General features: G+C 36.1%; 5 protein-coding genes across 12 annotated transcripts; 1 reads left to right on the forward strand and 4 right to left on the reverse strand.

Annotated features, from left to right (window-relative positions):
* Positions 1 to 44,731: 44,731 nt before the first annotated feature.
* LOC114804674 (uncharacterized) lies at positions 44,732 to 47,663 on the reverse strand. The gene is made up of 2 exons (XM_054228192.1): positions 46,070 to 47,663; positions 44,732 to 45,657 (listed from the first exon to the last, which is right to left on the reverse strand). Exon 1 carries the CDS (start codon positions 47,498 to 47,500, stop codon positions 46,124 to 46,126), a length of 1,377 nt encoding a protein of 458 aa, XP_054084167.1. The 5' UTR covers positions 47,501 to 47,663; the 3' UTR covers positions 44,732 to 45,657; positions 46,070 to 46,123.
* Positions 47,664 to 55,569: 7,906 nt separating this feature from the next.
* On the forward strand, positions 55,570 to 243,579 carry LOC105217917 (protein eyes shut). Of its 6 annotated transcripts, XM_054228188.1 has the most exons (15): positions 57,746 to 58,043; positions 64,223 to 64,474; positions 154,725 to 156,813; positions 163,429 to 163,580; positions 198,326 to 198,478; positions 198,686 to 200,997; positions 214,858 to 215,210; positions 227,405 to 227,677; positions 230,795 to 231,087; positions 231,376 to 232,084; positions 232,150 to 232,313; positions 232,378 to 233,109; positions 233,179 to 233,421; positions 236,953 to 237,465; positions 242,469 to 243,579. In XM_054228188.1, the coding sequence occupies exons 3-15, from the start codon at positions 155,618 to 155,620 to the stop codon at positions 242,654 to 242,656; spliced, it is 7,281 nt and encodes a 2,426-aa protein (XP_054084163.1). In that variant the 5' UTR covers positions 57,746 to 58,043; positions 64,223 to 64,474; positions 154,725 to 155,617; the 3' UTR covers positions 242,657 to 243,579. The 6 variants fall into 6 exon arrangements, with proteins under 6 accessions (XP_054084164.1, XP_054084163.1, XP_054084162.1 ...); XM_054228189.1 differs by lacking the exons at positions 57,746 to 58,043; positions 64,223 to 64,474 and adding an exon at positions 55,570 to 55,588; XM_054228187.1 differs by lacking the exons at positions 57,746 to 58,043; positions 64,223 to 64,474 and adding an exon at positions 106,902 to 107,332.
* Positions 59,124 to 67,670, reverse strand: LOC105217940 (cysteine-rich secretory protein LCCL domain-containing 2). The gene is made up of 6 exons (XM_011193205.3): positions 67,071 to 67,670; positions 66,645 to 66,874; positions 66,468 to 66,553; positions 59,830 to 60,077; positions 59,543 to 59,769; positions 59,124 to 59,475 (listed from the first exon to the last, which is right to left on the reverse strand). Exons 1-6 carry the CDS (start codon positions 67,191 to 67,193, stop codon positions 59,388 to 59,390), a joined length of 1,002 nt encoding a protein of 333 aa, XP_011191507.2. The 5' UTR covers positions 67,194 to 67,670; the 3' UTR covers positions 59,124 to 59,387.
* Positions 71,840 to 75,283, reverse strand: LOC105217916 (phospholipase A1). The gene is made up of 3 exons (XM_011193165.3): positions 74,650 to 75,283; positions 72,916 to 73,369; positions 71,840 to 72,830 (listed from the first exon to the last, which is right to left on the reverse strand). Exons 1-3 carry the CDS (start codon positions 74,723 to 74,725, stop codon positions 72,098 to 72,100), a joined length of 1,263 nt encoding a protein of 420 aa, XP_011191467.1. The 5' UTR covers positions 74,726 to 75,283; the 3' UTR covers positions 71,840 to 72,097.
* LOC105217919 (uncharacterized) lies at positions 97,363 to 241,280 on the reverse strand. Of its 3 annotated transcripts, none has more exons than XM_054228194.1 (6): positions 239,521 to 241,280; positions 222,395 to 222,453; positions 197,982 to 198,015; positions 100,886 to 101,649; positions 98,869 to 99,058; positions 97,365 to 98,595 (listed from the first exon to the last, which is right to left on the reverse strand). In XM_054228194.1, exons 4-6 carry the CDS (start codon positions 101,464 to 101,466, stop codon positions 98,137 to 98,139), a joined length of 1,230 nt encoding a protein of 409 aa, XP_054084169.1. In that variant the 5' UTR covers positions 101,467 to 101,649; positions 197,982 to 198,015; positions 222,395 to 222,453; positions 239,521 to 241,280; the 3' UTR covers positions 97,365 to 98,136. The 3 variants fall into 3 exon arrangements, with proteins under 3 accessions (XP_054084172.1, XP_054084169.1, XP_054084168.1); XM_054228193.1 differs by having other exon boundaries at positions 239,517 to 241,280; XM_054228197.1 differs by lacking the exons at positions 222,395 to 222,453; positions 239,521 to 241,280 and having other exon boundaries at positions 97,363 to 98,595; positions 197,982 to 198,012.
* Positions 243,580 to 243,793: the final 214 nt, after the last annotated feature.

A 243,793-nucleotide genomic window follows, 5' to 3' on the forward strand; every position in this document is an offset into this window, starting at 1 on the left:
TTGTATCGAAGAATAGGAATTTAAGAAGTTTTACAATAGAAAAAAATTGTGAAGGGTTGCCAGCTGTTTGGAATTGTCTGTCAAATTAAATGTATGGCAAATACAATTCTTTTTTATCGATATCGAACAGAATACTATTTTGTTGGTACTTTGAGCAGTGTTGCCACATGTTTGGAAATGTTTTTAAATAATTTTTTAAATTTTGTGATATAATTACTTTTTCGGACATTGTTCGGTTCACTTAAAAAAAATTTTGTTGATATTTTAATCGTGTTGCCACCTGCTTGGATTAAAAAAACGGCTTAAATTTTTTTAAAATTATGTTTACATTATTTTAAATTAAACAATTTTTTTATAATTTTTTTTTTTTTTTAATTATTAGACAATTATTGAGAATTCCATTCTATTTGGTTACAGTCAGTCAAACATACGGATATAGTATCCAATTATATCACTTCATTAAATATAATAAATATAGAAAACCAATATTAAGGAATTTAAGCATATACAAGCGATTTTAATTGAGCTGCTTACAATACCTAAGGTGGTCATTGAAGAAGTGAAGACCTGCTTTGAAACAAAATGCAATTAGATATTACATGGAAAACCGTAAAATCTCATTTACATGCTGCCAAGTAATTAGTTAAAAGCGGTTAAACGCGCACACATGAAGGACTTTGAGTTTATAAGGAGCAGAGAGAAGGAGGAAAAGAGAGAGTGAGGAGTGTGTATGTGAGCTTTCAAACCCCAAAATATATGTTTATACACTCGTGTAGACATCAATAGATAAACTGCATGACCAAATGTACTGTGTCCATTAAACGCATGAACTCACTGTTGGCTGCGCCGCATACCGAAATCAGTATCAGTGTGTTTGTATTGATGTATGTATGTGTGTGTCTACTGGCAGCACTTCACACAATTGTTGCACGCTTGAATGGACAGCAACACTGTGTTGTGGCATAACCACAACATACAATTTATGTATAGGATACTTATAACACTACTTGTAAATAATATACCAACTACTTAGTTGGAGTGTTAACACTTTGTTGGACTTTCAAAATGCATAGCAACCACTGTACGTGTGTGTGCATATACATACATACATGTATGTATGTTGTTTTTGTCTGTGTCTTTGGTGTTTCTAAGTTTGCAAAATTTACGTGCCTTGGGAATTTTCACAAAATTGGTGTAGTCGAGTGGAAAACATACAACTTGGCAATTTAAGAGGCATTTTGCTTTCAGCTACATATGTTGTTGTATTTGTAAATGCTTGTATATTTCATGTTGCACCTCACATTTAATTGGTTTAAATAAATTGAATGAAATATTATGGTTTAAAATAAAGTGTGAAAGTGTTTATATCGAGATGGTAATATATATACGTATTCTTTGAGGTTGCCTTTCTCTCTTCTACAAGTCTTAACGCAAGCGGCAAAAGTTTTTTTTTTTGTGAAAGAAAGTTTCAATGAACGATTTTAGAGTTCAGCAAACGAACAGTATTGCTATCTCGGTCAAGTGAATTAGTTTTCTGGGAGCCCCGAATTATAACGGTTAAAATTTTTGAAGAACCGATCTTTTGCGTACCCATGTTATGTGTTCAAAAAATAACGGGAATTTTCGGTTTTTGAAAAGAAAAATACATACATACATTCAATTTTCCAATTGTTCTCTCCAACCCTGTGAAATTTTAAATTTTGCAATTCCCATCACGAGAAAGTAATGGGAGATTCAGACTCTTAAGACAACCTGTAGGTAGGTAGGTAGGCAGGAGTGCTGCCATACTGGCTCAATTAACGCTTGGTGCGCAAAGTTGATGCAATATTGTGGAGCCTTTATATTTTGCTATCTCGTTTCAACGTCAAAACATTTGATGCTTTCCATGAAACTACTTATTTTCGTAATACTTTTTGTGGACAAACATTCGAGATTTGGTGCTTGATGGATACCAAGGGTTTTATGTCTGGTATATGAAAGGACTGGGCAGTCGCCGAGAAAGTGGAAAACCGTTTCCTTATTCCCTTCTAATTTGCATGAACGACAAATATCATTAAAGTACAAATCCATTTTCATACTACGGCATTGACATAGTTCAGCGAATAAAAAGACAGCGGCTACGCTGGCTAGGTCATGTTGTCCGAATGGACGAAAACACTCCAGCCCTGAAAGTGTTCGATGCAGTACCCAGCGGAGGAAGCCGAGGAAGAGAGCGACCTGGTTACACTTGGGATCTCCAACTGGCGCCGAACTGCGAAGGAGAGAGAGAGGTGGCGCACTATCGTCGATTCGGCTATAACCGGCTAAAGGGTTGCAACGCCAATCACACATAAACGCATTTTCAGAGCATGTTCTCCGAATGGCCTATGCCCCGTTATGGTAGCCGTAAGCTTATAAATACATGCTTTTTATGGATCTATTTTATAGATCCTTGGTTCTTGCTCTGTCATATTTTCTGTTATTTGGCATTTGGTTGTTGATATCTATCTTTCTTGCGCAATCTGTTCATACTGTGTGTGGAGATCTCGCTTGATATTTCCTGTCGGGCATGGTATTTGCTTCGCTTCGGATTCTTCCAGAGAAGCTCCTATCTTTGCCAACTCGTCTGCCTTTTAATTTTCGAAAATGTTTTTGTGGAACTGTGGAAATGGTCCCATATTATGGACAGATGAAGTTTTTCTGCCAGACTGTTCAGACACCCTGTGTATTATACTACAGATTTTTAGATCTATCCCAAATAAAATATTTGTTCTTTAAAGATCATTTAATTTTTCTCTTTTTAAATTTTCCAAAGAAAAATAATTATATGAGGCACCCTGTAGTGGCTGCATTTGAAGTTGCTGTATCATTGTGCTTCAGCGTTTGCATTGTTTCTTGCTAGTCTTCCTGTACCGAGTATCTCAACATTACACTTAAGTGCTCCTTTTGTTCAAGACAAGAGTCGGTTGGCACTCGAAAAGCAAAACTTCCGCTAGTGTTCAACTGTTGCAGTGCTGTTTGTTGTAATTCCATACGAAGCTACTTTTGTGGTATTTTGATTGAAGTATGCATGCGGTGATCTGCAACAATTTGCATACTTGGGATGTAAACAAAGTATTTTGTCTTCTGGAATGTTCATATTAATGTATTATAGGTGTAGTAGATTAATGGTTCTTAAGGAAAGTCGAGTCAAATCTTTTCTTTCTCAGAGAAGGAACAAGGTTTTTGGAACAAGATTCTTACCTTTTTACACTTGTTTCTAGATAAGATCCTCGGAACCATTTACGAAATGTTTTCGTGAGCGGATTTTTTTCGAATGAATTAAAGACGATGTTATGCTGAAGACTCTCTTATTGAATGTTAGAACAATTTATCTCTTCGTTTCTCAGATAAGAAAATATATACAAGATTCTCATTCGATTTCTTCTAAGAAAATTTCTTAGAACGATCTATGAATTGTTCCCGTGAGCGGTTTTTTTTCGAGTGAACGAACGTCGATGATTCCTGAAGACTGTCTTACTGAATGTTAGAAAAATTTATCTCATCGTTTCTCTGTTCTTGTAAGAATATTCAATGCGTACTGACTTTTCTTTGGGATAATTATAAAGAGTTTTCTTTGAGTTTCTCCGACTAGTTCTACATTTCCTACAGTGTATCTTGCATTCACATTGCGTTCACCGAGACCAAGTGACCGAAGCGCCACTGCAGCAGTGATTTTTATTTAGCAGCGTTTGGCCAGCAGATGATATGGGAGCTAAAAAATTTATGACTATCGGTGTACTCAAATTGCAGCGTAGAAAATTGCGATATGCAATTTTTATGAGCGCAAAAAACGTCGAAAAACGACGCATCCATACACACACACACACATACCTCTATGAACGTTGGTAAGCACATAAAAAGATAAATTTCAGCAATATAAAAACATAAGTTACCCGGAGAATGTGTGCGGCGCGCTGTATTCATGCGCATATTTGTCTGTATGCCGATGTCATGTTTATCCGCGACTCACTGTACAAACGCTTAGACGAGTCGAGTGACAATTTGGCAGCATGTCAAAAATAATTTTCAATGTTTTTATATGCAATTCTCTTTTATTGTTGCAGGTAAATACATGGCACTCCGCAACTGATGTGTCTTTATTATTAAAATGTGTGTGTTGTGGAAGGGGAGAGCGGTCGAACAGTGCAGATACAGTGGGTTGAGAAAGGATAAAAAACTGAAAATTTTTTAGTGGAGAAAAAAGTGGTTCGATGTGGGGATGATTTAGTGAGGAGTTAAAAAATTAAATTTTATTATGAAAATAGAGTTGCCAACTATTTTTTAAATAATAATATTTTTGTAAATTTTTTTCTGCGAATTATTAATTGCAAATATTACAAATAGTTTTCATATAAGCTATTTATTTTTTCGTCGGTAGTAATTATAATTTTATATAATTTTTAAATAAAGAACATGCAATTACGAATTTAGATTGACTAAAGTTGCCCTTTAAGGCAGTAGTCTGCTTTACAGGCTTCAAAAAATCGATTTTTTTGTTTTGTTTTAAATCTCTTCCAAAACTATCCAAGAATATGTCTTTAAAATTCTAGAGGCCAATTCGACATATTTTCGAAGCTAGCCACTAAAACCGGACGAGCGTCAAGCAGGTGCGAATGCTCAGGCAGACCTTTAAAGAGCGTTTTCTCGAGTTTTCATTTTATATATGTCCGATCGAAAAAACCCAAAGTGATCTAGCTTCAGTATTAAATTATCTTCTATTTGAACTAAAACAGTTGGACAAAAGTATTATTTAAACTACTTGTTTTGCAACTTAAAGTTTTTTTTTTTTGAACTGAATTTTTTTTTCAAACTTCGAAAAAACTTGGAATTTTATAACTTCTTCGGTATTTTTTTAGTTCATAAAGAAAATAAACTTGTTAAAATTAAAAAAAAATTTGGTTCGACTGCCTTAAGTAAATTTTATAATTCAATAAGTTTTAAAATATTAATCTACTTAGAAAACAAATTCTCATTGGCTTAAATGTATGCATATTTATCTTTTAGGATTGCCAACAATTCATAAAAAAAAAATTATAAAAAAAATTTGAACCCTTCAAAATTATTAATAAGTCACAAATTAGTATTAATGACGATAACAACTACAACAAAAGAAAATATAAAAACTAAAAATATAAGATTTTTTTAAATTATTTATAAAACATAAATATACATACATGGCAACCTTATATTATTATGTCTTAAAGCAGCATTCAATTTATATTTCGATTTACACTAAAGTTTCAATTCCACGCAATAATAAATAATTTCCTATACAGAAGGGTCGATTCAAACAGTGGGTTAATATTGTTTTAGGGTAGCCACCAATTTATAAAATTAAAATTTATAAAAAAATTCTATCAAGGATTAAATAATAAATAAAAAATTAGTTTTAATGTTGGTAACAACAACAACAAGAAATAATAAAAACTATTTTTTTTTTTTAATTTTTTATAAAAATTATAAAATTAAAATATTTTTAATCTGGCAACCTTATATAATTTTCCTAAAGTAGCACATGATAAATTTAAATACACTAAAATTTCAACTCTACTCAATTGTTTTTCATTTTTTACTACTCTCTTGCTAAAATCAACCCACTGTGCATTTAGCATTTCCGCATATAAACAATATACTTTTCCAATATTCGTGTACAAATTTTCAGCACTTTGTTGTCAGACGCACACACACTCACATGCTTTTACTCAACTGTAGAGTAAAAAGAATTACTCTTGCTAAAAATAAAACAATAAAATTAAAATACCATTGCAATTGATGTGCGCTGACAAATGTTCCGGATACAAGCGAGCAATGTAGCATAATGGACATTTTTGCAAACATATGTATGTATATACAGATATAAGTTCAAAATGCAGCACAAAAAAGGCAAAAGTACACGAGTACAACTACAACTAAAAGCGTTAGCCAAAAAACGCACAATCATACAGATAAACATACAGTTATAACTGCATACATAAGTCCGCATAAACTAAGCACAACAACAAGCACAAAAAATACTTTTAAAACTCATCCATGGAAATTTTATGCGAAGTGACAGCACCAACTGAATTTGTGTGACACCAATAAAAATACAACACTGTTTACAGTTCTATGTATATTTACATGTTTACATATTATATTTACATACATACATATTCATGTAGCTGGGGATGTGGACCGCATCTGTGTCAAATGCCATAAATTTTCATATATTTCCATTTGCATTTTTTATAGGTCGAAATTTGTGGTTTTGTGCGATGTAAAGGGGTCGCCAATAGGGACTTCAATTAAAATGACAAGGTCTTCTGTATGCTTTTTTTATTTTTTTCAAGAGTCTTCCTTCAAATTGTCTTTATGAAAAAAGAAAAAAAGAAAAGGAAAAGTTCCAGCATTTCAACTTGGTCCAGTTTTACATATTTGAATAGCTTCAGACCCTAAAATCAGTAACCGATTAACTGCATTCCCTGGATCAAATTGTGCAGGGACTTGCATATGTGCTTCGCTCATTTCAACACTGTTTTCTTCTTTTTTATTGACCTCATTCGGACTCTTTTCCTCACAATACTTTCTTTAGTTTGTAACTTTTTAATGTTAAACCTATAGGAACTCCCTGTAGACTACCTGAACATTCATATACATGTACCAGTCATAACACGTTGCAACTACCGTTACAAAAGTTATAACATTACAATGACAATAATGCAATATTCTTGTTTTTCTCATTTTTATCAATATTATTTCAGTAAAATTTGTATTGTTTTTCATGCGGTTGGACGATTGGCAAAACTAATTGGAAGCTAATTCGCGCGAATTCCAAAGCACGATTTTGATAACATAACCGCAGGGAAGCAAAACAGAAAATTAACAAGTAAGAAAGGGCTAAGTTCGGGTGTAACCGAACATTTTATACTCTCGCAATTTATTTATTTAAATTTATTTATATTATATAAAACACAATTTGACCCACATATTCGTCATATATATTGTATAAAGTCCATTGAAAGTTAGAAACCCTAATATTAGGTTAGAAGTACCGAGGTCCTCATGTTCGCTATATGGGGCCTTGACAACCTATGGTTGGGATGTAAGGAAACTATTACAAACCAAGTTTCATTGAAATCGGTCGAGTAGCTCCTGAGATATGGTTTTTGACCCATAAGTGGGCGACGCCACGCCCATTTTCGATTTTGTAAAAAAATCTGAGTGTAGGTTCTATCTGCCATTTGCTATGTGAAATTTAGTGTTTCTGACGTTTTTGGTTAGTGAGCTATCCCACTTTTAGTAATTTTCAGCCTAACCTTTGTATGGGAGGGGGGCGTGGTTATTATCCGATTTCTGTCATTTTTGGACTGTATAAGGAAATGGCTAAAAAAACGACTGCAGAAAGTTTGGTTTATATAGCTCTATTGGTTTGCGAGATATATACAAAAAACCTATTTGGGGGCGGGGACACGCCCACTTCCCCAAAAAAAATTTCATCCAAATATGCCTCTTCATAGTGCGATCCTTCATACCAAATTTTATTTCCATAGCTTTATTTATGGCTTAGTTATGGCACTTTATGTGTTTTCGATTTTCGCCATTTTGTGGGCGTGGCAGTGGTCCGATTTTGCTGATTTTCGAACTTAACCTTCTTATGGTGCCAAGGAACACGTGTTTCAAGTTTCATTAAGATATCTCAATTTTTATTCAAGTTACAGCTTGCACGGACGGACGGACAGACGGACAGACGGACGGACAGACAGACATCCGGATTTGAACTTTTCTCTTTACCCTCATCATTTTGATATATATAACCCTATATCTAACCTAACCCTATATCTAACTCGTTTAGTTTTAGGACTTACAATCAACCGTTATGTGGACAAAACTATAATACTCTCGTAGCAACTTTGTTGCGAGAGTATAAAAAGAAGGGATGAAAAAAGATAAAAAAGACGAAATGTTTCAAAAGAGTTTTGTGCTTTTTGTCTTAAGCGAAAATCGGTTCTATCTATTTTCTATCCAGTCTCGTAGATCATGGACCATTATAGAGTCAATTTCTAGAAACTTAGTGTCAGAAGAGAAATTTATTCTTATATATATCAATAATATTCACATCAGTCGTTAACCCTAGAAAATATGAGTAATGCTCGAATGTTTAACTCAGTACCGTGACCCTAGTTAAATTTTTTCAATAGAACAGTTCGGATTACGAATAATTGACTTGAAAGCTTTCGAAGCTTTGTGAGCTTTCAGAGCTTTATGAGCTTTTTAAGGAACTAAGTCTATTTGTTGTAGTGCTCAGGTATTACCAATATTGGAGTTCTTTGCTGGATACCTATATTAGGATTTGAAGAAGCCTTATAGACTTTGAGTACTATAAGTTTTCGAAGCTTTAAGCATAGTATGGTACATAGCAAATTTCCATAGTTTTTTTTACTAACTAAGGTGACAATTCTATCAATTATCTTCCAATTTACCGATATGCGAGTATGCCAAACAAGCATTCTTTGACCTAATTCCACTCGAACAATAACTGTAAAATTTTATAGCAATAATTAAAAGTCATAATAGACTGCTTTATGCACTCGGCCACCCACACACAAGTGGACAGGGCTAAATTCAATGTACTTGTACACAATAATCCTCCAATGACCTGTATTGCATGTAAGCGCGCATAACAAATGCTCTCTGTGCCACACAGTGACACAATTATTGAATTTTTGGCAATTTGTATGACTTTTGTTTAAACAAATTACCGAAATGTCTATGTGTAGAGAGATGACACTCGTGAGAGTTGTTAGTCGAAGCTCGAAATTGCAGAAACAATGAATGCATGCATGAAAATGGTCAAGGCAAATAAAAATTTATGCAAATACCTATTATATTTACATTGATGATAGCTTGTGTAAGTCAGTATTGATGGCTACTGATATGTGACAATTGTCGAGCAAGTTCTTGTTAAGGAAATAATTTGCTGTATTTTAGTACAGATAATGTTAGTTTTCTACACATAACGGTTGTTTGTAATACTATTAAATGTTCGATTATGGATGGGGGTTATAGAGGCTGAAATCGTAGTTGTCGAAAACTGACTTTTGTTGTTTTAGAGGCATTCTCAGAATAACTTAACAAAACATAACATAACATAACATAACACAACATAGCATAACATAACATAATATAACATAACATAACATAACATACTATAACATAACATAACATAACATAACATAACATAAAATAACATAACATAGCATAACATAAAATAACATAATATAACATAGCATAACATAACATAAAACAACATAACATAACATAACATTACATAACATAACATAACACAACATAACATAACATAACATAAAATAACATAACTTAACATAACATAACTTAACATAACATAACATAACATAACATAACATAACACAACATAACATAACATAGCATAACATAACGCAACATAACATAACGCAACATAACATAACATAACATAACAATGAATGGGAAGCATATTTGCATTGGCTATTGTGTTATTAGCTGGAAAGACAATGTACTTGTTTAAGCATAATTTCATAACACAAGCTTCAAATTGAATAAAAATCTAAAAATAGCATTTCCTAAACTTATTTACAGTTACTGAAGTAACTTTTAGAATAAGTTCACGCCGTCTAAGCGGAAGTAAATAAAACGCTGCGAGAAATAACACCAACAACGCTTTAGAAATTCAGCAAAAGCTACAAGCACTGTATTCATAGCAGCTTTGGTAGGCACTCGAGCGCATTCAACAACCTAAAGTAGGCAATGAATGAAGTGCACGGTACATTGGTTTGGCTTACGAAGATGTCAAAGTTGCCATTCAACGGCAACACCGAACTGCCAAACTTCAAACAGCTTACTGCACGTCTGTGTTTCCAAATTTTGGAGCGAAGAAATCTTTATGCCTTTAAAATAATTTAAATGTTTTCTCTTTGCTTTGCTTTGTGGTCTTTTTGCCGCTTTGATGCTACTCCTGGCTGCCTATTTATCAATTATGCTTAGCGTTTGCTTAACACTGTTAGTAGCTGCCGGCCAGCTGCCATCACACAGCTGCTGGACATTTGTGAGTAAAGCGCCTTCTTTGTATTGACCTTCTTCGCAGGCGGCAGCTCATTGTGGCCTTTGCAACAGTCAATCTGTCAGTCAGGCAGTCGCATCAACTGGCATTAGCTTGCTTTGCCGTTGCAGCTGCGAAACGACTAGGCGTTTTATATGTAAAATGTGGCAATATTCTAAAGCTTACTTCATGCCCCCCCTCTCTATCTCTGTGTGTGTGTTTTGTGTTGCTTGTGGCACACGCTCCAACGCCTGCAAGTGCTCTAAACTTTTCGTGCTTTTCTTGTTTCTTTCGTCGCTTGTCCTGCTTGTTGTCCTTAATTTTGTACACAATCCTGTTTTAGCCGGCCGCCTCCTTCGGCCATATGCTCGCTTTATTGACCAAGTTGTTGTTTGTATACTCAATTTTCCTGTAGCTTTCAGCGCAAGTGGAGCGTAGCTGAATGTGGAAGTGTCTACTTTTGAATGTGATGCTTGGCTGGCAAATGTTTTACAATGGCCGTCGGGCGAGCGAGCTTTAAGTGCGTTTATTTTGAAATGTTTTTACTTTTGTTTAGAGTGTGTGTGGAGTTTTTGTGGTTTTGCTTTAAATATTTTGGAATTAATACAAGTTGTGTTCAAAAAATAACGGGAATTTTCATGTTTTGAAAAAGATTGTTATTAATTCGTCTACATTAATATTGGTCGCTTACCATTGGTCACTAGTTAAAATGGGTTGTCCCGATATTCAAGACAACGATAGCAGTCATATGTGTGTATAATACCGATAAGAAGTCGACGTAAAAACAGTAAAAATTGCAATCTCTGAGACTTTAAACTGGATCGTAATTAAAAAAGGTGAAATCGGTCACAATATTTATTACCGTTTACCTGAGGCAATAGTTATTACTGCTTGTTTCAAATTATGTTACATTACGCTACGTAGAGCTATGTTATGTTAAGTTATGTTAAGTAATGTTAAGTTATGATTAATTGTATCGCATTCATTACATTTTAAAAATTATTTCTACTTACAGTTCCATTTTAATGTGTTTTGTCAATTTATGTTATGCTATGTTATATTATGTTAAGTTTTATTATTCATTGGAGGTAATATTGATTGTCATCTCTTTCCAATTATGTTAAGTTATGCCACCTTACGTTGTTTTATGTTACGTTACGTTACGTTAAGTTAAGTTAAGTTAAGTTAAGTTAGAGGACAAGACGAAATATATCCTGTCATCAAACAAACAGTCAGCGCACTCTTAGCTCCCAAGTCACTGTTGACAGTAATACCTTTGAGGTAGTAGATAGTTTTGTCTACTTGGGAACCAGCGTTAACAACACTAATAATGTCAGCCTTGAAATCCAACGCAGAATCACTCTTGCCAACAGGTGCTACTTGGACTGAGTAGGCACTTGAAAAGTTAAGTCCTCTCTCGACAAACCAAAATCAAACTCTACAAGTCGCTGTTTATTTCCGTCCTGATGTATGGCGCCGAAGCGTGGACGATGACAACATCCGATGGTACAACTAGACTTAAAATGCCGCATGCAATTAGTCCCCGCATGATACTAACCACCTCTTTGCATGCCCAACGAATCCTACTCATCTAACACCCGTTTCCCTTTGGTCCAACCCTGTCGAAACAGCACATGTCCTGGGCCTCCCGTTAGATGATTTCGACGACAACTAGATTTATGCTTTTATGCAAGGATAGATAACCTTTATAACAACAACAACAACTACATCCGATGAGACGACTCTTGGGGTTTTCGAGACAAAGGTTTTGCGTAAGATTTATTGTCCTCTGAACATTGGCAACGGCGAATACCGCCGACGATGGAACGATGAGCTGTACGATTTATACGACGACATTGACATAGTTCAGCGAATAAAAAGATAGCGGATACGCTTGGCTAGGTCATGTTGTACGGATGCATGGAAACACTCCAGCTCTGAAAATGTTCGATGCAGTACCCTCTGGAGGAAGCCGCGGAAGAGGACGATCTCCACTCCGGTGGAAAGACCAAGTGCAAAGTGTCCTGTCTTCACTTGGTGTTTCCAGTTGGCGCTAAAAAGCAAAAAGGAGGAATGAGTGGCGCGCTCTGGTGGACTCGGCTATAATCGCTTAAAGCGGTTTCTACGCCAAATATATATAAAAAAACAAAATCTAATACAATTCTAAACTTAAACAACAACATACTTGACCCTTAACCCCTACGCTTACATAATGAACACTTGAAAGAGATAATAAGAAAAGCTGCAAGAAAAGCATACAAATTAAAAGAATTCTCAATGGAAAACGCATTAATCTTTACACTTAAAAGTATACTAAGTACATACATATGTACTTACTAACATATAGAGCTATATCTACTGCTGTCCGAACCCGCCAACCAACGACTGCAAGTGTCACGTTTCGACCATCGCCAGTTCACTAGTTCATCAGTGAGTGCACAGCGCGCGCTTGCCGCTGCCATTGCCATCGCCATCGCCGTTCGTGGCAAGGACAAATTTGTCTAACAGCTAGCACAACAGCAACCACAAATGCAATGAGAAAACGAGTTGTGAAAATGCACATAACGAGAACAGTTGTAACAATTACGGAAAATAAAAGTGAAAAGCATTATGGGCGAGCGCTAAGCAGTCAGCAGCGCGGCACTGGCAGCGATTGTCCAAAAACAACAGCAACAATAATAGTGACAAAGCTTTGTACAAGATTGTGAAAGTTATCTGCGCTTAGAACAGTGCAACACTGTTGTTGTTGTTATTGTTTTTGGTGTCAATGCGGCGCGTCTGCCAATGAATGTGTTGCAATGAATGGGTTCTTTCACTTTCTAGACGTCTCAATTTTTTGCATCAACTTACATACGTACACAGTTATTTTCTGATTTTTTCTTCGAATTTCCAGGAGCAACTTTCATTGCGCCAAAGCATGCACTTAACCCTCTGTGTTTGTATGTGTGTCTGTGTGTACAAATGTCGAAATGAAAACTTTCGCGAATTTTTCTTTCGCATTTCGCATTTCGAACTTTACTCTTGTGTTTTTGTTGTACTTGCAGTTTTTATGTACTTTCTGCAGCATTGTCTTAGCACTTAGCATTCGCCGCGGCGCTTTTTAAAGGCGGCGAAGAAAAGAAAAATGCGTTGTTTGCAACATTCTTTGCGCTTTGTCTGCTGCGCTGCGCAGTTACATCCTTGAGAATTTCTGCAACAAGCGAAAAGTTCTTAATTCCATTTGTTGTTAATGGAAAATAAATTAAAAGTCAAAAGTACAGTTGTATTGTGCACTTGTGCGGCATGCACGCAGACGAGCAGACACACACGCATACATATGTCGGGCGGGTGTAATGTACAAGTAGGAGTGAAGCAAACTTTTACTACCAACCATATTTAGCCTATTTAACACTCTCGCGCTGCCTATTCGCTGCCGTTGTCTTCGCTCACTTCCTTAACACCAGCCGTTCCACTTGTTCAATACCATAAAACACAACGGCTGCAGCGGATTAACTCTTCTTCGCAGTGAAATGTCTTTTATTTGCATTTCTCATCGCGAATAAAGTGCCAGTTAAGCATCCGTTGAGCGAAAGTGTCTCTTCGAGTGTGCGAAGATTTGTTGCATGAAACATTTGTTGTAAATCACTTGCACTTGTTAAGTAATGCTATGTGCATATACTTACTTTGAACTTCTACATTTTGTACAACAACAATGCGATTGGTAAAGTAAACTGTATTTTTTTTTAGTTTCGCGTAGTCTTAAAGTTTATGAAAGAAGTTAATACAATTAGTAGTTATTATTATGTTATGTTAAGTTTTGTTATTTTACCTTATGTCATCATTTATTGTTCAAGTTTTCTAGGCATCATTTTTAGCGGATTCTAATATTTTTTGTGTTACGCTAAGTTATGCTATGTTATGCTGTGTTATGTTATGCTATGTCACGCTATGTTATATTTTGCGGTTTAACTTTTCTTAGCAAAATTGTAGCAGATTTCATTAATTTATACACTGATGTCATATTTTAAGTTATGTTATGCTATGTTATGTTATGTTACGTTATGTTAAATCATATTTCAGTTTTCAAGGCAAAATTTTATCAGATTTCGTTAATTTTCCAATTAATATATTTTATGCTATGTTATGTTACGTTAAGTTAAGTTATGTTACGTTACGTTATGTTATGTAAAGTTATATTATAATTTGCTGCTTAACTTTTCTGAACAAAATTGTAGTAGTTTTCGTTAAGTTGTACAAGAATGGCATATTTTAGGCTAAGTTATGTTATGCTATGTTATGTTAAGTTGTGTTATGTTAAGTCATGTTTCAGTTTTTAAAGCAAAATTTTCGCAGAATTTAGTAATTTTCGAATTAAAATATTTTTTGCTATGTGATGTTATGCTATGTTACGTTACGGTATGTTAAATTAGATTATGTTACGTTAAGTTATGTTGTGTTTTTTATTATTTCGAACTTGATTTTAGTGGGTCTCTTTAATATCTATGCTAATAATTCAATTTTTTACTTGATGCTATGTTAAGTTATGTTAATATGTTAAGTTTTATTGCATTAAGTTTTATTTTTTAATCAATTAAATAATTTTTTAGAGTTAAACATATTATGTTAAGTTATTACATATTACTTTGCGTCTTATTATGCCTCTAAATAAAAAGTTATGTCTTAATCTGTCAAGGCTTAGTCTGGTTTAAAAACTGAGATAAGGCACGAGTTACTATTCCTCTTGCTGCTATTTTACATGAATTGACAATGAGACTAGACTGAGCTACAAGTACTGTAAAACATTTTTTTTTTTCAAAAATATCTAACTTTCTAAAAAAAAGATGATTTATCAAACTACCCTCGTAAGCACCTGAAAGCTCTCACATATTTCTACAGCCATAAACTCAGCATGCTATTAAAATGTTTTCCTTTGTATTCAGCAGTTAATACTAATACCAAATTGAATTGAAGCCCAAACAAGCATTTGTTGGCATTTATGGAATTCCATACATTTCTATGTTTGTTTGTGAGCTGCTCTTTGATTTGACTTTGACTTTGTTTGTTTGACAAATATCTTCAAAGATAATTCACAAATATTATATAATACAAACACAACTATTACCTTCGATAACAAACATATTTGGTCTAGTGAATATTGTTGGAATGTGCACACAAGCATTTCAAGAATTTTCAAAACAGTATAAGCTTAGCTTTCTATAGTTCTGTTGGCACATATGTATGTATGTACTCGCCCATACATATATTGTTCAAATACCTCTTGTGTAAGTTCTAACAAGCATCTTCATTCACGTAGAGCCTCTGCGTGCAACTCAAAGTGCAATCAGGCATACTGTCATTCAAGTCCAATCAATCCACACTTTGTCAACTTCATCAAATCAGTTAAACATTTCAACTAACTGCAGCAACAACTGTAACTATAACGACAAGTCCAACAGCAGTTACAACTACACATACAACTACAATTGTAACTACAACTATGTCTACAAGTAAAACTACAACTACAACAATATCTTGGGCATAATACAAATGCAATTGAAAGCGTCCGCACTTGACAGCACCAATAATTGGACATTTAAGTGGCATTAACAACAATGCTGTCACAACACGACTTACATATATACATCCTTATAAATGTATATATATATATATATATATATATTCAAATATATAATCCGCTAATGCGTTGATAATGTGAGCATTAAGCTGCATTGTCCTTTGACTTTGCGTGTAATCTGACATTTGTAGCGCGCATTTGCGATTAAACTATTTCAGTTGCAATTGCAAGCTGTTCACAGACTATGTTAGCAGTTAAATCATGATTCGGAGAACTATTCACACAAATTACTAAGAGAAATAACATTTGATAAGAGTTTCAGCGAATACTGCTTTAAATATACTTGAACCTGATAAATACAGGCAAAACTTCTTAGAAAGTAAAGCGAAAATTAACTATCAAGTTCATATTTTGGGAAAAACTATTCTGGAGTATAGCATTTCAGTTGGTGTATAATATCAGAGAGACCCAGGAAAACAAGGTGTGTTCAAGAAATAACGGAAATTTTATTTTTTTAAATGATGCCCATCCTACTTAATTGTCAGATATTGCTCCTAGTGACTTATTTCCAATTAATAAAATAAAGAGAACCTTTTTACAAGCATACGAGAAATCGCTGAAAGTGTCAAAAGCTATCTCAAAAATCGAGTTTGAGAAGTGTTTCGACAATCGGAAGAAGCGCTAATATAATCTTGATATCGAATCGAAACTATTTTAAAGCCAACAACATTAATGTAGACGAATAAATAAATATTTTGTTTCAAAAAACAAAAATTCCCGTTATTTTTTGAACACACCTATAGATATAGATATAGATGATTTCGGGTGTAATTTGGCTAAACTCAGCACTCGAGTCATTTCCTTCGTGAAAATGTTAATAAAGGTTGGAGGTCTTAAAGAACTAATAATAGAAGAAGATGATCTGAGTGTCGATCCTTAGTACCATCGAAGCGATATGTTCCGAAGACTGATCTTCAAAGGCGACGAAAAAGAAAAACATCGTGGGAAAAGAAAGTAAAACAGAGACACATTTCTACTCAGATAAAATCGAGAAGCGGAAGAGTTGGAGGGAGAAAATTAGAGTGGTGAGAGTGAGATGGCGTGACTGTATGGTGATGTACTTATGAAAATCATATGTTTCATAGAATGTCCAAGATCGATACAAAACGATCTAATCGATTTAATCTACCAGTGCTTGACCCTAGAGACATTCCCGCAAATGTCGAAAATTCGGCACAAAAGGTGACATTTTCAGTTGAGAATAAGTTCGGGATGCAAACAGATCTCTACAAATATTTTGTTGGGTTAATGTTGACACAAATGTCCAAGATCGATATAAAAAAAACGATTTAATCGATCAGTGCTTGACCCTAGAGACATCTATTGGAAAATGGCGGAAGCAAAGTTGTAGACCTAATACATACTTACGAAAAGCAAATGTTTAGAAGTCTTTTGTCCAATAAAGAAAGGTATAAAAAACAAATTAATTTTATTTTACTTTAAAATCGGACTGAAAACTGTGAATTCAGAGAGTTGTAGAGTCAAAAAGCCATTTGCTCATCAAAAATTTGCAAGTCCGGTAAAAGGAGAGATTTTTCTTATGACATCAAGAGATCTACATTTTTTTCACAAAACCCTTTCTATTACAAATGTATATTTATGCGATTTTATGTAAATGTGGCTGTTATGTAATCTGTCATCATCAAACTGCATGCAAATCATAGGAGAAAAAAGCCCCCAGGCTCAGGTTGTTTGCCTCAAAAGAGTGTAGGAAAAATGAATTTTCATAAAAATGCGAAAACTTGAATAAAAAAAAAGAAAGTTCATAGCAAAAACAAAAAAAACACCTCCCCGGCGAAAGCTGGAAGTAGAAGCAGCAGTAGAAGAAGGAAGCCGCGACTTGCAGCAAAGAACACGCGCTGTCTGTTGCAAGTAGATTTGTATATGCAAATACCAGCGAGTAAACAACAACACAAAGACAGAAGACAGCGCGGCGCATGTCAGCATACACAAGGTGAAGGAGAGAGCGGGTAAATAAATATGAGCGCGCCGCGCAAAGCAGTTTCGCTGAATCCGCGAACGAAACAACTATTTGTGCCAGAAAGCAAAGCAATGCAGAGCAGAAAAGAAACGCGCTAAAGCTGAAGAATACATCTTTTTAAGTTGCTTTTAAAGTTCGTTTGCCTTGCTTTTTTGCAGACATTTCCATCTTTTTTTTGTTAACGCTGCACGTTGAGTTTGCTATTTTGCCATTTTTCTACGTGTTCAAAATTTTTATACAAAATATTTCTTTCGCCTTTGCAAATTTGTACTGAAGTGTGTATGCTTGTGTTTGCGGCGCACGCTCAACAGACAGACAGACAGAGACACTGTGAAAGCTGCTTTGCTTTTGCTTTGTGCTGTCATCGCAGTACTGCTTTGAATGCAGAAAATGAATATTTGGCAAATTAAATGTGGCAAAAGTAGTCGTTTTTGTGGGGAGAGTGTGCGTGCGGCGTGGCGTATGAGTGACCTTTTTGTGAGTGCTGACTTTTTTTTGGCAGTTTTTGGTGATTTTGGTCGAAAATTTGAGTGTTGAATTTAAGTTAACTTATCTCATAACATAATGTAAATGAATATTACACTATTGTTCACATAACGGTACTTTTCAAAATTTTGAAATATTAAAATGAACTTGGTTTAGCCTAGAAGCTTGGATCATAAAGAAAGAAAAAACGCGTGTGGCATCATCAATTTTCCCTTTTGACTATATGAAGTTGGAAAAAATCGGGCACAAACGCAACCCACCATAGAATGCCATTGTGGAACCCATCACCCAAAATATCTATCTTTATAATAAATATTTCGAGCATAAAGACAGCTTTCGAATCAAAACAGTGCCCACTATGTGGAAACTCTTTTCAAATTGCAATGCTATCGGATATATTTTTCCTTTCGTTTCAGTATTCAGAAGATAAGCACTTTCATATCTTCTGTGTGAACATTATACGAATCGGTCCTCAACTTCCCTCTATTAAGGTACTATAACAGTGAGACACTTTCAAAAAATCGATTTTTTTATTTTTGCTTATTCGATAGTTTATATTTTTTCAAAAATATCCTGTAAAATCGGAAAGGTCGTATCTTGAATAGTTTTTGAATATCAGTATTCTAAAGAGCGACCGCTCGCAAGTATAAACCTCTATGGGTGAAACTTTTCAAAATTACTGACATCATAATTGAACGAGAAATTGACCGATCGACTTCAAACTTAAACTGAGTATTCTTGAATATATTTTCTTTGACTTTTTGATTAGGTTGAAAATTGTCAGTTTGGCTTTAAAAACTATCATATTTTATTTAAAAATCGACACTTTTTCAGGACAACGCCATTTTGTTAATTTTTGATATTTTCCAAAAAACGTGGGTCATTGTATAGGAAATACCTTCAACTTTAATTCCCTTTTTGAATTCTTTAGTTTCAGCTACTCAATCGGCCGGAATCATGTCAGCATTTGGGGAACTTGTTTTTTGCCACCTTCGAAGACAGCACATAACTCCGTTCCTTTTCAATATTTTTGTAAAAAAAATCTTAAAATATAGCTGTAAATATACGTTATAGCGTCTAAAAACTGCGAAACATTCGATCGAGTACTTTCTTTCAAAAAATTCACGAAAATCGCTCTAATTTTTCATGGTTTACACTGGTATAGCCCCTTAACCCATTAATTCCCAAGGGTAAAAATAAATGCATATTTTATGGTATTATTGTTTATTACGTTTAAAAATACATACAAAAAAGATAAAATCATTTAAAAAAAAAATATTGATTAGTTATTTTTCATTTCGTGAAATGTTGCGCCTACGCAACGTTGGGATTACTGAACTTATATTATACAAGTAAGTCATAAAAATACAAATAAATCGCTATAGTATTAGCGTAAGTGAAATATTTTAAAACAATCAGCATGAAGATGTATTTGACATTTCTATTAAATTTCTAAATTTCTATTTGAATTACCCAAAAAGTGAGAATTATTTGCAAGTTGGGCTTCTTCGGTTTTCATCAAACTAACAGCAACGTAAGATTTAAATTCTAATTGAGTCATAGATCGCTCATTTGCCAGATTGTAAATCTTCCACGATTTTACTAAAACACTATCTATCAAATTGATGAACAGTGGCCACCACCACTTTTTCCCTCTTACTCGAATCGAATTTCCAATAAACAATTCCGTTATCATGCAGATCGACGCCTCCCATATTTTTATTATAATCTGCTATAACCTGGGGCTGAGGCACATTCACCACTTTTTTTAGTTTTCTATCGTAACGTTTTGCTGTAACCAATTGTTCGATTTTTGCGTTGTTAGTAGCTACATTCACCACAGAATTTCATTCCATCGAACTAATAGTACTTCATGTTTATGGTCAAAGCTGAAATCAAATGACTCTCTCTCTTTTTTCTGAAGAGTTTTCGTATTTATCATGGTTTTATTCAATGTTTTATTTTCTTCAATAGTACCAGTGGCAAAATAGTCTCGTATCAAGTTTGCTATTAGCAAACCGTTCTAGAACCAACTGAATAATAAAAACAAAACAGAACTACTCCTTGAATAGCGAGACCCCATTATTGACAATACATTTCTAACACGAATGGCATGCTGAGTAACAATAACAACTGACTATTGTTACTCCCAACGTTGCGTATACGCAATGTTTCCTAGAAATGTAAGATAAACAACACGTGTAGGTAGTTTTGTCCACCAAAATGGTTTATATCACAAATAAGATATTATAAAAGCTTTGTACAGTGTAAAAAGTAAAGCTTTTTTTAATTAATATTTTTTATGATTGGATGAATATATCGATCCCGAGATGACTCAATTAACAGTTTTTGAATGATAAAAATAAAATGCATTTGTATTTGAAAAACCATAAATAAAAATTTTTGTCTATCTGTTAGTTCTTCTTTTCTAAGCCAGTCTCAGATTTCATAGATTTATTTCCTTATTCTAGAAATAAAAAAAAAGAACAAATTTGAAATGTTGCGCTTGCGCAACGATGGGCAAAGATGGGTTCAGCCAATCCCTTGACTGATTTTTAATTGTTTTTAATGTTTTTTAAGATATCTCTGATATTACTTATTTCTTCCATTCAGTTATCTACAATTTTAATTCGATTTTAATTCTTCAATATGGTTTGAAAATGTGTAAATAAACATAAATAGCATGTATACTTCTTCTTCTTAGAGTATGAAAATAATAACGGTATTTTTCTATTTTCAGATTTACTGATTTCTGTGTGTATAAAACAGGTAAGCTTTGAAATTAGAGTTTCAAAAGTTAGAAACATTAAATTGTTTATCATATTTTATTACAAAATATAATTTAAGACTCTTGAACGTGACTGGCATCATTAGCTTTAAAAAATATATAGGAATGCGCCTAAAATGCTGCTAGTTAAAAATTTTAAATTTATCAAATCACAACTAAGCTTGTGATACCTATTATTTACAGTTATTAAACATATGAAGAGTAGCAACAACTTCCAAATTTATTATTTTTAAAAATTTCCTTCTCACAATCCACCAAACACACCACTGTGCACCAGCTGATTTTTCGCAGTTTCCACCATAGTAACTATTTGTAATAAGTAAAATTTTGTTGTTTGTGGCTTTGCAATTAGCTAGCTTTTAGCATTTAAAATTAATGAATTAACGTCAGGCACCCGCGTACTTCACGCTCGTACATATGTATAAAAATAACTTCAGCCGTGTGCAACAGTCAAAAAAATTGTATTTTTCCTTTGACTTTTTTTGGCACTTGAGTGCTTACGATTGCACGTACAAAGGTAGAGAGCTAAATGGAGATTTTCAAATGGCGAGAAAAGCCACTTGCCTGCTTTTTCCGCTTTATGTATGTGCACATATAAATCTATTTAGAGCGCTCTTAGCGCGCTTTTGAGATTGTGCATGTGTGTGTTGTGTTGTGGTGGTGTTGCATGCATGCCGCTAAAGTGCTATATAATATAATAATAATTTGTGTATAGGTTGGTGGGTGGGTGTAAGCAAATGTTCTTTGTAGGAACAAGTAATCGGGTTTCAATATAGACAGCTATTGAGTCTCGATAGTCTTTTCTGTAATATACATAGAACTAACACAAATTCTAAAAAGTAGGATAATTCTGTGGAAGCTCTAAAGCTTCAGAGAATTGTACATTTATCCATATCCATATCAACAACTATTAAGCTTCGGAATGCTCTTTGTACAGATCTAGTACAGAATGGTTCAAAATTCGGAAATCAAGAGCAATTTAGTAAAAGCTCTTTACAAATTCGGTGAAAGCTCTATAGTTGCAGAGCATATATATCAACAACTATTAAGCTTCGGAATGCTCTTAGTATGTCTCTGGTACAGAATGGTTCAAAATTCGAAAATTAAGAGCAATTTAGTGAAAGCTCTTTACAAATTCGGTGAAAGCTCTATAGTTGCAGAGCATATATATCAACAACTATTAAGCTTCGGAATGCTCTTTGTACAGATCTAGTACATAATGGTTCAAAATTCGAAACGTAAAAGCAATTTAGTGAAAGCTCTTTACAAATTCAGTGAAAGCTCTGCAGTTTTGGAGAATATATATCAACAAATAGGCTCTTCTATAGTATAGTTCTAGTACAGAGTGGTTCAAAATCCGAAAAAAGCATAATTCGGTGAAAGCTTCCACGAATTTGGTGAAAGCTTTGCAGTCTTAAAAAGCTTTAAATTTCCGCAAAACAAGTATATTTTCCTACAGGGCATTTTGGCGGGTTTGCGGTTTTTATTCATTACTCCGCTTTGTGATTTCCGTTTTAGCACAATTTTGGCTGTCATGTTCTGTTTTTATTATTATTATTTATTTACAGTTATGCGTTGCTTTTGTTGTTTTGCTACTAAATGTAGCTGGGTTTTATCCATTTAGCTTTTATTTTAATATTTTTTTTGTTTTTTTTTGCTCTTGTGGCAACTTCAAAGCGCACTTAAGTCAAAAACAATTGTTTTTGTTGTTATTCTAGTGCAAATACCGTTAGTAGATGTGTGTGCAGCAACCACTCATGAATAATACCAGATATGTTTTTAATGAAATTACCACAACAACAACAACAAAAAACGACTGTAAACATAGCGATGCACACAAATTGCTTGCAACAACAAATCATTCGCGGGAACTCAGCGCGTTGCTTTGGTTTATGAAAGCTCTCGCTCATTTCCGTGAAAGCTCATTTGATGGATGCTTTTGTTTTTAGGTAAACTGTCAGTAGTAGTTGTTGTGTTGTGCAACATGAAATGTGCAGCATGTGGCATGCTACAATCGCCCATATGCACTCGCTTAACTGCGGAAATCTCAGCGGTGCAATCATTGGTTGCTGCAGCTAATAGCCACGTTGCGCTTGAATGACTTTGCACATCAGCTTACCTCATGTTGCAAGTTAATGCGGCTAACTAACTTTCATAGATTTTTTATATTTTCTTCATATTATTATCAGGAGAGAAGTAAAAACTGAAAATGAAATGAAAAACAATTAAGACGCAGCTAAAGCTGCTTGCCATACAACACAAAAAAAAGAAACAAAAACAACAACTATAAAATTTTATTGCCATTATACTTGCTGGCTGTATATAAATGTCTAAGTGCGTGTGTATGTATATACTATGTATACTTTCTGTGCTCTTGCACCCGGTGTCGTTTCATCTTAAGACGCGCTCGCTACTAAATGACGCTAATTATTTGCGTGCTTTGCGGTGCACAACTTGGTAGTTGGTGGCGCGCGCTCATCTGTGGCATGCTACTTGTGGCAACTTTTGAACATTTTACGCTTGGTGCAATTCAATTGGGTCGTTTTGTCGCCAACTCCAACTCATTGTGGAGCACACTTTTTATATATGTATATATACATTTTATAAAGTGAAGTGAAAGTGTCGGCGAAAGTCTACTTGCAACACATATATGTATAATATATACATATATAGCACATTTAAGCCGTAGTGAAAATTATTTGACGCGACGCCACTTGCACATTAATCATACGCCATGTCGCACTACTTCGTGTGTTTGTGTAGTTGTCTTCCGCTGAGTGTCACGCTGTGCGCTTCTTATTTGAAAATTATTATGCTACACAGAAGCTTTTTTAATTTAGTTTAAAGTCTAAGAAAAGTGTTTTAATTAACTTTTCTCGGAATTTTTTTTTTCGTGAATTAAAATTTTGTTATCTCTCGCTACTATACCCTTTGCAATGAATTTTAAGTTGAACTAAAAAGAATCATGTTTGAGGGCATCACTGCTTACCACCTAGAGCATAGTAAGTTCCAAAAGAAAAATTGAATTTTTTGGAAAAAAATTTTAAGATTTCAAACAGGTGGCAACACTTCTGAAAAAATATTTTAAATGGTAAATATTTCTCACGTTTAGTGTAATGCCTAAAGTTTTAATAAACAATTTAGTTTCAAAAATTTTTTAAAATTAATATTTTTTGAACAGGTGGCAACCCCCATAAAAATGTTTCAAACTGTTATATTTATTAGTCAGTTTGAAATCCATAATAAACTTTTATTCATAATATGAATTTTATTGACTTACAATATTTAAGCAGGTGGTAGGTAAAATTTTTTGCACAGGTGGCAACCCCAATAAAAATATTTCAAAATTTTTTATTTATGAATTATTATTCAGTTTGAAAACCATAATACACCTTTATAAACTTTATGAATTTTATTGACTTACAATATTTAAGCAGGTGGTAGGTAAAATTTTTTGCACAGATGGCAACTCCAATAAAAATATTTCAAATTCTTTTATTTATTAATTATTATTCAGTTTGAAATCCATAATACACATTTATAAATTTTATGAATTTTATTGACTTACAATATTTAAACAGGTGGCAACCTTGCAAAATCTTTTTTTGGTATTTACTGACTAAACCCCTAAAAGCCATCATATTTTATTTAAAGCCGTTTGCACCTCATAATTCCTTTTTTTTATGATTGTGACGGAATTTTGTTTGCTACACATTTTCGTTGCAATGACTTGGGGTTAAGCTTCTAGAAATTCAAACATCGCATAAGTCTTTCAGTTTGAAATCCATAATACACCTTTATAAATTTTATGAATTTTATTGACTTACAATATTTAAACAGGTGGCAACCTTGCAAAATATTTTTTTGGTTTTTACTGACTAAACCCCTAAAAGCCATCATATTTTATTTAAAGCCGTTTGCACCTCATAATTCCTTTTTTTTATGATTGTGACGGAATTTTGTTGGCTACACATTTTCGTTGCAATGACTTGGGGTTAAGCTTCTAGAAATTCAAACATCGCATAAGTCTTTCATATATACATATTACTCTTTACTGCTTAAACTTGTCTCCATCGCACTCCATCTCTGGCTTTCACATGTCACTTGTCACATCTCTCTCTTTCTATTTTACTTTGATAGTATATCCGCTCTTTGTAACCTCATTAACCATTCTTCTATTCACTAGAATCGACATTATCCAATCTCCTTTTACTAGTCAGCAAGCACTTCCGATAAACTTTTTAATTTTCAAAGTAAATACTTCCACAGCTTCTCAGCTACTAAGAAACACATGCTAATCTATTTAACATGAAAAATCTGCACAAAACTCACTTAACTCCTTTTCAGCAGCATTTCCCGTTATTATTTATAGCTTGTTTATGAGAGAGAGAAATGAAAATCTTGATTTATTTTATATTCTCTCTTTGCTTGCAACGTTGAAAATTGAATTATTTCCTTTATAAGCCACTTCCACGCACCTGTCGTTATGTGACAACAACAACAACAACACCAAAGTAAAAAGCAAACGTAAACAACCTTGAGTAGTGTATGCGATAAGGCGAAATGAATGACAAAGTAGAGCACAAACAGCAGCAGCAGCAGTGACAGTGCTTCCGAGTATTCCGTGTAGTTGAAGAGATGGTGAAGAGAGGGCAATGGCAATAGAGATAATCCTTTGAAATGAGTCAAGGTTATTAGGATCAGCAAACAGCGGCAACAAAAGCTTGATCAACGGACTTGATGAAAAGAAAACTTTTTCAAACGAAACACACGCTTAGATGTGAGACATATGAGAGAGAGGCTTCTCTTATATAAACTCTATATATGTAGTTAGTGTTAGTGCTGTTAAGTCGAGCGTTTATGTTTGACATTTAAAAACCCGAGCGCAGTGTATAAACTTGGCAATGTGAGATAAGATACAATCAGAATGTTGCAGTTGTACTTGCATCATGGCAACAACAAAAGTACTTCACAAGTTTGCATGTGTTTTTTTTTTGCCAAGTTTCTAGTAGTTCTAGTTGTGTAACAGTATGTTGTAATGATTTGTAAGCCAACAAAAAGTTTCATCAACGTCAACATGTTGCAACTTAATGCTTTCACATACGGTCTGTCTCTTTGTCTGCCCGTGCGTACTTTTGTTGGCCGAGTCCTGAGTGACAGTGGAGATTGATGGTGTTATTAGAATAGTTTAGTTACGTAAACCAAAGGAAGCGTATACCAATTAAAACATGTTCATGGATCCAATAGTTATTGCTACTCTACTTAGCTTCCAAATCTTCCCACGCTTTTCACATCGCAATCAGTTTAGGCTTTCCTGGAAGATTCAGTCCTAAATTATACTTGATTAGCTGAACTTTTCCAACATTTTACAATGAAAGACGCAGCCCAAAAATGGCGTTCCTGCTTATATTATTCATCTGTTATTGTTGTTGTAGCAACATAACATATTCTATAAATAATTTGGAGAAATACTGCCGAGTTGACAGTCCTTGGCCGTTTAAGAATCCGGGTTCGTCGTCCGACTATCGTGGGAAAGAATTATTCATCTGTTACTTCCCTGGGGTCCTCTGCCCGTAGACTGTAGTCTTCCCATAAATTCATGACTCCATTTTTTCAATTTCTATAAAAGAAGCTATATAATATTAACTCGAGGGATTCTTACGTGAAATATAGAACATAAAATCAGAGGAGTCTTCGTGAAAAACTACAAATTTAATTCCTCTGATCTACAACAATAAATCTGATTAATTATCAACAGTTTGTTTTTCGAAGTACCGCTATAAATTTAAGTTATGTAATATGAAATTTATGACTTGACTACTTCTCTACGGAAATAGGACTCCGCTAAGGCAAAGATGGTAACTGAAAAGTTACATGAGGTATATTTTAGGGAAGATGAATATGAGAGAGGGGAGAGTGATCGAGGGATTGAGAGAGAGCTAGGGAAAGAGATAGATGAAGTGAGAGAAAAAGGGATAGAGAGAGAGAGGGGGAGATAAATAGAGAGTTTGAGAAGCTAGAAAGAGATAGCAATCAGGAGAGAGAGACAGAAAGAGATTGTCAAAGAGAAACAAATATTCAAGGAAGCTAATAGTAAAGGGATTAAACAGAAAGAGATTGTCAAAGAGAAACAACTATTCAAGGAAGCTAATAGTAAAGGGATTAAGCAGAGAAATCGCGAAAGTTATAGACATGAAGTTTACTTGAGAAGAGTCTAAAAGACATTTTTCCATATTTTGAGATAATTGGAGCCTCAGCAGTAACTTTTTTTCGTTTAGTGACTTATATCTAGTTTTAAGCGCGTTGCCAGTGGTTGCCATAAATAAAAACACAGTTTCCAAAAACCAGCAACAACAAACGGCAACATTTTAAAGATTTCACTATCAGCTCAATAGCAAGCGCCGTGCAGCTTGTCTTACATTATTATTCTCACAACTCAGTTGTCACGCTAACAAAACAGCTGCTGCCGGTGCTGCTCTGCATTATATGCATGTTGCCACAACAGCCGCAAACAAATTTCAAAGGATGTAAAGGATGCGCGGCAGCACCTGATAAGGTAGCTGTGCTTTATGTGAGCGCTTTATGTTTACAACAATAACAATAAATGTAGCTATTTAACTCTTCTTTACACCAACTGAGACTGAGACTGAGACTTATTGCCGACAAGTGTGTATGAGTGTGCGTGGCATGGAAATAAGCGGATAACCGAATGCAGCAGCACCGTTACGATTATTGTTTACAAGCTGCACTAAGCGGCAGCTTCTCTTATATGAGGCATATATATATAGCTATTTCCATGTATACATCAGCTTTTGAGCGCTTATGACTTTGGCGTCATAAATCAACTGTTACACATGCAACATGCAGCATGCAGCAGCAGCAGCATCATTCTTGCGTTGACAGCAATGAAAGCAGTTTGCGGTACTCGTAATAAGATACAAGATTATTTGTTTGTATGCATATACCTATTTATTAGTGTATTTGTGTGTGTGTGTTTGTGTTGAGCAGCTGTTGCTATTGCCAGTTGATAAGCTTGCTGCATATGGCTTCTACTTATTCTATTGCAATGACAGTTATGGCCCTCACTATGCTACTAAACGTGTGTTGTGTATGTTTGTGTTAACGCTTGTGCTTCGTTATAATGAAATGTTGGCTGTTGTTGGTTATGCAGCTGACGTGTGTCTGTATTCACATATGTTCTCGGTAATAGAATTGCCTTCTTAGTATTTGTTTATATAATGGATTTATTTGTTTTAGCTGCTGTGTTATGTTGCTGGCGCATTATTAAAATATCGTATTTGCTAGCTTTCTGTTTAGTTATGTTGTGATTTCGGCATGATTTTGGCTATTAATTATATTTTATGTGAAATATCTACATAAAATTAGATGAGCTAATTATGACTTAGATGATATGATTTGGTATAATGAATAGACAGCATCATTTTAGACATCTTCTAGTCGTCAAAACTGGAAATAATGACTTACGAGGTGTGTTCATAAAATAACGGGAATTTTCATTTATTTTTTTTTTATATTTAAAAAATGTTATTTGTTTTAATTATTCATTCAATTACATTAATTTTGTCGCCTTCAAAATAGTCTAAATTCGATATTATTCGCTTATACCAGCGTTTCTTCCAATCGTCGCAACACTTCTCAAACTCGAATTTTGGCATAGCCGTTGGCTTTTTCAGCGATTTTTCTATCGTATGCTTGTAAAAAGAATGCCCAGTAGTCTGCTTTAGAAGCCGAAAAAAAAGCGTTTTTTAGCAATTTTTTTTTTGAAAGGGAAGGAAATGATTGCGGTAAACGGAATTTTAAGATGATAGTGTACTATATTTAGGGCTTAAAAAACAATATTTATTATTAAAAAATATTGAAATATTTTCAAAGATGTAAGTATTTTTCTGGAGCGCCTGGAGTCTGCACTTGTAAATCGGTGCCGGTGATGGAGGTCGTGCGATGAATCTGAAACAGTCGAACCAATTTTTTTTTTAATTTTTAAAAGTTTCTTTTCTTTATGAACTAAAAAAATACCGAAGAAGTTATAAAATTCCAAATTTTTTCGAAGTTTGACAAAAATTCACTTTTTTAAGAAAAATAATTGACTTTAAGTTGTAAAACAAATAGTTTAAATAATACTTTTGTCCAACTTTTTTAGTTCAAATAGAAGATAATTTAATACTAAAGTTAGATAACTTTGGGTTTTTTAGATCGGACATATATTCTTTTTGCTATCGCCGTCACCGTTTTCTAACACTTGTGAAAATGAAAACTCGAGAAAACGCGCTTTAAAGTCTGCCTGAGCATTCGCACCTGCTCGACGCTCGGCCACTAAAACTGCTCTAGCTCTGAAAATATGTCGAATTGGCCTCTGGAATTTTAAAGACATATTCTTGGAAAGTTTTGGAACAGATTTAAAACAAAACAAAAAAATCGATTTTTTGAAGCCTGTAAAGCAGACTACTGCCTTAAGGTTATCTTTATTTTGGAAATAGGAAAAAGTCACAGGGAGGCGACGTCTGGCGAATATGTAGACTGGCGCATCGCTACAATATTGTTTTTGGCCAAGAATTCACGAACAAGCAACGAAGGGTGAGCTTTTAAAAAACGAAAACCGCCAAGCTTATAGAAACTCGTCTAACCAGCTCAATACAGCTGGGAAAATTAATTATCACATTGCAGGGGCGTGCATATCAACATAATGAAATATAATACAAATATGACAATTGAACCAGTAAAACCCCCCTTATATTTTTAACACATTAATGACATATGTATTAAAAATCATTCTGATATCTCAAAAATGTTCGAAATTGTTGCTTTCTAATTGTAAGACCCTTTATGCCTCAAACGTAATAGAAATACAAATTCTTTTGACAGCTAAAATGACAGCCCTTTATTCCCCACACATGATAGATGTCCAGATAAATCTCAAAAAGTGTACATTTGCTCGAAATCCTGTTTTTTGTGAGAAGTAGGTCATACCCGATTAATCTAAGTTATGTTGATTGAGGTTATGCTTTGCCTATGTTTTATAGGTATATAATTTCCTAGAGGGATAGCTGTCAAACCGGCTGTCAAAAAAGCTCTATAGAACTATTTGATATACCTCTGAAAATGAATATCCTCAGACTTACACGCCTTTAAAAATCGGGAAAACTGTTTACATTTCCCAAGTTCTGTGCAGTAAATTTACATTTATATTTAGAACGTCAGATTTTTCTAAGCGATTCGAAAATTTCTGGTTTAATGAGCACATCAGAATTTTGAAGATAGTCTCCAGGCTTTCCTGTATATAAAAAATGTACTAGTTCCTTAAGGCAGTAGTCTGCTTTACAGGCTTCAAAAAATCGATTTTTTTTGTTTTGTTTTAAATCTCTTCCAAAACTATCCAAGAATATGTCTTAAAAATTCCTGAGGCCAATTCGACATATTTTCGAAGCTAGAGCAGTTTTAGTGGCCGAGCGTCGAGCAGGTGCGAATATTCAGGCAGACCTTTAAAACGCGTTTTCTCGAGTTTTCATGTTCACAAGTGTTAGAAATCGGTGCCGGCGATAGCAAAAAGAATATATGTCCAAGCGAAAAAAATCAAAGTGATCTAGCTTCAGTATTAAATTATCTTCTATTTGAACTAGACAAAAGTAGTTGAAGTTGCACAAAAGTATTATTTAAACTACTCGTTTTGCAACTTAAAGTCAATTTTTTTTCTTAAAAAAATGGATTTTTTTTCAAACTTCGAAAAAATTTGGAATTTTATAACTTCTTTGGTATTTTTGTAGTTCATAAAGAAAAGAAAATTATAAAATTAAAAAAAAAAAAAAAAATGGTTCGACTGTTTCAGATGCAACGCACGACCTCCATCACCTGCGCCGATTTACAAGTGCAGACTCCAGGCGCTCCAGAAAAATACTTAAACTTTGAAAAAATTTCAATATTTATTAATAAAAAAATTTGTTTTTTAAGCCTTATATATATAACACTATCGTCTTAAAATTCCGTTTACCGCAATGATTTCCTTCCCTTTCAAAAAAAATTGCTAAAAAACGCTTTTTTTCGGCTTCTAAAGCAGACTACTGCCTTAAAACTGAAGATGTCGCTAAAATCAATAATGAATATTAGAGGCAAATTATTCGCGATTTCTTTCGAGATAAATCGAGATAGTGCTGAAAAGCGTATTTAGTGCATACTTAGACAGACAGATTTCCCATCATAGAATACAGTTCTGATGATATTTTATACATTTCATTTATCTCTCAGTATTCTATGCCAAATAAATATTCAAAATGCTTAAAAAATGTAATGAAGGTACAAATAATTTCCTGTAGAAGGTAGGAAAAAGTAAATAAATGTGAGAAAGCTTAAAGATTTCAAAATTAAAGTGAAATGAAAATAGACAGCTTAAGAAAAAGACGTCGGCTGCTTTTTATTTTAAGAAATTGCAGTCTTTCTAAAAATATCTTTGTAAGCAGACGATTACTCAAAAATGGAACTTGTACCTTCGTCAAAAGTGTTTTCGTAACAATTTAATCGGTATTTGGCGAGAACAGACATTTGCTTCGAGACAAATATTTATTTTTAAAGTTACTGCGAGGCGTTTGGATGTTTATTTTTATTGATTTTATTAACAGTAAATAACAACACTTCGTCGCTATCGGTGCTCTTCAATGCCTCCAATGCCTCAAATACACGCCGCGCGGCTAGACCCTTTGCTTTTGCGTAAACTTCATCCTCAATGAAATCAGTTTTGTTTGTCGCACAGCAAAACCTCTTGAATACGCACCCACACACACACGCACAAGTGTTGTAAACAAAGAGGAGCAAATAAGAAAAAAACTAAAAAAAAAGTAGACAAAGTTTTCGAAGCAATCGAGACAAGTGCCAGCGTGTGTTGGTGACAAATATTCGATACACAACACTCGAGGCATCACTGCTCTGCACTTGTCGAGGAGTCTCATGTAAACATAGCCACACATGCAAACACACAGACGCAAGTATTTATATATATATACTCGTACAATTTAACACCTAAACTTATTGTTTAGTTAACTTTTGCGAGCCGGTGACTGTGGCAATTGGTTTTATTGCTTCGAGCTGTTTGTTTCTGCCAGCCAAACGCCGTGAGCGCCACTTGATAGACTGTTGCAAATTTACTGATTTGTGTATTTGAGTTGTTGACACAGACACATATTTATGTTGCAATGAAAATATACTCCAGTGTGTCTATGTGTTTATTGTAAGTGAGATGTATATATGTATGTGTGACGCACTCAAGTATTTAACCGTTTTTGCTGACATATGTTTTCATAAGTGACTGCATAGATTGTCTCTGTGCGTGTGATGAGTGAACAGTGGGCTTTACTCGTTTTTATTAAATTTAATTTTTTTTTACAAATCGTTGAACAGCCAACCTTTTCTGCGTAGTTCAAGTGCATTCGTCTGTGGCATTGTAAGTGAAAAAATTAATTAAATGTTTTGTTTATTTTTTTTTAATACATATATGTGTATAAAGTCAAAGATGCGTAGGTTTAAAAAACTCGTAGATGAATTGAAAGGGTTACCAATATATTTTTATTTAATTTATTTTATTAATTTCATTGACAGGTGGCAACCCTTGCACATAATTTTCTTTATGTAATCTGTAATTCTGTTATATTTCAAAAAACTGTTTACTTCGATATACATATTGCAATATTTTATTGATAAAATTTTATTAAAAACAAGGTTGCCAACCTTTCTCAATTTTGTTTTTCAAAGTTAAACCTTTTTGAAACTCTCAATAGTATAAACATTTTGTTGTAATAGTAGTTAATATTTGTACAAAATTTTTGAATTTAATTTTTTAAGCAGGTGGCAACCATCAACAAACAATTTTTACAATTGCAAGCTTAATAACATTTTCCAGTGTAAGTCCGCTGAAAGCTCTTCATATTGATAATATTATTGTAACAATTAATTTCTTTTTTTTTATCGTTTAATTAAAATTTTAAAACAGGTGGCATCCATCTGCAAACATTTTTTCTAACTCCAAATTTATTTTAAATGCTTAAATTTATGCTGATTTTTTAGATTATAGATTTTTAAACAATTTAATTTTTTTTCCCGAAAATTTTAAAAAATTATGTTCATGTGGCAACCATTAACAAAAAATTATCTAACGGTAAATTTATTTAAACTTCTTATAAACCAAAAATTTAAGTTTTTGGTGTTTTTTAATGAACATTTTTTTTTTAAATTTTGTTTCACATATTTTAACAGGTGGCAACATTGTTGTTTAAAACCATGCTAAATCCAAAAAAAATTAGCGCATTCTGTGTATTACTCCCACACAAATTTCATATTCATATGCAATCTGCAACGAAGTGTTACCTGCGTAGTCACTTTTGTCTTGTATTAACTGCTCTGCTGCTCTTAAAAACAGTTTCGTAAGCATTTGTCCCTTTACTCTCCAGTCTTTTTTCAATTAGCTCTCCATTTTTACGCTTTGGTGAGTTTGCGCAGCAGCAGCGTTGCTCTTTCGTGTGTTTTTTTTTGACTCTCTGGTAATTATGCTACCTGCCGGTTTGTTTATGTGTTTTGACATAATATTTATCCGGTTTTTTTCGTTGGTCGTCATGGCGTATACGTAACAAACGGCAGCAATACATTCAAGTATTTATATTTTTGTCATGCTATGATTAGCGCAGCTGTCACAACAGCTTTTGTTGTGCTTGTCAGCAGCAGCGTTATTTGTGCTTATTAACGGTACAAAAACGGCTTAAAACAATATAACGGTTTTTTGTAAATATATTGGATTTATTGCGTGATTTTATGTTTTGCAAAATTTTTTTATTTTCAAAATATATATTTTTTTAATTTTTTGGTTAGAAAGCTTATACAAATTATCTCAACTAAAACGTACCGACATTCGGTATCCCGTTTTTTTGTAATCACTTCCATTCAGCTAAAAATTATTTCTTTTCATTACATTATATTGCTGTTACTGGATCCCTATGTCGCTATGTGAAAATCTCGAATTTTCAGTATTCTCCATAGAACTCTTCATGTGTTGTTTCAATATATACCTATCATTATCAAATATACACTAGTGCACTAGTGTTGTGTGCAATCAAAGTATAGCTCTTCCGTTCACATCTCTTTTGTTTGTATTGAAGACAGTCGAACCCTGATGATGGTGACGGTAAAATGTTTCCGAATGATGAGCACAATAATGAAGTCGCATGAATGAGCCAAAAATGTCAGCATCAACAAAAGGCGCATGATGAGCACACACACATAAGGCGTAGCACATAACTGTTTTACAATTGCCACAAAGAAGTGTAAGCAGAGAAGGCTGCTGGTGGTCAATACGTTATGTAACGGTACATATACATGTTTACATATGTATGTACATATATTTGTATTAGGGTGCTTCTAATCTAGCCAAATTAACACACAATATAGATATCAAACGATAAAATAAATAAATAAAATTTTATTTAGACACATTTCGTACCAGTGTTGCCACCTAGTATAAAATATTAATTCTAAAATTTTATAGAAATATATATTATATACAATTTGCGTGGTTTTTGAGACAGTTTATCGAGAAGAATTTTTAAAATATTTAAATTTGATGTTGGTTCGAACCGGGTTGCCATCGATTATAACATTTTGTGGCTAGCTAAATTTTAGGAGACAAATGTAGGATGTGGAATACAGTTTTTAAAAAAGTTGGCGTAATTGTGTTAATATTTAGAACAGAATTGCCACCAACTGAATTCTTTTAGAGACAATGTTGCCACCTATTGCAAAAATAAAATTTAAAACATTTTGAAATTTCGGATTAATAAGACGTTGTTCACCTAAAACATATTTTGAACAGAGCCAAATTATTTTTACAGACAATGTTGCCACCTATTCAAAAAAAAAATTGAAAATATTTTAAAATTTTCCACCAACGAGACGTTTTCTCCACAAAATATTTTAGAATTTGTTATATACATTGTGTCAGCGTTGCCACTTAACCCAGAAAATAAAATTTAATAAAATATAAAGATATTTATATTAAAAATTAAATATATGCATGTTGTCTAAAAATATTTTACGAAAACATGTGATAAGTCATATTACATTAATAGAGTTGTCACCTATTTTAGAAATGTAAATTTAGTTACGTAATGCAAATGTGCCTGAAGAAATCTTTAAAAAAGCCTTACATAAAACTTACGATAATTTTATTATTTAGATATGATTTAGAATAGAGTTGCCAACTAATTAAAAAAATTAAATTTCTCGATTTTCTTAAGATGGTTTATTTCATCCAATATATAAAAGGTGCCACCCTAACATATCCGTAGAATGCCAAAATTATACATATCTGGCTTTAGTTACATATAAACCCTTATAGGCAGCAGCCCATACACACTTGCGGTTATGCTGACATGATTGGAATTTTCGTTTATTGGATGTAGGCGGAACAAAGGCTGACACTGGCAACAATGTGAGTTGTTAAGTAAAGATACTATTGCACACTATACACACACACACTTACACATATGCGCACGGATTGTTGGACAAGTTTCGAGTTTCTGTAAATAAAGTTGACAAAATTGCTGCCTATTCGAAATAAAGTGTAGTCACTTTTCCAACCACTTTGTGGGCAAGTCGCTTACATTCACACGCACTCACATACATAAAATGTTGCAGAGGTATGTGTGTTCTAAGTGCTCAACACTTGGTAGTCATGCAAACTCTTTATTTATAATTTGACTATTTCTAAGCTTGATTAAGTATTTTGCTCTGGAAACCCCATATTTACAACATGTAGCTTGATTGCCACATATCTATGTATATGTGTATGTGGGGGTGCGTGTGTGCGTCTGTTACTTTATGGTCACTTTGAAACCACAAATCCTGATTAAGTCGATTCATTCGTTTACACAAATACAAAACTTCGGTGTTATGTTGTGCTGTGCTCTGTTATGTTCTATGCAAAATTATGGTATCATCTTAAGTGGTATTGCGTGTCGTATTTTATGAATATTTTACCTTTTATACTTGTGGTCGAAATGCTGTCGAAGTTTGATTGGATATAAGTGAGGATGATGTTTTGTGGGTTTTTATATATACATACATTAACAAGAAAAGAAGGGATTAAAGGCTATCTTTCCAGAGTGTGCAATTTGGAAAAAGTTTTGCTTTTGAGTATGTGGTTACAAGCTTTCTTCGAAATACGATTGGCGCTGGATGTAGGTTGGGTCCATATAATAACGGTTGCGGCCTCTCGTGGGTGCTTGTCTTATGAAATGCTAAACCGCTACGAATCTAATAAAAATTTAGAGAACTTTTAGTCACCCTCCACGAAAAAGAACTATGGAGTAAGATTTAAAAATCTACAAGAATTAAGAATCGATATTTGAAAATGACTAACTCGGGCGCAAGAATCTTCAGGCATTGGATACATCACCACAGATGGCGGCCTCTGGATCAATAAACGATTTTGTAGATCGAACGCATAATTCTAGGAACGAAGAGGATTTTTTAAAAGACCATTGAAGGTCAAGGTTGTCTTTGTTATACGGTGACCACCCTATAAATTATTATATTCTCCAAGCTTCGTTTAATATTTTGAAAATCTGATAAACTCAACGTATGGCAAAATATTCCTCTGTTGTTCAATATTATTTTGCATTATAAACTTCTTATAGATGGAGCTTAATTGCTTTTGGAGCTCAAAAATGTCGAAATCGTGGCTCAAAGTGTCTCAATGTTTCATACTTGAACCAAAATTGTCTTGTAACGCGGTGCAAACTGTTCGTCGGAAATTCAGAAATCGCTCAACACAATTACAAATAAATCCGAAGACTAGAAAATCCGAGTCAGAGCACAACTAAACTTAGCAGCCAGATCATATGACTCAGTTCAAAGCTACACAAGAGGTCAATGAATACGAGCTTTAAATGCCGTGAGACAATTCGAAGACATTTCTTTATTCCCTACCACACAAATAAAGAATGAAGCCACCGTTATTGCACTCTGCAACACTTTCAAACGCTTCGTTGAGCAAAAATCGTTCGGCAGTAAGCGGGTGATGTGAAAGTATGAGCGCGCGCCGTTGTTGGCCAAATCACGACGAAACAAATCACATTTTAATAGGATTTACAACTTCGCAGCAATCTGTGAAGGAATAAATTCTCACAAACAACAACAGCAACGTTAGTTGCCGCGTCTTCATGCGCTCGATAGACTTTTCACTGTGTGTAGGAGCAGCTACTCATGCACTCGGCCGTAAAATATTCAAAGAATATGCTAAAGAGAGCTCGCAAATTGCAGCGCCTGACCGCGCGCCACAGTCGCCTACTTGAAACGCGGTAAAAATGCATGCGCTTCGTCTGCCGCGTCGCCTCGATTTCTTGGGAAGTGTTTGCTTTGCCAGCGAATTTACATTCGACTGCAGCTATCTAGTGGAGCAAACGTGAATTAAACGCTGGCGCTGCTGGTTGCGCTGCCGATTACGGTTGTATGGCGACGAATGAAAGTTGTAGGCGCAGCGCAGCGTCGCAGCAGAGATGTGTAATTTGAAAAAAAAAGAGGATAAATGCTGTCTGCCCAACCAAGCGGCAGCGCGCGCCAAATCAAAGGCGCAGCCAAGCGTTCAGCAGTGGAAGGACATTCGAACGAGGATGCGCTAACGCTGCGCTCAAGTGTGAGGACTTACTCAGCAATCAGGCTGGCGGCGGCAAAATCATTGGTGCGCGCCTATAAGTATGCTATGTGATTATGCTCGAAAAGTGAGCGTCAACACTGTGTGTGGGAGTAAAGTGCATTGGTGTACATATGTGCGGTTGTTGTTGGCTTCGCTGCCATCGCAGCTGCATTTGGCAGGCAAGCAATTTGTGTGTGGCCGCGCCAGCATATCACATTGCCAACGCCGTCATTGCGCCGCGCAATCGGCAAAGTGCGAAAATTATTGCTTGGATGAGCGCCAATAATATTTAAATTGCAATTTCTGTCTGTCACACATTCATATGCGCAAATAAATACTTTAATGATGGCAGCATCCAGTCTCATCTCCATTTTTTTTAATTTTCAGTGATCATCGAACGTATTTAACCTTCTTACTCAAAATCAAGGGGGAGACCTACTCAGATGTAGATTTCAATATCTCAACTTTCTCGATTCAGTCTGATGTGGATTTTTATTCAAGATTTTGACCTTGGAAGCACTAAGAGCCATAGTTTTTTTGCTTGACGAACTATCTGATTTGCTCCAAAATCTTGGAAAGATTCTGTATTTTTCTTCGAAGCGGGGTCTCATTAGGGTTCTTTTGTAAAGATCTGGGAGTTTCTGTGAATGTGACTCAGCATGACTATCGGTATGGTATGGTCATTGACATTGATTGATTGATAAATTAAGCCTTTCTTGAGGTATATAACGAGCGTGAACAGATCTGGAGCTCCAATGAAATTTGTAACTTTTTGTAAACTGCAATATGTCCATTGTTTCTACACAAAACTTCATTAGACACTTTAATTGGTATAAGAAATGTTGAGAAGGTTGCCACAGGTTTAAAAAGCTAACATTTCTAAAAAGTTTTGGAGGTTTGTAAATATAAATTTACTAAGTTTCGGTATGTTTTTTCTTTGTTCGGCAAGAACATTCTTTAGACGTTTTAATAGAATCGTCCTGAATGTTTTCAAAAGAGTTGAGAAGGTTGCCACATGCTTGAAAATTTCAATTTATGAAAACTTATAAAATATAGTTTGCCTATAAATTTAAGTGGTTTAAAAAGCCAAGATTTCAAAAAAATATAAAGGTGTTGCCACATGTTTGAATTTTTTTTCAAGAGATAAGTGAATAGCTTAAATATGAGCAAAAAACTGAAGATTGGTTTAAGTGGTTTAAAAAGCCAAAATTTCAAAAAAAATTTAAAGATGTTGCCACATGTTTGAAATTTTTTTTCAAGAGATAAGTGAATAGCTAAAATATAAGCAAAAACTGAAGAGATGTAGAAAGATTTGAAGTAAGAAAAAAATTGGAAGAGAGTTGCCACCTGTTTGTTTAATTTTTTGTCACTAAAATTTAGTAAAAGAATAAATATTTATAATATCAAACTATAGAGATCAATGAAGATTATATTTGAAAAAATTATTGAGCGTAGTTGCCACCTGTCTAAGATTCTACAAATAAATAAATTAAAATTCATTCATTTTCTTGACTCAAACTGTAGAAGACGAATTTTGGTCCTTCAATCTCTCTGTAACCCTCTTAAAAGTACCAAAAAACTGCTATAATAAAGTGTCTTTAATAAATTCATTTTAATAAAAGAGCCTCACTCATTATTTGTCAATTTATACACTTTTATTGCCCATTTTGTGTGAAAGACGTGCTTGAATTGCAGCAACGCAACGCAAATGTGAAAAGTGTGACCATTTGAAACTGTGTCGGCCATTTATTATGCTGCATGCACTGTTAAACGCTGAGCAATTACAATAAATTTCCACAAATACATACAAAATGGCGAATCACAGTGGCGAAGAAGAGATAAATTAACTCGCAAAAGGACACAATTTATTCAATTAAAATTTGTGAAAACCCACAGTCGTAATAATTCAATGTTAGACGGCAAACAGAAAATATTACAATGGAAACTAAATGGGTGAAAGGGTGCAAGAGAGAAGGAGATTGCGAGGGGGCAAGAGGAAGTGAGAGTTAGCCATCGACAGCACTGTATAACGGTAACGCCATTGTGGTTAAACTAGTTGGTAACACTATCGCACGCTCGCCACGCTGTCCATATGCATTAGTGTTAGTGTTGTGGCCGCTTGAAATTTGTAATAAAATGCGAACAATAGGCAAAGATTAATATGCCGCCTCGCTCAGTCGGCAGCGCTCGGCCGTCCAACCAACTGACAGCGCACAGTTGGCCATTAGGCGATCGTTTGCAGCAGGAACTCAATCGATTGTTATCGACGTGGTCAGACTAGTGGTCGAACAGTCCGTACACTTACACTCGCACACACACATGAAATCGCAAATGCGGCGTTGAATTCGACCAGCCAACTAACCAGCGAAACCAAAAATAGTTGGGCTCTTGGGTAACTCAAATTATTATTACTTTTTTTCGCTTTCCAACTCAAATATTTTCTCCAGCGCATGCAAAGCGCTTGGCTGTGTGGATCTTGGTGTGTGCGGGGTGTGGGGTGTCTGCGTGTAGTTCGCTGTAATAAAATTAATGCTGGTGATTTATTTGACTATCTCGTGCGTTATTTTCGGTTAGTTCCTGTAGTGATTGCAAATACGTCTGCATCGATGTGTGTGTGTTGGTGTGTGGGTGTCGAAGTTGGTTTTGCATTACACATGCTAGTGGTTGCTGTAAAGGATGGTGTGGTGAATTGTAAACGGATGCTGGCACAGTATGCGGCTGTGCAGATAACTGTTAGTAAATGAAAGGAAGAAGTAGGAATTTATTTTGATGGTTATGCAGCTATTTTCGGCGCATAAACCATTAAGTAGTACAGATTCGATTTTTTTTTTAGTTTTTTGGACTAATGATCAGTACATAACGCAGCGTAGTTGTAGAGAAATATTTTTTCTAATCGTGGAAAGTGAATATTTTGGACAAAGAGTGTCTTCAAAATACAGATAATTGATAAAGGTTAGCCTCTAGAAAGTTAAGACAGTTAAGAAAGAACTATTAGACCCATTTTCCTGTAGTATTTCTTAGAAATAAAAATAATAATGAAATTGGTATCGGCATTTAATCACTTGTTTTTGGTTATATTATGTTTCTACAAGGGAAAACAAAAATAATATCAACGTTTGATATTTAGAACCATTCATATATATGATAATTGGATCCCTTATATAAAACCCGTAATTTCAAAAACTTGTTTTTGGAAAAAATCTACTCTTAGCGTTGAATAGATGCTTAAGGCAGTAGTCTGCTTTACAGGCTTCAAAAAATCGATATTTTTGTTTTGTTTTAAATCTCTTCCAAAACTATCCAAGAATATGTATTTAAAATTCCAGAGGCCAATTCGACATATTTTCGACGCTAGAGCAGTTTTAGTGGCCGAGCGTCGAGCAGGTGCGAATGCTCAGGCAGACTTTTAAAGCGCGTTTTCTCGAGTTTTCATTTTCACAAGTGTTAGAAAACGGTGCCGGCGATAGCAAAAAGAATATATGTCCGAGCGAAAAAAACCAAAGTGATCTAGCTTCAGTATTAAATTATCTTCTATTATATTATTCTAACTATTTTATTATTTAAACTACTTGTTTTGCAACTTAAAGTCAATTATTTTTCTTAAAAAAGTTAATTCTTTTTTCAAACTTCGAAAAAATTTGGAATTTTATAACTTCTTCGGTATTTTTTTAGTTCATAAAGAAAAGAAACTTATAAAAATTAAAAAAAATTTGGTTCGACTGTTTCAGATGCATTGCACGACCTCCATCACCGGCACCGATTTACAAGTGCAGACTCCAGACGCTCCAGAAAAATACTTACAACTTTGAAAAAATTTTAATATTTTTTAATAATAAATATTGTTTTTTAAGCCTTAAATATAGTACACTATCGTCTTAAAATTCCGTTTACCGCAATCATTTCCTTCTCTTTCAAAAAAAAAATTAAAAAAAAACGCTTTTTTCGGCTTCTAAAGCAGACTATTGCCTTAAGCGGTCACGGGAGTTGCTGCTCTATCACTATTCTAATGTCATTTTCGTTTTTATTTAGTATTAAAGTTTCGTATTTCATAGTCAAAATTGAATAGAACTCAGCAATGACAGCAACACTGTTGAAATGAAGAAGATATGAGATGAGACTATGTGATGCGATGGTTATGATTCTCTAGCTGAAATGGCATACCGCATGAGGTGACCGAGAATTATGCTAAGATCAACAAAGATCATGTTGAACGAAAAATAATGCAAGAGTAACTCAGTCTTTCGTGACATATTTGTTAGATAACTTGCATGGAAGCTGAATTAGAGATAGGTAAATATAAATTGTGCTGGACAGATCGGATGGCTTATTTGGCGATTTTGACAGCCCCTTTGTGCTATAAAAATAGAGAATCCATAGAAAAAAAAGAATTTTGAACAATTAATTGTTAAATAGAGTGAGTGAACTATACCGATATAAGATGACAGTAGTTATTTAGTCCCAATAAAAGTCAACGAAATGAACCCGGAATTTTATACGACCAATTACTGTCAACTCGAGAGCATCCATCAAAGTGATGTAGGAATAATTTCTACCACAACAGCAATATCTTGAGCAGAAGTTGTCGACAAAAGCTTTTAATAAAATCTCCCAACTTGAAAGCGCAATATTTTTCAATTAAAGAATCGCTAATTAACGCGCAATTGGGTCATACAAGCTCATCACATGGCGCAAATTTAAAACTTTAACGGCAAAGACATGCGTTAAACAGCAATTAAATGGATGCATTACATATGTTTATGCGAGTGTGTGTGTGTGTGTGTGTGTATGTAATTGCCATAAGTTGAGTAAAATCAATGGCACTCTTCATGCTCGCGCGCGCACTTCTCCAGCAATTAAACTAAAAATTAAATGTGCTGTTAAGTACGTGTATGCGTAATTACCGTTAAGTGTGCACCACTTGCTGCGCAACAGACAATGCAAAGCGTCCGATGACCGGAATATAGAATGTCGGTGTGAAATGGCAAACCAAAGCCAACAACAACAACTGGAAAAACGTGTTGGAAAATAAAATTAATTTAAAAAGCATCGGTTAAGTTAATTCGGATTGTACGTGCGGAAATCCGAAAGGGAAATACGAACACTTGACTGTGTGTGGCAGCACAAGTCACAAATTGAACACAATGAACCGCAATTCCGTCGGGTGAAAGTGTTAATTACGAGCACGTTTTCATTCGCAGCTATAATCTACATTGTGGTCGTCAGCCATTGTGTTCGAAAGTGTGTGCGTTTGTGTGTGTGTGTTTTAGTTGAGTTGATGGTAACTATTTCTAAGAAAATAAAGCCTTAAAGTGCACTTGATTTGTGAGCGCTCTTAAGTTACGGCACTCTGGAGGAGAATGCTAGTTGGTGATGTTGGTAGATGCTTCCAATGCTATAGAGTTTCACATCTCTTCGTATTTCACAGTATTTTTTGCATACAAAACTTATTTAATTTAATTTCGTAATTCTATTAGTTTCGCATGAAACAAATATTACTCACTTCGATGAAGAATATGGAAAACTTTCTAGGCTCTACAATACCAACTCTGTTCCCCTTTTATGATGGATCCCTGATCATTGTAAAGAACGAGGCACTATCCCGACTTTCTTCTCATCTCATCTCATATCCTGCTACCTCGATATAGGATCGCTATATAAATTATACAATCTCTACTTAATCCCTTTTCAAAATCCACTTCAACCCACTTCATTACTATCACAAATTTCACTGTTGTTACTTATACGCAGCGCAGCACACGAGTGGAGAGTCTAACTCCCCTCCGTGGCCTTTCACAAAGCCACTAACATTCATAGCAGATAATTCAGTAATGAATGGGAAAATTAATGAATAGCATCCGAAAGGAAAATACCAAAGTCTAATAAAAAAGAATTCGCGCCAAAAATAAGGATAATAAACGAAATTTAGCAAAATGTTCGCCTTGAAATTAATTTGCGAAACGGTAAATTGAGTTAAATTTGCAGTTGAACAAAAGCGCCGGAAGGCATAAAGCAAATGCTGCGCTTTGTGGGTAACGAGATAATTATGAAAATATTTTCCAGGTTTATTTGATAAAAGATAAAATAATTAAGACAGGGGTTATTCAAAGGGGCTTTTGGAAGTTATCTTTAACAAATTAAATATTAAAATATTAAAATTTTAAAGGAGATTATTTTGGAGATATGGTGTTCAGCCCCAGATCGGTTTATATTGCTCCTAGTATCGCAATCATTAGAAATATTTGTAAATTTTCGATGGCATTCAATTCACCCAGGTGTTAGCGGTCTTTCAAGACCAAATGTTTATGACTTTTGTATTCGTAAAATTCTACGAAAGTGATATACTTGAGATATCGCTTTAGAACTATGTTTACACACCTCTAATGGAAAGGAGTGGAGGATGGGGTCATGTGTAGAAGTTCTCGTAAGTGAGCAAAGTTCCTGACTGCCATTCACTTGGGAGTAGCCCGGAACGATTCATTGCATGTGGTTCAAGCAGCTCACGACTTTCGGTCTTAGACCAAGTATGCTCTGGTTAGCCACCAGCATGCGTTTGGAGGCGAGCTTAAATTAGAAGGCGAAGTTCGCTTATGCGGTTGTGAGTAGGGTTCCACCACATAAAAAGCCCTTTCCAATGAAAAAGAAATAACACCCTCGGATGAGAGACCCCAAATTTTGATGACGACCACTGCAAACGTGCTAAAGACTACGATTTCAGGTCATGCACCTGCAAATGTCCGGTCCCTTAGTTGGGAAGGTGCATCTGCCCAGCTGGTTTATGTCCTCGTGGTGGGAGAGAGACTCAGTCGTCGAGTCCTGGCATTCACTCCCGTGGATGAACGTCTAGCCACAATCCGCATCGAAGCGAAGTTCTATCATTTGCTTCTACCTAGCCTCATTTCCATACCGACGTCATCTCAACTCACATTTTCCATATAATTTCATCACTTTTGAACTCATTTTCATTAATCTGATATGATTTGACCTAATCTCATTTTAAAACTCCTTAAAATTCAGTGTTAATTGCTCCCAGATATATTTTATATGGAAAACTAAAATCACCGGTATAAGAAAATTCACACTTAATTCTGATCTGTGTGTATATGTGATAATTATGTATTTATTTTTTGTCTAATTTGATTACAGCTTAAATTTAATGAAATTATCGTCTTCCCGGGGTTCGATAAAATATGGGCGCTTCAATAAATTTACCACAAAAGTACCGTTATAAAGAGTTGCTGCTGGAACAGAATTCCACTTCGATGAGCAACGCTTTAAATCGGTAGTTTTGATAGTAAATATATAAGATGGAAGTGATTTCCGCATGCAGTGTTGCTTTGTTAATATTTCGTTATGATTTCTTGAACCTTTTCTTATAAGGCCAGCACCTCGTTTCTTGTGATTTCTGCAGCTTGTCATTGGCGAGCATGGATAGACAAAGTCGAACTTCTGCCACTTTCCCCCGCTACAATCGCTATTTACTAGTTTCTATTCTTTCGCGGCGGGTTGAAAGTGAGACACACAACAGTTTTGCAACCAGCATCACCACCACGTTGTACCACATCGTCACAATCACAATCGCTCTCACTGCCTGCATTACCTTGAGTAGATTGACAACAGCAAGTAGACCTGGACGACGGCATTTCCGATGCGTACGAATATTGCGAGAGTGTATCGGAAAGGTCTGTATAAGACTGCGGTTGCAACTGCGCTTGTCGTTGTTTTTGGCATTTACATTGTTGTTCTGGATATTGATAAGACGAGAGATTTACAGTGTGACAACAGCATGGTTTCTGCGGTTGTTTAAGTGATGACGCGCGCGTTCTCTCGTGCGAGCGACTCGTCGGATAACGTTGACGCTGCGAACTGCGACTGGAATGATCGTAGGATCCTCTCGTTCCACGACTTCTACTTCGTCGTCTGTCATGAGCGCTTGGACGACTTTTTCCACATCCCATTACTTAATGCAGCAGGCGCATTCGGAAGCTTTTTTTTTGCTGTTTTGAGGCTGTATTATGAAAAAAACGTGAGATTTTTGTTAAAAAATTATAATTTTGAATCTTTTTTCTATTTTTGTATACAAGAAATATATTAATCAACGAGAAGAAAACAAAAATTTTGAAATTTCAAATAAAAACTCGGAGGCACTTCATTGCTTTTGTTTTGCTCCAAAGCTGTCAATAAAGCAAGTTCACCACAGTGCCGAAAGAATATAGTGTAAAGTTCTCTTAGAGCTTTAACCCTCTAGTGCCGGAATTTAAAATTAGTTTATTCTATTTTAGAAAATAAAATTATTCGTGGATCAAACGGAAAGTTTCTAGAAACTAAGCAGATACCTATAGAACTTTTTTTAACTGACCATAAAGGAGAGCTGTCAGGGTTTATATAAACAGGTTTATATATAAACATCCGTGACTTACCATTGGTACCTCTCGATAGAGTGTCTTCCTAGACCCGAAGGTCGCTTTCGCCACTTATTTGTTACAGCAACAGCATCCATTATCGTCATCTTCATCATCTAATCGGCAAACCGGCAGACTGTAGGTTATATTCTTTATTTCGACTTCACAACCACATGGACAATGGGCTACAGACGGATAATCTCCATAGTTCTGTCTTTGTCCTCTACTATTACAAGCACAACACTGAACACTTCGTTGACGTTTGGCTTTACAGCACTGCGTACGCGTACCCCGACATTGTTTTTGTTGCGTTCGCCTTTGATTGGCGCACGAATTCGATTCACATTGACTACAAGTACAACTCTCAACACTTCGTTGACGTTTGGCTTTACAGCACTGCGCACGCGTACACCGACTTTGTTTTTGTTGCGTTCGTCTTTGATTGGCGCACGAATTCGATTCACATTGACTACAAGTACAACTCTCAACACTTCGTTGACGTTCGGCTTTACAGCACTGCGCACGCGTACACCGACTTTGTCTTTGCTGCGTTCGTTTATAATTTTCGCACGAATTCGGTTCACATGGACGCTCCGACGACTTATGCCGCTCACAACAACAATCCTCTGCGCCCTCTGGTTGTAACCCACTTCGTTTACGTTCGGCTTTACAGCACTGTTCACGCGTATCCCGACTTTGTCTTTGCTGTGTTCGTTTATGATTCGCTTCACATTGACGCTCCGATGTCTTATGCCGCTCACAACAACAATCCTTTACGTGCTCTGGCTGTGAGCTGTCAGCGGCGTCTTCATCGGACTCGCATGTGCATGGTACTGCTGATTTATAGGCGGGATAACGAAAGCGCTCACTCTTATCTCGATCCTTAGTTCCTTTACCGTTGTCTTCCTCTTGTTCTGGCTGGCACTCGCAACAACTTTTGCGTCTCTCGCCACGCGCCTGTCTAAAAGAGCGCAGTAAGCACTTGGCGATTAGTTCACGTTCCGCGCAAGTGTCAATGCACATGCAACACGGAGTCGGTTTGCAGAAATTCTGTAGCCCATTGGCCTTGGGCGACTCCTGACCGCAGCAAGGACAAAACGCTATATCGGGTATTTCGACCTCTTTGCTCGTCTTGCCTGGTCTACCGCCACAATTTGGACACTCGGCGCAACAACAGGGATACATTTGACAGCAAAACTTGCATTGTACATAGCAAATGCCGCTGGTAGACAGCGTGAACTCGGGATACGGACAACAGGTTGGTTGGAGCGAACAGCTGGGTGCATTGTTTGTCTCACTTCGACTTCCATTGTCGAGTTCTTGATTGTCGTTGCAACAGCAGCTGCTACTGTCGCTGCCATTATCGCTGGCACTTTTACAGGCACTCTTACGACGTGCCGACATGTCTGATGGTGGTTTTTCTTCAGGTCGACTCTCTGCGCTGCCCATCGAAGTCAAACATGGCCCAAATGGCTGGCTGCTAGCGCCGTTCGGAATAGGACGAGGTGGCGCACAAACAAAAATTTAAAACATAAAATTTGTGAAGACCAAGACGTTTCAAAATTTCAATAAAGAAAACGGAAAAAATATTGAAACAAAAATATTTTGACAAAAGATACTTGAGTGATTTTGTAATCGAAATTGTTGTTTGAGTTGATTGTAGTACATTGCGATCAGTTTACAATAAATTCGCCAGATAATTGAAAGAGCGGAGGCAATGTAAGCATTTGTGTAAGTTTACGGTTCGCAAATCATGCCTGAGAAAGCGAAAGTATTCCGAAGTAGCATACTTTTTGGCGCAATTGTTAATTGAATTATTTTTTCATTCGATTTGTCCACCTCTCAGTCCCAGGTATTCCTTCAAATACAACATGTTCGGCTTCCCACACTTCTATCAGGAGTTAGAAATTGTAAGTTGGATTCGGCTTGCCACAGCGTGGACAATGATCTTCGCTGTTTAAATACGATCGGCCACAGTGCGGGCAGTGGACATGATTTCTAATGAAATTTTCACTCGAAGTAATAGCATTGCTTTCTCCAATTGAATGTATCTCGCTGTCTCCATCTGGATCACAGCTTTGGCAACATCCCATTACTTTGCTGAAAATTTTGGAATTTTTATAAATTTGTTTGTGAGAGTGTTTAATTTATACGAAAGGATATTCAAGGAGACATGTGACAACGAAAATAAACTGAAGTTTGAAGGAAAATCAAAGTGGTATCCGATACGGATCTACTAAAGCGAATATTGTATACATGCTATGTCAAAGTCTCTTGGAAATAGTTGAAAAAAAAAAAAACTCTAAATTCGGAAAACAAAAGAAGGATAATGACAAGAAAATTGAAGAACTCTGTGGGAGTGTGTATTTCCAAGCTTTAGCTTGAACAGTATCGATTTAGGGTTGACGAAAAAACGGCGTTTTTGATAAGTATCTAATAATCTAAATTATTTATTGGTAATTTTTAGAGAAATTATTATTGCTTGAAATATTTCTTGCTAACCAACTTCGTTATGCAATTTCTACGAGCGCTTTACCCGGTATACACATTACGCTAATCGTTTAACTCAAACGATACGCAAGAAAGATTATCATCGGCATTTCTGTCGGCGCACGGACATGCACGTATCGGTATAATCAATTGCGCGTAGTGGGTTTCTTTTTCTGTGCGCTCGATTGTAGTGTAATTGCGTTGTCCCCGCTTCGACGATCTACGGCTGGAACTGCGTGCCAAACGCTCATCATTATAGTCGTCTGCGCGTTGTTGTTGGTTAGCGCCACAGTAGCAACAACCGCCAGTATTTTCTTGTTTACGCGATTGCTCGCCGTTGCAGTAACAACAACCTGGCGAACGTTGTGGCTTACTCGATTGCTCGCCGTTGCAGTAGCAACAACCCGTCGAACGTTGTGGCGGTTTACGCGTTTGTTCAGCACCGCATTTGCAACGACCCGACTGCTGTGATGAGTCGTAATGAGGCATGTCGAAAATGCACCTGATGTCCTCGCGCTCCTGCCAATCCGATTGTGTGCTTTCGCAGCTCCCACGCGATCTTGTGGAGCTGCCACGCGATCTTGTCGAGCTGCCACGGTCGTTGTGACTGCCCGCACATCCCATTGCTACTATTCACGAGGGTAGCGCGCGCATGGCGCGGTTGTAGTTTGATAACTTTAAATTTTTACTCGCTAATTTTGTGATTTTTCTGCATAGAATATTACAATGATTTTTTTTTGTCGAGACCGAATATTAAATGAACCAGAAAGTAAACATTTTTACAATTTGTTTTTATTTTTACAAAACACTACATGTTGTGACAGGTGAGAAAGACGTAATAAACAACAATTTCGAAAACAAAAATATACATATTATTCAACAGTTTTTTTAAGACATGGCCACACTGCGCTTGTGCGCTTAAAAGTATGCTAAATGACACAAAATCAGTAAAATGACTGACTATAGCATACATTTTGGCGCAAACAATTTGCATTAAAACTTGTAGATGAGCTCTCAAACACCAACCCCCGGTGAGCGTTAACATGAACCATTCTTCGGATAGCTACAAGAGGCTGAGTAACAGAACGGCATCGGCTGACAACAGCACGGGCATTCCTGCCCATAACATGGCGGCGGCTCGTAACAACAGGGTGGTGTTTCGAAACAACACGGCGTTGGTTGGCAACAGCACGGTGGCGGCTCACAACAACTTATCGGTATGGGCTCTGGTTGTGGCATGGGCTCACAGCAAGCAAATGCAGGCATACAAAATGGCGGTGGTTCGCAGCAGCAGCGTTGTTGTTGTTTCTTTTTGCCTACCATTTGTTCTTGTAGACGTTTCTGCAACGCTATTTGTAGCTCTGCGCGTTTTTGCAAACGATCAGCCAATACTTCGGCGAGTTTACGTCGCTTCATGTCCTCTTCGTGTTGTCGTTCCATGGATTCTACCAATGCATCGGTGCACTTGCAACATTTGGTCAGCGGTACGCCTTTAGTCTTCTTGCATGTGCAATCGGCTAGACAATCTTTCTCTCTGTTGTTGCTTGCTACTTGTTCACTATTTCTACGCTTTCTTGGTGGCTGCCTAGGCTCACTGCCAGTACCACTTGGTACGCTGCTACTTCGTTTGCCATGATTGCGGCTCTTCGCCGCCGCCGCCGCCTGCTTTTTATTACAACTACAATCCTTTTTGCATCCATATTCATCATTGTCTGCTGTTCGCTTTCGCTGTGATTTTTTGCGCTTAAAGCAATAACAACGCTGCTGTTTCCTCTCCTCCTCTGAATCTGTTTCTCTTTCTGATTGTTGATCCGTGTCTCCAGACTCTACCCTTCGATCTCTTGGTTTGCATTTGCAGCAGCTACTGTTTCGCGACGGTGTATGCGTTGGCGTTCGTGGCTCTTGTGATGGTCTAGGCTGTCTTCTTGATTGCCGTGCCGCAGCCATTGCCATTTCATCCTGCTGTTGCTGACTGCCGCGGCGCCCCTCTCTGCGCGGTTGTGTATCTCTTACGGTCTTTGGTTCGTCATATTCAACGCTTCTTCTTCGGCTCGTGTTATCTTCTACGCTTCTACTTGGCAAACTGCGCCTGCGTTCGTTCTTTGATCCGTCATATTCAACGCTTTCTCTACGGCTCGTGTTATCTTCTACGCTTCTACGTGGCGCATTGCGTCGGCGTTCGGTCTTTGGTTCGCCATATTCAACGCTTCCTCTTCGGCTCGTGTTATCCTCTACGCTTCTACGTGGCAAACTACGTCTGCGTTCGGGCTCTCGATCTGTTTGACTTTGCCTTCCGATCGGTCTGCTATTCGTTTCCGTATCGCTTGAGCTTGCGATTTCCCGATTTTTGCGTGTACACTGACAGCATTTACAGCCTTTCGCATGAGGTGTCGGTTTTTCACTTTTGGGTTCTTCACTTATTCTTCTCTGTGGTTTTGTCATCGCTTCTTCGTCAATTGATCTTCGACGTTGTTCTGTACTAGGTCTGGAAGGTGTTGGTTTAATGTCTTCGGTTGACTCTGGCCGCAGGCTTCTCCTCTTCATTAGCACTTTGGCATCATGTGTAGAATCATCTGTTGTTGTCCCCTTGTCACAGGTACAGCACTTATTCGTCTTTGCCGTGTTCTCTTCTGACTGACGTCTGCTCTGCGGCGGCGACTTTTTTTCCCATTGATCTCTTCTCGTGCTTATCACATCTGTATGAACTTCTAACTCGATATCATTTAATGAAATTATATCATCGTCTGTATCAGAGCCTATGTCTGTGTCTGCTGCTTTTTCTTTTCTACATTTACAGCATTTGCAAGTTTTTGCGTGCTTTTGATCGGCGCTGGATCGTTTACCGTTTTCTGGATTCAATACTGCACTTTCATTTGATTTTCGGCCTTGTCTTGACGCAGACTCTTTTATCGATTCGTCATCTGTTTGCTCTTCTTCTCTCTTCTTGGACTGAATTCTCTCTTCTATTACTATATCCTGTTGAATTACCCTTTTACGTTCCACAACTTCTTCTCCCTCTTCCTCTTCATCATCATATTCGTCTTCTTCTAGCATCTGTTGCCGTCTCTTGCCACAACTTGCTGCTTGCTTACACGCAGAACATTTGCATCCGCTCTTTCCACCGCCTCTCGCCCGTTCACGTTCTTTACAACAGTATTCGCGTATTGCCTCGGCTATTGCTTCGGCTTCGCACAATTCTCCCATGCGCGTATCTCTCATATTCTCGCAACACAGCACACATTGACAGCCACCATTGCAGCGATCTACTTTTTGTAGTCCGTTTCTACGTTCCATTTTATGTGGTGCCGGCTCCTGCGCACCGCCACAAGTGCAAGCGCAGTTACAGCAACAGGGTGGCGGTGCGATATTTACACATCGTTTCTTTTGGCGTCCAGCTTTCCCCCGTTTCTTCTCCCGAAACACTTGCTCCACCTCGTCCAATTGTTCTTCGGCTGTGAGCGCATCCAAGGAGCATTTGCGTCCGATGTGCGCAGTGTTACATATGCACGAGTTATTTGTGACCAACCGCGAGAGTACGTATTTGTTCGGGTGTTTACAGAGTTCATCTTTAAACGTTCGTTTTTTGTCCTTCCTATCACATTTATGAAATTCTGCATGGACTCGTGGTGAATCTAAGTCTGGAAGCTCCTCACACGAGCATTTCTTTAGATTCATACGACTCTTTCCGGCACCCATCGCTATAGATAGAAGATTTCAGTTGCATGACACCCACGCACAGAACACGGTTCGAGGACTACACTTTGGTACACCAGCGCAGTGTGGTATGCAGGATTTTCCGATTTTTTTTTTTGTACAAGAATTTTGAGAGAAATTTAGATGAAAATACAAACAAAATAGTCCGAAGACAACAGAAAAATTTTACTTATTTTTGTGTATACACGAAATTTTGTTCATATTTTGAATTTCAGAGTGTTTTATGATATAAAGTTGTTTGCACACTTTTCATCGCAAGCTTGGAAGACTGGAGATATATCTTCGTTCCCATGAGTACTTTATAAGATATCTATTATTTATATCACTAGTAGTTCTATTGACTTGATGACGGAAAGCTCAGTCTGGACTTCGAAAGTTTTGGTAGTCGAGAGCTTCGGTCTTCGAAAGCTTTCTAGCACAAAAGCTCGTTCTACGTTTGGTTTTTAATCTCTTTAGATGCGTGCTCTAATGGATCTCCTAAATAAATTTGTGGTATTTTCTCTCCCAAAGAAATGAAACCTCTTTGTTGGTTTTGCCAAAAATACCTCGTCTACCGATGACAACCGAAATGAGCAACCTTAATTTCTTTCAACATCAATTTATTTCATTTTCAATTTTCTTGAACAAACACACTGCCAATCTAAAGTTTTTTATTTGATAAGCCGTTTGAGAATTACACGCATTTAAGCTCACCGAAAGCTTGAAAGTATGCCAAGAGTGTGAAAGAAACATGTGTTCCACTTACATTAATCAAATATTTGCAAGTAAATTTAGGGAACCAAATTTACCGAACTTTTTCCTTTTATTTCCACTTCTTCGTTCTTCTACGAGTATTCATCACCGCCTGCCGTCGGCGGCTCTCTGTGTGTAAGCTCCGAATTTGTACAATTAATTTCAACAAATTTAAAACTTTCGAAATGCCTGTCATTCGGCGCTTTTGTTGTTATGCTGCCCTTATATCCACTCATCTATACTAAATTTATAACCTTGCTTACGCTACTGCTGCGCGGATTTAAGGGTGCAGACAACGGAAGCCGTAAAAGCGGGCAGATATAATTTTAAGCTGCCTAAACGAGTAAACTTTTTAATTTAAATCGAATTTTAAAAAACATCTTCCAGCTATTGCATGAAGGTTGTTGTAAACTTTTCTTTTTGCACAATAAAAAAAAGTTTGCAACGGCAGCATATCATTATGAGTGAGCCGGGGAAGTGGAGGATTTACTCAATGCCAAGTTCACTCAATTTGTTGCGAATGTGTGTTTGTATGGTGGTTATAAATGAATGCAGTTTTTATGGGTATAGTATTAAATAAAGAATTGAAAGGATTTTTCATACAAAAATTGTTTTCATACAAAAAAATAATTTATTGTTGCTGTCAGCACCTGCCGGGAAGTGGATACAAAAGATCTTTTGAATTCATACTACAGTGACATTTTGCTTTCTAGATCCGTAAAAAGTGTTTGACTTACTCATATTCAAAGTTCTAAAACCAAACGAGTTAGATATAGGGTTATATATACCAAAGTGATCAGGATGAGGAGTAGAGTTCAAATCCAGTCCGACCAAGCTGTAACTTGAGAAAAAATGGAGTTTGAGATTGAGGAAACTTGGTACACGTGTTTCTTGACACCATGAGAAGATTACTTTCGAAGATGGGCGAAATCGGACCACTGCCACGCCCACAAAATGGCGAAAACTGAAAAGCTTTAAAGGGCTATAATTAAGCAATAAGTTTAAGCATGAGTTATATAAATGAAATTTGGTATAGAAAACCATGTTAGGGAAGGGTATATTAATATTGAATTTGTTTGGAAAAGTAGGCGTGGTTCCGTCCCATATTATGTTTTTTATACATATCTCGTAAACTAAGAAAAATATATCAACTAAACTAACCAGAGTCATTTCCTTTAGGCATTACCTTACACAGTTCAAAAATGGAGGAAATCGGATAATAACCATGAACCCCTCCCATACAAATATTATGTTGATAACTAGAAAAAATGCTTTAATTCAGTAAGGGAAAACACCAGAAACCGTAAATGATAGAGATGGTATGGAAGGGCTGCACTCAAAGTGGTATACAAAATTTGAAAATGGGCGTGGTTCAACCCTCTTATGGGTAAAAAACCATATATCCGAAACTACTCGATCAATTTCAATGAAATTCGGTTTGTAATATTTTCCTGGCAACCCAATGATATGTTTTGAATATGAATAGTCCAAATCGATTCACAACCACGCCTACTTCCTGAATAACATAATTGTGAAGACATACTGGAACGTTTACTTTACAATATATAAAGTAAGCACCAGTGAAGATATCGGAACATAACTTTGCACAAATATTGTATTTATAGTGTGGCATCGCCTTCCTACAAATCGCCGAAATCAGACCATTAGTTTTCAAGACCCCATATTTCATACCTGAGGACCTCTGTGCTTCTAATAATTTTTTTACCGAAAATATAGTTAAGTCTCTCTGATATTCTGAAGAAAATCAGAAATATTTTTCTTCTAATAATATGTCTCCGTGCCAAAGATAAGTTAAATCGGAATCACCCAGCTCCCATATACCCAATAATAGGGTTTCCAATCTTCAATGTATTCTACACCATACATGTATAGGATGAATATGTCGGTCAAATTGTGTGTTATAAAAAAAATAATAAATAAATAAATTGCGAGAGTGTTATTTATATTATACTGGAATCGAACGGACTTAAAAATTAAAAAATCAATTTTTTTCAAGAAATTGTGAATAAAATTTTTGCAATATTACGAAATTTTCTTTTTAATTTGTAGAATTATTATAAATACTGTGCAACGTTTAAAACTTGATCCTTATTTTTTTTAGATTTCGAGATCCCGAAATTTCGGCATTGCAAAAAAAAATGTTTAAGTATTAAATACTACTTTTAATTTCAGAACTACCGAAACTTAAAAATTCGGAAATATTTTTGGATTTTCAAATTTCGGGATTAGAAAACAAAAAAAAAAATATCCCGATATTTCGGGTTTTCAAAAATAGTGGGATCAAAAAAAATGCATTTTTCTTTTATTTTTGGAACCAACGAAACTAATTTTCGGAAATAGTTCATGATCACGATATTTTTGGATTTTGAAATTTCGGGATTAGAAAACAAAGAAATCGAATTAAATTTAATAATATTTCTTTTTAGTACTAACGAAACTAAAAATATCGGAAATAGTTCTTCACCCTGATATTTTTATATATCGGGATCACAAAATTACAAGATTAGAAAAAAGGTGTTTAATTAAATTTAATAATATTTCTCTTTTCTTTTCAGTATTAACGAAACGAAACATTTCGAGGTAAGTGCCATCAGCTATTAAATTTACCCACATGTAAGCACTTATTTTGCTAAACAAAATGTATTAATAAGCCAAATATGTCAAATATATTGTTGCCTTAATTTTCCAATATCGCAAACAAATATTTTAGTTTATCACACAACCGTATAGTAGAAGCGTATGCAAATAATTAGCTTACAATATGCAATTGTTGGCATATTCAATTTTCCAGCTGAATTGCCGTGTAATTTAAACGAAAATTAGCGCAAATGAATAGAGTAATTGCCTTATAGATATGCAGACATGAACAAAAATGCAACTGCATGTGAGCTTTGGCTCTTAGTTATCGGTTATTATGAAATTAGTTGCATGATTTAATTGAAAAACAAAACAATATCACTCATACGCCCCGGTGCAACCACAAAGTACACACACATTTTATTATGTGCAGCCACAAAGCCATGCAAACAAGCATGTTTACTATATACTATTATATAATATTATAAAGATTAAAGCAAACGCAACAACAAAATGTGTGAGTCTATTATGTTGCAAGCGCGCAAATGCGTGTTTGTGGTTACCTAGACACACACACACACATACGTAGATACTGTGTGCGCGTAAATTACGCTGACATTTATTATGATAAGAGCATAAATAATTTTTAAATTAAATATCAACGCTTTGTTGTGCAATATTTGTGGTTGTTGTTGTTGTTGCGCGCTTTGTTGATATTGTTCATGAGTGCTGCGTAAGGCTGTGCGGATATGGCGCGTAAAACATGCGTTCAACGGAAACCGGATGCGGAAATAACGCCATAAATTTAGTTGCGAATGCCGACAGTGAAACAGCCTAAAACATAGCACAACAACAAGAACAACAACTACGCCAAAGTCAACAACATTTGAGTGCCACAAACACAGCAACACACCGATACGCATACTAGAATGCCTAGTAGCTATTTGCGTGTGCAGACTAAATATTCAGTGCCATCGTTGGCTTGTAGACTCTTTGCATGCGTGCGTGCTGACCGTTATATTCCTGCGGCTGGTTTGAAAGCAAAAAACCAACAATGTAAGTAGAGAGCAGTAGAGGAAGGGTATAAAGGGTGACTCAGTAGTACTCAGCTAGTTTCGGTACAATGAGAATTGAGATTTTCTCCTTCTCTCTTTCTTTTTACTTCTCTTTTTCACAATATTTACTAAACAAAATATATTTTTTTATTCTCTAACCTTTCGAAACACCCTTTATTGTGCGATTTTCAATTGACTTAATAATTTTTTTTCTTTAAATTTTTTTCTCTCTTTCTCCCTTCTTTTTTTAACTTGAGGTCTATTAAAAACTTATTAATTTTTTTTTTAATTTTTCAACCTTTCGAAACACCCTTTATTGCTTCATTTTTAAATTAACTTCACAGCATTTTTTGTCTGTCTTTATTCTCCATCATTTCAGCACAAAAATAATTCAAAATTTTTCGAAATTTTCCAACCTGTTGAAACACCTTCTATTGTGTAATTTTTAAACTAACTTCACAAAATTTTTTCTTCTTTCAGTCTCTCTTTATTCCCCTTCCATTTCAGCACCAATAAAGCAATTTTAAATTTTTGAAATTATTTAACCTATCGAAACACCCTGTATTGTATAATTTTTAAACTAATTTCTTAAAGTTGTTTTCTCTTTCTCCCTCTCTCTGTACTTCTTTTCTAATTCATTTCTATTAAATTATTTTTTTATTCCTTCAACCTTTCGAAACACCCTTTATTGATTCATTTTAAAACTGACTTCATAATATTTTGCCTAACCGCACAGTTAAAAACAAATAGCCTCCATCCAGTGTGTGTGCCTGTGGCTGTCTGTGTGTGGGTCACGTAGACCACATAAATATCTGCATATTTTAATTTTAGTAAAAATTATGTTGCAACTTTGATGTCAAGCTGTGCTATGTATTGGAGTGTTTGTGTAGTGAAGGAGATCATATTGTTGCGGCAGTAAACAGGAGGTGGCACTATACATATACATGAGAGCTTCCTGCATTAGAATGTTCACCGCAATGCCACTTAATTCTATTTAATATTAACGATGACGCGCACTTTTAATAAGCCAAACACACACAACCACATACAGAAACACAAGCACAGCCACAGATTTGCTGTTGCCATTTAAGCGATACAACAAACAATTTGAGTTGTTGGTTGGCGGCTGTTTTGTACAGTCCTTGAGTGTGTGTGTGTGCAAAAATTCCCGTTATTTTGTTTGCGGCTGTGCAGTGGCGTATCACCTTTCACTACGCTTCATTTGACTATATGAATTATAACGGTTATTGTGTTTTTAAATGGACCGTTAATTGCCAATTAAAAGGGAGTAAATGAGAGCGTAGTGTTGGAGAGTGAGAGAGGTTAGAACTTGTGCGAAGCAATAAATTCTTGAGAAATTATGCGTGCAATTAGCGGTTGAAAGTAATTTACTGTTATTAACTGTGAGTATACTTTGGGTCAAGTCAATCTTCAAGACTTAATTAGCTTGAAACTCAATTATCGCAAGAGACTACACTTTTAAACATTCTTTTTTACATTTACTAGTCTTTGTAGTATTCTTTGAATAACTAAGAAAATAATAAGTTCTTACTTCTTTCTATATCTATCTCTATCTCTATCTCTATCTCTATCTCTATCTCTATCTCTATCTCTATCTCTATCTCTATCTCTATCTCTATCTCTATCTCTATCTCTATCTCTATCTCTATCTCTATCTCTATCTCTATCTCTATCTCTATCTCTATCTCTATCTCTATCTCTATCTCTATCTCTATCTCTATCTCTATCTCTATCTCTATCTCTATCTCTATCTCTATCTCTATCTCTATCTCTATCTCTATCTCTATCTCTATCTCTATCTCTATCTCTATCTCTATCTCTATCTCTATCTCTATCTCTATCTCTATCTCTATCTCTATCTCTATCTCTATCTCTATCTCTATCTCTATCTCTATCTCTATCTCTATCTCTATCTCTATCTCTATCTCTATCTCTATCTCTATCTCTATCTCTATCACTATCTCTATCTCTATCTCTATCTCTATCTCTATCTCTATTTTTATCTCTATCTCTATCTCTATTTCTATATTTCTATATCTATCTCTATCTCTATCTCTATCTCTATCTCTATCTCTATCTCTATCTCTATCTCTATCTCTATCTCTATCTCTATCTCTATCTCTATCTCTATCTCTATCTCTATCTCTATCTCTATCTCTATCTCTATCTCTATCTCTATCTCTATCTCTATCTCTATCTCTATCTATATCTCTATCTCTATCTCTATCTCTATCTCTATCTCTATCTCTATATCTATCTCTATCTCTATATCTATCTCTATTTCTATTTCTATCTCTTATTATATCGTTATCTCTATCATATATGGCCGGAAACCTCAGCATTTTTGCTGAAAAGACAAAAATGCTCCCATTATGCGCCTCTTTTTTTGATAACGAAAGATGTTTCGGCTTAACTTTACTTTTTCTAAAACCACCACTCATTCACATTATCGAATTTCCCATCAGACTTTCCCAAATTTCATAGTAAATACTTTTAATTTATTTCGTTTATGATTATAAATTCTCATATGGCAACTCTACAACAATACCATTTCATTCGACTCTCTTAATGCAACCAGTTTATGGAGAGTTTCTCACTGGCGTTTTAAAACATCTGGGTTACTGTGAGCTCACCAACAATTGATTATGGCTCCCTTACACTGTTTTGATATTACCAAAACGCGGTGGCCTTAAAATATTCCTCGAAGCTCGATTCCTTTTTGCTCTTCACTTTTTTGGCGGCACATTGTCTTTGAAGAAACCATTCACATTACCCGGTGGATCATAATTAGCGACAACCCACACTTTTTCGCCACTGAAAAGAGCATTAAAGCAAGCTCAAAATATAACGTTCCACAATTTTAATTACATGCCACACTTACGACGTCGCATAGGCCACACCCACTTGCTTGGTGTCGCGCCATATAAGCTGTGTAAAGTGCCCAGTGTATGGATTGAATTGCGCTTTGGCGAAATCATATTTAGCAATCTCGTCATACCACATCTTCGCGGGCATTTCCGGCGTCACCTGCTGACCGCTGCTGTAGTAGATATTCTCACCGTACTTGCCATTGGGACTGTGCTCCATCTTCTGACGCTTTGCGAGGTTCTGCAGAAGAAGAGCGAAAGAGATTTTTTTAGATTACATTACATTGGTTTATGTACCAACCTGCGCCCATTTGGCGGCGACCTGTGTCAGATTCGGATTAATGCTGATCGCCGGTGTGCCGTGCATCGCCCGAAATTTGTTGTGCGCCTCCAAACAACCCTTCTCGAAATCGGCTTGTGAGATTGTAATGGGTTTCGGCGGCGGTTGGTTGGGCGCACCGCCCGCGGGAACCTGCTTAATGATAACAGTGCGTTTCACAGTCGCCATATCCGCTTTGTACTGTAGCGGCTCAAGCCAGCTTGATAGCACTCAAACCTCGTGAGCTCAATGGACCCCTAGACTAGAAATGGACTAGAAATTTGTTTTCTCAAATGTTTTCAAATTGAATAATAAACAATGAAAATCTCTGACAATTCATTCCAAGTGAGTACTCACTTCTTCTTGTAAAGTACTAAAAATTCTAAAAATGTGAAAAATATTACAAGGGTTTCTCAGGAACAGAATATCAGAGGCGCTCTCCAGCAATATAGCTTTATCCACTAAAAAAAATTTCAGGTAATTATCAAAAGCTCTCAAAACTAAGAAATAAACGTGTAACCAGTAAATTGCCCAACCCTCAACCCATCACCGGGCGCAATCAGTTTGAGCTAATTTAACTAATTAACTTCTCATTGCTCCGCACACCGCTCGGCACTGTGCTGCCTCACTAATGTTGCGGGTTACCGCTGCTATGTGCCTCGGTTGTTGCTGGTATTGTTGTTGTTGTGCCGGTGTAGGCAATTTACTCATGAATCTCTTATGCCCACATTTCTCACAAATCCAACAGGCAAAGTGCATACTTCAGCAGCACTTCTACCGGCACTTAATGCCCGGCCACTTGGCCATGCTGAATGTTTAGCTCGAGGCGGAAGCTGCGCTAAGAAGGTGTTAAAATTCTTGCTTTTGTTGTTAGGAAATGCTCAAGATGTGTTTATTTGGCCCAAGTAGGGTAGTAGGTGAATGGAGGAATGCAGAGGTGTGATTACGAAATTTAAATGCTTTATAAGTGGGATTGAGGAGCCAGATGAGAACCCTTATCAATTTAAAAAATTAAATATTTTTGCGCTTAAAGGAAACATCCTCAATGGAATCAATCAGGGAATTGACACATAAAGACTTGTAAGGTTGCCAACTCTGGCTTCAAAAATAAAGACCTTCAAGAAGTTAAAGAGGTACTAATGAATCTATCAGTCATCCTATAAACTGACTGAGAACTGCCGTGAAACTGAGAATATATCAATTATAAAATGTCATTAAATTAATAATCCGTTTAACGGTGTTCCTCAACATTCACGAAGAACTTTTGGAGTCGCCTGCAATAAATAAGTTATAAAATTACTGCTTTTAAGCGCATTAAAATTTTATTTAAGTTTCGTGCAGAATCTTCTCTGGCTATTAAACCAATTAAATGACATTTTTACTGCCCGTAGACACACATACACAGATAGCTATATATATAAGTATATATATATATATAAACTCAACCATTAACTTGTGCGAACTTCCAACTTCAATTAAAACTATAATTACAATTATATATGCAGGCATGCATGTCCGTATATAGGGTATGTCTGTATGTATTTATGCAAAGACAAAATGCCCATCAAAGTGCCAAGTTCACTCGAAAACCCCAATTCAATCTTATTTGCATATATTATTTACTCCCGGCCATGGCACTCGTGTGCGCCACTTGCACATTGTACACATGCGACTATTTGTGCAGTCGTATCACTGCGTGTGAGTGTCTGCGTGTATGTAAACGCTTGTGGCGACAAAGCTGATGAAACTCAAACACACACACAAATATTTCTGTTCTTTCTTTTTGTTGTGTCTCTGATACATTTCCGTCTTACTCGCCTTGCCTTAGTGGTCGAAGCAAGTTTTCTTATGCACGTATGGGCTCTGTCGAGCGGCGAGTCTTAAAAGTTAGAAGGCATACATACCCGTTAGGAAAAGTGATTCTTAAATTATTTTCAAACCAGTTTGATGATTTTCCATGAGAAGCTCTTCGGGATTTTTCATAATATCTCTGAGGTTTCATGATATCTGATGTCTTTACAAGAGTAGATCTTCCGGATTAATATTGGTCTACAACTTTGCTTTCGCCGTTTTTCTTGTAAATTTAAAGCTGTTTTGTATAAAAATGGTTACAAATGTCGATGTTACAAATTTCGTTGAGCCTCAGCCGCACTTTTCTTGGAATTAAAAAAAGAAAAGCAAAAATTCCCGCAAATGTCGAGAATTCGGATCAAAAAGTGACATTTTCAGCTGAGAATAAGTTTGGGATGCAAATAGATCTCTACAAATATTTTGTTGGGTTAATGTTGACACAAATGTCCAAGATCGATAAAAAAAAATCTATTTAATCGACCAGTGCTTGACCCTAGAGACATCTATTGGAAAACGGCGGAAGCAAAGTTGTAGACCTAAATAATTAATACTCTCAGAAATTTCATTATATCTGTAAAGGTTTTAGAATTTCCAGAAATGGCAGTCTTGGATATTACAGATCTTAAAACTTTCCTGGTCTTCCAAGTACAATCATTGTCTAGACCTTTTTTTAAATTTGACAAAACTGTTCTTACTATTATTAACTCTCTTTGATACTTTTCTTTCTAAAGTATTTAAGATCTCCAGTGGTATTAGGTTAGGTTAGCTTTGGTTAGTGGGCTGATCCAATGCTCATCCAACCCGAAAAATGAATACGACAGATTTTCCAGAGTCGACAAAATAAAGTACGACAAATTCGTATCCGTTATAAATTTATTAAGGGGGTTAATATCTAAAGGAGCTAGTTCATCTTGTTCACTGAAACTAGTGATCCCGAGATGTTTCAGCCTCAGTCTAGAAGAAAGCTGGACAGTGAAAGAGAAAGTGTCTGAAGTATGTTTAGCCTTTCTACATTTCAGCCAATTAGACCGTGTCCAGCATGGACCCTTACCAGTGGTCTTAGAAGTCGAAAACTAATATTCCAAAATGAGGTCTGCTCTTATCTTGTATAACTGTCACCACTTCCTGGAGACCTAATGCAACTAGGAATGTTTTTTAGTATCGGTTTTCAAAGCCCGGAGCTCGAATGGCACTGTATATGGCCGAGATCGCGTCTTAGGAAGAATGTTAGTCCCGGTTTTAGCGTTCTGTATCAGTCCGGATCTCGGCTTTTAGGAGATTGAGGGGAACTATAAAGCAGAGACCCTTTCCCAGTAGCAAGTAGTCGAGTATTGCAGATTGGATATCAGAGAAAAAATTTGATGGTCTATTTTAGAATCCTATTTTATGGATCCCGGTTGTCGAGCAGAATTTCTATCTCGCTACAGCCTTAGATCGAGTACTTGTGATTCGGTGAGATACTAAAGGTATCAAGACGGGTTCTGGATATCTCTTCTGGTATTTTCCGTATATTAATACTACTAAATTCGAGTTAGTTCTGATAAAAATATTTTTAAGTGATTTTCCTGCAGGGTCCCCTTAATTTGCTTACGTCGTGTACTGATGCGTACGCATGTACGAGTATTTGTGTAACGGAAATTTTACAACTATTTTTATTGCCCACAAGTTTAAATTACTTTGGCAAAACAATCAGAGTCCACAACGGCGACGTAGCCGCAGGCGAGCACGCAGAGGCCGGAGTTGATGGCAGCGCAGGCGCAAATGCAATAAGCGCAAGTAAGCGTAACAACAACAAAAACAAACATCAGAATAAGTATATATGCTGGCTGATATGTTTGTATGTATGTATTGAGCTAAGTTTGTCGGGTATTCCGGTAGCGCAATTAAACCCCAGAAACTAATCCCAAAATGGCAATAAATATTTGCTGCGCAAACGACCGGACCGAGGGCGGCAACTCGATGAATGGACGAGCGTCCAAAAAAGACGAAAGAACGAACCAAATGTGCTGAGTGAGCGGGTGTTAGACGGTGCGGTCCTGTGTGCGGCTGTGCGGCGGTGTGATTGGACGCTGCAACGAGTACAGAACGCTTAATCTGCTTGCCACCGAACGTTTGTTTATTAGCATGCAGATGTATGTGTGTGTTAGAGGGTGTGTGTATTTGGTTTAACTTGTGCGCAAATTGCTATTAACATAGTTTATTTGGTCATAAAATGAGCATCGAGCTTTGCCCAAGAGTGTGGAGCGAAAGTCATTCGAAAAGGGTGAAAGTGTGTTGGGTGTCAACCACCACTAATGTTATTGCTATTTTTGATGAAAATGCTGATTTGATGGCCGTCAATGTTACCACTCACACACCTAAAATCTTTCGAAGTAACTTCAAGTTTTTATTGCAAATTGTTATCAGCCGACACATACATTACAATTACAAACACCAACTCAAACACAGCCTCTCCCAAATATATTTTTGTTGATGTTTGTGCAACATATCCCTGCGCCTAATGTTGATATCAAATTGCCAACAGCCAATAAGTGTCAGCAACAACAACGAGAAAAAAAAAACAAATTTTGTCATGAAATTGAAACCAACAACATCATCATCACCATCATTACCAACACCCTGCTAAGTATACATCCATCAGTTGTGTTGTGCTTTGGGGAGCCATTTGCATTTTAATTGCCACACGAACGTTAATTGAGAGTGGTTCGATAAGAGGCGCACGTAATTAATGCGGCAGTTGGAGCTATGCGAATTCCATATTGGATTTCGATGTGAAGTGAGTATCTACTGCTAAATTTATATATGCACGTGCATAGTTTATTTAGACATAACATGGCTTAATTAATACTAACAACGGTATTTAATGTTCAAATAATCTAAATAATTTATATATATATATATGTGAGTGCTACTGAATTTAACCTAATCTACCAGCGAAAACTAAACGGTAATAAAAATCAATATTTTATGTTATTCTCTATGGTTCTATAGCTAGCTATGTACCGTTATTTTTATTTTTTTTTGCTAACTAATTCCGATATAAAGTCCAACAAAAAGCAAAATCCTATATATGATCGCGTTAAAACGGGCCTTGCTCTTGATAAAAGTAGTTGAGCCCTTAACTGGAGGGGAGTTTTAAGGTCTAAACAGCTGCTGGGACTGCCCGTTTTTCGTATTATCCATATTAATATTATAAATGCGAAAGTAATTCTGTCTGTCTGTTACTCTTTCACGCCTAAACGGTTGAATGGATTTTGATGAAATTTGGTATGGTGATAGATGAATAATGGTAGAAATGGTCATAGGCTATAAATAATCACAATATAATAACCATAAATGGATGATTGAATGATCTATTTTGGTGGTAAAAAAACAAAAATGTCAATGGTCTCAATGTGACAATTTAGAATTTCGTTCCAGGAGAATTGACACAGCTACAAACCAATATGACGTAGTCAATTCTCCCACAGACTATTTAAAATTGCCTGAACTATCAACGCTCACTTTGCAATAGAACAAGACTGACTGTGATTAAGGTAATAAATATCGTCATCGAAGCCAAGATTAAGCCAACTATGAAATTTGCTAATTTGTTACATACTCATTTCAATATACGATTAAAAAAAAATTAAGTTTAACAAACTATGATGATTTACGCTTAATACAGATCCACAATAATGTATATCAATCAATATACCGGCTATAACGTTTTCTTCTTTATGCGTAAGATTTGTTTTACTATATTGAAAAATTTCCTAATTTAATGTATACCTTAGCCACAAAAACGTGTGGTCGGGTCTGCTGGTATTTAATAAAATTTAGCCTATTGATCGAGGGATTTATTAAAAATGAAAATTCCCGAGAATGTTTACTTTGCGACTCCCATCTTTACCAAATGAGGTGTGTTCAAAAAATAACGGGAATCATAAAATTTAAAACTTTACATGTTTGGCGAGTCCAATTGTCAGAATTAACATTTCTGTTATAATTTTGGGTATTGAATTAAAACTGGTTCTTCTCTTGATAAAAAAAGGGTTTAACTTATCTGAAGGAGAATTTTAATGTCTAAACAGTTGCTGGGACTGGTCTCTTTTAAGTCGTGCAATATCTATTATATTTGATAAATTTGACCTATTGGTCGAGGGATTTATGGGAAATTAAAATTCCCGAGAATATATACTTTGTGTCTCCCATAGTTACCTATACGAGGTGTGTTCAAAAAATAACGGGAATTCAAGAATTTGAAATTTTATATGTTTGAAGATACCAATCGTCAAAATTAACCTTTCTATATATTCCATAATTTTGCGTAGGGATTTATTGCTATTTTAATAATAAATAATAACCAACCGCAGCCAACTTCGTGATAAAACTTCAGAAGAACCGAAACTTTCATAACCAAGAACTCGTTCCTAAACGCTATTTTATGTATAGAGGAGTAACGTATTCAGAATCTCCTCATTATTTTAGGTTACAAGCTCAAGAAATTTAGAACAAATATTTAATTTATAAAATATTTTCAGTGTTGCCATCTACTTTCAGGATATTTTAATGCAGTTTAATGTTCTTTTGCCACTCGCGAACAGAAATATGTTCAGTTTCTTCTATACTTTCAAGTATTTGTTTGCTGAGTATAACTCGAAATAAAAATTTGTGTTTAAATATTTTATTTGCATAATATTCATAATAAATAATTATAAATTTTTGATTTGAATTACAATATTCGAAAAAAGTATTAAATATTTTTAAGTCTAATAATGAATTTCAGCCTAACGCCGGCAATACATTGTTCAAAAATTGGCCATCACAATTTCCTGGTGGGTCATAGTTGGCGACAACATAAATACGATTACCGCTATAACAAATAATTAGAAAGTAATTAGCAAAGCTATTTATGTAAATAAATTGGGCGTTTGTATTCATTTCAAATGAAATATCGTTGTTACCTTCTCACCATGGCCACACCCAGACGTTTGCTACCCTTCCATACCACTTGCGTAAAATGTCCCGTTTCCAGGCTGAAAACACCTAATTTAAATTTGTAATCCTTTATCTCAGCATACCAACTATTCACTGGATCGCGACCGCATAAATTCGGACGTCCAATGGACATGTAGAGATTTTCGCCATAACGATTATTCGCACGATGTTCGAAAATTTTGCGACGAGCCAAATACTACGAGGACAGGAAAAGTACTAAAGTATACTTAATAGGGGAACTTATATTTTAAATGATTATAACTTTTTTGGATGAGAGAGTTCCAGCGATTTTTTTAAGCATTTCTTTTGACAGCTGGTTTGACAGCTGGTTTGACAGCTATACCTTTACGAAATTTTGTAATTTTTTTATTATTTATACACCATGTACTCACCTCCGCCCATTCCTTAGCATAATTGCAAAGTCTCCGATCTAGTGACAATGGTGGGCTGCCATGCTTAGCGCGATATTGATTATGCGCTTGCAGACAATCCCTTTCGAATTCGATGAAGTTCATTATTCGAGGATCTCTATGTGTATAATAGTTAGCTATCACGACCTCAGTCAAACTCAATTTTTTCCAAAACCTTTGCTGTAAAGTAGCTTTGCAATTATATTTAACCCGAATCACTTGTTTCTTTTTTCAATTTTTATTCGAGATTAAGCGACGTCAGTTTGTGTATAAACAACTTGTAGTAAATATGATGAGCCATTTATGTAGTTAACCAACTTAAAGGCTATTTGAAGATTGAATCACAATTTTTACTACGTGCGCCGTGATTATATTGTGTGTTTATTTACATAGATAAGAACTCTTAATTATTGTTGTATAAATATTTACTCATATATATGTATGATGGATCATCACTTTCATTCAGCAAAAGCGAATGTGAGGCTATAAATCAGTTGAATAACCTCAAGAGAATATTTCATAATTTTTTCATATGAATCATAATGCAATTAGTTCAATTTTAATGAACAATTAATTTACTAAATTTTAATTTAATGAGTTAATGGAGTTATCTCAATATTGTGGTTACTACTTCAGCCCTTTTTAATTCAAGGCATCTCTGTGAAGATCTTAGAAGATCCAAAATACCAAAAATTTTATTTTATTTTTATTATTTGTCGAGTTTTTGAGATCACACCACTTAACGAATTTATTTTTCAAATTTTTCAAAATTATTTATCTGTATATTTCACTTATATACTTTATCACATATTCAAAAATATCACATATGTGAATAAGTTTCTGCCACAAATTATCATGTAAAACAAATAACCTTTGACCCGACTCGACGGACAACCTAATTTATTTCAACAACTGTCGCGTTGCTTTCGCCTCAAAGCACACTCAATTATTATACGCCATTCACTCAATTAATGCCGAAGACTTTTGATTTTTGTCCGATGCGCGTAAACTATTCGCAAACAATAGCTATTATGAACTGGAACTGGAGCGATGACGCGAACACAGATTAATATGTATTATTACTATTCTTACTTACTTCGGCATTCTTTTTTTTTTACTTTTTGAGGCGACACACCCACAGGGGAATGCTGTCGGCGGTACAAAGCGTGGCACTGATAAGATGATATCGCATGTGGAAATTTAAATTTTTCAATATACTATATATATATATATATACATATATATATATATTCATATAGCAAGTATGTATGTATGTAATCGCAGTAAGTTCAATGGATTTTCACCTTATCGGATGGTCGCGAATGAAATTAAAATGCTTGGGCGCGGCAAGTTATGACGAATTTTCATACGGGCTGAATCAGTTAAGCGGAAAATAAGAAGAATTTTAAACTAAGAAATACACATACAAATGTATATTTTACGCATTGAGGCACGAATGTCAGTAGTTCTACGTTGAAGTCATCAGTGTAAAATCAAAAGAAGCACGAACGAAAAGAAAATTTAAAAGTTTTTTTGGAATATTTTTTCAAAACATTTTTTTTAATGTTATTCATGGTTCGAGGAGAATTTCATGTGTCAAAGAAACAAATAATTTCTTTATATAATATATTTGTCGTAAGAACCACTTAGGCGATTAGAGCCGAATCCAACAGAGGGCGCCATTAATCTCTCCGTTTTGCAATTTGCCGCTATTTGGAAATTCCATGTGCTGTCAGGTCACTTTCTACTTGGTCTTTCCAACGGAGTGAAGGTCGTCCTCTTCCGCAGCGTCCACCAGCGGCACTACTTTCAAAGCTGGAGTGTTTTCATCCATTCGAACAACATGATCTAGCCAGCGTAGCCTCTGTGCTATGTCTATGTCTTTATATAACTCGTACAGCTCATCGTTCCATCATCTGTGGTATGCGTCGTTGCCAATGTTCAAAGAACCATACCTTTTTCGCAAAACCTTTCTCTCGAAAACTCCAAGAGTCGTCTCATCAGATGTTGTCATCGTCCACGCTACATCCGGACGGGAATAATGAGCGACTTATAGAGTTTGATTTTGGTTCGTCGAGAGATGAGTGTACTTTTCAATTGCCTACTCAGTCCAAAGAAGCACCTGTTGCCAAGACTGATTCTGCGTTGGATTTCGATTTTCGTGGGCTTTAATATTTTTAATATACATACAAAAACTATCAGTATCAATATATCAATAAGTAATCGTATTTCTAGTGGAAAGTATTTATTCTACAAAGATGTTTCTGAAAGTGAAAGCTTCAGAAAGCTTTTTAAAAGCTTGCCGGATTTGTGGAACTTCTATATTTTCAATGTACTTTGCCTATTTTGATCAATACCAGCTTTCTTTTCCTCCACATTCGAATATATATTCTCAAATCTTGCACTCCAAAAACCCTGTAACAAAACTCCCAATGTTATATTTATCTTTACTGTACTCATCAGTAATATTGAAAACACTGTATTAAGCTGACTAAACCCCACCAATCAGCAAAAATAACCTTTATATTTCAATTATTAATATATGTACATACATATAAATAATTTATTTTTATTATCACTCTTTCGTAATATTTTATCAATTTACTATTTAATCCCACTGAATCAACATCCAAAAGTTGTCAGCGCTTTATGTAGCTAATAAGTATTTGGGAAAATAATGAATGGAGTAACAATCTCCAACTAAAATCAAATATTTGTTTATGTAAATGTATTTGAATACAAACAAAAAATATGCCAACTTTTGCTTGTATTATTTACGCTTTTAACGGTGCTAAGCCTTTAAGTGTGTGTTTGTGAGTTTTCAGTTTTCCGGAGCTTTTCTAAATCTCTTGTTAATACTCAGTTAATATTCTTTTGCATCAGCACTTAACAGCAGCAGCTTAATATGCCTATGCATGTGTGAGACAATAAGTGTTTTTGAATGGAGGGAGGCATATAACGGTAAATTGATTTTGGCATACATATACATAATAACACAAAATGAAGAATTAAAAGATAAATTATATTTTATAAACAATCTATATCATATTTAATAAACTATATTCTGCGAACACCCTGTTTTTTTAGTTTTAAATACTGTTACTTTTTTGTTAGCCTACTTTTAGGCATTTACGGCCAATTTGATTGGTCTTTATAGTAACCAATAGGAAATGTTCACACAGCTGTGCCGCGATCGTGCAATTAACAACAAATACGAAGTGAAATACCAAGCGAATATGTTTTTATACCCTGAACTGGGTATATTAAGTTTGTCACGAAGTTTGTAACATTCAGACCACTATATCATATAGCTGCCATACAAACTGAACGATCGGAATCAATGGCTTGTATGGATAACTTCCGCATTTTACTACATATCTTCACGAAATTTGGTGTGAGTTATTGTTCATAGGAATAATTTAATCTCCGAAAAAATTGTTGAGATTGGTTCACTATAGCATATAGCTGCCATACAAACTGAACGATCGGAATCAAGGGCTTGTATGGCAAATTTTCGCATTTGACGTGGTATCTTCACGAAATTCGACATGGATTACTGCTTAAGGTAATAATAAAATCTCCGAAAAAATTGTTCAGATTGGTTAACTATATAACCTTAATGTTTCTAGCAAACAACCCGGCTAAAAAGAATTAGTAAAATGTTTTCTTTTTTTTACTTTCTTTTTCTTACGTCTTTAGATTTGCTTAAACACATAGTTACTAAAAGAAATGCACCAGTGAAGGGTATATTAGCTTCGGTACAGCCGAAGTTAACGTATTTTCTTGTTTTTAAATATGTTTATTTTCATTGTTAAAATTTTTTTTGAAATTTTCAAGAAACTTTAACATTTAAAAGTAAAAAAATACTTTAATATTTTGTATGAAAAATTTCGTACTCGTAAAATGCTCTATTTTTGAAAATAAATAATATTTCAAAATTTTAAAGCAATTATTCCATTTAAAATTTTCAATCAGGTGGCATCTACTTCGATTAAATTTTTTTCTAAAATAATATATGCTTGTAAGTGTTTCCAAAAATTGTTAATATTACTTAGTATTTAATGATTCCTGTATAGTTTTCAATAACAAATATATAGGGTTGCCACTTATTTAAAAAACATTTTGGTAAAAATATTGAATATGCAAACAACATATATACGTACATATGTATGTATATATAAATAAAAGAGAAAAACCATGCAGTTGTCAATAGGGGTTGCCACCTATTAACGAAAGTTTATCTAAATAGTCCTTATAATATGGATGAATTCTGTGAATATGAATTTTAAAACAGAGAGAGACTAAATGTCGCTTAAATTTGAAAATATTTTTAAGAAGAGATGCCATTTTTCTATTTTTTTAACCCATTACAAATGCAAAATAAATGCAATTTTGCAATAAAACCATTAAGCTAATCAAATTTGTGAGAGAACTCGTTGGTGATATTTTTTGAAATAATTAGCATTTAATTAATAAATTTTATTCATAGAATCTGGCATAGCTTGAGTATGTATCACTGTTATACATACACAGATATTTTTTCCAATACCACAAAATTTTCCTTTATATATATTTTAAAAATAATTTATAGGTGGCAACCCTCTTCCAACTATATTCAAAATTATAAATGTAGCTAGTACATATTGTCACAAGTCACATTTTATCGCATGTTTTAAATTTTAATATTCGAACAATTTGGCAACTCTGTGAAGTAAATTTGTAAATAAAATTTAAAAAGATATAAACATAAATATGCTTTATATAAAAATTATTTATTCGTGATTGAAATATTTATAACTATACAATATACGATAATAGCAAACATTTATTCATACAAAAATTAACAGAAATTTAATATAAAATAGTATACTCGTATAAGTATGTATATGACTAAGTTCGGTTGGCAAGCATTGATTCCATAAACAAGTATCACAATTAGAAAGATCTCATTTCACATTACAGCTTATAAGTCCTTACTCTCGCTCTCGCTTAAACTCTCTCCTGCCTCACTACTCCTCGCTCTGCCAGTCGCGACCCAAAGCAAATGGCGCGTCAGTTCTCGTCTTCACATAGAATATACCGCTCTTCTGTTGTGCAGGCTCACCGCCCATACGATACTCATCCTCCGATGACATCTCTTTATTGCACTGCCACTCCGGCTCACGACGTTCACAGCGCGTGCCCCAGAAACCCGCATCGGTTATAATGGACTCGGCAAACATTTTGTAGGCGCGTATGTGTGAGCAACCCACGTAGTAGCAGCGCCCTTGGTATAAACCATAATTCGGATAGAATGTGGCATTGCCGGTGGGTTCGCGGAAACCTAAATTACCGCTGGTCTGTATGGATTCGACATATTTGGCATCTGACGGATCGATACGAAACTCTGCGCTACGATGCCTGAACTTAGGGCCCGCAGGATCCAGAGCAAAGATGGTGTTGTAGCGCGCAGGTTTAATGATTTTACCAGCAGCGCCGGCGATTTGTGCACCCAACGAGTGACCGATCAGATACATATCATCGTATCTTGCATCAACGGTGCTCTGCAGGTGCTGTGTGAATCGTGCCACCTGTGCGCCAAAGCCTTCAATCAACTTGACGACCGCGAAATAATTGACATTTGTGGCGCTGGCGCTCCAATCGACGATAATCACATTGTAATCGCCGCGTTTAAGGTAGGCATTCTTGACGTCGCGATTGAAAGAGCCGCGCGACTGACTCATCCAGCCGTGTATGATGATGCTGTTGGGGGTAAAAGTAAAAACCGGTTAGGTTATTGTTTAGTTAAAGGGGCGCGCCTGCTATTTAAATATTAATATATACGTACCGCGTTGGCTGCCTGGGATTGAAGCCGGCACGCAATATATCTTCGCGCTTATCACTTATGCTCAATTCATGCCCACATTCGGGGAAGTCCCGCTTGAAGAGATAGAAATTCATATTCAAGTTAGACATACCGAAAGGATTCAGATGACTCATGAATTTCTTCAAAAACGACAAATCAAAGTATTTCCGAAAGCCACGTGGCTCGCGCAAATCATTATCACATTTATGCCACACACAGAACTCATCATCATCGCTTTCGTCCTCAAGTTCTTCATTCATGTCGTAGTCATCATCCATATCGTAGTCTTCATTCATTTTGGAGTCTTCATCAACATTTCGCTGCTGGCGCTCTTTGTAGGCCTCCAATTTGATATAGCTGAGCACATTGGAAGCGATATCATCGTTATCGTCGACGATTTGCATTTCGCGCATTGGCGCTAGATTCGCAGCATTGGCTGTGGGGTATCAAGTGATATAGTTAGTTAAGCAGACATTAATTTTTTATGTTTGTGAGATCTTTATATAATTCCCGTGATATTTTAACGTGAAATGTAGGTAGCAGGAAACTTCCATGATGCAATGTGATGTGCTGAAGTTATGTCTCATATTTATGAAAAGTTCTGATGTGATGTGCCATATTATCAAAATAGTAAGACTTATTGAGTTGATATGAGATTTGATTTAAGGAAATTTGCATTAAAAATATTAGCGGAGAAGTTACGATGTGATGTGTTATATTAAGAAGTGACATCACGTTCTGATATACATATGATGTGATATCATGTGATATGATGTAATGTAAAATTGTATATTATCTTCTCTTCTTATTTTCATAACTCTAAAAAAAACTTTTTTAAGACGGTGTGATGTAATATGATCAAATATCATGTGATCTAAAATGCCTTGATGCGATATCATATGATGTGATGTAACAATATTATGTATAAAAACACGGTTTTTTGCTGTTCTTAATTATTAAATAATGTAGTGCAAGGTAATGTAGCCTACTGCCAAGATGATATATTATTTGGATTTCCATAGCACAAGTGATGTGATGTAACATGATGTCATACGATAGCATTAGTTGTTATGTACTTGATGTATGTACATGTGATGTGATTTAACGAAATTTTATCTCTTATTATCTCTAAAAACTTTAAATATGCTGTGTTATGCATGTTTTAGGGCGATGTGATTTGTATGGTCTAACATTTGACCTGAATTACTATGATGCGATATCATATGAAGTAATGGAACGATATTATTAAAATTGAAATCGTTACTTTTTTTAACTAATTAGTAAATAATGATGTGATGAGTAGCGTAAAGCGATCGTATAATATTATTTGGGTTTCCCCGCCACAGGTGATGTGATACGACGTCATACAATATCATGACTTGTATTCCACATCAAACGATGATTTTTTTTCTGAACTTGTATGGTTTATTAAGTAGTTTTAAGAATTGTTCGCTTTTATTTCGGGAATTGTTTTAAATTTTTTCATAAATATTTCTCATTTTTAAAAATATAACAATAATTGTTCTACATATGTTTAACAAAATTTAAATTTTTAATTAAATTAATTTTTTTTTATATTTATACTAGTTTTTATATTATATAACTGAATTTATATTACTACCATTTAAATAACATTAAACGCTTTATTCTACTTATTCTTCAATTAAAATCGACCTTGAAGTATAGCAATTCGTCTAAATGAAGTCATTCACTTACCACATTTGCTTGCCGTAAACGCCAACAAAGCCAGCAATAACAAAAACAAGTTCATAGCTTTGCGATTACACCACATTTTAGCAAAAACAAAAAGTATTGCTAAATAATTAATGCGAAAAATCTAATTCGACGATCCGAACTCCTTTCTCAGTCGCCTCAGTAGCGCAGCAGTTACAACTCAACCGTTAATTTAATACTAAGTTGAAATTACAACAAATTAGTTCGCTTCGATAGACTGAGTTTTAATTTAATTTTTATCTTATTTCGATTCTATTATTTTTTCGATTTTATTTAATTTTTCGATTTTATTTAATTTTTCGATTTTTTTCGTTATTATTTTATTCAACAGCTACAATCGTGCCACAGGCTCGCTGTGTGCGTGTTTGTGCAAGCTGTTTGCGCGAACAATTCAATCGTAAAGCACTGCAAAAACAATCACAATCACAACAACAATAACAATAACGCGGATATAATTTTAACACAACCAAAGCATCAATGGCCAACAACAATAATTGTTCTGCACAAGCTTTGTTCTCGCCTGCTATCGCGCGGGTTCTTAGTGTTTATTCGGTCGGTCGGTCTGTTTGTTTGTTGATCACAGCAGCAGCTGCTATTGAACTCTGTTAGCCGGCATCCACGCGCGCAGCACTTTTATACAATACAACCTGCCGCCGGTCGTTGGGTGCGAATAGAGGACGAGCGCTTCGCCTCAGTGTGTGAGTGTGTGTCTCACATGTGCCTCTGTGTTAGTTTAACGATTGTTGTTTTTATTTTCATGTGTTTTTTGTTTTTGTTGTGTTGTAACAGCGATTTGTTCCCGCTCGCCAATAACACAAGTTCAAGTTGCTGCCTCGTTTGTCCGTTTGTCGTTCGGGGTCTATCGCGTGCTGCGTCCTGTGGATCGCGAGGGGGGATGCACGGGTTGTTGTCCGTGGACAATGCATTGCTCAGTCAATTGGCGCGGAGTATACAGATTAAAGCTTTTCAATTAGTATGGAATTCCAGTGTCATTGGTGTTTTACTGCGAAAATGCAGGCGAGCGTACATATATTTATGTATGAGAGTGTGTATATACCATATATGGGTGCCTGTATAAAAGTGTGAATACATAAGTTATGCATGCATAATGCGTGTGGCTTTCGCATGTCAGCGGGGTTTATGAGATTGTTGTGCCGCAGATAAGCCTTTATAAAAGAATTGGTATGGAATTATGCTTTCGATCCAAAAATATAGCTTATATCCAAAATAAATGATTTACCATGGTAGACAAATTATACTGGCTATATGCCCGGTGATTTCAAACGGTATATAACCGAGAGCGACAGATGTAGCAATTTATATATCCATCGCTCCACATCTATAGCTCCATTCCCCACTCTGTTCACACGCCATGGAAGGGAGTACTCGACTGCAAATTCAAATATCTCGCTAAAAATGAATTTCAACATTATTTTTAATCCAAATATAGAATATTTTTTTTCAACCCAACCGACGTTAATTTACTCTACTAGCGTTTGATGGTACAACTGTCATATGCCATCATTTAAATATGACTTGATATATTAGAATTTACAATTATGAAGATTTGTTGAAGAGCAATAAAATACGTGACCGATAGGTGGCGCTGTAGTCGCATTATTTCTTAAGAGAGGAAACCGGTAGCAAAACCACAATGCGGTCATGCGCTCGGTATGGAAACAAATTGTAATGGCTGCAAGAAAGAGATTTTCTCACCTCAATGTCAACAGACCAGGAAAAGGTCAAGGCTCTGTGGTCCTCTACCGTTCAAACACTAGCTCTTCAGTGCGTCAACTGCTTAAAATTGTAAATAACAAAATTGCAAAGTAAAAAAAAACTTTATGTGTATCAAACTAAAGCGATCTAGAAGAGCTCATGGTTGAAAATACTGTGATACCTCGACATACGAGTGCCCCAACATACGAGTTTTTCGAGATACGAGCAAGTAATATTTTGCTTTTAGTTACGAGCGAAATTCGAGATACGAGTACGGTTCCGTTCGGTTCGGTTCGGTAGAAAACGTGGAAAAAAACATCCAGAAAAAGTTGCAACAGGTCGTGCATCTGACCTTTTTAATGACACTTGCCTAACTCATTTCGGGAACATTCTCAGAGGGAGGACGAAACAAACCTCCTTGGACATGTTTTTTTCTAAACGGCCGACAGGTGAGAGCGAGAAAAATGTAGCGAAAAAGGTAAAGACCAGTAAGGATATCTAATTTATTTCATTACATTCTCTTTTTTGGTTTTGTGTAATAAATATTTGAAATTTATAAATACGTTTTTATTATTCAAAACCACATAACAAAAATAACTGGGGTGACATTTTGGAGATTGGAACGGATTAATGGTAGTTCAATTGTTTTGTATGGGGAAATTTGCTTCGAGATACGAGTAATTCAAGATACGAGCAAGGTTGCGGAACGAATTAAACTCGTATGTCAAGGTACCACTGCATTTCAATATATGGAAAGTGCTGCCATGTGTTTAAAAGTAAAATTTATATTAAATAAATAAAATAAATTTAGTATCATATTGTGGATATCAAGCTAACAATCTTAAGTATGCTTTGGGTTGAAAATATTTTTTGGAAGTGTTGTCAACTATTACTTGGCAAGGGCTGCCATATGTTTAAAAATAAAAACAATAAAAAAATTAAAATTAAAAATAAATTTACAAAAATGTATAAAGTATGAGATTGTGAATATCAAGCTAAATAATTTTAAGTAACAAGTTAAGTTAGAGAAAAAATGTTTTGCCCGGTTGCCATATGTTAGTTGCCATATGTTAAAAATTTTATGCTTAATTAAATTTATCAAATAAATGAAATATTACTACATGAATATCAAGTTTAAGATGGCTTATAGTTGACAAAAAATTGTAATAGGGTTGCCATTTATTTCAAATAAAGAATATTTTTTATTGAATTTTCAAAAAAGTTAAATGTTAAAATTATGATATAAATCTAAAGAGGTTTAAAAAGCTTATAATTAAAAATATTTTAGCAGGGTAGCCACTTATTCGAAAAATAAAAATTTATAAAAATAAATTTAGGGAATTTTTAAAACTTTTACGCACAGGCAATGAAATATTTTTAATAAAATCAGCAATTTTTCGAGTTCAATTATTTTTTTATTATTGTATTAATGTATAGGTACGCTTAGAATCGACATATTTTAAGAACCCGTTTTGTGCGCTCAATTCAAACAAGTTCAATTTCCGTTTGCCACATTTTTCTAGAGTTCCGCAAATTTAATGCATAGCTCTTTCTAAGCTAATTTTATTTTTATTATTTTAATATGTTTTGGGAGCAACGGGTTTCATAGCAAATTTTTTTATTATTTTTATTAACAAATATATGCATACATATGTATTTAGGTATGCATTACTCGCGAGTTTTATGTATGTTGAGCGAAAAAAAAAAAACGAAAAATTAAGCACTCAGTTGGACGTCAGCAGCAAATCGCAAAATGAATGAGTGAATGTGTCAGTACCCGAATCGGTGCATTCATGGGATTCCCACGCGTGCCATTTATTCCTGTTTTAATTTTTCTTGCTTGCTTTACATGGTTTTGTACTTTTTGAATGCTTTCAATTGCGGCTGGAAAAACTATGCATAAAAGCAAAATAAATAAAAAAAAAAATAAAAAAATTATAAGCTTACATGATAAAAACATAACGGCACACATGCTTACATACATACACACAACTGTGCAGATATGCATAAAAAGTGCACTAAAGCCTCAAAATCACAATCGCATGCGCTTACTCATATACATATGTATATAAATATATATGCATATCAGCCCGCTCGCTTGAATGCGAATTAAAATGTGTGTGTGTGTGTGAATAGCTGCGGCGATGCTTTGCCTGCTAACGCGCATATTTATCTGCAATTTCGGCATGAATGCGAAACCCAAACTTAAAACGCGGAATGCGGGAATTACACGCTCTCCTTAATAATCATCGACATTGCATTGCGCTTTTTATTTAATTTGATTTGATTTTATTTCATTGCCTTTTTTTTGATTTTTTTTACTTAAGCTGTGCTTTTTCGGCTTTTACACATGCAAGTTTCCTGCCAAACGCGTCTGTCGCTACGCAAGTAGACGCATTCATTCATTCACCAATTCTTTGGGGAAATGTAGTTAGTGGCTGCATGAGAAGTGGTTAGTGAGTAATTTGCAATGACGTAGCAGTGTTTTTTGTTCGGTTTTCTCCCCAAGTATGCTGGCCATGTTGGCGTATAGATTCCAATTAAAACGCCTCAATTAGCAATATTCAACTTGCAGCTGCATTTAATATCAGTTTTTTATATTTTTTTATTGCTCTCCAGCGTGTTAGTTGGCGTGTAATGACACGCTTAGCGTTGAAACGCTTATGTAACGGTTTAGTTTTTACTAATATGTCACATTACAGTTAAATGCTTTGATTTCACTAATAATGTCTGTTATTGTGAATTGATTGTTAGTGTGAATACTGCGCAGCGTTCAGTATTATAGCATTGGGGAAGTCTTTAGCAACATCAATGTGTTATGGAAATCAGTCGGTTTTTTTATGATGATTCTAGTTTATTGTAGAATAATACGAACTGCTCCGTAATAACTAAGAATTAGATGAAAATCAATGGGAATTATTTTTGTTCCAGATTTATAGGCTCTGAAACCCTTTGCGCTATTGCGTAGGACGAGTACAGCTTTGGTATTTGAAAGATGCTAGTTGGGGTTTATAGTTTACCATATTTCTGGGAATTATTTCTTCTATTAGTAACTCTATAGAAACACTAGTTGCTAAAATAGTTCGCATCTAACATATGTAGCTAGTCTATAGTCCCCCATGAAAGCCCCATAAAAGTGTTTTTCAACATACTGCAAACCAGATTTTAGTTAGAAGTATTATGCGCTGTACTCACTACGTCAAATTTACTGACAGTTGCAGTCAAACTAATGACAACCGATGTTATTGTATTGCTTTGACAATTTAATTTATTACAATAATTCTGGAGTTAAATTAAAAACTTATCTTTTCAAATACAAACGATTCGAAATATCATTCGACAGGATTGAATTTGACATAAAGTAAACCACACATAAGTACTGAAAGCTCAGGGTTTGGACAGTTCGTTTGTCAACATTTTTTGTTTGGTCAAAAACAATACTGAAACTGTGCCACAGCCTCCATATTCACCAAACAAAACTCCAAGTGACCTTTTCCAATTTCAACAAAATAAAGTGAACCTTAAAAGGACGTCATGTTACAAGCATACAAAAAATCGCTGAAAGAACCGAATGATATACCAAAAATTGAGTTTGAGAAGTGTTTCTACGTTTGGCAGAAGCGCTGGCGCTGGTATAATAAATGGGGGCTTTTTTTCAATGCGATAACATAAATAAATATTTTTTCCAAAAAACGGAAATTCCCGTTATTTTTTGAACACACCTCGTCTAATATATAGACGACCGCAATATATGGAAATTTATTTTCTTAAGGGGTTACATGGGTTTCGTAGGTTCAAAAAATCGATTTTGTTTTTGTTTGCTGAATAATTTCTACAACATCTCAAGAATATTATCGTAAATTTTCAAGTCGATCCGAATAATAGTTTTGGAGATACCGCCTTTGGAAGGTGTGCGCTCCAAGTCAAGTACTATTGTTACTCAAAACTTTAAACGAGTTTTTCTCGGAACCGTGTCGTCAAAGTGGACTGTCAAATGTTATCGAAAACTACTCAACCGATCTTGATGAAATTTTGCACAGGTGTCCGAGATACAATTTATTCGTGCTTGAACGAACGTTGTTTTTTTCAATTACAATTATTACAAAAAAAAAAAGGGTCGGCTTTAGTATACCGTCCCACGATTTCGGGGTTAAAATGGATATGGGCGGATAGAGGAGGATCTCCAGATCACGAATATATATAATTATTGCCGCCGCAAACTTATAGTTTCTGAGTTATTTGCAATTTAAGATTTAAAATTAATAATTTTTAACTCGTTATTTCTCACTGTATATTGAATTTTCCACATATATTTTGCACTTTAAATATATTTACACTTCACACATTTGTTTATAAATATTTATTTTTAACCAATTATATTAAAATATGCTGTAAATAAGCATTTTACTTTTTGCACAATTTTGTTTATTTTTACAATAAAAAAGGGTTGCATTCTGACACAAAATAGGTGTTACCATATCACATATTTTGTAAACGAATTATAAGAATCACAATAATGAAAAAGAAAGATTATATCCCAAATACAATAAACATAATGCATGTAATGTGTAATGTAAATTATTTTATTATTTCCCATATTTTGATAATATCCGGTGTTGGTTCGACCAGGGTTATTTTTATGAAGCGCGGCCAAAGGCCGCCAGTGCAGAAAGTAGTTGTACGCGAAAAAACTTTCCATTTCCCTCTCTTTGATAACTCCCGGTGTTGGCTCGACCAGGGTTATTTTTTTGAAGCGCGGCCGAAGGCCGCCTCTGCAGAAAGTAGTTCTACGCGGAAGAACTTGTTATTCCACCTCTTTGATAACTCCCGGTGTTGGCTTGACCAGGGTTATTTTTTTGAAGCGCGGCCGAAGGCCGCCTCTGCAGAAAGTAGTTCTACGCGGAAGAACTTGTTATTCCACCTCTTTGATAACTCCCGGTGTTGGCTTGACCAGGGTTATTTTTTTGAAGCGCGGCCGAAGGCCGCCTCTGCAGAAAGTAGTTCTACGCGGAAGAACTTGTTATTCCACCTCTTTGATAACTCCCGGTGTTGGCTTGACCAGGGTTATTTTTTTGAAGCGCGGCCGAAGGCCGCCTCTGCAGAAAGTAGTTCTACGCGGAAGAACTTGTTATTCCACCTCTTTGATAACTCCCGGTGTTGGCTTGACCAGGGTTATTTTTTTGAAGCGCGGCCGAAGGCCGCCTCTGCAGAAAGTAGTTCTATGCGGAAGAACTTGTTATTCCACCTCTTTGATAACTCCCGGTATTGGCTCGATCAGGGTTATTTTTTTGAAGCAGAAAGTAGTTGTACGCGAAAAAACTTTCCATTTCCCTCTCTTTGATAACTCCCGGTGTTGGCTCGACCAGGGTTATTTTTTTGAAGCGCGGCCGAAGGTCGCCTCTGCAGAAAGTAGTTCTACGCGGAAGAACTTGTTATTCCACCTCTTTGATAACTCCCGGTGTTGGCTCGACCAGGGTTATTTTTTTGAAGCGCGGCCGAAGGCCGCCTCTGCAGAAAGTAGTTCTACGCGGAAGAACTTGTTATTCCACCTCTTTGATAATCCCCGGTGTTGGCTCGACCAGGGTTATTTTTTTGAAGCACTTATAAATTTTGAAACCTTGGTATTTTTTTGTAGTTAGAATGTTTACTTAATAACTATTTATTGGGTATTTGTTTTCTTCATTTTGGGAATTTTATTCATTTTGATTATTTTTAATCGATGCATGTGGCAACACTTATGTTCTGTCATCTTGCAACCGTTTTGTTATTTTACAAATAAACAGAATTCTGCATAAAATTAAATGTTTATTTACAGCAAATTTTGATATAATTTGTTAAAAATAAATATGTAGAAACAAATTAATTAAGTGTAAATATATTTAAAGTGCAAAATATATGTGAACAATTCAATATACAGTGAGAAATAGCGTGTTGAAAATTGTTAATTTTAAATCTTAAATTGCAAATAACTCAGAAACTATAAGTTTGCGGCGGCAATAATTATATATATTCGTGATCTGGAGATCCCCCTCTATCCGCCCATATCTATTTTAACCCCGAAATCGTGGGACGGTATACTAAAGTTTTCCCAAAAAAAAAAAACAAAATGTCAAGCAAATATGTCCAAAATTGTTATTTTTTTGGAAAAATGTCTGCCAAAATTCTAAATTTTACTTTTTATACTCTCGCAACAAAGTTGCTACAGGAGTGTTATAGTTTGTCCACATAACGGTTGGTTGTAAGTCCTAAAACTAAACGAGTTAGATATAGGGTTATATACATATATCAAAATGATCAGGGTTAAGAGATGAATTCAAATCCGAATGTCTGTCCGTCCGTCCGTCTGTGCAAGCTACTCAAATTACAGCTTAAATTTAAGATATTTTTAAATTAAGATATTTTGAAGAAACTTGGCACACTTATTTCTTGGCACCATAGGAAGGTTGCTTTCGAACGGACCACTGCCACGCCCACAAAATGGCGAAAACCGAAAACACATAAAGTGCCATAACTAAGCCATAAATAAAGCTATGGAAATAAAATTTGGTATGAAGGATCGCACTATAAAGGGGCATATTTGGATGTAATAGGTTTTTTGTACATGTCTCGGAAACCAATAGAGCCCAACCCAACTTTCTGCAGTCGTTTTTTTTAGCCACTTCTTAATACAGTCCAAAAATAAAAGTAATCGGATAATAACCACGCCCATCTCCCATATAAAGGTTAGGTTGAAAATTACTAAAAGTGGGTTAACTCACTAACAAAAAACGTCAGAAACACTAAATTCCACATAAGAAATGGCAGATGGAAGCTGCACTCAGATTTTTTTACAAAATGGAAAATGGGCGTGGCGTCGCCCACTTATGGGTCAAAAACCATATCTCAGGAACTGCTCGACCGATTTCAATGAAACTTGGTTTGTAATAGTTTCCTTACATCCCAATGATATGTTGTGAAAATAGGCCAAATCGCTTCACAACCACGCCTACTTCCTATATACCAGAACTTTGAAGACGATCTGAATCGTTTACTTTACAATATATAAAGTAAGCACTAGTGAAGATATCGGTGCAGAACTTTGCACAAATACAATGTTTATAGTGTGGCAGCCCCATTCTAAAAATCGCCGAAATCGGACCATAGGTTTTTAAGGCCCCATATATCGAACACCAGGACCTCGATGCTTCTAACCTAATATTATGGTTTCCAAATTTTAATGGACTTTATACAATATATATGACGAATATGTGGGTCAAATTGTGTATTATATAATATAAATAAAGTTAAATAAATAAATTACGAGAGTATAAAATGCTCGGTTACACCCGAAATTAGCCCTTCCTTACATGTTTGTCTTTCCTTCGTTCAAGCAGGAGTTTATTGTCTTACCTAAATCACTTATTTTGGTTTTTTTCATTTTGGATGATCCTGTCAGGTGTTATGCTGACAACGCGGACGCACCTTTTTTCCGAGGGGTCACCGGAAATGAGGTCACAATGGAGAATTTTAAATTTTTTTTGTGAAATTTATTCTTTAAATATGTATCTATAAGACAGTTAAAAGTTTGAATTAAATAAATATTTTTTTACTTAGAAAAAAAATATTGAAAATATGCCTTTTTTACCCGACAAAACCTATAGGGATTACAAAGTTTGAAATATGAGAATCTAAAGAAATAATATACATTTTATGATAAGAATCGACTTGTTATTGTAATTCAATCAGTACTGTACTATGTATTTGTACTTGCTTACAAACTTACTGGCAACTCTGTCAGCACAAGGAAGTCTTAAATGTTTCGTAAATTTCTTCCTGAAGTTGATATGAATTGCAATAAGAGAAAATTAAATTAAATTATGTAAAATATAAGTAGAATTTATAAAAATTTATAAAACAACAACAAACAAACGATAACCAATTTCATACACTTATATACCAACAGGAGGTTAGCGACCGATCGGTGGCACACTTTTTGTGATATTTCACAACAACCAGGAAGTTTTAACATATTAAACATTCCTTTTATGTTGATAAAATAACTTAAGTACAGAAAGTGTTGATGATAATATAAACAAAGCTGCTGGGAACACGGCGTGAGTTTGTGGAAATCATAAAGAATTACGGGTTCTACTGAAAGATCCCCTGGACAAGTTTTTGAAAACAAATTTCATAAAATATTATACGAAAAGTGGATGGCAGCTCAAGTTTCACTCTGATTTTCGCACTTTATGATATTCACTTGTGCCCTTTCTCACTGTTCTATATAGTGGAAAGAGTTCTCACTCACCTTTCGGTTGCAGAAAATAACTCACATGACAATCCCCTTATCATTAATAGCAATAAAATGTTGCCAATAATTGCATTACATTGTATGTATATTAGCCATGTCGTGGCATTTGCAGGCAGCCGCGCACGTAACGCGAAAAGGCGCAACTTAATTAACTCATTACAAATCTGACTAATTGACATTGATTTGTTGCGCGCATTTGAAGTGCAACATTTTCGGTGGCCGCAAACACACTTGCGCCCAATCACATATGTAAATAATTAACTAAATGTGTTCTCATTCATACAGACATGTATATGTATGTACAAATATTAAAATGCGATTATTAGATAGCAAGCCATTTATATTATTGTTGCAATTAAATGTAGTGCTTTCGAAATAATTAAATTTGAAATTAAGCTGATTGAATTTGCAGCAATACACCTAATTGTTTGCTCTACTCTACCATGCTACTGAACATACTCGTACACACTTATGTGCTGGCATTTAGTTGAAATATATTTGTGTATTTAATTTCATTTGTATTTGTTGTTGTTTGTAAACCAAGAGACACGATATCAGAATTACTCTACACTACATGATGTTCTAATATTAGTCTCGACATAATTTTGTGGAATAATACTGAACATTTGGACTGATATTAAAAAAAATCGATGATGAAAAAACATATTTAATTTCTCGAAATTCGGCCGATTACTGACAAAGTTGATATGAGTGTGGAGGGTACTCAGGCGTATATAGATAATGGAGAAGGCATCTCGTTTGATCTCATTGAACTCCAGTTAGATTGAGTATTGGATCGATATTTAAGAGACTTATTCGAAGATGATAACGATCTTTAGCATTTAGAATTATTTTCAATTACATATAGAGTAAATATATAGAATAATATATATAATATGTGGCTGGCCCAGAAAGGGTTCTTCCTTAACTATTCCTTTATAAAAGGGAGCTTCAAGCAGAGGAACCATACGCAAACTATATATTAGGTTATCAAATATCTTCGCTTTTTTCTTTTGAATTTCGCGGCTATGTATAAAGCGCTACAATATTATACATCTTTGAAAGGTCTTGACATAACCTACAAAACGACGCTATGCATGATTAGTTTGGATATTGAGTTCAACAGTTATAGACGTGTAAATATAGAGTTCACTAACGCCGAAATTCGCGTCGTCCTTCGGTGTTTTGGGGGATGGTACTCTATCACTTCGAACTGAGGAGGAATGGTTTCGATGATTCAGAGCGGCGACACCATGGATAAGCTAGCCGGCGGAAGACCTGTGATGACGAATACCGATCAGATCATAGATCGGAGATGGGAGTTAGTTACCAAATTTTAAACCATCTGGCATCGCCAAGGAGATGGGAGTTAGTCACCAAATCATTTTAAACCATCTGCAGAAGGCTGGATCACATATGACAACGTCAAGCGAAAACGGTCGTGGTCGAGGGCCGGTGAATTGTCCCAAACAGTGGCCAAGCCGGGATTGACGGCCAGGAAGGTTTTGCTGTGTGTTTGGTGGGATTAGTAGGGAATCATGCACTATACCATCTACTGCAATCGATCGACCAAAAGCGTCCAGAATTGGCAAACAGGAAAGGACAACGCCACAGCACACACTTCGTTGATGATTCGTCAGCAGCTACGGGAGCTCGGATAGGAGGTTTTATCGCATCCACCATATAGCCCGGACATAGCGCCAAGTGATTACCACCTGTTCTTGTGCATAGCGAACGCCCTTGGTGGTGTAAAGTTGAACTCAAAAGAGGCTTGTGAAAATTGGCTATCCGAGTTCTTCGCAAATAAAGAGGATGGTATTATGAAGTTGTCGTCTAAATGGAAATATATTATCGAACGAAACGGCGCATATTTGAACTAAATTCGATCACACTAACATTTTTTATAAAGCATTGAATAAAGAGCAAAAAAGCGGAGGGAAATACTTGACAACCTAATTATATATAATGGGCTTTAACTCTGAAAACAGTTAGAAAGCACATACTGAGAACAGCGAGTTTCACAATGGAGGAATAAATTATATGGTCTACGAATTATTGAATGAAGATTTCAAATCTGGTTACATAACGGGTTTTTCGCTTTTAGTGACTCCATAACTTTCATAAAAATTTCAGATCTTGATGCTCAAATGGATATACAGTTGAACTTCCCTAACTCGAATCGCCATATTCCACAAAAAAAAAATTTAAAAAAGTTTGAGAGACTTCCGAGTTAAGGAAGATAATTTTTATGAAACTTAACTTTTATTGTCAATTCAAGAGTTTTATATAGAACCTCGAGTTATGAAAATTCAACTGTATTTAATACCCTTTATGTCACTTCTTATGTCTTCATAACAAGCTTTCGGTTTCGTTCGAAACCTGTCAGTCCCCACTTGTTATATTTTTGTACTGCTCTGCCTAATAACTGTCCTAATTATTATCAGTTCTAAAATAATATAAACAACTAATTGTTGTTGCTTTATATTTATATATTTACAAGCATACATTTACAAACACGTTTCGCATACACATTTGCTATCGACACCCACACAAACAACATCCACACATATCACATATGTATCTAACAAAAACTAGCTCTGTACTTGTTCACTCCAAGTGTGTGTGTGTGTGTGTGTTTTTTGCTGGATGTTACAAGTGTTGTAATTATGTTGGTATTCGTTGTAATTACAAACTCATTTTTGTTGTTATCTTGTCAGTTTAGCAATTACATGTGTACAGTACAAATGCGTGCGCCATATAAATTCCACACATATAAACACTTCGCACGCACACTTATAAACACACACACACAAATGCCTGTGTGCAGCGCAGGAAACGTGAATTTGTCGTCCTCTGGGACGCTTATCTCTGGCTGTAGCGGCTGAATTTAAAAAACATTCTACTGACATTAAAAGCATTCAAATTAACCGCATTTGTTTAGTATGCAGCTGAGCTGCCTTTAAAAATTAGCACAAATTAATTAGCGGCTGACTTTATCACGATTTTCTACACCAAAACAAAATTTGTTTATTATTATCTAGTATGTGTCGGTTTCATTTAATTATATTTTAAATTAATGCGATATCTGATTTGAAGTAAACAAAAATAAATTTTGGTTTTATTCTAATATGCCTCTAGTATGGTTGGTAATACACTAAATATGAATAGAATCCCAAATTAAGGAGAGTACGAACGAATGCATGGATTTCATCCGAGCAATTGTGGGAAGAAATAAATGAGTTGCGAACATAATACTGAATTCAGATAAAAGTGAAGAACATCATTATAGTCCGCTAGATGGCGCTGTAGTCGAAATATTACCAAAAATCATATTTATGGTGTAATCTGACTAATATTCGAAATATATACTGCCAATATAATATGACTTTATATCAGTTATCATCGAAGGGATATATACTAACTCGAAAGTTTAGTTATGATATCACTATCGTTAGATGGTGTATGAGTTCCAAATCATATTGGTAAAGTTAGGTTAGGTTATATGGCTTTTCCCCAGAGGGCAACACATTTTGACTTTGTGAAGCCAGGATCACCTCCTTGATTAAGTTTTAAAATTCGACAAAGCGCCCTGAACCTACTGCGCTGAGTCATAGCAGTTGTAAATACAAGTATTAAAAGCAGTCACGGTTTAACCAACAAAGGCGTTCACTTCAAGCGCGCATCTTTTATAGTGTCCAAAAAAGAAGTTTTTTTGATCGGAACATATATAAAATAGCAGTAGATTTACTATTTCGGAGTTCAGAAAAGTTACTAACACCTTGGCACTGCCAAAGCCTTTCTGGTCTGTGGTCTGGTGAGCTCCTCACTTTTTAGGAGTATTAGTCGGTCATTATCCAATTAACTACAACATTTTCTTCTTCTGCCTTCTGTCCTACGTCTCGCTTTAATAAGTTAAAAGCTTAGAGACTGCGGATCTCTCACCTTCAGGCATTCAGGTGAACAAGCTAGAATCGTAAAAAATTTCTGTTCAAATTCATAATGAGTTGAAGGCACATTAACACGCTGACTGCCAAGGCCATTTTCTGAAAACTGTCCAAAAATGACATTTTAATTTTTTCTCATTATATTACTAAAAACTCTATTTCCAAATGATGTTTTTTTGATGAGAAAAAAGACCTACGAGTTACCTCGTAGTTGGCGTCTGGGAAAGAACGTTACGAATTATCTCGTAGTAGGTAGGTCCTTTTTTTCCTAAAAAAAAACATCATTTTGGCTTTCTATAGTATTTTGTTTTATAGTTATTAAAAAAATTAGCCTCTGACAAAGCCATGTCGTGTGTGTACCCAAGATAAAAACGCCGAGAAACGCGTTACTTCTGTCCAGCCTGTCCAGAGAAGCCAGCCCTTTGTTTGGAAAATTGTTTTAAAAACTACCACAAACAATAATATATTGCTTTATTTATTGTATTTGAGTTAATTTTTCCATTATATTGAATGAATTTTTGCATAATTTTTTTTTTATAAAAAAAAAAAGGTCACGGAAGCCAAACCCAAATTTTTTTTATTTTCCCAGAAGCCATTTATCGATACTAATACTATTATAATACGGTTTTACTCGTAGCTTCACAAAAAGTGGTAGTTTTAGGTAGTACGAGATAACTCGTAGTTGGCTTCCTGGAAGGGAAATCATACTTACGAGTTATCTCGTAGTTGGCAGTCAACGTGTTAAATCCATCTTCAAGAGTTTTGTGGCATCACAAGGGACTTGTTTTTGTTCTCCAAGTGTAATGCAATGCTAGGAGATTGGTCTTACGACCTAGCCTATCCTAACAACAGTAATCGAGTCAAATCGTATAACATAACAGTCTTCGAGAGAGTTTGGATGAGATGATTCTGGGACATTGTACATCAATAGGACCCGGGAACTTTAATCACCCGGGAGGTAATTTTATCATTAATTATGTCAATCTTAGGGTGTAATCAGGAGAATCCTTTAGAGTTTAAAGGTTTTTAATATAGCGCTAATTGAGGATGGTGAAGGAAGAGAGGGAACATTTGACTGGTTTGCTGTACCGAGTGCGGGAGTGGTTTTTAGCTACATCGAGCTTATGGAACGAGAGAACAAAAGGAAAAGCAAACAAAATAATAATTAAAACCACATTGCGGTGATTTCAGATATTAAATAAAATTGCCAAGTGACCGGAAAAGTATGAGTCTCATTTAAATAACTGAGACGCCATATTGTTTACACCAATGAGACACTTTTCTTCAACAGAAGAGGAAAACAATTGAAAGCATCATGAAGGAATGTCGAATTCTTTCATGCCGCTGCTCAATTTTGAACTTTGGAATGCATTTGCTTTTACCTTCAAGTGCATATTCGTGGTATACATATGCATGGATATGTATGCAAGCCTCAATTGCATATATGCGCGCATATGAAGAGCTCTAAATTTTCAGTTAAACGAAAGCATTTCACATTGCATGCATGTAGCTAGGTATTATTGCTGCGTTGCCATTGCACTTTTGCAGTATTTCACTTAATACGCAGTCACACACAGGCACACATAGAATGTATATATACTCATACATATGCATTATATGGGGTTGTGGGCGATATGAATACCGCATGAATGTTGGAAAAGGCAACGTTTGTAATTAAATTTCAAAGGAACGCAGCAGAGCGGCCTACAAAAGCCGAAGCCCAACTTGTCCATAGGCAGAGTGAAGGCACACTCAAACACACATACAAAGATACACATACACCGAAAAGCAGAAAGCAAAAAAGAGAACGCCAAACCGAGAACAATTGTAATATAAACTGCACCATCGTGTAGTATAAGTGTGGGTAGTACCTCCGAACAAATGTAGGTGTGTTCATATATGTATCTAGGTATGTGTGTTATGCTTTCGTTGGCCGCTTTAATGTTAAAAGACCTTGAATTAAATTTAAATTTCTCATACGCATCGGCATTACAATCTCTGTCGTCTCTGTCATGACGCAGCTTATATTGTTATACATTTTACTTGCTTTGGCTTAAATGCAATTGTTGTAAATATATATGCTTTCTTTTTTTTTAAATTTTCGCCATTTTTCATGATTACATTTTAAATCTACCAACAGTATTTGTCGGCAGGTGCAAATTAAATGACCCAGCAGGAAATTGGAGCTGAAATGTAGAGTGTTTGTTTGACAACCTGTGACAGATTTTACATTTTCTGGTCTAGAGTAGTGCCAAAACTTGAAATCAACGAAAGAAACATCCTCATACACTGACTTTTTCATTTATTAAATACTTCAAGTCTTATGTTATTTCGAACTGTCAAGTCAATAAAGCAATTCTTTCGAGTTTTGGCGGCTAGAAAGGCGATTGAGAACAATCGGAACATTTCACTATTAGAAAAAATATCAAAATAACAAATACAGTGGAACTTCTCTAACTCGAATCACCATAATCCCCTAAAAAACTTCGAGTTAGGAGGGTTAAAATTTTCATTAAAACATTCAATTTTTGAAAAAGCTGTAAATTATAGATTTAGATACAGTTCTATTCATTTACTTCGCATAAAGTTTTATGTTCATACGTTAAATTCTGTATTCAGTAATTTTTTTTGTTGCATTTTGCTATTTTTTGGTTCTTGACGTCCGTATTTCATCAGTTTGTTACATGAGTTATGCAATCCATAAGTGCAATATCATATTTTTGTTCGCCTCCATATAATATAGAGAGACTGTTTTAAAATACTGCCTCGATAATAAAATTTTAATTTTTTTATTACCCCCTGGTCGAAAAGTTCGATTTATGGAATGAATTTTGTATGAAATTTGACTGCTATTGCCATTTCAAGAGTTCGAGTTATGGAGAACTTCGAGTTATAGAATTGTATGTATAAAATTTTATTTAAAAATTACTTAGCCATGAACTCACTCCATAGTAACTAGTTGCGGACCAGTTAAAAAAAATATTTTTTAAGCATTATTTTGTAATTTTAACTAAAAATAAATTTTAAGACAACTAGTTCGAAAAAATTTACAAAGTAACTAGTTGGGGACTAGTTTGTCACCAGTCATGACGTTGAGCTTACTAAACTAGCTATGGCATAAACATTTTAAGTATTTTTAGTCTGACTTTTTTCAGCTAAGGAATATGAGCGAGATCCGTTTCAATAATTTTATATTTTATGTATCTATTCATAGAATTTAATTTCCTACAGGGCAGCATAGCAGAGTGTCTCACTTAAATTCCATCGACAACAACAATTTCGCTGCGCGTAAGCGGCGTGCAGATTAAATCTACTAAAGGCACAACACTGTCCTACAAACCTTAACAGCTTTAAAATATGTATGTGTGTATGTGCTTGTTGTTGTTGCAACGCACGCGTCACCGAATTTCCACTTTGTCTCTTTGATCGCATCAAACCAAAATGGTTTTTTTCAGCGGCAAACGATTTTGACACAAATTTTAATGAGGTTTCTTTTCGCTTTCTATGGCTGCATGCCACAAATTGTTGCATGCCGCATACTTTTCACATTAGCAACAACAACAACAATGGCAATACCGCCGCAAATAATTAAACCAAAAAGTGTTGGAACCAAAGTCAGTTGTTGTTGTTGTTGTCTGCCACGGCAAATAGAACTGTAAATGCGCTTACAACAATTGCACAAACAAAAAACAATAACAACGCTGTAGTGTTGCAACTGCGCCGGCAAATTCTCGCTCGTTGAAATTGCGATTGCTGCAGTTCTTCGTGTATTTTTGGCGCATTTTTTGTTGCTGTAATTGAATGCAGCAACTCTGCTACTTTGTTGTTGTTTTTTTTATTGTTTTTGTTGCAACAATGACTGCTTTCACCCTTGTCTCTGCCGGTCTATCTATCTGTCGGTGTGTCTTTCGCTCATTTCATATTGTTGCAATGCTAACGCAGCACTCACCTCTATCCCTTCGCCTCCTCACCGACAGTTAAATGTGCCGTTAACGTCGACAATTGCTGTTGGTGAATTCAAAAATTTCGCTTTATACTTATAATTGTTGCAAATGGTGGTTATCATTGTTGCCACACCAAACATACAGACATACTGCCATATGCAGACATAACGGTTAACCGGCGCCAATAGCAACGCGCGACAAACATTATAATGTTGAACAGTCAACGTCGGCATCGTTATTATTAACATTGCAGCGCCATGATTGCGAAAGTCCGCCCACCATCCCCTGCTCTCTCCCTTTCAATTGTGCTTTGTTGCACTTTTATGCCTTTTTGTTGTTGTCTACAATTTTTTCACTGTCTTCGCTGTTACCTTTCGCCGCTGCCGTCGCTGTTATTGTTGTCGAGGTCATTGTTGTTGTGCACACTTCTTTGCACCGCTTTTCTTGCTGTTGCTGTTGTTGTTGCTTTTGTTTTTGTTATAATTATAATTTGCGCTTTTGTTCTCCATTTTAGCATTTTACCGTTTGCTGCAGCATTAATTGTTGGCATTGTTTTCTTTGCCATTGCAAAAGGTGCGGATAATTTGCGCGCGCGCGCTGAAGGGCAAGGGGGATCCGGTTGTCGGGTGCTATGCGTGTGCTTGTTGTTGTGCCAATGCGAACGCCTCTGACTTTTGCATTCGCTGTGCATTTAAATCGGATTTATTTTTATTGCTCTCCTTTGCGTTTCGTTTTCTTCCTTTCATTTCTTTCTAGGTTATGAGGTAATCGTACGCCCTCAGCGTTGGTCCCTTTCAAATCAAGTTGCGCTCCATTTACTCACTGCATTTCTGCAAAATTTGTTCTTATTTATTGTCAGCAATATGGCTTAAAGTTGAAGACGCGGTAAATATTTTCAACTGTACATATTTTATAAATTTCTCTCAAATTTATTTGCTGGTTTAGATATTAAGTAATTTACATCTCCACTGTCCAGCGTTGGCAATGTTGAAACATCTCGATATCTTTAGCCAACCAAGCAGACTTGAGGAATGAAAAATAGCCGCCTCATAAAAATTGTGTTTACCTCAAAGCGCTTCGGCGATACATAGGGGTCTTCTGTGCGATACATACTCAAGAGTCTTTCGGCATGACAATGGACCTGCGAGTTTAGCTGTCCAAGTGGAATCCATCGCGAAACCTGTCGCAAGGGTCAGCTTCTGAACCTAACCTAACCTAGGTTGATGGAGCTTTTCTCCGTTAGATTATAAATAACATTGCTGAGCTCCGCCGGTTAGTTCTCTCTTAAACTCCTCTTACAATATGCATCCTTATTACAAAGAGCCACAATCTAAGCCCGTCCATCTTTACAAGAGACTTTTCATTACTTAAAGTATTATCATAGCTTCCATAGTTATCTGCTTACTCAACTATTGTATACCTGGAACGATGAGCTATACGACCACATTGACATAGTTCAGCAAATAAAAAGCGGCTGCACTGGCTAAGTCATGTTGTTCGAATGGACGGAATCGCTTCAGCTTTGAAAGTATTCGATGCAGTATATGCTGGTGGAACCCTAGGAAGAGGAAGACCTCCATTCACTTGGGATTTCCAATTGTCTTCTTCTTCTTAACTGGCGTAGAAACCGCTTACGCGGTTATAGCCGAGTCCACAACAGTGCGCCACGCATCTCTCCTTTTGGCGGTTTGGCGCCAATTGGTAATACCAAGTGAAGACAGGTCCTTCTCCACCTGGTCCTTCCACCGGAGTGGAGGTCTTCCTCTTCCTCGGCTTCCACCAGCGTGTACTGCATCGAAAACTTTCAGAGCTGGGGCACTTTCATCCATTCGAACAACATGACCCAGCCAGCGTAGCCGCTGTCTTTTTATTCGCTGGACTATGTCTATGTCGTCGAACAACACATACAGCTCATCATTCCATCTTCTGCGGTATTCGCCGTTGCTAATGTTTAAGGGACCGTAAATCTTCCGCAAAACCTTTCTCTCGAAAACTCCTAGTGCCGTCTCATCGGATGTTGACACCGTCCACGCTTCTGCACCATAAAGTAGGACGGGAATGATGAGGGACTTGTAGAGTTTAGTTTTTGTTCGTCGAGAGAGGACTTTACTTTTCAATTGCCTACTCAGTCCATAGTAGCACCTGTTGGCAAGAGTGATTCTGCGTTGGATTTCAAGGCTGACATTATTATCGGTGTTAATGTTGGTTCCTAGGTATACGAAATTATCTACAACTTCAAAGTTATGACTGTCAACAGTGACGTGGGAGCCAAGACGCGAATGCGCTGACTGTTTGTTTGATGACAGGAGATATTTCGTCTTGTCCTCGTTCACCACCAGACCCATTCGCTTCGCTTCCTTATCCAGGCGGGAAAAAGCAGAACTAACGGCGCGGGTGTTGTTTCCGATGATATCAATATCATCGGCGTACGCCAGGAGCTGTACACTCTTGTAGAAGATTGTACCTTCTCTATTTAGCTCTGCAGCTCTTATAATTTTCTCCAGCATCAAGTTAAAGAAGTCGCACGATAGCGAGTCACCTTGTCTGAAACCTCGTTTGGTATCGAACGGCTCGGAGAGGTCCTTCCCGATCCTGACGGAGCTTTTGGTGTTGCTCAACGTCAACTTACACAGCCGTATTAGTTTTGCGGGGATACCAAATTCAGACATCGCGGCATAAAGGCAGCTCCTTTTCGTGCTGTCGAAAGCAGCTTTAAAGTCGACAAATAGATGGTGTGTGTCGATCCTTTTTTCACGGGTCTTCTCCAAGATTTGGCGCATGGTGAATATCTGGTCAGTTGTTGATTTTCCAGGTCTAAAGCCACACTGATAAGGTCCAATCAGTTTGTTGACGGTGGGCTTTAGTCTTTCACACAGTACGCTCGATAGAACCTTATAAGCGATGTTAAGGAGGCTTATCCCACGATAGTTGGCGCAGATTGTGGGGTCTCCCTTTTTGTGGATTGGGCAGAGTACACTGAGATTCCAATCGTCGGGCATGCTTTCTTCCGACCATATTTCGCAAAGAAGCTGATGCATGCACCTTATCAGCTCTTCGCCGCCGTATTTGAATAGCTCGGCCGGCAATCCATCGGCCCCCGCCGCCTTGTTGTTCTTCAAGCGGGTAATTGCTATTCTAATTTCTTCACGGTCGGGCAATGGAACATCTGTTCCATCGTCGTCGATTGGGGAATCGGGTTCGCCATCTCCTGGTGTTGTACTTTCACTGCCATTCAGCAGGCTGGAGAAGTGTTCCCTCCACAAACACAGTATACTCTGGTCATCAACCACTAGATCACCGCTGGGGGTCCTACAGGAGTGTGCTCCGGTCTTGAAACCTTCAGTTAGTCGCCGGATCTTTTCGTAAAATTTTCGAGCATTACCCCTGTCGGCCAGCTTGTCAAGCTCTTCATACTCACGCATTTCTGCCTCTTTCTTTCTTTTTCTGCAAATGCGTCTCGCTTCCCTCTTCAGCTCTCGGTATCTTTCCCATCCCGCTCGTGTTGCGGTCGATCGCAACATTGCGAGGTAGGCAGTCTGTTTTCTCTCCACTGCGAGACGACAATCCTCATCATACCAGCTGTTTTTTTGGCTTTTCCGAAAGCCAATGGTTTCGGTTGCAGCTGTACGTAAGGAGTTTGATATGCCGTCCCACAGCTCCCTTATACCGAGATGCTGATGAGTGCTCTCAGAGAGCAGGAGTGCAAGTCGAGTAGAAAATCGTTCGGCTGTCGGTTGTGATTGCAGCTTCTCGATGTCGAACCTTCCTTGTGTTTGTTGTCTACGCCAGTTAAAAAGAAGAAGAATATAACAGTATAGCATCAACGGAGATCTCATAATTTTCTATAAGTTGGATTGCTTCAATCAGTTATCGAGGCCGCTTCCAAAAAAGTTTTAACCGATAACGCCAGTCCACAATTCACATGAGACAGATCTTCTTTGGTATTTTACTAACAGTAGTGTTGTCTTACGACGCCTCATTACTGAAATAGTGTTCTTCCCCAAATTCCTAACGAGTAACGAGTGCGGCTGGTGAAAACCATCCTGTCTGTCCAGTTTTGCAACACTTTTTCCTGCACAGTCGGTCCAGTCTCTGGTATAATGACCCGACTGTTCGTTTCTAATCGGTCTACAGCTGAGTTTATGAAATAATACTTCTCATATGATTTCGATCCTAGAAATTCGTTCCAATAAAGTGATGGTTTCAAGAGATTTATGGCTGGTTGAACCATTTAATTCTTTGACATTTGATATTGATGTGAAGAACCGAAAGGTCAGTACTCATTTGCCTGAAAGGCTCAATGACGCCACTGACGGTAAGGTTGGTTTCATCTTCAGTTTTAGAAACTAGTTTTAGAAATCAGACAATAACATTTCTAGATGAAATAAAGTCTATGGAATTACGTAAGAGCTTCAAATACGACAGTTTTATTAAGCTCTAACCAGAAATGTCAAACACATATTTTTCTTTGACAGTTGGTTTGACAGCATTTCGCTCTATGACATTCTATCCTCAATAAAATTGGTTTAATGGCTGAAAGTGGCCGATTGAACTAGCTGCGAGTCAGTATATCTCAACTTTTACGAAGACTTTTTCGGAAAATAAAGCGCTTATGCTGAAATCAGTAATTGAGTAAGTTACCTTCGTATTTTTGCTCATTTTTTGTGCAGCGTCTTATATATATATGACTAGAACATCTGCAACATTTCATCTAACAGACGAAACTTTACCCACTCACAATATTTTTTCATCCAAAATAAAAAGACAAATACCAAATTTTTTAATTAACTAAAATATTTTATTGACTTTTAATGCATAAAAGGCAAATTTTTTCACATCAAAATGAACTATTTTCTTATTTTAACTTAAAAGTTTAAGACAAAAGAGACCAAAGTTGAAGAATAGAAACATTGTAGGAAAAAATACACCTTAAAAATCAGCAGCAAGCGAAGAAAACAATAAAAACTAATAAAAGAAAGTGTATTCGATGCAAACGAGCTGGCGAACAAAGGATGCAATATTGAGGAACATTGACTGGTGGCTGGCAGGAAGTGCCACGCTCACTCACTCACTCATCGAGAGAGTATCGAGGAATATGCAGCTGTGTGTGTAACGGTGACAACCCGGCGGAGAAATGAAAACAGCGAAAGAGTAGTTAGAAAAAATTGTAAGACCAGAGTTCGGGAACTCTTGAAACTACTCGTGGTGTTCGTGGTGAACATTACTGTTTTCTCATTTCTACTCGAGACTGGGAATTCTTAAACACTTTGGACTAGTCTGGCACTACTGAAAAGGAAACTACATCGCAAATTGGTGCCAAGTGAGGACTAGTTCCAAACTAGTCCGTTTCTCCGAAAGTGTATTACTGCATTCCGTGATATCAACGCTATTGTTGTTGTTGTTGCACTGGTGTGCCGTTATAGTATATTCAATTACATAATTGCTTAACACATTGTTGCCGTGGACCTACCAAGTACGTGCTCATATACAAATTAATGGAATGGTGTAAATGAATGATTGAGTGTATGGATGAATGAGGAACCGCTATCGAAGAACCAACTGAAGCGCAAGTGCTTCACTCTTCGATGGTGCAGAGATTAGGTGCACGCAAAATGATACTGGTTGCCTTGCCACCGTTGGCCAGCAGAGCGGACGTAGCGTTGCCATTCAAGTGTCCATTGTGTCTCGACTTGCCACGTGACGGCTTCACTTGTAGATGCTGCTGGTTGTAGTAGTGTTGCTGGTGCTGCTGTTGTTTGCCGTTAAGCAACAAAAGCCTTTGGTGTTGATAGTGCTGTGGATGTGGATGCACATAAATGCCCGTATCGCGCAACTTGCGATACAAGGATATATACTTGCCGGCCGTTGTGGTTCTAGGAACTATATACTTCTCACAGAAACCGGTTTTGGAGCGTGCGGCAGCGCTGAGCTTGTCATAGGCGAGCGCCTGCAGGAATGCCAATACGAATGTGTAACAATTGTGGCTATCCTCCTGGTAATGGGAGACGGTCCAGCGATCCGGCTGATTGCAAATCTGCGGGCGAGCAAACGGATGTCAAATGGACACATACATATGGATTGAATACAAGCACATATACATATATGTATGTATGTATGTATGTATGTAGGTGTGTGCGTGCCACATTTTGTGGTAGCTGCATCAATGGTTGGCTCTAACACTCATAGCTGGCAAGCAGTGAAGCATGCCGAAGCCGTAGGTGCTACGCTTAATTGCGCTTTTCTTGCGGCAATTCTCATGCACACACAGATACATATACACACAGACGCATAACGGCGCATAACTTACCTGCTGCAATATATCATCCCAATAGTCATACCATGGTTCGGGGACATCGCCAACCAGCAGGCATTGCCACCAATCGGACATGCGTGCATTATCGGGCCGATGGCGCCGCAAGCCATACCGATCGAATTCCACAACACAACCCGTTGAGGTCGTCACGGCAATATGCAAATCGGTTGAGTTGTTGTAGTCACTGTGGAATATACATACGTTGAAAGAGACCACACACATAAATCTATCAGCTAACATATGCATTGTAAGTGTGTGTTTGTATAGTTGTATATGCTATGGTTTAGCTGCTAAGTAGCATCGAAGGAAACTAATTTGTCGTATTGAGTATGTTGGTGAATGTGGGGCACAAATTGAGATTGAACGCTTATGGAGGACAAGCCAATATGCGCAGCAAGTACTGCAATTCATTTTAATTTTTAGTCACCATTTAAGTGATTTAAACAGGACAGAATTAGGAAGCTTTTTAGAGCTTAATGAGCTTTTTGCAGATGATCAAAAGCGTGGACATATTTTTTCGGTTTCGGTAAAGATAGTTGAAGCTTCTCATCCTAAATACCATCAATGAGATGTCTATTCCATGTAATATTTCTTGGGTTTAATTAACATTTCTTTCTTGGGTTTTATCATTCCCGTCCTGCTCTATGGTGCTGATGTCAACATCCGATGAGACGACCCAAGGACATGTCGAGTGGAAAATTTTGCGCAAGATTTATGGTCCTCAGAACATTGGCAAAGGCGAATACCGCAGACGATGAAACAATGTGCTATACGACATTGACATTGTTCAGCGAATAAAAAGACAGCGGCTACGCTGGCTAGGTCATGTTATCAGAATGGACAAAAACACTCCAGCTCTGAAACTGTTCGATGCAATACCCGTCGATGGAAGCAAAAGAAACATGAAGAGAAAGGTCTCCACTCCGTTGGAACGACCAGGTGGAAAAAGACCTTGGCAGCACAACTGGCGGTGAATTGCGAAGGAAAGAGAAAAATAACGCGCTATCTCAATTCGATTCGGCTATAATCGGATAAACGTTTTCTACGCCAATTTACAATAAAGGAGTTTCCTCAAAAACTGTTCAGTATACTCATGGATCTTTGGGTTTGCGATTGTGCTTTCAAAAAATATAATAAGGCGGAAAGAGAACGTGGAAGAACTTGTCAGTAAAAGGCTGGCTTCAGCCTAAAACCCATTTGTTTACAGCATTAAACTCCAAGATACGAAGATACACCATGACCATATCACCAAATATGAATACACAGCACTTAATCCATCCACTGAAATGTATGGAAGTAATGCTGGACAGGGTTTTGATTTCCATACTTCGGATTGAGACCACTATTAGCACGGATCACTAACAATTCAGTCAAAATACCTTATACTAATCATAATCATATAAATCCCAGAAATTCTGTCTGTCTGAGAAAATCAAGAAGTACTGGGGGAGCAACGGACCGCTAGAAGTCCGTACAAAGAATGTGGTGTACTTACAAAATTATTTTGCATACAATATTGAGTTGGACAACAATATTGCTGGTGGATAGGAAAATTATCCGAGACCTCATCGAAAACAATTTACGGTGAACTTAGAAACCAGACCTAAGACCTGGTATGATATTGCTGTGTAGATCAGAAATCATCAAGCACTCTCTTTTCAGAGCATAAGAACAGTTCTTTTCGGTTTGCAAACATTTTGAGATTACTCAGTCTAGAATCATCGAATACGGGATTGAAAAAACTGGAAACTTGTGTCAAAAGCAGCTCGCTACAATGTTGGATCATAAGAGAGCTTCTTTGTAGATTCAAATATATGAGCCTTGGGATCAACTCGAGCACAGAAAGTCACAGTATTTTTGGGTTTATTGAAATGGAATGCATATACGCGCAAATTAAGCCAATGTACTTCCTGCACTTAGCATGCTCTCTCTGCCTTAACTTTTTGAATACAGAACTCAGCAGTTGTAAATTGTGTGAGTGTATGTGTGTGTGACAAAAATGTGTACTCACTTGAGAAAATCGCCTGTGGTCGGACGTAAAACAATTGCGCAGGGATATTGCGAGGCACGTATGAACGGATAGGGCAAGCGAAAAGGTAATAAACGTGTGCCACCAACAACACCAACACCAGCGCTACCTGTGCTACGTGTGCGTCCACCGGTGTAGCCACCATTGCTCACCGTTTCATTACCACGTACAACGTCCTCATCGTCAGCCGCATCGGCCGCATCATGCTTGCCGTCCACATCGACGCCAGTGTCTAATACTTGTTTGCATTTGGGGCAACGGTGTGGCAAGTGGAAGCAGAAAACTTTTACATTGCAATGATGAAAGCATAAAATGCCTGGATCTGAGGTAATTGTTGGTGTTGTTGTTGCTGCTCTGCTGCCAGTTGTTCCTCTTGCTGTCGTTGAGGCATGTGTCGTTTGTTTAGTAACTCTTGTTGTTGTTTTTTCACTTGCTGCCGCTGTTTTTGTTGTTGTTGTCATCAGCATGCTCGTGGTCGGCATTGTTGTGCCGTTTGTTGTCAATGTTGTCATCGCAGCGGTTAGTGTTTTTGTTGTTGTCAATGTAGTTGTTGCTGCCAACATGTTTTTTGGGAATGATGCGTTTATTACGTTGCGTACGCTTCCGCTGTTCTCGCGGCTTATCTTCCTTGCTCCTCTTAACTCCTTCCTACTTCTCGCGGCTGTGGTCTTTGTACCTTCTGCGGTCTCTGTTTGTGTTGCGTATTTGCTGTTGTCGCTGTTCTCATCCGATGCGCTGTTGTTGTCCTGTAAAGAAACATAAAGTCCTTGTTAATAAAGTTGAGACAAGTACACTGCGTGTGCTTTGCGCTAAGCGGTGGACAATCTCATTGCGAAGGACACGAATGCAGCTACTTTTGTGGCATATTAAACACTTGCCATTCATTGTCACTTAACCATTGAGCCGGGCTTTTAACCGAACCAAACCAATCGAAGATAACAAGCGCCAACGCGCCAGCGACTGTTTTGGAAGCGTGCACGAGGACGGTTGAATAAGATTGACATGCAAAGTAACTTCAAATGCAAGGCTGAGTTGGTAACTAGAACTGTCAAATATTGAAGCTTTCTAGGTCATTCATAGTCGTCGGGCTAAAATACTGATTAAAGAGAAAGAAATTCTTCTTAAATTAAGTAAGAAACCAGATTCTGAAAGCATTTCTTGCAAATAACACTTCTAGGATCAAAGGCACCCGAAACCCTCACTAGTAAACGTTCCTTCTACTATTTTCATTTACGTTTTCGTTTTTTATGGTTTACGGAAAGCATTTTTATTCGAAAGCAGTCCAATGCCTTGGTGCATTTTGGGTTAAGAGGACTCTACACCGAAGCTTAAGGGTACTCAGATATAATATTAGAATCTGTCTCGTAAATCGATGGGTGATATAGATCCATCAAAGTAGAGATGTAAGGTTCCTGTAGCTGACGGCATCCTAATTAAGTGGCTTAGGTGGATATGAGGCTTGTATTGCTTTCTCGATCTTGAATGAAGCTACTGGAAGGTGTTTTAGATCATAGTTGGTTCCAAGCTAGTTTTCGTAACAGGAATAAAAAGTTGATGCTGGATTCCGAACTTGAATAACTGAGCTAGACAAAGTACAAAGAAGCGGAGCTACAGGAATAAGACAGAAAGGTTTAATATCATATATGGATCTGTGGACCGAAGTGACCTTTATCTTAGTCCATGCGAACTTCCAATAAAATAATGGTTTGAGATGATTTGCGAAAACTTTTGATCGAAGAAAGTTGTGAAAATCGAGGACTAATGAAGGAAAGATCACTTTGAAAGAGTTCAGCACTGTTCCTCCATAGCACCCCCGTATAACGCACAGTCCACAAATATTTGAAATTCAGTGACAAGCGCCGCTCAATTTTACTTTCGGACGCAGTTGAGTGGCGCGGAAAACGTTGTAACGAGAAAGAGTTTATTGCCAATTTCATCCAACAACTACTGATTAGGAGCGAGACCACTAGCGCATTGTAGTTGTTGTATATGTATATTAGCCAGTGCGTGCTTGTACGCACCCGAATAGCGTACACATTTTCGCTTCCCCAACTTTCGTTACACGCTTCATTGTTGTTTTTGCTTTTGTTCAGCGATTTCATTGAAAGTTGCACAGCGTACAAGAACAATGCGTAACATAGCGCTTGACAATCGGCATGACAAGTGCGCCTGGAATGGGGGCAACAAGTTGGCCAATCAAGCAAATTAGTATGATAAACTCTCTAAGGAGTTGTGCTATTCTGTGTCTGTAAGAAATTAAATTAATATTTTATGACGTAAATGCATAAATAGATGCATATATCCGAACTTATTGACGTAGATACATATGTGCACTTACGTCAATACATAAGTAGTCTGTGGAAAAATTCTGGATTTGCTTATTAATGTCCATAATTAATGTGGCAATTTCCGTAATTCTGTCTTTAACACAGATAGTGATTAGAGTATGTTTAGTTCATCAATTTATTATTTATAACACCTTAATATAATCTAGAAATATATCTGTGACCGGAATGTTGGGACGAACTGAGCTCATCATACACTTCTATCCGTCCGTCTACTCGTCCATTTGTCTATAAAACCTATAACTCCCGTCAAATAATGGAATACGTTCGAAAAACGGCGGTATCGGACCATTGTCACAGCTGATCAACGGTTCCATTGAAATATACTTGATCGACAAAATACAATTTTATTCTTAAATGTATGTATGTGATTGGCGTTTGAACCGTTTAGCCGGTTATAGCCGAATCGACGATAGTGTGCCATTTCTCTCTCTCCTTCGCAAATCAGCGCCAGTTGGAGATCTCAAGTGTAACCAGGTCGCTCTCCACCTGGTCCCTCCAACGAAGTGGAGGCCTTCCCCTTCCTCGGCTTCCTCCTGCGGGTACTGCATCGAACACTTTCAGGGCTGGAGTGTTTTCGTCTATTCGGACAACATGACCTAGCCAGGCTAGCCGCTGTATTTTTATTCGTTGAACTATGTCAATGTCGTCGTATAACTTCATCGTTCCATCGTCTGCGGCATTCGCCGTTGCCAATGTTCTGAGGACCATAAATCTTGCGCAACATTTTCCTCGCGAAAACCTCTAGTGTAAAGCAGGACGGGAATGAGATCGAGAGAGGACTTAACTGTTCAATTGCCTACTCAGTCCAAAGTAGCACCTGTTGGCAAGAGTGATTCTGCGCTGGATTTCGAGGCTGACATTGTTCGTGTTGAGATATACGAAACTATCTACTACTTCAAAGTTATGGCTGTCAACAGTGACGTGGGAGCCAAGACCCCGAGTGCGCTGACTGCTTCTTTGATGACAGGAGATATTTCGTCTTGTCCTCATGCACCTCCAGACCCATTCGCTTCACTTCCTTATCCAGGCGGGAAAAAGCAGAACTAACGGCACGGTTGTTGCTTCCGATGATATCGATTATAAGTTAGATAATTATCTTGTATATTAAAAACATTTTTTATACCAAATTTAGTAGCTTTTGTAAGAAGTAAATGTTAGTAAAAAATTATCTTAAGTCATTTAAGATGTCCACAAATGGTGAAGTCTTTGACAGTTTTACCAAATCGATCTTAAATCGACTTTAATTTCTACTTATCCTGGTTATTCAAAAACCGAAATTTTAACAATTTATTTTAAAAAATGCTAAATCATTATGGTAAGACAGATATTTAAATTTTAAAGTTTCCAATAGAACAAAATCAATACGTGATCTATATCAAACCGTTTATATCTGTTAGGGTAAGCTATTGGGATATTTCTACAATTTGTAGTTGAGACTAAATTCCTTTAGTTAATATATATTTCGAAAAAGACCTAAATCGGTCAAGAAATACGATTTTTATCAATAATTTGACGCCAGCGCTATCTATCGGCATTATTTATATTTAATTTAATTTTAATAAAACTTACCATTTTTTTCCTTAGTGGGGAAGAATGTTATTGTTAAGGGTCAGGTATGAAGACTATTACGGAATTTCATATTGTCAGACTTCTGTTTGATCAAATAATTTCATAAGTTTCAAACGGTTTTAAGGTTTAAAATTGAATTATGGTTTTTTAAACTTCTTCTTTGATTATTAAACTGTTCCTAAATATTAAATATTAAAATTTTTATTTTTCGATTTGCAACCTAAAATTACGCTTGGACTCAAGTACTCTATTCTATGTATTTAAGTCCAAGCATTTTGTGGATGTGGATATGGCATATAAATCTAGTATTTGTGGCTACTATGAATATTTTTCGGCTATACAAGTCAATATACAAAGCTTTCATTGCACGACCAGCTGATAATAATCATATATTTAGATTTGTGTTGCCACTTAACAACTTCTTTATCTTAACCTCAAATGGTTGTCCAACTACGATTTATACCACAATTCCCAACAGTCACCCTTTACTTATACTAGCTAAGAATAAATATATTAAGTCTAATAACGCATTTATGAGTAAATTGACATATTAATCGTAGAAAAGGAATCAATTTATAACTCTTCAATACTTCAGTGTGTCTAGGTATGTGTGCACCATTTCCTCAAAACGAAATTGATAAGCATATCAAAGTCACTCAATCAACAATAGACCTACACAAACAAACCAACCAGAAACACACGCACATGCCTACACATACACACACACAAATCCTAGAAATATAAAGAAACTGTGCGGCGATGGCGAGGCAGCCTATAAATAGCAAATATAACAATTTAACATTTCAAACGATGCGCGTTTACATGCATACATACAAATTCAAACATGAATACAAACGTATGAGAACAACCAGCGACAGTGTGAGCTGCCGCGAGCGATGATTGTAAAAATCAGTTTGGTTACGTATACGCCGTGTTGGGCTAAAAAGCCGGTTGCAAATGCTAAAGAAAACATAAACAAACCGGAAAAATGCCAACAAAAAGACAGAGGACAATGAGAGAGAGAGCCAAAGATTGAAAGAAAGCAAGAAAACGGAATGCAATAAAAATGCGTTACTGAGAGAGCGAGAGCGCGTGGCAGAGAGAGAGCGCGAATGCAAATAGAAAAGTGAAAACTGCGTCGACTCACCACTAGCAAGCCGATACAGTGAGAGAGAGGGTGCATGTTAAAGGATGCATAATTGATTCCGCTGAGTGCCATGCACCACCTACGAACCGTTAAAGGTGATTAAAAGGTAACTGAAGGGAAAGTGGAAAGCAGCACTTTCAACGACACTAACGAACTAGCAAGAACACCTTGCGCTGGCACCCAATAAACTCTGGCGTGTAGGTGCAGCTGTGTGTGGGCGCGCACTATGAATAAAACAACAATAATAATAATAACAAAAACAACAACTACTAACTGCATTCGGCTTGCTTGCTTGCTTGGTGCGCTCGTCAATCGGCTGGTTGGCATACGCAGCAGCGCATTAATTTCCCAAATCCAATCGGGGGTGGTTCTTTGCATGCGTACGACACCCTTGGCCGAGCAGTTGTCGACGAGCTACGGTTACGAACGGTCGCATTGTAGTGTCATAGCGCGCGCCAGAACACTTACAAAGCACTTTGAACATTTGACCAGAGTCAGTCGCCTTAGTGCGGTGAGTAGTGCGCTCCACATTAGCTCCGTCAGTTGGCTAACGACGTACCGACGAACAATTTTGGGCCTAAATGCATGTTGCATGCGTTGCACGGCCAACAGTGGTGGTAGTGTCGCGTTGCATGAGTGACGTGCAGTGTCGCAACGTCGTGATCGTCACTGGTGTCGTTTGTGCGCTGTGAAACGAATTTGAACGCAAACTGTAATAAAGGCAGTCAGTCAGCCAACCAAAGCTGTATAAAAAAAAAGGATAATAAGGATATATTGGCGGTGGAAAGCAAGCGAACTAGCGCGCTATTAAATATTGCATGCAGCATTTATTGCAGTGCGTAGCATTTACAGTTGCGAATTTTCGAATTAATTAATAAATAACTAAAAGTGAAGTGGCATTTTATGCTTAAAAAAAAAATAAAATAAAAAAACAAAAACAAGTGAAAAAACAACTGAAGTGTCAATAGCACGCCAGCACGTGATTGTTGCTTGTGAAAAAAAGTGTTTGCTTTCTTCGGCGAAAAATACTTTATTTCACCGCTAATAAAGAGATATACGCTTTTTAAACGTCACGCAAATCGCTTGAGTGAGAAAAAAATAAATCTTATAATCCAAATATAATAAATAAAGTGTTGTGTATAAATCGTATCGAATTTGGGTGCCCGACTCGTGTGCTTAATTTGTTTGTTTGTGGCCCGTTTTCTTTGCGGTTTCCGTGGGGATAAACTTTGTGGGTTGCTTTTTTGGTGTTACGCTAGTTAGCATGGCAACGTTTATATTTTGTTCGCCTTCTTAATTGGCTGAAAGCAACTTTGTTGAGCTGGCTCTACTTTTGGTGTGGAGTATAATGACCTAAGCTGATAGGTATGTGGAAATTTTTGTTGTATATTTGTGGTTTTTGTTTATATTAATATTAAGACTGCTAAATAATAATACTAGGGAATTTATTTAAGCGGATTTGTTTGTTTTTGTCATATATTTAGTAATATTTTTATGAAGTTACCCCTCAAAGTACTTCTTACACGGTCACTAAAAATAAACGAAAATAATAGTATTATAAATATTTATTTGAATTGTATGAATATTTGTTTAATTAATTTGAATTCAATACATTGAATTCGAAATTTCGTACAATCTGATGATTTAAGTGTTTTACGAAATCTATAAGGCAATCTATAAAAATCGTATATTTGTTCTTCTAAAATAACTATATGGAGAATTGCCATGTAAAATTGGTTGAAAAGTAGGAAAATCTCTTATAATTAGGTTTCTTTTTCGAGTTATTGTCGAATAAAGGTTTTCGATGATGAAATATTAGAAAAATATTCTACATCATCCTTTGTTTTCGGAAAAATATTACTTGACTTTACCAAATTGAAAAAAATAAAAATAAAAATAAAAATAAAAATAACATAAAAATAATTTGTATATACAGTGGAACTTCCAAAACTCGAACTTCTATAAGTCGAAGATCGCCATAACTCGAACTATTGAATTGGCAATAGCGTTTAGAAATCAAATTTCATACAAATTTCCTTCCATAAATGGAAGTTCTCCATAATTCGAACTCTTGAAATGGCAATAGCAGTCAAATTTCACACAAAATTCATTCCATAAATCGAACTTTTCGACCAGAACATAATAGAAAATTTAAAATTGTACTATCGAGGCATATTTTAAAAGGGTATCTCTATATCGTATGGAGGCTAAAAAAAATATGATATTATACTTATGGATTGCTTAAATCAGGTAACAATGGTATGGGCTACCGACGTCAAGAGCCAAACAATTGCAAATTGCTACAAACAAGATTAGAGAATATATGTTTTAATGTATTTAAATACAATTTCTTGCAAAGTAAATAAATAAAACTATGTATAAATCCATATATTACAGTTTTTTGAAAAAAAAATGCATGTTTTAATGAAAATTCTATAACTCGAAGTCTCTATAAATTGAAGTTTTTTTGTAGATTATGGTGATTTGAGTTGGAGATGTTCCACTGTATTTAAATTTTTTTTGTTGTATAGTATATGTGAATTTTTATTTAATTTAAATACATTTTTAATTTTTGTAATTAAAAAAAATCATTTGTAAATTTTAGAAAAAGTCATTTAATGGAAAAATAGTTTTAATTAATTTATATCCATAGTTGCATTAATATTTAATTTTTTTTATAATTTGTAGTTTAGGAAAATTGCAGTAAATTATTATTATTAATATTAAAAATAATAAAAAATAATTTTTTTTTAGTTTTTTAATTTTAATTTAATTTTAATTTATTTTATAAAATTATTTAATAAGAAAAAAATAATAACTCTTATAAAATCTTAAATTTATTTTTCAAAAAATTTACAATTTTGTCATATTTTTTTTTTATTTTGAGTTTAAGTGAATTTAATAAATAAATATGATTTATTTAATTACAGTTTGTAATTCATTTATAATTCTTTAACAGTAATTTTAAATATTTAGAAATATTTTTGCCTTAAGTAGAAATAAATAAATTTTCAGTTAATTAATTATTTAAAATATAAATCAAGAATATTTAAAAATCTCTTAATTTAATCTTTAACTGTATTAATAGAATTTTTTTTAATTACATACACTTTTTCATTAATTACTTACAAAATAATTTTGTCGGAACTTAATATTTAATTTTTTTGTTTTAATTTAATGCCATCCTAGTAAAGGTCTTACTCCAAACTGGGATTTTTTTCAAACAAAATACAGTTGAACTTCCATTCGAATCACTATAATCTACAAAAAAAAAAGAGATTTCCGAAATACGGAAGATAATATGTCTGCAATTTGACTTCTGTTGCCAATTCAACAATTCGAGTTTTGAAATTTCAACTGCGTCTATATATTTTTCCCGATTATCTCTTCAATAAACAGATAAAATTGGCGCTGGTAACTGAAAAATCCTTTTTACATACATACATTTCGCTACAGATCCACAAAATATAGAAAATACGCCTAATTGTAGGCAACACTACTACTTTTCTACTTTATGCATCGCCCACTCGAAGATAAGCTTTGAATGGCTGCATGTACTTAGAAGCCATTCAAATAGTTTTACTCAAAATCCGCCATTCAAATATAAAAGCACAAAGAAATCTCTTTTCACACCAACCTTTACCATTTCAACGATAATTGATATCTACAACGTGGCCTTTCAATAACGACTGTCTATATAAATCAACTTCATTTTACAAAAAGAAAAATATCGCACACACACATTTTTTCTTTGCCGATAATTTATGCAAGAAAAAGTTATTTTTTTCCACATACGCTTTATATACAACGATATGCAAGCGTCGAAGCAACGAAAAAATCCATACTTGCTTTCAAAAATTCTATACGCCAATCTGTCGGTTCCATCTGCAATAAATTTCAATCAATATACTTTTCAATGTGCTCGTTTTAATGCCATTTCGCTTGAATGCCAACAAAAGTGACGAATAAACCAGCGTTCGCTTGCCAAAGCTAAGCACGTGAGCTTTTATTGAATGGCGTAAAGCAGCAGCATAAAGGCGTTGTGCAATGCGCGTGCATATTGCATACATTTAGGGGCGCGCACGTGTAAAAATCGAAAATTGAAGTAGAAAAAAATATTTTTGATGCGCCAGAAATATTTTGTACATATAAATTTGGAGAGTGCATAGTTTGGCGAAGAGTTTTTTGAAAATCATACAATGTGAGAAGGCATAGCATGCTTTTAGGCGTCTTCCAAGCACATTTTGACTTAAAATAGTTGGAGTTGTGTATAATTTTTAGGCAATTTTGTTAGTGTTTGCTTATAAAAAAAAATATTTTATTTGAAAATTTGAAATATCCTTCCGTTATTACTTTGTCTCTTTTTTTACCATGGTCAGCCGAGCAGCAGCCATTATTTTTACCACCACAGGCCGTGCAAATAAAAATAAAATGTAATGAATTTGCTGTGCAAGTACCATAAAATCCCATTAAGGCAACAATAAAAAGCCATTACTTCCATACGTTGCCGCCCTGTTATTTTGTGCAAGCGAAAATTTCACACCGTGCCACATAGTGTGGCAACAATTTTTTAAGACGACTTTGTTTCCTACTCTTGGCCTTTATTGTTATTTTATTTTGTTATTTTTAGATTTTTTGTCTTATTTAGTACTATATTTTACACTCTATTTGATCTTTAACGGCACATTCCGGCAGTGACCCGCGCGCATTCCTGGCAAACCCTTAACCCTGGCGTGCGCAAATAAACCGCAACAGAGACAGGCCAGAGACATATAAAAAATGTTAAATTTTTTTTGTGTTTTTGTAACATTATTTTGTTGTTGTTGTTATTTTTTTTTTTTTTTTGTGTTGAGCCAGTCACTGGAAAGCCTTCCACTCGATAGCACACGTTTACATCTTCACTTGCAGCGCTTGTTGTTGTTTTTTTTGTCATTTCCACTCACTGATTAAAGTGAGCGGCAAATAATGCAATTATTGTTGTTGCAATATTATTGTTTCTGTTATTTTTTTGAAAATTTTTATTTTTTGCTTTAAGGTTACAAACATTAAGCTCTCCTTTATGCATATCCGCACTTCAGTTCACCCGCACGACTCATATGTCCTCAATGCATTTGTGTATGTGTGTGTGTGTATGTATAAGAGTAACTGTTTGTTTATGTTGCCGTTAGGTGTTGGCTCTGGAATGCCGCTAGTGCCAGGGCAAGTGAAACTTTGGCTTGTTATAGCACCTTGCTTGCACCGTAGCATCTAGCTGTAAACAAACACAAACAGAGTTACCTTTACCATACGTTGACTTACACACAGACACACACACACGAACGCACAAACAAACAAATGTATATATAGTTGTTACAATCTCTCCTATAGCGCTTATAAACATATGCTTACTGCACAGTGGCAGAATTTTTGTTCAATTACAAGGGAAATGCTACTCGTGCTCGTACACACTCCAAAAAACACACACAAACACACACTCAAACATTTAAACAAGGCATATGCATATGTAGCTTGCGATTTCATAACACATCCTCGTCCATATGCAACCACTCATGCCAAAGTGCCTGTCAACATCCGGCACGGTACGCTTGTTTGCATCCCCCAACTCTGCAATTCTTAGCCGTGCTCCTTCAGCGCTGCCGCACACTATTCTCAGTATGCTTATGCTGCAGCCTGCCCTTTCATTTCCTGCGCGGCTACTCTGCTGTGGCAACTCCCGCGTTTTCCATGCAGCGCATTTGTAGTAGCGCTCTTCCTTGACTGCCTGCTTTCCTTATGTTCGCGTTACCTGCGACTCGACAATTTTGTTGAATAACGTTTCCTTAAGAATTTACTTTTTATTTCCACTTTTCGTTCGGTGCTTTTTTCGTTCCGACACTTTTGCTGTGAACTGCTGGTATTTTTCGATTTTTTCTGCGTGATTATAAGAAAGGATACATGTCTAGTAATTCAGAGTATATTATTTCCTTATCACTTAAGATCATCATAGAACATTTATGAATTGTTTGATAATTTCCGAAATGATAAGCTGTAATTCGAACTGATAAACTAGACAGATTCCTGTAATCAAAATATTGTCAAGTGTCTATTTAAACATATTGATAACTTTTTTATAAGAACCATATTGTAATATCTTTAAAAATTTCTATTAGGTTAGGTGGTATGACTGTTCCTCAGAGGGATGCACATTTAGACTATGAGAGAGAGTCCATTGTGATGTCAGGATCACCTACATTGATGAGGTATTAAGATTTGTAACGGAAGCGCCCTGAACCTACTACAAATCTGCAAAGATTTTTTTATACACGCTAGTTCCTGCGGTTGTTCAAAACCGTGAGTTTCGAGAAATCTTTGTTTTGATCTCGCAAAGACGGGATATTCAAGAAGAGAGTGAGACAAAATACTACTGTATTAGCAAACTTCTTCAACAATAGTAAAATTCTTTAGTTTGACATCCATATTGTAATATTTAATTAATTTAAAAAATTTAAAAAATAAAAAAAATTAAACACGTGGCAACCCTTCAAAAAATAATTTCGAACTATATACTTTTGAAACCTCTTTGATTGAATTTCTTTGTAATTTAGTGTATTTCAACACATTAATTTTTTACTTAATTTTTTAAAAAGGTGGCAACGCTTCTGAACAGTATTTATGGCAAGAAAATTTTTTAAAACTCTTTAATTTGATGTACATATTGTAAAAAAATACGTTTTTCAAGCATTTAACTTTATTGCATATTAATACATGTGACAACGCTTCTAAAAAAAATATTTTGGAATGTTTTATTTAAGTTTGGCAGTAACATTTATTAATGATTTTTAACTTTATATTTTTAAATTAAAATTTTTTCATTAAAAAAATTCGAATAGGTGGCAACCTTCTTTTTTTTGCAATATTGCGCAATCTACGGATGTTATTAGGTCTACAACTTTGCTTCCGCCGTTTTCTAATAGATGTCTCTACGGTCAAGCACTAGTCGATTAAATCGATTAAATCGTTTTATATCGATATTGGACATTTGTGTCAACATTCTTCTTCTTCTTCTTGACTGGCATTAACCCAACAAAATATTTGTAGAGATCTGTTTGCATCCCAAACTTATTCTCAACTGAAAATTTCACTTTTTGAGACGAATTCTCGACATTTGCGGGAAATTTTGCTTTTCTTTTTTAATTCCAAGAAAAGTGCGGCTGAGGCTCATCGACGTTTGTAACCGTTTTAATACAAAAAAAAAACTTAAATTTACAAAAAAGCGGCGGAAGCAAAGTTGTAGACCTAATATAACTTAATCTTTACACGAATTCGGAGTACATAATTTTTCGTATCGGCATTATTGAATTCAAGTCTACTTTCATACGATCATGTATGGTCTCAAGAGTAGCTGATCGACTTTCAATAGCTACTCTGCATATATGTACTCTTATAACAACGCTTTCTTTTTATACTCTCGCAACAAAGTTGCTACAGGAGTATTATAGTTTTGTTCACATAACGGTTGTTTGTAACACCCAAAACTAAACGAGTTAGATATAGGGTTATATATACCAAAGTGATCAGGGTGAAGAGTGGAGTTCAAATCCGAATGTCTGTCTGTCCGTCCGCCCGTCCGTCCGTCCGTCTGTGCAAGCTGTAACTTGAGTAAAATATAAGATATCTTGATGAAACTTGGCACACTTATTTCTTGGCACCATAGTAAGGTTGCTTTCGAAAATGAGCAAAATCGGACCACTGCCACGCAAAATGGCGAAAACCGAAAACCCATAAAGTGCCATAACTAAGCCATAAATAAAGCTATGGAAATAAAATTTGGTATGAAGGATTGCACTATGAAGGGGCATATTTAGATGTAATTTTTTTGGGGAAGTGGGCGTGGCCCCGCCCCCAAATATGTTTTTTGCACATATCTCGCAAATCCATAGAGCTATATTAACCAAACTTTCTGCAGTCGATTTTTTTAGGCATTTCTTAATACAGTCCAAAAATGAAAGAAATCGGATAATAACCACGCCCACCTCCCATACAAAGGTTAGGTTGAAAATTACTAAAAGAAAATTAAAAAAGTAATATGATGTGAATATATATACCAGAACTTTGAAGTGGATCTGAATCGTTTACTTTACAATATATAAAGTAAGCACTAGTGAAGATATCGGTGCAGAACTTTGCACAAATACAATGTTTATAGTGTGGCAGCCCCATTCTAAAAATCGCCGAAATCGGACCATAGGTTTTTAAGGCCCCATATATCGAACACGAGGACCTCGGTGCTCCTAACCTAATATTAGGGTTTCCAACTTTCAATGGACTTTATACAATATATATGACGAATATGTGGGTCAAATTGTGTATTATATAATATAAATAAAGTTAAATAAATAAATTGCGAGAGTATAAAATGTTCGGTTACACCCGAACTTAGCCCTTCCTTACTTGTTTCTTTTTATTATCTTCTCTGTGGGTCTGCGACACTCCTTCTGCCCTTGGATGACTTCAAAAGCTTCCATCTTCAATCCGCATAACGAACATACCAAAAACTTTAGATTCTTCGAAGACCATTTATTCTATTCGTTTTAAGCTCCTTAATATTTAGTAGGGAGCGTGTCACTTCTGCAAATTAATACATTTTTTGAGAAGGTTAGCATGCCGAGAGCCTCTCACTTTCAAGAAAAAACTTCTGAGTCTCAAACAATGTAATAATGCCTGCATATTGTATGTGTATTGATGTCGCCATGCCACATGTGCAAACACCAAATACCGTTATTTATTTTTATATACATAAGCGTAAGAAAAGGAAAAGTTCAAGAACTTCATAAAGAGTATTTGCCCGCTATGCGAACGCAGCGCATTTGTCTTATTCTTTATTTGCACAAAGCTACGCAACGCGTAACGGCGTCAACGCACGTTTAAAAATTAAATTTTATTTTACCCTTGAAACCTGCGACAAGGCAACAATTGAAACTTAAAGCGGCGCGCTTAACTTACGCACATATGTGAGACTCTGAAGAGGAGAGAGAGTGTTTGGGTGTATGTGTGCACGTGTGCGTATCAACGGCAGTGGTGGTGGTAAACAATGTGCGATGTAAACATTTGTAGATCTTCATGTTGTTTGACGTGTGTTTACATAAACGTAACGGCAGATTCGGGCATCCCAAAGCGTTGCTGCTTCAGGAGTGTGTGTGTGAGAGAGAGTGTAAGCTTGTCAGCTTATTTAAAGTCGACTTGTAGGCGTTCAAAAGCAGCATATCAGTGTAGTAGCGGCGCCGTTAGTGAAATTCTAAAATACAAATAGACAACACATACATACTTAATAGACGCACATGCCACAGTACTCTCACACATATGAGCGCCATATCAACTCTGGTTATGTGAGCCTGTATTCGATGCCTCAACTGCTGCTTCTGGTCGCTTGTGTTTGCAGCAGCCCCAATGCGCCCTTGTGATTAAAGTAGCAGGCAAACAAAGGACATACGCAATATATGGTTATGATATGCGAGCGCGCGCCTAAATATATGCAACGCATGGAATTTCAACGGTTTGCGCCAAAGCGATGCGTAAACAAGCGCAGGCACATAAAGACGAGCGTAAATACAAACACAAGTAAATTATAGCGTATGACACTGTTGAATCACTGTTGTTGGTGTGTTTGTTGTTTTTGATAGCATACATCTAGGCGCACAGCAATAACTACGGCGCTTTGCCAACGCATAGCGGCATATTATTTAAATATACATGAGCACAGTTGGCTATACACGAGCGCACACACATGCATTTGGACAAACAAACAAACACGTCTGCTCGAGCGCTTTGCATAAGTCTCTAAGTAAGCACTCACACATATACATTTGAATATTTGTGTGTTTGAGTTGGTGTTTATGCGCTCAGGTTTACTTTGAAGTTTTCGCTGTTGGCGCTTGTCGCTGAACGCCTTAAGCAAATCGTCACCAGCCAACAGCTACCAGTTGTTGCTTCTGCTCGCTTACATTGCCGCTGGCCGCTGATTGTGGTTGCGCCCACTTTTCTAACTGTTGATGTGTAAGTATGTGAGTCATGTGACAGTGTTTGTGTGTATCTATCCCCAGTCAACTGAAATGTTGATGACAAAAGTTTGACGACACTGACGACGAGTTTGTTTGCTCATCATAGTTTTGCTGTTGACAGCTGCTCGACGCGCCCGTCTGTTGCTGCAGCTTTAGGCGTCACACTCGTATTTTAAATTGGCACTCTGACCGAGTGCGGCCGTGGGCACTGAGTAACCCCGTCAGCCAAAATGTAATGAATCTTTTGTGGAAATTTTTATTTTTTCGTGCATATATTCAATTGATTGCGGTTTAATGCAATTAGTTTGATAGTTTTTGTAGCAGAGTTGCCAACTGTTATGAAATATTATTCCATAATTTAACTTAGTAAAGGATTTAAAACCGCCAAATGCGTAGATATAATTTATTTGTACATTAGTGGCTAAAAAATATTTTTGGTTAGGGTTGCCACTTTTTTATAAATTAAAAAATAATAATATTAGAATTATCTATAATGTAAAAAAATATAATAAGATAAAAAATGTATCAAAATCGGAGAATTTTTATATAACTAAAAAATTAAATATTAAAGAAATTACTGTTAGGGTTGCCAATTTTCTACAATTGAAACAAAATTATTATATTCACAATATCTATTATTTGAAACACTGACACAAAAGACACACAAAACACATATTTTTATATTAATTTAAAATAAAAATAATTTTTATAGGGTTGCCAACTTCACATAATTTAAAAATAAAACTTAAAAAATTGCAAAATCGAAGGTATTAATATTAAAATAAAAGCACTGAAAATGTTGAAATGTTGAAAAATGCTTATTTTTTTCTTATGGAATTTTTTTAACAGGATTGCCAACTAATTAAAAATAATAATATCAAGCAAACTAATAGACAACAAAATATTATGATGTATATGATTGGAAAATCATGAAATACGAAGAAATTAAATACTTTTACATAATTATCTAAAAAAGGTATTTATGTTTAGGGTTGCCAATTTTATAACATAAAAAATAAAATAAATTCTTAAGAGAAATTTAAAGTAATAAATCTGTGCTAACAGCATTACAAATGTATGCTTATTATTTTACTTAAGCGCCTTATTCTAAATAGGGTTGCCAATTTTTTATAAATTTAAATCAAAATTAAATTTCAAAGGCATACCTTTGTTTTTATCGTTGTAAAATCTGAAGAATTTTGCAGACTGGGCGCATATTTAATTTTACAATATACTAAACGCAGAGGTTATAAGCACAGTTATAAAATATTTGTAAGTGCAACACTATGTACCGTACAACAAAAATACATACACACTCGCAACAAACATATGCAAGCGCGCTAAACTTACTAAAAATGAATGAGTGTATCCATAGTCAGGGCTAAACTTTTTAATGGACCGAACATGGTCGCCTTCTACATGGCTTACCCTTTGCAAACACCATGCCATACCTCGCCCGCTGTAGCGTCCACCACCACTGGCGTTTAAACATTTTTATGAGCGTTATCTGTGTAGCATAATTGCATATGTTTTTTTATGTTTATTGTTGTAGTTGTTGTTGCTGTTTTTAGCCATTCACTTTCCATTGGCTTTGTCTTGCGTTGCTTTGCCGGTTGCTTAGTTTGCCAGCTTTGTAGGTCTTCTTCCGCTTATGCAGCTGCTGGCAGATAAACGTGTAAATATAAGTGTTTGTTTGTATGTGTGTGTCTGCATGGCTGAGTGTGTGTGTGTGTGTGTGTGTGTACTTTTTCGTTCGGTTGGGTTTTTAATTAAATTATGAATTATGCACACTTAGTTAAGCAGATTTTTGTGAACAAAACAACATCTTTTTTTGTATGTATTCTCTGCCATTCTACTGTCTGCACAAATACTAGTGGCCATAGAGCTCGAAAAGGACGGCGGCGCAGAGAAATTGATGGCCAAAAGTACATATACACACATATTATATATTTATATATGTAAGTATGTATGCAAAACTTTAAGTTTTAAAACTTTGTTTGTTAAAGTTTTGGAACGACGCGAAATTGCTTTTGCGAAAGTTGGTGGTCGAGCATTGTGCGAATTTGCTTAGCAGGTGGTTGTTGCTTTTGTAGATTTTTAGGCTGTAGCTTAGACACCTTATTTTCGGTAGACAAATTTAGACTTTTATAAATTAGAAATTATTTAACTTTTTTTGATTAGAACATCCGACAAAATTTAAAAAAAATAATACAAAATAAAAAATTAATTTTTTTTGTAAACGTAACGTTGACTTGTAATTTCTTGAAAATTCTTCTTTTGCCTAAAAATAAATTTTTAGTAGTAAAAATTTAAGCAAAACAAAAATATATATGAATTATTATATACTAGGGTTGCCAACAATAAAATTTACCACAGGGTTGCCAGCTATTTTAAATATAAAAGGAGTAAAAATTATATTGAAAATTTGGCGTAGAACCTAAACACAGCAGCTATGTATGTACCTCACAATTTGTACATGTTTTTAATGAAATGTTCAGCAGGGTTGCCCTTTTTGAATACAGAAAACTTCAAAATGGATACAAAACAAGCAGTTTTTTAATTTTTTATGACAAATAAATTTGACTCTTTTCTAAATTATATAATGTTAGTATTAATGGGAATATATATGTAAAAATAGGGTTGCCATCTATTTTTAATATAAAATGTATTCCAATGGTAGTGCCCTCCTAGTTGATACATTCTGTAAATTGTCATATAGGGCAGAAAAAACTAGCTTTACATTATTGATAGGGTTGCCAACCTCTTCTAAAAAATATAAGTAATAAATATTACTCGTTAAAAAATATTTCGAATCAAAACAACACTTTTTAATTAATCATAGGATACAGCAGAATTGCAACTGGTTTTAATTAATTTACTTTAAATACATTTTTTCATATGGTGGTTGCCCACTACATTATTTTTGAAAAGTTTATACTAAAAAATTCATGAAAATTGATATGATATATTTTACTTTTATTAGTAAAAGGCAGCAAATATTTGAATAATTATAGCATCATTTTTTAGAGTATGGTGATTTTTTTGGATCTATGGTTGCCAAATAATTTTTTTGTTTTTAAAAGTATTCTTAGTAAATTGTATTAAAAATAGAATATTTCATACAATAGAATAGGGTTGCCAAAGAATTTTCAGAAACAATATTTTCAATAAAATATAATAATTTCATTTGTTTTATTTACAATTAAAATTTTAAATATGAAATAAAATCAGAAAAATTGCCATAAGAGAGGTAAAGAAAATATATTATTCGGTTTACCATCGGGTTGCCATATGGGCATTTCCAACGATCGCGAACCGTACGTTCGTACTCATTTAAAGTTCAAAAAATAAGCAAAACATAAATTTGTCTTAATTTTTTTTTTATATTTCGATAGCATTTTGCTAGGTCTTTCTTTGGTGCAAAAGGTAGGATCTTTCGATTTTTATTTTTTAATATGTTAGCGACAAACATGCGGTCGCGAACGTACGAATAATGGAAGTTGCTTTTGGGTGAAATTTGTCCAATGGTTTTTTATTTATAAGGTTGAGTACCGGTCGCGAACGTACGATTTTTCCATCAAGTTTTTATTTGGATTTTGGAAACCTTTTCTTAAATAAAGCAAACTAATATTCCTTCTATTGATTGAAAAGATATAAACATATGTATATAAAGCATAAGAAATATTTATTTAATATTGTTATATTTTGAATAGGCCGTACGAGCAGTTCGTAGCTTAAGATTTTCGTCGTAGGAAATCGAATGCACCATTCTGATACCTACAATATTCGGTATATCTTTATATCTTTGGTCCTGGTTGACGATTATGTGGAAATGCTCATATACATTTAGGAAATGATGTTTTTGAAAATAAATACAAAATATAATAATTTTTAATAATTTATTTTCAGAATAGGGTTGCCATATAAATTTATAGAATGTTGTTTTTAAAATAAACATGAAATAAAACATTTTTTAATAATTTATTTACAATGAAAAAATATGGATATGAAATTCAGAAAATATACATATCACTAAAATGAATAGAGTTGCCAATGAACAGAAAAATTAAAATTATTAAAATTTGGTTGCAAGAAATATTTGTTCATTTTATTTATTTATAATTATTTATTATTGTCATTTTTAATTTATATAAATTAAATTTATTTAATCTAAAAATATCCAGAAATAAATTTTTCCAAAAATACATATTCTAAATGCTGAAACTGTGCATTTTCCTCAATTTATACAAACAAAAACCAATTTTCATGCACATTTAAACTCTTATATTTGCAATACAAGTATTTCCTTTCAATTAAGCAATCAACTTGCTGCAATAGCAAAGTAACATTTCTTGTACTGTCGCTCACCACACAAATAACTGTCAAATATTTGCAACATTTTTCCATTTTCCACTTTTTTTCCATTTTCTATACTCCACACATTTGCTTTATGGCACTTCTATGTAATATTATTCATGTGCTTATGATTATATTTATTGGTAAAACCTACAAATGACATTACTAACCTAAATATTATACGAAACTCATTGCTATATGTAAATGTTGGAAAAGAAACAATAACAACAACAACAACAATAGTAGATGGTAAATGGTAACAAAAGTATATTAGATTATTACCCGTCCACTTGAGGCATGCTAGCAATTTACATAAGTACAAACGCTCATAAGCAACGTACTTAAGTTCAGCAATACGCCGACACACACACACATACATACATACAAATACATATAAATATTTTATGAGTAGTAGCAGACTAGCAGCAGAGAACTTAAACCATCACGTTGCCTGGCGTTCATATAAACTATCAGTGAGACCCAAACACACACACACACACACAGTCATGTGCTGGGCTTATAAGTTTGTATTTATGAATGTATGTGTGTGTGTGTGGCGTTCTTCGTCTAGTCTTATTTGCACTATGGCTTTTACTTGGCGACCCACACTTTGTCAATTTATTTATTTAGTTGCTTTCGCCACTCTACCGCCGCACCACCTCGCTGCTACTGCCTGTGCATCGTGAATATTTCATCGATGGAAAAATGAGGACAAAATGAAATTGTCTGCTATGAAAGCTTATTGGACGGAAGCGTATCGAATTTCCACTACAACACACTCGGCATTGCTGGTGTTGAAATGCGCTTCTGAGTATATGAGTATGTATGTATGTGAGTGTTGGTAAACAACGCGTTTGCTCGTAAAAATGGTTGATGGCCGCATTTCTGTTTCTGTTTGTGTGTGTGTGTGAGCGCTTCTGCATAGTTATGCAACAACAAAAAAGAGTCGCTAAGCATGAAATAGTGTATTTGAGCAATAGTGTCGTCTCCGAGCAAATGAAATGGGCACTAAATTCGCATTTTTAAGCATATTTTTCCAAGCATTGCCATGATCTTACGCAACATAACGGTACGTATGTATTTCTGTATAGTTGTATGTCTGTCTGTTTGTGTTTGTAAATTTTTTTATAGCTTGGAAATTCGTTATTTGCATTCCTTTTCATGTTTAGTGCATATGAAATTGAATGTGATGGTCATTCAATAAGCGTATTATTTGAAATTTATGCTCAGGGTCACTGGATATTCAATTCACATGCGGACGCGGTCTGTCATATTTATTGGTCACTTTTTTTTTTGCTGCTGAAATGAGTATTTATGAGATATGGTAAAGTAAGCATTGGACTCTGCAAATAACCTCAATGAGGGTTGCCATATCAAGATTTTTATATTTTTTGTAAAATATAATAAGAATTTCAATTATTTTCAGTTTTTATTAAAAAATACGAAATTTCTGGCTTTTTTAGTTTTTGAGAACAATTTGCGAATTTAAAGTTTTCGAAAAAATTCTTCAAATTAAAAATTTAATTACTTGGACTTTTTATACCAAATTTTTAAAGCTTTCTGAGCACCTTGAGAATCTTTTTTCGCTTAATCCAATTTTTTGAAATCCACAAGTTTTACTTAGAACTCAAAATCACCACAAATTTTAATACCCTGTTTTTTTTCGGAATTATTTAGGAAAAAGTATCGCTTGATAGAGATGATTCAACATTCCATAATAATTGGTCTTAACTGTAAATTTATGGAAAGAATTCTCTAAGTTTTGGAGACTTTAGCTTAAGGCAGTAGTGTGCTTAACAGGCTTCAAAAAATCGATTTTTTTGTTTTGTTTTAAATCTCTTCGAAAACTATCCAAGAAAATGTCTTTAAAATTCCAGAGGCCAATTTGACATATTTTCGAAGCTAGAGCAGTTTTAGTGGCCGAGCGTCGATCAGTTTCGAATGTTCAGGCCGACCTTTAAGGGATTATATACAGTTAGAATTTTCAAAAAATCGATTTTTTTTATTTCATTTTCTTAATGTACATATATTTAAGAATACACACAGAAAATTTCATATCGTTCCGGTGAATATTTTCAAAGTTACAAGCAAATTTGAAAAGGCGTTTCAGAGTGCTTGGAAGTATAAGGTCCGAGCGGCAGCGCGTTTTTCTCAAAATGGTGTTTTCAAAGTCGGTGACCAACATTACTCGAAAACGGCTAGACCGATTAGTATCAAATTTTAACACGACCTTCTTAAATATATTTTTTAGTAGTTAATCGAAGATTTTTTCTCTCCGATAAATATTTTTTTTTTTATAAACAATTTAAGGCCGAAATTTCGGTGAAGAATCGATTTTTTTTTTTTTGAGAAACCGCCATTTTGTCAAAAAATTTTATTTTGCTTATTCCTTCGATTAATTACTAGATTTAACATTATTTTAACGAAATCTGTTTGGTTTTTTAATTTCAAATGATCCAGTTCCGAGATATAGTGGTCACCGCAAACCGCCTTTTTTGAGAGGAGCTCCTGGAGATCAGCTGTAGCTCTTTTTCAAATAAATATTTTTACTAGTACTAAGTCTTAAAATACAGTTAAAAGATACCATAATATGTGTATAAATTTTTGGATCAATAAATTAAAAAGTTTTCTCAGAAAAAAATCTGTTAAATTCACTTTTTTTCGGCCGTCTAACTGTATATAACCCCTTAAAGCGCGTTTTCTCGAGTTTTCATTTTCACAAGTGTTAGAAATCGGTGCCGGCGATAGCAAAAAGAATATATGTCCGATCGAAAAAAACCAAAGTGATCTAGCTTCAGTATTAAATTATCTTCTATTTGAACTAAAAAAAGTTAGACAAAAGTATTATCTAAACTACTTGTTTTGCAACTTAAATCAATTATTTTTCTTAAAAAAGTGAATTTTTTTTTTCACACTTCGAAAAAATTTGGAATTTTATAACTTCTTCGGTATTTTTTTAGTTCATAAAGAAAAGAAACTTATAAAAATTAAAAAAAAAAAATTGGTTCGACTGTTTCAGATGCATCGCACGACCTCCATCACCGCCACCGATTTACAAGTGCAGACTCCAGGCGCTCCAGAAAAATACTTACAACTTTGAAAAAATTTCAATATTTTAAGAAAATGTAATCTAGAACATTTCAAATAGTTTGATAGTATTCGAAGTCAAGAAATCATTCAAATATATTTTTCAACAGTTCTAGAAGTCTGCCGAAGTTTTGTGTAAGCTTGATAGAGACCGATTCATCACCGTACTAGAAGAGACCGACTTCATTCGAGATGTTTGCGGCAAATTCTTTCACTCTTTTACTCTTAACTGAAAGACTCAAAGAATATTCTCGTAGAACTTGCCAAGGGTGTCTCTTACAAAGGTCACAAGTAAATTTCACTCAAAATTTTATAAATATAACGGTTTCCTCGATGATGTGCACGAAGTTGCACATATCAAACTGTGAATTATTTCATTTTGTCAAAACAATAGGGTGGTTCAAAGTGGACTTAAAGCCTTAGATTCGTCAACAGACAACCACTTAACCTAATCTAACGTTTTTAAATGAACTGTGGCTGGATAGAATCCTATATTTTTGGTTTAATATGGAAATATAAGTACACTCACTGCCGATTGATTGAACTTGATTATCAAAGGAGCACCCTAATATGCTTGTATATGTATATATTAGTAAAACAATATCTTTAACAAAAATTAGTTAGAGTTGGTATAAATATTTGAAATTTTCCTTTTTCTGACCGCAACACCAGCGGTTCTTTTGTAAGGACTATATAAAGCGTATTCAAAAGCACTAAACACCAAATAAAGTAGATTATATTCGAATGTAATCAAATATAAATTTCGTGAATGAAGCCTAAATTAGATTAAAAAACTAAAATAATATTAACCCTCTTATGCCCGAATTAAAATGGGCGAAGTTAACATTTTTTTAGGACAGATATACATTAGTCTTAAATCAAATATGAAGTGATAAAAATTTCAAAGCCCTTTGCATCCTGGTCCATTAGTTACAGGATGTTGCTTATAGGCACAAATTAAATTATTATAAATAAACTAAACATTTATTATATATTTTATAAATATTTATATAGTTCACTTTGTTTTAAAATAAAACAATTATTTTTATGTTTTTGAGCATTTTTTGTATAACCACTTTAACAAAAATCAATTCCTATAGGCAACATTGGGCATGAAAGGGTTAACCTATCCGAATTGGTTAAATACCAATGAAGGTGGCAAGACTGCTGTGTACGTAAACTTATACAGAAATCTCCATATTTACTTTTATAAACTAATTATCTGGCAGCTGAACGGAGGAACTGATAGCCATCACGAAATCTTTAGTCCCCGCCATTTATATCATATTTTAAATGTAACAACCATTAACCGAAATATATCAATTATACTCTTTGTGCAACATGTTGCAAGAAGCAAAAAAAAAAATAAAAAATTGTAAAAAACTCATAATACAAATACATCACGAAGCGCTTGGTTGCACTTAATTTTATGGCCTGTTGCACTGTCGTCTTTTTCATTGCGGATTTCGCGCGATTTTAATTATTCTCTTTACATTTAACTGACTTTCTGTGGACTTGGACGCTAACTATAAGTACGAATGCGCCTTCACTGCACACAAACACACACACATAAACATTTATATTTTCTTGCCACATTTGCACGATTTCGCCTTTCGCTTTTAAGTCAGATTGCATACAATTTGTGCAAATACCATTAAGTTTACAGTTGCAGCGGTGAACTGCCAAGGCTGTGTGGCGACTACTTTGCCGCGCGAATGAGATGCCGAAAAAGTCGGAAAGCACTCTTTGACCCGGTAGTTTTTTCAGCACGCGTTTGATAATCACTTCTTTGATGCGCCGCTTTTTTATATTTTTCTGTGTGCGCGCTTTTTCGTCGCCATTCACATTTGTCAGCTTAATTTTTTATAATTTCTCGCTACGTCGTATTGCTTTCGCAGCAAAGCGCCAAGTGCCATTGCAGCAATTGAGAGACGAAAATAAAAATGAAAACGAGTAAAAACTGGTTCAGCAGTAAAAAAAGAAAGTTTTTTTTTATAAAATTGTAGTCTACATTCAGGCGCACTGACATTTTTTCAAGTAATTGATGAATATTTCGTGCGTGAATAATTTTTTTTTTGAATTTTCATTGCAACAATATTTATTTTTAACAAAATATTTAGCATTTAAATGCGATTACCGTAAATAATTTGACAATTGCGTTATAGTTGCATAAATTTCGTTTTTTGATTTTTAACTAAAAAAGCTTAATCACTCACAATTTACTCGAAATATTAAAACTTCTCGCTTAAATAGTAGGTAGCATAACAAAATTAATTCAATTTTCACTAATGCCACCACAAATTGCAACCACTAAAAATAATATTGCCCCCCAAAAATATGCTTTATTTAACTAACTTAATAATTTATCACATTAAAGTTGTAAACTCGCCAAATTACATAATTTAATCAAGGAATTTATGATGCTGACCGGCAGCTTGCTCAGCCGTAAATGGCGTATAAGAAATGCATGAAAAACTGTTTTGCGCCTAAATTGCTGCTAAAAATGTGCGTCTCTCGCAACGAGAGCAACACATACAGATATAAATTTACATTTTTGCGATGTTGAGACTTGCTGCTAGTGACATAAAACATTTTGCGTCTTCACAGCGAATGAAAAAAAAAAATAATGTTTGTTTAATATAGTCTTCAGAGCCCATTAGCTGTTCATATGCTAGTATGAAATTTATATTTTATATGTATATAATTATTACAACAGAAAAAGAACTAGAAATTCTTGGCAGTGGTATCTCTCTTATTTTTTACAAAAAAAAAAATAGTATATATATTTTAATGAAGTAATGTAGACAGCGTGCGAAAATAGACGAAAATGGATTTCAACCACGCCTATATGATAGAATGTCATATTGGAGTAGACTGAGTTTTATGTTACCTTACAATGGATAACTGAAATACAAAATAGGATATCAGCACTCACTAAGTTATCACAAACAGTGTCTCTGATATGTGGCAACGATATAGTAATAGTCCCGCAGGTCTCCGTGCTTCCATCCGATCGGTCAATATTGAAGATATCTAAATAATAAAGAGGGTATAATTTACCAAAGAAGTATATTTTGATATTTCTGAAATCTGTCCAGACCTACCCCTTTCTTCCATATACCCAATATAATCATATCCATGCCTCTGGTTGCCTTAATACTACGAGGTGTGCTCAAAATTTTTCGAGAATTTTAAAATTTCATGGATTCGGAGAGTCTTATTATGATATTTCCAAAAATAAATACAGGAAAAGGGATCGTTTTACAAGCATACGAGAAATAGCTGAAAGACCGAAGTCTATACCAAAATTCGAGTTTGAGAAGAGTTTCGACGATTCTCAGAGGCGCTGGCATAATTGTATAATATCGAATGGCAACTGTTTTAAAGACGATAACATTAATGAATGAATAAATATTTTACTCAAAAAGCGAAAATTCCCGTTATTTTTTGAACACACTTCGTATATAAAATTTTCTGAGTATGACAGTTCTCAATCAAATTACACTAGAATACTTTCTAGTATACTTTCTAGTATACTTTGATTTGATACTAAAAAATATTGTTTTCTTTTTTTTAATTTTTGAGCACATTTTTATCTCTTTTTGATCTCCAAATATCTCTAAAATTAGCGAAGTTAGCTAAAATTCGATACCTGTCAAATTATCACTTCTTATCTGCCTCAGTTTTTTTGGAAAAAAAAAACATTCTCCAGTTACTCAATTAAAATTTTCTTCAAAATTCTTTAGAATTCCAATTTCAATCGCTAATTAAGCGAATATTACACCCACGAATACCCACACACCAACCAATCGCCACATCACTAACACCACCTTACTTCCTTAAGCCCCCTTGTGCTTTTGTCGTATAAATTACTCCGCTAACGAGCTAAGCAGCTACTCAGGCGCCAGTTAATTAATCAAATGCTACTAATCGATTTTACCGCTACCCACTTTCGATTTTTCTTTTATGCACAACGCGCACAACAACAACAACAACAAGTGTCAGTATTGTTTTTGTTCTTCCCGTACTTCACGTTATTAATGGCGTTTGTGGGTGAAGACTGCTTGCTATATTTAAGTGACTAAGAAAAAGTGTTAAAGATTAAGAAAAATGAAGGAAAATAAAGAAGAAAACGTAGGAAAAGAAGAAGAAAAAATAAAAAAATACGCTGAAAAACTGAGTAAGTAGGGTGAAAGTGCAGCGAAAGCGTAAAAAAGCAACGAATGAGGTTAGCTTAAAGTTGGGTGGAAGAACAAAAATTGCCGCAAATTAGCATGAAAAATCAATGGACTTTATTAAATTAAGGCAAAATGTGTTGTTAAGCAGTTTTAGGTATGCAAAAGCGGTTGAGAGCAAGCCAACATAATCACGGAGAGAGAGAGTGTATTTGTTTTAAAATAACTGTAAATGTGTGTGTGTTAAGCAGTTAGGGTTTACAAGCTTCCTTTATAGACTGTGTGTTAAAGGGTTGTTTATATTGTTGTTGTAAAGTTTAGCATATATTCTTCAAAGAGATACTTATACATATGTCTGTATGTATATGTCTGTTTGTATGTATTTATGTTTGTCTAGTTAGCAAACTTTACACATTTATGCTTCAAGAACTCACACTAATAATGCTGCTAACGTTGAATTATAGCACAAAATCACGCTTAACCACAAGCACAATGAAGCATAACATAATGCAACAACAACAACACAACTGCTAAACAACTAGAGAAATCAGGGCAAACAACTAAAATAATGGTCGTGTGTAATGAAAATATATATCTATATATAGAGATAAGACTGCAAGCAGAGAGGTAGAAAGATGGGTGTGAAGAGCGGAGAATTTCATTGCAAGGAAACATGGAAACATTGATTACACAAACTGTTAACTACATGCTTACATTAAGCAACAACGAGAAGAAGAAGCAGAAGAAAAACAACAAAAACAAGAAGCTGAAAAACAACAACAAGCAGCAGAAAAAGGAAAAGTGGTGGAAGCAGCTAGAGCAGCAGTGGCAGTAAGCCAAAGCTAGCTAACTAACTATGTAAAGTGCATGTTTGACTCTTGCAAGCGAGGTAATAATCACCAGAGATAAAGCACAAGACACACACGCACGCACACACAAGAGAACACACAATAGTCTTATATATATATGCATAACAGTTAATCGACAAAGCGTAGCAGCCAAGCAGCCGAATCGAAGTTATTATGTGTAAAACAAATATAGCATAGCATACATACAGGCGTGCGGCAGCACGTAGGCGTAAACAAGTGAGTATGCCAAGACGGTAGCAAATGAAATTACAATTGCCAATGGCGTTGTAAAAGTCAACAAGACAACGCAGTAGAATACACACGCACACACGTACTATATAGTATATGAATATATACAGTGTGTGTATCTACACATATATATATATATATGTATATAAGTAGTCTACAAGGCAAATAGCGTTACATTCTTAGTTGTATGCAAACAATATTAAAAGCTAAATTATATTTGCGTAGAATGTATATATGGGCGTGTGTGTATATTTTTAGGTGTAAAAGGTGTGTTCAGAAAATAACGGGATTTTTTGTTTTTGAAAAAAAATTTTTTTTTTTTTTTTAATTATCTACATTAAGGTCCTTAAAAATAGTCTCCAGCCGATATTACGCACTTATGCCAGCACTTCTTCCAATCGTCGAAACACTTCTCAAACTCGTTTTTTGGAATAGCCTTTGACTCTTTCAGCGATTTATCGATTCGCTTGTAAAACGATGGCTCTTTAAGGTTCTTTTAATTTTTGGAAATAGAAAAACAAGTCAAACGGACTCATATCTGTCGAAAAGGGTGGCTGAGGCATCGTTACAGTATTGTTTTTGGTCATTTGAAGTCACGAACAAGCAACGAAGTGTCAGCTTTAAACATATGAAAAACGCCGAGCTTCAATAGGATGTATGTGTATAAACATAAAAAATATTTTGAAAATTTTGACTCTCCAAACTTATGAAATTCAAAAGTTTAAAATTCCGTAAAATTTAAAAATTCCCGTTATTTTTTGAACACATGTCAAACATATATGTAAGCAAAGACAGATATGTGCAAAGAAAGCAACTAGAGGCTAAAACTCTTGGCGATTGGACTCTCCAAACCAATGAAATTTAAAATTTTTAAATTCCCGTTATTTTTTGAACACATGTAATGCATATATGTAAGCAAAGACAGATGTGCAAAGACAACAACGAAAAGCTAAAACTGCCTCACTCACATATATACCGCATAGATTTGCCTGTATGTGTCAACTATCTGTGTTTCTAATGCAAATTCCTCAAACATACATACACTCACACCCATACATACCAACATATGTGTCAGCTATATGCACTTTGCTTTGCTGCGAAAAGTGAAAATTACACAGATTTACTGCAACTACTAGACGCTGCTTAGCACAACAACAAACATACATTACACAAGATATCACATAGATATTTCGGTGTGCCTTTGAAGTTAATATTTAGCTGTGTGAGAAACCATTAAATCAGCGCACATATTAAAACTTTTAACTCGCCTGGTGGTGTTTTGGCTGTTGTTTTGTTGCAAGATTTCTATGTAAATGCAATGTGCTGGGATTTGCAGCTGCGATTCCACACACAATACAAGAGTTACTTACTTTAGGAGTTAGAATTTTAGTTGATTTCTACATAAAATATATTTCGTAGACAATATGTGTAGTGGGAGCTTGTTGTTGCAACAGCTGCATGTGGAAATGTATTTATTTTCCTTACATAAATTGAATCAGTTGCGTAGTCTACATGGTTAATTTAATAATTTTAGTTGAGCGACTCCGTTGGGATTGTATAAATCAAATATGCGCCTGAAGCTATGCTTTATGTTTAAGCCTAAAATGCTGCTAATATTTTGTATATGTAAAGTAACTTCTTTTTGTCAGACTACGTTGGCATACCTATATAGTTTAAAGCATTGTATATATAAAACTGCTAATCTTCACTATGGCTTATGTTCATCAAAATTATTATTGAAGTTTAGTTTTAATAGTTATTTATTTTTATTTTAACTTATCTTTTAAATCTATAAATTAGTAATTTTTGTTAAAGCTTCTTCAAGATTTTTTTAACATGGTTTTTTTATATATAATATTATATCAAAAATATATTACAAATGCTGTTAGCATGTGGATGAAGTGTTTCAAGAGATATATATTATTTCAAAAATTAAAGGAAAATTACAAAAAAATTATTAAAAATTATATTCATAAATTTTTTATAATCAATTTCTCCATTTTCGTCGCTTAAGACAACGCAGCATAAATTCCAAATTTTAGTCATATCAATTTGTTTTAGCAAAAGTTCAGTCGCCCAAATGTAGGCAACATTTTCATTAAATCACCAAAAAGATTTTGGTGCTTCAATTAGAAAACATTGTCGAACAACTGTTTAGACTAATAATATTCAGATCGCTTAGGGGGGGGGGGGGGGGGTTATGGGATAACGGGCCAAAAACAAAACGTTTTTGAAGATTTTTTTTTTGAGAATACTACTGAATATTTTTGAATAGTTTTATTATCATATTATTCAGTGACATTTCAAATATGTTTTACAAAAAATCAGTTTTACAAAATGTCGAAAATCAACGAAGTTGCAGCCACTTAAAGTAGGCACTCAACGGAATTCCGCACATTGCGGTGTCCCGGATATAAGATCGTAGAATCATCTGAAACACATGGGATAAAAAAAAATTAGTTCTTTAGAAGTATATCTCCCAGCCAACGGTGCCCTTTCAAAAGAAAAATTTTTTTTTCATTTTTTCAACGGTCGGTGAAGGTAAAAAGTACGTTTTTAGCCCTAAAAATGCGCCATTTTGTGGCTGTAAAATCGAATAGAAGCAAAAAATAAATAAAATGTTACCGTTGGCTGGGAGTCAATTCTATGTTGCACAAGTGTGCAAAATTTCAATACGATCGGTGCATAACTTTTTGAGTTATCGTGGACACCGACTTCCATCTTTCTCCGTATGAGCTGAAATTTTGAGACAATATTCTTCAATAGTTGTACATTCAATTTAACAAATAAAAAAAAAATTATTTTTTAAAAAATTTTATCCCATCCAAAGTAAAGTGGAGTTTGTGCAGCTATTGAATGTCGAAGTATATCTATTTGATGTATCTAGCGGTCATGTTAATACCGTTATATGGTTTTGGGGTTTGTTTTCCACAAACTCTCTCTCTCTCTCTCTCTTGCTATATAGCAAAGTCATGGTTGTGTTTATGGAGTCTCCTGGAGGTAGTGGATCGAGTGTTTGGATACTCTAAATGCACCAGGAACGACTCAAAGTCTCTTTATAGAGATCTTAGATAGATTGAGGCATAGATCGGTGTTGTTATAACATTTTTTATTAATTTTTATCAACTTCCAACTTTCCAAAATCGTCGACTTCATATTGGACTTAAAATTGTTACTATAAATAGAAACAGAATAAACATATAAAGCCCAGACTACAGTCTACTTAGATATAGCTGTATTTGCATAGTACTTTTTATTTTCGCAAAACTAATATTTTGACTGAGCATTTAAACAATGTGCCGCGTTAAATGAACACACACACGTACTATTTGTAGACTGCGACGCTTCAAAAAGCAAAGCAAATAAATCACGAACACTTTGCTAAAAGTTTTTCAAACACCTACTTCTTCTGCTTCTTCTACTACTTCGACTTCTTCTACTGCTTGTTATCATACTTACTCGGCGTCTACTTCCACAACTTAATTGCTCGGCACTTGCTTTACTTTTGACGACTTTTGCCTTACTGACAGCAACTACTACGTGGCGTCAAACACACACACACACAAATGCACGCACAACTTGGCTGCATGCAACACTCTTGGCCACTTTCGCACTCGAAAACGCTGAAGAACGGCAATTTGCCACTGAAATAACAGCTGAAAGATAGTGAAAACATATGCTTTCCTACTATCCATATATGTGTGTGTGTGTATGAGTGGGAGCTTGCAGTAAAAGCGCTTGATTCGGTCTATGGAAAATATTTTTCTTTGCTGCAAATGAAATGAGAATGCTCGAGCTCTGCAGGGTGGTAAAAATGCAAAAACAAAAAAAAAACACTAGCATTGCATAACTTAGCATAAGCTGACTCGTTAGGTATTGATATTTATGAGCATAGCGCTGTATGAGTAAAAGGGAGCTTCGTAAGCACAAAAGCTTTTCGCACACATTGCCGGCAATATGAAATTAAACCACCAAGTGGAATCTGCCGAATTAATATGCAAATTTGTCAGCGTGTAGCCATGCGAAGCGCAGTTAACTTCCGATTCGTCGGTGCTGTCAGACACACCGCCTTGGCCGCGCTCGGCTTCATCGGCTTCCTACATTTCTACATGCCACATTAATCAAATGCTGCCGGCGCATATGTGTGTGTGGGCTGTAGTCGGTAGCACCGCACTGTGGCCGCCAGTGAAATGAACCGAATCCATCATCGTCAAGCCCCAGCCTGTCTAGCTGTGTCTGCAAACGCAATGTAATGTCGCTCATATATGCGCGCTTGCCTCGTATTGTTGCACGCTCGCTGGCATCTTTGATGTGCATATCTTCTGCGAACGCACGGACGGACAGACAGACAGCGCACTCTATGCCATTACCATATTTGCTGCAATCGCAGACGGAAAGTAGTTGGCTGTCGCAAGCTTGCATGATTTGTTGGTGCTACCAAGCGTTTGTATTGTTGTAGTTGTTGTTGCTGATGTACCGAGTGGAGCATTTTACATTCGAAAGTATTATAATTTAGTAACAGTGTTAAGGAATTAATAAGCGGACTTAAGCTTGTCTAGTTGACTCGAGTAACTCAAGAGAGTTTAAGACTGCGTGGCCTTAAACATATCTGCTGCATATAAAATATATTTTTCTAATGCGACCTTCGAGTAAAACTAAGTAACCTATGAAAGACCCTAGATATGTTGCGAAAGTTTCGGGCTAACTCTGTTTTGAATAGAGTTCATGCTCTCAATAAACAAGATTGACGTAATAGTCTAGATCTCGCGATCTCAAGCTCTGTGTGTTGTTTTATTAAGTACGGTATTACTGTCATTCAAGATGGTCTCCATTGTCATCACTGCTCTTTTGCGTTCGGTTCAGAAATTTTTCGAAGCACTTCCCTCAGACTGACTAACATAATTCTTAAGGGTAGAGACCTACATTTAATAGATTCGGTTCAGAGCCGAAAATACAAATTTGTCAAAGAATTTATCCTCATAATACCTCTCAAAGCCCCCCTCCCAGTTGTTGTTGGGACGAAAAAATGTCATTTTCCATTGACTGCTAGTAGTGCGATATTAGATTTATTGCGGTTAACTGGAGCCTGTGAGAAAATTTACGAAATCCGAAGTAGTTCGGGTCTTGATTGAAGCCCTCTAAAGAATCTACGAACCTCCTTTATATAGATTTTCTCTTAGATCCTAATTAGTTTATAGAGTTCCCTAGTCGACGAATGGGGATGAAGATGCTATAGATGAACACCGATTTCGACTGCTTGAAAACTTTAGACAGGAGGCTATGTTTCAAAATTTCTTTCTCACTTTCATAAGCTCGAAATTTCAAACTTCGAATTATCAGACTCTTCACCGAGTACTAAGAGTACTTCTAAGCTAACACAAAGTGTTTCAGCCTTGACTAAATTCATAAAACTCTGAATAAATAATTCGCTTGAGTCCCCCATATTTCCCTACAAGGATAACGAACTCATATATTTTCAAAACGCGCGGCCATGCAGCGCCAGCCATTGATATGCCGTCACACACTCCAACGCGTGTATTTCAACTGTTTACAGTCGCTGAGTGTTCCAGACTGGGATTGTCAAATAAATTATTTTTGATTGCGCTGTCACTACTACTGCGAACAAACGCTGCTCGGGGCACGCATGTACGAGTGTGTGTTCGAGGTAGCTTTTTGACAGCAACAAAAAATCGCTTTAGCAATTTATTAAATTCTCCCGCTCACGTTTTTCGCCTTCATTTTGCAATTTTCGCACTTTTTTTCTGCACGCGTTTGATTTATGGAATTCCAAATTAATACTTTTTTTATTATTATCTTTGTTGCTGTTTTGCTTTTTTTTTTTGCTTAATGACCGCAAATGTTGCATTTAATTTGCATATATTTATGCAGATTATAAATTTTGCAACGGAGTATGTGTTAAAATTCCGACGGGCATTAACGTTTAAAATGGTTGTATTAACAATGTATTACGTACCTAATTATGTTTCACAAGTTCACAATCGCAAGTGTGTGAGAAACGTCTATGTGCTGCAAAGAGAGAGAGAGATGGAACTCATATTAATTTGAATGGCAACATTTAAATATTTTTAAAGCTTATCACTATTATAATGCGTTAATTTCACAGAAATTTATTTACTCAGTGGTAAATTGAAATGTTTTTTTTTTTGTAATTTGTTTAATATTAAATGATATACATGTTGAAAAACATATTTTTTTCACGAAAAGTTATTACATAAGTGCTACAAAAATACACGACACTCACACCGGTGTTATTAAGCAATCGATAATTTCGAAATTTTTGAACAATTTCTTTTTGCCACATTTTTTTACTTTGTTCAATTTAATTTAATAATTATTATAATTGTCAGATTTTTTTTTACACAAATTACAGTTGAACAACCCTAACTCGAATCACTATAACCACAAAAACCTTAGAGTTAGAGGAACTTCGGCTTATGGAAGGTAATTCGTATCAAATTTGACTTCTATTGCCAACTCAAGAGTTGGAGCTTTGGAGAACTTCGAGTTATAGAAGTTCAAGTTATGGAAGTTCAACTGTAGTTTGATAGCGTTCTTGAAATAATTTATTTTATAAGTTAAGTTCTTTTGTATTTCTATTTTTATATTTTTACTAGCAGACCCAGCCACACGTTTTGTGGCTAAATTAGTAAATCTTTCAATGCAGAGAAAAAATTCTTACGCATAAAGACGAAAACGTTATAGCCGATAAATTTTAAAATGATGATTGATAGACATTATAGTAGATCTGTGTTAAGCGTAAATCACCAAATAATTTTAATCGTTTATTGAAGAAAGTAACAAATGACCAAATTCCATAGTTGGCTTTATCTTGGCTTTGGTGACGATATTGATTATCTTCTTCACAGCCAGTCTTGTACTTTTGCAAAGTTTGATGTTGATTTATGTTACGCAGTATAATGACAACTCACACTACTTTTAATTGCATGTGAGTGGGGATAGTCCAGCAATTTAAAATAGTCTGTGGGACAATTGAATACGTCATCCTGGTTTGTAGCTGTGTCAACTCTCCTTTAACGAAATTCTAAATTGTCGCATTAAGATCAAAGAGATCCTTGTTTTTGTACCACCAATATTGGTCATTCAATCAGCCATTTATGTTTATTATATTATGGTTTCATGTCCGGAAAAACACGTTGAATAAGCTCCTCTTTCGTGGCCATGAAGTGACAGAAACCCGTTAAAAATGTTATTAATTCATCGAGGTGTCAACTGCGTCGCTACCATTTTCAACTATTTCTACAATCGCAGTATGATATTGTTGGAAAAATACTCGTATGTTATTTGTTAATTGGCGATTCTTTATGTGTCGCCACAAATTAAATGATTTTAGGCATGTGATTAGTTTGTCAGCAACACTTGTTCTAGGAATAGTCTGGCGAAAATCACCTGCCAACAGAATCATGGCTTCACCAAAAATATTTTCGTTGTCGCGTAAATCTTTTAAAGTCCTGTGCAGTACCTCCAGCGACTTGAATATCTGAAAAATCTTCTTTATAGCTCTTTTTTTTGGCGATTTTGCAGACTTGTGTTTCGTTGATTTGCAATTTAGGAGTAATTTCAAGGCCGAATTGCCGTTTGTCTGCCTACTAACTAACAGGTGCCAAGTTGCCCCTATTCCCATTATAACTGGGCGTTGAAAATTAGTGAAAACGGTTCAGGAATTACCTCAACCCTCATGTACTATATATGCTGATTTGCCTTTCCCTACTTGTTACAATTTGTTTTGGGCTATCGACACAGCCTTATACAATTGAACAATGATAAAAAATATTTTAACAAAGCAACAATGACAACTTTCAAAATATTATTTTTTGTTTCGTTTTTTTTTGTAATTTTGTTGTCAATTCAAATAAAATCATAGCATAGTATAGTTCTATTCAGTTTTGACAGTTCTCACAGCAAAGCAAGTAAAGCCAGCCAGCATTGGGTCTGGACCTTCACGATACAAATTGTTTGTATAGGTGATTAGAAAATTGTGGATTTAAGACTTTTTCAAACAATTTTTCTAATTTTTCTGTCCGTAAGAACCATCCCGGTACCTCTAAAAACATTCTAAACAAAGAATTTGCGAAATCGGTTCAGCGGTTCTCGAGTTATGCGCTTAGCAACACATTTTGCGATTCATTTTTATATTATAGATTATTTTTATATTTTATCAAAAAGGCCGTAAAAAGTAATTTAAATAGTTGGAAACATTTCTAACGAAATTATAACATCTGTTATACTTTGAAAATCTCTTCATTTTTCCATTCGTTTTGTCATTATTCTTTATCTCATCAATTTTGTTGAGCTCTAAGTTTCAGATAGTTGGCAACCCTTCCAAAAATTCGTCCAACAGATTTTTTTTCATAAATCGGTTTAATTTGATACCCATATTATTATATATAATTTGTTTTGATGATATAAATTATGAAATTTAAATAAACGAAATATTTAAATAAGTGGCAATATTTCTAACAAAATTTTATCAACAGTTAGCCTTCGAATAACTTGTTTGATACCTATCTGTATTGTAATTATTTCATATTTTACAAATTTTTGTAAGCTACAATTTAGAAATAGCTGGCAACACTTACTGAAATTATTACCAACACAACTTTTTCCATATACCGGTTTAGTTTGATATCCATATTGTAATATATCATTTATTTTATGAGATGAAGTTAATAAAAATTAAAATAGGTGGCAACCCTCTTCGAAAATATACACAAATACGATATTTACTCAGTCTATACAGTTTGATACTCACATTATAATGCTTTTATACAAATTCTTGGACTTACAATTTTCAAACAGGTGGCAACCTTTCATACAACGGTATACCAATTACACATATAAAATGATCTGAATTGTATGAAATTTCGATCTGAAAGAAAAGCTTCTAAATATCTTGTTTAAAGGTTCGTTTTTGCTGATTTTTCAATTAATTGAATTCAGCGCCACCTAGCGGGTTTCTTGCTTTATGAAGTTCAATACATTCCACGTAGAGATAGGAGAATAAAGGATGGTGAGACAAGCTGATTTCAACGTCGAACATTTTCAACATGCAACCCAATATCAATTTCGACTATTTCGAGATATTACTAAAAACCGTTAATGGAACAAACTGTTATGTACATTGCCACGTATTTAAATAGTATTAAAAAACAACAATAATTTCCCCAACAAAATTGCGCATTTAACTACATTTGAGGCAAATACTAAATTTCAGAGAAAATTCAAGGTTACACCAATATCAATATTAAGAAGGATGCAAACTCCAAATGTCACAGAGTTCAAAACTCATACAACGAAGAGGCTTATTGCTCATTCACGCTGCTGGCAAATAAGCTTTTGCGTTAAGCTATTGACTGCCGACAAGCAAGCAGGCAAATGTAATTGATGCGACTGAATGGGATGGCAAACGAATCTGGCTGCGGTCGGAGGATATGCAAGGTGTGCACACCGCACACACCATTCAAACACTCACCGTTGCACTTCCATGCAGCGCACAGCGAATTGCCACAAAACCGCTATTCCAACAAAGGCAACAACTGCAACACAAAAGCGCATTTGAATGTTACACCTGATCTCCGAAGAGGTGTGGTTCACCATAGATAGAATTCGCAACGCTAGAGCGCTGTATTCGTTGGTGTTGCAGAGGTGCTGCAGTTGGGGCAAGTACTGCGGATAACCACGAGCAATGCAACCGATACGACCGATGTGACCAATATTGACAACGGAACCGTTTGGTTGGCACTTGATTTTATGGCGGACACACACGCGCGCACACATACACACGGGCAAACCAAAAAGCAATAACAATGCCTGTAACAACAACAACAACAGCAGCCGCTGACCTGCACAGCTTTGTTTACCTCTTAATTAAGTCGGCACTAAGCGAATGGCTGTTGACATGTATGCCACATGTGGCAAATGCGGTATGTTGTAGCTGTCTAAAAGGCAGCAACACAGCTTGCCAAACAACAACAACAATGACAGTAGCAACACACCGCCGCCACGTTGAGTGCGTAAATGCAAACAAGCCGAAAAGATTTAGCGGACTAAAAGGATTTGTGAGAACAGCAGCTGGGTAAACCAACAACAACAGCAGCAGCAGCAATGATAACAATTACAACAAAAGCGTACAACAACAACACGCGCATTTGGCCGACAAGTGTCTAAACAATTTCTGTTTATACCGCGTATTATTGAGCCTAATTGCAATTTGCTCTGTCATCAGTCACTTGCGTTGCGACCGACAAATAACGGTACAGGACCACGCCACTTGTTTGTGGCAGGCAACAAAAAATATCACATATGTTGTTGTTTAAGAGCGCTGGCAGCTGTGTAACGCCCGGTTTTTGTTGTAATTTCCGCCCAGCGCTTTTTTTTATTGTTTTTGTATATGTGTTGATTTGAAGTGGTTAACCACAGTGGCAGCTTGTCGCTGTAACGTAAATTAAGTGTAGTGAATTTTGTGCGGTTTTGACACTTCTGGCAGTGAAGGGTAAAAAATGGCATGCGTGTAATTGAATATAGAGTGTGAATTTGACAGAATTCTACAATTGCCATAACTCGAGAGAGTTTACTTTAAATGGCTTTATTTTTATTTCTGCTTTATTTATTTTTTTATTTGGACGTTACACGTAATTTTTATACTCTCGCAACCTGTTGCACAGAGTATAATAGTTTTGTTCAACTAACGGTTGTTTGTGTCACCAAGAAATAAGAGAGTTAGATATGGGGTTATATATCGGATAATAACCACGCTCACCTCCCATACAAAGGTTAGGTTGAAAATTACTAAAAGTGCGTTAACTCACTAACGAAAAACGTCAGAAACACCAAATTTTACATAAGAAATGGCAGAAGGAAGCTGCACTGAGATTTTTTTACAAAATGGAAAACCATAACTTTTCAAGGCCCCTGATATCGAACATGAAGAACTCAGTGCCTAAGGGTAATTTTTCCCCGAAAATATAGGTAAATCCTCAGATATTTTAATGTAATTCATTCCCTCTGAATTTTTTTCTTATAACAGTTTCTCTCTGTACCTGAAATGGTAAAAATCGGGTCATAACTTCCCCCAGATCCTATATACCTAATTATAAGTAATATTAAATTAAGTGAGCGTATAGTCTTCGATACATTGTATCTTGGTGGTGAAAACGAGTGAAATCGGTTTAGGAATTACCTCAGTCCCCATATACTATTTATGATGATTTTCGTTATTCTATTGAACTTTATACCCAATATATGGGTCGAATTGTGTTATCTTTATAAAATTACATCAATAAATTGCGAGAGTATAAAATGTTCGGTCACACCCGAACTTAGCCCTTCCTTACTTGTTTTAATATGAAATCTAACTTAAAAATAAGAGTTGCCACCCTAACAGAAAAAATTGTGCACCGTAAGTCTATTACTACAATATTTCCATATAATTTGACGTTTCAGGCGATAGTTGTAAAAGAAAATAGGTGTGGTTAAAACTTTTAAACTCTTTTTGAAAAAAAAGTCTCAAAATGTAGCTGAAAATATGCCTTATTATGTCCAAAAAACTTCGAAACATTCGATCAACTACTTTCTTTAAAAAAAATTCACGAAAGTCGCCTAATTTCCCCCCCTTAAGTTTGGTACACATTTCATAAAAATTCTCTGTTTCATTAATTTTTTTTGAATGACATTTTTTTAACGAGTGGCAACCCTTCTTAAATTAATTTGACATAATTTGTTTATTATCCGATTTACTATTCACATTGAAACCCTTCATTTATGTAACGAGTTTAAATTAATAAAATTATGAAATAGATGGCAACTCTTTACACAAATTTCTTAAACTAGGAACCTTCATAAACTTTTTAGTTGTATAAAAAATTAAAAAAAAAATATTTATATTATTTATTTTATGAAGTTAAAATTTTTACACAGTTGGCAACCCTCGCTAAAAATTTCTCAAACATAATTTTTCTACAAACCGGTTTTGATTTGATACCAATATTGTGGTACTTCAGTAACTTAATGAAATTAATAGAATACATATTTTGAATAGGTGGCAGCCCCACTTTTCACTATAAGCCTTGTTGTTCATACCAGAAACCTAGGTTGTCAGAGCAGAATATTCAGGCAATTGAAAATAATAAATTTAATGAAATTGGTAGAATACAAATTTTAAATAGGTGGCAGCCCCACTTTTCACTATAAGCCTTGTTATTCATACCAGCAAACCTAGGTTGTCAGAGCAGAATATTCAGGCAATTGAAAATAATTTCTTACTGCAGTAAGACACTCAAATTCCAAAAATGCTGTGGAGCGCCTAAAAGTATGCTAAGCGCTCATTTTTTACATATTTTTTTATATAATGTATATCTCCTAAATTGCATAAAATCTCTTAAATTCTTGAAATAAAATTGAATTCCTGCAATGAATTAACAAACCACCGCACCTCCCTCCCCCTCCCCAACACCGTTTAAGCGCCACATCCGTTCGCGTAACATCCAGCTAAACGTGCAAACAATTGCAAGTTAAATGTGCAAAATATTACCGAACAAAGAAGTGAAAATAAACAAAATGATCGGCTAATGCGAACAAATGGCGGGTGAAACAATTGTGTGGCCAATAAAAACAAACAAATAATGAGCGCGCCGCAGCCCATATAAGCCATGGAGCAAAATTCGCAAGGGCGCTGGTACTGGAAGGATGCACGGACGGCAGATGAACGGCAGTTGAGCGGGAATAAGGGTCCAGAAAGCATTGCAATGGATGCGAGCTACTTGAGTTCAAGTGGACGCTGGTGGAGGGAGACGCTGCCAACAAATGACGACGGAAGCGTAAACGACAGATAAGCGCGAAAGTGCGCAGAGGATTTAGAACTTAAGCGGCAGCTCAACTGCGAAGCATAGAGACCCGTATGCTCATCAAGCGAGACAGTGAGACAGCAAGTGTGGAGCATGTGTGTGTGTGTGAGTGTGTAAGTGTATTTATCTAAAGCATACAACTTAAATCCTCAAGATAAATACAGGCAAACACACATGTGCACTTGTCAGCGGACGGACTGACGGACAAACGCATTGCGCATTAACTTGCAAGCAGCATCTTAGAAAATAGCATGACAACAACAACAACAGCAGCAATGGGCGATAGCAAACAGTTGAATGGGAGCAGCAGCAGCTGTTGCAAGCACTCAAGCGTGCATTGGCTTCTCAGCTCAAGCAAACACACACACTTACTCAAACCTCGAGGTCTCAGCTGAGGCGCGGGAGAAGCGCTAAGCTTCTTCATGACACATGAGCAGCTGATGGACTGGCCAGCGCGTATGCTTTTGTGTGTCTGTTTGTTGGTATGCGTGTGCGTTGACGGTTGAACAGCGGCGCAAATTACACGCGCCACTTGTGTGCGACCCCGACGAAGGTCAGCCGAAAAGGATGTGCTGAAGGCTATGTAGTATGAAGCGGAAACTACAAAGCGCGCTTATAACTCAAATAAGCAGCTCAGCTAAGCGACGACCAAAGGAGCAAGCATGCAGTTGCACACACATACACATAATGATGATGAACAACCATGATGTGGTCATGTGGCAGCCGGCAAGCGTCGCACACATTGACTTTGTTGCCACTGCTAATGATGTTGGCGCACCATTATTTGCGCTGCAGAAGAAAAAAATTAAATGAAAATAAAAATGAAAAAACAACAGTAACAACAATCAGAAGGGAAGCAGTAAATCTTGTGTGCAATACGCTTTCGCACATCAAATACTTTGGCTTTGCTTTTTTTTTGTCTCTGGCAATCTTTCTATTTGTTTTGCACTCCCAAGTGACCTTAAATGACGCACTTGATTCATATCACTGATGACATGGCTTAGTGTTGTGTGCTTCTATGTAAGGTCTTAAACCGTTACTTTTCTAGCTGTGTGTGCTTGTGCTATTGCTCATCGTTTGGTCATTAGTTGTGCTTATGAGTTTTGCTCGCAGCGATTTTTAAAAGCTTTCCAACACTTGAAAATGGCTAATAGTGGCATAAATATCGTTTAGTACACGAGCAAGCTGATTTGATGTATGTACGTACTCGGATTTGTTGCTTCCAAAACTGTATCTATATTGGAACATAAGTGTAAACTCGTTGAAGCCAAAGCACAGTGGTTCAGCTTGTATGAAGGCGCGGTCATAAATACTTCCCGTTGAGATATCGCTATGAAATTTTCACCAAAAATCCAGAAAAATATTTTAAATATATATTCAAAAAATTGGCCCCATCGGACTACTAGGTCCTATAGCTCCCATAGAACAGTAATTGCTATTATATGGCAATGATGTGCAAAAATATTTCTTATGGCCATGGTTGGAGCGTCAAAACTTTCAGTAAGGCTTTGGGAAAAAAGTTAAGAAAGCAAGAAAAAAGCTGAACATGATTTGTCGTTATAGTTTCCCTCATCCAACCCCCATATTCCACCTATAAGAATAATACCATATAAAAAATTAATGTAGGGAAAAAGCAAATTATCAACCAATTTAGTACAGTTCATTTTTTCACTGCCATTCAATAGCCATTATAATTAGAACAAAAACTTATAATGTATCCTCTAGTAAACCGTACACAGATTGAAATGAAGACGATTTATCCTTCTTTCCAAGCTTCCTTAGCCCAATTATGATGAGTTTGAACTTAAAAATAGTTAATTAAAAGGTCATTATTATTTTGACGATTGCAAATACATCAGCAACTTTCCGCACCTAACCTTAACACTTTTATTACCTTAAGACTCTGCTAAATACTATATAAAATACAATTAAAGGGGGATCGCGGGGGAACACAATTAAAACTTTATGTAAACACATTGAAGACTCAGAAAAAAGATCCAAAAAATATAGGTGATATAAAACACTAATTTCACAAAAAATACAAATCTCGTTAGTCTTACTTAATTTTACAAGTTAAAGTAGATACCTTTAGCTTCAAAATCCATTAAAAATAATCTTGATTCGTTAACCTGAACAATTACCAGAACAATTGGAAGTCCTTTGTTTCTGCGAAATTAAAAAAAAAATTCTGATGTGCTTTAAAAAAAATCCGGTTGTTCATGCATTTAACGCTATTTTTAGAAAGTACCGTTAAATTTTTAGGAAAACCCGGTTTGCAAATAGGAAGTGTAGACAATTTAGAGGCCATCGGTATACATTTTGTCGAAAAATCGTGAAATGGATTTTTTGATTTTTGGCCTATGGCGGAACCACTGTGCAAAGGCCACATTAAAACTGTGGTTAGAAGAAAATACAGTTTTTCGGGGTTTAATGCTAATAAAAATAAAAAATAAATCTAACTGAGACCCTTTAAATATAGAAAACAATTAGGTTCTTCATTTATGGACTCAATCTGGCACCAATATTGAAGTACTTCATTTAATTAATAAAATAAATATAATATAAAATTTTGACAGGTGGCAATCCTTCGCAAAAAATACTTCCTCAAAAAAATACTCATACAAACACAGAGAAACATATTCAGTCAATTAATAATAACTTCTTACACCAAGAAAGACAAAAAACTTGAAAAAATACTTCTGAGCGCCTTAAAGTATGCTGAACACCGACTTTTTCAGTGCTCTTTATATTGTTCATCCTTCGAAACATCAAGATACTATTGCAATCAATTAGAAAAGATAAATATACACGATGTACCCTATAAAGTTGAAATAAAAAGTTTAAACTAGTGGCAACCCTTTACAAAAAGCACTTTCAACTATGATCCTGGCTACTTACCCCAGAAAATCTAGGCTTCCAGAGGAGCCAACTCATATCATTAACTTTAATTGTTAATTTCTTGCTCAAAGAGGAGGGTATAAATTCAAAGAATGCTGCTGAGCGCCTAAAAGTATGCTAAAGGCCAACTTTTTTAATGTTATTTATATCGCTAAACCTTCGAAACATCATGCTGCTCTTGCAAGCAATTGGTAAAGATAAAGTTAAACGAAATAACATCCTAAATGGGAATACAAAATTTGAATAAGTGGCAACGCTTTACAAAAAATGCTACCTTCTTACTTATACCAGCAAATCTTGGGTTCCATAGTAGCATATTCAGCCAATTAAATTTTTTTCTTAATTTTATTAAGAACTCTTTTGAGTGTCTACAAAATCACAGAATGCTGTTGAGCGCCTAAAAGTATGCTAAGTATAAATTTTTTTTACTATTATGTATAAATATAATGCTAAATCTTCGTTTAAGCGCCATGGAAATAATAAATACGCTTCATTTTAAATAAAATACATGCTTAAAAATCCATCTATCATCACAAGTTTCAAAAATAATCACTGAGAACTCACTCTTTACTTCACTATTCATTTTTAAATAGATAATCTTCAGTGTTACACCCACAGTACACAACAAATAATAATTTTAAATATTCCAATTGTATACTTAAGTAATCTGTAAATCACAACAACCACTAAAAGTGACGCCTGTCAAATTAAAGCCAACTTAACACCGCAACATTTTCATATCAAAGGGTATTATCTGCTCGCTAGTGAGCGTATATTAAAATGGATTAAAGTATTTGCAAACTACAGCGGTGGGCCAGCACGCGAATGCAATCAATTAGGGGCGTTTAGAAAAAAACAGAAAAAAAAATTAATGGGAAAATAAAAGTAAAAAAATACAAAAACATAAAACTAGGAACAAAATAATAAAAAAATAAAAATAAGGAAAAATAAATAAATTTTAGCGCTTTGAAATAGTTGAAACTAGTGCTGTTGTTATACATACATAGCTACTACTCTAACATTCATATATGCCAACTACCAGCAACTACAATTCCCCTTAGATGGTCATTAGAGCGCTGCAGCGCGCCTAAAAGTAGGCCAAACAGCTTGGATAGCAAGCTAGCTGCTGACTGCTTGTCAGCAATGACAGTTAAATTAATTGATTCGAATCAACTAAACAAAGTTTTTTTCTCATTTTTCTATTATATTCTACACTTTAGTGTAAGAGTGAGTGTTTATGGGTGTGGGCGGTAAGTAATAAGTTTTTTCGTATATCTATTGTCGTTGGTGTACACATTTATTACCTTTCATTTATTTCACTTTATTTTGATAAGTTTTGTGGTGGCAGCGCTTTTGATAGTTGACACAGAAAAATTCCAGCGTTTCTTCATATACATATTCATAGGAGTACAAATGTTTTACCCATCTTCCTCCTCCCACACCCCTCCCACACCGCGTGCTTCAGTCCGCTCCTCTGGCGACTTAAGTGCTCTCATTGTCTGCCTTGCCTTGTTGTTGTATGCATTTACGTAAATTGTGCTTTATTGTTGTCATTTGTGGTTGGTATTTGGTGTGCGTGCGCCTAAAAGCATGCCAACACTCACATATGTCAAGCGCTGCGTCTGTGTGTATGTGTGCAAGCAACTCCGCAGCTAAAGCTATCATAAATTACTTAATAGCCTCATGTTCAATGTGCGCACACCGTTAATGCAACGGTAAATGTGATTGTATATACGAGTATGTATGTGTATGTATGATTAACTACTATGTATGCGGTGGGTGTTGGTGTTGGCGTTGGCGTTCACAGGTGAGCATTTCTTCAGCTACTGCTCATTTATTGCCGCTGATGGATGTGCAACAACAACAATAGCGACAGCGCATACATTTGCTTAGCACTTCGCTGCCAAAGTGCCAACGGCGTCAACCAACTCGGCTTGACGATGTGTTGATTTGCGTCCCCAAGCGCTGCACGTCAGACACAAATGGCGCGCGTCAGCGAGCGACAGTTTCTCATGACGAGGCGCAGCTGACATTTAATTTAATTCAATGGTATTAGTACGAGTATTTGAATGGAAATAATTGCATGGGATTTTCAACATTTATTACATTGGATTCTCTGGTGATTTAGATCGTATTTAGTTGATTGTTGTATGTACAGCTGAGCACGTAGAGCACAATGTAACCTGGAGAGAGTGGGGATCGGTTTATACTTATAAAAAGAAGGTCTTCCAACTCCTCTTTACCTATTTTCTTGTTGCAACACGTATCTAAAATATCAGAGATCTCGATGCACTCCACTCAATATTTGCTCTCTCTCTTTCTCTTCAAAAAGCCTGTTCTTCATTGAAAATTTCTCTCTTCATTCTTTGCTATCTACCATCTACTTACTCTCACTATTTGCTCTCTCTCTCTTACTCTTTAAAAACCCTGCTCTTCATTGAAGTTTTCTCTCTTCCTTCCAATTTAATGCTCTCTCAATGTTTGACAATAACTTTCTCGATCGATGTTGCGGGTTTATCGTTAGCATTTTCTTCTCATTTCAAAATTTAAAAAAAAATTTTTCGTCGAAATTTTTGTAATTTGATAGAGAATCTATAAAAGTCTTCTCTCATCTGACCGAGCCCGTATATAACGGTATATAATTTTCCAAATTTATACCTAAATTTTAGTTATGAAAGTACATAAATACACCAAAAAATAACAAGCGCGCCAAATTAAAATCATTATTAATCTCACTCACTCTCCTTCTCACTAGTGCTACTTCCGCTTTCTTTCCCGCCTAATCTTTACATATTTCGTTTATTTCAACTGTTTCCTTCATTACCATCTGTGGTTTGTGGTAAAATGCCATGCACAAATTAATGATTTTCCCCAAAGTGTTACCCCGGAGCATGCCCTCTGCTCACTAGTCTTAGTTACAGCTTCTTTGCTTCGTTCTCTTGTATATTTGTTTGTGTAGTTCATTTGGCCATTTTTGTGCTTAATACTCATGTAAGCATAATAAATTTGACCATTTTTGCTTAAATACCTAAGGATTTGGTTTGGAAATTGTTGCCGTTGTTGTTGCTGCCATTACCATTGGCGTTATGTCAGCCGCAGGTGGTTGAGCGTAAATTGAGCGTAACGCTATTTTATTATACCGACTGCACTATTAATGGTTGTAGTAGTGCAAAACTTCTAAGACAGCTAAAGTGCAGTGAAGGTGAAGAAGAAGAAGTTTTTCTCATTTGTAGACGTCATGGCGCATTGTTTTTGTTGTTTTCACGTAGTTTTTTGTTTTTGTTTGGAAGTTGAGAGATTGAAGGTTACTTCTGGTAGTAAGAAATCTTTTTTGATTAAATTTGGAAAATTGCACTGGGTGTTCAATCCCAGGTGGAATTCTGCAAAAGCTCGTTGTTGCTTTCTACTTCGATTGTGGAAGAGATGATGGAAGAAGAATTCAAGCAGTCGGTTAAGCAAATATAGAACAACAAATATAATTTCAAAATTTCCAAACTATTTTGAAGCTCATCTTATATAGTAAATACAAATTTTTAAAATTTCGAAATGCTTCATGATGGTTTATAAATATTTAACGATTTGTCACGGTATCGATAGATAGGTGCTTAGACAGTTTGAAACTTGGAATAGATAGTTTTTTCTTTTTACTTCGCTAGCTGTCTGAAAATATGTTAACGATGAAAGTTATCGATTATTTTAATTGAATTCAAAATCGTTCATCGATAAAAGTTATCGATTATTTTGATAAATAACAGATTTTTTGATAACTTTTTCTTACCTATTTATAGTAATGTGTAGAAATAATTACTGTATTCAAATTTTTCAAATTATTTATGATATATTATCGATAGAAACGGGAAGACCTACGATTAAATGATATCGATCATTTATATTGAAATAGTTTATCAATAAAAAATATCGACGAAATTATTAAAGAACAGAATATTTAAAAAAAAAAAATCGAAAACATGTTATCGATGATCGATATGGGAGCCACGCCCATTTCAAATTTTTTATAGAAATTTGAGTTCAGCGCTTCTGTACCGTCTTTACCATGAAATTTAAGGTTTCTGTTGGTTTTCCTTACTGAATTAAAGCACTTTTAGTAATTTTCAACCTGACCATTGTGTGGGAGTTAGGCGTGGTTATAATCCGATTTTCATTTTTTCCATTTTTAAACTCGAACGTTTGGTTGATATAGCTTTAGTAGTATACGAGATGAAATTATTAAAGAATATACTATTTAAAAAAAATCGATAACATGTTATCGATATGATTTTTGCAGAAAATTTATAGATTATCGTGCAACTAATAGTAGCAACAAAATTTAGAATTTTAACTATTTTTGAAGAGACTTAACCACAACCGTTCGATCACTCTCAAATGGGTGTTTCTCAGCACTAAGTTTTTGACAGCTCATTCATTATGGTCCAAGCTGAGTTTACCACATTTTATATAGTGTCTTGCATTGAAGAAAGTGTATTTTCTGCTTGTTGTTATATTATTTTTTGTGTTAACAATATGAAGTTTCTAAAAATAAGTTCTTCAGAATTCTCGTTTACTAAGTTTCAGAAAAAAATAATCAAGCGTACCTTTACTTACACTACACACTGTAAATAATCCACATAAGCAAGTTATAACACATACAAAAGTAAACTTAACAAAGAAGTCTCCCAACATTTGTACACGTTATTACATAACACTCGGTGGCATTGTTTGCCTTCATCACTCATTCGTTAGCTTTCACATTCAATACAAGCGAGCACTTAAAACTAGCCAGTTCTTTGAATAACTGTATAACTGTGTGACGCACGTACGGTCGACGTTTTTGGGTGGTGAGCACAGAAAACACAAAATTGGGTCACTATATTAACGGTAACAATTTGGACAAAATTTCAGTTTTTCCGAGCAGTGACCAAACAATCTCATATATACCTAGATGTACACACTCTCAAATAGCCGACCAACAACAACTGTGACTGAACTGGACACGGTTGATGATATGTGGTTACTACGCTTGGTAGTCAGCACTGAAATTTTTGATTGCTGTGCGAAAGGTGATTTTAGAGGCAAAGCGTAGATTATAAAGCTAAATGAATTTGTAACCATTTGACACACTAACGGTTGTTGGGTGTTTTGGATTTGGTTTGGATGTTTAGTATGAAAAACGAAAAATGAAGCAACAAAAATTTGAAAAAATAGAAAAAAATTTTAGCTTTGGATTTTTGAAAAATGTTTTCATAAATCCATATGTATTTCTGCTTGTTTATGTGTGTTTTGTGAAGTTCCTGGACCTTTGCGCTTGGCACATTTCACTACCGTTGACTTTTCTGACAGTTTATTGTATTTTACTAAAATTAACTGTAAAACGAAGCAAGTGCATAGAGAGCAAAAAAAATCAAAATCACACATACACTCATTCACAGAGAAGCTGAAATAAACAAATTGTTATGCAACCGTATTTCTGTGCATGTATATGAAAGCACCGAGACAATTTCCTAAAAGCAACATCATTCAATTTATACTACATTGAAATGTTTATAAACATGCATACAAACACACACAGGCACATAAACGCTCATACATAGACACATACACACTCTCAGAAGAACACACACACATACAAGCTTTGCTGCAGTGAGGCACCGCTCTGAGTGTATATTCATGTCAACTTGTCTTGCTTGCGCTGACCACAGCGCTAGAACAATAGAAAAAAAAAAACAAAAGCAAAAATAACAACAACAGCAAACAATCAGCGTACACATAATAAAACCACAATAAGAATATAAGTGTAGAAGTGTACAAGTGTACAAGGGGATGAATGGACATAAAAGCACAATTAAACCGCATGTTACTTCATTTTGTGGTCTTTGACTTGTTTTGCCATTGTCAACAAATACAAAGTGCTTGCGCTGAAAGGAATGCATTCAGTGCTGCATAGAGTTGAAAATAATGGTATAGTGTAGAAGAAGACATACACACCTATATCTAATATATATGTACTAAAAATATTTTCACAGCTCGAGAACGACCATGCCCATTAATTAATCTAGCTTAGAATCCTAAGATTAATGTTTCTTAAAAATAAAATTTTGAAGACATTGGAAGGACAAAAACTCTCTGACAAGAACCTCTGTCTACCAAACAAAAAATCTAGCGTACTAATATATAATATATAACAATCGTATCAAAGAAACAATAACATATTATACAATTTTTCAAAATTTTGGCATAGAGTTGCCACCTATTGAAAATTTTAAATTAAAAAAAATGTAATAAATGTGTCCACAGCGTAAGGCGTTGAGAAAGCTGTTTAGAAATCGTTCACGAAAATTTTCATTAAAAATATTTCGGTTGGAGTTGCCACCTATCCAAAAAAACGAGAAAATTGCAAATTGCTATTTTTGAATACAGTTGCCACTTATCGAAATAATACAAATTAATTATTATTATTATTCAATTTACATAAGAAGCTTATAGCATTTTCGCACAGCCAAATTAACTGAGCAATTAAATTTTTAATTGAGGAACCAATTTTTACCCTTCGTACTGCCGGCTAATCGATAATCGATCAGCTGTTATGCATTTCTGTTGTTGCTTTTCATAAGAAGTTGGTAAGTTTCAACAGCCCACAGCCATTATTTCCAGAAGCGACATCTACCGTCGCATAGCATTAATGCTATTTTATCAAAAAATATATTAATTTCATATTTCATTTTCAACTCGATTAAAATTCGATCGAAAATTAGATTTTTACTTTGTATGACAAATCAATCTAAATCAGCGCCTTAATCGAGCAAATGCCGCTTAATTGATCAATTAGCTCATGTTCGAAAAAGCTATTAAGAAAGCTCTCCATTGAAAATTTAGTTCTTTTTTAACTACATGGACACCATAATATAGTTTGGAACACAATTGTACCAAATTTACTAAGACCTTATAGAATTTTTATTGAGAACAATTCTTTACATGTCCTTTCTCGGAAAGAAAGAAGAAAGAGTTTAAAACATGTTTCACACTCATTGAACTTAAACTCTTGAGTAGTTAATAAAGCAATTCCTTGTCATAGTTCCATAATACTCACAAAGCGAGGAATTTACTGCACAAAACACAGCTATGAGTATACATATACGTACATATATAGGTACTCTATTTACTCAAAAGCAACCCTGCTGTGAGTTATTCAAGCGCTCTGACCTATCATCCGCAAAACAGTTTGCCAGCTACAGTGACATCAAGGCCACCCGCCATGCTGTTGACAAATAATTCATGCAAAGCTGAAGATCTCTTCGAAGGGCATCACAAAACACAAAAGACCGATGAGAATTGTTTTTATTTTTCGGGCAATGCGTCGAAACCGCAAGCAAGGATGATGAGGAAACGATGAGGAGAAGAAGCCATGCGGCACAGCAGCAGCAGGCAGCAGAGTTGCTCAAAATGAAGGCGTGTGGCAAGCATAAAATTGTGGCTGCATCAAATCTTCTCGTGACAAAAATTAAAATCGTAAATCATACGTGCAGCTGGCGAGTGAGCGAGTTATCGAATGTTGGGAATGATAGGGTGCTGAAAGGAGTAGAAATTGAAGGACAAAATGCAAACAAAGCGTAAGACTCACACACACACAGAATTCGACAGAGCTCCCCTCAATATCTTAAGCCACTGCTGGCAGTTTCGGGCTTTTGTTACGCCCTGCAACTGTGGTTGGTGGAAGGTCTCAGCAGTGGCGCTGCGATTGTCCCTCTGTGTCTTATCTTCGCTGCAAAAATATTTCTTTTGTGGCTTTTCGCTATTTCATTTATTTTATTTTTCAATTTAAGTTTTACCGCTCAATTTTTTTTCTTGTTTTCGTTTTTGTTTTTGAGTTGTTTGTTTGGTCTCCTTTGGTCAGGCATGAGGGAACAACGAAATTGTGTGGCATGCCGTGAAATCAATAAATTTTCTACTTTGTTGGAAAGAAGTTAAATTAAATTTTTTGACAGCGTATGCAAATAACAACAACAATAGCAAAATCAGTTATGCTATGCAAGATTAATGAATTTATTGGACCTTAAAAGAGTGTATGGGAGGCATTGCAATTCATTCAATCATAAACTTAGATAGGTATATATATGTTATGATTTTGAAACTTTAGAGAATGGCGAAACGAACAAGCGACTGGCATATATGAGATCTAATAACATAATCTAATAGGATATGGAATAAAACAGTGATGCCTATTCAAAGACATACTAAAGAAAGAGAGGAAAAACGACAATTCCTCAGATAGGCGCTTTAAAACTACTGAAAGCTTAGTATTTATCAGACTGATTAATCTTCAGCAGTTGGCTATTATAATTTTCTCCAGATTCTACTAATTTGAACCCTTGAAAAATTTTTCGATTTTAGAAATGTGACCGCCTTTATCGGTCGGTCTTTCAAGATCAAGTCGGAAGTTGGTCGCAGTGCATTTAAATCAGAAGAGTCCAAAGCCGTCTTCGGGATAGGTATTCAATATCTGTCTCTTTCTCTCTATCAATCACTCCCCCTTCCTGTGTTGACTAAGATTATTCTCAAGAGTACTCTACTTAAAGGTCGCAGTGCATTTAAATCATAGAAGCCAAAGAGTTCAAAATTGTCTTCGGGATAGGAATTCAATATCTGCCTCTTTCTCTCTAGAAATGTGACCGCCTTTTCATTGCTCTACAACAAAAGCATGCACTCGCGTATGAAATATCAGCTTGTTAATGCGCCAAACACAGCCCAACTTGTTGACAAAATTGCCCGCTTGTCCACCGAAGCTCAATGCTGCACCGAATTACAGGAATTTTGCGCGCTCATGACCAGCATTACAGGGCAGTTGTTGCGTGTTTTTAAGCATGTACTGCATGTGCCATGTATGTGTGTGTGGTTGTGCCCCAAATTATTGTGGATTTTTACAGCTACACTTGTAGTTGTTGTTGTTGCCTGCGAGTCATGTTGTCAAATCGCCATTTATCGTTGTCAGCGCGTAACTTTTGCCTGCAGGCTTCCTCCCTCGCTCGCTACACAAACTTTCAGCGCTCGTTATCTCTCGTTAAACGCTGACAACACTGGTGTTCAGTTGCATGCAACAAAAAGCAGTTTATTAGTGTTTTAGAATGATACGCAGCTGACACAGAGGTTTGAGAGGAAGGTTTGAAAAGTAAAATAATTTCCGACGGGTGTGCTAGAGCTAGAGAGTTAAAAAAATAGTTTTTTATTAAAAAATTAATTAAACCAAAGAAGTTTTTTCCTCAAATGTGGTTTGTCATCCACCGACTTCTGTGAAACAACCAGCTTGACCCTAAACTTTCTGTTAGTATACTCTTTTTAGTCCTCTAGTACGATAACTTGTCGATGTTTCAAGATCCAGTCGGAAGTTGGCAGCCATATTGTCCTCACTGCACTTTACACAATGGAGGGATCTTGGAGTCCGATACTCACTTAGAAATATAATCTGTAATATTCTCCGGAAAATTTAATATTTATTTCTCTCTCTAAGATTATTCTCGGTCGGTCTTTCAAGATCAAGTCGGAGGTCGGTATCCAAATTGGTCGCAGTGCATTTAAATCAGAAGAGTCCAAAGCTGTCTTCGGGATAGGTATTCAATATCTGTCTCTTTCCCTCTATCAATCCCTCCCCCTTTCTGTGTTGACTAAGATTATTCTCAAGAGTACTCTACTTAAAGATTCTCACAAATTAAGACTCGCTAAGAGATTTATTCTCGATCGGTCTTTCAAGATCAAGTCGAAAGTCGGTATCCATATTGGTAGCAGTGCATTTAAATCAGAGGAGCCTAAGAGTCCAAAACTGTCTTCGGGATAGGAATTCAATATCTGTCTCTTTCCCTCTATCAATCGCCTCCTCTCTCTCTGCTTTCACTATTATACTCAAGAGAACACTACTCGTACTCTCTCACAAATTTAGACTCTCTAAGTAATTTTAATCAGTTAAGACAGCAGTTCAGAGAGAATAATTTATAATCCAATCAAAGTGGATCCTTAATTCAAATCAGTATAACCTTCACTTCTTCTAAACTGGTACTCGTCTGCTTGCGTCATTTATCGTGATAACATAAATTGTTTTTGATATTTATGATGCTTCATAATTCCTTTGATGCCTGACATCTTTTACCAAATTCACTATCGTAAAAATTTGAATATCTACAACTGCAGCAAAGAGCCATACACATATATAATTCAATCATTTCAATCTCATTTATTTGCAGAGCAGCGAAATCAACCCTGTTTGCCAGAACGTAATAAACGAAAATGCAAATCCTTTTGATGTTGCCAGCACAAGAACGATGAGCGATCAAAGCGTGCGGCGATAGAAAAAGAGAGGTGAAGAGGAAAAATAAACAAGACTAACAGAGAGACACACTACAAATGCAAGAAGAGTAGTACGGCAGAAAGACACTAACAAGCGGTTCAATAGTGTCCATAGTTGAAGCAACAACAACAGCACGAAACAAATAAGTCGAGAGCGAGCAGAACAGAGTATCCCGAAAGGAAATAAACAATTTACGCAAACGATAAAAGTTAATAAAACACTTAAGCGGATTGTGCGACAGCATTGCCAAAGCGACAACAACAGCAAAAACAACAGCAACAGTCTCAATATCACTAGCAAAAAGCTGCGATAAAAGCGAAAAGAAACAAGCAACTAAGATAAACGACACTGTAGCAACAAGGAATTGTATGCCAGAAGAACATTAAAGTGGCCGAAGACAGAGTGCAACAGAGCACGAGGGCGGAGTAGAGCAAGCAAGCCAGCAAGCAAATATATTGCTATTGCAACAGCAGCAACAAAAGCAACAGCGAAGGAGCAAGAGCAGCGCATAATCAATCAATATCGAGCGTGGGGCGAGGCGAGGCAAAGAGCAAGCAGCAAACATACACAAAAAGTAGTCCAACGTAAGACATAAATAACTGACGAAACTGATAAGTACTGCGACAGCGCGAGCAAAAACAACAGCAACAAAAACCATAAATAAAAATATAAAAGAATATATCTTGAACTGGGCGCTGAGACCCGGCGACGCAACTACTTAGTTGCATGCTAAAAGCAGTGCTGCCAGCTGGATTTTAATGCCAAGCACTTGAGATAATTCAAAGGGAGATGACCAAAAAGCGACGCTTGCCAACAACGCCAACAACAAGACTACTACTGACGACGCGCAACAGCGCGCTTCCAAGGCGGACGCCAGGAGCGGCAGCGTCACAAGCCGCAGTTTCCATAGTGTCGAGCAACATGCGAAGCGCCGCGGCAATGACGTCAATGGATAATGTGCGAACAAGCAGCAACAAAAACAACAATAATAATGACTCAATTCGATGCATACACAACAACAACACTATAACGCCCCGCAACGGTGGCGACAACATGGAGAGCGGCCGCGATCAGCGACGAAGCGAAAACGCTCACAGTAAATCCCAGAGCTACGTCAATTGTGCAAGCGTAATGTCAGCGATAAGTAATGAAAATATTGGCAGGCGACAGGCATGTTGCCTGGCAGCCACAGATGCCAACAAAATTCCGTGTGGCAAGTACCAACGAAGTGAGCCTATGCAGGCGTGTGAGGGCAATGCACTGCAGGCGTTAACTGCAGGGTCACAGACAGTGCAGCAGCAGCGCGGCAGCAACAACAAGTTATGCAACAACAACAAGTTATACAACAACAACATAAAGAATGCGCTTGCAACACAGTCAGCATTGCAACACGTCATATTCAAGGCAACTCTTTCAACCATTGCAGCTCCGCAGTGTCAAAGTGCTGTGAAAGCAGCAACAACAACAGCAGCAAAAAAAGTAATTAAAGTCAACTGCAAGCCTGTTGCAAAGCAAATGACTTCATCGACAACAACAAACGTATCGGCCGCTGACAATACGAAGAGAACAAGAAAACTATCCAAATCCACTGTCGAGTGTCCGAGCGTCATTACAGCGCAAGCCAGCGCCACGCCAGCACCAGCAAACTCATTGAGCCCAACAAAGACGTCTGCCGCCATACTTACAAACACCTACGCACCTGCAGCATTATCAACAACAACACGTATTGCTGCCAACTTATGGTCCACATTGCGGCAGCAAGCGCTCGTCATTTTTGAAGACTTCGTCCGTTGTCGTTCGTCAAATCACGCTGCCAATGGTGTAATGAAAAACAACAACAATAACAGCAGCGGCGGCATTGCAAACGGTTTTGTTTGGTTGTTGCCCGTACTCTGTCTGTTGGCTGCATTCGGCTGCGGTCAAGCTGGATTTGCTTGCCTCAGTAATCCTTGCGTTTTCGGTGTCTGCATCGATGGCTTGAATAGGTAAGTGAAAGCTTGAACAACAATGCATGCTTACTTAGCTCCCAAATGTAATTGCTTTTTCCCTTTTTATGCACCTTTGCAACTTTTTTGGTTCACAATGTGATCCCAAGTCATTAAGAGATCGCATTTGAGTAATAGTTTGATACAAGTTTACAGATCCTGCTCTGCTTCCTTTTTTCTTCTTCTCCTCCACGTTATTTTATTTTTCATACACTTCCATCCTAAGCCCTCTTAGGGTCTAATATACCATTCTTGGTTTCAAAATAAGAAACTAAACTCGGGAATCCTCTCCGACAAATGAAGGATAGTCCACACTCTTCGGTGTTCATAACGAGGGAACCGGTACTACTAATGCTATTATTTTGAAGATTTTGTGAGGAAAATCAAGATAATTTCCAACTTATTTTTTGACTTGATACCTCTGGTCCTCTCTCGGCGAACCAAAATCAAACTCTACAAGTCGCTTATCATTCCCGTCCTGCTTTATGGTGCAGAAGCTTGGTTCTCAGAACATTGGCTGCGGCGAATACCGCAGACGATGGAACGATGAGCTGTATGAGTTATATGACGACATTGACATAGTTCAGCGAATAAAAAGACAGCTCTGAACGTGTTCGATGCAGTACCCGCCGGAGGAAGCCGAGGAAGGGGAAGGCCTCCGCTCCGTTAGAGGGACCAGGTGGAGAGCGAACTGGTTATACTTGGAATCTCTAACCGGCGCCGAACTACGAAGGAAAGAGAGGAGTGGGGCGCTCTCATCGATTCGGCTATAACCGGCTAAACGATTCAACGCCAATCACATACATACATACCTCTGGACCTTATCCCAAAAACGTATAGGGAACTTCGAAAGTTTTCTTCCAGGTCCAAAATTTAATTTTTGGACTTCCGAAGTAGTAACTGTTATTGTATGAATTTTTCTCAGTGCCTGTGGTAGTTCGAATACTTCTAATGAGGTCTTCGGAAGACTCTATCATCACACAAGTCTATAAAAGAAATATCTGCTTCAAGTATTCTCCACAGATATTTTTGACATCTTGAGCTTCCGTCTGTGAGTATCACAAGTGAGCTGACATCCTAATGTAATGTCTTGAAAAATGAAAAATAAATGCAAATACACTTCTCTTCTCTTTACATTAAACCACACTCTCTATTCCTTACCTTGGAATGAGTGCTACATTCCACTTATAGTTCAAACATTCCGCACTCAAACATATTCTTTTGTAAGTCCTTTTATGCACTTCTACACATCATCCGATTTACCAACTTCAATCCCACTGCTGTGCCCTAATTTTATCAACAAAGTGGCTAACAGCATGCTCTAAGCGCCGTCACACACATTCGTCTTTAACTTTTCTTTTCAACTCTTTCGTTTTTTTAAACATCATTACTTGTTTGTTTAATGTTTTTTGCACTCACAACAATGCAGCGCACACACACATACTACTCTTCCACAAACAATACACACAGAGTTCGTTTGTATCTATGTGTGTTGATACTCAAATACCAATCAACCCGTTCGAGTGGCAATGAACCACGTTGCCGGCAAAGCAGCAGCATTACCGTTGATTACTTTAGCCCCGCGTGTGTCATTAAAGTGTCGAGTGCACAAAAGTACTCCAGCAACTGCACTGCACTTCCACTACCACCTACTCAAAATACACCACCACTCTTCACCACATCTCCTTTGCTACGTACTCACACTTTCAAACTGACTTACAGAAAACACAACTAGTAGGTGTGAATGGGGTGGGGGTCATAGGTCATATGCGTTTGCACCACAATTGACTTTGAGTGGTCGACTCTTTCAATACACACACATACACAGATATCAAAACCAGTATTTTTTTTTTCAAAACCAGTATATGTACAAATACATGTGTGTGTGCGCTAAACCTAGTTCGAGCAGCATATTATCCTTTGGTTTTACTGTGGTTTGTTTTATGTCCACCGGGCGTATGAGTGATGCACAGTGGGAATAACTTCAGAATAATATGATTTTTTGTAATTAGATGAAGGAAGAAGTTTTAATTTTCAGAATTCAAGCATTAGGTTAGGTAGTGTAGAAAACCTAACCTCTAAAAGCAAAATTCAAGTCTCTCTAAGCACACTTTTTATATATAACCCTAAAGGTATGCTACATTTTTTATAAAAAAAAAAACTTTCTTATTAGAAAAACAATTTTTTAAACTCAAATCTATTGAAGAAATGTGTATACTATCGCTCTAAATCGGTTCGTTAGAATCTAAGTACTTTTTCCATATATAACCCTAAAGGTATGCTACATTTTTTATAAAAAATTATTTTCTTTTGAGAAAAACGAGGTTTCTAAACTTAAATTTACTCCAGTAATGTGTACACTATCGGTCTAAATCGGTTTTGTTAGAATATACGGGTATTAATTAATTTTGCTACAGTTATAACTAATTCTACTTATACAAGTTCTAATTTAGAAGCTTATACCATTCAAATGTAAGAAAAGCTTTATTTTCAATCATCAAAATCCCACTGTGCAACGTCTGCAGCACTTTACCTCCAGCATAACGCTACTTCCACTCTCTTTCCCCTTGCTCCCTTTTTATGTCTATAGCTCGTTTGATTAGTTCGATTATTTGAAGTCATCAGTGGTCCAGCTGATCACTTTGTTTATCCGTATGACTAGTACTGAAGTGAAATGCAAGTGAAATGCGTTTCTGCTAATGCCAGCAAGCGTTTCTTTATTTCTTTTCAATTCCATTTGCTGTCAGCATTTTCATATGGTTTGTGGCATGCAACTGCGGTTTACGACAACTTGCCGCAGCAGCAATTGACAGCAAACGGTTGAGGCTAAGGGAAATAGGAATGGACATTTCATTGTGTATTAAGTGAGCATATGGAAATAAGCCGCTCAGTTATTGGCCGTCATTTATAGTGTCTTTTCTGCGTGTGTAACTTCGTTCACTTAGCAGTGCGCCTAAATGTACCTCGTTATTGCTTTTAAACTACTGAGTTTGATTGTAGAAAATTAGTAAAGCTGTTCATACGCAGTCTAATTTTTGGAATTCTATAATTATTTAACTTAACCTCAACTTAGCACATATTTATGTTCAATAGTCGTGCTTTACTATGTGTGAAGCGCCTAAATGTAGGCAAACCTTAATATGAATTTCTTTCAAATCGAATTTTTTAGTTTCAATCCTTTGCACATGAAGGTTATGTGAAAAAAAATCATTTCGTTAAATTCTAATATCACTAAATTCGCCTACGGAGTACCACAAATGCCACCTGACGTTAATACTTATTAAAAATTGAATGCCACAGCTGTTGCAATCGCTGCCAAAATTCAATTCAAATGAAATGGAAATTGTAAATAGTCCAAAAATGCACAAAAAGTCCAAATAAAAGTAAGTAAAAATATCTGCCAATTCACAGCAAGCCAGCCATTTAATGCTGCTAATGTGTGCAACATATGTGGCAAAGGTCACAATATGTGGCAAGTGAATATGATACCTAGTGTATACACAAAGGATGTGTGAAAAAGAAAGTGGAAAAGGAAGTACGAAGCAGCTTTAGGTTGGTGCCAAATGTTGATTTGGCAACACCAAAGCAAAAACAAGTGACAAAACAACAACAGCAACAGCCTTTGGGGGCTACTATTAGTGCTCTTACATACGAATAAGGAAGCTAAAAATAAATATAAAAGGTAGTCATAGCAACGGTTTAATGCCAGCTCATTGCTGTAATGGTGATAAGGCAAAAGCTTTGCAATGCTTTGAGGCTTTGAGCCTAACAGCTGGCTGCTTAACAAACTGCTGATTTACTACTTTTATCAACTGGCAGCAAGAAAAACTTGGCAAATGGTTTGTGAAAAGGGAAGCAAAGCTAGCGAGTTGAAGCTTGAGAGTTGATATGCAAAGGGTATACAAAAGGAAAAAACGTAATTGACTGTAAGGCACCGACAAGGTATGATTTGAAAGGAAAAAATCTGTAAAGGAAGAAATCATAAAAAAGCATTATAGGAAATATATGCAAAGGCGAGTATTTAGAAGAGTAGCAAATATATCATTACAAAGTGGATATCAGCAAAGAAGGCACAGCAAGTAAGAGGCAAATGAAAAGCTTTCTTCAACTTCTGCATTGAAATCGCTACCACATTAAGGGCACTAACTTGCAACAACTAACTAAAGCAATTGCAAATAGAAGCGGGGGCTTATAATGTCCTTAAACGTGTGCTACCAAAGGACCATGTGTGTGTGTGTGTAACACGAAAGAGAAAAATGCCAAAGAAATTACAAGGAAAGGTACAAAAAAATGTGCACAATAAAAAAGTAGTTAAGAAGCAATAACAAGTTCTTGTGCGAGCACTGCATAGCATAGGGAAAGCGTCAAAGAATTGCAACGTAAACTATATTAAATGGGCAATGAGCCGAGCGCATATGAAAAAGTGCGGGTAACGTATACGCAGTGGCGCACAGCCAGTCAAAGCCGCAACTTGACTACTACACCTACAAGCATATGTATGTTTATGTGTGTCAGCATGTAGGAGTAACGCAGGTGTGTGACGTCTTCAACTACTTCCTATACAACTCTACATACATAGTTCTTGCAAAGGCTTAGCAAAGTTGTTAAAAGTTTGTCTTGCTTTTTTTGCGTATTTTATTAATAAAAAAGTGCTGGGTTTCGTTATTATTTATAAAAGCAGCTGTGCGTACAATCACTATAACGGGTGTATTGTTTGCCTAACTACTTTGTAGATATGTTATATCTTTGGCTCTTATGGTATATTTTTAAACTTTTCACATCCCGACGAACAACATTTCGATTTAGTAGACTGGTTTGCTACCGGGCAACCAGGAATATTAGAGAGCTGCTGACAAAAATATTTTTTTATCCGGCCTCTGAGCTTATATTACAATCTTTCATTTCAAATTTCCCAATTCGATCAACGGATGCCTCGAAAATTATTGATTCAGTAAGGAAGTCGCTGGTTCGCTACCAGTCACCCAGAAATTCTAGGTAGCAGCCAACGCAAATTTTTTTCTATCATCGTGCCCTTCAGCTTATACTAAAATTCCACATTTAAATATTTCTCATCCGGTTAACGGATGGCTCGAAAAAATACGATTCGCCGCTACCAGGCACTCAGAAATACTAGGCAGCTGCTGACGAAAATGTATTTATACATCCTGTCTTTGAGTTTATAATACAATTCTGCACCTAAATTTTCCCAATCCGGTCAACAGCTGGCTCGTATATTTTTGCTTCAATAAGACAGTCGCTGGTTAGCTGTCAGGCACCCATAAATACCAACCAACTGCTGGTAGAATATTTTTCCACTTCCGGTCACAGAGCTTATACTACAATTCTGCTTTACAATTGTTCACATCCAAGCGACGGATGGCTCGATAAAATTCGATTCGCTTCCCAGAAATCTCAGGCAGCTGCTGACGGAAATCAAATTTTGAATATGCCACATCTTGCCGCTATGCTCATACTAAATGTTTGCTCCAATCTTATATCATCCGGCAAACATCTGTAAAATTTTGTGGCCAATTTGCTATGTGATCTACCAGGCGCCCACAAGCAGTCAGTAGGTATCAGATGGCTCACTGCAGTAACGTTAGCAGCTCATAAGTCCTACAATTATGAACCGATTTTGATGAATGAGGTGTCAATAGAAAGAGGAGCACTTAGCGCACATAATATAATTGTGTATTTTGTATATGTAATATTCTTATAAGCGTCAAATTAGATATACATACGATTTGTATAGAAAATTTGTGCTATGCGCTCAGAAAGTTGGTAATTGCTCGAATTATTTTATAAGATTTCATTCCATGAAAATTCTGGACTTAACTAGAAGCTTTCTAGGTACCACAAACGACCGGTTTTGTAATTATCCAATTATAATATACTTGATCTCCGTCTCCGGAGTCAGACTCAGTGACTAACCATTTAACTTTAACCCATTCATTACCTTATGTATAATTTTTGAATTCTTTCAAAGGCTTATACACCATGGGGAGCGAGCTCTTGAGCACAAATTTGTAAAGCATAAAAACTTTAACAAATCCATAAGTTATTTTTAAAAAATCAGAAATATTTGTTTTATTATATTTTTTATATACCAAATTTTAGTGCGTTTCCAACCACATCCCGTACCACCTTACTTGTTTATCATACTCGCTCTTATTATTTTGTTTGTTAATTTTTTCGTGCAGTTGCTTTTGTGTCATTCCAGCAACTTTGCGGCGGCATTATTATATACACCTACATGCATACAATACACACACACACACACACTACTATAAAGCAAAAGTAGGAAATTGTATACAAAAACACATTTAAAACTACACCTGACAGTACAAAAACACAAAAGCGTAAAATTAAATGTGCCTGCACGCAGACACACACCAACACATACAACAGCACAAGCACTATTTCCCTAAAGGTATATATATATGTGTGTGTTTTAGTTTATAACGGTATAGTATTTTTATATTTGCTGCTACTACCCACTAACTAGTCTCTGCTGTGTCTTCTTTTCCATTTAATACTCATTTGTTTCGATGTTGTCGTTGTTGTTGTTGGTTTTTTCTATCTCTCTCTTTCTCTGTTACATTTTAATACTTCCAGCAGCTCGTATTCATGCTACTGCATCGATGGTTACACGGGAATTCAGTGCCAAACAAATTGGGATGAATGCTGGTCGGGGCCCTGCCAAAACGGTGGCACTTGCATAGATGGCGTCGCCTATTACAACTGTACGTGTCCGGATGGTTTTACTGGTAAGTGAAGTTTGCCGGCATGCTGTGAGTGCTTTTACGAGCGCTCATACAGATGCATACATACATATGTATGTAACTATACAGTTATGTAAAGCTTATGCTCTATATGTATATACATATGTATGTGTGTATTTGTAATACTTCTAACCTCACTTATTTGCTTTGACTATAACACACTTTTACAGTTTTTTATTGGCATACAGTTCCTGTTGGCTTTGTTGTTGTGTTTATTGTTGTAACAACAGATCCAACAACTCGAAAGCGTCGAGACTTGGAAACTCCATTTTAGTGATATTTTTAAGCTACTCACATTTGTTTGGCCATTGTTTCGCAGTTGTACGCCATGCGAGTGTGTATATATGCCTAGAGAACACACACAGCCATACTTACTTCTTTACGTTATTAAATATATACACCGCATGTAATCGTGTGTGTGTGTGTGTTTGGCGCACGTGTAAAATGAATTTTATTGTGTTAGCTACAAACGAGACCGCAAACCAGAAAGCAAAACAAATACCTGAAAGATAAAAATAGAAAACTTCAGACAAATATAGCAATAACGGATATGTAAGCTTGAAGTGGCTTGTGTCCGAAAGTTCGGTTTTATGCTGGGCGGATTTTATAATCTTAACAAAATTAGTATAAACTATGGCTTTGATAATAGATTATATGTATTTAAATGCAATTACACATGAATGCTTCATTTGACTAATATCCTTGTTCCTTTACTTATAATTGGTGTTTATTGTTATTATAAAGCATTTAGGGCTAATAAATAGAAGCAAAGATATGGTAATATACCCCCCTATTGCGAGTGTCTACTGGCATTTGAATAGAATCCAGTCGATTGCGTCGATTATATTTCAATTTGCTATTGTGTAACTCGAGCGACAAAATTAAAATTTTCAACCGATTGAAAAAATTTTGTCGACAAATGAGCGATTGAAAATCATGCACAGTCGATGGTTATGCGACTCATCACTTACACTTACACTTACAATAACACCGTAGTCCATAAACGCTCAGTATTCGATTATCTACTGCCAGTCGACACTCGCAATAGGGGTAATAATCTATCCATCAAGTAGTATACTTTAGGAAATCTAAATTGTGAGAAAAGAGTGTTTCTTTCAATCTAATATCTCAGTCCGTATGACACACTCCACATTTGTCCTAATTGCCCGAACTCTTAACTGATTCGTATAACATCGATCTTTACTATTCGTTTACATAAATCACTTTCACTCTGTCAGATCCTGATGAAAGAGATCAATTGATGTTATACGCTCAGGAAGTTGGCAATTGTTGGAATTATTTGACTGGATTTCGTTGCATGAGAATACTGGGCTTAATTAGAGGCTTTTTATGGACCACAAATGGCTGGTTTTTTAATTATCTAAGTATAGTCCATGTGATCTCCGTCTCGGGATCAGCCTCAGTACATAACCGTTTAACTTTAACCCCCTCATTACCCTGTGTATAATCAGTTTACAGAAAATACTTTCATTTTGTCAGATCGTGATAGAAAATACCAATTTATATCTCTGAGGAGACATATGATATAATTCGATCGCCACTAACAACCTATCAATTGTGGCATAACGCCATCTACTGCTGCCAAAAATCAGTCAAAACTCTTAAGTTTTCGTTTAACATGTCTCTGTAGAACTTTCGTAGACTAGACTAATGCTAAGACTATCAAACATTCGCTCTTTGAACATGCATACTGGTTTCTATGATCGTATATGACTTTAAGCAACAGCCTGCACTTCATTCATAACAATCTATTATCTCTAAAATCGCTCCAAATTAATGATAGACCCTCTATCTGTCATCCGTTTCATAAGTCCATTGCGAATTTCAACGTAGAAGAGTTGGGATAAATGCTGCACAGTACAGCTCGAGTAGATTTTTATTGTCCACAGTCAGAGCGTACTGTGTGAAAGACTAAAGCCCACCGTCAACGAACTGATTGGACCTTATCAGTGTGGCTTTAGACCTGGAAAATCGACAACTGACCAGATATTCACCATGCGCCAAATCTTGGAGAAGACCCGTGAAAAGAGGATCGACACACACCACCTTTTTGTCGATTTTAAAGCTGCTTTCGACAGCACGAAAAGGAGTTGCCTTTACGCCGCGATGTCTGAATTTGGTATCCCCGCAAAACTAATACGTCTGTGTAAATTGACGTTGAGCAACACCAAAAGCTCCGTCATGATTGGGAAGGACCTCTCCGAGCCGTTCGATACCAAACGAGGTTTCAGACAAGGTGACTCACTATCGTGCGACTTCTTTAACCTGATGCTGGAAAAAATTATAAGAGCTGCAGAGCTAAACCGAGAAGGTACAATCTTCTACAAGAGTGTACAGCTCCTGGCGTACGCCGATGATATTGATATCATCGGAAGCAACAACCGCGCCGTTTGTTCTGCTTTTTCCCGCATGGATAAGGAGGCGAAGCGAATGGGTCTGGAGGTGAATGAGGACAAGACGAAATATCTCCTGTCATCAAACAAACAGTCGGCGCATTCGCGTCTTGGCTCCCACGTCACTGTTGACAGTCATAACTTCGAGGTCGTAGATAATTTCGTATACCTGGGAACCAGCATCAACAACACGAACAATGTCAGCCTCGAAATCCAGCGCAGAATAACTCTTGCCAACAGGTGCTACTTTGGACTGAGTAGGCAATTGAACAGTAAAGTCCTCTCTCGACGAACCAAAATCAAGCTCTACAAGTCGCTTATCATTCCCGTCCTGCTTTACGGTGCAGAAGCTTGGACGATGTCAACATCAGATGAGACGACACTAGGAGTTTTCGAGAGGAAGATTTTGCGCAAGATTTATGGTCCTCAGAACATTGGCAACGGCGAATACCGCAGACGATGGAACGATGAGCTGTACGAGTTATACGACGACATTGACATAGTTCAACGAATAAAAAGACAGCGGCTACGCTGGCTAGGTCATGTTGTCCGAATGGACGAAAACACTCCAGCCCTGAAAGTGTTCGATGCAGTACCCGCCGGAGGAAGCCGAGGAAGGGGAAGGCCTCCACTCCGTTGGAGGGACCAGGTGGAGAGCGACCTGGTTACACTTGGGCCGAACTGCGAAGGAGAGAGGGAGGTGGCGCACTATCGTCGATTCGGCTATAACCGGCTAAACGGTTGCAACGCCAATCACATACATACATACAGTCAGGATTCTTAACTTAAAAATTATTTGATGAATGAAATAAAATTTGTAATTTGATGGTAAATGTGTGTTATTCGAATAAAATATTTAGCTGCGATTACGACAATATCATTCCTTTACTTTTCATCGAGTTCGTTTTAAAGAAAAATCCATTAGTTTGTGAAGTTATGAAAGTAAGAGAGCGAAGGCATGTTTACTATAAAAATTTGACAGCTCACTTCTCTGTTTGTATCTCACATTTCTGCTTTTATAATTCTTGGCCCCAGTTAAAATGAACTAAAATGTATATGACAACTGCATAAATGCCTTAGAGAAACTATGTTCGATACGAAAAATCATAAAATTGTTCCACTTCTTCAACTACTCTCTCCTTAAATTAATGCATCTCATTAACTCATTCCCTCCCACTGTAATTACTTGGTTAAAATAAAAATAAAAAATAAATAAAACAAGTAACAAGTTCGGGTATTTCCTTTGAATTAAATTAAGATACCTGCGAGATTTACCGAAAGTTTCGGTGAAAAATTAACATGTGGCACTGAATTCTTCATAATCGATATTCGGGGCTTTGAAAAGTTATAGTTCGATTTCGACAATTTTTTCACAAGTGATGCCACATATCATATACAGTATTTGTGTAAAGTTTTATTTCGCTATCTTCATTGGTTCCTTGTGTATATATTATAAAGCAAAGGAATAAGATGGAGTTCAAAACTGAGTTACATGGGAAGTTGTCGTGGTTGTGAACCGATTTTATCCATTTTCCACACGTTATATACCGAATTTCATTCGAATCGGTAGAGTACTTCCTGAGATACAGTTTTCGACCCATAAGTGGGCAATGCCACGCCCATTTTCATTTTTGTAAGAAAACCTGAGTGCAGCTTCCTTCTGCAATTTCTTCTGTAAAATTTAGTGTTTCTGGCGTTCGTTAGTGAGTTAACCCACTTTTAGTCATTTTCAACCTAACCTTTGTATGGGAGGTGGGCGTAGTTATTATCCGATTTCAACTATTTTCATGGTGTGTGATGGGGTACGTAAGAGAACCGACTGCAGAAAGTTTGGTTTATATAGCTTCATTGATTTGGGGTATATATGCAAATAACCGATTCGGGGGCGGGGCCACGCCCACTTCCTCAAAAAAATTACATCCAAATATACCCCTTCCTAGTGTCATACTTTGTTCCAAATTTTACTCTCATAAACTTATTTATGGCTTAGTTATAACACTTCATGTGTTTTCGAGTTTCGCCATTTTGTGGGCGTGGCAGTGGTCCGATTTTGCCCATTTTCGAAAGCAACCCTCTCACGGTCCCATGGAACATATGTATGTTCCAAGTTTCGTTAGGATATCTCAATTTTTACTCAAGTTATCCGTTGCACAGACGGACGGAGGGACAGAGAGACATTCGGATTTTGACTTATCTCGTCACCCTGATCATTTTGATATATATAACACTATATCTAACTCGTTTAGTTTTATGACTTACAAACAACCGTTATGTGGACAACACTATAATACTCTCTTAGCAACTTTTGTTGCGAGAGTATAAAGATATGAATTTTTTCTGTACCCAAGCGAGTACAATGGGAGGGAATGGGTTAAATAGGAAATATGTTGTAGTAAAATCTTCTAATTTGAAATTTGGTATCGACTCGTTTGAATTACCAGTTACATCTAAAATTCAGCAGTCGTTACAAGTAGATTCATGTAGAAATATTTCTAAATTTTTTAAAGATATTTGCAAAGTTAAGTGCATTCGATTTAGTATGCATTTAATTTGAAAATAAACACATGCCCACATATATGTATGTACATACATATATAAAATTCGTGAAGTCAGTAAAACTTAACGTCTCCTCACACTCTTCCACTGTTACTACGTCTTCTACCAAACATATGAAAAAAACAAGTACATATGTATGTGCGCACATGCATAAATGATGTCAATGTAAATATTCTCGTACACCGTTATTTGTTGCGGAAGTACTTCCAGTGCTACGTGTGAAGCACTTAGCCGAAATGGAGCAAAGAAATGTAAACAATGCAACGCACACCTCCTCACATACACACAATCCTAGGTGTATATACATATACATATTTATATGTAGAAGGAGCTCAACTGCATAAGAGTAAATATTTTTGGGAGCAAATCTACAAGTTTAGAGCTTACAATTTTTTGCCACTTTCTTCGCCGGACGAATTCATGCACGTAATGCACTTCGGCAATCACACACACACACGCCAACATATACGTGTGAATGTGCGTGTGTTTGTTGAGATTCCTACTTTGCATGCATATTTAAAGTGTGTTGCACCGAGTTATTTGCCGTTTTCGAACACTTATTCGTAGTCATTGAAGGGTGTGAACATTTATTATTCGGCCAAGTTTGTGGGTTTGCCAACCAGTTAGTGGTTGCAACATTTCAGCAACATTTCGGTGTGCTACGAAGCCATCAATTTGTTCAACGTAAGGTGTTCTATTTTTTGTAAGCGCGTTGAAATGTTGCAAATAAATGAGGAGGTGGCATTCGAGTGGTTGCTATCCTAAATATACTTTTTTATATTTTGACTGGTTAGGTAGCTTATGAGATCCAAAGGGTCACATAATTACTATAGTATGTGGCCAGACATGATTCCATGTGACATTTTCCTATTTCCAAAAATAAAGAGAACCGTAAAGGGCCGACGATTTACTAGGAAATATCGAGAAATTGCTGAAAGATCTAAATTTATTCCAAAAATTAACTTTAAGAAGTCTTTCGACTATTGGAAGAAGGCCTGGCATAATTGCATAATATCGAATGCGGATTTTTTTAAGGCAGCAGTCTGCTTTACTGGCTTCAAAAAATCGATTTTTTTGTTTTGTTTTAAATCCAAATCTAATCCAAAACTATCCAAGAATGTGTCTTTAAAATTCCAGAGGCCAATTCGACATATTTTCGACGCTAGAGCAGTTTTAGTGGCCGAGCGTCGAACAGGTGCGAATGCTCAGGCAGACCTTTAAAGCGCGTTTTCTCGAGTTTTCATTTTCACAAGTGTTAGAAAACGGTGCCGGCGATAGCAAAAAGAATATATGTCCGATCGAAAAAACCAAAGTGATCTAGCTTCAGTATTAAATTATCTTCTATTTGAACTAAAAAAGTTGGACAAAAGTATTATTTAAACTACTTGTTTTGCAACTTAAAGTTAATTATTTTTCTTAAAAAAGCGAATTTTTTTTAAACTTCGAAAAAATTTGGAAGAAGAAGTTCGGTATTTTTTTAGTTCATAAAGAAGAGAAACTTATAAAATTTATATAAGAATTTGGTTCGACTGTTTCAGATGCATCGCACGACCTCCATCAACGGCACCGATTTACAAGTGCAGACTCCAGGCGTTCCAGAAAAATACTTACAACTTTGAAAAAATTTCAATATTTTTTAATAATAAATATTGTTTTTTAAGCCTTAAATATAGTACACTATCGTCTTAAAATTCCGTTTACCGCAATCATTTCCTTCCCTTTCAAAAAAAATTGCTATAAAAAAGCTTTTTTTCGGCTTCTAAAGCAGACTACTGCCTTAAGGGGTTATATACAGTTAGACGGCCGAAAAAAAGTGAATTTAACAGAATTTTTTCTGAGAAAACTTTTTAATTTATTGATCCAAAAATTTATACACATATTATGGTATCTTTTAACTGTATTTTAAGACTTAGTACTAGTAAAAATATTTATTTGAAATAGAGCTACAGCTGATCTCCAGGAGCTCCTCTCAAACAAGACGTTTTGCGGTGACCACTATATCTCGGAACTGGATCATATGAAATTAAAAAACCAAACAGATTTCGTTAAAATAATGTTAAATCTAGTGATTAATCAAAGGAATAAGCAAAATAAAATTTTTTGACAAAATGGCGGTTTCTCAAAAAAAAAATCGATTCTTCACCGAAATTTCGGAGTAAATTGTTTATAAAAAAAAAATATTTATCGGAGAGAAAAAATCTTCGATTAATTACTAAAAAATATATTTAAGAAGGTCATGTTAAAATTTGAGACTAATCGGTCTAGCCGTTTTCGAGTAATGTTGGTCACCGACTTTGAAAACACCATTTTGAGAAAAACGCGTTTAAAGTTTGTACTTGTACTTCCAAGCGCTCTGAAACGCCTTTTCAAATTTGCTTGTAACTTTGAAAATATTCACCGGAACGATATGAAATTTTCTGTGTGTATTCTTAAATATATGTACAATAAGAAAATGAAATAAAAAAAAAATCGATTTTTTGAAAATTCTAACTGTATATAACCCCTTAAGGCGATGACATTAATATAGACCAATGAATAAATATTTTCTTCAAAAAACGAAAATTCCCTTTATTTTATTGAATACATCTCGTATACCGTATATCAGACCAAAGGAGGTACAACAGCGGGCATATGGAAGTAGTGTCCTCTCCACCCTCATATCATGACCTCTTACATTCCTTAAGTTATCAACTTATTTCTATGCTTCCGATGCAATATTTGGCATTTTACTTAACCTCACTTTTAAGTCGAGTATTTCTGTGTTGAGGCAACAATATGATATTTATACACTGTAATGGCTTTCAGTAGTGCACAAAAGAACAAATAATTCAAATTCTGTGATATCACAGAAATTTCCATACAAAAAACGAGATTTCTGCGAAAAATATTTTCAAATGCATAACATTGCCAAGCCAACGCATGCTAATTAAATATGTTAGCTCCTACAGCGTTTTTCTTTTATCAACAGCGAATAAGAGAACCTACACACACATCAGTTCTAATAATGTAAAAATGAATGTATATTTTTATATTCATGAGCAAAATGTCTGCTGATCAGCAGATTCAAATGAAACTCATCATCGTCAAGCTTAGAGCATTGCCGGAGTCAGGCGTAATGAAGCGCTGGCAAAAAAGAAAGGTGAAATCAACACGCTTTTCCGCCAACACATATAGAGGCACACATACTCATACATTTGCATGATGGTTGACTAGTGCGAACGCCTCTCCACTGTATTTTTTGCTGCCGTTGTTGTTATAGCCTGCAGCTTATAATGGTATCATGTCTGCGCTGCAGCACAGCCCACTGTAACTGTAGTTAAACAAGCAGGACGTGTGACTGTACTCGTGCTGGCATTCGCTGCTACCAGCAATCAGCTTGCAACGCATCAACTATCCACCAACACTAACTAACGAACACCCACATATTCACAGCGCGCTGCCGCGCGTCATCAACGCGTTGCATGTGGGACTTATACACGTTGCCTACGGCGCTGGCAAAGCTGCGCTTTTTGCCGTCACTATTTTTGCGCTGCTTCTCGCCCACCTTTGGTCCGCTCCCACACTATACGCTCTCTACTTAATTTGCATCAGCTGCGCCGCGCTGCACTTCGCCTCGTCATGCTTGCAACTTAGCGCCGCGGACTTTACACATTGCTGCCGCGCGCTGTGACATGTTGTGTGTGCGGGTGTTGTCATGACAGTTTTTGCCATTACGCCGACATGATACTGTGTGCGCGCGCGTGGTAATTGCGTTGCATGCAACGCATAATGAGCAGCAACGGTGGCGACGCGCGGCGCACTTTGCACTGCTAATGGCAATTTTCCACCATCCAGCCAACTGCGTGTGCGTGTGTGTGTGCGTTAGAAAATATGCAAACAAAATAAATTGGAAAATTGTATAATAACAAAATATTACAACAAAGCGCGTCTATTGATGCGGCGCAAAAATCGCTGTAAATGAGAAAAGTTGCAAGGAGTGCGTGCAACCAAATGTGCGTTGGCATTTTTCATTTAGAATGTTGTTTTTTTTTTAATTTTGCTGTTTTTCTAATATGCTTGATGTGCCGCGGTAAGCTGTTACCACGTTGTTGCTTACAACAACCACAAGGCACAGCTAAATGATGCATTTAAGTTGTTTCGTCAATGCCTGTCGCCACATGTGGCAAGCGAGCAAAGTCGCGTCGTAGTAATATGTTAAACAGCAACAACAACAATGCTTACTGTTGGCTTCCACACAACAGTGGCTTGATAAACAAGTGCACATACATATCTATATGCATATTTAAAAACTCATATTGAAATATTTTCACTGCCAGAACCATATATGTATGTATATATAGAGATATACATGATATATACAGATATATTCATTTAGATATATGAGTGTGCCTTCCATAAATGAAATAACTACATGTGTGTGTGTGTGTTCAACAGCCCTGCCATTAAAGCAATTTCAGTCGCCTAAGTCGGCAGGACGCTACACATAATAGCGCTCGTCAGCATTGCTCGACGCCACATCGCCTACTCATTTCCTTTTTCGTTGGCAACCGCAGTCGCGTACTTGTGCAGCATTTATGAAATGCATAAAATTTGTATGCAAATGCGTTTGTCGTGCTCATATACATATGTAGAAAGGTTGGTGTGGGTTCAAAAATATGCTTGGAAGCTGCGCAGCACTTCAATGACTGCCATGACAGCCGCTTAACTGTTGTAATAACGGCACATTTGCATTAATAAATTGGCATTTCCATACGAAATATAAAAGCTCATGGCAAAATGGCGCATACACGCGTTTTTTTTCATACAAAAATCGATATATAAAATCAATTTTTAATGAAGTTATCGATTAATTTATCGATTATGGTGTGAAAATTTATCGATTTAATTTTTTTAGTAACGGTATTCACTTCAGCTTTAGCTGTAATAATTATAATTTCAATATTTTCGAAAAACTTATCGATACATCGATTAATTTTGTAGTATTTTGGACAAATATATCGATATATCGACTTTCTGATATGTTTTGATCTATCATTTGGTGTCGTAAAAGTAATTTATCTATATTTTTTATATTTTATCATTTCGCCCAAATGTAGGCAACAGAATATGCAAATTTTGACATTTGTCGAATCAATAATGACTAATAACTAATATTCATAAAGAATCTTAAAGTATTTTTAAACTAATCTTAAAGAACACCGCAATCAGTTAAAACTGTATGTTTGCGCTCAAAAGTAGGCAATACAAATTAAAAAACCATATCTTTTGGATCTAAAAACCAAAGTTAATCGAAAATATAGAAAATTCAGTAGAAACAAAAATCTCCCTCTTTAGAAGTCCTCAATTATATGTTTGCGCTCAAAAGTAGGCAATACAAATTTAAGAATTATATAATTTTTGGATCCAAAAACAAAGTATTTCGGAAAACATGCGCATTTAATAGAAAAATTATACTTTCCACCTTGGCGTTGTTCAATTTTATGCTTACGCCAAAAAGTAGGCAACAAAATTTAAAAAATAATAGTTTAATAATAATAAGAAGCGCTTATAAAACATGAAATTTCTTTTAAAATTGTAAAAGGTTATAAGAAATCAAAAAAATATTGAACTTATATACACGCTGAAATCTTGCAAAGCAAAAAAATATTTGTTCGTAAGCCGAACTAAAATCTGATGAATGTGCGCACAAACATATTTTCACGTCAAACACACATTTAAAATGGTGGCAACGCACACAGTCAAATAAATATATGAAAAAATATCTGCACTTGCCACCGACTCTAACGACTGTTTGTGGCAGTTATGTGTTTCAATTTTAATATGAAATGAGGCCAACGCTAAAGTGCGCAAGCACATAGGCATTGTTCTATGTTGGCTGCCAATCCAATTGTTGCGCGCTTTCACGAACGTATTGCAGATGTCAGTGTGTCTGTATGATTTTAGGATTGTTTTTGTTGCTGCTTTTGTTTTCTTTATAAATATTCATGCCATTTCATTGCTACGCAACGCCGTCAACGGTAGTCTACGAGAATTTACAACCTAATTTACGCACACACACATACATTCGTTACTCAACTTAATGGTTGTGTTAGCAGCGCAGTCTTCAGGGTCAAGGTTCACATCGTGGCATGGCGGGGCATAATGCAGATGCGTCTTTGTGTTTGTGAAAATGCGCATGGATGAATTTTATCTTGCACTTTCCTGTTTTATATGTCCTCGAAAGAAAAAATTATGAATAATAATATAAAGAAAACTGAAAAAAGAAGTACATTTGGATTTTCCAACAGTTGAAATGTGGTGAATTATAAAAAAACATAACTAATTTAGTTTCAAGTTCTTTTTCTTTAAACTAAAATAGTGTCTATAAATGCTTTTCCTGAATTAATTATATAAAATTATATAATTGCGCCAAAAAGTAGGCAATACTAAACTATGGAGCTACACATATTGAGTTCATTCGAGTAATATCAAATGGCATATTTCCTTTCATCAACATTAATTATCAAGTTCCTACTTAATAAATCGACCTAAATTCGCTAGGCTAATAATTAGTTATTTAATTGAGGCAATCATGTGTAAACATCAAATAACACTTTCATTAGAAACTAGTTCCGTTGCGCTCATTTCCAAAATTATATCAAATTACGTCACTCACCACGATAATCAAGCCAAAAAGCCAGCAATAAAGTATGTCGAGTGTATAACTAACAGCCAGAATACAAACAAAAATCGAAAATGTAATAAACTGGGTTAAGCGCCTAAAACGCCACCACAGAAATATGATTGTCGCACGCGCCTGTCACACTCATCAATATGACGATTCAATTAAATGCGTATATTTAGTTGCAATGAAGCCAAATTCATGAGCGCAATCAAATTCAAAAGCGTGTTCACAACGAAATGAGACCAATTATTCGGTATTAAGTGTATGTAAAATTGTAAGCGCATACAAATTTATGGCGTAGAAACGCTGCTGGGTGGCGATGAGTTGAGGATATTCGTTTTTGGTAGCCGCGGTGGAGTGGCGCATCTATATTTTGTTGGAAAACTAGGTTAACAAATTATTGGAAATTCAAAATGAAATTTCGCGGCAAGTATGCATGTGTCTATGTATGTGTGCAGTAATATATAATAAGTGATGCATAAATAATTTTATTACAATGAAATTGGACTACTAATAACTGCAGAAATTCCGAGAAGTTAGTATATTTGGTTAGTTCTAAAATTTTAGCTAATTTTTTTGTTGTTGTTATTTTGAAAAGAAAACTAATTTTTGGAAAATTTAATTATTTATTTCGAATTTGTATGAAACCTTAAAAACAATAATTTTAATCAAAAAATATATTTGTTATGTAACATGCCTAATATATGAAAACTTAACAAATTGGCGCTTAAAAGTAGGCAATACAATTGATTTAGGCAAATTGAACTCTTTACTATATGCCATATTTTTTTATAGCAAAAAATTATAGCAAACCAAATAGTAGTTACCAAATTATAGCAAATGCAACTATAATTATAGTAAATTATAACAGTTTTCCTGCGATAAAAACACATCAAAAAAATTTAAAAATTATAAATTTGTCAAAATTTCGCTTTATTATTTTGTGATAAAAAATAATTTTTTGAAAATTTAATTATTTATTTTTTATAGCAAAAAATTATAGCAAACCAAATAGTAGTTACCGAATTATAGCAAATACAACCATAATTATAGCAAAATGTAACGGCTTTCCTGGTGTAAAAAAGCTTTAAAAAAGATCAAAAACTATAAATTTGTCAAAATTTCGCTTTAAAAGCTCTGTAAAATAGAGCTTTCATACTAAAAGCTTTTTGGAAAAAAATTTCAACTAAACCAAAATTATCAGACAAAAAAGTGCGCTCTATATTTCGACCCTTTTCACTTCAAAGCCACGTTTTTTTCCACCACTTCATTGCCGCGCTTACCAAAAACTCTCACCAGCAGCGGCATGTCGAAATCTTTTGTACAGCTATTAACCCGAAAAAGCTGTGAGCTTTTTGTGAAGATTTCACAAAAAAAAAATAATACTTTCAACGCTATTTTTAGGCTGCAACAGCACTTTGCCGCGCCTTAATTCAACTGCTTTTAGTTGCCTGTATGTGTGTTGCCATGAAAAAAATCACTACTTCGCACGCCTAAAAGCTTTCTTTGAACTCTGCACATTCAGTTAAGGCTGCCACCCCCACCAATTGCTTGCCAACACACTCACCGGCAGCGTATCAGCTGCATATCGCTTACAAATTCTTTTTAATTAATTGCATTTTCAAGTAATTTCACATTGAATTTTGAAATTACTGCCACCTCATGTACTGGGCCATGCAGCAGGGCCAACAACATGTAATACACACACACACATACACCCTCCACAACGCGCGCTATTGTAACAGCGGCGATTCGCTGCGCTGCGCTGGTAATGTGTAGTGACTGGAAATTTTCATGGCGGCTGCGGTTTGCCTTGTTGTGGTTGTTGCTGCGGCCAACAACGGTCGTCGTTGCCAGTCGAGGCTAAGCAATGGCAGCTGAGGAACTGGGGACTGTGCCCGCAACTGGCGCGTTGGTTGGTTGCCGATTGAGGTTTGGCCTCCCCCGCGCAGCTTCTTAGCGCATTCTATATTATTATTATTATTTGTTAGTATGCTAGCTGATGCTACTTTGCCACTTGCCACCCCAGCAGCTGTATAATGCACTGCTTCAGCCGGCGTCGCTGCCGCTGCTGTCGCTTGTAATCATGTGAATGCATGTGGAAAATTCCACTTCAGATTGCAAAAGCGCGGAAAATTAGAAAATTATTGTGGTTGGCGGGGTGTGGCAGCAAGCCGCGGCGAGATATACCGGGTGTCTATGTGTGTGTGTTGTTATTAGTCAGTGAAGGGTTAAGTGCGGTACTAAAGGTGAGCACAAAGCAGGAAATTACACATACAGTAAAGCGCTGCTGCAACATTTGTGCTGCTAGTGTTTGTTGCTGATGCCTGAATTATGCAGTGCTTGCAAGTAAAATTACATTGGAATCGAATTAAGATCACTCATACGCCACGGCAACTGGCTGTTGATGTGCAATCGAAGCGCCCTTGCTCTGAAACTCTCTCAAACGCAAAAAAAAATCAGTTCTTTGTGTGTGTAATGAGTAACCTTGGCACCGCCTTGCCATTTGCCGTTAACAACAACTAACCGCAGCGCGCTTTCTCAAAGCTCATTACACCGGGTTTTTTTTTTCACTACACCGCCGCACTTGTATGCTGACTGTGCGCATTTGACTCGGATTGCTGGCGTTGCATTTGTTTCAACTCTGTGTTTTTTATTGTTGTAGCTGTGGCAACAACAACAACAAATGCGCTACATTCATTTGCTTTTCACGGCATTTCTTCATCAGTGATTTTCCGTTTCTACTGATTTACCGCAAGGCATCGAGCCGTATTGTGTTCGCCAGCCAAAGCCAAATGCGCTCAGCGACAATAATAGCAACAACAGCAGCATACCGAAAAAAAAACAACGCAGGTAAAATACAATGTGTGCAACACAACGCTGACGGAAATTGAAGCAAAAGTTGGCGCGCTCGTCTTTCATTTTGCGTGCTCTGCAGTCTTCACATTGCACCGTCGCTCTGTTACCTCGTTTCAGTGGCAGCTTTTTGCGTTATTCGCATTTTTGTATTGTTTTAGCCTTACGCAGCCATTGTGCAGTTGCCCTGGCACATTATTCAATATCAATGTGTACAAATACGCGCGCAGCTTTGCGCCAACAATGCCCGAAAGTATGCAAATATCAACGCCGAAGGAGTGAAAATTAAAACTGCAATGTTCGCTGTTTTGCGGATATACCTACAATGTAGATGGGGGAGAGTGATAGTAGTGATAGTTGAATGCGTGTGAATGCAGGTAAAAATTTTCGGTTAAGCCATTTTTTAGAATTTTTTTAGTGTACAATTTTTGTTTAACAAATTTTCAAAAAAATGGGATTTTTAATAAAAAAAACAATATATCTCTTAATATTTATACCCTGAACAGTGTATATATTATGTTTGTCACGAAGTTTGTAACACCCAGAAGGAAGCGTCGGAGGCCCTATAAAGTATATATATAAATGATCAGTATGTTGAGCTGAGTCGATTTAGCCATGTCCGTCTGTCCGTCTGTCTGTATATATACGAACTAGTCCTTCAGTTTTTAAGATATCGATTTGAAATTTTGCAGATGTTATTTAACATATTTGAAACGATTTACCAAACCAGAGTCACCTTCTTTCGCTCACTTGTTCAATGGTTTTACCAAAAGCGACAGACAAAAGTAGCCACTATTGTCTCTTTCAAAAGAAGAGTAAAATAAGATTATGAAATCCAGAAAATATTTCTGCAAAAATTTAATGCACAAACGTAATCAATGGAAAAATATTTACTCAGCGCATTATGTCGATGAAGCAGCGCTGATAACTGCTGCTCAAAGCAATTCTGTATTGATTTATTCGCTGCTTGCACTGCAGGATTTATTTGCATAACAATGCAAGCGATTTTCATGCATCTCCTCAATTCAATTGAAAAAAGGTGCAAAAGACCTCAGAGAAATTGCGAGAAAAAATTTTTCATCTTCGATCACTTACAGAAATAGTTAAGTAGTCAAGTTTGTGTTATTCTAGGTACACCATGACGTATGAGTAACATTTTATTTTCAAGTATATTGAGTGATTAAAGGACATAATCTTGGCTTTGTAGCTAAATAAACTGATTCATAGTTAACTAAAGTATTAATTACAGGCAATCAAATAAATATATTAGTATAAATATTATATGATAATTGGAGTGAGATAAGCACCGACTTTTGGCATCAAACCGTACTATGATAAGCTAAAGATTTTTAGAAATCTAATGGCGGTGTTGTTATAAAACCGTATTCATAAAGAAAATACAAAATATTATTATAATTGAACATAGAACAAAAAAATTATAAGAACTGACTGCATTGTGAAAAGTACCACATGGCGTATGAGTAACTTCAAAAATATTTGTTCAGTATTTTTTTCTAAAAAAGTTACTAAGCTAATTTGAGCAATAAATGGATAAAAATAAGAAAAATAAAATACACAGGATGTAAAATAATAGCATAATTAATACAAAAATAGCCTTAGATTACAAGCTGCAGGATAAAAAGCAAAAGCTTCACCACTTGGCACTAACAGACTTAAAAAATAGCAAACAATTTGAAATATGCACACGCATGCATATTTACAAATACAAAGTAAACAATTTTCTATGCATTACTAACTGTATACATGTTTGTACATGTAATTCCACTTTCTACATTAAGCATACATTAGAAAAAAAAGCGCAACAACAGCATTGCATCAAATCAAAAGCATGCGTCAGAGAAAAAATTCCACCTGATAATCCCCGCATAGACTTGAAGGCACGAACTACTGTTGCCATAGCACTAATGCGAAACACTGTCATAAATATGCAAAAGCAAAGCTGCATGCTGTAAGCTCATATCTCAACCCACCTGCACGATGTCATGATAAGCTAGTGCTAGTGGAAATACTCGTATATATTACCTTGGATGCGCAGCGCAAAAACTTTGTAGAAATACAAATATTTAGCATAGATGCCGGGGGAACAGTGATACACAATAACAATAATAACACAACAAGGTTGAAGCTACGCATATGTTTGTAATCAAAAGCATACATAGGTAGTTCGTAGTGAAATTAATAAAAAAATATTTAATGAAAAAAATAGAAAATATTTTTTCAAATTTTCATTAAATTAAAAATAAAAAAAAATTAAAAAAAAATTAAAAAAAAATGAAAAACAAGAAAAAACGTTAACTTCGGCTGTACCCAAGCTAATATACCCTTCACAGGTGCATTTGTTTTAGTAACTATGGGTTTAAGCAAATCTAAAGACGTAAGAAAAAGAAAACATTTTACTAATTCCTTTTAGCCGGGTTCTTTGCTAGAAACATTAAGGTTATATAGTTAACCGATCTGAACAATTTCTTCGGAGATTATATTATTACCTTAAGCAATAATCCATGTCAAATTTTGTGAAGATACCACGTCAAATGCGAAAATTTTCCATACAAGCCCTTGATTCCGATCGCTCGGTTTGTATGGCAGCTATATGCTATAGAGAACCCATCTGAACAATTTTTTCGGAGATTAAATTATTTCTATGAACAATAACTCACACCAAATTTCGTGAAGATATGTAGTAAAATGCGGAAGTTTTCCATACAAGCTCTTGATTCCGATCGTTCTGTTTGTATGGCAGTTATATGATATAGTGAACCGATCCGAACAATTTTTTAGGAGATTAAATTATTTCTATGAACAATAACTCACACGAAATTTCGTGAAGATATGTAGTAAACTGCGGAAGTTTTCCATACAAGCCCTTGATTCCGATCGTTCAGTTTGTATGGCAGTTATATGATATAGTGAACCGATCCGAACAATTTTTTAGGAGATTAAATTATTTCTATGAACAATAACTCTCACGAAATTTCGTGAAGATATGTAGTAAACTGCGGAAGTTTTCCATACAAGCCATTGATTCCGATCGTTCAGTTTGTATGGCAGCTATATGCTATAGTGAACCCATCTGAACAATTTCTTCGGAGATTAAATTATTTCTATGAACAATAACTCACACCAAATTTCGTGAAGATATGTAGTAAAATGCGGAAGTTTTCCATACAAGCCCTTGATTCCGATCGTTCAGTTTGTATGGCAGTTATATGATATAGTGAACCGATCCGAACAATTTTTTAGGAGATTAAATTATTTCTATGAACAATAACTCACACGAAATTTCGTGAAGATATGTAGTAAACTGCGGAAGTTTTCCATACAAGCCATTGATTCCGATCGTTCAGTTTGTATGGCAGTTATATGATATAGTGGTCCGATATCGGCAGTTCCGACAAATGAGCAGCTTGAAGAGAAAATAACATCTGCCAAATTTCAAAACGATATCTTAAAAACTGAAGGACTAGTTCGTATATATACAGACAGACAGACAGACAGACAGACAGACGGACATGGCTAAATCGACTCAGTTCAACATACTGATCATTTATATATATACTTTATAGGGCCTCCGACGCTTCCTTCTGGGTGTTACAAACTTCGTGACAAACTTAATATACCCTGTTCAGGGTATGAAAACATTAATTATTAAAAGAATTTTTATTGCATATATTTTTAAATGCTTAAATATTTAATGAAAAAACATTAGAATATACTAATATTTAAAATTTTCATTAAATTAATAATTAAAAAAATTAAAAAAAAAATAAAAAAATATTAATTAATAAAAGAATTTTTATTGCAAATATTTTAATTGCTTAAATTTTCCCGTAAATTTTTTTGTCAATTAATAACACAAATAATACACTATTTATTGCTTGCTTGCCGCCTGCTTTACATATGCGCAAATTATGTAATTTTCCGCCACTTTAAATCCATTTCTATCACAGATACTCGTAAATCCTCGCAATCAATAACCATAAAAATGCCAGCAATTTTGTAGCACAACAAAAAAAACGTGCGCAACAACAAAAATGCATAATAGTGAAGCGAAAATAATAAATAAATGCCAGCAAATATTTGACGTATAAATAACGGACACGCACATGCATACATACATATATACAGAGATACATATGTATATAAAAAGATATGAATGCATGCAAATTTGACATCACTCAGCTATCAGACGACCCAGCAATAATATTTAACTGGCGATAACTACCTGTAGCAACACATTTTTTTCACATGAGTGTATGTATTTAAATATGTATGTGTGTGTGAATGCAAAATCTTATAAAAGCTCATAGGCAACTGCAAAAGCTATTGAAGCATTGACCGCCAAAAAGTGCGCTATAAATAAACATTAATGTATTTAGGGCAACACGACATGCAGATACACACTTACATACATTTACACTCACGTGCAAATATTTTTGTAGCGACAACACAAAAACACAAAGCAAACGCAAAAAAAAACAATTAAAAACACAACACAGAAATAAAGAAATATACACAAATTGTGTACAACAACAACGATTTTCCATTTCGATTTGTTGCAACAACAAGGTGTTGTTGAGTTTTTCGTATTTTCGCATATTTACAAGCAAATATGTAGCTTTTGGTATAAAAGTAACAATAACAAAAATAACAGAAATCACAACACAAGTAAGGAAGAGCTAAGTTCGGGTGTAACCGAACATTTTACACTCTCGCAATTTGTTTATTTGATTTTATTTATATAAACAACAATTTGACTCTGATATTCGGCATATATGTATATGGTATAAAGTCCATTGGATGTTGGGAACCATAATATTAGGTATATGGTAGTTGCGATTTCACTCATTTTGTGCACGGAGACATATTATTAGAAGAAACATATTCCCTCTGAATTTCTTCAAAATATCAGAGAGACTTAACAATATTTTCGGTAAAATAAAAATTAGAAGCACTGAGGTTCTCATATTCGATATATAGGGTCTTGAAAACTTATGGACCGATTTCGACGATTTTTAGAAGAGCGATGAGAATCTTTAAATGCAGTATTACTGTTCCGATATCTAGTGAAGATATATATATTTATATTTTGTAAAGTAAACGATTCAGATCGACTTCAAAGTTCTGGTTGTGGTTGTCAACCGATTTGGACTATTTTCACAACATATCATTAGGAAGCTAGGAAGATATTATGGACCGAATTTCGTTAAAATACGTAAATAGTTTCGGAGATATGATTTTTGACCCATAAGTGGACCACGCCCATTTAAAATTTTCTATATCATTTTGAGTGCAGCTCTTCTGTACCTTCTTTATAAAGAAATTTAAGCTTTCTGCTGGCTTTCCTTACTGAGTTAAAGCATTTTTAGTAGTTTTCAACATAACCTTTGTATGGGAGGAGAGCGTGGTTATAATCCGATTTCCTCCATTTTAGGATTGTATAAGGTAGTACCTAAAAAAACGACTCCAGGAAGTTTCCTTGATATAACTCTAGTAGTTTACGAGATATGTACAAAACACTTAGTAGGGGACGGGGCCACGCTCACTTTTTAAAAAAAATTACATCCACATACATAGGCCCCTTCATAGTGTGATCCTTCATGCCGAATTTTACTTCAAAATCTTAATTTATGTCCTAATTATACACTACTGGAAAAAATTAAGGGATCAAAAAAAAACTCCAAATATTTGGGCAAATTTCAACAGGCCGTAACTTCGAAAGAAATGGTCGTACAAGAAATCGATAAAGAAGGAAATTATAGCTCCAAGTGTCTAGTTTTTTGGATTAGAACTTTAAAAACTTTTGAGTAATCGTAGAAAAACCAGCAACAAAAAAAAATTCAAATTTTTTTTATTTTTTTTTGCATTTTTTTGAGCTTAACCACTATAAGGATCGGATACTTTGTTCATTTAGCTTTAATTTGGTTTTTTGAACACCTCGATACGTCCACTTCTCGCCGAGATATCGGTCTTCAAATGGAAAAGAATCCTTTTGCCTTTGATTATCGATATCTCAGCAACCAATGATCGCACAGAAAGTTAAAGGTGGATTTCAAGAACCTGAATGAATTCTCATTAACGACTAGCCATTGCTTTTCCACGCCCGTAGACAAAAAAGAATCTAAAAAAATTTTGAAAATATTTTTGTTGCTGGTTTTTCTACGATTACTCAAAAACCGCAGAGGTGCCAAGAAATATGTCTTCCAAGTTTCATCAAGATATCTAAATTTTTACTCAAGCTACAGCTTGCATGGACGGACGGATAGACAGACCGACGGACAGACAGACCCCCGGATTTGGACTTTACTCATCACCCTGATCACTTTGGTATATATAACCCTATATCTAACTCGTTTAGTTTTAGGACTTACAAACAACCGTTATGTGAACAAAACTATAATACTCTCGTAGCAACTTTGTTGCGAGAGTATAACAATAACAACATTTATAACAAACACCTACCATAGTAAAACCAACAAATTCCCGCTTTGCTTAAGCGAAAGAGCAACAAAATCACACGGCATTTGCATTGCATGGCGGCGAGTTCATGCGAGGACGCAGTGTATATATGTATGTATGACAGTCTGGTTACGGTACTTTGCGGCTTGAGTGCAGTCATTCATCAAAAATAAATTAAATGCACAGACAATCACTTTGGCATCGAGTATTTTATGTAATTACGGGCTGTACGAGATTAACATACAATTCAATGCATAGACATACAGTCATACAGACATACAGACATACATACATACATATATAGATACATGTAAGAACATAATAAATTCTATTGTGCTTGTGCAAAATCACTCAAGTATATATGCCAGGCTCACATAAAGCATTGTTGTTGCATATTTATAAATGTATTATTACACATATGATTACATACAGACTTAAGTAACAATGTGCTTGTATACATATGGGTGTATTGGTGCTAACAAATGGCATAAATTCAACAAGAATTGTAAATAATTTGTAATGCCACACAAAACAAGGAAATACAGTTGACTAGACATACATAAGCACATATTGTTGGCATCCATAGATATATATTTACACACACATATACATACAAAAGTATAAATTCACATATGAACAATGGTCGGTTGAACGCTTCCAAGACAATTTACAACAATTTACATGCATATTTAATGCCATAAGCACAAATATTAATATGACGACAGACATTTATTGTTACAAATATAGATACACACAGACAAAGCGTGTATAATTTATTTATAGAAATTTTCTACGAGTACACAAAAGGCTTTATAAAACCCCCTTAGTGTATTTGCTTTTGAAGCTTTTTGTTAAATATACATTTATGAAATGAATTAATTTGAATATAGCATGAGTTAAAGGTGATGCATGCTTAGTACAACATCAACAAATAATAAAAAATAAATACAATACGAAACTGGAAAGCTCAAATGCTGACGAACATTAGTTAATCAGTAATTGGTATAAATTAAAGGATTTTGACAAATTATAAAGCAAAATTTTATTTTAAAATGTTTACAAATGAACTCAATAATCCTCATTCTAGAAAATTATTAGGTCTACAACTTTGCTTCCGCCGTTTTCCAATAGATGCGTCAAGTCGATTAAATCGATGAAATCGTTTTATATCGATCTTGTACATTTGTGTGAACATTAACCCAACAAAATATTAGTAGAGATCTGTTTGCATCGCAAACTTATTCTCAAAACTGAAAATGTCACTTTTTGAGCCGAATTCTCGACATCTCGTCAAAAGTAGCAAAGTTGTAGACCTATATGAACCAATATTATAAATTACCTAGAATTATTTTAAGGCTAGGTTGATAGCATATTATGTCACATGAAATAAATTCAGTACTATTCGGGATATCCACATATTATACCAGCTTAAGTGGTATAGTTTTTATACGACGAATTGATGGAAAATCATTATATTGGTTCTATGGGGCCACTGTTGACAGTTATAACTTTGAAGTTGTAGATAATTTCGTACACCTACGCACCAGCATCAACACCAATAATAATGCCAGCCTTGAAACCTAACGCAGAATCCCTCTTGCCAACAGGTGCTACTATGGACTGAGGAGGCAATTGAAAAGTAAAGTCCTCTCTCGAAGAATAAAAACCAAACTCTACAAGTCCCTCATTATTTGCGTCCTACTTTATGGGGCAGGAGCGTGAACGATGTCAACAACCGAAGAGACGGCACTAGGAGTTTTCGAGAGAATAGTTTTGCGGAAGATGTACGGTCTCTTAGACTTAGTTCAGCGAATAAAAAGACAGCGGATACGCTGGCTAAGTCATGCTGTTCGAATATATGAAAGTACTCCAGCTCTGAAATTGTTCGTTACAGTATCGGCGGAAGCCGAGAAAGAGGGAGAAGGACCAGGTGGGAGAAGGACCTGGCTTCACTTGGTATTACCAATTGGCGCCAAACAGCCAAAAGTGATTTGAATGGCGCACTGTTGTGGGCTCGGCTATAACCACGTAAGCGGTGTCTACACCAGTCAAAAAGAAGATGGGGTCTAGAGAAACTTTTGGAAAAATTTCATGAAGTTTTTACACCAAATCTTACTATGTTCCCGTTATAAAGTCAAACGGAAATCGGAACTTCTCAAGTACATTATTCGCGACCTGTAGTATATATGAGCCGATTTCCACAATTTTGTATCCGAGTTGCCAAATTTCATGAAACCTATTTTTGGTAGCATTTCTTTCGATTATTTAATTGGTATCTTAGATATCTAGGGAAAATTCATATAAGTTGACTTCTAATGATTTTACGTTTTGGAATGAAAACCTGAAACCTCTTACCGATAATTTATCTGAGATTTTAGTTGAACTCGGCCGTTGAGCACAGACTCCAACTTACTTGGATAAGCAAGTGTTATATTCAGCCTTAGACTTATTTTCCTTGACTCCTGCCCTAATCAGAATTAGCTCTTGTTCTATTGGGCGACAGAGTGCAGGGTTGTATTTGATGTTGGCTAACTTGCCATTGATTCACGCCTTCTCATATATTACATGCAAGGCTTTAAGTGATTATTTCATCCCAAGAACTTCCAATATATTTCTATTATATTCTTGATTGTGCAAAGAGTGGCTAAGTTTAACATTAGTATAGTTTCAATACTAATTGCTTCATCGATCGTCCAATATTTTCTGACACAAAACCAATTCTTCCTCATAGGATCTCAACATTACCACAATTATATTTATAAACCTGCCTTAATAGCCTTTTCGCACAGCCAAATTAATTGACTAATTAAAATTTTAATTGAGAAACCAGTTTTTGCCTTTCGCACTGCCGGCTACTCCACAATCGATTGGCTGTTATACATTTTTGTTTTTACTTTTGATGAAAAGTTGATAAATTTCAACAGCTAATTGCTATTTTCTCAATAACCACAGTCATTATTGCTAGTCGTGACATCTACCGTCGAGTAGTATTACTGCTTCCGTACAAAAACTCGCAGTATTGCATTGCATTTTCAAGTCGATTATTATTCAATTAAAAATTAATGTAGATTTTTGTATGGTAAATCGATCTAAATTAGCGCTTTAATCGAGCAAAGGCCAATTAATTTATTAAATAGCTCCTGTGCAAAAAGCCTATAAGGCTCCAAAATACGAATTTCTTATAAAAATAATATCTACTACTGCAGAAATCTTTGACAGTATTGACATGTCTCAGTATACCAATTTCTCACATTCATTATTTCCTTTTCTCTGAGCAATGATATATTAACCAGGATCACAAGGTCGCTACAGAATCGGTAATTGAAAGCTGCAGAACCACATCTACACCTACTGTGACTACCATGACGATCTGCTGTCTCAACTGAGCAGCCTAAATGTGATATAATTTATTATAATAAGCTAACGTCATGCCATTGAAGTGTTGTTTAGCCAGCGCTAAGCCATATCGAATGACAGTAATTTATTGAAATTTCACTCGTATTTGCCGCCACCAATAACAAACTTATAATCCGGTCAAATTGAGTCATTACACAAATACACACACACACAAGTACAAGCATATACATGGTGGCAACAACAACAATGCGAGTTTTTGGCAGCATTTCTTATTTATTACCGTTTTCAATGAATTTTCATGATACCATCAACGAAGTGATAAAAAATCCTTAGCTCAATACAAAATGTCCGAATATTTCAATGGAATCCAGCGAATATATCAAATTTTATTAACCCTTAAAGCATTACATACGGTGGATAGTATGTAGTACGAGCGCTGTGGAGGGCGCTGTCGAGGGCATGACGACCGTAAGAATGATTAATTAACACAGGGGCCGGGCAAGTCAGCGGGTGGCCGCAGCAAAAAGTAACTGTAACTGGCAAGTGATATTTATATATGCGCTGATATTATATATAGCAGAGAGAGGAGTTGTAGGCGTGTTGTGGCACAAAAAACGAGCTGCCAAACGCAGAAAACACCGAAACACACATACACACGCACATCAATCGACATTAATAAAAATTTGTTACGCAGCAATGACTGAGTACAACCCGCAATAAGCAAGCTAACGAACTGCCAACAAGCTGCAAGCACAGTGGCTGACCAGCGTTGCCACACCGGACTGACCGGTGGCACATTCACTTCTGAGCACACACATACATATGTATATATAGGCAGGCAGCTGATCCCGTTGTCCGAACTCGGCATCGATTAAATTTTATTGACCATTATGCCAGGCATATGCAAGCACCAAAAAAATACATACATGCGTATATTTGTATTTGTATTTGTGTTGCTGTTGGCATGCCCCAGTGACAGTGTTGACGCAGCAGCGTCCGACAGCAACGGATATATGTATGTACAAAATAACCGAAGCAAATAAGTATATATAAAAAGGGAAGCAAAGAGAAAATGGCTAAAAATGAGAAAATGAAATGAAAATGAAAATTGAGAAGAAAAACAACAACAACAACCAATGGCAGCTGCAAATATTGTAGCCTGAGCCGGCAGGTTTCGCAGTGTGAAATGCAATCCGTAGAAAAATACACGGAACACGTGAAGCTAACCACACAGATCAAATGTTCACACAATGTGGCACGTTCGCTGTTAACTACATATTGATATATATGTATATATATTTATATATAGAGCATATATGCTTTAGTGTGTGTGTGTTTATATGCGTGCATGTGCGATGTGACGTTTTGCGGACAGCTCTGTGTAACAGCAGGCAACTCCCGGTGGACACATGTACTCGTATGTGTATTGACTAATGCACTTACGCGCATTTCGGTGACGCGTTAAATTGAACATATTTCAAAAAAAATTTCAAGAAACTACGGAAAAATTGTTAAATAAGTACTTAATAATACAGTAAGCGCTCCACTTGAGAACAAGTTACAGCTTAAATCACAGATTGAGTTACAGCTTCCCAAAGTGTAATCACGTAGAAATTCTTTCCGAAATTGTAAATCATGAAAGGAGTTTTTGCAATATTTCACTTAAACAAGGCAAAGCTTTCACTAGCCAAACATTTTTATTTTCTGAGCTTTCTTTGTGATAACACATTACTTTTATAGTTCCGAATGTTTGTTAATAGAAAAAAAAATAACTAAAAAAAGAAATTCAGTGAAAGCTTCCAAGTCTTAAAAAATCTTCTGCAATTTTTCTAAGCTAATTACCGAAAAAATTAATTTGATACGAAATACTAAAGTGTTTTTGCAAGCTTTTACCAAAAAATTTAAAGCTTTCACTTTCCCAAAACCTGTATTCACTTTGTCGCTGATATTTCTTTATGATCACACATTACTTTTGAGGTTTCGACGGTGTATTTATTTAAAAACATGAAATAATAAAATAAAGTTATTGAAAGCTCTTAAGACCCGAAAAGGTCAAAACAATTTTAAGTTTCAGAGCTAATAACTAACTACTACTACTTTTGCAAGCTTTCACCAAAACAAAGTAAAGCTTTCACATACCTAACTTATGCATTCACTGAGATTTCTTAATGATCAAATATTACTTATTTATTAAAACAAATAGAACAATAAACAAATAAGGAATGACTAAGTTCGGGTGAAACCGAACATTTTATACTCTCGCAATTTATTTATTTAACTTTATTAATATTATATAATACAAAATTTGACCACATATTCCTCATATATATTGTATAAAGTCCATTGAAAGTTGGAAACCCTAATATTAGGTTAGAAGCACCGAGGTCCTCGTGTTCGATATATGGGGCCTTAAAAACCTATGGTCCGATTTCGGCGATTTTTAGAATGGGGCTGCCACACTATTAACATAGTATTTGTGGAAAGTTCTGCACCGATATCTTCACTAGTGCTTACTTTATATATTGTAAAGTAAACGATTCAGATTGTCTTCAAAGTTCTGGTATATAGGAAGTAGGCGTGGTTGTGAAGCGATTTGGCCTATTTTCACAACATATCATAGGGATGTAAGGAAACTATTACAAACCAAGTTTCATTGAAATCGGTCGAGTAGTTCCTGAGATATGGTTTTTGACCCATAAGTGGGCGACGCCACGCCCATTTTCCATTTTGTAAAAAAATCTCAGTGCAGCTTTCATCTGCCATTTCTTATATAACATTTGGTGTTTCTGACGTTTTTCGTTGGTGAGTTAACGCACTTTTAGTAATTTTCAACCTAACTTTGTATGGGAGGTGGGCGTGGTTATTATCCGATTTCTTTCATTTTTGGACGGTATAAGGAAATGGCTAAAATAAACGACTGCAGAAAGTTTGGTTTATATAGCTTTATTGGTTTGCGAGTTATATACAAAACACCTATTTGGGGGCGGGGTTACGGCCACTTTTTCAAAAAATCCATCCGAATGTGCCCCTCCCTAATGGGATCCTATGTTCCCATAACTTTATTTATGGCTTAGTTATGACACTGTATAGGTTTTCGGTTTTCGCCATTTTGTGGGCGTGGCAGTGGACCGATTTTGCCCGAAAGCAACCTCCTCAGAATGCCAAGAAACATGTGTTCCAAGTTTTCATTAAGATATCTTAATTATTTCAAGTTATCGCTTGCACGGACAGACAGACAGACGGACGGACAGACATCCGGATTTCAAATCCACTCGTCATCCTGATCATTTATGTATATATAGACCCATATCTAACTCTTATATTTCTTGGTGACACAAACAACCGTTATGTGAACAAAACTATTATACTCTGTGCAACAGGTTGCGAGAGTATAAAAAGAAAAATGTGAAAACTCAAGTCCCAAAAAATGAATTTTTTAACGACAAAATTTTAACTAACAAAAACAGCTTTGCTTTCACAAAAAAGGAAAAGTTTCACTTAACAAAATACTGTATTGTATTCACTGATTTTTCTTGAAAAAATAACAAGTGAAAGTTCCAGTTTTTCTACGCTGATAATTCAAGCTTTCAATTGAAAAATATTAGAGAGGGGTTGACCCCCTTGTACATTTTCTAAGCAAAATTTGAAAAATAAGGAAATACTACAATATATCAATACAAAACTGAATACAATTGGGAACAAAACTAATGGAAAGCTTCTAAAGCTCCAAGTCCCAAAAAAAAAACGTAGAGAGCGAAATATATGACATTTCGTCTAATTGTAGGCAATATTTTTTCAGGCTTCAGCTTAAGCTTAATAGCTGCATAGAAGCTTTGCTTGGATTTTAGTTAACAACAAATAAAAAATCTTAAGAATTCACTCCTAACTCTAGAAATAATAAAAAAGGCCCAATCGTTACATTTGTTCCATCATTCACCGAATACATGCCGAAAATATTTCCTAAACAAGCATCCACTCACAGATATTTAGCTGTACCCGAGGCTTAATTTACACACCCGCAGCAGACACTAGTCGCTCCAGTGTTGCACCCATCACCTTTGGTGTAAATCGATTTTTTCCTTTAACGACTTCACACACGCAAGTTAAACAGCAACAAAAACAAGACGACAAAATACTAAGTGCGCATACAAAATAAAAATAATGAAAACACATGTAACGGTATACGTAAACATGAAATGAAAAAACATTACCAAAAAAGAAAAAAAAGCAAAGTAAATGAAAATCAAAATGAAATTGAAAGTGGAATTGTAAAAACGCCAAGTGATTTAGTACACGGCTGGCGTTAAGACACCAACTCGACCGGCAGACACACGCTTAGCATGCACATAGGCGCACCATAAAGTACGCGCACACACACACGCACGCACTCACGTCCATTTTTGTTTGCCTACGTGTTGACATACGCGTGCTTTTTTTTATGACTCAGCCGCTTTTCCAACCCCACTGGACACTGAATTATTGCCTGCGCGGGGTGCTAGTGGCGATTGGTTGCGCGCGAAAGGATAACACTTCAGTGGCTGTTGTGTAGACTCCCTTGTAAATTATAACACGAACAAATGTTACAAATGGTCAAGCGTTTGCGTTTCGGAGGCAGAGTCATACGTTAGTGGGGGTTCATGAACTCTATCTGGCTTTCAGCCTTCCCTGCTGGGAAGCCGATTGACTAAAAATATACTTGAGAAGCTGGCGATATAACAGCAATTGATAAGTGGAAATTCTAAAAATACCGTATTTTGAGAAAGAATAGATTGGTGAGTTGAAAAAGATAGGTCGAAAATACTCCCAACCTCACAAAAGATCCATACCTTTATAGAGGAGAGTTTGCTAAAAAGCTATTGATATAACCTGAATTATGAGAGATGCTTCTCCAGCACCCATTGAAGTCAAAGATCTGTTCTAAGAAGATTTCAGTGTCCAAATTCCCGACAGCGGCCATGTGTCAATCTTTTACATTGCTGTCCGCACCTATATATTTGAAAACCAATATGCAGTTCCCTCAATTCCTTACGCAAATTATTCCCGGACTTGCCCTACAAGACCTCATTTTGTTGAAGAACTCCCACATACATATAACTCCATATCAGTTTGGTGCGAATTGGAGCGGAACAAAAGCAACCGCATCAGTTCAGTTGTGCGCCCAAAAATCGTTATTTTTTTACACACCACTCATAGCACTTCGTATTTTTTCTTACTTCGACTCTACAAAACAAATGTGCTTGTCAATGTTGGAGAAAATGAAAAACTCTAAAACAAAAACAACAAAAACATGACCAACCGCAGCTGTCACGGGAAAAACTCAATACAGAACAACAAATTGAATACGTTAATTATTGCCTGAGAGAGAGAGAGAGAGAGCGGAATGCTTATGTAGACAAAGGGCGGAGAGCAACGTCAAGCAGAGGTAGACAAATTTAATGAATGTGGAAATTCCAAAGGGAAATTGGAAATTTTTGTACAATTTAAGTGTTTTGAAAATTAAAAAATCGAAAGTATTTTGTTAAGAGCCACACACTGAAAATGCTTGTATTGAATCGTGGATGTAATAGAAAGCTTATTTTCTGTATTTTAAAAGTGTGACTGTAAAATTCGTGCTCTCATACATTGTGTTAGCTTTAGAGAGAGAGGGAGAAATAAACTATCAAAATCGATCATTAATTGACGCAACAGAATTTAATTGATTTTTAGGACTGAAATCCAAAAATATATTTATCTTTTGTAAAAAGCTTTGCTCCGAAAAATATGCTTTGAGTACCAGACTAAAAATAAAGTAATCGGAAAGTTAACTTATTTGACATATTTGGCACACTGACACTTTTCTATATTAACAATAACGACCATGAAAAGCTTCTTAAAAGCTTATCAAAAGCTTCTATATATCAGCTTTGGAAAATAAAATTGTATAAAAATTTAGGATATTGATGTTTTTCTATGATCCGCCTATAAACACTTGGCAACTCTTAGCTTTTTAGCTTTTTTGAAAAGCTTTTTAAACCAGAAAAATAGCCAGAAGCTTTCCATTGTCTGCCGAGTGGCGACAGCTTTAGAAACATTTTTTGTGTTGCTGTTCGAAAAAGGAAATTAAGAGACTCTAGATTAGAGAGACTCTAAGTGCATCTAGTAGACTATTTTCCAGCTTTTATTGAAACGAACTAGACTAATAAAAATATAGTGACAATAGTACAATGTGTTTGACGAATAATTGAATTCTTTTCCGAAAAGAAACTTGTATTCCTAACTCAAGAGGTCGCCCAACTTATCAAGCTGAGTTGAAATGTGCGTGAAAAGCTAGCAAGATCCAAGGCACTGAAAACTTGTGCGAAAACTTTTAGGCTTGCGCAAAGCTTTCAAAAACACGCAACAATTTTGTACTTTACCAGAATGCATCTGCTACTTCAGTGCAACTGAAACAACAACACTTCACCGCTACAATTGCACACAACGAGCATAACTACCAGCAACCAACAACTGTACCTAACTGCAACTCTTTGCGAAGAGAATCAAGTTCTGAAGAAGCAACCAAAGCCGAGGCAAAAGACTTTTGGCAACTTTTAACATGAAAGTCTCGACCAAATGCAATTCAACGAATTACGCCGCTTTGCCTGCCAACGCCAACGCCAACGAGTTCCAAGCGCGAGCTCGACTAAAGCTGACAGTCGAAAATCTAAGTCGCTAGCGCCGGCAGGCTGTCTTTGCTGCCTTGTAGATGCGTAGTTGAGTATTTCGGCGCTCGCACTTTTGCTTCGCCATTTCTCGCGTCTTTTGTTTTGTTATAACTCTTTTTTCTTTGTTGTTATTGCTTTCTTCTATTTCTTTTTTCTTTTTGCGTGTAAACTTTTGTTTGAATTTGTTTGCAACTTTACACGCCAGCAACTTTGCACTTGCTTGCATTGTAGTCTTTGACTAACAACAGCAACAATACCAACAGCAAGTAACAACAATAAGTCGATAACTATTATTGCAATGGCAAGAAATAACAATGGGCGTAAAATAAACACAGCAGCAAAAGTAAGAAACAACTCAATTGCAACAACACCGCCTACAATAACAACTATGACAACAATGGCAACAACAATACAACCAACTCACGTAAATATGTACGTAAGCGCGTAACAGACGCGTTAACTACGACGTTGGCAGCAATGACACTAAGAACATGACAGTGAAAATTAAATTGCAACGAAATTACTTGCAGAGGCAACAAAATAAACGGTACATGTTGCAACAACAACAATAATGAAGGAAAAATACATATACCATAAATAAGTGGATTTGAACTCCACTCTTCACCCTGATCACTTTAGTATATATAACCCTATATCTAACTCGTTTAGTTTTGGGTGTTACAAACAACCGTTATGTGAACAAAACTATAATACTCTCTTTAGCAACATTTGTTGCGAGAGTATAAAAATAGCTAAAACTCATATCGATTTTTTTTGGTTCTTAATTAACTTCAGATTGGTCTACGATCTGTGTTCAAAAAATAACGGGAATTTTCGTTTTTTGAAAGAAATATTTATTCATTCGTCTATTATCTATTCGTCATTTATCTTGTCGCCTTTGAAATAGTCCCTTTTCGTCAAAACATTTCTCAAACTCGAATTTTGGGATAACCTTTGACTCTATCAGAGATTTTGCATAGGTTTGTAAAACGATGACCTTTGAAGGTCCTCTTTATTTTTTGAAAGAAGAAAAATACACTCGTAGAAAATACACACGTGTCTGGTGAATATGTTTGCTAGATCATCGTTGCTGTATGTTTTTGACCAAGAATTCACAACGAAGTGTGAGCCTTTTAGAAACGAAAATCCCCAAGCTCATAAAAAGACGTCTAACCTTAGCGGTTGTTACAGACAAAGTAAGCAATGAATAGATTTAGAATTTTATCGAGGCATTTAAATCAATATAATAGAAATATAATGGAGATAGAAAGGATATTTTGCCAATTGGACTTAGTGATAGCACCTGGCTTCATTTGCAGATTGGTCTATTTCAAACAAAACAAGCTTCCCAAAACTAGCATGTTCCAAATCTGCCGACTTGCTACGCTATAAAATATTATTGGATAAGTTTGGACTCTGCTAAAACCAAAATTCATCCCAACCAGCGGGGTTTATAGAAAACTAATTACTATCCATAAATAAAAAAGCTAAAGTCGGTTTACAAATAATTTTTCGCTTAAGTAAATCTCAAACGAAGAAACAAAAGAGATTTCAAAAGTAGTTATTTCTGAATTTTCAAATCCCACAGCTTAGCGTGAAATCTGTTGAATCTCCAGCTTTAAAACTAAAGTACAAAGTAATCCTTGATTAATTCTGCGAAAAACCAACTCATCTTGCTAAAAATATAACAACCTTTTTATTTTTTGTAGTTTGGATTTCCCTGCAATTCTAGTGTAAGTGAACTTAAGCACTTCTTGATGTTCTCGTAAGCCGTTGCAAGCCATTCGCGCGCGCTGCAAATACCTTATTTATGAATGTTATTTTTGTTGTTGTTCTTATTATTATTATAGCTGCTTACTATCTCTTGCAGCAGCTTGCTTCCTTCGATTTGCTTTTTTATTTAACGCTTGTTTTTCTTTTTCCTGCTTAACGCCATTGCTTACACCCACAACCACCCACATATGCACTTTCATTTTGATTTCTATTTACATTGTTTATTTACTGGAGTAATTTTTCAATTTCTTCGTTCAATATTGTTTTCATTGTTGAGTTGTTTGATTTTCTCAATTTTGTTGCTTTGCTTCTTAGTTTTTTTTTTTTTTTGTTTTCTTTTTCCACTGTCTATTTTTACTGCGAATTTCACTTTGTAATTTTTCTTGCGCGCGTTAAACTATTGTGTGGCATTATTTGCTTTTAAGAGAAAATTGCAATTTCAAGCTACACAACAAATACATATGAGTATCTGTGTGTTTGTGGAAATATGTGATTGCTAAGTGAAAATGGCAGAAAATGCTGGAAAGCGAGTGAGTTCCTAGCAAACACCTACTCATGTCTTGTGGATGGCTTGTGGGTTTGTGCACAACAAACATGCAATTTAACTGTAGTTGTAACTGTTTACACGCAATAACAGCGAAATTACGCTAATATTAATTGGTAAGGTTTGTTTCGTCGAAAAAATACCTTTCTTCAAAATTTTTTTTTGAAAAAACATTCAACGTCATTCGAGAGCTATATATATGTAGAATATTTGTTCCAAATTTCAAAACGATCGATGCAGTAGTTTTTCCTGTAGGCTGGTCACCGACTTTAAAAATGACATATTTGGGAAAATCGATTCAAAGTTTTGTACACTCAGCGCAGGTAGCTGGAGGTACCGTTATTCAACCTGCTGTAACTTCGTTAGTTATTCTCCGAATGACCTAAAAATTTAACACAATATTCTTGAGATGGTGATGGTTCAGAAAAAAAATGAAAACAAGTTGTCAAACCCCCCCCCCCCCCTTAATGCCTCGAATCCATGTGATACTGTGGAACGTTAAAAAGTCTTACATAACTGGAATACAAACGGTTCCTACGCCAAATATATATATATATATATATATAACCATCGAGGTCGGACCTGCAGATCAGATCTCAGAAATCCGAGTATATCTGACGAAAGTTCTAAACGAGAAGGTTGGGTTATGTTATGGGGCTGTTCTCAGCGATGGAGTTCACAAGGATCTCAAGTGTACATTGGAAACAAAATTCTTTCTTTCGTGAAATCACGGAGAATTACCTTTAGACTATTACAAGTACATTTAATCGGCTGACATCTTGTATCGGATGTCTGACATCGTTGTTCAACTAAGGTTAGACTATCAAGATTTTCTAACCGCAGTACAGTGAAAGCTTGCATTTTGTTTTAATGAAAGCTCTTGGCCGGATAAAGTCCAGAAACGTAGAAGTCCGGTAACGTAGAACCGGCTTTTCTGGACTGGAAGTCGAGAAGAAAATGTGTAGATCTTTCCACTTTTTCTTACTCCGTTTGACATTCTGCGTTTTTTAAGGTTATGTTGGAAATTTGTTAACTTCTTTTCGAAAAACACACTTCACTCACCTCAATTCGATGTTCAAGGCTTCCAGAGTTGATTCTGCAAAAGAAAAAAATAAAATTTATTAAACACCCTATATTTTTTCACTCCACATGAAGTATTATATAATCATATATATTATATTAAATTACTATACATTAACATTATACAACTAATTACACTATATTGCCAAATATCGCTTCCTTTTACTAAAGCCACAGCGCGTCCCGAATACACTAGTTGATTAACTCGCACGAAAACAATTTTCCACACCGTTAATTGAATTTTTCTCACCGCTTCTTTTCTCTTCTTTTCTGCTTTTATGTACACATCCGCGTGTGGCAATAATGAAAACTACGTACAACAACAGGAATCAATTGCGAGGAAAATGTCGATGAATGCATGTCGAATCCGTGTCAAAATGGTGGACATTGTCGTGACCGGAACAATGGCTATACCTGCACCTGTCAGCCGGGCTACTTGGGCATCAATTGTGAAATCGATGTGGCTGTCTGCGAGACGGGTAAGTACGAGCGAAGCCAAACGTGCGCACGTGAATGTCAGAAAATATAAAATTCAATTTTATTATCAAACCAAAACTCACACACACACACACTTACACGTACATTGCAACCACGACCAATACACCAACTAATGTCCAACGTATCGAACACGCGTCACATTCAATCAACATCACCATTCTCACACACCATCTCTTGTCATGTTGCAGGCACCGGCGCGCGTTGTCAGAACGGCGGTGAATGCATTGAAGGTCCTGGCCTGGAGTTCTCCTGCGAATGTACTGCCGGCTGGCATGGACGCATCTGTCAAGAAGAGATCAACGAGTGCGAATCGGCGCCATGTCAAAATGGCGGTGTGTGTGTGGACAAATTGGCATCGTATGTATGCGCCTGTCCGATGGGCTATACGGGGAACAATTGCGAGGAAGAGATACTCATTTGTGCGGACAATCCATGCCAGAACAATGCGCTCTGCCTGATGGAAGAGAGCATACCGACGTGCTACTGTGTGCCCGACTACCATGGCGAAAAATGTGAGTATCAGTATGATGAGTGCCAATTGGGACCGCGTTGTATGAACGGTGGTGTCTGCATTGATGGTGTTGACACGTTTTCATGCTCGTGTCCACCGCTGTTGACGGGCATGCTCTGCGAGTGTCTAATGATTGGCGAAGATTCGTTAGATTGCAATTATACGGTGAGCATATCCACAATGCCACCGACAACTATAATACGACCAATTACACCGACAGCCGCTGCTACCGTGACAACGACAACGCCAACGGAAGTGACACCACATGTGTCCGCCGTACCAGTGGTGACAACAACAACGGCAGCGCCAAGTGGCACAGCATCGGTGTCCACATCCGTTGAGACCGAAGAAACTGAAGAGGAAACTGGTGTGGGTGTTGGTGCGGAGAAGACTAAAGCACCGCCTGAGACTGCCACCGCAACAGGTAGCGCTGTTTCCATTTCATCGGAAGAAAAGCCACAAACTACAGAATCATCACGTTCGTACACAGCTGAGTCGGGTAGTAGTGTTGAGTCGTCCTACTCTTCTGAAGGCAGTGCGTCAGTGGAAGTTGGTACATCCGACGAACTTACAACGCCCTCACATGTAGATGCTAGTAGCGCTGAAGAAGGTGTGCCCACAACAGCCAAAACAACGATCAGCACCGCGGACTCGGATTATACACCCGGCTCATCTGCGGTTTCGAAAAGCGCGGAATCGGATGAAGGTCCACCCATCACTTATTCCACACGTCCACCATTCAAACATTATGTTACAACAATCGAGACAACATTCTCCATCGACTATTCTACTGCAAGACCCACTTCTCTTCGGCCAAAGCCAACGATATTCTTCCCCAGCAGCACAGTGCATATATTACCAGAACTGCCCGGCAAACATATTCCCACCGAGTACACTGAGTATCCGGACCATGATGTGACGTCGCCTCATCGCATAACCACCACAGCTGCGCCGTTCTTCACCGAATACCCGGAAGTTGCAGTCACCACACGTTACAAGGACTTCACCAGCAAAGACTTGAGTATGGTCACAACCGGCCGTCCAATAACTTATCCAACAACACTATCGTCGCTGACACCAACTATTGTGCGCATTGGCACCACTTTGCACCCACAACTCGGCGGCGAAGCTGCTTCGTCGACTGTGACACCGGCAACCGGTGTGACCGCGGAACGACCAGACGGTCATCATCATCATCATCACCATCACCACCATCATCACAGCACACAAGCGCCGGGAACTGGTGGCGAGGAATATACACAACCGCCGGCAACCACGCAGACGCACATCTATACCACCGAACGTACGCACTATCATCACGTCGACCACACCACACATCGACATCATTACGAAGGTGCGCCAACCACTATGACAGCACCAGTGCCAACGACTGCGGAGATTACCACAACACAACCGTTATATACCGAAGATTTGGTTAGCCACACCTCGACGCTACGCCCTGCTGCAACGCCAACAGTCGTGGCCGCGTTACCTACAACTCTTGCGCCCGAACCAGAATCAGCGGAGACTACAGAACCACCACCGCCGCCACCACAACCAACCGCACCACCAACACAACCACCAACGCCAGCACCAGCAACAACGCTGCCACCACCAACATCCCCACCATCAACGGCAAGCCCAACCGTGGCGGTCACGTATCCGCCACCCACAGAGCTGACGCCCGCTCCAGGCACACCCGTACCGGTCTATACCACACTACCACCGCCACCAGCGCCAACCACCTCCGTACCGATCTACAGCACGTACGCGCAACCAAGCGGCAAACCCGTCACCACGACAGTGGCCAGCAGCGAGGAAGTGGAGAGCGCCAATACGGTGGCCACCGGCGTCGAAACGGGCATAGCACGCGGTGGCGCAACGCCAGTAGGTGGCGCTGCTGGCGTTGATAACACCACCGAAGTGGATTGCATCAAAATGGGCTGCTACAATGGCGGCACTTGTGTCACGACATCCGAGGGTTCACGGGTAAGTAATAGAGAGAGAGAGAGTGAAAAAAAACATATGCAACTGTGTTGTAGTTAACAGCTTAAGGCACATTAACGGTAATGATGTAGTGATGAACGCCATAACAAGCGCCACAAGCGAGTCAGGTTATTACTTTGAAGGTTAAAGGATTAGCGCTAATGCGAAAAGGTGTGCTGTGTTCTACTACGAAGCAGACGCGCGGCTTATAACACATGCCCATATGTATGTATGCTGATTTGCTTGCGCTGGTACATAATTAAATTGCAACAACTTCGCAGGCAACAAAATCAAATCAAAGTTTAACGCGTTAGCATTTATCATCAAGCATTGACCCTTTTTGGGGTTACATATATACATGGTGGAGGTCTCATATCAGGTTGGGTTTACACATTTGTGTACAGTTGTTTTCGTCTGGTCCCTTCGGCTTCAAACGAGATGTGCTAAAAAAATAACGGGAATTTTGATTTCAAATTTTCCAAAAGCCCCACCAAAATTTTTTTTTTCACTTTGCTTGTAATATTCGATAAGATTAGACGTGTTTTATGAGCTTGGCGGTTTTCGGTTCTTCAAAGCTCACACTTCGTTGCTTGTTCATGAATTCTTGGCCAAAAACAATACAGTAACGATGAAGCCCCAGCCTCCATATACGCTTGGCATGGCTGCGTGTGATCTTTACCTATTCCAAAAACAAAGTGAACCTTAAAGCGTCGTTGTTTTACAAGCAAACGAGAAATCAGTGAAAGAGCCATAGGTCGAAGGTCAAATCGAGTTTGAGAAGTGTTTCGAAGTTTGACGATTGTGCGCTCGCATAAGTATATGATATCGAATGAGCACTAAGGCCTGAAGGACGACAACATTAATGCAGACGAATCAATAAATATTTTTTTCAAAATACGAAAATTCCCGTTATTTATTGAACATACATTATATGATATAAATCCCATATTAGTCCAGTTTTATTAGCTAGTTTTATCGGCCCTCTTTTGAACACATTTTTGGATACATCTTTATAAGAGGCCGGTCTCAAAGGCGTTCTTCAAAAGTCACAAACTCTGTACTTTCTATAATCCAACGACCCTCCAGTTTCAGCTCTACAGATGATATATCTTATATAAAAATTCTGTTCTAAAGATAATCACAATCTCTTTATTGCTTATCTACCATGAATATAGAGATTGCGGTCCATCTGTAAGACTTTAGACTTTGGTATATGTCGGTCAATATGAAAGAATTTCAATTTTCGTCTTCCCGCTCGATATAATTCTGAATTTCTCACATAACGTGAAAGACTATTAAGTGAACCCACATATATGTGTCTATATATTGCCCATACAATGGGGTATAAATGTAAAAATTATCATCTCAATGACAAGTACTAATATCTCTCGGCGCTCTTTTTGTAAAAAATTCGTTATATTTCGTATCGATTTTAATCGCATTAAAGTTCAATTCTGCTATATTGAATTTCGTATCCATATTGGATTAACAATTAATATAAATCGCGTCACATTTCTTATAAATATAATTCCCACCAACAATTTATAGAAAAAAATAATTTTTTATTCTCTCTGCTGTAACACTAATCATCCGACAGCATAACAACGCACAAAACACTAGATACATAATATGAACAATACTGTTACTTCATAACGTCGTCATATAATTCGCTCTTTTAGTAAAAAGCCTCAACAATAAATGTGTTAATTCATTTTCAATTGAAATTTATTCTTTTTGTCATAAATCAAGTAAAATCTTCCGTGACAATAATTCAATCAGCTATGGTCACTACACCGTAAGCAATACATTTAAATTCCACTCATAATTAATTTACAAAATAAATTAATAAACGTTTTTGTTGGATTTCTTATGGTTTGTTGTTTTTGTTTTGGATTTATGCCATACAATAAAACATTAATTTAATTATCATATATTATGCAGTGAGATAATATTGAAGGCGAGAGTTCAAGTGAATAACTTGTGCGTCAGCAGTTTGTCATAATCGTGGTTGTGGAAAAAATCGTATTTAGCAAGTAAGGAGAGGCTAAATTTGGTTGCAAACGAATATTTTTTGTAATCGTTACTTGTATGACCAAAAGAAATCATTTCCGACAACTTATAGACTATATGTTGGTGGGAATACACCGATATCTTTCAGTCTAGCTGAAATATAGTTTATATATACGGATTTTATGAGAAGAACTGCACAGATATTCGATTTCATACATATATTGGAAAGAATCTACATTTTTCATTACCAAACTACCCGGGTACAGAGTAACTCATGTGCAAAATTTTCTTTCGACAGCAATTAAAGCTCATTCAGGTTGCGTATACGCCGTGGAGGTCAAATAAAAGTGATCATATAGAACATAGCTTGTGTCTGTTGGCTCAACAATTTTTATGGCGAAAATCGAAAACACATAAAGTGCTATAAGTCATAAATTAAGCTATGGAAATAAAATTCGGTACAAAGAATCACACTATGAAGGGGCATATTTTGATGTAATTTTTTTTGGAGAAGTGGGCGTGGCCCCGCCCCTAATAGGCTTTTCGTCGTTTCTTTTAGCCACTTCTTAAAACAGTCCAAAATAAAGAAATCGGATAATAACCACGCCCACCTTCCATGCAAAGGTTAGATTGAAAATTACTAAAAGTGCGTTAACTCACTAACGATAATCGTCAGAAACACTAAATTTCACATAAGAAATGGCAGATGGAAGCTGCGCTCATTTTTTACAAAATGGGAAATGGGCGTGGCGTCGCCCACTTATGGGTCAAAAACCATATCTCAGGAACTACTCGACAGATTTCAGTGAAACTTGGTTTGTAATAGTTTCCTTAGATCCCAATGATATGTTGTGAAAATAGGCCAAATCGCTTCACAACCACGCCTACTTCCTATATACCAGAGCTTTGAAGACAATCTGAATCGTTTACTTTACAATATACAAAGTGTGGCAGCCCCATTCTAAAAATCGCCGAAATCTGACCATAGGTTTTCAAGGCCTCATATATCGAACATGAGGACCTCGGTGCTTCTAACCTAATATTAGGGTTTCCAACTTTCAATGGACTTTATACAATATATATGACGAATATGTGGGTCAAATTGTGTATTATATAATATAAATAAAGTTAAATAAATAAATTGCGAGAGTATAAAATGTTCGGTTACACCCGAACTTAGCCCTTCCTTACTTGTTTTTAAAGCAATATCGTATCTTCGAGAGTAAAAAATATATTTTAGTCAAATAATTATTATAAAAAAATGTTGTTAATTTTTCTTATATAACAGAGCCGCTAACAAAAGCTTTATTATTACTAAAAAAATGCCACAAATAATTTATTAAAAAAAATTGCGCAATCACCTGCATTTCATAAATTTTATCAAAAAAAAGAATGCAAATTAAAAAAGCTGAATGCGTTTATTGCAAATTCAATTGGTTTTAAGCCACCGCAACGCGGCCTTTGATAATTTTCAAATTTTCCGCCTCAATACACAATCAACACAATCAATCTGATGGCGTTGGCATTTTAATTGCCAGCACAATTTACACTTTAGAACTTAACGGTAAAGTTAACCCCGCACACAGCTGTAACGCAAATACACATGGAACTGTAACGGAATGCGCGCAGAAACTACCTTTGATGAGCTGCAACGCATTTAACACTTGTTTACACCGCAAATAACACAACAACAACCACTACAATACTGACATTTATTAAATGAGGGCGTATTTAACGCAATTAACGGTAAAACTTGCAAAAAACAATAAACAAAAACAACACCACAGCGTACAACTGCCCATAATTCCCAACAAACTTTCATTTTACAACTCAACCAAGCCAGCAACAGCAGCAACACAAAGTCAATGCAGCAACGCGCCGGCCAATTAAAGTCACTTCATGTGTTGCGTGAAATTATTGTGATTTTTTTTTTAACTGGTGTTTACCCGCATTGGTTGTGCGTAAAAATTTCCGTTTAATTACGCAATTCGCACGCGCATATGTATTCCCTTTGGCTGAGTTATGCGTGTTTGCCAATAGTTGTTTGATAATGTTATTAAGTGAGTACACATTCCTTATATGAGGATATTAAATTCGTCATGCTGGCTTACCACATTCATGTGATAAAGGGTCGAACATTATTTAATGAGCATTTAAAATAGAGAAGGTACAATCTTCTATAAGAGTGTACAGCTACTGGCGTACGCCGATGATATCGATATCATTGGAATCAACACCCGCGCCGTTTGTTCTGCTTTTTCCCGCATGGATAAGGAGGCGAAGCGAATGGGTCTGGAGGTGAATGAGGACAAGACTCCTGTCTCCTGTCATCAAGCAAACAGTCGGCGCATTCGCGTCTTGACTCCCACGTCACTGTTGACAGTCATAACTTCGAAGTTGTAGATAATTTTGTATACCTGGGAACCAGCATCAACAACACGAACAATGTCAGCCTCGAAATCCAGCGCAGAATCACTCTTGCCTTCAGGTGCTACTTTGGACTGAGTAGGCAATTGAACAGTAAAGTCCTCTCTCGACGAACCAAAATCAAACTACGGTGCAGAAGCGTGGACGATGTCAACATCTGATGAGACGGCACTAGGAGTTTTCGAGAGAAAGTTTTTGCGGAAGATTTATGGTCCCTTAAACATTGGCAACGGCGAATACCGCAGACGATGGAACGATGAGCTGTATGTGTTATTGGACGACATAGACATAGTCCAGCGAATAAAAATACAGCGGCTACGCTGGCTAGGTCATGTTGTTCGAATGGATGAAAGTGCTCCAGCTCTGAAAGTATTCGATGCAGTACCCACTGGTGAAAGCCGAGGAAGAGGGAGACCTCCACTCCGATGGAAGGACCAGGTGGAGAGGGACCTGGCTTCACTTGGTATAACCAAATGGCGCCAAACTGCCAGAAGGAGGGATACGTGGCGCGCTGTTGTGGACTCGGCTATAACCGCGTAAGCGGTCAAGAAAAAGAAGAAGAGCATTTAAGGCCATAGAATATGACAGCGGGTTTCAAATTTACCATCTAGACTACTTTTTAGCATGGTTCCACACCACTTATAGAATGTTAGCTTAGTTTTACACCAAAATCTAAGAAAATATTTATTAACCGCGTTAGGTCCGAAACTGCTTCTATGATAATCCTTATATTCATAGAAAAAGTATTTTTTCCGAGAAATTAGTTCAACTTCAACTGCGTTCTGTATCGATCTCCTGTGATGGTTTCACTTGGCTTTAGCAGCACATAATATATCACCCACAGCTGGTCTCACCAAATGCAGAGCATGACCTTCTCGCCGTGAATGTTCGGTTTTGCCATCGACATGGAGGCATGTCCAGGCTTTCCCCATGACTTTCTTCGCTTAGGATTATCGTAGTGGACCCATTTTTCGTTGCCAGTTACAATGCGATGTAAAAATCCCTTTCGGTTGTGCCTTTGAAGCAGCTGTGCACATGCAAAGAAGCGCCGTTCGATATCTCTTGGTTTCAAGTCGTAAGGCACCCAGTTTCCTTGTTTCTGAATCATCCCCATGGCTTTGAGGCGTTTTGATACGGCTTGCTGTGTCACTTACAACGATTCGGCCAATTCTTCTTAGGTTTGAAACGCATCTTGGTCGAGTAATGCTTCCAATTCAGCATTTTCGAAAATCTTCTCCCTTCCACCATCATGCCGATCTTTGACTTCATAATCACCATTCTTGAAACGTTGAAATCATTCGCGACATGTTCTTTCACTTAGGACAGCCTCACCGTAGATATCCGACAGCATTCGATGAGCCTCAGCCGCACTTATCTTGGAGATAAAAAAGAAAAGCAAAATTTCCCGCAAATATCGAGAATTCGGCTCAAAAAGTGACATTTTCAGTTGAGAATAAGTTTGGGATGCAAACAGATCACTACAATTACGTTTGGGTTAATGTTGACACAAATTTCCAAGATCGATATAAAACGATTTAATCGATTTCATCGACCAGTGCTTAACCCTAGAGACATCTATTGGAAGCATCTATCGGCGGAAGCAAAGTTGTAGATCTAATATATGTAGCCGAGGTTTTAATACCACAAATCTTAAAAATCCATGCTCCTCACGCGCTCTATTACACCTTACGTACCTTGATTGCCCTCACAGTAGAAATTCAAAAAGTTTATTCACTTGAGATTTACATGAATCGGCGTAAAACATTGTTCAACAACTTGTAGTTTAATTCAATTAAAAGAAACGTGAGTTTGCTGAACTCGTTAATAACAGCGGTGGCTACATTCGCACAGGATAATGTTTACAGCAGCTGGTCGCAATATAAATATTGTAAAGCAAGCAGTAATACAACTGTAGCACGGTAACACGAGACAATGGTTTATACGCTTAGCTTTTGTAGAGAAGTTTACTCTCACATGCCCACAAAGTTATGTACCGTTATTAAGCAGAAAGCGTAATAAACAGTTACTCGAGAAATACTTCGAAATCGCTCGTGCAGTAAGCATTCGGTATGGTTACATATATACTTGGTGAAAGTACTTGTGCGTATTCCTGTAGGCTCCCTTACACCTGTTTAGGTAATTGAATGGGCTCATCCTCCGAAAGAATACTATAGAAATAAAATGGCCAGCAAATTTAGCTTGAATTCAGCTTTTTTCTTGTAACTCGAACTTTTGGTAAACGGGCACGTAATGTAAATGTAATCAAAACTCAATAATAGCCAGAAAAGCATAAATTAACCAAGCATTTCATGGTTATTTATATTATTTTCGGAAAAAAAATATTTTTGTAATAATAATGTAAAAGAAATCTTAATGAATGATCAATGGCTTTAACATATCCGCATTCGAGGTGTGTTAAAAAAATAACGGGAATTTTAATATACATACATGCCCCTGGAGTACGATAAAATTTCATTTTATAAGTACAGACGAAACTCTCAAGAACATTATTCCAAGCGACTGGATTTTTACTTCGCTATATTGAAAAAAGCGTATGTTATTCTTTTTAAGATTTAAAACAGTGTTCTTATAATTATAATAAAGAAATAAAGAAAATTTCGTTATATAGTAGTTCGTTATAGAGAGTTTCGACTGTATTAATTGTTAACCATTGTGGCACTATCAAAAAATCGCTTTTTTTTACCTATTCCATAGTTTATACTTTCAAAAATCCTGTAACAGCGGTAAGGTTGTGTCTTGAATAATTTTTGAATGGCAGAGTTCTAAAGAGCGACCGCTCGCAGGTTCGTGTAAGCAGCTATAGTCGAAACTTTAAACGCGTTTTTCTCGAACCGATATTTTTCAAAATTGCTGACATAACTCAACGAGAAATTGGCCTTTCGACTCAAATAGAAATTGAGTATTCTTAAATATAATTACTATACAATGACTACGATCTTTTTGACTGGTTGAAAATCGTCATTTTGGCATTTAAAAACGACCATTTTTTACCTAAAAACGACCCCTTTTCAGAACCACGCCTTTTTGTTAATTTTTGATATTTTTTGTATAGGAAAAACTTTAAACTTTAATAACGTTTCTGATTTTTTTTTTTTTGCATTTTAAAATTCAAATTATCATGTTAGCAGTTGGGAAACTTTTTTTTTTTGGCAACTCCGAAGACAGCACATAACTCCGATAAGTTTTAATATTTTTATTTTAATATTTAATATTTTTGTAAAATAAAATCTTAATACATAGCTCAAAATATACTTTATTATGTCCAAAATATTTCGAAACATTCAATGGAATAATTTCTTAAAAAAAAATCATGAAAATCGCCTAATTTTTCATGAGTTACAATGGGACCTTACAGGGGCGTCGTTTTACAAGCAAAGGCGACAACATTAATGTAGACGAAGGAATAAATAATTTTTCCAAAAAAAATTAAAATTCCCGTTATTTTTTGAACACACCACATATGATTCAACTGCTATTACAACTCACCTATATGTACTAAACTGCTTGCAATTTCCATTAGTTAAAGTTAGGTGGCTTAAACTAATAACTCCTAATAGCATAATCCAGTTCAAACAACTATAGTAGCGAGCTTCATTATGGCTATGAGCATAACTATGTGAGAGAATAAGCTTTAAGACATATTTTAGAAAGTCGAAGCTTGCAAAAGCCAACTTATTGTTGTAGTAACTAGCTTCAATGGATAGATAACATTTGATGTTAAAAGCAACGACACTGATTTAGAGTTGAATTTACATAAGAGCAAGCATCAGCTTATTATATAACAGCTGTGAGGTCAAATTTCGTAATAGACCCAAGTAGAGCTAAGTCCAAAGCGATAAAAGTCATAACAATTGTAAAATGGTAACCTAAAATGAGTTACGAAATTCATTAAAATCAAAAAATGCAAGCTTGATCACACGTGGTTAAAATTTTATAGCTTTTTGAGGTTAAGTGGAACAAAATAAAAAAATAAAAAAAGCAGTTATTTTATTGACATTTATTTTTAGTTCATTTGAACACAAAATTCAGAGCCAAGCTGGGTTTCGAAAAATCATTTTATTTTTGGTATTTTCTTACTAACTTGAGAATTCATTTAGAAGGGTTTTGAAGAATATTTTTTATATAATTTCGTACATAAATAAGCTTACAAGCGTTGCTGTTATTCGAAAACTCAAAATCAAACATCAAACACCTGAATTTCCAGAGCAATTCAATATTTAAAGAGGCATACTTTAAGGCGCACACACACCACAGGCCATAGCAGGCAGCTACGAATTTAATTTTCACAGCATACATTTGCAAGGCGATAGTTTACAAGTAAAAAAAACGAACTCACACATATATAGTACACTGCCTGATAAGCTGACAGCTACCTGCCACCTGACTGCCACTGCGCCTGACACTTTATGAACTTTTCTGCATGTGTGGGTAGTGGTAGTGATAGTGTGTGTAAAACGTCGCTATTTTGCATATGCAAAGGCGGCTTTTATACAACACACAAAAGTGCCGAAGGTGTAAGAGGTGTGTGCATGCATTAACCTTTTAGCACCGTTTGAATTGAGTGTCGAGTGCGAGCGAGCGAACACACGCATGAGAGCTGCGGCCATTTGTGTCAAAGTTTTCGCCTACGACCTGCCCAGCGATATGAACTCTACTCTACTCTAGCCACTTTATTTTTCATAAGTAATTAAACTAGCAGCGTTGACAGTGAGTGGTTGGATGCAGCTTTTATGTAGCTTTTGTGTGCGCAACGGTGAGCAATTAAGAGGGACACACACTTTCAGCGCGCTAATTTCTTCTGGACATTTTTATCAATTTTCATGCACATATGTAGATATGTGTGTGCCACTTGTGTGTTGCAAGCGTATTAAATATCCTTTTTCTCTATTTTCATTTTATTATTATTGTTTTATTATTTTTTTAATTTTTTGGAGCACAAAAGTTGTTGCTTACAACCGTCAACAGCACACAGTTGCCAGCAAGCAAGTTGTCAACAATGTTTTCGCTTGCGCAAAGTAGTTGACGCCTGGCAAACCCACAACCGAATTGTGGCAAAGCGGCGTGCGCATATTTGTGTAGACGCTTAGTGTCACAGGTACAATATGCGTCAACACAAACACACTCACCAACAACAACAAATACAAACAACAAAAAGTGACCTTGCGGCATAGAGCTGACAACAGCCAACAACTTTGTAAAGCTGCTGCGACATTAGTGTCAGTTGTTGTTGTTGTACTCCATTTGTTGTTGCTTTTACTGCTTCTGTTTGCATCAGTCTCTGTAGGCCTGTGCCGTAGTGCACTCTGCCGCCTGCCGCCACCGAGTCAAACACTTTGTGTGCATATTTGAATGCACCTGTGTGCCAAAGTGGCAACCCACATGCGTGTGTGTGTGTGTGCGAGTTTGCGCTGGTGTGTGTAATTCCATTATCTTGTGGCATTAAGTAAGTTTCTTTTTTTTTTGTTTTCTATGCACTTTTAAGTCAACTTTAATTTGTACCACAAAAAGTTTGCTTGCGCAACAGCACAGCCGGCAAGTAAGTAGCTGGCAGCGCAGCGCATAAAGTCAAGTTGCACAAACGCGTGTCTCTTGGGTATGTGTTGAATGGTTGCTTGTTTGCGTGTGTGTGTGTGTTGTTTCACTTAACTAAAAACCCTTGTACCACGGCGATTTCTAACTGCTTACTAACATTTACGCTTATGACAAACAGCAGCCACTAGGCAGCTGCAGCATTAAATAAACACATTGGCATGCAAACACAGCAGTCAGTTGTTTCAATGTGGTGTGTAGCAGTAAATATGTACTCTGCACTGTGGGTTAGAATAGAGCAAAAACTGCTGCAATTTTTTCGTGTTGACAATGTACTTACATTTTCATGCAATTAAATAGAAAAAATTAAAAAAAATTAAAAATTTAATAAATGGAGAAAAATATTTTGTTTGGAGTTGCCACCTGTAATTTTTAAGTTATTATTTTATAATTACTTTTTATGTAATTAAATAGGAAACAATAAATTAAAAAAGTCAATAAATTAATTAAGCCAAATAATTTTTTTTTTTAGTTGTCACCTGACTCAAAAAATGGTGATTCCAAAAAAATTACGCAAATACAAAAAGTTTACTTAATGGGTTAGTGGTAGTCAGAGACAAAAACAATTAGAATTTTCAGGGATTTTTTGTGCTATTAAATCATGTTATTTTACAAAAGTAATAATATGGCATTAGAACACATTGTTTTGACTTGAAGTCACGAAAATTTGAAAAAAAAAATTTGTAAGTTCCAAAGTTATAGTTGTTTCAAAAAAAGGTCCTTGCGGTGGAAATCATATGTCTTTGGAGATTCATCTAAAATCAATCGCACAAGAAAAAATTGTTTTATAAATAGATAATCTGGGCCTAATCGATGCTTTTTGTTTTTTATTTTTCAAAAATTAACGAAATGCCGACTTCAGGAATTTTTTTTCTAAATTCTAGAGAAAACAAGTAAGGAAGGGCTAAGTTCGGGTGTAACCGAACATTTTATACTCTCGCAATTTATTTATTTAACTTTATTTATATTATATAATACACAATTTGACCTACATATTCGTCATATATATTGTATAAAGTCCATTGAAAGTTGGAAACCATAATATTAGGTTAGAAGTACCGAGGTCCTCGTGTTCGATATATGGGGCCTTAAAAACCTATGGTCCGATTTTGGCGATTTTTAGAATGGGGCTGACACACTATAAACGTAGTGTTTGTGCAAAGTTCTGTACCGATATCTTCACTAGTACTTACTTTATATATTGTAAAGTAAACGATTCAGATTGTCTTCAAAGTTCTGGTATATAGGAAGTAGGCGTGGTTGTGAAGCGATTTGGCCAATCACAACATATCATTGGGATGTAAGGAAACTATTACAAACCAAGTTTCATTGAAATCGGTCGAGTAGTTCCTGAGATATGGTTTTTGACCCATAAGTGGGCGACGCCACGCCCATTTTCCATTTTGTAATAAAATGTAAGTGCAGCTTTCATCTGCCATTTCTTATGTGAAATTTAGTGTTTCTGACGTTTTTCGTTAGTGAGTTAACCCCCTTTTAGTAATGTTCAACCTAACTTTTGTATGGGAGGTGGGCGTGGTTATGATCCGATTTCTTTCATTTTTGGACTGTATTAGGAAGTGGCTAAAAAAATGACTGCAGAAAGTTTGGTTTATATAGCTCTATTGGTTTGTGAGATATGTACAAAAAACTTATTACGGGGCGGGGCCACGCCCACTTCCCCAAAAAATTACATCCAAATATGCCTCTTCATAGTGTTTTCGCCATTTTGTGGGCGTGGCAGTGGTCCGATATTGCTGAAAGCAACCTTCCTATGGTGCCAAGAAATAAGTGTGCGAAGTTTCATCAAGATATCTTAATTTTTACTCAAGTTACAGCTTGCACAGACGATCGGACGGACGGACGGACAGACAGACATTCGGATTTGAACTCCACTCTTAACCCTGATCACTTTGGTATGTATAACCCTATATCTAACTCGTTTAGTTTTGGGTGTTACAAACAACCGTTATGTGAACAAAACTATAATACTCTCTTTAGCAACTTTTGTTGCGAGAGTATAAAAATAACTGTTAATTGGTCTTAAAAAATCGAAATTTTTGAGAAAGAAAAAAGCTTCGATCAGGCTTACGATTATTATGTATTCTAGAAGGAGTATAAATTTCATCAAAATCTACTGAGCGGATATTTGGCGTAGGAACCGCTTTAAGCGATTATAGCCGAATCCACCAGAGCGCGCCACTCATTCCTCCTTTTTGCTTTTTGGCGCCAACTGGAACAAAATGCATAGTTTTGAGAAAAACGCATTTCAAGTTCCACATTAGCGTTTCTGAGTGACCCAGCGCTCTTTGCTATTTGTCGAATAACTCGAAAAGTAATTATCGGGTCAACTTCAAATTTTCAACATATTACACTTACATAAAAAAAATAATTACGAAAATGCAAAAAATAAGAACTGAGTTTTGTTTTTTAAATCCTGACTACCTCTAATCCCTTAAAATGCGAATACAAAAATTGAAATGCTTTATAATGACTAAGAATACGCAAATAAGTTAAAACAGCGTTGCCACACTTCCAAAAAATTTATCAAAATACTTAAAAGTATTAACGTGAAAAGCAATTTCCCCTATTTCAAAAAATAAGTGAAAGTATTGATTAAAATATATATAGAGTTGCCACCACAATTATAAAAAATGTTATTCTAAAAAATAATAAATTCAACGAAAAATGAAATTGAAGGGTTAAGAAACAACTTTAAACAATATCTTAGGCGAAATAAATTGTAAAATTTGAAATGGAGTTGCCATACTTAGAAAATTTGCAAATAATTTTGCGTATGAAATGAAATTATTATAACCAATAAATATTGTTTTACTAAAATTTATGTCAAATTAGCGATTTTTTTCACAAATGAATTGCTAAAAATGCTTTAAAACGTTCAATTTAATATGAAATTATCATGAAAATTGTACATATACACATATGAATCATATATATAAAATAGCATACATTAAAAACAAATTTAAACGTCCCCTGTATTATATATACTTTCGTTCTTATGCATAAATTTATATATGCGCCTCTCAATATATGGTAACTTCATTAAATTCACCCCACCACACACAACTCATATGTTACGTATACGCACTGTCGGTTGACAAAAGGCAAAAGGCATACAAAAGTTTGCCAACAAATTATGTACATATACGAACTACCAACGGTGGTATAATAGCATGGCGACTACTTAAAACTATACCCTCCACACTTAAGCGCACAGTAATAAAAAGAGCGACGCTTTGCCATAAACGAACTCAAATAAAAGCCGGAGCATATGTGTTGGTGCATTATGTTGTCAAAGTGTGTGTGTGCAAGGCAACTCACAACTCACACGATCGTATCTCAAATTATTATGTCATTAAAGAATTTTTCATTGTTTATTTGTTGTAATTTGTGGCAAGTAGTCACAGAAAGGACAGCGGCTAGAAGTGGCCGGAGTAAGAGAAAGTTTAGCGACAGTTTGGCAAACCACAGACAAATATGTTGGCAAGCAAATAAACCCGTCAAGGCAGAAACACATAACCGTATTTGTGTATACATGTTAACGGTAATGTTGCAAAATTACAACAATGGACTTTACCGCTTTAATAGTTTCGAGTTTTAGACGAAACTTCGATGATTGGATCACTGAGCAAGCAAATGGCTATATCTAAAGTATATGGCTATATCTTTAGATATAGCTAGCCTTTTATGAACAAATTTTTATTAAAAACAAAAATATTTTAAATTTATTAAAAAAATATAAAATATAAACAATTAATAATTTCTCTCTTTCTTTCATTTTCTCCCATTGCTTTGCAGTGCGTTTGCCGCTTTGACCGCCAAGGTGCACTGTGCGAGTTACCCATCATCATCAAGAATGCCGCCTTCTCGGGCGATTCATATGTGTCGCACCGCATCCACAAGGACATACCACATCATGAGTCATTGGATTCGGTGCTGCCGATGCATGTACAACTGAAGGTGCGCACACGTGCCACAAACGGTCTGATAATGCTGGCCGCCGCCCAGGGCACCAAAGGCGGTCACTACATGGCGTTGTTCCTGCAGAAGGGCCTACTGCAATTCCAATTCTCTTGCGGTTTGCAGACGATGCTGTTGAGCGAGCTGGAGACACCGGTGAATACGGGCAATGAGATAACAATAAGAGCGGAGTAAGTACTGGGCAAATATATTCGCATACAAAACTGGTTGGAAATATTTATAGATTTTTAAAAGAACTTGTATTTATTTAATGCTGATATGTCTATGTGCCTATATCTCTGTATATAATATGTAACAAAAAGAAATTGCCGTGCCCTAAATGTAGAAGTTTTTAAAAAATATTGCATATTTCAAGGCGCCATCTCCCTAAAATTGCATTTCTGCAATTATAAGCTTAATATCAAATATTCAAGACCCAATAAGAGTTATTGAATGTTATTATATCGAACAAAACGTTTAATAAATTCAGCTTTTTTAAAATTATTTGCATACTTTTAGGCTCCAAGCAACTTGTTTCTAATAACACAAGTATACACGGTTTTGGATCTGGGCAACCAAAAGTGGTTTCTATGACAATTGATGACACTGAATTCGAATCTTCATTTCGTTTTTTAAGATTAATTCTAGTTTTTGAAATAATCAAGAATTTTTTTTTTTATGATTTTTGTCTAATAATATTCATTTTATTAACTTAAAAGTAACATATCAGAAATGAAGATTGGTGGAACTTTGCCTTTTGTATTGTTTAGTATCTGTTTCACGTATTAGAGTCCAACAGTAGTCGCTCATCATGCCTTCATCCCAAAATCCTTGGTATCTTCTTTCAATGTTGGCTAGAACTTGGTTTAGCCGCTCTCCTTGTTCGTCGCTCGTATCACCCAAGTTTTCGGGAAAAAAATCGAGATGGGAATGTAGAAAATGGATCTTTAGAGACATTCTAGCTCCAATCTTTCGATAATTTTGCAACATATCGCCAATAATTTCCTTAAAATTAGGGGATTTGTGATTACCAAGAAAGTGGTGAACGATATTTTGAAAAGATGCCTATGCGGCTGCTTCATCGGGCGATAAACATTTTGTAAATTTTTTATCAGCCATTAATTTTATAATATCAGTTCTGACAAATATTCCTTCTTGGATTTTTTCATATGACAATTTAGGAAACAACTTAACAAAATACTGAAAAGCCGGTCCTTCACGGTTAATTGCTTTGATGAAGTTCTTTATAAGGCCTAGTTTAATGTAAAGAGGTGGCAGGAAAATGTCTTGTGGATTTACAAGTGGTTCAGCGGAGACGTTTTGATGTCCAGGCTTATCAAGCAGTGCCTGTAAGATTGGGAGAATTTTCCTCAATCGGTGTTTAATTACTGTTCCAGCAAACTGTGCTTGTAACAGCACAATGGTGCTATCATGCGAAAACTCGGAAACTAGAATCAATCTTAAAAAACTAAATGCATATTCGAATTCAGCATATCAAATATAGTTAAGAATCGTTCTTATCTGCTCAGATCCAAAAGTTGACCTGAATTTGTAAACTTGTGTAATCATATATATTTATACAATTTTTAAATCATAGTAACATTTTTTGCCTACAATCACTTTATGGAACCTCTTCAGTGTGTACAGGTGAAGAAACAAAGAGTTGAAAAGAAATATTTGCACACTTTCAGGCGCTAGGCAGCATGTTTCAAATAATCATGAAATATTAAATTAAAAAAACAAATAGTGCAAATTTCACGCCTACAGTCACCCTTTGGGAGTTCTCCAGTGTGGCCAGATGAAACAAATCAACATAAAAAAAATATAGTTGCATACTTTTAGGCGCTAGGCAGAATATTTCGTATAATCCTGAATAATTAATACAATTTTTTACTATTTTTATGCTATGGTATAGTTTCATAACATATTATGTATTCTAAAAGAAACACTTTAAGTCTCTTTACCGGGGTTTTATATAAAACTAATTTTCTGTCACTCTCTCTGCTATCCACAATGCATATTATTCGTTAAAGGAAGTCAAAAATTTTGCATAATCAAACTAAAACTTAATTCCGCTAAATTGAAGCTTCATCTGTGGCTAGGCATATGCTTATCATAGAAGAAAAACAAATATAGAACAGAGCGCACAAACTTCGTACTAATCTTTGAGTAATTCAACTGCTTAACCGTTGTTGGCAAACAGTGTAAACCGACTAGCTTGATAGCATTTAATCCAACAATACCCATACACACGCACACTCACACACATATACATCCACTTAGCAAAGGCAAAGCCAACCAGGCCAAGTCGATTGACTAACCAAAGCGAAGACCATTCACAAGACAAATCAATGCAAATACTTGCTGGTCATACACATACACATACAACAGCAACCAAAACCACAACAATAGCAATAACTACAATGATAGCCTAGGTAAAGGCGAAAGCCAAACACAAAGCTAAAGACGCCAAGCGCCAAAGCCAAAGCAACGAGGACGAGTGCCACGACAATTGTTATCGCGCTATAATTATCGTAATTGCGTGCACACAATAATGGCTCTTGAGGAAGTCAACCCCACACTCCACACTCCACGCTGTTGTTGAGCGAGTGAGTGTGATTGGAGTGAACTGTTTTACTTAGAGCGCGCCAAAGTGCTGAGGGGTCTGATAGGAAACGCCGCCGAAGGACATCATTTTGGCGTGAAAGCTCATTAAGGCTAAAAGCGGTAATTTCATGAGAATGCCCTTCCACTTACGTTGGCGCCACGCGCATCTATTTACATACCGGTCGGTGGTGGTGTCGGTGGAAGGTGTTGGTGCTCAACTACTATTTTAGCTTGCCAGCGGGTATATTTATTTTCTTGCTTACTCCTCATCATCTTCCTTATTGCTACGTGCGTTCTTTGCCATTTAGGCTTATGGGTTTCCTTTGACTAAATGAGTATTTACTCTATTTACTCGTGTTATTTTTATTAGTTTCATTTGCTGCTTACCTACTTATTTCACTATTTTCGATATTCGGTAAATAGTCCCGGGAGAGCAATAAAAAGTGTGTGGTGGTTTTGTGTCGTGCGTTCGACAGAAGCTTTTTTTACCAAGCTTGAAGACTGCATTATACACTAAGGACTTGGCAAGCAAGCCATAAAAAATATGCACCGTAATAAAAGCAAACATACAAACATACGAACATATATCTCTTATATTTCTATATCTATGTCTCGAGTATAATATATATCCACCCATTTGTATTTATGTCTGTGTACTCACTCATATCGCCCCAAAGCCCGAATGCTCTTAAACTGCCGTCTGGCATTATTATTATCGTTGTGCATGAGCATGAGTGCCGCTATTAGTAGTGCGGCGAAATGGTCAAGTGCGCCTTGAGCCAAAATGTTCAAATAGTGTACTCAAGTAATGCACTTCAAATGGTTATTATCTCTCTTACACATATGCACGCTTGCATGTGTGATATTTACTTGTGCGGCATGCCGTTATAAGTTAGTTCGTATGTGTTTATGTTCGATATTTGAGCAAGCAATCATAAATTTAACCTATTATATGTCGTTAGATGGACGTTAGTAGTAGCCAATAAGTAAAAAAAAAATTATATAAAATGAGCAGGAAATGCATCATCGGTTTTTATCATATATTCACTTAAATTCCTTGCTTAGATTTCAATGCGCCTAAATGTATGCAACTCTTTTTTATTACTTTCTACTCTGTTATCAGGAATCGCGTTTTAATGAGTTAAGTTATTGTTAAACATGCTTCAAATGACTAAGATTTTATATATTATTTTTTTCAAAGATATTAAATTTTTATTTTTATTTTTATAAAAAAATATTTCTAAAAAATTCAGTAAAACTTTTATAACATTTTAAATACCTATTATTTTTAAAATATATTTGAAAATAATTTTGTTTTTCAATTTTTTTTTTTTGATAATGTAAAAAATTATTTCTATAAAACTTATTAAAATATTTAGTTAGTTGAGTTATTGTTAACATACTACAAATGACTAAGATTTAATCTAAATATTTTGTCAAAGATATTAATTTTTTTTTTTTAAATTAAGTAAAATGCTTATAACTTTTTTAATCATTTTTTAAATATATTTGAAAATAATTTTGTTTTTTAATTTTTTTTTTTTTATAATTTAAAAAATTATTTCTATAAATCTTATTAAAATATTTAGTTAGTTGAGTTATTGTAAAACATGCTACAAATTAATAATATTTAATCTATTATTTTTTCAAAGATATTAAATTTTTATTTTTAATTTTATTAAAAAATTATTTCTAAAAAATTCAAAAAAATGTTTATAATTGTTTCAATAATTTTTAAATGTATTTGAAAATATTTTTGTTTTTTATTTTTTTTTTTTTTTGTAATAATTTAAGAAATTATTTCTATAAAATTTATTAAAATATTAAAAAAAAATTTCAATATTTTTATTTCAAAATTAACAATAATTTCATTTAATATTAGTTATTATTTATATTTAAAAATATTTTTTAAATAATTTTTATTAAAAAACTTTCTATATAATTTATTTACATATTTTTTTAGCTTTTGAATATTTTTATTGTAATAATTTTTGATTTGTTTTCTATTAAAAAAATTTTACACAAATCTGTTACTTTTTTATATTATTTTATTTTAAATTTTTATTATTTTATATTATTAAATATTTATTATTGATATTTTATTTTTAATTTATTTTAAACTTTTATCTTAATTCTAGATATTTTATACATTTTTACAATGTTTCAATTATTATATATTATTATTAATTTTAATTTATTTTTTTCAATATATTTTGCTTTAAATATTTTCTGCAATCTGTTCCAGTTGCCTAATTTTTTTACGAAATATATTTTTTTATATTAAATATATATAAATTTATATTCAATTTAATTTATAATTATTGTATTAATGAAAAAAAATTGTTTTTGTATAGAATTAAATATTTTATTTTTATTGCTAATATAGTTTTACTTAATTTATGCTGATATAATTGATTATATTTTTCCACAAAGAAAAAAGTATATTTTTTAAATATTTTATTGCTTTTCATTTATATTATTTTTTATTAACATTATTTAGTAAAGCTTTTTAATGTATTTTTTATTTATTTGCATAGAAAATTAAAATTTTAATTTATCCAAAAAAAAAACTTTTTTTCATTACTATATATATATTTTTTATTTAAAGTTTTTTTTTTAATATTTCTAATTAATATATTTTTTCTTTCTAATTCATTCATCTATTTTTTAGTCGCTCTCAAAATTATTTTTATAAAAATATAATACATAATAATTTTAAAAGCCTTAATACATATCCATAGTTTATTCAATTCAATATTTTATTATTTTAATTTTTTTTATTAAATTGTTTAAGTTCTTTGAAATTTGCTTTACCACTTTTACAACAAAAATAAGCCATTTAAGCATAAAAACGTGACATCTTAGTTACTGGTTCATTGAAAGCTTATAGCTATTTGTGTAAATGTGGCAAAATGTACATTTTCGATCCGCATTAAACGATGGTCAACGCATTTAGCACGAAATACGCATTAAATACTAGAAGTGTACACAGAAGTAGAAAAGCAAAAAACACATAGACTCCAGCATATACAAGCACAAACGTGCATATATATGTATGGTTGTGTGTATATAAAATATCGTTTGACTCAGAAATTTATAGCTCGTAAATACGCAAATAAATACGTAAACTACTACTTCCAACAAACACACACACACACACAGAGAGACATACTTATGCCACACACTTTATACGCACTTATGCGCACTTGTATGCTCTTGACTATCGTATTTTCGCCTAATTTCCGATATTATGGCGCTCACTCAGTCACTCAGCTGGTCATTTGCGGCGCCTTTGCTGTGGTCCTTTTTGGTCATGGCCAACAAACCATGTAAGTTGGCTTATTGCACTTGACCAACACTTGGCCAACAGTGCGAAGTGAAAGTGGCCGCCCTGTGTGTGTGTTTGTGTGTGTGTGTGTGTGGTTGAATCAATAAAATCATAAAAACGTGCACAAAGACACACATACAAATGTCTATATATATATATGTTTGTAGTTGCTTGATGAATATGTCGGTGAAGTGGCGTACAAATATGATTCACATGAAAAATGTGTGTTTTTGTGAGTTATTAAATGCTCATTCGAGCTCAAGTGGTGGGTCAAGTGGGTTTGTATGTAGTTTACAGAGAAATATGCATATATGGAAATATACTTGTTTATATACATACATATACTCAAAAATTAAATTTACGAAAAATCTGGCAACCCTATAGGCAAATATTTCATTTTCATTGAATTTAATTGAACATATTTCATGTGAAAGTACTAGCAGGGGGAGGCATTTATATTTAAAAATGTGTATATTAGTATATTTTTAATTAAAAATATAATACAGGGTGGTTCAAAAGTATATATTTTACACACGTTTGAAATGGTAGCTTTGTAGAGAATTGCTTCACAATTTCCCTGGTTTTAGTCGACTTGTCTGACGGTTTCAATTAAATGATGCACAAATCTAACGGCTGATTGCATACAGGGTGTTCCCAAAATTAAATGGCTTCACTGCAAATTTCGTATATAAAAAAAAATCATAACTAAATAGTTAACGGTTGATTGATTAAATAAAATATTTTTCGTACTTTTGAATAAAAAAATATTTTTTTTAATTCTTAAATTTGTAAAAAATACTTTAGGCGCACCCTGTATAAGATATATTTTTTCGTTTTTTAATACTGAAGATACTTTAAGACTATATTTTAATGAAAAAACAACAACAAAAATAGAAAAAATATTTATTAATTTAAACAAATTCCTTTAACTCTGTTTTTATAATTTTTCCAATGATGCCAGATCAAAAAAAATATATATATTAAATTATAAATTAAATATTTGCATTCAACTACCGCAAATATTAAAATACTTATTTGAAAATAGAACAAAACAAAAATAAAATAAAAAACAGCAAAATGTTTACCCTTCATTTGACTTTCAAAACTAATTTTCTTAATGCGAGCATCCAATGCAAACTAATGGATTGAAAGAAAAACTTATGAAATTCCCTGAGCTAAACTTAGCAATCGAATTGTCAATGGTCAAGCTGAAATTCATCAATAAAAAAGTTTTTGGCAGTGCCACTCGCTTTTCCAACTCATTGAACAAACGAAAGCTCGAAAAACAAAGGCGACAGAACATGAGCAGGAGGGCGCACACAGTGCTGGCGCAAATAGATTCAAATAGACAAGAAAACAGCACGAATGCAAGCAAATATATCTATGTGTGTGTGTGTCTGCATAGAAAAGTTTATCAATGATTTAGTTACAACAACTCACCTGAGCCTGCTGAGTTAACCGAAACCAACAATCAATGACCCAATTTGTTGCTACAATTCCTGTACAAACAAACAAAAGAAGAACAAAAATATAAATAAATAAATTGAATAAGAGCAAAGTAAAACAAAAAAGTTTAGAAATAGAGAAGTAAAGAAATAAAACACAAAAATAAGGAAATTGGAAAATAAACAATATGGCCAACATTTCACTCATTTCTCATATGAGCTACTAATAGAGGTCATTTCTCATTTTTTATGTTTTTACTTTATTTCAATTTCTTATTTTTTTCGCTTTTTTCCTACTATCTATACTGCATGACAGATATAGGAATACCACAATTTGTTTTGGAACAACAAAAATGCAGAAAAGGTAGCAAAAGATAAATAAATATTCTGCAATCACTGCAATTGTAACTCACTAAGTTCTACTCTCGAATGTCACATAAAAATGCCAGCACAAAGCTTAAACGATAAAAGCGAGTAGGAAAGAAAGAAAGTATAAAGAAATGAAATAAAAGCTACACACAACAATGTATAAAATATCAGGAATGAAAATGAGAAGGAAAAAACCCTTGCTAAAAGCAATAAATTAGCAAACTGAGAGCCAACACAAAGGCACAGCGCATTGTTCGAGATGAAATCGAGGAACCCTAGTAAAATGAAGAAAGAGGCACATAAGTTAGAGTAAACACGAGTGGGACCGAATATTAAGTCTATTTTAAGTAAATGATATGTAGAGTATTGAGGACAATATTTAAGATATATTGGTGTTAGACGAAGATGTGAAACGATTTTACTAACTCCATATCAATCTCAAAACGTTTTATGCGTTTTATTCAGCCATCATTCCCTTAAGCTGAATAAGTGCTGAAAGCCCAAAGTACTGAGTACCTTCCAACTTTCCAGTAAGATCCACCAACTTTTTTGGACTATTATTCTATACTATACTATTGACACTACAACCGTGTGTCGGTCTGGGCCGAGAACACAAAACTTCGCCAGTTGTCGCTAGCCTTTGAAAAGTCACGCCAATTGTACATCCCAAGTGCAGACAGGTTCTTGGTCTTTCCATTGGATGCGTGGGCGCCCCGGCTTCCATGGTACACCCACTGGTGCCGAATATAGTGATATTTTCACTAAAGCATCATCTTCCATATACACGACATGGCCTAACCAGCGGATTCTTTAAATTTTTCTTTACATAACTATATCCATGTCGTCATAGATCTCATACAGTTCATGGTTACATCTTCTCGATACCGCTTGCTGATGCGGACGGCTCCAAAGATCTTACAGTTCTCTCGAATGCTCCAAGTACCTTCGCATCTCGGGTTGTCATCGTCCATGATTCTGCGCCGTATAATAGGACGAGAATGATGGTTGGCTTATGGAGCATTTTTTTGAGAAGGATGAGAAGGATCGGATCTTTAGGATTTTCAAATATGGAAGATCTAATCTTTGCTCGAGGGCTTGTTATGACAAATCAAATTTTTGGTGTGGAAATCCTCTAATAATGCCAAATTATGAATGAAATCTTTGTTTTCGAAATTTCCGAAGTTCTACCATGGGAACACATTTCAACAACATACTTAACTTTAAGTCTTGGCAAAATATCGAACACACATATTCGACACAATCAATTCCGCCGCTTATGCTGAAACCATTTGATTTATACAACTCTATACCAAACTCACTGTCGTTTATGCCGTTAGAGACAACCGTTAGGTGTACAATTTTATTATACACAGCGCAACATCTGGTGAGAGTATCAAAATGAAAGTGAAAGATATTTTATTTTAAGGTATACGCCATCCCATAGTGTACTTCAATCACATTGTGGCAATTTCGCTGCATATTCCTGCTGCCATTGATGCTCGTCGTCGTGGTCGCTACTCCAATATGTACGACTATAGCGTAATATTTGTTGTTGTTGCCGCGTTATATATTGTATTTTTTGCTGTCCGTGCGTTGCGTTGCCAATAAAATTCACGTGTGTAACAATAAGGCAAAACACTCACGTACAAGCAGGTGGCACGCGGTCGCTATAAAATACGAGACGTTGCCAATACAATACTTTTATAATGGGCTACAAAGTAAGAAAAAATGTAAGCAAAAACAGCAACAAAAAGAGTTTGGTAGTTAAACATGGCTTCAAAATCGAATTATTATGCATAGCTGGCAGATTGGGACGAGTTGGAAGCGCTTCTAAAATCTTAAAGGAAAGTGGAAAAGAAAATAAGATTTGTTGTGGGAGCTGTAGTAGATGCAATCAATTAAAAAGTGACAGAGAGATTTATTATTTACAGGCGCACGTTATACAATTTATAAAATCGAATGAATATTCTTAAATGAATATATACAGTACAAAACGGCGAATAAGCCAGCAAATTTTAAATTAAATTGTTGAGAGGCAGAAACATGGAGAAGTATATGAAGTCAAGATATCTCTCAAAATCAATTTTCCACAGGCTGCTTATTAACATATTAAAAAAAATTTTGTCACCGAGCTGAAAATCGCTTCTTGTGGTATCTTAAATAATTCACTGACTGCAAAATTTAAAATTTTTCCAATTTTAGGAACAAGAAATCAACTGGAAGTGAGAAAAATTAAGATTTAACAGTTTTTTTTTACTTCCAAAAAATAGCAAAATGTGTATCGCAGCGCCACTTAGCGTAATTTTTAAATACAAATAATAAGCACAAATTAGTCTCTAATATAAAAATAAACAACACTGATCCACAAACCTTGAATTTACAAAATATATATATTACTAGAACGAATTGCACTCAATTTTAGACTAAATAATTGATAGGATGATTTTGTATTTGCTCAAAAAACGAGTTCTGAAGTTTCGAAATTGCTTTAAATTTCGTTTTTGTAAGTTTAAGACCTCATTTATTTACACTTCTATTAAGTAAGCCGCTTAAAATAAGATTTTCTCAAAAAAGTTGCCTACATTTTGGCGTATAAAGCAAAAGGGTTACACCAAATGAACTTTTATTTAACCGCTTTTTTACTTAAATATTTTATGCTTAAAGTGTACAAATTTCTTTGAATCCAAAATTCTTAGAATTATTTAATTGCATACATATAGGCGCATTCACAAAAATTTACAAAAGCTCATACAAACTTTAGAACAGCAAATATTTTGTTATATTATTTCATATTAAAAAAAAATATTAATTAATTCAATGTACGCTCTGCAACATTTAGTTGCCGGCAACACAATAAATAACATAGAAATATTCAATTGTCTGTGTTATCCGAGGCAAAAGATCGGAAAAGTGTACTTCTAACGAAAGCTACAAAGCATAAACAAACTTTGCCGCAAAGAATTCCAACTATTAGCTAGAAGCGTGTGTACTCATACTCCCTCCTTGCGTGGACGCTACGAGTACCTCCCCACAAATTGGCACACAAATACCACACAACACACATGACTTTGCCTACAAACATTTGCGCAAAAGTTTATTTATATAACATATTGAATTTGCACTATTTTCACATGCCAAACACACACATACTCGCACACATGTGAGTATGTAAATAGAAAAAGCAAATTTCCTCTGGCCAGCAGCCACACGCACTTCCCGCTGCGCTTCCGACTCCTGGAAAAGCATATGCAGCAGCTTACCTTTGACTGACCGCCAATAAATTCCTGTTCAAGGACATTGTGAATTGTGAACTACACGCTACAGCAGACGCACGTGTAACCATTGACAACAACAAAAAATAACTATTAGCACTTCTCTACAAACAAATACATTTCTAAGTCACACACAATCAACGACAAATAAAAACGGAAATGAAAGAGATCGTCGCATGCAAAAACAAAAACAAAAAAATGTATGCTGCTCCTTGTTGTTTGCTGTTCACAACAAATACAACAACACAAAAATATATGCATTGAAATACTTTGGAGTGGTGCTGCTGCTACATACAATCATACGAGGTGTGTTCAAAAAATAACGGGAATTTTAAAAACTCGTGAGCTCGGAGGACCCAATTTTATTCGATTTTCTTTTTGTTCGTGAATTCTTGGAAAAAAGAATACTCTTACGTTTATGCCCCAGCCTTATACGCTAGACATGGCTCCGTGTGAATTTTTCCTATATCCAAACATAAAGAGAACCTTAAATGACCATTCTATAAGCATACGAGAAATCGCTGAAAGAGTCAAAGGTCATCTAAAAATCGTGTTTGAGAAATGTTTCAACGTTTTGAAGAATCGCTGGCGTAAGTGCTTAATATACATTGGGACTATATTAAATGTAGGAAAATGAATAAATATTTTCTTCAAAAACACAAAAATTCCCGTTATTTTTTGAACAGACCTCGTACTTTCAAGTAGTGTTGCCGATGCTTTGGTTTGGTTAGTTACTGAGTTCAACGGAGCCAGCAACCACCTTTGCATTGACCTACGACATGCCCTGGCTGACTGCCTGGTCGCTCATCGGTCGACTATTGTTGACTACTGCAGTGCTGTTGTTGCTGTCGGCGCTGCAGCTGGGTAACCGGGCAATTTTGCTATTCGTTTAAGAAAACTTTTACAAGCGCTCGTAAATAAGCTTGTAAAAATTTGCGCCACAAATAACTAACGCATAAATAAAGTACCGCTACAAAGTGCAGACACATACACTACGCTCACCTGGCTCACCTGGTTAATGCAATAGTTGTCGCAGCTGGCGAAAGTTGCCAACGCTTGAAATTTAATTTTTTCTCGATTTTTGCGTAACCATTTACCTACTATATTTTCACACACTTTTCACTGGCAACATGTGTGTGGTTGTGTGGCGAAATTTTCCATTTAATTAAAAGCATAAGCGCTGAGTTAATTTCCACACAATTTCAGATATATTTATACAGTCAATTATGTATATAATTAATATGTCATAAATTTACACAATATTTGTACGTACTCGCATGCCTCTAAAATTTATTTCTTAACTTGTCACTTCCTTTTCCTAACTTTCGTTTTTTTTCATTTTTCTCGCTTTTTTTTCTTTGCAGATTGGACTTCAGTCGCAATTACACGCACTGCAATGCCTCGCTGCTGGTCAATGACACGCTCGCCATGTCGGGCGATCAGCCGACCTGGCTGAAATTGCTGCCGCCGCGCATGCACACACCGGAAGTGATACTCAACACATGGTTGCATTTAGGTGGCGCTCCACAGGCACCTATTGGTCTCATAATCGAACTTCCACCAGCTCAGAGTGGCACTGGATTCACGGGCTGTTTGCATTCTTTGCGCATAAACGAGGAGACACGCGAGATATTCGGGTGAGTAATGGGGTGATCGTGTGCTCTTGTAATGAAAATGTGTCTAGTTATCACGAACTGATCTATATAAATTTGGATGCACGACTTTCTTAAGTAGCTTAAGAAGTTCAGTAATGATCTTGGAACTGTTAAGATTTCGACTCGGAAGTCGAAATATATTGGATTGAGATATAGATAAGGTTCTGAGAAGTCACCGATAGACTATCCCAATTTTAATAACAAAAACTCCTCTTGTCGTCCCTGAAACGAAATACCCTTCACTCCATTTTCACATTAGAAGAAGATGCAATGCAATGATCACTTCTTGAGATAGACATAATCACTGTGGGCTGCTTCTTTTTATGTAAAGCAAGGAGAATTTAAATTTTCTCGGATCCTTAGTAAGAACAATTATAATCAAAATTCTTGAATGGTATGGGATAGGATATAGTTGGTCAAACTAATCGATTCCAACAAAAGATCAGTAAAACCTAATATATATACATCTAAGAACCTAATTTCTTTCTGATACCGAAGAATTAAAACTGACAAAGATACAGTCTAGGATGGTTATAGAGGTTCAAACGACCAACTGTACTTCGGTGTTATATTAAATGAGACTCTCTTCTCAGTCTCCGCCTTTTAATAACAATTTAATTTATTAAATCAGACGGATTCGTGAAGAGGATTCTACTAAGAAGGAGTAATTAAAGTTTTGGGCCGGGTTTTATTCGGTTATATTTTTACTTTCTCGAGATTTTTTCCACCTGACTTAACTCAACAATAACTTTCAGAGATCGCTTAATTAATTGGTGCCCTCACTCAGATTACATTACATAATTATTAATTACCGTTAGTTGAGCGAATCAACTATGCTACCAACTCTCACTCTCCACTTCTCTCGTTCAAATATCACTGATTCGAGTGCTGCTACTTGAGACCGTCTTGTTACAGGAGCGCGCTGAACTCACAACTTTCACGCCTTTGTGAAAAACTTTATTCCTTGACATCCTACATACACACATTTAAATAACGGTAGAGGCGATTATCGTTAAAGGGCGGCATTTTTAAGCATCACTGAGTGACAAACAATTTTCGTCGATAACTTTCAGCCAGCAAAGAAAGCGCACAAAATTTTCAATGTTAAACATTAGTTCAGGGCAACTAGAGAGCCGGTAATGTGAGCACACACAAATGCTGTAACAACAGCAACAACAACATAGCGTAGTAGTTGTAGTTGTAGTTAGAGTACAGTCACTTAGTTAAGCATATCTCGTAATTAATTTGTAAAGTTCGGGTAGCAAAAGTTTTCGATAACTAAACTCATTGGTAGACTCGTTGCAGCACTCAGAAATTAATTTAACTTTTCGAAAATGTCAATTGTGTGCCACTTGACCTCGCCGCGGGGGGTGTGAGAGTGAGTGTGACAAAGGGAATGTGTGAGAGAGAGAGAGAGGGATGCAGAGGGAGTGAATGTGAGAGCGAGATAGAGAGAGAGAGAGGAAGAGTGCGCGGACGGTGCGCTGACTATGGTAATGCTATTTACAGCGCAAAGATGAGAAACGCCGCAGCACTGTGGCACTAAAGTGCACTTAAGCACACACACAAACACACTCATATAGTATACCGTTATATTCGACAAGCGCACAGTGTGCTAATTTAAATGTCAATATTAACAGCAATGTAAGTTCATAAATATTTGTGTTGGTGCAACTGACCCATTAACTAACCCATTGACGTGCAGCTTTTATGAGTCCCTGTATTTGAGTGTGTGTTTGTGAGCTTGACTGCAGATCACGTGCAATCGCCATGGCTATCAATTGTGCTGACCGTAACGCGCTGCATATTATAAGCGAAACGAACATCCACAACCCCCGCTGATCCACATCACTCTCTCGCTAAAATCGAAAAGGTCCCTTCTCCATTGCCGCGTGGCCGTTCATCTTTTCAGTTTCCGCACACTTAACGCCAAAGAATCGCTTTCATTTCCATTTCGTTTCCGTTCGACGTGAAATTGTCATTCACAGCGCGACCATGCGACGACCCCCCGGCTTTCGCGATGCGACCCACCCGCGATTTTATGCGAATAGTCGCCTTTCTGCACTTTGCTTGTTGCGCTGCTCTCGCATATTTTATTCCAAGTGCATTCAAAACGACCAGAACTGCAGCGTTTAGTTCATTGTTTAAATACTTGAATGCTCGGAAATCGCATGACCGTTGGGTTCGCGACGTCGCCGCCGCCACCGTCACCAAAAAACCGTTAAAAGCGCTTTTGCACCACTTACCTGCTGTGCATTCGATTGCGCGGTGTGGATAGGGTGAGGGAGTGTGCACGAGGTCAGTAACAAAAGGTTCATAATGTCGTACAAGTGTCTATTCAATTGTGAAGCGTGAATAAAAATGAGAATGCAGCACGTGACATAGATATACACGAATTTAACGGTATTTCACTGCTTTACAACGTAGAAAATTTAAAATTTGCATGCCACAAAGTGTCCTTTAATTGAAAGGTGGTAAGTTTATGAGCTCTTTAAAGTAAAAATTTATGTGAAATGGTGAGACATTCGGCGACTGAAGCTAGGAACTTGAAATTAGTGAAAAAATATCGAAAGGGAGAGGCTGAAGAAGGAGATGGTGTTTAAAAATATTTTTGACCTCCTATGTGACGACCAATACCAACCAGCCTGTCTTTTAAGGAAAAAGTTCCTTAGTCGAACTCGAAAGCTTTATTGACCATGAAATCTTGGTCGGCGTAACTTTGAATTCTTGCCTTTACAGTTCCTCATCACAAGCAAAATCGGTTGAATGACAAGCTTACTCCATAGCCATAGGATTTCTGCAAAGCCTGCAGCTTTCAAGAGCGAATCCATCGGACCGGGTTGCATATTGGGTAAAGGCAAGACTGGCCCTGGTTTCCGATATTCACTCAGAACTTTCGAAATCCGAAAAGTTTATTCGCATTTAATCCCATGTCCCCATAGCTTTTTGATTGATATTTAATGGTTGATCCGTTGAACAGTTTGGAAATATTTAGGCCACTTAACAACCGGGTGTAAATTGTGCTATAAGACCTTTTTTATAGATACTGTTTATAATTTTAACACTTATCTTTTTCCTTTCTGATCTCTTACGCTACAGTGACGCTTTGGACGGCTTTGGCATAACAGAATGTGGTTCACTCGCCTGCTTGTCGAGTCCGTGTCGCAATGGCGCTGCTTGCATCAAAATCGAAACCAACGAAGTCGATGAAAATGGCGAAAAGGCGGAGAAATGGAAATGCAAATGTCCAACCGGTTATATGGGACCCACTTGTGAAATCTCCGTTTGTGAAGATAATCCCTGTCAATATGGTGGCACTTGTGTACAGTTTCCAGGCAGCGGCTACCTATGCTTATGTCCGCTGGGCAAACATGGTCACTACTGCGAACACAGTAAGTAGAATTTCACGGAAAATTGTCCATACACATGCACATGTTTGCATAACACACACAAATTCGAAGAAAACATCCTCATCCCAGCAAATCGTTAAGCTTTTTCAAGTGTTCAGTGTTCGTGCATCCAGCCATTCGGTAATGTTGTACTCTCGTCCATATGTACTCGTACTCGTACTTGTAAGTACATTGGAAAGCAGTCAACTAATCTAAATTATACTCTCCAAAACCCTCGTGAAACCCACTCCTTTTTCTTTTCCCACAATTATCCTAAAACAAACAAAAAAGGCTTTCCTGCCCATACGATTTCCCCCGCTACAATTAAAAATCTTACAGATCTCGAAGTCGCCTTGCCGTCGTTCTCCGGTAGCGTTAATGGACTCTCGTCATTTGTGGCCTACACTGTGCCCATACCGCTGGAGTACTCGATCGAGTTGAGCTTCAAGATATTACCGCAAACGATGTCACAAATATCACTGCTCGCCTTCCTTGGACAGTCCGGTTATCACGATGAGAAGAGCGACCATTTGGCGATCAGTTTCATACAAGGCTACATTATGCTCACTTGGAATTTGGGTGGTGGACCGCGACGCATATTTACACAAAAACCGATCGATTTCCGCTTGGATGCACCACGTGTTCCGTACGAAATCAAAGTCGGACGCATTGGCCGACAGGCTTGGCTTTCCGTTGATGGCAAATTCAATATTACTGGACGTTCGCCGGGCAGCGTCAGTCGCATGGATGTTATGCCTATACTATATTTGGGTGGACATGAGATCGCGAACTTCAATACGCTGCCGCACGATCTTCCGCTACATTCAGGCTTCCAGGGTTGCATTTACGATGTGAACTTGAAGGCAGGTCAGGTGACTGTGCCACTCCAGGAGACGCGTGGTGTGCGCGGACGTGGTGTGGGCCAGTGTGGCACCAGGGAATGCCACCGACATGCATGCCAACACGATGGCGCTTGCTTGCAACACGGCGCAACGTTCACGTAAGTTTTCTGAAACTTTACGTATTAGTCGGAAAGTGATTTGAAATTTTGTTCCTCAATTTTAGCTGCATCTGCCAAGAAGGCTGGTACGGACCACTCTGCGCTCAACCCACCAATCCTTGTGACTCATTCAACAACAAATGCGCGGAAGGCTCAACTTGTGTACCGCTGGTGAATGGCTACGAGTGCGACTGTCCGGTAGGCAGAACTGGCAAAAATTGTGATGAAGGTGGGACTCGTCTTCAGAATTTACATTTTTATCTTTTATGAAATAATTAATTTCATTTTCGCAGATATCCGCTCACTAAGTGATGTCTCGCTAACCGGTCGTCGCTCATATTTGGCAGTACGTTGGCCCTACCTCTATGATAGCGCCGACAAACTTGGTTCGAAACGTTCGCAAATCATCAGCTATCGCAACTTTACGAAGAAACTGATGCCACCGAAACCAATTGCTTCCTCAAATCAGCACTTTGTCATGAAATTACTCAATGAGGTGGAAAAACAACGAAATTTCTCACCAGTACCGCTTATGGGTTCGAAGACTTTCGAGGAGCATCATCGCGTACAATTCTTCTTCATTGAATTCCAGCTGCGTCCACTCTCCGAACGTGGTCTCCTACTCTACTTCGGCACTTTGAACAACAATCAAGATAAGAAGGTCGGTTTCGTCTCGCTCTCACTACAAGGTGGTGTCGTGGAATTCCGCATATCGGGTCCCAGCAGCCATGTAACGGTCGTACGCAGCGTACGTATGCTCGCAATTGGCGAATGGCATAAGATCAAAATGGCACAACGTGGACGCTGGCTGACGCTCTGGGTTGAGGGTAGCGCGTCATCAGCTTTAGCACCTTCCGCCGAAGTACTCGTCGAACCCGATTCGCTACTATACATTGGTGGCCTGAGAGATTTATCGAAACTGCCACATAATGCTATCTCCGGTTTCCCGATACCATTCCGTGGTTGCGTGCGTGGTCTGGTAGTCAGCGGTACGCGCATTGTGCTCAACGAAACAAATATAATGGGTAAGTGTTGAGGGAGAAGCGTCTCGGAACTGTAGATTTGTGACTGACAACTGTCGTTTTCTTTTGCAGATTCTCGTAACATACGCGACTGTGATGGCACTGCCTGCGGCGGTGATTCCTGCGAGGCGGGTGGTCATTGCTGGCTCGATGAGAAGCTGCAACCCCATTGCATTTGCCCCGAATATGCGAAAGGTGATCGTTGCGAATACTCGGAGAGTTGTAAACTGATACCATGCAAGAATAATGGACGTTGCTTGCGCAGCGGTCGCTGTTCGTGTCCGAATGGCTGGGGTGGATTTTACTGTGAAATAGGTGAGCGAATGTAGAGTGTATGTTTGTAAGTAAAATAGGGGGAGCATAGTTAAGCGTTCCCAAGACGTACTAGACATATATTCCGAAGGATCACAGACTCACTGATGGAAACTGAAAGTTCTTAATGTGGTACTGACTCGATTTAACATAGAAAATGAAAAATATCTCGAGATTCGTAAGATCAAGTGGAGGAGGCTTTAATTCCATTTGGTGCTTCGATTTATAATTAACTTGTGTTACAAGGAAATGATTGACATGATCTTATGGACTCGACCAAATCGCCTAGATGAGCATGGAGACAATCAAGAAGAAGAACAGTCCTTTGTAATGCCATAAAATAGACGAAGCGAATGGGTCTGGTGGTGAACGAGGACAAGACAAAATATCTCCTGTCATCAAACAAACAGTCAGCGCATTCGCGTCTTGGCTCCCACGTCACTGTTGACAGTCATAACTTTGGAGTTGTAGATAATTTCGTTTACCTGGGCACCAGCATCAACACCGATAATAATGTCAGCCTTGAAATCCATCGCAGAATCACTCTTGCCAACAGGTGCTACTATAGTACTGAGTAGGCAATTGAAAAGTAAAGTCATCTCTCGAAGAATAAAAACCAAACTCTACAAGTCCCTCATCATTTGCGTCCTACTTTATGGTGCAGAAGCGTGGACGGTGTCAACATCCGATGAGACGGCACTAGGAGTTTTCGAGAGAAAGGTTTTGCGGAAGATTAATGGTCCCATTGGCAACGGCGAATACCGCAGAATATGGAATGATGAAATGTATGTGTTGTTCGACGACATAGATATAGTCCAGCGAATCAAAAGACAGCGGCTACGCTGTCTGGGTTATGTTGTTCGAATGGACGAAAGTGTCCCAGCTCTGAAAGTTTTCGATGCAGTACCCGCTGGTGGAAGCCGAGGAAGAGGAAGACCTCCACTCCGATGGAAGGACTAGGTGGAGAAGGACCTGTCTTCACTTGGTAATACCAATTGGCGCCAAACTGCCAAAAGTAGAGATGCGTGGCGCGCTGTTGTGGAGTCGGCTATAAGCGCGTAAGCGGTGTCTACGCCAGTCAAGAAGAAGAAGAAAAAGAGTTTTCTGTCAGCGGTTTAATTAATCACAAAGGTCACCTTCAACACCTCTGCTCACTTTAGTGTTAAGCACCATAGACGATTGCAATGAGATCACTAAATTTAAATCTAAAGGCAGTAAATAATATAAGTTTTGTGTAAATGATTGATTACCGTAAGTGCGGCAGTTATTGACAACAACAAAGGTAATAAAAATAACACGTAAAATTAAAACAAATTAAAGAAGCATGACTTAAGCGTGTGCAAAGCGGCTGAAAGGCTGTGCATTTGACATTGAGCGGCATTACATGACGCAAGTGGCTAATTGCGCGAATGCGACTTTGACTTTAGATAGAATATATACTTCAGTATATATGAACTTATAAATCGATGAATCAGCCTTGCATGTGAGCCATTAAATGGAGGAAATAACAGCTAATATATTGGTGGCATGGCTATAAAATTACTGTAAATTAGTAATTAGTCAGAAACTTTGTGAAACAATTACTTAATTGCTGAAAAATGTTTATTTATTTGATTTTATATATATGTATTTGTATATCTGTATGTATGTATATTCATTGGCACTTTTAGCGCTGAGTGCAAGTTTGCGCAAACCTCGCTAAATGCTGATAAAACCTTTGGCAAATAATTGACTTAACTAAAAGGCATAATTGACTTAACTAAGTGTAGTGTGGTGAATATGTTTCTAATATACAAACATTGTATATAAGTATAGCTGCACAGCAGTTATCATTTTTATTATAATTTTTTGGCACTCACCAAAGTGTGAACGTTTAATTTTCGTATGCAAATTTGCACATACTGTACATACGTACTTATATTATATAAGTGCTATATGCATATATACACACATACGTATGTACAACTAAGTGCCAAGTGAGCGCAACCAAACTAACGGCGATACGCGTCAAAAAGCAAACATTAATTTTTCAACAATCCAGTAAATGTATAAAGTTGAAAGCAAAAACAACAACAACTACAAAAACAACTAAAAAAAATTAATTTGAAATAAAAACACTCGAACGCATTTCGGGTCATACATATACATAAAGGTACTAGAACAAGTTTGAATTTCTACAAAATTATCTACAAAAGTTAGAATTGGTAAAAACAACAACAAAATGGACTAAAAAACGTGAAAGATGAATTATAGCCGAAAATCAAGCGAACAACGACAGCCGCAACTAATTTATGTGTAGTAGTTAACAACAAAAAGCTAAAAATATAACAACAACAACTTAGAATAATAATAGCAGCAACAACAAGCTAAAAATATAACAACAACAACAAGCTAAAAATAATTATAACAACAACAACAAAAAAGCAACCTTGACAGCAACAGCTGGTCCAAGTCACTGACTGGCGCTGATGAAATAGCCGTAGCCGCTTTGTCAGCTGAGCTCTAACTGTGCTCAGAGCGTTGAACGTTGCTTACACACATACACACTTACATACATACATACAAACACATATAGTCTAAATGTGAGGCCCCTGTAAGCCGGGTGCTTGTGTAACCCTTTCTACAATTCGGTAGAATTCTTTATAATTAAAAGCGCCTAACGCAACTGAAAGATGCACACGTGAAACGTGAACAGCAAATAGCAACAACAACAATGCATTTGTAAATATAGTAGAGACAACAACAACAACAAAAACTCAATTTACATTTAAACAATAGGTGCAGGTGGTTGAGCAATCACAGCAGCAATTAGAGTCAAGAGTCGTGAATTGAAATTACAAAGCGACAACAACAGCGCCACAACAACAGCGCCACAACAACAACAACAACAGGCCAAAGTTCTTAGAAAACTCTGAAGATGTTGTCGATCTAACAAAGCGCTGAGTTGGTTTAGCAGCAGACGCGGCAGAAGCGTTGAAACCAGATCAGGGCTGCTGTGCAGAATTGAGCAAAAGACGCCGCAGACACAGACGAAGATGTATTTGTATTATATTATTTCTAATGTAAGGAAGACATGCAAGAAAATTTCGACTTAACCTCAAATTATTCAATTTTGAACCCACAACTCAACGAAAGGCGGTCTGATACTCAATGAACCCGGCTGCAGCGACTTACAGTGTCTTCGAAACTTTCAAGCCTTCAATTTCCTACTGACCACATTTACACAGCATTAAACTACGAATATCGGCGACACTGCAAAAGCGTTAAAGGAAATATAACAAAAAAATAAATCTAATTTTAATTATACCCTCCTTCAAAGCAGTACGCACATAACGAACCGTGAATTACTTGAAACATTTAATTAAAAAAAACTCTTGCTTGCCATATGCAATTATAACCGTTACAATGATTTCTTTTTTACTTCTCGTTTTCTTTCATTTCTTCCATTTCTCGCATTCACTTGCGCCACTTCCTGCTACGTGCCACACACCGTTTCATCGCTCACTTCTTTGGCCGCCCATTTGCTCCGGCCAGCCATGAGTAAGCCCACAACGCCAAGCTTCCGTGGAAACAGTTACCTGATCTTGCCACCACCACGCATACCGATGAAAGACAAACGCCGCGGCCCATCCATGTATGTCCGACCACGTGAAGCCATACAAGTGTCGTTGAATTTCTCCAGCATCGAACCCGATGGCCTGCTGCTGTGGAGCGAACACGATCGTAATCGATTTTTGGGCTTAGGCTTGGAGAATGGTCACTTGAAGATGGCGAGCAATTTGTTAGATTCCAATAATGATACGGTGGAGATGCCAGCGACCGGCTTCATTGCGGATGGCAGTTGGCATTTGGCAAAGATCATAATGGATCGCAACCGCTTGGAATTGCAATTGGATGGTGAGGTGATATTTTCGGAGAAGGTGCTGGACGCGGCAGCCGGTGCGCTCGTGGCAACAACACAACGAACTGTGTTAACGACGCGTCGCTCCTTTGCGGCACGACGGGGCAAGGATCCATCGATCACTTACGAGGATGTCTTCTATTTGGGTAAGTGGGGATTTATTCGATGTGTAACTATTTGTGATATTTGTATAAGGTATAATGATCGAAGACATAAAAAACAGAAGCTGTTTGAAATGATAATAGCAATTTGAAAGTGAGTTCGATGAGATCCACTGATACCACTTTGACGAAACCTAATAGAAAGACCTATCTTTTTTAAATCTTTAGATATGGAACTTAGCAAGATATAGCGATCCATATTATTTCTATGGACTTTCAGTTTTTGACACTAAAATATAGGTCTGACATTTGAGTCTAAAATGAATAAACATACAAGAAAAGATTAAGTTTCAATGCATCAACTATATTTGGAACACAACTTCTTGTGGAACCTATTTCAGTATTTTTAATGCCCCTGGATCTCTCCCTATATCTTATTTGCTTTTGTGAAATAGTCTGGGAAGCAACTTCCAATTAATTCTAGTTACATAAATAGGTTCAACAAATAATATAGACATTTTCGAGTTATCAAGACCTAACTTGGAAGATTTAAAGAAGTAAAGAGATTTGCTTCACTTGCTTGGAGTTTCTTTTTCCTTCCAGCAACCTAATTTGGAGTCGTCTTGTAGGTTCTTCTGCAGATTAGACTCCACTTTCATGTTTTTTACCACCTGGCAAGACAAAGAAAAAGTTTTTTTTTTTCAATTCCCACGAAAAAATAGAACAAGTTACTGGGATTTACCTGGTTTTTCCTAATTTGAGCGGTCAGAGGTTAAATGATTGATTATTTCGGCCTGTGATCCTATTGAGACCGGTTAGTTTTTGCATATCCACTCAAATCTAGTTTAATGGAATCATATTTTGTTTTTAAATGACAGAAAAGTTGGCGGGAGAGTTTACTGTCGGGAGCTTCGCAACAACCTTAGTTTCAGGCTTCACTATTATTGCAGCGTTTTTCAAGCTGAAATGATCGCTATTAAGGCAGCGACGGATACATTGCTTAGAAGCGCAGCAAGCTTTAGGGAGGTGACGATCCACTCGGATAGTAGAGCGGCGATACTAGCAGTGAGTTCACTGACCTCTCAGCGCATGGTTAGTTATCTTCACAGTCGGTGGCATCGTTATACCATTCAATTAGATTAGTCTGGGTTCCTGGCCACTGCGGAATCGCGGGGAATTGTAAGGCTGATGAGCTTGCAAGGTCAGAAACAACGGACTCACTATTAGAAGCATGGGAGCATGTAGGAGCACCGTTGTCCTACTGCGGTTTGCTAATGCACAGATGGGCCTCGGCTGAGCTGGGTAGGCGCTGGTCAGTTACTAACACATGCGCAGCCACAAGAGCCTTCTGGCCTAAGGTAAACCGCGGTAGGTCTCTGCAGAATTGTGATAGGTTCAGGGCGCTTTGTCGACTCCTAATTGCGAATCTAGGGGGGATTCAGGCTTCACAAAGAACTATATTTTAAAGTCTACGTGTGTCTCCGTTTGAGAAACAGCCTTGGAACCTAACCTAACCTAACAGAAAAGATTCTTGTAAGAGACCTTCTAGATGATCAGTATACGATGGTTTCGAAAACTTGATTTTATAGATTCTATAGCAATCTCTAAATCACTGAAAAGCAAAAGAGAAATGATTCCGCTATTTTGCGAGACAAAGAATTATAAAAAAGAAAAGTAACGAATTTGTCGTCATCATCGCTTGTCAACAGCGCAGCTAAAACTGTCATATAAACAACGATTGACTTGACAACGATCGGAAGTTAAGACGCGTCAGATTAAGCTCAATACAAAAAAAATTCAATGCGATCATGCGAATATATACATATCCACAAACTTACATACGCATGTATATTAGATTTTATTAGAAACATCTTTCTCCAGCGAAATCAGATTTTTATAGCCTTGTCTTTCTGGTGCCCCCGCTTCCGCACACTTGCCGCTGCCAACCGGCAAATCAAACATTTCACATTCAATAAAAAATATGCACAAAAATAAATCCATCAATGCTAAGCATCAGCTTAGATAGTATAGTTTAGATGTGAGCGCTCATGTGTTAGTGACAGTCACTTTATTGACAACCGTCGCCGCTTACTTACCTACCACGTCTCCGGCGTACAGCGGTGAGGTGACGAAAATTCCGACACGCGCACTGCAACTTTAACTTTACGAGCCAACAAAGTTCGAAAAGTTAGAAAGTTGTCATTAATATTCAAATCTCCTTTGTTTGGTTGTACGTCTGCCGTTTTAAGTGTTTATTCACGCAAACTCTCAGCGTCGCTTATTGTTCGAAAGCCGAAAGCCGAAAGCTAAGCAAAGCTAACAGCTAAAAGCCTTTCATTGCAAATTTGTATGCGTTTTTTTTTTGTTTTTTGGCAACGTCTTCGATGCGCGTCTTCTTGTTGCTGTTTGTATTCTTTTTTGTTTACTGGCTTGTTTGTCGCCGTTTATCGACGATCGATCACAGCGGCTACACTAATGAAAACCGCAACAGAAAACAATAACAATAATAATAATAAAAGCAATAATGGATTGCTGCTACTTGGCAAAAATCGGCCGGCTGCGCAAGACACACTTCGCACATTCACATGCGTTGCACTTTTTTTGCACTTCACTGCACTACACCTCTTGCGTTGCACTTCTTGATACTTTGTTAAGTTGTTGTTGCCGCAGCCACTCTTTTGCAATTCACTTAAGCCACACTTTTATTTAGGTTTTAGGTTACTGTTGTTTTTATTGTTGTTGGTGTAACATTTCACAAAAGTCGCTGCCGAAGAAGGGCCTTTCGAGCTTTTCATACGAATTTTATGATATTTCTCACCTACTTAATTTATTAACTGTGTTTATGTTTTATTATTTTATTTTTGCTGTTGTTGTTGTTTTTGTTGTTGTTGTCTTTTTTCCACACCAAAAACTCCAACCACTTGCACTTGCTGCAACACTCCACACAACTTGAGCTCAAGCGGCTGTAAACAACGATTTCTTCAACGTCCGACCGACGACGAACCACTGCTGAACGCGCGACACCGACCGCACTGGCTGGTGTACTAACCCAACCAACTTTGGCCAACTTGCTGATCTGCACTGTGTTTCTTGAACTTTTCACATTCTACCTTTTCGTGTTTTCTTTGGCGCAGCAACAGCGCTTCAGCACTGCAAACCAACAACACTGCAAACCAACAACACTCCAAAGCAACTGCACGACAGCCAGCCGCCGCCAGTCAGCCAGCCAACCAGCGCTCACGATCACTTGCTCACACACTCGCTTCTCTATTTACTTTTGTTGCGCTGCTTGCTTGTTGTTGTACGTCGTCGTCGTTTTTAACGCGTTTTTTGTTGCTTTATTGTTAACTGTTGTTTTTAAGCCCGAGTAATCGCCATGACGAATGTATCTTCTAGATACAATTTAATCTGTGTCTCTGCGTTCGTTTGCTGTCTCCGTTTTCATGTGATGTTCTCAAACTTCATTTATCCCCAACACAACTCCGCCAATTGGTTAGACTAAGCATGAACCGCACTTAAAACTCAAGTCTAACTTACTTAAAGATTGCTTCTTTCTCAATGCCTCTGCGTCTTTTTGACGTTAGTCCCATGTTTGCTAATTCATTTACACGCTCTTCACGACAAACGCTGACGCACAGAACTCGTGGCGAAAGGTGAGCGGCGCGGTATAAACTACAGCAAAACCTCAAACGACGTGCTGAGCTCGGCTGACATAAACATTTTGTACTCGAGTTGTTGTTGTGTGTGTGTATTATGTATACACTATTGTACTTTTGAAGCGCTCTGTGCGTTAATGAGCGACCACTCTACCGGCGAGAGCGCGCTGACTAAGCAAACAGCTGTTTGACGATCAGTTGTTCGAAACAGGTATGCTGGCTGACCGCAACTCAACTCCGGTTTAGATTCGCTTGTTGTTGAATTGTTGAAACTCGGCGTTGTTTATTGGTATTCTTGTTGTGGTAGTTGTCTCGGCTAAGTTTTAAAGGGTTCTTCAATTCGCGCAAATCGCTTTTTTCTTCACCAAGAGCGAAGGTAGAATGCTATTGATTCGATGCTCTCTGCTACTGTTTTTGGGTTTGCAGCGCGATGCGGGTGAATGCTAGTGGTTTTAGGTTCCAGGTGTTCTATATATGGTTACTTAGCACCAAAGTGACTACTAAGATCGTACAATTTGACGCTGCCTCAATATCTTCCGAGAGATGTTAAAACTCGGAATATTAAATATGTGCCTCAGATAGAAGACACCAGCAATATCTAATAAAGGAGAATCCACAGACCGAAAGGTTTAAGAAACTTTCCCTTAACGTTTTAGTTTTGATCCAACCACTAAAATGTCCAGAAGTTCTACAACTGATTTCTATACCCTCAATGCGAGTTGTGTTCAAAAAATAACGGGAATTTAAAATTATCCAAAAGTTCAATTCTCAAATTTTTTTTATAAAAAAAATCGTTGAGTGCCAAAACCTATCCCGAAAATCGAGTTTTCAAAGTGTTGCGACGATTGGAAGAAGCTCTGGCCCAAGTGCGTAATTCGAGTGGGGGGACTATTTTGAAGACGACAATGTTTATGTAAATGAATGAATAATATTTTATTCAAAAAACAGAAATTCCTGTTATTTTTTGAACACATCTCATCTGGGTTATTTGGTTTAGAATACCAATTTTATGAATGATAAAGACGTCAAGACATTTTCTACAATCATTCCCATGACGTTATCACCGACGGCGCAATGACTTCTTCGATACATATTTCATCATTGGAGCTATCTATCAGCTCCACATAACCTTACAAAATCCGATTATTTTTTTGTATTACGGTTATTGCTGATTCTTACAATATTTTTGAAGTTTGCCAACATTAACCGGATGTAAGAGCGACTCCGCTCTGGTAACTTATATTCGATTTGAGGAAATTTAGGTTTTCAAAGCTCCTGTGAATCGATTTTATTATTTATTATTTTTTTAAACTTGTTATATAAATTATCTTTAAAGTTTGTATTCTTATAAAACCATATTTGAATTCACCTTTCCTTCTCTTCCCCCCGCAGGTGGCTTCCCCAACCAAGAACTGGTTAGTGTACGCACACTCGGACGCTTCAACGAACCATTCAAAGGCTGTCTGCAGGATATACAATTCGGTGCCGAACCAACTGCCGTTATAACCGATTTCTCATCGTACAAAGGTGAGAATATTGGCTCGTGTGATCTACATGGAGATGAGCAAATCATTGTATAGGGGAGGGAAGACAATGTCTAGCAACAACACAGGATGGATTATAAATCTTAAATATAAAAAAAATTAAAAAACAAAAACAAACAGAAAGCCATACATACATGTTAAGCAAGCTTACAATTTATGTGTATTTTATTGAAATGCGCCGAGAGCGTAAACTATAATATCGTAGGCAATTATGTGGTATGTGTGCTTGTGAATGTTTAAAGAGCAAAAAAAAAGCTCAAAAATTAAATTAAATTAAATGTAATAAACTACAACAACAACAAACGGACGAAAATTAATATAAAAAATAAATTTAATATTAATAAAATTATTCAAGAATAATATAAAAATAAATAAAAAATTATGTGAGAAGAAAGATGGAATAATAATAATAAAATGCTAAGAAACTAAAAATAAAAATAATATAAAAAACTAATTTTGTAAATTTTATAAAAACACAAACAAACCAAACAAACATATTAAGGAACACAATGAAATTGCGAAAATGAAATTTTAAAACTTTTAGATTGTAAAAGAAAAACAAAACAAAAAAAGAACACAATAAGAATCAGACATTTTTTGGAAATTCAATTTAGTAGTCCATAAAAAAAAAACAAAAAACAAAAAATATGTATGTGAGTAAAGAGCAAAAGTAAGAAGAAAAAAAAAACAAAAAACACGAAAATACTTGAAACCAAAATCTACATGGAGATTGAATTTTACAAAAAACCAAAACGAGTTGCTATGGACTTTCCTCTCTCATATATTTAGTGATATACAAACATACATACATACATACATGTAGACTTATATTAGTACATACATACACCTATATATGTACGCATGATTAAGCCAACTGGCGTTATTAAACTGATGCTGAAAAGCTGTTATTGCAAGCTAGTGAGGCTACTAAGGACTAACAGCATATACGAGTATCTAAATATTTACGAAAAAACGAACTACTCAATATTTATATGAATAAACATTATTGCTAATTCGTTATATATTTACAGTTAGTTATGCGCATTACACACACACACACACGCCTAAATCAATTTGTTTAAATTTAGTTAAATTTAATTTTTGTTGTTGTTAAATTAAAATATTTTTTTTTGTTATTTTTTTGTTGTTGTTGTTTTTTGAAAATTATTAAAT

The sequence above is a fragment of the Zeugodacus cucurbitae genome, chromosome 3 (assembly GCF_028554725.1).
Source record: "Zeugodacus cucurbitae isolate PBARC_wt_2022May chromosome 3, idZeuCucr1.2, whole genome shotgun sequence".
Lineage (NCBI taxonomy): Eukaryota > Metazoa > Arthropoda > Insecta > Diptera > Tephritidae > Zeugodacus > Zeugodacus cucurbitae.

Excerpts from the sequence above, each read along its gene's own strand:
- LOC114804674 (XM_054228192.1), bottom strand. The coding sequence starts at position 47,500 with ATGGGCAGCGCAGAGAGTCGACCTGAAGAAAAACCACCATCAGACATG.
- LOC105217940 (XM_011193205.3), bottom strand. The coding sequence starts at position 67,193 with ATGAACTTCATCGAATTCGAAAGGGATTGTCTGCAAGCGCATAATCAA. Across the intron at positions 66,875-67,070 it reads ATGCTAAGGAATGGGCGGAG|TATTTGGCTCGTCGCAAAAT; the intron begins GTGAGTACATGG and ends CTGTCCTCGTAG. Across the intron at positions 60,078-66,467 it reads CAATGTATTGCCGGCGTTAG|TGCTATCAAGCTGGCTTGAG; the intron begins GCTGAAATTCAT and ends ACGAGGTTTGAG.
- LOC105217916 (XM_011193165.3), bottom strand. The coding sequence starts at position 74,725 with ATGTGGTGTAATCGCAAAGCTATGAACTTGTTTTTGTTATTGCTGGCT. Across the intron at positions 73,370-74,649 it reads GTTTACGGCAAGCAAATGTG|CCAATGCTGCGAATCTAGCG; the intron begins GTAAGTGAATGA and ends GATACCCCACAG. Across the intron at positions 72,831-72,915 it reads AATCCCAGGCAGCCAACGCG|CATCATCATACACGGCTGGA; the intron begins GTACGTATATAT and ends TACCCCCAACAG.
- LOC105217919 (XM_054228197.1), bottom strand. The coding sequence starts at position 101,466 with ATGTTGGCAGCAACAACTACATTGACAACAACAAAAACACTAACCGCT. Across the intron at positions 99,059-100,885 it reads ACCACAGGCGATTTTCTCAA|TGACTACAACAACTCAACCG; the intron begins GTGAGTACACAT and ends TATATTCCACAG. Across the intron at positions 98,596-98,868 it reads GGGATGATATATTGCAGCAG|ATTTGCAATCAGCCGGATCG; the intron begins GTAAGTTATGCG and ends GCTCGCCCGCAG.
- LOC105217917 (XM_054228189.1), top strand. The coding sequence starts at position 155,618 with ATGACCAAAAAGCGACGCTTGCCAACAACGCCAACAACAAGACTACTA. Across the intron at positions 198,479-198,685 it reads TGTGGCTGTCTGCGAGACGG|GCACCGGCGCGCGTTGTCAG; the intron begins GTAAGTACGAGC and ends GTCATGTTGCAG. Across the intron at positions 232,314-232,377 it reads TGGCAAAAATTGTGATGAAG|ATATCCGCTCACTAAGTGAT; the intron begins GTGGGACTCGTC and ends TCATTTTCGCAG.